General features: G+C 40.5%; 1 protein-coding gene and 1 long non-coding RNA gene across 2 annotated transcripts; both read left to right on the forward strand.

The window, feature by feature from the left end:
* Positions 1-23,243: 23,243 nt before the first annotated feature.
* On the forward strand, positions 23,244-51,285 carry LOC124550617. Its single transcript, XR_006967729.1, has 3 exons — positions 23,244-23,324; positions 27,131-27,242; positions 51,225-51,285. It is a non-coding gene; the product is annotated as an uncharacterized LOC124550617 (long non-coding RNA).
* Positions 51,286-51,287: 2 nt separating this feature from the next.
* On the forward strand, positions 51,288-178,064 carry LOC124550724 (X-ray repair cross-complementing protein 5-like; the record flags this gene model as incomplete). The annotated part of the gene is made up of 14 exons (XM_047125445.1): positions 51,288-51,341; positions 52,699-52,919; positions 62,568-62,690; positions 84,185-84,293; positions 99,186-99,329; positions 106,609-106,792; positions 126,991-127,130; positions 127,217-127,354; positions 134,229-134,368; positions 138,743-139,009; positions 153,608-153,798; positions 159,006-159,212; positions 171,665-171,801; positions 177,874-178,064. Coding segments are annotated over 14 exons (2,070 nt in total), but the record flags the coding sequence as incomplete, so codon positions are not given.
* Positions 178,065-288,358: the final 110,294 nt, after the last annotated feature.

Genomic DNA, 288,358 nt, shown 5'->3' on the forward strand with positions numbered 1-288,358 from the left:
ATCAGTCCCCTAGAACTTGGAACTACTTAAACCTAACTAACCTAAGGACATCACACACATCCATGCCTGAGGCAGGATTCAAACCTGCGACTGTAGCAGTCGCGCGGTTCCCGACTGTAGCACCTAGAACCGCTCGGCCACTCCGGCCAGCCGCCTTGCTGGTAGATGTCATCATGCCGAGGAAAAACAAACCGCATATAGGGGTGGAGAGGGTGCCCAAGGATACATGCACGTTAGTGTTGATACATTGCACCTTCCAAAATGATGATCTCACCCAGGGAATGCGACATAAACATTTCCCAGACCATAATACTGCCTCATCTGGCCTGGGCCCTCCTGATGATTGTTGCAAGGTGTTCGTTTTCAGACATTTCATGCCAACAGCCATATGTCATCTGAAAAAGTCATCCGTTCCCACACAGTGGACACCAGTTGTGGTACTGGCTTGTAAATTCCAACCTTCACTGCCAATAAACAGCAATCAACGTGGGTACATGAAGCAGGCACCTGCAGGAGGGGCTCATACGCATCAATGTTTGCTGAACAGTCATGGAGGAGACATTGATTGTAGCCCCTTGGGTTCTTCTGGATGGTCATTCATTAAGCAGTTGCACATCTGTTCTCCCATACGGATCTATGTAGCTGTCATTCACCCCTGTCATTTGTGGCCCACAGCTGCCTCAATATATTCGGATAAAGCCATTTTGCCATACACAATATACTTTAACCACAGCTACATGCAAACAGTTTACAAACTTAGCCATTTTGGTAATGTTTCAATCCTTGACCAGAAAGCCAATGATCGTGCCTTGTCGGAGGGCAGATAAATCGCTCCATTTCCCCATTACAACAACAACTGCACTGTTTTCCGCATCTCCTGACACACTTTACATACCCTCCACTGCTAGTGCTCTCATTTGCCACTTGCGAGTGCTCATTGCAAATTGATCTCAAAATTAGGCAGTGGGTACATTAATGTGACTGGATCGTGTATTAAAATATACTTTCATTGTATCACTTCCCACTAATAGTTATGATACACCCCTTATATGACTTACATTTTACTTGTATTAAACTGACAGATCCTGTATTATTGCAAAATGGTTTTTGTGTGAATAAATTACTAATACTAAAAGCTGCAGCATGTTTAAAAATTGAGTTTTTCTCTGAATAATACAAATGTTATGCTGCAACTGTTTTTAAAAGTAGATCAAGTACAGCAAGTGCTTCCATATAATAGCAAAACCTGTCTGTCTTTAAACACAGTTATTACTGAACTATAATCAATAGAAGTAGTTCAACATGGCACCACACTATATAAATGTATATCTTAACTTGCTTATATCTCTGAAGGTTCTACTAAAGATGGAATCTTCTGAACAGGGTATCCGAATGAATTATTTTCTCTACTCCAGACAGCACTGGATCTCACTGTAGTCTGTGTTGTTTTTCTCGTGAAGTGCTTCACCCAGCTCCACCCCTTGGCTGTATTGTGAGCTTAAGGACAATTTTCCACCTTCCCTTTAGCTGCTAGCTTCCCAGAGTAACACTACTCTTTTTCCAGTGAAACACAGGCTGGTTGTATGAAGCAACAGTACTAATAACCAACTGTTACTTCAAAATACACACCATTTCTATAGTCTAAGAGTTCACAGAACAGCTGAGCTCAAAGAATGGAATACATATAACAGTAGATTCTCCAAAAAGTGAAAAATTGCTCTTGTGGTTGAGACAAGTGTCAGCCACGAACAGGAACAGCCTATCACTTAACTGCAAATCAGGGAGGGGAGACAGTATATTTGCATCTTTACATACATTATGTACCCATAATGCAGTTTGGAGCCAATTTGAAGATTAGAAGGGAAGACTAAATCTGAAAAAGGATAGATACAAAGATAGATTTGAGAATTTAAAAAAATGAAAGTAATGTAGCAGCACCACCATTTCGGATAGGAAAAGTTAGTTTTGTGCAATATTCTGAGCACAAGTCACAGGCAGGTGCAGGGCGGATTGCAGTGAGTTACTCATACCAACAACTGCGAAGTAGAATAGACGCCACAGGACCATCAAATTGCTGAAAGAGTATACGTAGCAGTTTTGCATGTCGCAAATCACAGGCAGAAGGGGTCCACTGGCCAACCTAGTGTGTTATGAGTACGTGATGCGAAGTGATGCGTATGGCAAAACAGAGGTGCACAGCCGCGTATAAATAGGTGCAGGTCTCTAACAAGATTCATTCAAGTGTGGCAGCTCTCCTTGATGGCGGGGCATGTCACACCACCAGTTACACGCAGCAGCAGATGGGGCGCCAGCATTCCAGTCAACAGCAGGTCGCCGGTTTGACCCTCTGAGGCCGACACAGGGTCCGAAGCCAGCCAGCAGCAGGCCACTCCGTGGCTCGCTACCGTGGGCAGTCGTCCTGGCTTCCAACACACACCAGAGGCATTCCGAGGTGAGGGCCGCAGATTTGGACTCCGGATCGCGGGAGCTTGTTGGCACTGCGATCTTAGCCACACTGGCGAGAAGCACGCAGCTGGTCACCTGCGGCTCACACCGAGTGGCCGACTCACACCGAGTCGGCAGGGACGCAGACTGCCGAGTCAACTGCCGGCATCCTGATGATTACGCAACTCTGCTGGCATACAAGGTCGATACACAGCAGTGCGTCCACGAGTTGCTGAGGCAGCCATTCCGTGCCGAGCCGTTTCGCAGACATTGAAGTGGTGTCATCAGCATTGTGGGACCCAGTGACGCAGATCAAGAAGAATGGGGACAATGTAGTTGGAAACAATAAATCACTTGAAAAGCTTGGACGAGTCTTAATATGGTGCCTTCTACCTCTTCCTGCTGCATTTGGTGTTGCTGTTACTTTCGGTGGCAGAAGTTGCCACTACAGTAATTACTCACAGAAACTGATAATTTACTGTTGATGAAAGTACAAAGATTGAGAGATAGTTTCAAAGTCTGCTACTGGAAGCTACAAAACACATCAAAATATTAAATGTAACAATGGAAACTCTAGGTTGGAATACTGACAATATAAGAGAAAGAGAGATAGCCACTCGATGTAAAGGTAACATGCTGAGATGCAGACAGACACTAAGGAAAGACACTTATAGATTGGCTTTTGGCCAAATCGTTCATCAGAAAAGAAAACAAACATTTTTTCACACAAGCAAGCACACCTCATGCACACATGATTACACGTGATTGCCATCTCCAGCAGTTTAGACTGGAATGCGACTGTCACAAAGATTGGAAGCAGCAATCTGTTGGTGTCAGGCAAGGCGAAGGGATAGCAGGATATGGGTGAGGGGAGAGAACAGCGCTGTCTGGTAGAGCATGCAGGAGCTAGGAGGCCAACGGGTACAGCTGTGGGCAGGGAGATTGGGAGGTTTGGGGAGGTGGGAGGAGAACAGAAAAGGAGAGAAGCAGGAAGGAGGGAACATGGGCAGTTACAGAGGGTGGCAAACAAAGAGAGTGAGGGGACATGAGTAGGAAGTAGGTGACAGGACAGAGGGGGTGGAAACTGGTGGGTGTAGGGTGTAGGGACAGTAGATTTCTGTAGATTGAGGCCAGGATAGTTTTGAGAGTGAAGAATGTGTTGCAAGAATAACACCCATCTGCTCAGTCCAGAGAAGCTGGTGGTGGAGGCAAGGATTCACATGGTTAGGGAAGTGAAGTTACCATTGAAATCAACACTGCTATTTTCAGCTGCATGTTGTACCACAGGTTGGTCTACTTTGCTCTCGGCTACGGTTTGGCGGTGGTCGTTCATTCTCGTGGACACCCGATTGTAAGTCTTACCAATACAAAAAGCTGTTAAATAATTGCAGCAGAGCTGGTATGTGACATTAATGCTTTCACTGGTAGCTCAGCCTCTGATGGTGTAGGATAAGCCTCTGACAGGACTTGAGTAGGAAGTGCAGGGTAAGGGATTGGACACGTCTTGCTCCTGTGTCTTTCATAGGGATATGATCCTTGTGACAAGGGATTGGGGTTGGAAGTGGCATAGGGATGGACCAGGATGTTGTGGAGGATGGGTGGACAATGTTGTGGAGGATGGGTGGACAATGGAACACCACTTTAGGAGTGGTGGGGAGGATCTTGGGTAGGACATCCCATGTTCCAGCACACGATGATAGGTAATCAAAGTCCTGATAACTGATGTGGTTGAGATGCAAATCAATTTCCCTCCTCACCCCTATGACACACTGCACACCTACCTTTTACATGCTCTCCAAAATCCATAAACCCAACAATCCTGGATGTCCCATTGTGGCTCGTTATTGTGTCACCACTGAAACAATTTTAACATTCACTGACCTAACACCTCCAACCAGCTGCCCGTAATCTAGCCTACCACATCAAAGATAACAACTACCTCCCTCACCTACTGTTAACCATCCCAACCCCATTGCCTCCTTGATCCCTACTTGTCACAGCTGATGCCACTCCTCTGTACACCAACAACCCTCATGCCCAGGCCTTACCGTTATTCTCAGTGTCCTTCAAACTACTAATCTGCTAACTCATAACTACTTCTCCTTTGAAGGGAAACTATACAAACAAATCTGCAGCACAGTCATGGGCACCTGCATGGCACCATCTTGTGCCAGCCAGTTTATGAGCTATCTGGAGGCTCCCTAGCCTCCAAAAATGTCAAGCCTTAGTCTGTTTCAGGTTCATCGCTGACATCTTTATGATCTGGGTTCAGGGTCAAGACACCCTATCCTCATTCCTTCACAACCTCAACACCTTCTCTCCCATCTGCTTCACCTGTTCCCCCTCAACCCAGTGTGCTAACTTTCTGGACACTGACCTCCTTGTCCCTGGTGGCTCCATCGACACCTCTGTTCACCTTAAATCCACTGAAAGTTTCAACAACTGTCATTCTTTTTACACCAAAAAATCCCTCCCATACAGCCTGGCCACCCAGATATGGCGTATCTGCAGTGACAAGAACTCCCTTGCCCAGCATACTGAGAGTCTCATCAAGGCCTTCAAAGACAGGCACTGTCCCCCATGCCTAGTCCACAAACAGATCTCCCTTGCAATTTCCCCATACACCCCAAATTCTCGCACCAACCCCAAGAAGCAGCTACAAAGGAGTTCCCTCTTTGTCACCCAATATCATCCCAGACTGGAACAACTGAACCATGTCCTTTGCAAGGCTTTGATTACCTATTATCATGCCCTGAAATCCAACATCCTTCCCACCCCTCCTTAAGTGGTGTTCTGTTGCCTACCCTCACTCCACAACGTTCTGGTTCATCCTTATGCCACTCCCAATCCCAAACACTTGCACAGGTGCAAGACCTACCAAATCCATCAACCCAGCATTTCCTGTACCAATCCTGTCACAGGCTAATCCTACCCCATCAGAGGCCAGGCCACCTTTGAAACCAGCCATGTCATATATAGCAGCTCTGCTGCAATCATTACACATCTTTTTATACTGGTATGACTATCAACCAGTTGTCCACTAGGATCAACAGCCACTACCAAACTATGCCCAAAATCAAAGTAGGCTGCCCTGTGGCACAACATGTGGCTGAACATAACGTGCTTGATTTCAATGGCTGCTTCACTGCCCAAGCCATCTGGATCCTACCTCCGCCACCAATTTTCTGAACTGTACAGATGGAGTTACCCTTGCAACACATCCTCCACTCCTGAAATTATCCCGCTTTCAACCTACAGTAACCTGTTGTCCCCAAACCCTCCACCCAACAATCTCCTCCTTATTCTCATCCACTCACCCTCTTTGTGTGCCACTCATTTTTTCTTCTGCCCATTCCTCTCCTTTTTTACTCCTCATTTCCCTCACCTTCCTGCTCCACAGTCTCTTGACACTGTGCCTGGCACTAGTTGGCAGTTTAGTCCCTGCACACAGTGCTCTTCTCACCCCTTCACCTGTGCACTTCCGGTCTGAGCTGCTCGAGAGGCTGTTGTGTATATGAGATGTGCACACTTGTGTGAACAAATTTGTGTGTGTTTTATTTTCTAACAAAGGCTGTGGGCTAAAGGGTTGGGTTGTTTGGGGAAGTAGACCAGACAGCAAGGTCATTGGTCTCATCGGATTAGAGAAGGATGGGGAAGAAAGTTGGTCGTGCCCTTTTAGAGGAACCATTTGCCTGGAGTGATTGAGGGAAATCACAGAAAACCTAAATCAGGATGGCCGGACGCAGGATTGAACCGCCGTCCTCCAGAATGCGAGTCCAGTGTCTAACCACTGCGCCACCTCGCTCGGTGCTGTGGGCTAAAGCTAATGTGCAGATGTGTTTTCATTGTGCCTGTCTGCAAGTCAGTTGTCATCTTTACTGTGAGTAACAACCTATCTAGCCGGCCGCTGTGGACGAGTGGTTCCAGGCGCTTCAGTCTGGAACTGTGCTGCTGCTACAGTCGCAGGTTCGAATCCTGCCTCGGGCATGGATGTGTGTGATGTCCTTAGGTTAGTTACGTTTAATTAGTTCTAAGTCTAGGGGACTGATGACCTCAGATGTTAAGTCCCATAGTGCTTAGAGCCATTTGAACCATTTTAACAACCTATCTTTTCCTTATATTGTTGATATTCCAACTTGGAGTTTCCATTGTTTGATTTTTTCCTAAAGGGATTTCTTCCATGCCACACTCATGTGATGGTTTCCATTGTCACTATTCTCTATAGCATTACTCTTCTGTGTCCATTCTTTCTCTTCTTCCCTGTGTTTTTTCCTGCCTTCCAAACTGCACACACTTTCAAGCCACACTGTATCAACGCTCTCATCTGCATACAACACATGGCTACATGACTGTGTAGATTGTTGATGCAGCATCTCTCCAAATTCTTCCCACCTATAGTTACATTTATTCCTACAGATCCCAATTCCTCCCTCATCCCCATGTATTTTGCACACCTAACCATACAACATGAACTTGTGATTCTCGACATAACAATCCTCCTTCCACCTCTCTCTTCCCTTATCTCAAGATACACATACTTTTGTACACCATCCGTTCCTTTTCTCCCCCATTTCTAAATGTTTTTCTCATACTTGTGGTTATTTTTACATAGTTTCACATGCTTTCGCTTATTTTCATGTATTTTTGCATATCTGTGCATGTTTTTGCTTATCTGTGCGTCTTTTCGAGTCTCTTTATGTAGTTTTTACCCACTTTTTCTGTTATCCAGCTCACATCACAACTACACCTTCATTTGGCTATTTTTGCATCATCCTGTTTCCCCTATGCCATCTCTGCCACAATGGATTGCTCCACCTTTCTGCTTCAGGTCAAAACAGAACGCCCCTTTCCTTGCCAAAACATGGAGTTTCTTAACTGCTGCCTAAATCATGGAATCCTCCCAGCGACCTAACCACAAAGTTCCTTTCTCTTTATCTCAACCCTCATTTCACAATGAGCTTCACCTTTTCATATTCCATCAGTGCCTGGCCCTAGCAAACCTGGAACTGTAAAAACACATCTCCATGGCACAGGCACTGCAGAACTGCCTCTGTTCCCTCTGCAACATACTGCTACTATGCCGTCCCTGCTACATACATTACATCTCTGAAATTGAATCCCTTGCTCTCCAGCACCTGGAGGAGCGTTCCAGGCACCACCTCCATACATAATCCGCTCTGCTGACATCCTGCTGCCACCTCGGGGCACCACTATCCAACCCCTATCCTAACCATAGTACTCCTCCTCGTCAACCCCTCCCAACACCCAAATCCTGCCTAGCTGAACTTTCACAACTTTCCATACCAACAAAACTCACTACCAACACTCCACCAAATCCATACCCAAAATATTCCCATAACACTGTTGTTAACCTTTCCACCAAAACCCTCAGCCACACAGAAGTTTGGTGTTATCCAAAAGCCTGACATTTAGCCCCACACACAAATTTAACCATGTTAGACTTGTCAAAGATGTACTACTTGCATTTCGACAGCTGTCATCCCTTCCACATCAAAAAATCCCTCCCATACAGCCTAGCCACCCATGGACAGCATTTCTGCGGTAACAAGAACTCCCTTGCACAGCGTACTGAGGGTCGCACCAAGCCCTTCACAGACAGGTACAACCCTCTATGCCTAGTTCGCAAACAGATCTCCAATGTCATTTCCCCAAATACCCACAAATCCTTCGACCACCCCAAGAACCAGTTACAAAGGAGTGTCCTCTTTGCCACCCAATGCCACCCCAGACTGGAACAATTGAACCACATCCTTCTTCAGAGCTTCATCTGTCACCATGTCCTAGAATTAGGGAGATCCTGTCCAATATCTTTCCCACCCCACCTAAAGTGGTGTTCTGTTTCCCATCCAACTTCCACAACATCCTTGTCCATCCCTATGCCTCTCCCAATCCCAACATCTTGTCACAGGGATCACATACCTGTGGAAGACCCAGATGCAAGACCTGCCAAATTCATCCACAACTTCCTATTCCAGTCCTGTCACAGGCTTATCCTATACTATCAGAGGCCAGGCCACCTGTGGAAGCAGCCGTGTCATATCGTATCATATACCACCTCTGTTGTAATTATTGGACAGATTTTTATATTAGTATGACTACCAACCAGCTGTCCACCAGGATGAAGGGCCACCCCCAAACTGTGGCCAAGAGCAAAGTAGGCCACCCAGTAGCCCAACAAGAGCCTGCACAAAACATGCTTCATTTCAAACAAGCAATGCTATCTGTATCCTCTCCTCCAACACCAGCTTTTCCAAACTGCGCAGACGGGAGTTATCCTTGCAATGCATTCTCTGTTCCTGAAATTATCCTGGTCTCAACCTATGGTAACAGACTGTCTCCACACTCTCCACCCAACAATATCCATCTTCTCCCTATGCTCATCCTCCACCCTCTTTGTGTGCCACCCTCTGCCAAGATATCAACCCATATTTCCTCCAGGCAGCTCCTCTCCTTTTTCGCTCCCCATTTTCCCCCAAGCTTCCCATCTCGCTGCCCACATTCTCCAGATTCTGTGCCTCCTGACATTCTAGTTCCTGCAGTTTTCCCCCCAGCCAACACTCTTCTCTCCTCCCAGTCATACCCTGCTATCCTTTCCTCTTCCCCGCGTAATGTTTGTCTTACGGAACTTTACCATGTAATGTGTTTTTGAGTAAATGGTGTGCTTAATCAATTTTACTGAAATCCAAAGAAAATTAAACAACTTAATCTGGAAAACCAGTATGTAATGCCTACAATGAAATCAATCCCTCTGAAATTTACTGTCTCATGAGCACAGAGTTCTGTGGCCCTGTGCAATAACCTGATAAAATTCCCTATGCAAATAAACAATGAAATACATTGTTTTTAGTTCTTGAGTCACAACAGATGTAATCTCGGTATTCTGTTCTATCCACAGTAGGCACACAAAATATTCGATCTTGGCTCAGCACTATACAATGCTGCCCACATTGAAACTGTTACAAACATTAATACTTTTCTGATTCTGGCACATTAATATTTTTGTGACTCTGAATAAAAAAGCACTTCTTTTAAAATCACATTGGATTTAAAAAAAAAAAAAAAGGACAATGATGTGGGAAAGGATGAGGTACTGATAATGGGGTATGCTAAGACTGAATTCTTTAGTTCAAAAATTGTATTCAATATAAAGTTTATCCTTCACAAAATTTGAAATGAAACATTTTAACGTTAACTTCAAAATCAATGAACTCCTCAACTGTTCTACAATTCTCACTTACTGACTGACCCAGTTAACAATACTTCTACATCTACATCTACATACATACTCCGCAATCCACCACACGGTGCATGGTGGAGGGTACCTCGTACCACAACTAGCATCTTCTCTCCCTGTTCCACTCCCAAACAGAACGAGGGAAAAATGACTGCCTATATACCTCTGTACAAGCCCTAATCTCTCTTATCTTATCTTTGTGGTCTTTCCGCAAAATATAAATTGGCGGCAGTAAAATTGTACTACAGTCAGCCTCAAATGCTGGTTCTCTAAATTTCCTCAGTAGTGATTCACAAAAAGAACACCTCCTTTGCTCCAGAGACTCCCACCCGAGTTCCTGAAGCATTACCGTAACACTCGCGTGATGATCAAACCTGCCAGTAACAAATCTATCAGCCCGCCTCTTGGATAGTTACATGACAAAAAGTCTAACATCATTTAACAAAATAGATTCCAAAATTTAACTTGTCTGTATCAGGATTACAAAACACACAAAATATTACAAATTGGGCATTCCTAATCAACTTATATATTAAACCTGATGGCAAATACTTGGTTCCTACATTAAAGGGGCAGTACTGCAAAATTAGCAAGATCCACAATGTGTTGCTGCATACTTAAAACTAAATATACACAATCTAATTGCCTTACAAAACTATTATGCTGCATCCATAGGCCAACAGCTAAATTCTCACAGCTAGCCACTAACTTAAAGTCTTACATCCTACCTTTAACAGAGTGCAACAGCAACTGCTACTGCGCTCCGTGCAGTCCTACTTACAATTGACTCTGCCACTCAGGCAACATCTTTGGTTCAGTGGTGTCAAAGATGCAATCTCTTCTACATATGATAACCATTTCATGTCATTTTTCGTGAAATATTTTGCAAAATCAGGCTCCACGGATTTCCCATTTATCTCGACCACTCAAATAACTGTTTGTCCAGATGCAAATTGCAAAATGTTTGAAGCAAATGTTCTTTAGCCATTAGGGGGGCATCAATCAGCAAGATTGCCTTTGTTGTAGCTTTGTTTTTTACAAAGATATGAATAGTTGTATGACTTTTTGAAATGGCATCCTGTATTTTTTATTCAGTAATTCATTTACTCTCCTAAAGACCTATTCAAAAATGTATCACAGTGTACTATTCACTGAAACACAACGTTATTAATTACATAACACAATATTGATGTCGACACTCCCAGCACTTAGTGCAGGTACTCGGGGTAATGGAGCACATCCACGTGCTGACATTGACAGAGGACAATGTAAACATAAGTAGAATGCACACCCGTCATTCCACCAACCATCATCAGTTGAAGAGTCATGTGAGTAGAATGGACACCAACGAAGAGAAGGTAGAAATGCTACTCATCTATGGGGGATGTAAGTTAGCACAGCAGTAATTGCAATACTGTTTTCTTATGTATAGGTACAGTTAGTACAGTATTTTAGTCCTTTTAAAAACTGGTGTGGAGTAGGCATACAGTAAAGGCTGTCCTTCCTACAAACTGCATCGACATAATGTTTCTTTTATTGTTGTTATTGTTGTTGTTGAAGGTAGGCGAAATGCTACGCAGGCAGCGGAACTGTACAAAGAGCGATATCCTGACGAGAACCCACCTTACCAATGGATGTTTTCTCTTCTTGTTGCGATGCTTCAGGAAACGGGAAGTTTCAACCCACGACAACATAATCATTGTAGCACTTGCACAGACGAAGCTGCCGAAGTTACTGTTCTCGCTTCCATTGCTATGAATCCACATGTGAGCACACAACAGCTTGAACACGAGATTGGCATTCCTAAAACAAGTGTACATCATTCTTACACATCACTGGTTCCATCCTTACCATGTACACCTGCATCAAGAATTGCATGGGAATGATTTCCAGAATCAAGTACAGTTCTGTCAGTGGGCATAGCAGCAAATCCTCTCCAACCCGAACTTCTTCTCTAATGCTCTAATTACTGATGAATGTTACTTCTCGACAGGTAAATACAAGGAACACGCATTATTGGTCCGGCGACAATCCACGGTGGCTTAGACAGTGGAACATCAGCATCAATGGAGAATTAATGTCTGGTGTCAGATGCTTGGTACTACAATTACTGGCCGTTATTTCATCCATGGTAGTCTAAATGGCACAGCATATGCCAACTTCCTCAGACGAATTCTTCCTACTCTTTGGATGAAGTGCTGCTAAGAACCAGAATGCTTATGTGGTATCAACACGATGGATGTCCAGCACATAATGCCTTGCGTGCACATCGTGTTCTGAACCAAAGGTATCTTGCCAGATGGATTGTTCAAGGAGGAACAGTTACTTGCCCTTCTAGGTCTCCTGATTTAAATCCTCTGGACTTTTTTCTTTGGGGATGCATTAAAGACATTGTCTATTGCGATATTCCAATAACTCCAGAGAATTTGCAGGAATGTATTGTGCTTGCTTGTAATCCTCTTCAGCAGGCAACGCTGGAAGCAGTAAATAGTTCTTTCATCAACGAGTGCACCAGTGTGTCGGTGTCCAGGGTCGCCACTCTGAGCACCTTTGAATGTTCTACTCCAGGGCAATGGTACAGGAGAATCAAAACCAATTTTGTGCTATGTTTGTACTTGGTTTTCATTTGTTTTCTGACAACTCCAGCAAGTGGACGAGTTTGTGATCCTGGGCTCAAAGTCAATGTTGTGTCAATAACGTTGTGTTTCAGTGAATGGTACACTCTGTTACATTTTTGAATAGATCTTTAGGAGAGGAAATGAATTACTGAATAAAAAAACAGGGTACCATTTAAAAAATCATACAACTGTTCATATCTTTGTAAAAAAACAAAGCTACAACGAAGGCAATCATGCTGATTGATGTCTCCCTGAGGGCTAAAGAACATTTGCTTGAAACATTTTGTAATTTGCCTCTGGACAAACAATTATTTAGGGTGGTCAAGATGAAATGGGGCACCCTGTGTGTGTGTGTGTTTTTCATTTTCTGATGTAGGCTTTGGCCAAAAGCTAATGTGTCAGTGTCTTTTCGTTGTGCCAGTCTGCAACTCAACGTGTCATCTTTACAGTGAGTAGCAATCTATTTTTTTCCTTATACTGGAAATATTAAGCGATTTACTTCTTGTAACCTAAATGACACAATAAGGAGCAGCATATGAGTTCATATACATATTTCAGTGTCTCTCACTAGAGAAATTCGTTGAATTATTTCACTCCCAAAATAAACTGGAATTGGAGGATATGTGTCATAGCTGCATCAAGAAACATTACTCATAAACCGACTGTCATTACTGTACAATATCAATCAACAAAACTGAAAATTTAAGATGCTATTCTACATTTTTTATATACATACATTAAAAATGTGAACAGATCGTCTTGTAAATCTCAAGCCACAGAAATCTTCTTTGTGAATGTAATAAAAGAAATTATTATGTGTAATGGAGGAGTAGGTCTAATAATGATCAAGAAAATAGAAATATGGGTAAAGTACTATAAAGCATAGTGGACCATTTACCACACTCAAGAGATAGAAAAAGGGATAATACATGTATTACTCGACAATATAGCCCCAATTAGTCCCAAATATCAAGATAGCTAGCAGCTATATATAAAAAGCTGCAAAAGCAGTACAACACATTATCTGTGAGTGTCGCCTAGCCTCTGATGAGGACTTTTCATCACAGTAAAGGTGGTATATAGGCTATCAAAGAAAGCATTGAATCCAGCTGAACAAATAATTTCCATCTCCAACCAGTGTCACCAAGTAAGTATACATCACTGGACTCAAACAGAGACAGAGAGAAACAGTGAAAACAAAACTAAATGAAATTTTTAGGTAATTATGTAATCACTAATTAAAATGGGATGAATGTGCCAGAGTATTTGGAAAAAGAATTTGCACAGCATGCAATGCCATATGAATATTACCCATAGTGTGTGATAGTTCTTGCCTCAGAACACCATACTTTGCATGCACATATTGTTCAAGTTGCTGAACAATGAGCAAGAGTCACAAAAGGTCCCACTGCACTGACATAGTTGAAAAAATGTGTAGGTCTCAAAAGCTGGTGGAGGAGGGAAGGATCCAGGTAGCCCAAGATGTGAAGTAGCCATTGTAATCAAGCATTTCATGTTCAGCTGCATGAACAATCGAAACACATCCTTCATCAGGACTTTATCTATCATGTTCATTATGTCCTAAAATCTGGGACATCCTACCCAAGAGCCTCCTCGCTCCTCTTAAAGTTGTGTTCTGTCGAGCACCCAGCCTCCAGAACATCCTAGTCCATCCCTGCGCCACCAATGATGACCCCTTGCCACAGGGATCGTATCCCTGTGGAAAACTCAGGTGCAAGACCTGCCCAATCCACCCATCCAGCACTTTCTATTCAGCATCATGTGGCACAACATGCTGCTGAACATAACATGCTCGACTTCAATGGCTGCTACACAACCCGGCCTATTTGGATCCCTCTCTTTCTCCACCAGCTTTTATGAACTGCACAGATAGGAGTTATTCTTAGAACACATTCTCCAATCCCAAGATTATCCCAGCCTCAACCTACAGTAACCTACTGTACCCACACCCTCCACCCAACAGTTTCCTCCCTTTGTCCTATCACACCTTCCTTTTCACCCCCATTGTGTGCCACTTTTTGCCATTGCACACACCCTCCTTTCCCCTGACCTGCTCCTCTCCTTTTCTGCTCCACATTCCCCCCTCCCCAGGGCACCAATCCCACCTCCCAACACTGCACCTGGCGGTTTCTAGTCCCGGCATGCCCCCCCCCCCCCCCCCCCAGTCATGCTATCCCTCACCCTTCTTCTCCCTACCCCAGGTTGCTATTCATATGACATGACAGCCACATTTCAGTCAGAGCTACCAGTGTTAGCAGCCATGGGTTCACAAGGTGTATGCTTGTGGGAACGTGTGTGTATTCTTTGCTGAAGAATGTTTTGGCCAAAAGCTGTAAACTGTAACATTTTTTTCATTGTGCCTGTCTGCAACTCCTCAGGTCACCTTTACAATGAGTAGAAATCCATTATTTTCCTAGTATTGTTGATATTCCAACCTTGAGTTTCCACTGTTAAAAACATTGGGTTTTTTGACAATTCCAAGTTAATACATCTTTCAACTACACACACACACACACACACACACACACACACACACACACACACTCTCTCTCTCTCTCTCTCTCTATCCAATGTAAAGTCCAAGGAGTATTATCAGAGGAGTCTTGTGATTCATTTCTCTTGTTTGGGTCAGGCTCTTTCTATTCTTTTAACCTTGCCTTTTGTAATTTAGTAATAAATTTGTATATATATCTCTCTATCACAATTTTTTACATATATTATGTCTTTTTATTATTCTTATCTTAGGTACCTATGCAATAAATAATCCATATATGTAGGTCTATGTACAATGATGACATCCATATGAAGTAATTTGTACATGTATTAATGAAAAAATAAAAATGTAATGTATCTTCTGATAAGGATTAAAAAAAAAAAAAAATAATTTCAATAAAATTCTTTTGGGCATGTGACTGTGTCATATGTATGAGGTGCATTCAAGTTCTAAGGCCTCCGATTTTTTTTCTGATTAACTACTCACCCGAAATCGATGACACTGGCGTTACTTCTCGACGTAATCGCCCTGCAGACGTACACATTTTTCACAACACTGACGCCATGATTCCATGGCAGCGGCGAAGGCTTCTTTAGGAGTCTGTTTTGATCACTGGAAAATCGCTGAGGCAATAGCAGCACGGCTGGTGAATGTGCGGCCACGGAGAGTGTCTTTCATTGTCGGAAAAAGCCAAAAGTCACTAGGTGACAGGTCAGGTGAGTAGGGAGCATGAGGAACCACTTCAAAGTTGTTATCACGAAGAAACTGTTGTGTAATGTTAGCTCGATGTGCGGGTGCGTTGTCTTGGTGAAACAGCACATGCGCAGCCCTTCCCGGATGTTTTTGTTGCAGTGCAGGAAGGATTTTGTTCTTCAAAACATTTTTGTAGGATGCACCTGTTACCGTAGTGCCCTTTGGAACGCAATGGGTAAGGATTACGCCCTCGCTGTCCCAGAACATGGACACCATCATTTTTTCAGCACTGGCGGTTACCCAAAATTTTTTTGGTGCTGGCGAATCTGTGTGCTTCCATTGAGCCGACTGGCGCTTTGTTTCTGGATTGAAAAATGGCGTCCACGTCTCATCCATTGTCACAACCAACGAAAAGAAAGTCCCATTCATGCTGTTGTTGCGCGTCAACATTGCTTGGCAACATGCCCCACGGGCAGCCAATTGGTCGTCCGTCAGCATTCGTGGCACCCACCTCGTAACAAAACTACCAATGTATTGGCTGCTGTTGCAGACAGCCTTCATAATTTTAGTGTCTGCAAGCACAGATTACTCAGCATATTCCATAATTTTCAGTGGCAACAAGGACAGCAATATTTCTTCCTTGATATTTCAGCTGATAAGTATACAGCCGCCTTCAAGGTGAGTCAGTGAACAAATTAATGCCACTTGACATGTTGACCATCTCATCTTGAAGATGGCTGTATACTTATCAGCTAAAATATTGAAAAAGAAGCACTGTCGACCAAGATGAACTTCTGGAAAATGATGAAACATTGTTTCCACCAAGAAAATGTAAAGAAACAGGTTACTCTGCTTCTGCTGAAGTTAATCCTGGAGCTGTTGAAAACCCAACCACAGAAACACACAGTCTGAATAAGCTGTCATAATCATAGGTAATGTCGACATTTTTTACAAAAATGTTACCAAGTCTGCACTTGGATGGTAAGGGATGTTTTTATTAGGACTATGCAACTGAAATGTGACAATGATAAAGGGTGACACTTATGGAACTACATGAAAAAAAAAAAAATTAGTCACAAACTGCAGTGTGCACTTTTCGCATTTTCAGGTCGTCATGCAGGATTGTGTGCACAGAACCCACAGAAATGCCAACTCTGGAGGCGATCTGTTCAACAGTCATTCGGCGATCCCCCAAAACAATTCTCTCCACTTTCTCGATCATGTCGTCAGACCGGCTTGTGCAAGCCCGAGGTTGTTTCGGTTTGTTGTCACACGATGTTCTGCCTTCATTAAACTGTCGCACCCACGAACGCACTTTCGACACATCCATAACTCCATCACCACATGTCTCCTTCAACTGTCGATGAATTTCAATTGGTTTCACACCACGCAAATTCAGAAAATGAATGATTGCACGCTGTTCAAGTAAGAAAAACGTCGCCATTTTAAGTATTTAAAACAGTTCTCATTCTCGCCGCTGGCGGTAAAATTCCATCTGCCGTACAGTGCTGCCATCTCTGGGACGTATTGACAATGAATGCGGCCTCATTTTAGAACAATGCACATGTTTCTATCTCTTTCCAGTCCGGAGAAAAAAAATTGGAGGCCTTAGAACTTGAATGCACCTCGTAACAAAACTACCAATGTATTGGCTGCTGTTGCAGACAGCCTTCATAATTTTAGTGTCTGCAAGCACAGATTACTCAGCATATTCCATAATTTTCAGTGGCAACAAGGACAGCAATATTTCTTCCTTGATATTTCAGCTAATAAGTATACAGCCGCCTTCAAGGTGAGTCAGTGAACAAATTAATGCCACTTGACATGTTGACCATCTCATCTTGAAGATGGCTGTATACTTATCAGCTAAAATATTGAAAAAGAAGCACTGTCGACCAAGATGAACTTCTGGAAAATGATGAAACATTGTTTCCACCAAGAAAATGTAAAGAAACAGGTTACTCTGCTTCTGCTGAAGTTAATCCTGGAGCTGTTGAAAACCCAACCACAGAAACACACCGTCTGAATAAGTTGTCATAATCATAGGTAATGTCGACATTTTTTACAAAAATGTTACCAAGTCTGCACTTGGATGGTAAGGGATGTTTTTATTAGGACTATGCAACTGAAATGTGACAATGATAAAGGGTGACACCTATGGAACTACATGAAAAAAAAAAAATTAGTCACAAACTGCAGTGTGCACTTTATTCAACATGTAAACATCACTACAGATATTTAGATTTAGGTTATGACATGTTAAGTATACTGCCATCATTGGCGATAATATGGTGCAAGCGAATAGTGAAATTCTGCATGACCCGCCGAAGTGTCAAAAGATCGATACTGTCAATGAGTTCTCGAATGGCTGTTCTCAGCTCAGCAATGGTTTTGGGGTTTTTGCTGTACACCTTGTCTTCAATATAGGCCCACAAAAAGGAGTCGCATGTGTTCAGATCCAGATAATAAGGTCGCCAATCGAGGCCCATGCCAACGACCTCTGGATACCCAGAGCCAGAGTGCAGTCGCCAAAGCGTTCCTCCAGAACATCAAACACTTTCCTGCTTCGATGGGGGTTAAGCTCCATCTTGCATGAACCACATCTTGTTGAAATCAGGATCACTTTGAACATTGGGGATGAAATCATCTTCCAAAGCCTTCACGTACCGTTTGGTAGTTACTACGTCATCAAGGAATATTGCACCGATTATTCTGAGACTGGATATTGCACACCACACAATAAGTGAAGACCCATAATATTATCATTCAGAAGCTTGCTGGTACCTCCTGGGGTTGCAGCACTCAAACCCTAAGATCAACTGCTTTGGTACTATCATACTCTGTTGCTGAATACTGTTGTCCAACTTGTATGAACAGTGTTCACTGTAGCAAGATAGATGCGCAACTCAATCAGACAATGTGACTTATCACAGGCTGCATACGTAGCACTCAAACTGCATGGCTACCAGTTTTAAGTAACATCCAACCTCCAGCTCTACGAAGATCAGATGCTCTCCTGAAGACCTGGAGAAACATTCAGAAGAACCCCCAGCTACCTGTACACAGTGATATATTAATAGCAGAACATCAGTGTCTGAAGTCAAGAAAACCACCTTGGCAAACTACACATCATCAACGAAGTATGGAGACGTGAGTGAGAAGAATCGTCGGTGTTCAACAGTCATCCGGTTGAAAAGCCTTCCATGCGAGTTCCAGGTTTCACACTCCCCAAACGCCAGTGGAGAACCACCAACCGCATCTGAACAGGATGAGGGAACTGCGGATATCTAAAGCACAAATGGGGCTGGGCAACATCTCAGATTGTGACTGTGGAGCGGCCCTGCAAACAGTTAATCACATTGTTGGTGAATGCCTGAAACGAGCCTTCGGGGGATCAATAAATGTCATCCACCAAGCATCACCTGAAGAGAGCAACTGGATCAACAGACTGGACTTAGAAATCTAAGAACTTGTGTCATGTGTAGATAATTTAGCATAATACTCTGAACATTTGATTCTGTACATGTATTTTGCTTCTCATTTGTTGCACTGTATACTCTTCAAACTATGTATTTGATCCAAGCTCTGTATCATCATACGATAAATAAATAAATAACCACACAATCACCAATTGAGGGTGAAGAGACTTCTTGATTGTGAAATATGGATTCTGAGTCCCCCAAATTGACCAATTTTCCTTATTGCCAAACCCATACAAATGAAAGTGAACTTTGTCGCTAAACCAAACCCTACAAATTGTCATCATGCCCGACAGCCAACCATGCTGTTTGAATGTTCTAACACAAACCACTCAGAAGTTATGATGATCTTATTTCATAACAGTTCAATAATTGTCACCCTGTAAATGTACAAGTGTGATATGACCCACTCAGTGGCATACTTAATAAAGGAATTGACCACTATAATTCTGAGCTATGGAAACTATATGAAAAATTTAATCATATGCATTTATGTATAAGCAAACTGAATCATGAAGAAATACCAGGTATTAACTTTACTTAAACAAATAGGGGAAGCTTAAGTTAGCAAACAAGACACCATTATTCTGTGACGATCTGCTTAAAAGTGAGGGCCCAATAATGCTTGAATTTATTTGACAAATATTTTTTTCACTACAAAGGTATATAACGGTATTAAACTGAACACTTGCAGACTAGCGCATAATCTCTACTGAATTAGAATCCCTTGAATCAAAGTATTGTGATTCATCCTGGGCAGTGAAGTGGAGGATGCCAATATGGACCAAACATGGACAGAAGTAGAGGAAGCATGAAGACCACGGAAGGAGGAAAAGCACCAGTATTGGATGAACTAAGGGTGGAGATGGGGAGAGGGCCTGATATTGTTGAAGTGCAGTGGTTCTATTGGGCCCTGAGAACAGCGTGGACAGAAAGGAGAGCACCTGAACACTGGAGAAAAGGAGTCACAGTACCAATTTGTAACAAGCATTGTAGAAAACTATGAAAATTATAGGGGAGTTACTGTTATGTGCCCTGGTGCCTAGGTATTGGAGAAGATCCTGCAGAAAATAGAATAAAACATGACTCGAGGAGAACTGAGAAAGGAAAATGGACAGTGGATCTAATTTTAAGTGTAGAGCACCTACAGAGTGAGAGACTATAGATATGTTTAGGATTTAACAATGGTATCATGGGTGCTGAGGAAGCATATGATGGTGTGGAAAGAAGCAGGTTCTGCTAAACCTTGGGAAAGGGAGAACTGGGTTGCTGACAATGAGAACAAAAGAAGTGTGTTGTGGAAATGTGGACTGTGTAAAAGTAGGACTGGTTAGAATAGAAAAATGGGCTGAAGAGAGGGAGTGCACTATCGCTCCTGCTTTTCATCACCATTACAGTTGAGATAATGACAATAGTGGCAGGAGATGAAAATACGGAAGCACTAGTGTTTGTAGAAGATTTAATGGTGTGGGGAAATGAACAACAAGAGATACAATAAAAGCTAAATGTGTGCGAGGAAATGGTGGGACAGTATGGATTAAAATTTAATGCAAAGAATTGTAAAGTGACGGTGGCATGAGGTATAGAAGATGAGGAAGTAAGTACTAAAGAAAGTGCAATGTTTTAAGTACCTGAGGAGCATAATAGAAGGTAGAACAAGGTTAGTGAAAGGAAAAGGCAAGCCCACGGATTGCTACAGAGTGTAAGAGGCCCGGTGTGAAGTAAGGATGTACCAAACAAACGCAAGGGTTACACCAAGCATATTATGGCCCACTACTTACATATGCACCATAAAAGTGGGTAATGCAAAAAAAGACAGGTGAGCAGGATACGGGCATATAAAAAGAAATCTCAAAGATGCAGATAGACCTTACTATATTGGACTGAGTAAGGACTGAGACAGTGAGAGAAATGGCAAAAGAGAAGCCATTGAAAAAGACCACAGAAACGATAATACTAAGGTGGTATGGACATGTTAAAAGAATGGGAGTTGGCAGAATACTGGGACCAGTTCATGAAATGTCAACAGGAGGCAAGAGATCTAGAGGATGAGCAAGAGATGGATGGACTGTTGGAGTGAAGACATGTCTGTAGATGAGAGAAGAAGGCTGGGACAGAAAGGAGAAAGAAATGTGGTGGGGCCACGGAGGGGCCAGAGTTCCAAGTAAACCCAGCCAGGGGTTGCAACCTGCGCAAGATGACGATGATGATGGTTAAGTAAGGATTGACAGCAATGAAAATTATTTTAATCAAACATGTAGCTTTGTATTTTTAACAGTTCAGGAACCTGGATGTAAAGCTGAAATTTTGAAAGAAACATTACCTGAAGTATTCTTTTATCTGCTTAATAGAATGCTGGCTCAAACCAAAACACACAGAATACTATACATCAAAGGACTACAAATATGGAAACAGTCTCTGCAGATATCTGTGCTCTAATGCTAGTGATGCTTCCAATGAAATTGACTTTAGAACACTGGAGCTTAGTTGAGAGCATGTTGAAAAATGTTCTGGCATCACAGATCCCAATGAGATTGGCTAGAAGTTACTTTAATGTGCATCTACAGCGTCCCTGGTGCAGACAAAAATATACTTCAAGAAAGCTTACACAATATACTTAGCTAAGTGACAAAGTGGAAAAAAATGTTACAATGATTGAGGGAGACAAACTCAAACTCTGACGGTACATTTAACAAACCTACTGTAAATATTTTATTGACCATGCTAACACAACGATTTCCATGGCATGTAATCAAAACCTTTTAGCTTAAAAGCATGTCTAGATACTGTATTTGTTAACTGTACAAATACTGAACATCAGTAGGTATAATTGAAATAAACTTTTACTGTGATGATATATATACAGCACAACACTTTCTGTGTGAAATGCCAACTACAGAAAGCAGTGCCTGAGTAAATGAAAGTAAAATAATTGTCACTCTGTTGTTACTACAATGAAAACTATTACAATAACTGTGTGGTCACACCAAGTAACAAAATTTATTTTTTTCTTCACTCTTAACAGCCTATGAACAATATTTCTGTAAACTTCTTGCCGTATTACTACAGACAGCAAATGGCCTTGCCGCAGTGATAACACCGGTTCCTGTAAGATCACCGAAGTTAAGCGCTGTCTGTCTGGGCTCGCACTTGGATGGGTGACTATTCGGTCTGCCGAGCGCTGTTGGAAAGCGGGGTGCACTCAGCCCTTGTTACGCAAACTGAGATGCTACTTCATTTAGACGTAGCGGCTCACATCTCGTAAACTGACATACAGCGGGAGAGTGAGTGGTGTGCTGATCATACACCCTTCCATACCCACATTCACTGACGCCTGTGGCTTAGGATGACACGGCGCCCGGTCAGGACCGTTGGGCCTCCACGGCCTGTTCGGGTGTAGTTTAGTTTCTTGTTCCTGCAGACAAGGTATTTCAATGAATTTGTTGCCTTATTCCTGCACATAGACGATCAAAAGACACCAGAACAATACGCGCTGCGCTACAGTACGAAAACGACCATCAAACTACGAAACATGGAAATAAGCTGAACTGTACGCCTTTTCAAATTGCTAAAAAGCATCTGCATAAAGCAAATTTTGTGCGTCTATGAAACAGCTGTTTAATCCACAGTCATAATGCAATCAGTATGTGGGGGAGCGTACTATAGTGCATATTTTAAAACAATATTTTTCCAGTTTCGCACTATATTTGCTACTAATGTAGTTGTACTTTCAATAACCAAATTATGAACAATATACATCAAAGGGAATATTGAAACGATATATTCACGTCATTCTTTTAACATTTAATCTCTCTTTGATGACAAATTTCAAGACAATACTTCAACCCAAGACACCACACTCATCGGACATTCATATGTTCAGTTGTTTACAATCTAGCCAATAGCGGTAGCTATCGAAAGTGAAGAAATTCGACCACAGGTGCCCATAGACCTGGAAAATTAGGGAGCTGTTGTTTATTGATTTCAAGCTATTTCGTCACACAACCATCTTCCCACAAATACACATAGATAACAATCAGGATTAATTAAGATGCTGAACGGGTCATATAATAACAATGGGCGTGTAAATTCAAATTTTCCAATAGCAGTAAAATAATTATTGCTAATGCATCATTAACCCTAAAAAAAAATCACCATTCTTTCAACTGTTTTTCTATGATTAAAAAAAATCCACAAAGATCTATGGTATGCTGCGTATTCTATTAGCTTTGGTTTGTTGTTGTTCGGCAGCGGGATACGTCATCGTTTGTTTTGTAGTGTATGGAAGTGTTGTTATTATGTCAAGCGCAGCGAAAGTGGTATGGAACAATTATAAAATAATAATTTTTTTTTCAAACATAACAGTTTTCTGAAACATATAACGTACATAAACTGTGTTGTACAAATAGTACGACGATTTCACGTTGATCGATGGACAAGTTTTTCGGTGTATATTACTGTCAGAAATAGTTATCGAGTGTATTATGGAATTGTTCCATTTCATTGATATATACTTGAATATCAGTGGCACACTGAACGCGACTTGTCTTTCACAATGTATGTTAACAAGTTGTATATTCCCCGCGTTAATAATGTAGAAAGTGATAAAAATCAAGAAAGAAAGAAATAAAACTGAATTTCGTCATTAATCATTCACGAATGCAACTTGCACCGGAAAAGAAAGAAAAAGTGATAGGTTACACCAGTTCTATACTCACGTTTTCGCGTAATAATCACATGATACACAACTTTTTATTTGTTACTATTTGCAGCCTCCCTTTAATTATTCACAAGTCAGCAGTTATAACACAGACGCAGAGCAGACATAGAGTTGGCCGTGAGTAGGTATTGATTTAAATTAATGGAGAAGGTTAAATTTTGTGTCAGAACAGGACTCGAACCTGGATCTCCTGCTTACTAAACAGATGCTCTAACCACTTATCCATCTGGACACAGTGGTCATCGCAATTGCTCAGAGCACCCTAGCACGCCTCCCATCAAGCCCAAATTCTCAGCATCTCCACACACTACTAATGTAGTGCCCTTTGCGCAGTGTTCGTGGCATTTTGCTGATTCCCACAGGAGTTCGTGCCAGATTTGCATCCACATGGAAGAGATCATTTGGCATTCTCTCCTTAATTGTATATATGTGGTGTCTGTTCTTTTGGACATTTCCAAACGATGTCCAAAAAAAACAGACAACATTTTGATTCAGCAGGCATTACAAATTACGACATAAAGGAATTACAGACATTGTTTCCGAGTGAGCATCGATTTAAATCAATGGAGTAAGTTGAAAATTTGTGCCGAACCAGAATTCAAACCTAGGTGTCCTGGTCACTAGGCACATGCTCTGACCACTAAGCCATCCAGACACAGTGGTCATCGCAATTGCACAGACCATTGTAGCATGCCTCTTGTTAGACTCTAGTTCTCAGCTCATCTACACATGACCAATGTAGTGCTCCTTGCCCGTTATCCCCATTACTGTAGCATTTCACCATTTCCCATAAGAGTTCGAACCTGGTGTGCATCTGCACTGAAGAGATTATTGGCCATCTCGCCTTAATTATATATATACGTGGTGTCTGTTCTTTATGACATGCATTTATGATATAGTTGAGACCTTCAGCAAGTAAACATATTTAGGAATTATGTTTTATCACCTTGAAGTGATGAGGTAACTGGTTAAAGAACACGTTTCCTGATTGCAGTGGTTTACTGCGTGGTAGTGTGGTGTGTAGATGATTCATATTCAACTCCAGCTGTTTTCTGTGCCATAAGAATGAATGTATTGTGTGTATTATGTTACTCTGTTGCGTGTATATTTGTGTCAAGAAAGCATTTGGTCAACATAATTAATGGTACCAGCATTCAATTTACTCTGTGCATATTTTTTGATTGTTTATCCCATTTTAAATCTTCCTGGATATCTTACAAATTCCAAAAGAGTTATGTCTTATTTTCTCAAGAGCCTTACAATTACCAATTGATGCTTGTATTTGCCGTGTTTGAATGAGCATTCATATCATTGAAATGTTTCTAAAAATACAATTTGTTACATGACACGTAGGGTGAAGGCTCTAGTTTTGGCCACTACCCCACTTATGGCCACCTCGATGTCAAAGGTTAATTTTTAAGCTTCTCTGGAATACCAGCCAGTTCTACCATAGATTATAATAAGCTTTGTGAAAGGCTCTATTCATTTGTCTACATAATCATTCTTTTGTTTGTTTTTGTTTGGAGACACCATTTTGTGAAATGATCAGTGTTGAAGAAGCTGGGTTTTGCAGAAGTTTTTTTTAAGCAACACATGATCTGTTTTTTTGTATTTTACATGTTTAAATAAAACATCAGAAGAAACTTAATCTTTTCAGAGGTAAGATAAGACATCATATTTTCATTTCTGTTTAGTTTTATATGGCTCAGACTAAAAACATGTTATCAAAAGTACGTGGCCATTAACAGATCCATATTTAGCCCTGGTTCCGGGTTATGGCCACGCATGTGGCCATAAGTGGAGACACATATGTATCCTGGCCACTTCTAAAAACTAATACAAAAACGTCAATATTGATGTTCTGTCCTACATTACACTAGGCTAATTTTATTTAAATAGGCTTATTAAAAGAATTTTGGTATTTTTATATAAATACATACCGGATTGAAACTTCCTGGCAGATTAAAACTGGGTGGCAGACCGAGACTTGAACTCGGGACCTTTGCCTTTCGCGGGCAAGTGCTCTACCAACTGAGCTACCCAAGCACGACTCACGCCGCGTCCTCACAGCTTTACTTCTGCCAGTACCTCGTCTCCTACCTTCCAAACTTAACAGAAGCTCTCCTGCGCTCCTTCATCAATATTGACATATATTCAACACACAGCAGCATTTTACAAAATACAGATATTCCTTCAACACCCACCAACAGTCTTATTCCTGCAGATATATCAACAACCCACAATAATATTTCACATAATTCAGGTACTCCAACTTCCAACCATAGTCCATCTTCAGTGCGTATCCAAGTGACACCACCAAAATCATTAGCAACAGTTTTTGAAGGTGTCATCACTTGGCCAAAACCCAAAGAACGAGGCACAAAAAGAAAGAAAGAACACCCACCCACTGTTGTGACTAGTGACAAGTGGGTGGAATATCATGAACTAAAGGAAAAAAGAGAAGCAAGAGAAGGAGCAGGAAAAAAGGAAGAGAAAAGCTATGGAGGAGTTAAAGTCCAAAGAGCAGCACTTGGCATTCATTATCTTCTTGTAAAAAAGGGGAAAACAAGAAACAGACAAGAGTTAAGTGATAGGCCGACAAGTTCTTCCGAGAAAGAAGAACGGACGGACAGTGGAAGCAGTTTAGATGACTACGTAGAAGGAGATGAAGATGATATACCAGAAAATGTGAAACTATCTTCGAGTGAGAATTTGAAAGTAGGGAACTTTATTTTGGGAAAATTTAGTTTAACAGGAAATAGAACAACAAGACCTGCAATTTTTAAGTATGTATCTGTAATTTTGAAAGTGCTTTCTGATTCTGAATATGAAATTCAGTGCCTAAAAAGTTCTAATGTTCAGAAAACTTGTTTTGAATACATTGAAAATGATGTTTCGACTAGAACGGGTGAAGATATTATAGGGAAACTGCCAGATCCAGTCTTGATGCAAGAAGGACGTTCATTAAAAACAAAGTTTCCTGGTTCCATTGATATTCGTAAGAAATAAACTTGTCTGGAAGTTGATTTAAGTAATTACTGGGACAATACTTTGCCTAATGATTTTTTTTTTCTGTTTATTCAGTTGCTGTACCTTTTACCTATTTGATGTATGTTTGTTGTCTTATATACTTGTATAAAGCACAAATTACCTTCTGGCACATGGATTAACAGTTATTTTAGCCATAGTTTTATTATAATATGAAGTGGCCATAAGTGGGGAAACAACTGGCCATAGGTAGGGTTTACATGGCCAAAACCGGGAAAATGCGCCATTTATTTTTCAATATTTTTTTCTGCTTTTGTTATACAACTTAGAATATTTGTTTTTACATGGTTGTAATGTGTAGACTTTGAAGCAATAGATACGATTTTTTGAAATAATTTGTATACTTTCTTCCTATAGTAAAAATGTGATGTATCTCAAATTTCCCTTAATGTGGCCATAACTGGGGCCTCGACCCTACATTGGAAGTTGCTGGGTGACCAAGGAATCAGCATAATTTGGATGACTTTGGGTCAGTATTTCAGAATTGTGCCAATATTATCTGTCAAACAATACTGTGTATTGTAGCTTTGTGGCAACCATCATTGAATTGTCTGTTTCATTTCACTAGCACATAATTTTCAGCTGTGAGTCTCGTTACTGAACATTTCACTAAGGATATTTCAATTTGTTTCACTTATGCGTAACAATTAAATTTTTATTACTTCAGTTTTTTCACTTTTTGCTTGAATAAGAGTGCAGTACACAGATTAATTATGTCTACTGTTTTTGGGGAGATCAGAGTTCTTCTGTCCGCAGCATCATATGAGTGAACGAGGTTCAGTCCTCTCTGTTCCCAGCAGCCTGTACTAAAAATGCTAACATGCTGTGGAAACACTTTACTTATGCAGTCCATAGTAATGCCTTGTTCTCGTTCGCTAATTTTGCAAATGATTTTTTAGGTTTTCAGTTAGTCGTAAAGGAAATGTAGGTGTGCTGAAGTACAGAATCTTCTTCATGATCAAAATTCCTTGCTTTTTGTTCTGCTGGACCTCTGTGTGCTAACATAAGGTGATATTTCTGAGTTGTTCACAAAAGTATGACAATTGACTGTATCACAAATCATAGAATCATCCAAAAGAAAAAGAAAATGTGTAGCCTACTCTGAATGGCAGGGTGTTGGGGTAAAAATTGTAGATAGAGCTTAAGGCTTAACTACATTCATTTATTCATGCACATATTGTATTCCAAAACTACTGTCATGGAGAGCTTTTGGGATGTGGAATGAGTCAAATTATACACTAATAGGCAGAAGTAAACACTGCTGCCATCTCAGCCAATAACTGCGATTCCACCAGTCAGCTTTGATCCGTGGCATAATTGTGTTGTGTTTCATGGTATCATTGAGGTGCAGTGTGTTTAATGTGGATCATGTTTCTAGAGGGTGTTTTGAAGGAAACCGTGCCGTGTTCTAGTGTTAGAAGTACATTTTTCTAATTTGTTTGTGAGTAATATTAGTGACATATTGAAGTTTTTCAATGTAGTACACCTTGATTTTGGAGGTCTGTGTTGATTTGGCAGTGAGTAATTTTAATTTCAGTAGATATTGGGTACCAATTTGTTTTCAGATTTTTAGTTTGCCGTTTGAAATTTATTTGTTTGTTTAATTTAATTTTGTGTGTTTGTTGTTCATTTCTGTGTATGGATCTGATTGTGAAATTTAATAATCAGTCATTAGTGCCAGCTGTCATAAAGCTTTTACAGCTGTTTTGCTGATTGCCAAGTATGTTAGGTACCACCAATGTGGTGTGTTGATGAAGTTATGGGAATGGGTTCGGTAATTGGGATATAGAAAACTTAAGTCCCATATATGTCGTAGCTCATATATACTTGACACTGCGTCCATACAGAATGAAGCATAACAAAGAACTGTCTAAAGTAAAGTTAAGATGGAGGCTCGACAGAGCACTTAGAGTTCACAGTACAGAGTACTACAGATGTCCAAGGGTGAGGGCGTGTGGGTATCATCGGTGGAAATCGTACGCATAGGCAGGCACACCACAGGTACTTCCATCTCAAACGAGGTGGGTTGTGCAGACGGAGCAGTGAGAGGCAGGTCCACTTCATAGTCAGTCAGCCACTGTGGCCAGATGAGACGGCAGCCAGCCTGGGAGTAAGCGGGTGGGACGGTCGACGACGTGGTGTAAGCGTGTGTGGCTCTTAAGTGGATCGAGCCGTCTGTAGAAATGAAAGCACGTAGAGATGCTCAGTCACACTCGCGTGGGTGTGTGAGGTTGTGTGCAATGTTTACGTGTAAGGGACCGTCCAATGGCGGGACCTTGGTACCTGTCAAAAGAATGAGCACTCGGTCGTCGAATGTCACTATAGAAACATTGTTCACTCGGTGTGGCGACACGCTGCAGGACAAACTGATAGTAGGTGTGTGTGTCTCCGACATATATTTTATCTATCAGACTCTTCAGAAAGATGTGCACTACAAAATGAAGATATTTTTGAAAAGTCGATTTTTAAATTTTTGGCGTCCTACCTCAAATGCTGGAGGGAGGGGAAGCATCACTATCTAATATTGCCCTGGATCGGAAATATCGTAGATCCTGACCTGATGCACAGAGCAGTATGAGTTGTAGTGGGGAGGTGGTAGTCTCCACGTGACCTGTGTTTACGTTAAGTGATTTTGCTGTTTCCTCTTCGTTTATTGCTCTCACGTCAAATGAAAACCAAGCTGATTTTTGTGGCCGGGAGCTATCAAGTGAATTAAAATACACTCACATAATTACGGAAGGCTAAAATATGTTATTAGTTTCAGATTTTATTTTGTTTCCACCTTTCTGACAATCAAGCGTTAATCGCCTTGCAGAACAATGAAGTTATTTTTGTCGGAAAGTAACATGTGGTGTTTGGTGGAATTCGAATCTATACTTTCGTAATGCGAAAATATGCAGTGTACATGTTGCTGCACATCAGACATCTTTCCAAAACATGTTTTTTCCCCTGAGTTTCGTTTTCTAAAGTGCCGGGAAATTCTACGCCGGTGTATAAAACCACAACCATCGAAAGGCCTGATATGTTTTACAGTTCTGAGGAAAAGTATACTGTTACTTAACATTGAAAAAGTGTATTTTCATCTGGGAGAAAGTGTATTTTTAACTGGGAAATCCGGGAAAAATCTGGGAATTTTTTTTCCTCGTCCACGTATACACCCTGGACAGAGGCCAGATCGGAAAGATCAGCAATTCGGGAAGCAGCACTGATCCACGAGAAGAAATCTGCAGCAACGTTATCTGCACCCTTGATGTAACGGATGTCGGTTGTGAATTGAGAAACTAGGTCAAAGTGGTGGTAACATCGAGGGGGTGGTTCCTCAGATGGGTTGCAGAATGCTTCTGCCAGTGGTTTGCGATCGGTAAGGACAACAGCAAGGAGCTCTCTATTGAATTCAGAATATTTTCTCTGAGCCGTAGATAGTTTCTTGGAGCAGAAATGAAGGGGAGAAACAATGTTGCCCTTGCGTTGTTGCAACACTGCCCCCACCGCAATGTCGCTGGCGTCCGTAGTGATGAATAACTCGGCTGAGGGCTCGGGGTGGGCGGGTGTCACAGCATGAGCTAAAGAAGTCTTCAGAGCCTTGAAGGTCTCTAGCATCGGAGCAGTCCAAGAGACGGGTTTGATACCGGAAGTTTGTTTGCCTGATAGCGCATCCGTCAGGGGTGCCTGAACAGCAGCAGCGGAAGGCAGAGGGTGATGATAGTAATTGATGGTGCCGAGGAAGCGGCGTAGCTCTTTATAAGTAGCCGGGGACGGCAGAGACGTGATAGCCTGCACACGAGATTTCAGAGGCTGTATTCCGTCAGCGGAGATGGTGTAACCTAGGAAGGAGACTGACGCCTGGCGCAACTGTAACTTGCCTTTGTTGACCTCTGCACCATTGGAGTTCAAGGTCTGGAGGACCATACACAGATGATTTTTATGTTCCTCCGCTGAGCTGCTGAAAACAAGAATGTCGTCCAGATAAGCAAAGCAAAACTCGAACTGTCGCAAGATAGAGTCATGGAAACATTGCCACGTTTGCACCGCGTTCTTTAGGCCGAGCAGCATGAAGTGGTATTGGAATAAACCAAGCGGCGTGATAATAGCCGTCTTAGGAATGTCTTCTGGTGCCACGGGAATCTGGTGGTAGGCACATTTACAGTCAATAACACTGAAAATTGTGACGCTCGATAACATATGAGTGAAGTCACTGATGTTCAGCACTGGGTAATTGTCCATGACGATACGAGCCTTTAAGTGTCTGTAATCGCTGCACATTCACAAAAATCCGTCGTGTTTGGGGACGAGGTGGATTGGTGAAGACCAGTTGCTGTCTGAAGGTTGCAGAACACCTGCCGCCAAAAGTTCATTAATCTGCTGCCGGGCCTCCCGCAACTTGATAGGGTTGAGGTGTTGGACCTTATGGCTAATAGGAGGGTCGGCAGTGGTTACTATCTTGTGTGTCATTCCATCAGCGACAGAAGAAACTGAGAACTGCCCATGAGATTGGTTAACGTCCTGGTGCCGAGTCTTCAGATGAGTAGGGCGCGATGAGGCATAGCCATTAGCACAAGTGGGGAAAGGTAGCACGAAAGTCACATGTCTCTTACGGGAGCGCAGCATGCGCCTGTTTGGAGGGGGTGGGTGCGTGCAGAGCCGAATGAAGGGGAACGGGTGGCAACTGTCCGCGGTTAACCTTGCAGTAGACAACCGGCACGGGTGAGAGGAGTGCTGGCGTCACATGTGGGGCCACAATGGCCGCTGGGTCATGTGGCCGGTGAGTGAGAGAGGGGGAATGTTTATCAACACACATGGTAGCTGTCCTAGAGGTGGGCGTGGTCGCAAAGTGTGTGCGACTGTCATTAGCAGCACTGTTTAAACACACAGCACTGGATGAGGCGAGCGCGACGGGGTGTTGGAACGTCACACGCAAGTAAAGTTTGAGGACTGACGTGGTGAGAGTTCGAGCTAGGCTCGGCTGAGCAATCTTGTTTAGGTCGCGGTGCCGCGGACTGCAGTTGCTGAAGCAAGGTATGAGCTGCGACAAGCTTGCTGTAAGTGGGTGCGATGCATCGTTTCAGCTTCTCATTGTCCTGGCAGAGTTGCATTGCCGAGTCATATTCTGACAGTAGGTCGGTAACGTAGGTCACAATGTTACCCGTGAGGGCGGAGCACTTGCGTTTGATATCGTATGTTGCAGTGGAAACAGAGCATTGGACATAGGTGCGAGTGCACAGTATGTGAGTGTTCATAGGATAGTGGGGCACTGAACCCTGTACAACGTTCGGAGATAGTTTGTAACGAGACAAAAAATCCATACCGAGGATCGGTTCATCGATGTCGGCAAGGAGATGGGGTCACTGTAACCTTAACTGAGCCTGAGGTAGGTTATGTCGACACATTGACAGCTCGTAAAAGTTACTTTGTTTGTGAAGAAGCGGGTGGAGCCATCGAAGTAGGTATGAGCGAAACGTCAGCACCAGTGTCGTCCAGAAAAGCTAGACCTGACACAATGTCAGTCACATATAGACAACCACTTGACCGGGCGCTCGAGTGAACGAAGTGTAATGTAAGAGGACGCCTGTTAGGTTCCCCACAGGACTCAGAGTCTCTTAGTTCCTGCGGTCGACGTTTGGGTGTTGGCGTCATCGCCGAACACTTTGTGGTACCAGCAGAAAGGGTGAGCAGGAGATGGAGACTGCGACAGCGGGGGTGGCTTGTCCTCGTTGATTTGTTCTGGTAAATAGACCAGTGCGTGGGCGATCCTGGAGTGCTGTGCCGACGAACGGTGTGGAATGAACTGGCTGATGTTGCTGCAGCAGCAAATACAACTGGTCAGCGATGCGTAGGTGGGAGCGAATGGGCTCGAACAGGTGTGGGAACAGATGGATCTGTAGATCGGTAGGTAGTTTGGCAGGCGACACAGTCCATAGCATGGCGTCTGGTATTGTATGCTCGTTCACATGGAAGGCAGCGCCAGAGTTGTGAAGGGGTGCATTCTCCCAGGTGCTCCTCATAGAGAATCGTTATTATTAACTCTTTTGGCGAGCAGGCAAGTCATTCCATTATAGTCTTCTTTGCAAACTCATATTTTGGTGCAAGCGGCGGCGAAAGGAGCAGGTCACAAATCAAATCAGAATAGTCGTGGAGGTGTCTGACGAGGCAGAGAAACTTTGAGTGGTCGTCAGACACATGATGTAACTCGAACAGATGCTCGAAGAGCCCGACCACAATGCTGGGTTGTCCTCGTATAAGTGCGGTGGCCAGGAGGGGGTGACGACGGTGGCTTCGGTGTCTCCTGGGGTAGCGGCTGAACTGCGGTTAAGTCAGAGGCCAGCGTGGTAGGCCTGGATTTAAACCAGGCAAGCGAATCTGTAGTAGCAGCAGATGGCATAGTTGACTGTGTGTCACGAAAACATGGCACGGCAGGCACGGACGGTACCGTGGTAATGAGCGGATGGATGGCATATGAGGGGGGCCCCGGAAACTGGACCGCGAGTGATGAGTGGTGGATGGAATGACCCACTTCCAGAACAGGGCGAGAGACCAGCATGGCAGTCACAGGCGATGCTGTGAGAGTGGCAGGCGGTTGAGCAACCGGAAATGGGGATCCCCGCAAGTGAGGGGTGGCAGGGGGGGGTTGCGAATGCCACCCGCGTGCAAACTATCTGATGCATAACATGCATGTGGTGGGCCACTGAGGCAAGGTAAGGGGTCCATGTTACACGAAACACTGAATTGTGCGTGTAAATTAGACACAACTGGAACACCACGTGTGCGGAACGGATCCGGCGTGGTTTGTAGTAATGGCGTCGTTGCACACGGCCCGACAGTAACTGATGTAGCATGCCGGTGGGTGGCTAAATACGTGTTCGAATGGAGATCACTTTGTTCTTGAAACACTCGATTAGAAGAGACACAATTTGAAATATTGTTCAGTTCACATTTCACTGTCGGATGGGCATTATCTGGTGACGCAAAGCCTGAGTCCATTGTTCGCTCTAACGGCGTAGTTGTCGACCCTTGAAAATTAATGAGATTAGCACATGGCGTTGATTGAGAGTGCGAATCACTGTGCGTAAATGATGAATACGCCGTTGGCACAGAAATGACGAAACTCAGTGAGCGGATTTGTGCTTCCACATCTTCGAATAAGGAATTGTTTGGTCTGGTCATTGCATAGAGCATATAACCTGTTGCATAAAAACTGACTCGGAAGACGCGAAACACGAACGAACTGCGGTATAACCATTATGGGAACAGGATCGGTAATCGGGATATAGAAAACTTAATTCCCATATATCTCATAGCTCGTATATCTTTACACTTGACACTGCGTCTCTACAGAATGAAGTATAACAAAGAACTGACTAAAGTAAAGTTAAGATGGAGGCTTGACGGAGCACTTAGAGTGCACAGAAATTAAGTTTCGTGGTCGATACAAACTATCGACGCCACAAAGTTCACTGGAGTTCCTCTTTCTCTATCAGAAACTAATATTCCTATGGTGGCATCATGGAAATAATGTTTGGAGACAAATTAGTAGAGGATCGTGGTTCAAGCAATCTGGGCTGACCTTCCAACATATTGTGTTGTTGATGTACTGTTGGTATGATTGTTATACTATCTGGTTTTGTGTGTATGAGACTGGTGTGAGTGATAGATGTGTGTTGGACTGATATTCGTTTTGTCATAAGGTGGGTAATGAGTTTATTAAATGTAAGAGGTTTTTTTTGGGGGGGGGGGGGAGTCTGGGGATAGTTGTAGAAATTGATAAATCTCAGTTTGGGAAGGCTAAGAATGGGAGGGGGAGGCCATCCTGTGGGAACATGGGTGCAGGGGTTAGTTTTTTTTATGGGGGTGATGTGTTTTCTCAGGTAGTGGGCTTATGTACTAAAGGGGTTGTGGTTGTGTTGATAGAGGAGTATATTGCAGAGGAGTCCAGTTGACATGGGATAGATTTTCTCTTGGGGTGAAGGGATTTTCGTCATTTAACTGTAAATCATGGTACAGAGTTTAAGGATTATTCAATGGAGGTGGGGGGGGGGGGGGGGTTGCACGAGTATTGCAGAGGATTATGGGTTATTGAGGACCTGTCATCTGTGTTATAGGGAGGGGGAGAGCAGCACATCAACTGTACAAACTCATCTTGATGATTGTTGTTGTGCTGGAATATTACTGTTCATTTCAATGTTTTTTGAAACTTGTGGGTAAAATGTATAGGCTGAACGTGGTAAAATGTATAAGCTGAAGGTGGTTAGTTGAATTTGGAGGAGGTGGTATTGTGGTAGTAAGAGGGTTTTTCTTTGGGGGGGATTTGGTTCATTTGCCTGTGTTTTTATTTGTTCTGAAGTTCTGAGTAAGTGTGGATATGGATGTGGGCGGGTTTTTTTCTGTTTTATGTGAGAATTTTGTTGGGGATATAAACAATCAGCACATGGAAGTAGAGACACTATGGAGAGAGGCATTGCCATATGTGTTAAAAATCTGTCATAGTGTGAAAAATATGGAAGCTAAAAAGATTTGTGTACAGCAACATACAGAAGCATTTATGTGTGACCTTAAACTAAATAATGGTACTTTTATAATTGGAGCCGTATATAGGTCCACATTGGGAAATTTTCAGCTAGTTTTGAAAAACGTGGATTCTTTATTGTGCTGTCTGTCAGACAGAGGGAAGTAAATTAATTATTGTTTGTGGGGATTTCAACATAGATTTTCTGAAAGAGTCCGATAGAAAGCTTGACCTTGAAGTATTACTTGGTTCTTTCGATTTGACGTCAGTTACTGATTTTCCTACACGAATGTTACAGTAAAACAGCACACAGATAATGTCTTTATAGACCAAAATAAATTTAATCAAATAAAAACTTTTCCTGTTAAGAATGGTCTGTCTGATCATGATGCACAGCTAGACTAGATTCAGTTTTCGTTCCATACAGTATATGACTTAGCGCCATACAGTAATGGAAGACAGTCCTCCAAAATAGAGCATTCATTTAATGATTTAACAATTGAAAATTTTTGGGGAAGCTTAATAAAATTAAAAGAATTTGGAACATTGTTAAAAGGGAAACAGGGAAACCTAGAACACAGGAAGACTGTATTTCTATCCAACTCAAAGAAAAGTTTGTTAATATAAAGTCAGGCATATAAAATATTTTTAATAATCATTTTCAAAGTGTTGTAGAGAAAATAGGATCCAACTATTCATTATAAAATGCAGGCATTATATGGAAGAGGCAATACCTATGCAAATTTGATAAAATTGAAATTCAAACCACCTCTCCTACTGAAATTAGGAAAATAATAAATTCACTCAAAAGTAAAAGCTCACATGGAATTGATGGCATTTCCAACAGAGTACTAAAAGCTTGTGCTCAACAGATAAGAAGGATTCTCAGTCATATATGTAGTAGCTCATGGAAACAGGGCATTTTTCAAGATAGGATGAAACATGCTATTGTTAAACCATTGCATAAAAAGAGGGTAGGTCTGACGCTAACAACTACTGCGCAATCTCACTTTTGACAGCTTTATCCAATGTTCTTGAAAAAGTAATGTATTCAAGAGCAGCCTCATATATTTGTAAAAGTGAAGAACTAATAAAATATCAGTTTGGTTTTTAGAAAGGGTTTTCAACAGAAAATGCTATATATGATTTCACTGATCAAATATATGATTTCACTGATCAAATATTAAATGAATTGAATAATCAGACATCACCCATTGAGATATTTTGTGATCTGTCGAAGGCTTTTGATTGTGTGAATCATAAAATTCTTCTAGATAAGCTTAAATATTGTGGTATGAGTGGGACACTGCACAAATGGTTTAATTCATACTTAACTGGAAGAATGCATAAGGTTGAAATTAACAGTACTTACAGTCTGCAAAAATCAGAAGAGTCCTCTAACTGGGGAGGTATCAAAAATTGTGTCCCATAGGGCTCAGTCTTGGGTCCCTTATTGTTCTTAGTATACACTATGTGATCAGCAGTATCCGGACACGTACCTGAAAATGACTTAGAAGTTCGTGGCGCCCTCCACCAGAAATACCGGAATTCAATATGGTGTTGGCCCACCCTTAGCCTTGATGACAGCTTCCACTCTCACAGGCATACATTGAATCAGGTGCTGGAAGGTTATTGGGGAATGGCAGCCCATTCTTCACATATTGCTGCCCTGAGGAGAGGTATTGATGTTGGTCATTGAGGCCTGGCACAAAGCCGGTGTTCCAAAACATCCCAAAGGTGTTTTGTAGGATTCAGGTCAGGACTCTGTGCAGGCCAGTCCATAACAGGGATGTTATTGTCGTGTAACCACTCTGCCATAGGCTGTGCATTATGAACAGGTGCTCAGTTGTGTTGAAAGATGCAGTCGCCATCCCCGAATTCCTTTTCAACAGTGGGAAGCAAGAACGTACTTAAAACGCTAATGTAGGCCTGTGCACTGATAGTGCCACGCGAAACAACAAGGGGTGCAAACCCCCTTCATGAAAAACACGACCACACCATAGCACCACCGCCTCAGGATTTTACTATTGGCAATACACACGCTGGCAGATGATGTTCACTGGGCATTTGCCATACCCACACCCTGCCATCGAATCACCACATTGTGTATCATAATTTGTCACTCCACTCGTTTTTTCACTGTTTAATCACCCAATGTTTATGCTCTTCACACCAAGCGAGGCGTCATTTGGCATTTACCGGCGTGATGTGTGACTTACAAGCAGCCGCTTGACCATCCAAGTTTTCTCACCTCCTGTCTAATTGTCATAGTACTTGCAGTGATTCTTGATGCAGTTTGGAATTCCTGTGTGATGGTCTTGATAGATGTCTGCCTATTACACATTATGACCCTCTTCAGCTGTCGGTGGTCCCATTCAGTCTACAGACATTCAGTCAGTTCGGGCTGTACGCTTTTGAGCTGTACGTGTCCCTTCACATTTCCAAGTCACTATCACGTTGGAAACAGTGGACTTAGGGATGTTTAGGAGTGTGGAAATCTCGCGTACAGACGTATGACACAAGTGGCACCCAATCACCTGACCACGTTCAAAGTCCATGAGTTCCGTGGAGTGCCCCCGTCTGCTCTCTCACAATGTCTTATGATTACTAAGGTTGCTGATATGGAGTACATGGCAGTAGGTGGCAGCCCAATGTATCTAATATGAAAAATGTATGTTTTTGGGGATACTTTCGATCACATAGTGTATATTAATGACTTGCCACTCTGTATTCATGAATATGCAAAGCTAGTTCTTTTAGCTGATGATACAAGTATAGTAAGCACACCCAACAAACAAGATTCAGCTGAGGAAACTGTAAATAATGTCTTTCAGAAAATTAAGTGGTTCTCTGCAAATGGACTCTCACTAAATTTTGAGAAAACACAGTATATACAGTAAATGGCATAACACAATTGATAACTATAGACTGTGAACAGAAGTTTGTTGCCATGGAAGAATACTCAAAATTTCTGGCTGTATCCATGGATGAAAAATTGAATTGGGAGAAACACATTGATGATCTGTTGAAGCAGTTAGCTTCAGCTATTTATGTTATTAGGATTGTTGCAGATTTTGGTGATAAACATGTAAGTAAATTAGCTAATATGCCTACTTTCATTCACTGCTTTCATATGGCATTATAATTTGGGGTAATTCATCATTAAGAGAAAAAGTATTCATTGCACAGAAGTGTGTAATCAGAAAAATAGCTGGAGCCCACCCAGGATATCCTTGCAGACATTTGTTTAAGGAACTCCAGAGATTCACAGTACTTTTGCAATACATACATTCACTTATGAAATTTGTTATTTATAAACCATCCTAATTCAAAAATAACAGTGAAGTGCATAGCTACAACACTAGGAGAAAGGATTATATTTGCTATTCAGGGTTAAACCTGACTTTGGCACAGAAGTAGGTGAATTATGCTGCCACAAAAATCTTTGGTCATTTGCCAAATAATATTAAAAGTCTAACAGTTGGCCAACCAACTTTTAAAAACAAATTAAAAGAATTTCTGAATGACAACTCCTGCTCAATAGATGAATTTTTAGACATGAAGTAGTAACTGTGAAAAGAAAAGAAAAAAAAATTATTTTGTGTGAAGAAAACTTATATTAAAGTGACACGTTCCACGTCAGTAGGAAATGTCACATTCATGATCTACGAAACAAGTACTATGAATATATGAATATACAAGTACTATGAATATATGAATGAACCCAACAATTACGTTTGTTATCATCACTGTTGCATTTCGAAATCTTTTCTGTCGTCTTATTTTCTCTTTCTGTTTTTTGCCAATAGTTTCACTTTGTATTCACTGTCTCCTTTTTACTGTAATCTACTATACAATTTTATCCCGCCGATATATACTCAATAATACGTAATACGTAATAATACGTAACCCACTTCCAAACCATAACCAAAAAAAAAAATTTTTTCCGCTTTCAACACTACCGCCGCTATAAAATCCATCGTTTCTAGTTCACAAATAGTTCCTTTCACCTATTGAAACAACCATTTCGGCTAGTTCTAATAACTTTCGCTTTATTTCCATTTCCGTTTTTTCACACATCATTGATCATTTTTAGCTGCTTCCCACATGTTTTAACGTCATTATTTCTTCGTCAGACAATTGTTAGCCTCATTCTCATAATCTGCCACCACAAAACCACTCCTTTTAATACATTTACACGTAGTTTTTTCGAAATTTTCCCGAATTTCTCCACCCTTTAACGTGTTTTGGCGGCAACACAACCACCTAACCTTTATGCACATCGTTGTCTACCAACCCAAGTTCACCACAGGATCAACATAGCCCAGCTTTAACCAACACTTTTTCGCCTTTTTTCACACCAGATCTCCAGTTGCTTTCTAGTTCACCTTTATCTCTCCCCATATACACTCCTGGAAATTGAAATAAGAACACCGTGAATTCATTGTCCCAGGAAGGGGAAACTTTATTGACACATTCCTGGGGTCAGATACATCACATGATCACACTGACAGAACCACAGGCACATAGACACAGGCAACAGAGCATGCACAATGTCGGCACTAGTACAGTGTATATCCAACTTCCGCAGCAATGCAGGCTGCTATTCTCCCATGGAAATGATCGTAGAGATGCTGGATGTAGTCCTGTGGAACGGCTCGCCATACCATTTCCACCTGGCGCCTCAGTTGGACCAGCGTTCGTGCTGGACGTGCAGACCGCGTGAGACGACGCTTCATCCAGTCCCAAACATGCTCAATGGGGGACAGATCCGGAGATCTTGCTGGCCAGGGTAGTTGACTTACACCTTCTAGAGCACGTTGGGTGGTACGGGATACATGCGGACGTGCATTGTCCTGTTGGAACAGCAAGTTCCCTTGCCGGTCTAGGAATGGTAGAACGATGGGTTCGATGACGGTTTGGATGTACCGTGCACTATTCAGTGTCCCCTCGACGATCACCAGTGGTGTACGGCCAGTGTAGGAGATCGCTTCCCACACCATGATGCCGGGTGTTGGCCCTGTGTGCCTCGGTCGTATGCAGTCCTGATTGTGGCGCTCACCTGCACGGCGCCAAACACGCATATGACCATCATTGGCACCAAGGCAGAAGCGACTCTCATCGCTGAAGACGACACGTCTCCATTCGTCCCTCCATTCACGCCTGTCGCGACACCACTGGAGGCGGGCTGCACGATGTTGGGGCGTGAGCGGAAGACGGCCTAACGGTGTGCGGAACCGTAGCCCAGCTTCATGGAGACGGTTGCGAATGGTCCTCGCCGATACCCCAGGAGCAACAGTGTCCCTAATTTGCTGGGAAGTGGCGGTGCGGTCCCCTACGGCACTGCGTAGGATCCTACGGTCTTGGCGTGCATCCGTGCGTCGCTGCGGTCCGGTCCCAGGTCGATGGGCACGTGCACCTTCCGCCGACCACTGGCGACAACATCGATGTACTGTGGAGACCTCACGCCCCACGTGTTGAGCAATTCGGCGGTGCGTCCACCCGGCCTCCCGCATGCCCACTATACACCCTCGCTCAAAGTCCGTCAACTGCACATACGGTTCACGTCCACGCTGTCGCGGCATGCTACCAGTGTTAAAGACTGCGATGGAGCTCCGTATGCCACGGCAAACTGGCTGACACTGACGGCGGCGGTGCACAAATGCTGCGCAGCTAGCGCCATTCGACGGCCAACACCGCGGTTCCTGGTGTGTCCGCTGTGCCGTGCGTGTGATCATTGCTTGTACAGCCCTCTCGCAGTGTCCTGAGCAAGTATGGTGGGTCTGACACACCGGTGTCAATGTGTTCTTTTTTCCATTTCCAGGAGTGTATAATTTTTTTTCATTTTCATTTCAGCCTCATGTTACACTTTCCACCTTCTAATACCATGTCACCCTCACAACACCCCCACAACGACCCCATTAAGTTTTATTTACATTCCCTCCGCAAACATGCCTTCGCCCTAGCCAGATTACGCTCCCATATTTTATTTTCTCAGGCTTGTCTGACATTTGGCATTACCCCCAAAGGCCTCACACTTAAAGTTCCCATCTCTGGCTGCAACACTTCTTTCCATCAGTCCCTATACCAGTTCCAAACTGAACAATCCATTGCCCTCAGCCACCTAATCCTTCACCTACACATCAACTCAGCCAATGAACACACCCGTCAACTCCTATCCTTAATAAAAGTCCTCAATCTTTCCTCTCCCGCATCCACGCCGGCTGTTTAAAGCATCCTCCTACAGGCCAACCGCAAATTAGAACAGCATGCCACCCTCCACCTCAAAAAATTATCCAATCTCCTGGTTTCCCACCTCCGGAAAGGCAACTCACTCACTTTTCACAAGCTAGACAAATGTCTGCTTGTGTCTGTGTATGTGCGGATGGATATGTGTGTGTGTGCGAGTGTATACCTGTCCTTTTTTCCCCCTAAGGTAAGTCTTTCCGCTCCCAGGATTGGAATGACTCCTTACCCTCTCCCTTAAAACCCACATCCTTTCGTCTTCCCCTCTCCTTCCCTCTTTCCTGATGAAGCAACCATTGGTTGCGAAAGCTAGAATTTTGTGTGTATGTATGTGTTTGTTTGTGTTTCTATCGACCTACCAGTGCTTTCGTATAGTAAGTCACATCATCTTTTTTTTAAATATATTTGAAACAAGTACTATTGTACACATGCATCAAAAATAGTTTTGCATCACCCCAGTTCCGAGAACTCTTGAAGATAGACGTTGACTGTGAATGTTATATCACAGACACAGTCCCTTTGAGTGTTCAGAGATGTCACTAAACTCGCCCAAAGATGTAAACAACCATGCACGAGCAGCACCTATTAGACGGAGGGGGACCGACAGCCGATCAATTCCAGTCATTCCACCAGGAAGGAGGTACACGGCTCATGTTGTCTGTAGTTCAACAATGCCTAGATGATCAATACTGCAGTTCGATTGCATCCGCATTATTACTTTGTGCCAAGAAGGGCTCTCAACAAGGGAAGTGTCCAGGCATCTCGGAGTGAACCATGGCAATGTTGTTCGGACATGGAGGAGATACAGAAAGACAGGAACTGTCGATGACATGCCTCGCTCAGGCCACCCGAGGGCTACTACTGCAGTGGGTGACTGCTACCTACGGATTATGGCTCTGAGGAACCCTGACAGCAATGCCACCATGTTGAATAATGCTTTTCGTGCAGTCACTGGACGTCATGTTATGACTCAAACTGTGTGCAATAGGCTGCACTGCATGATGCGCAGTTTCACTCCACACATCCATGGCGAGGTCCATCTTTGCAACTGCAACACCGTGCAGCACGGTACAGATGAGCCCAGCAACAAGCTGAATTGGACTGCTCAGGATTGGCGTCACGTTCTCTGCACCAATGAGTGTCACATATGCCTTCCGACGATTGTCAGAGATGTGTTTGGAGGCAACCCGGTCACGTTGAACTCTTATACACACTGTCAAACGAGTGAAGCGACGTGGAGGTTCCCTGCTGTTTTGGGTGGGATTATGTGGGGCTGATGCACACTGCTGGTGGTCATGGTAGGCACCGTGACAGCTGTGCTATAAGTGAATGCCATCCTCCGACCAATAGTGCAATCGTATCGGCAACATATTGGCGAGGCTTTCGTCTTCATGGATGACATTTCGCATCCCCATTGTGCACATCTTGTGAATGACTTCCTTCAGGATAATGACATCACTCGACTAGAGTGGCCAGTATGTTCTCCAGACATGAACCCTATGGAAGATGCCTGGGATAGATTGGAAAGGGCTTTTATGGGCAATGTGACCTGCCAACCACTCTGAGGGATCTTCGCCGCATCGCCGTTGAGGAGTGGGACAATCTGGACTGACAGTGCCTTTATGAACTTGTGGATAGTATGCCACGACAAACACAGGCATGCATGAATGCAAGAGGACGTGCTACTGGGTATCAGAGGAACCAGTGTGTACAGCAGTCTAGACCAACACCTCTGAGGGTCTCGCTGTATGGTGGTACAACATGCAATGTGTGGTTTTCATGATCAATAGAGAGGGTGGAAATGATGTTGATCTCTATTGCAAATTTCTGCACAGGTTCAGGAACTCTGGGAACCGGAGTGATGCAAAGCTTTTTTTGATGTGTGTATGTAAGTGTGGGATGGGCATCAGTTGTTTGATAAGTGATGCTTAGGTGTGTGTGTGTGTGTGTGTGTGTGTGTGTGTGTGTGTGTGTGTGTGTGTGTGTGAGAGAGAGAGAGAGAGAGAGAGAGAGAGAGAGAGAGAGAGAGAGAGAGAGAGAGTGGTGAGTGGAGGGGGGGAAGCTGTGGTTGGTAAGACCTTTTTCCTTTCTGTAAGAGTGTAGTGGATTTGTTTGCGGTTCATTGAGGCAATTTATGTTTGATTAATTTGGTATTATTTTTTGATGGTATTTATTTGTTGCTTACATCGGTGGGTTTTATGGAGTGTGGTCTGGTGGTATTGATTTGTGGCAGTTGGTAGTATTGTTTCTCTTGGTTGATCTACATGGGTCAAGTGAAATTTGCAGCACCGGGTTTTAGATTTGTGTGTGGTTTCGTGGTATCTCCGGCTATGTTTGAGCCGTATAGACCAAGTGAAAGTTTCAGTGTGTGTGTGGGTTTCTAGTATCACTGTCTTCATTGGAGCTGTTTAGATCAGGCAAAATGTATGATACCAATAGCTGTTTATCACAGTTTTGGGGTGGGATGATTGTTGTGGATTTGTTGAGGATTTTGTGTGCATAATTTTTGGGTTGATATTTATTTTGAAATGGTGTCATGATCCTTATTGTTGTGTGTGTTGATTGACACTGCCCAAAACCCTTACTTCGAGCAGTTCCCCCATTAGTTTCACTTTATTCCTGGTGTTAAATATTCCACTTGTTAGGGCCTGTTTATGTTTGTTCATGGGTGTAGTGATAGATGTCATGGTCTCCACATTGAAACCACTTGAAATAGGAGTGTCACCATCTTGAAGATGTCTCGGGGTAAAGCAAATAAGAGAACAAGAACTTTTGGTAATCCCCTGCTGCCTATGTCTGTAAAATATGCTAACAACAAATTATGGCTAGTGCTTCTCTACACAAATTGATAATTATGAAATTACTTGTAGATTTGTTATGTCAGGGGAAAAACAGCGGTTTTGAAAATATCCACTGCTCGTCCTATACTATTTAGCTGCTATTTTTATATAATACTTCAAACAAAACATTCATGTAATGGGACACAGACTACTGTCAGCTCTCTATATATGGGTAAAGTCAGGATCTATATAATACAAATACTATTAGTATGCAGAATTTACCTTCCGGAACCCAGGTATTCTTATAAATTATGGACACCTTGTCTCATGGGGTATTTTTTTACTTCATTTTTAAGGATTTGGGCATTTCTGTTTGCCTGTCCGTCTCTTGTCATACTGTTACACTTTTGCAGCAGAATATAAAACTGTAATCTGAACCATAGGCAGAGGTGCACAGTCTATATGGAAATATGTCATTGGTACTTGAGGGAACATAGATATATTAATGCTGAAATTTACATCATTGATTTTCCACAATAGTATTTGTTTTATAGTCTGTGATAAACCAGCTGTTGACATTTCTGAGGATGCCCTAAAAAGCCAAAATCTGATTCATAACAAACTGCAAATTAATAACTTTGATCAAGCTGAGCACCATAGCTGATACCAGTGTTAATGATAATATGTGTTATTACATATTTGCAGTTGGTATCACTGATTGAACATCTTCAAATTGCCCATTTGTGTCATGACTTTGCACATCTAGGCAACCTGAATATGTTCAGTGAACAAATCTGGTCTTAATACAATAAATATGTAATAATACAGCTTAGATGGTTTTTATTAATCATTAATATAAAGTAAATATTATTATGGAACATCAATAATGTGTATTTCCAGGATTGCCACATGTTCTGGAAATCAGGGAATTTCAAATGTATCAGGGAAATTTGAAAAAAGCACTGGAAAAATCTCGTTTTTGTCTCGGTAGATGAAATTGTTTGTTTACTGAGACATCATGTGTCGTCACTGGCTGGGCGCAGCTGAGTATGTGCATCACTTACCTACTCCCTTATTCTTACTGCTTCTGCCCTTTATACCAATCCCCTCGACTTGCTGCCACCACTTCGTGCCACTAGCCTAGTAGCTACTGACGAGAGGCAGGGAGGCGGGAGGAGTGGTTATTTGAATCTGATTCTCAGAGATTGTTGACGCAGCAGCCAGAGGTGGTGATCACGTATACATGAGTTGTGTCTGAGTGACTGTCTGAATATCTGTGTGCTCTTGTTTTCTGACAAAGGGTATGGCGGAAGTTTAGTTGTGAGAATGTGATTGTCTTTTCTACATGCCTGGATGTGGCTCAGCAATCATCTTTACTGTGAATTACTACTATCCTCATTAGTGTTGATTCTCAGAGTATTTGTGCAAGTCACCAGCTACACAACCGGCAGGCCAGAAAGGACAAAAGGGAGACTCCCTTGAAGACTTGCTACATCCCTCCAACCAACCAGCACATGAGTCTCCCTCTGCCAACTGGAAAGGCTCGAAAAAGTCCAACAAAGGCAAATGGTCTTCTCTTTCACTGACCCAAAGATCCTCTTTAAAGGTGTCGCCATGTGACACCTTCTCCCGGCTGGCCTCCGTGTCGCCAGTGCGCACCACCAACCTTTCTTCTGCCCTGGATTCTGCAGGTTGACAGCAGAAGAAAGGTGACACTTCTGTGGACCTCATGGAGCAGGATCCTCTTGCCTCTGTGCCCTGTAACAGTGAGTTTTCACAGACTGGCACTCGGCAGCTGCCGAGGTGACACCTCTTCATATTTTCCTCATCGTGACTGTCCTCCAATGGAACTTTTGCAGCCTTTGATCCAACAAAGAGGATTTATGACTGCTTTTAGAATCACAGCTTCCAATTGTACTCTGCCTTCAGGAAACAGAATCGCATCCTCACGACTGCTTTGAGCTTTTGCATTTCTTCCTGGTCTGTTTTGACCTTCCACTTGAGGTTGGCGTTCCATCTCATGGGAGAGTCATTCTGCTCATATGGGATGACATTCATAGTCAACCCATCTCCCTGACTACCTGTCTTCAAGCTGTTGCAGTTTGCCTTTTCCTTCCTCACTTGACCTTTTCCCTTTGTACCATTTACATCTTTCCGTCATTCGATGTCACCGGGGTCGACTTCCTCCAGCTTATTAGGCAGCTTCCTCACCGATTTCTGCTGCTTGGTGACTTTAATGCGCACCATCCCATTTGGGGCTCCTTCAGAACCTGTCCGAGAGGTTCCCTCTTGGCTGACTTTCTTAATCAACTTAACCTTTTCTTTTTTAACACAGAAACGCCCATGTTGCTTTCAGACTCCTCGCTCACCTATTCCCATTTGGACCGTTCCTTCTGCACTGCCCATCCTGCACATCGTCTCAAGTGGTCTGTTCTTTCGGACACCGACTCGAGTGATTATTTCCTGTGTGCTATCCATTTGCTGACTCCTACCCCACCTCCGTGCACATCGAAATGGCAGCTTACTAAGGCTGACTGGAGACTTTACTCCTCCCTGGCAACCTTAAACGAACACGATTTCCACAGTTGTGATGACCAGGTGGAATTTCTTACAAACATTATCCTTACTGTGGCAGAACATTCCATTCCTCGCACTTCCTCTTTACCACGCCATGTCCGGGTCCCTTGGTGGACTGAGGCGTGCTGTGACACAATTTGCATTCTTCGGGATAACCAAAAAGGTAGCTGAACTTCATTCACTAGTTCTTTTAACAGTTTCACCCCCCTCTTTCGTCGTGTGCACCAACCTCTGACGGCTCTCTGGGAGCAAGATCCATTCCCCAATTTTCGGCCTGACAGTAGCAGATGATGTCATCGTGTACCCTATTGCTATCTCCAACACCCTGGGTCGCCATTTTGCAGAAATTTTGAGCTCCTTACACTATCACCCTGCCTTCCTCCATTGGAAATGAGCAGGGGAGGCTTGGGCAATACCCTTCTCTTCTCGGAATCGTCAGTGCTACTGTGCTGCCTTTACTATGAGGAAGCTAGATCATGCTCTCACTTCATCCCAATCCTCCGCCCCGGGCCAGACACTGTTAACTTTCAAATGTTGCAGCACCTTTCTCTTGTGGGCAAGCACTGTCTGCTTGATTCGTACAACCGGACCTGGGCAGAGGGTATGTTTTCCAGACACTGTTGTGAAGCCACTGTCATACCCATACCCAAGCCCAGTAAGGACAGACACCTTCCTTCTGGCTATCGCCCACTTTGTCTACCCATGTCATGAATGGTTTTCTGTGGAAATCTCAGACTGGCTGTGTTTTTCGATTTGGAGAAAGCCTACAACATTTGTTGGAGGACTATTATCCTCTGTACTCCCTACACATGGGCCTTCTATGGGGCCGACTGCCCCATCTGCTTGAGGAATTTTTAAAAGACTGAGTTTTTGAGGTACGTATGGGGTCTGCCTTGTTGGACACCTTTATCCAGGCCTCAGGGTTCTGACCTGATCTTCGTCATCTTTGCTATCGCCATTAAAATGGCCTGTCTCCTGCTGGGCATCTCCGGCTCTCTTTTTGTTGACAATTTTGCTATCTATTGCCACTCTTCATGGACCTGTCTCATTGAGTGGTGTCTTCAGTGATGTCTCGATCCTCTTTACTCATGGAGCATTGACAGTGGCTTTAGTTTTTCGATTTGGAGAAGGCCTATGACACCTGCTAGAGAGCTGGTACCCTCCGAACTCTTCACACGTGGGGTTTCCGTGGCCACCTACCCTGTTTCCTTCAGACGTTTTTAAAAGACCAAGTTTTGGAGGTGCATGAAGGGTCTGCCTTCTTGAACACCTTTATCCAGGAAAATGGTGTGTCTCAGGGTTCCATTCTGAGTTTTGTTCTCTTTGCTATCACCATTAACCCTATAATGGTCTGTCTCCCACTGGGCATCTCCAGCTCCCTTTTTGTTGACGCTTTTGCCACCTATTGCAGTTCTCTACGGACCTGTCTCACTGAGCGGCATCTTCAGCGATGTCTCGATTGTCTTTACTTCTGGAGCATCGACAATGGCTTTCGCGTTTCCACTGACAAAACTGTCTGTATGAATCCCACGAACGCTGACTGCAAATTTGTATGTCAGTCTGGTTATTTGACCCGTTGTGCTGCCATTCACGAACAGCATTCCAGGAGGTGTTTTCCTACAGGATAACACTTGCTCACATACTGCTGTTGTAAGCCAACATGCTATAGTGTGTAACATATTGCCTTGGCTTGCTCGATAACCAGCTCTACCTCCAGCTCCAACCCATCCGCAAACATCATTAACTGTCCTTATATTGATCGACCAAGTGCAATAGGCGTGGAATTTCATCCCACAAACTGACACATGACACCTGTACAACAGCGTACCAGCATTTACATTTGCAGTGGCTTATCTCACACTCACATTGATCTCTGATCTTGCAATGTTAATCACTTTACATATGTTGCCTCGACAAATGTATTCCTGAAATTTCATTACTCTACAATCTTGCAATGTTAATCACTTTACATATGTTGCCTCGACAAATGTATTCCTGAAATTTCATTACTCTACATTAATTATTTTTTGGTGTTGCAAATTTTTCCATCAGTGTACTTGGCCTTTCTTTAACCATCCCTGGTGCGAGGCAGAATTCTCTTCCCAGTAGCGAGAAAATGTCGTTATTACAATTTTGAAATCAGATAAATTGCCTCTTCAAATGGACAGCTGTTGTCCAGATTGATTTCCCAATGCCCTGCAAGTTACTTGAACATATGGTTAGTCGAAGGTTGTATTGTGTCCTTGAATCCCCGGATCTTTTGGCTTCGATCCAGGGTGCTTTTCGCCAAGGCCGCTCTACTGTAGATAATTTAGTCCACCTGAAGTCTGCTATCTGAACAGCTTTTGCTCAGCATCAGTTCCTTGTTGCAGTTTTCATTGATCTGCGTATATATCTTATGATACCACATGGTGCCATAACGCCCCCCCCCTCCCCCCCCCCCACCCCCCACCCCCCACCCCCCACCCCCCGCTGCCCACCTGCAGGAGAAGGGGCTTGCTCAAGGTTCTGTTTTGAGTGTCACTCTCCTTTTTGTGGCTAACAATGATCTGGCGGCAGCTGCAGGACATACGGTGTCCCCATCTTTGTACACGGATGGTTTTTGCATTTATTTTTGTTCGTCTGCTACGGATATTGCTGGAGGCAGAATGCAGGGAGCAATACACCAAGCACAGTCCTGGGCTTTCACTCATAGAATCCATTTTTTGGCTGCCATGACCTACCTTATGCATTTCTGTCATTGTGTTTTTTGGGACCAGTCTTTGATGCCTAGTTGACATGGCTTCCCCATCTTTGTCAACTAAAGCAGACATGTTGGTCGCACCTGAATGCTCTTCTATGCCTTAGCGACACCGACCGTGGTGTGGTCCACTTTACTTTGATATGGCTATATGCTGCATTGTTGCAGTCCCACCTAGATTACAGGAATCTCTCATAGGACTTTTTATCAGTTTCGACATTACGTATGGATTCGATACACTATTGCGGGGTAAGACTGGTAACAGGTGCTTTTGGACTAGGCAACAGTTCCACTATTGTGGATTCTGCACCATCAAAAATTGATGGCAGCTGCTCGCCCATAGTACCCTAACTGTCATCTCCTCTTTCCAGATACGAGATCTACCTCCCATAATGGCAACACAGGTCTGGGGTTACGATCACCAAGTTCGAGTCTCGGTCCGGCACACAGTTTTAATCTGCCAGGAAGTTTCATATCAGTGCACACTATGCTGCAGAGTGAAAATCTCATTCTAGAAAACTCTTTACCTGTAATTCTCTTTACATATTGGCTATTTTCTTCACATATGGGGGACATGATCTCATCTGAAAAGTGAAAGCAAGCCTGTAAAAGAAAGAGGGGGGGGGGGGGGCAGTTCTCAATTCTAGAGCAGTGACCCTCTTGTTATTTATTTATTTATTTTTTACCTTTGCAATTTGGGTGAGTTTGTGTTCAATCCTTGCACCCAATTTACTCTTTCATCTACCTACTTCTTTTCTCGTCAAGCAGAACGATATTTATGCCTGTTGTTTAATACCTGTTTATATCACTTACAATGCTGGTATTTATGAATTTTTTAGCATTTGACTCCGGAAAGACCATTTTTCTTTGTAGTGAGGTCTTGCCAATAGCAAATTTTCTGGATGGAAAGTCACTCAATCTGCTCATATACTTTAAAATTTAAAAGTAAATCTAGCAGTGCTAGAATGTATACAAAATACTGATATACCCATTTTCAAGTTGTTGTTTAAAGATTCACGACTTTTAAAACTTACGTAGATTACCTTTTTGATGATAGAACTTTACATAAGAAGTTATTAAGAACATTGAGAAGATCACATGATGAACAATTGAATGACTAAAGCAGTGTTATCAACCCTCATTCATTGACACATGTAATAAATTCATCGAGGCAGTGAAGTTCAGAACTGTTGTAAAAATTTCAGAAATTAAAAGTATATATTACCTAATGAATGTATTATTTTGGGGTGAAAGAACACAATAATTATTATTTTTGGAATGTAATAATTCACTATTGCTTCATTTTAATTCTAAGTTTCACACTGTAATGAAACATTGTCTAAATGCCTCTCTCTCTCTCTCTCTCTCTCTCATTTGTTATAACGTATCGCTGTTATTTTGTATTTGTATTGCAGTCATTACATTAAAATTGGCTACATTGATTCTGCAATTTATACTCTTATGTTATTGCTAAGAATTGATTTAAAGAATAAAAGGATATATTTATTTGTAAGATATTGTAAATTTATACCACTGGAACTCTTTCAAAATATTTGAGTGCGTAATACTGCCAATAAATACAATGACTTTCTTTCTTCTGTTTCATAGGATGCAGTTATAATTGTAATAGATGTTGGACACTTTGACTCCAAGTATGTTATACAGAAACGCAGTGATTTTTTACAAAAGGCGAAACTATGTGTTCGAAGAATTGTGGAGAGGAGGGTACGTGATTTATTTTAAGTAGGTTATAAAGAGTAACTATAACAACAAAAACAATAAATTGTTGATAAAATTATTTAACTGAATAGATAAAAAATCTACTCACCAAGCGTGAGCAGAACACACACATAAAAGACTGTTGTGATTGGCAAGCTTTCAGAGCCAGTGGCTGCTTCTTCAGGCACAAGCTTTGAAGGGGAAGGAAGAAGAGTGAAGGAAAAAGCCTGGGGAGGTCTAGGAAAAGGGGTAGATTTTGGGAAAGTCACCCAGAACTGCGGGTCAGGGGAGACTTACCATACAGGATGAGAAGGAAAGACTTGATTGTTGGGGACTGCATAGGACGAGATTTGAAAACCTGAGAGCTTAAAGGTGGAAGACGGGTAATAAGCAAGACAGAGATTACTAATACAACTGTTCATAAGTTAATAAGAGTTAGAAGCTATGTGCATTGTACGTAACAGCCGTGGGAGGGGACAGTGAAAAATAGACGGGAAAGACAATGAAAGATGTAGAAAGCTAAAATGGAGTGAAGCATAGAGTAATTACAGTGAAGAAAAGCTGAGACAGAAGAAATTAATGTAAATTAAGGTGAGGTGGGTGGCGAGAATCAATTACATGTTGTAGTGCTAGTTCCCACTTGCGGAGTTCTGAGAAACTGGTGACTGGAGGAAGAATCCAGATGGCGCGTCTGGTGAAACAGGTGCTGAGGTCACGAATGTCATGTTGTTGAGCATGCTCTGCAACAGGATATTGCGGTTGCCAGTATATACCCTATGCCTATGCCCATTCATCCTAACTGATAATTTGGTGGTAGTCATGCCGATGTAGAAGGCTGAACAGTGTTTACATAATGGCTGGTATATGATGTGCCGTTTCTATTTTTCACCTCCCCCTCCCACATCTGTTACGAACAATGCACTTAGCTTGTCACTCTTATTAACTTGTGCTTAATGTTTTAGTAGTAATCTCTGTCTTGCATATTATCCGTCTTCCACCTTTAAGCTCTCAGGTTTTCAAATCTTGTCCGAAGCAGTCCCCAACAATCAGTCTTTCCTTCTCATACCGTACAATAAGTCTCCCCTGACCCGCAGTTCTGGGTCTAAGAAAAGACCACTCCAGTCCTTTTTCTTCACCTTTCTTCCTTCCCCTTCAACCCTTGAGCCTGAAGGAGGAGTCACTGGCTCCAAAAGCTTGCCAATCACAACAGTCTTTTATGTGTGTGTTCTGCCGCTGCTTGGTGAGTAGATTTTTTTATCTATCCAATTAAATAATTTTATAAAGAGTATCTGTGTTTGATGTTTTTATTGGTATACACCTTGTTATAAACAAAACATATTTTTACCAGTTAATATGTTTCCAGATATTTACCAGTGGAAAAGATGAAATTGGGTTGATTGTACTTGGTTCTGACAAGACACAGAATCCACTTGATTATCCAAACGTGAGTGTGGAATTTCCTCTTGCACTGCCTACATGGCAGATGATATCCTTTGTGGAGAAATCTTTACATGAAAGTGAAATAAAAACAGACTGGATAGATGGTGTTGTTGTTGGCATGCATGTCTTGAAAGATGAACTAGAGTAAGTATCTAAAGCTGTCTGTTTCGTTACATTCTTGGAACATGTTACAGAATGTGTGTTACACAAATCACAGTGACATAGTTGTGACTTTATAAACTTGAATCAATATGTTTTTGTAATGAAAAAGAAACAGAAGGCACAATACCTGCAGAATTAGGAAAATTTTTTGTGTGTTTTTACTATATGAATGTTTTTTACAGTTTTCTGTTCAGCTCAATAATTAAGGAGGTATTGATACAAGGCTTTGGCAAAAATCCATCTGTCACCTACAATTCCAGCCCTGTCACTGGCATTCCCTTCCCCGCAATATGACTGGGCCACCATGAAAGCAGCCACAACGTTGTCAATTTCACTGAAACCACAGCATAGCAATTTACTTGAGTATGGCTGTTGTTGTGGTCTTCAGTTTGGTTTAAGCACTATGTCAATACCTTCTCTTCATAGCACTCGGAAGTCGCGATCTGCGACTGTTTTTACAAATGGCAAGAAAACTTTTCCTCTAGTTGCTTGTTTTTCAGTGAAAGATGCAAATATTTGAGAATGTAGTGCCTTATATATATCTGTCAGAATAGGCACAAAGTCCGAAAGTTATTTTCAAATGATTGCGCTCTTCTGCAAAGTATTAAGATTCCCAGATTCTTCCAACATGGTCCACCAATGTCTTACATACTACTCTTCTTCTATGTATTGTTTCCAGCATTTGGAGCTGAAACATTAGGCACCAAAATATACCTTATAACCACAATCTAATGAACATATAATTAAAATAACCAAAGATGTAATGTTGCACTCTCGGGTGGGACTGATATTGAATGCGAAGCAAAAGTGGAAATTAAACATTCATCTCACTTTTTGGTATTGAAATTATTCACAGTGCCATAGGGAGAACTGAGTTTCTGTGTTTTATAGAGCCAAACAGTGATTAAAGTCAACAAGGAAACTGCACACTTCAAAAAAAGTTTTGCATCACCCCAGTTCCCAGAACCCCTGAAGATAAACTGACTGTGGATATTGTATTGCAGACACAGTACCTTTGACTGTTCAGAGATGTCACTAAACCCATCCAAAGATGCAAACAACCATGCTTGAGCAGCGCCTATTAGACAGAGGGCGTCCGACGGCCAATCAGTTCCAGCCATTCCACCGAGGACATGGTACACGGCTCGATTGTCTGTAGTTCAACCGTGCCTAGATGGTCAATACCGCGGTTCGATTGCATCCGGAATGTTACCTTGTGCCAGGAAGGGCTCTCAACAAGGGAAGTGTCCAGGCATCTCGGAGTGAACCAAAGCGATGTTGTTCAGACATGGAGGAGATACAGAGAGACAGGAACTGTCGATGACATGCCTCGCTCAGGCTGTCCGAAGGCTGCTATTGCAGTGGATGACCGCTGCCTACAGATAATGCCTCAGAGGAACCCTGACAGTAAGGCCACCATGTTGAATAATGCTTTTCGTGCAGCCACAGGACATCGTGTTATGACTCAAACTGTGCACAATAGGCTGCACAATGCACAACTTCACTCCAGACATTCATGGCAAGATCCATCTTTGCAGCCACGACACCGTGCAGCGCAGTACAGGTGAGCCCAGCAACATGCCGAATGGACCACTCAGGATTGGCATCACGTCCTCACCACCGATGAGTGTCATATATGCCTTCAACTATACAATTGTTGGAAGTGTGTTTGGAAGTAACCCGGTCAGGCTGAATACCTTAGACGGACAGTCCAGCAAGTGCTGCAAGGTGGAGGTTCCCTGCTGTTTTGGGGGGCATTATATGGTGCCGACATACGCCATTGGTGGCCACGGAAGGCGCCGTAATGACTGTACGATAGGTGAATGCCATCCTCTGACTGATAGTGCAACCATATTGGCAGCGTATTGGTGAGGCATTCATCTTCATGGATGGCAGTTCGCGCCCCCGTCATGCATATCTTGTGAATGACTTCTTCTCCAGACATGAACCCTATCAAACTTGCCTGGGATAGATTGATAAGGACTGTTCACGGATGACGTGACCCGCCGGCCACTCTGAGGGATCTACGCGAATCTCCGTTGAGGAGTGGGACAGTCTGGACTGACAGTGCCTTGATGAACTTGTGGATGGTATGCCATGACAAATACAGGCCTGACTCAATGCAAGAGGACATGCTACATGGTATTGGAGGGTGTGTATGGCAATGTGGACCACCACCTCTGAGAGTCTTGCTGTATGGTGGTGAAAAGTGCAGTGTGTGGTTTTCATGAGGAATAGAAAGGGCAGAAATGATGTTTATGTTGATCCCTATTCCAATTTTCTGCTCAGGTTCTGGAACTCTCAGAGCCAAGGTGATGCAAAACTTTTTTTGATGTGTGTGTATTTATTATACAAGTTGAACCCAAACTCCCTGATTTTAGAGGTTGTTCGTGAAGTTTTTTTTTTTTAGTATTTTGCTATGAGGGACGCACTGCCTCCAGTGGCTTATTACAGGGTAAATCCATAGCATTTGATTTGTAACCCCCATATATCTTCATATCTGTGTTGCACTGAAGATACCTGCAGAACAGTGCAAACATTGGTGGTATGCTCTTTGTATCTTGTTTTGAAACAAACCTGTTCCATTCACTCAAGGTGCTTGCTGTTGACAACAATAGCCCCAGTTTGCACTTCATCCTCAAGTTAGCTTTGAGTCCTACTTCGTTTTGCCTCAGGTTTGTTTTTCTGGTAGTGTTAGTTGTAGATGATACACAACGATGTTGCATCTTCTGTCCAAAGACTGTTTTGAGGCACCTCCCATGCTACTCTGTTTTATGTAAGGCTCTTCATCTCTGTTTAACTACTGCAACCTATATCCTATTAAAGCAACATATCGTATTCATCTCTTGGTCTCTTTCTATAGTTTTTACCCACCACACTTCCCTCCAGTACTACATTGAATTCATTGATGCCTCAAAATGTGTCCAGTCAACCAATCCTTTCTTTAGGTCAAGTTGTTTGTCAACAAATTTCTTTCTTCCCCAGCTCTATTCTGTACCTTCTCATTAGTTATGTGATACAACAATATGAATAGCTTTACTTGTGAATAGTTGATCATTATGCACTCAGAGTATGGCATTACTGAATGAAATGGAAGAACGACACCACAGTGCTATGTATAGCTGATCCTGCTGCAACACCAACCACCTCACAGTACTTTTGCATCTGGCTGTTGTATTACTCTGTGTACAGCCCTGTAATTGTATGTAGTCACACTGTGGACCCCAAGAATTTAATAATTAATATTGCAGTTCTGTCATGCAGAGACTGTACATTCAGCACTCATTTGTTCCAGCCAGATACACATACCTCAACACGATGTCTCTCCTAAGGGTTGTCCTGTGCATTTTTCCAGAATTTCAGCAGATATTTGCAATTTTGTTTTTGCGATGTTTAGGTGCCCAGAGAAATACTGCTCACATATGTTTCATGTGATAACCAGTTTCAACTGAAAGCATCTGTTTCTTCCCTAATACAAACAAAATGATTCATAAAGCAGAATTTTCCTGACCATTTGGTAGAGCAGCTCGAAGTTAGTCTAGTTCGATAGTTAGTATAGCGATACGTGTTAACATGGACAGAAAAATATGAAGAGTAACCAGTACTCCAGCAGCGACCGATTAGCACTGCTGTGTGGCAATAGCAGACAACGCGGGACAGGGCGGCACGTGAGTTGCTGCTAGTGCTGGTTGTTCTTTGGAAAACAAACCGATGGTTTCCATTGACACTGGGAGTTGCATGAAAGATGTTATGAGCATTGTATCAGCCAACTCCAGCTTCAAGTTATGAAACAAAATTGCAGTTATCTGCCAAAGCACCAAAGAAATGTGCCTGATGACTCTTGAGATATGTGCACACAGTGCCTTTTTCCTCATGCTTAGTTGCAGATGTATGGTGACAAAAATGCATTTACAAAAATTTGTGAAAGAGACGCACGCATGCATGCACGGGCGGTCTTGTGTTGAAGTGTTGCCTTGTTGTATGAGCAGTTTACTGTAGATCCTCTTCTTTGCTTGGGAGTTTGTGCTGCATTTATTGCAATGAAAAGGTGACAGAAAAAGAAAACGTGGAGACTTCTATGGATAATGAAGTATCTAAGTAACAGAGGCACAAGAAAGACAAAGTGACGACAACTTTGTGGCTGCAAATTTCAGAATATTACATTGAGATTTTAGATTTTGTGCTTGGGAAACTGCAGCAGTAAGGCCAGCAACAACATTATGTTTGCTGGTAACTGGCAACAAATATATCAGTTTGAACTATTTATTTCCCATTTCAAAATGAAGCGTTTCAATTACTATTCCTTAAACAAGAAATAGTTTAGGGGAGAGTTTCTTGATTGATAAGTGAAAGTTATTTAACTTTCAGCGTGACATTTGTATTTTATCTTGTAAAAAATGTGTTTGCACAATTTTAATCATGAAAGATTGTATGTAGATTAACATACTCTGATTTGACAAATTCGTGAATGTCAGACTCTGGAATCCACTTTTTTTTTTTTTTTTTTTTTTTTTTTTTTTTTTTTTTTTTTTTTTTGCATCATTGATGTCCTTACATTTCAATTTCTAATGCTTTGTTGAGGAGCTACACATGCTCCGTCATTTCTTTTGTTCAGATGTCAGAATCTTCAATTTTGTGCTATTAAGTCACCATAGCACGAATGTTCGTCTACTGCTTTCAGATACACTTTTCATAAATTTGTGGTCTTATTGTTCTCTGTTTTCCTACTTTGAGACTTATGGTACTGCATTATTTACAGCAATATGATTGTAGACCTTTTATCAAATAATGGAAAATCCAGGATGGAATGAACAACACCTTCAACCTATTACCCGGAATCTGTAAAAGATACCAACCATTTCTTCCACCGACTCTCCACAGTTCCTGTCCCTTTACCACATGGTGCCTTGCTTATCAATGTTGATGCCACCTCCCTTTACATTAACATCCCTAATGCCCATGGCCTTACCCCTATTGAACACTACCTTCTCAAGGCCCCACAGATTCCAAAGCAACCTCCTTCCTAAACGCCATTACCAACTATATCCTCACCCACAATTACTTCTCCTTTGAAGGTATTACTTACAAACAAATTTGAGGTACAACTATGGGCACCCACATGACACCATCCAGTGCCAACTTCTTCATGGGCCACCTAGTAGAGGAATCCTTCCCAAACACCCAGAATCCTAAACCCCTCGCCTGGTTCAGATCCCTTGATGACATCTTTGTGACTTTGATTGAGGGTGAGGATACCTTATCCACATTCCTCCAGAACCTCAACAACTTCCCCCATTTGCTTCACCTGGTCCTACTCAACCCAACAAGCCAACTCCACCTCAGAGATGGCTACATCAATACCTCCATCCATATCAAACCTACTAACCACCAGCAATACCTCCACTTTGACGGCTGCTACCCATTCCATGCCAAGAAGTCCCTTCCTTACACCTGAGCCGCCTGTGGTTGTCGCATCTGCAGTGCCAAGTGGTCCCTCTCGAAATATACTGAAGGCCTCACTGAAGCCTTCACAATCTGTAATTATCCAATTATCCTCCCAAACTTGTGCAAAAACAAATCTCCCATGCCTTATATTCCCAGTCTCCTACCACCTCCCATGTCCCACCGCCTGGCCACAGAGGAGCATTCGCCTCGTAACTCAGTATCACCCAGGACTGGAGCAACTGAATTACATTCTGTGCCAGGGTTTCCACTACCTCTCATTGTGTCCTGAAGTGAGAAATGTCCTGGCCACTATCCTTTCCACCCCTCCCAAAGTGGTATTCCGTCGTCCACCATACCTGCACAATATACTCATTCATCTCTACACAACCCCTGCTCCCCTCCCGTTACCTCATGGCTCATCCCCCTGTAATAGACCTAGATGCAAGGCCTGTCCTATACATCCTCCCACCACCACCTATTCCAGTCCGGTCACAAACATCACCTAACCCATCAAAGGCAGGGCTACCTGTGAAACCAGTCATGTGGTCTACAAGCTAAGCTGCAACCACTGTGCTGCATTCTATGCAGGCATGACAACCAACAAGCTGTCTGTCCACATGAATGGCCACCGACAAACTGTGGCCAAGAAACAAGTGGACCACCCTATTGCTGAAAATGCTGCCAAACATGACATCCTTCATTTCAATGATTGCTTCACAACCTGTACCATATTGATCCTTCCCACCAACACCAGCTTTTCTGAATTCTGCAAGTGGGAACTTTCCCTGCAATATACCCTACGTTCCGTTAACCCTCGTGGCCTCAACCTTCGTTAGTCATTGTCCTCGCCCATCCAGCCCCTGTTCTGTTCCTATTCCAGCACTACACAGCCCTCATTCCTCCATCACACCTAGTCTTTTTACCTCTCTCATTTTCCGCTATCCCCCCCCCCCCCCCTCCCACCCTCTTCGCTGCCCTCCATCTAACCTCCCGACTGCACATAGCTGCTCTACCCTCTTTCCACCTCGTCCCTGCGCGCTCCCCAACAGCACGTCACTGTCCACCACACCAACCATACTATCCCTCCCCTTCCCCACCCCAGCCTCCTGTTTACCCACACCCAGTCACCACTCCCATCATGCACTGGTGCTGCTGCTCACAGTGTGGGCGTGGCCTCAGTTGCCTGAGACTGCAGTCATGTGTGTGTGAGTTGTGTTTGCGTGTGTATGTATGTGTGTGTTTGTTGTCTAATTTTGACGGAGGCTTGACTGGCCAAAAGCTATATTTGCGACAGTCTTTTTGTTGTGCTTATCTGCAACTCAGCATCTTCGCTATATTGTAGACATTTTATCTAATACTTGATGCTCAGGACACCACTTCTCAGATTTTTATTGAAATAATATTTTGAAGTGGAATGCCATGACTTCTTTGTGTGTAATCAACTATAAATTCCAGTGGATTTTCTGTGGCGTTAACAGACATTACTGCACATAAATTGCTTTACAGCAAAACCTCAACACACTACACAAAGGCAAATAAAGAGCAAAAAGCTAACATAAACACCAGCAAATATGCGCCTAAATATAAATAGCAGTCTGAGAATGACCAATCAGTCCAAAACTGGTACAGAACTACTTGTGTTGCTGAACAGTTCAAAGGAAACTTTAGTCTCATTTCAAATAGGTACCCCACTCATACAGGTAATCGGTGGTTACTTCAATCTACCCACGATATGCTGGAAAAATTATACGTTTAAAGCCAGCAGCAAGCATAAAACGTCATCCGAAATTGTACTGAATGCTTTCTCAGAAAATTATTCTGAACAATTGGTTCATGAGCCCACTCGAAGTGTAAATGGTTGCAAAAGCATACTTGATCTCTTAACAACAAATAATCCTGGAGTAATAGAGAGTATCATGACAAATACAGGGATTAGCGACCACAAGGCAGTTGCTGCTAGGCAAAAAAAAAAAAGGTCGATAAAAATTCTCTTAACACCTTTTTAAGAGACAGTCTCCACTCCTTCCTATCTGATCACGTAATGTAGAAAACATGTGGAATGATTTCAAAGAGATAGTATCGACAGCAATTGAGAGATACGTACAACATAAATTAATAAGTTATGGTACTGATCACCGATGGTATACAAAACGGGTCGGATCGCTGTTGCAGAAGCAATGAAAAAAACATGCCAAATTTAAAAGAACACAATCCTCAAGACTGGTAAAGTTTTGCAGAGTTCGAAATATACCACATACTTCAGTGCGAGATGCTTTTAATAATTTCCACAACGAAACTCTGTCTCAAAATCTGGCAGAAAACCCAAAGAGATTCTGGTCATACATAAAGCAAACCAGTGACAAGATGCAATAAATATCTTCACTGCATGATAAACAAGGTCTTCCAAAACTCCTTCACCAAAGAAGATGAAGTAAATATTCCTGATCCAATCATGAACAACAGCCAAGATGAGAAACAAACAAGTAGATATCCTCAGTGTAGCAAAGCAGTGTAAATCACTTAATAAAGACAAGGCCTCTGGTCCAGATTGTATACCAGTCAGGTTCCTTTCAGAGTAGCTCATACAATAGCTCCATATTTAGCAAGTATATACAACCGCTCGCTCATAGAAAGTTCCATACCTAAAGACTGGAAAATTGCTCAAGTCGCACCAATACCTGAAAAGGGAAATAGGAGTGATCCGCTGAATTACAGGCCTATATCACTAACGGCGATTTGCAGTAGGGTTTTGAAACAGATACTGTGTTCGAACTTTATCAGTTACCTCGAAGAAAATGATTTATTGACACATAGCATGGATTCAGAAAACATCATTCTTGTGAAACACAACTAGCTATTTATACTCATGAAGTAATGAGTGCTATCAACAGGGGTCGTCAAATTGATTCCATATTTTTAGATTTCCAGAAGGCTTTCGACACTGTTTCTCACAAGCGTCTTCTAACCAAACTGTGTGCCTATGGAATATCGCCTCAGTTGTGTGACTGGATTCATGATTTCCTGTCAGAAAGGTCACATTCGTAGTAATTGACAGAAAGTCATTGAGTAAAATAGAAATAACATCCAGCATTCCCCAAGGAAGTGTTACAGGACCTCTATTGTTCCTGTCATTTACCATCCTGTAAAGTCATCAGATGTCCAAAATGAATTGCAAAATGATTTAGATAAGGTATCTGTATGGTGCGAAAAGTGGCAATTGACCCTTAATTTAAAAAAAAAAGTGTGAAGTTATTCACATGAGTACTAAAAGAAATCCACTAAATTTCAACTACGTGATAAGTCACACAAATTTTAAGGCTGTGAATTCAGCTAAATACTTAGGTGTTATAATTACAAATAACCTAAATTGGAACGATCACATAGATAATGTTGTGGGTAAAGCAAAGACTGCAATTCATTGGCTGAACACTTAGAAGTTGCAACAGTTCTACTAAAGAGATTGGTTACACCTTGCTTGTCCACCCTATTCTGGAGTATTCAAAGAAGGGCAGCTCGTTTTGCACTATCACAAATAGGGGAGATGGTGCCACAGACATGATACGTGAATTGGAGTGGCAATCATTAAAACAAAGGCATTTTTCATTGCAATAGGATCCTCTCATGAAATTTCAATCACCAGTTGTCTCTTCCAATTGCGAAAACATTCTGTTGTCACCCACCTACATAGGGAGAAATGATCATCACAATAAAATAAGAGAAATCAGGGCACACACAGAAAAATTTAAGGGCTTGTTTTTCCTGTGTGCTGCTCAACAGTGGAACGGTAGAGAGACAGTTTGAAGGTGTTCATTGAACCCTCTGCCATTCACTTTATTGTGAATAGCAGAGTAATCACATAGATGTAGATGTAGATCTGTCAATAAAAAGCATTGTTAACAGTGGCTGGTTGCTGTTTTCTTCTGTGCAAGAATCAACTCATAGCCTACTCAGAAAATATCACTGAACAACCTCCAAAAACTTGTGGATGGAGGTCGTGTTTACCCTGTATGTCTAGTGATTTATATATTTTGTTTAGTAATTCACAGACTGCTAGAATTCAACTATAATCATCATATCTTAGATTTGGTTATTTTTCATAGATGTTTTCTCCTGCAGTGCTGTTACTTTATTTAACTGTGTGATTAAAAATTCTCATTGACAAATGAACCACATTTCTGTCAACAGGGGTAAAAAGTTCACGAGAACTAAATTGGTGTTGATTAGTGACTGTGCTGGTGATGTTGATGACCAATATGTTGATGGAATAATATATGAGTTGAATTCCATGAATGTTTCGTTTGTTGCCATGTAAGTATATTTCACCACTTTTTGTTGGAAAATTGTGGAATACGTAAGCACATTGGACAAAAAGTTCATCATGCCCAAAATTCATCAGACTAATTTAGTGTCAGTGTTGTAGTGGAATTCAAAAGTTTTCCCTGTGTTCCTAGCCATTTTGTCTACTGCGTATTTGTTGTGCAGTACCTCTTTTTTTTTGAAGATGCCTCATAGTACTTTCTTCAGCTATTATTGGATTTTAACCCTTCTGAGCTATCATGCTTATTAGAATTAGCATTAGGAACTTTTTCTTTTCTACAAGGATGGTATGATGCATTATCAAGAATACGAACTTCATTTTCTTGAAGCTGAGGAAGAAAATCTTGAAACAACTTCTCGAGCATATCTACGCACATCTCATAAGAATCTGTACTCTTAGATTTAAAGTCCACAAACAGCCTTCGATGGAACCTACTTTGGTCAAATGTGTGTGACAGTCAGGTCTTTTCCTTTACCTGGGTGGCGCTTGTTTCTGCTGGATAACCCAGAAACAGATGCTGATTTTGAGGATTTATAGTGTTATTGTTGACTGGAATACTCTCTTTCAAATTCTGAAGGTGGCAGGGGTAAAATACAGGGAGCGAAGGCTATTTACAATTTGTAAAGAAGCGAGATGGCAGTTATAAGAGTCGAGGGACATGAAAGGGAAGCAGTGGTTCGGAATGGCGTTAGACAGGGTTGTAGCCTATCCCCAATGTTATTCAATCTGTATATTGAGCAAGCAGTAAAGGAAACAAAAGAAAAATTTGGAATAGGAATTAAAATCCATGGAGAAGAAGTAAAAACTTTGAGGTTCGCCCATGACATTGTAATTCTGTTGGAGACGGCAAAGGACCTGGAAGAGCAGCTGAACGGAATGGACAGTGTCTTGAAAGGAGGATATGAGAGGAACATCAACAAAAGCAAAATGAGGATAATGGAATGTAGTCGAATTAAATCGGGTGATGCTGCGGGAATTAGATTAGGAAATGAGACGCTTAAAGTAGTAAATGAATATTGCTATTTTGGGAGCAAAATAACTGATGATGGTTGAAGTAGAGAGGATATAAAATGTAGACTGGCAATGGCAAGGAAAGTGTTTCTGAAGAAGAGAAATTTGTTAACATTGAGTATAGATTTAAGTGTCAGGAAGTCGTTTCTGAAAGTATTTGTATGGAGTGTAGCCATGTATGGAAGTGAAACATGGACGATAAATAATTTAGACAAGAAGAGAATAGAAGCTTTCGAAATGTGGTGCTACAGAAGAATGCTGAAGATTAGATGGGTAGATCACATAACTAATGAGGAGGTATTGAATAGAATTGGGGAGAAGAGATATTTGTGGCACAATTTGACTAGAAGAGGGGATCAGTTGGTAGGACATATTCTGAGGCATCAAGGGATCACCAATTTAGTACTGGAGGGCAGCGCGGAGGGTAAAAATCGTAGAGGGAGACCAAGAGATGAATACACTAAACAGATTCAGAAGGATGTAGGTTACAATAGGTACTGGGAGATGAAGAAGCTTGCACAGAATAGAGTAGCATGGAGAGCTGCATCAAACCAGTCTCAGGACTGAAGACCACAACAACAACAACAACAGTGGTTTGCAGATAATGCTGCCCCTGTAAAATGATATCACCGCTGTATTTTAGCATGCTATTGCATCCACACTGAACGTATTTAAAATTAATTTATAAAATTTAGTTCACCAAAAATGCACAAATCTGGATTTTCGTTCATGGCAGCAAACACCTGTTAGTTGTTGGCAGCTCTTTACAAAAAAAAAATCATGTACTTCCTTCGTAACACATTTCTGCTGTAGTCATCAACACTTTCTGGAAGCTTCTGTCACGGTTTTTCTTTTTCTGGAAATTTCAAAAAGAGTGTTTGGCCTTGTACTTACTTATCACAACATACACTGAAAAGCAACCAACATCTGTAGATGCAGCTGTTTACAAAACAATATCAGTCATTGACAGCTCTGGAGACAGTAGCTCCTTCAATACAGAGCCACGTGTTTGTCTGAAGATCTTAACGGCTTCTTCTTTGATCGCTTCTTGGGTAGACTCAAAACTGACATGTTGACCTCACTTGCTGTATCCACATCTTTTAAGGTGAAGCGTACTATCAGATTGTTCACTCCTCAAAGGCAGCGCTGTGGTCACACGCTTCGATCTGTTTATGGGCCACCTCTTGTTTCAGTGAACGTAGTTTATCATTGAGGATGGCCTGAATTCACCATGAAAGAGAGTGTCCACAATTTTCTTCATGTATTCGATAACCAGCTGAAGTCACTCATTGAAGAGCCTGTAGAACTACCAAACAGCTATGCTTTACTCGCCATTCCAAATAGTCCCAACAAGTAACACACTCTCCCCTGATTGTGTAAAAAATCAAACTCTCGTGTATGAAATAGCTTCAAATGTCTGATTACTTTAAAAAAGACATGTTGTGAATATTAGATGTGAAGCATGTAAAACATTTCTGAGCATGTAAAACATTTCTGACTGAAGAGGCAAAATCCTAATATGTTGATTTTATTAGTTTGGATTGTTTACCCGTAAACTAATGAATTGATAAGTGCTCTCATTATCAAACTCTGGTATCCCGGCCCGAAGTGTTCGAGAGCCCACCAGAACGCATGGACCTAGACAACAGCCGCTAAGTGGCACTTCTAATCTTTGTGAGCACTGCTGTTGCTGCCGCAGTGGTAGGCACGGACTACACCATCCACACCCGCCTATCTGCACCTGTGGCCGCACTATAAAGCTAACTGCGCAGAGGCCTGATCTTCAGTTGTCTTCCAACTGCACTCTCGTGTTGTATTCAGCATTGCTCAGTTCTTGATACTGCTACGTCTAGACTCTCTGTTTCGTTCACTGTCTGTATTTACCATTCTGTCATCATTTGTCCAGCACTGCTGTTGTCTTTCCGTGGTTTTTGGTGACTCGTCATTGATGCCCTCGGCTTCTGTGTCTCCTGGTCATGTCCGATTCCTGTTACTATACAAACACTCCATGCGTACAGTCTGAGTAATTTGCTCTCCATTTTAAGAACAGCTTTTTTTCCACGCATATCAGTGTTTATGAAGTCTATCTCCTGAACCATGTCCTGGACATTGATATAATTCTGTAGGTACATTCGGCAGTATAAGTGAATATTGTTATAAATATATGTTGTGAATCAAATTAGTTGTAAAAAAGCAATAAATTAAAATTTGTGCCTGAGTTGGTAGTTTTACTCCATGAACAGCGAAAATGTAATAAGCAGTAAACATCTTTCCTCCTTCCCTCCTCCCTCCTCCACCCCCCCCCCCCCCCCCCCTCCCTCTCTCTCTCTCTCTCTCTCTCTCTCTCTCTCTGTCTGTGTGTGTGTGTGTAAAATTTGTTGGAGTTTGCTAAGTGCCTTCATTCTCAAATATTAGGTGAATATAGTCTTGGAAATTTGAACATCGTGAGCTATGATGCCTCAAGAAATATACGCAGTGTCTAACGGTAATAATTGTCTTATTTTTTTAAACCTATAACGTAAGATTATACCTCTTACTGAGAACATTATGACAGCATTTTAAATTTTTGAATTCAATTATAATTACTGTATTTACCAGATTATAAGAGGCCTTTTTCCAAATTCATCATTCGAAAAGTACATGTTGGCCATTCACTTGTGGATTAAAGCATTGCTACTGAGGTCAATGCTTTTAAGTTGTGTAATAGAGTAATATAGAAGCTTTGGAAATTGATTTCGCATGCAGATTTATTTTGAAGAATTTGGTGGTGTAGGAGAGAAGGGGGAGGGGGGGGGGGGGTAGTGGCACCTGCTTTGCTGAGAGCTTAGTTGAATGTGGGAAGGGGAGTGGTGAACAGGCAGCAAATTTTGTTGTGCTGCAAACCGTACGAATGTATATTGTACACCATGGCTTTTAATGAACTTATACAACATTTAAACTGCACTTTGCCTCAATCCATTTGTAGTCAGAATTGAATTGACTTCAAATTGGACAAATACTCAACAATTTTATGCATTTCTACATGAGACAGTAAAAGTGCATATAGAGGCCGGTGGTATATATGCAACGGCATTGTCAACACTTTCCGTGAGGTACGATGGAACAAAAGAAGGGTGTTAGTGATAGCAATTTTGCCACCTTAAAATCATTCTTGATTAACATCAACTCATCAAATTCAATCTAACACTCACAACTGTTACGGCATGTATTTAAAGCGAACCTGATTTGCATCGTCATAGGGGTGCTACTAGCACCACTCTTACACGACTGGCACAAAGTTTGAACAGACATCCTCGTCCAGGTATAGAAACCCACCTACCAACTTTTGTTCATGTTGCACAATTCCTTCTCGGTGTTTCAATTTTTTTTCTCATCAGTATATAACTGGTGGACTGTTGAATAATGTATTTATATGCTTCAACCGTCAGTTATTTTGATGCGGGCCTTTGGTGTCTCATTTTCTTAATCTAATTCTATCCTTATCACCTGATGTAATTCAGTTACATTCTATTTTCATAGTTTTATTTTTGTGTTCATCTTATGACCTCTTTTCTAGTCATAATCCACTCCATTCAACTGATATTCTGAGCACTGAACCATCTCTGACAGAATTACAATGTCATCGGAAAACTTTAAATTTTTTATTCCTTCTCTGTGAACTTTAATCCTCTTCTCCCTGTGGTTCTTTTACTGCTTGTTCGTTGTACAACATCAAATAACTTGAGGGAGAGGCTAAAACCCTACTCCTTTTCTTACAAGGAGACGGCACGACCGTGGGGTCGGGTATTTATCCAAAATTTTGTGTGGTGAAAGAGGACCCCTAACACCTCACGTGGTTAAAGTATTAGGACACACTACTCGGAAAATCCCGGGAAAATTCGATCCAAAGTTTCTTAGGTGCCATATGAGTATATAATGTTTTGTGTATTGCCGAGCCACCGCCTGTCCTAGATGTTTAGGGCTCGGACTATTACGCCACAGGTCTCAGGTTCGATTCCTCCTCTGGCACTTTTTTTCTTCTGTTTCATTTTCTTTTGTTATTCCACCAATTATTCAGAAAGTTTCCCAAACCTACATTATCTTTAACAAATTAGTTACATTATTGAATAAAAATTATTTTATTTATGTCCAACAACACAATTCATGGCAGTGGGTTTTCCATTTTTCATTGTAAAATATATGAGGAAAAAACATTGGGTTTTTAATCAGAATAACAAAGTCGATTGGGAAACATTCAATTTTTGTACGTATAATAATAATAAACAAGAAATGCAGTGGTAATTATCATAAAAACAAACAAAGCAATAATTTTTGCGACATCTTGCGGAACATATAAAAGCGGATTTTTTACAATCACAGGGCGTTTGCAATAAATCTGTACAAAAACATGCGCCATTAACATTTACGAAAATGTTTTGAGTTTCTGATAATTTTGAGGCAAACCATGAATATTGAATCATGTCTTGGAATATTGGTGAAGATAATTGATGGTGAATTATAGAATGAATTTTTATACTATCTTCCCAGGAATTAATTTCACGATTCTCCTGTAACAATGCGCTGCAATTTTGCAAGCAACAGAAGAAAAAAAAGTGCGGGAGGAGGAATCAAACTCGAGACCTCTGGCGTAAGGGTCCAAGTGCTAACCATGTAGGCCAAACGGCGACTCGGGACTGGACCAACATTTTATACTCATACGGCACCTAAGAAACTTTGGATCGATTTTTCTCGGGATCTCCCGGGTAGTGTGTCCTAATATTTTAACCACGTGAGGTGTTAGGGGTCCTCTTTCACCACACAAAATTTTGGACAAATCCCTGACCCCACGGTCGTGCCGTCTCCTTGTTAGACTCTTACAACTGCAGTATAGTTTCTGTACAAGTTGTAAATAACATTTCACTTCCTGTGTTTCATCCTTGCTATCTGCAAACATTATATTAGCAGATAAAACTTTGACATGCCCTCTAAAATATCTCTGTCACCTATTTACAGGGAGACTGGAAGCTAGGGCCTTGCTAGTGAACTCCTGTGCAGTGCATGCTGTCAGTGTTTCACACGCCATCACATCATGTAACAGAAAGACATCCATAGCAGAAAATTCTATCAATCATATTTACCACACGATAGGACCTCCTCTTCCCATCTGATGACGAGGGTATGTCTTATTGAGCTGCTTTTGATCATTGATCTCAAAAGAAGTTTGGTGCCCCGCACCACTTTCTCTTGCAGGCGACAGTAGGTACAGTCTCCAACAACTGTGGCAGCACAGGTTTCCTTCGGAGAGACAAGCTTACACTCTCATATTAAATCAATTTAGAAACCATTGCTTGTGTGAAACTCAGCTTGCCGCTTTCTTACATGATATCCTGTGCACCACCGATGAAGGGCAATGGACATATTATGTATTCCTAGATTCCCAGAAAGCATTTGACACAGTGCCACACTGGAGACTGTTAACAAAGGTCAGAGCATGCTGAGTAGGGTCTCAGCTGTGTGAGTGGTTTGAAGACTTTTTTAAGTTAATAACGAGCATCAAAACAGATACAGGGATTAGTGAACACAGAGTTGTCATAGCGAGATTGAATGTCGTAACCACCAAATCCTCCAAAAATAAACGAAAAATATACCTGTTCAAAAAAGCAGATAAAAATTCACTTGCCTAGCTGAGAGACAGTCTCCACTCCTTTCAAATTAACAATGTAATTGTAGACCAGATGTGGCTTAGATTCAAAGAAATAGTATCAGCATCAATTGAGAGATTTATACCAAATAAATTAATAAACGGCGTAGCTGATCCTCCTTGGTATACAAAATGGGTCAGAACACTTGCAGAAACAATGAAAAAAGCATGCTAAATATAAACAGGTTGCAAAATCTTCGAGATTGGCTATCTTTTTCAGAAGCTCAGAATTTAGTATGGACTTCAAAGCAAGATGCTTGCAATAGTGTCCACAACGAAACTATCTCGAAACATGGCAGAAAATCCAAAGAGATTCTGGTCGTATGTGAAGTATGCTAGCGGCGAGACACAATCAGTGCCTTCTCTGCTCGATAGCAATGGAGATGATAATGAAGACAGTGCTGCCAAAGCAGAGTTACTAAACACAGCCTTCCAAAATACCTTCACAATAGAAGATGAAGTAAATATTCTAGAATTCGAGTCAAGAACAGCTGCCAACATAAGTAATGTGGAAGTAGATACCCTCAGAGTAGTGAAGCAACTTAAATTACTTAATAAAATCAAGTCTTCTGGTTCAGACTGTATTCCAGTTAGGTTCTCTTCAGGGTATGGTGATGCAATAGCTCCATACTTAAAAATCATATACAACCGTTTCCAGAGACTGGAAAGTTGCACTGGTCACACCAATATTCAAGAAAGGTAGTAGGAGTAATCCACTAAATCACAGGCCGATATCATTCCCCCCCCCCCCCCCCCTCCCCTCCCCCCCCTCCCGAACCATTGACCTTGCCGTTGGTGGGGAGGCTTGCGTGCCTTAGCAATACAGATAGCCGTACCGTAGGTGCCACCACAACGGAGGGGTATCTGTTAAGAGGCCAGACAAACATGTGGTTCGTGAAGAGAGGCAGCAGCCTTTTCAGTAGTTTCAGGGGAAACAGTCAGGATGATTGACTGATCTGACCTTGTAACACTAACCAAAACGGCCTTGCTGTGCTGGTACTGCGAACGGAGCAAGGGGAAACTACAGCTGTAATTTTTCCCAAGGCCATGCAGCTTTACTGTATGATTAAATGATGATTGCGTCCTCTTGGGTAAAATATTCCGGAGGTAAAATAGTCCCCCTTTCAGATCTCCGGGTGGGGACTACTCAGGAGGACGTTATTATCAGGAGAAAGAAAACTGGCATTCTACGGATTGGAGCGTGGAATGTCAGATCCCTTAATTGGGCAGGTAGGTTAGAAAATTTAAAAAGGGAAATGGATTGGTTAAAGTTAAATATAGTGGGAATTAGTGAAGTTCGGTGGCAGGAGGAACAAGACCTCTGGTCAGGTGTATACCGGGTTATAAATACAAAATCAAATAGGGGTAATGCGGGAGTAGGTTTAATAATGAATAGGAAAATAGGGTAAGCTACTACAAACAGCATAGTGAACACATTATTGTGGCCAAGATAGACACGAAGCCGACGCCTACTACAGTAGTACAAGTTTATATGGCAGCTAGCTCTGCAGATGATGAAGAAATTGATGAAATGTATGATGAGATAAAAGAAATTATTCAGATAGTGAAGGGAGACGAAAATTTAATAGTCATGGGTGACTGGAATCCGATAGTAGGAAAAGGGAGAGAAGGAAATGTAGTAGGTGAATATGGATTGGGGAGAAGATACGAAAGAGGAAGCCGCCTGGTAGAATTTTGCACAGAGTATAACTTAATCATAGCTAACACTTGGTTCAAGAATCATAAAAGAAGGTTATATGCATGGAAGAAGCCTGGAGATACTGGAAGGTGTTAGATAGATTATATAATGGTAAGACAGAGATTTAGGAACCAGGTTTTAAATTGTAAGACATTTCCAGGGGCAGATGTAGACTCTGGCCACAATCTATTGGTTATGAACTGTAGATTAAAACTGAAGAAACTGCAAAAAAAGTGGGAAATTGAGGAGATGGGTCCTGGATAAACTGTCAGAACCAGAGGTTGTAGAGAGCTTCAAGGAGAGCATTAGGGAACGATTGACAAGAGTGGGGGAAAGAAATACAGTAGAAGAAGTATGGGTAGCTTTGAGAGACGAAATAGTGAAGGTAAAAGAGGATCAAGTAGGTAAAAAGACGAGAGCTAATAGAAATCCTTGGGTAACAGAAGAAATATTGAATTTAATTGATGTGAGAATGCAGTAAATGAAACAGGCAAAAAGGAATACAAACGTCTCAAAAATGAGATCGACAGGAAGTGCAAAATGGCTAAGCAGGAATGGCTAGAGGACAAATGTAAGGATGTAGAGGCACGTATCACTAGGGGTAAGATAGATACTGCCTACAGGAAAATTAAAGAGACCTTTGGAGAAAAGAGAACCACTTGTATGAATATCAAGAGCTCAGATGGAAACCCAGTTCTAAGCAAAGAAGGGAAGGCAGAAAGGTGGAAGGAGTATATAGAGGGTCTATACAAGGGCGATGTTCTTGAGGACAATATTATAGAAATGGAAGAGAATGTAGATGAAGATGAAATAGAAGGTGTGATACTATGTGAAGAGTTTGACAGAGCACTGAAAGACCTAAGTCGAAACAAGGCCCCGGGAGTAGACAACATTCCATTAAAACTACTGACAGCCTTGGGAAAGCCAGGCTTAACAAAACTCTACCATCTGGTGAGCAAGATGTATGAGACAGGTGAAAAACCCTCAGACTTCAAGAAGAATATAATAATTCCAACCCCATAGAAAGCAGGTGAAAATCACCGAACTATCAGTTTAATAAGCCACTGCTGCAAAATACTAACACGAATTCTCTACAGACAAATGGAAAAATTGTTAGAAGCCGACCTAGGGGAAGATTAGTTTGGATTCCGTAGAAATGTTGGAACACATGAGGCAATACTGACCCTACGATTTATCTTCGAAAATAGATTAAGGAAAGGCAAACCTACATTTCTAGCATTTGTAGACTTAGAGAAAACTTTTGACAATGTTGACTGGAATACTCTCTTTTAAATTCTGAAGGTGGCAGGGGTAAAATACAGGGAGCGAAAGGCTATTTACAATTTGTACAGAAACCATATGGCAGTTATAAGAGTCGAGGGGCATGAAAGGGAAGCAGTGGTTGGGAAGGGAGTAATAACCTTCGTTGACTTCACAAAGGCATATGACTCCATCGACAGACAGACTCTTGTTACCAAAGACCCATGTGGGGGACAAAAAGGACAACAGGACTCAAGTGGACTGCCTAGCCTTTGCAGACAACATAGCAATAGTAAGTGAGACAGAAGAAGATGTGAAGACACAACTTGACAACTTAAGTAAGGTAGCCAGAAAGGTGGGACTGAGGATTGCCTATAACAAGACAAAGACATTACATACCACTGCAGACTGGGAAACACCGGAAGGCACTGTGCAAATGGTGGACAAATTTACATATCTGGGAGAATTTATAACAGTAAGGAACGGGAGCAAGGAGGGAATAACAGAGAGGATAAAGAAGATGAGGTCAGCCTTCTGCATGACGAGAGACATATACAATAAAAAGAATATATCCACAGAGGCAAAGATACGCCAATACAAGGCAATGGTGAGGAATGCAGTATTATATGCTGCAGAGACGATGACACTAGGAAGAAATGGGGCAAAACAACTAGAGAAAAATACTAGGTCCCAAAAGAGATGGAGAGAGGTGGCTGTGAAGTCCTAGGGAAGAATTGTACCGGAACATGAGAATGATATCCGGGGAAATCAGACTCAAAAGGGCAAGATTTGCTGGACATGTAGTTAGGATGAGTATGGACAGAATGACGAAGAGAGTGTGGGAAACAACAGGGAGGACAAGGGGAAAGACAGGAACCAAGTGGGTTGTTGAACTTCGGAAGGACAGGTTGGAATTGGGGATCAAGGTCGAAGGAAAGGATAATTGGAGGAACAAATATACACTGACCAATATGCCGGAGATCAATGACAGAGAAGAATACAGGAAAAGATTAGAGTGGAGCCGACAGGAGAAACGGAAACTGAAGATCACAGAAGAAGAGCGGGAGAGAGGAAGAGAAAGAATGAAGAGGTTCTGGGAGAAGAAGAGGAAAAGGCAGTCCACGAAGGAGCTACCCATGGTCCTACAGAGGCCGTAACGCAAGAAGAAGAAGAAGAAGAAGAAGAAGAAGGGAGTGAGACAGGGTTGTAGCCTCTCCCTGATGTTATTCAATCTGTATATTGAGCAAGCAGTAAAGGAAACAAAAGAAAAATTTGGAGTAGGAATTAAAATCCATGGAGAAGAAATAAAAACTTTGAGGTTCGCCGATGACATTGTAATTCTGTCAGTGACAGCAAAGGACTTGGAAGAGCAGCTGAACGGAATGGACAGTGTCTTGAAAGGAGGGTATAATATGAACATCACGGAACTGACAGTGTCTTGAAAGGAGGGTATAATATGAACATCAACAAAAGCAAAACGAGGATAATGGAATGTAGTCTAATTAAGTCGGGTGATGCTGAGGGAATTAGATTAGGAAATGGGACACGTAAAGTATTAAAGGAGTTTTGCTATTTGGGGAGAAAAATAACTGATGATGGTCGAAGTAGGGAGGATATAAACTGTAGACTGGCAATGGCAAGGAAAGCGTTTCTGAAGAAGAGAAATTTGTTAACAGCGAGTATAGATTTAAGTGTCAGGAAGTCGTTTCTGAAAGTATTTGTATGGAGCGTAGCCATGTATGGAGGTGAAACATGGACGATAAATAGTTTAGACAAGAGGAGTAGAGAAGCTTTAGAAATGTGGTGCTACAGAAGAATGCTGAAGATTTGATGGATAGGTCACATAACTAATGAGGAGGTATTGAATAGAATTGGAGAGAAGAGAAATTTGTGGCACAACTTGACTAGAAGAAGGGATCAGTTGGTAGGGCATATTCTGAGGCATCACGGGATCACCAATTTAGTATTGGAGGGCAGCGTGGAGGGTAAAAATCGTAGAGGGAGAGCAAGAGATGAATACACCAAACAGATTCAGAAGGATGTAGGTTGCAGTAGGTACTGGGAGATGAAGAATCTTGCACAGGATAGAGTAGCATGGAGAGCTGCATCAAATGACGTGTGTCGCTTTGGATCTGAGGAAATTCTCTCTGGATTCCAGCGGCTATCTGATTTGGTGAAGGCTGCCGGTCTTGCTTACGAGATGAAGGCAGAGCTCACCATCTGCAGCATCGTTGACAGAACCGACTGCGGACCTTTGGTGCAGAGCCGGGTGGAGGATCTGAATCAGAGGCTAAGATGGTTTTGCGACCGTGTTGGCTGCAGATTCCTTGACTTGCGCCATAGGGTGGTGGGGTTTCGGGTTCCGCTGAATAGGTCGGGAGTTCACTACATTCAGCTGGCGGCTACATGGGTAGCGGAGGCTGTGTGGCGTGGACTGGGCGGTTTTTTAGGTTAGAAGGTCTCGGGAAAGTATGGGGTGGGCTGCAATCTCAATGGGTGCATGGCATATACAGGACGTGCTTGGATCAAGGAACAGTCGGAATTGTAGTTGTAAATTGTTGTAGCTGTGCTGGGAAAGTCCCTGAGCTTCAAGCGCTAATGGAAATCACAGAAGCTGAAATCGTTATAGGTACAGAAAGCTGGCTAAAGCCTGAAATAAGTTTTGCAGAAATTTTTACAAACTCTCAGACGGTGTTCAGGAAAGATAGATTAGGCAGAATTGGTGGTGGAGTGTTTGTGTCTGTCAGTAGTGGTTTATCTTGTAGTGAAGTCGAAGTAGATACTCCATGCGAATTGGTATGGGTGGAGGTTATACTTAACAGCCAAACTAAGTTAATAATTGGCTCCTTCTATCGACCCCCAGACTCCGATGATATAGTTGCTGAACAGTTCAGAGAAAATTTGAGTCTCGTAACAAATAAATACCCCACTCATACGGTTATATTTGGTGGGGACTTCAACCTTCCCTCGATATGTTGGCAAAAATATTTGTTCAAAACCGGTGATAGGCAGAAAACATCTTCCGAGATTGTCCTAAATGCTTTCTCCGAAAATTATTTCGAGCAGTTAGTCCACGAACCCACACGAATTATAAATGGTTGCCAAAACACACTTGACCTCTTAGCCACAAACAATCCAGAGCTAATAGAGAGCATCATGGCTGATACAGGGATTAGTGATCACAAGGTCGTTGTAGCTAGGCTCAATACCGTTTCTTCCAAATCCACCAGACACAAACGCAAAATAATTTTATTTAAAAAAGCGGGTAAAGTGTCACTAGAAGCCTTCCTAAGAGACAATCTTCATTCCTTCCGAACTGACTATGCAAATGTAGACGAGATGTGGCTCAAATTCAAAGATATAATAGCAACAGCAATTGAGAGATTCATACCTCATAAACTGGTAAAAGATGGAACTGATCTCCCATGGTACACAAAACAGGTCCGAACGCTGTTGCAGAGGCAATGGAAAAAGCATGCGAAGTTCAGAAGAACGCAAAATCCCGAAGATTGGCTAAAATTTACAGACGCACGAAATTTGGCATGGACTTCAATGCGAGATGCCTTTAATAGGTTCCACAACGAAACATTGTCTCGAAATTTGGTAGAAAATCCGAAGAAATTCTGGTCGTATGTAAGGTACACAAGCGGCAAGACTCAGTCAATACCTTTGCTGCGCAGTGCCGATGGAACTGTTACCGACGATTGTGCCGCTAAAGCGGAGTTATTGAATGCAGTTTTCCGAAATTCCTTCACCAGGTAAGACGAATGGAATATTCCAGAATTTGAAACACGAACAGCTGCTAGCATGAGTTTCCTAGAAGTAGATACCTTAGTGGTTGTGAAGCAACTCAAATCGCTTGATACGGGCAAGTCTTCAGGTCCAGATTGTATACCGATTATGTTCCTTTCAGATTTCGCTGATACAGTAGCACCCTACTTAGCAATCATATACAACTGCTCACCCACCGATAGATCTGTACCTACAGATTGGAAAATTGCACAGGTAGCACCAATGTTTAAGAAGGGTAGTAGGAGTAACCCATCGAACTACAGACCTATATCATTGACGTTGGTTTCAGTAGGGTTTTGGAGCATATACTGTATTCAAACATTATGAATCACCTCAAAGGGAACGATCTATTGATACGTAATCAGCATGGCTTCAGAAAACATCGTTCTTGTGCAACGCAGCTAGCACTTTATTCGCACGAAGTAATGGCCGCTATCGACAGGGGATCTCAAGTTGATTCCGTATTTCTAGATTTCCGGAAAGCTTTTGACACCGTACCTCACAAGCGACTTCTAATCAAGCTGCGGGCCTATGGGGTGTCGTCTCAGTTGTGCGACTGGACTCGTGATTTCCTGTCAGGAAGGTCGCAGTTCTTAGTAATAGACGGCAAATCATCGAGTAAAACTGAAATGATATCAAGTGTTCCCCAGGGAAGCGCCCTGGGACCTCTGCTGTTCCTGCTGTATATAAATGACGTGGGTGACAATCTGAGCAGTTCTCTTAGGGTGTTCGCAGATGATGCTGTAATTTACTGTCTAGTAAGGTCGTCCGAAGACCAGTATCAGTTGCAAAGCGATTTAGAAAAGATTGCTGTATGGTGTGGCAGGTGGCAGTTGACGCTAAATAACGAAAAATGTGAGGTGATCCACATGAGTTCCAAAAGAAATCCATTGGAATTCGATTACTCGATAAATAGTACAATTCTCAAGGCTGTCAATTCAACTAAGTACCTGGGTGTTAAAATTACGAACAACTTCAGTTGGAAAGACCACATAGATAATATTGTGGGGAAGGCGAGCCAAAGGTTGCGTTTCATTGGCAGGACACTTAGAAGATGCAACAAGTCCACGAAAGAGACAGCTTACACTACACTCGTTCGTCCTCTGTTAGAATATTGCTGCGCGGTGTGGGATCCTTACCAGGTGAGATTGACAGAGGATATCAAAAGGGTGCAAAAAAGGGCAGCTCGTTTTGTATTATCACGTAATAGGGAAGAGAGTGTGGCAGATATGATACGCGAGTTGGGATGGAAGTCTTTAAAGCAAAGACGTTTTTCGTCGCGGCGAGATCTATTTACGAAATTTCAGTCACCAACTTTCTCTTCCGAATGCGAAAATATTTTGTTGAGCCCAACCTACATATGTAGGAATTATCATCAAAATAAAATAAGAGAAATCAGAGCTCGAACAGAAAGGTTTAGGTGTTCGTTTTTCCCGCGCGCTGTTCGGGAGTGGAATGGTAGAGAGACAGTATGATTGTGGTTCCATGAACCCTCTGCCAAGCACTTATATGTGAATTGCAGAGTAATCATGTAGATGTAGATGTAGATGTAGAAACTAGTCTCTGGACTGAGGACCACAACAACAACAACATCGTTAACATCAATATGCAGCAGGATTTTGGGACATATATTGTGTTTGAACATTATGTATTACCTCGAAGTAAATGGTCTATTGACACGCAGTCAACACGGATTTAGAAAACATCTTTCTTGTCATATACAACTAGATCCTTACTCGCACTAAGTGTTGAGTGCTATCGACAAGGGATTTCAAATTGATTCTGCATTCCTGGAAGGCTTTTGACACTGTACCACACAAGCAGCTAGTAGTGAAATTGCATGCCTATGGGATATCACCTCAGTTTTGTGACTGGATTCGTGGTTTCCTGTCAGAGAGGTCACAGTTCGTAGTAATTGGTGGAAAGTCTGAGAGTAAAGCAGAAATGATTTCTGATGTTCCTCAAGGTAGTGTTATAGGCCGTTTTCTGTTCGTTATCTATATAAACAATTGGAAGACAATCAGAGCAGCTGTCTTAGGTTGTTGGCAGATGACGCTGTCGTTTATTGATTAGTAAACTCAGATCGAAGCAAATTGCAAAATGATTAGAAAAGATACATGTATGGTGCGAAAATAGGCAATTGACCCTAAATAACAAAAAATGTGAGGTATCCACAAGAGTGCTAAAAGGAATCCATTAAACTTCAGTTACACGATAAATCGGTCAAAGCTAAAGGCCGTAAATTCAACTAAATACCTAGCAATTACAATTACGAATGACTTAAATTGGAAGGAACACATAGAAAATGTTGTGGGGAGGGCTACCCAAACACGGTGTTTTATTGGCAGGACGCTTAGGAAATGTAACAGATCTACTGAGGAGACTGCCTACACTACACTTGTCCGTCCTCTTTTAGAATACTGCTGCGCAGTGTGGGATCCTTACCAGATAGGATCGATGGAGTACATCAAAAAAGTTCAAGGAAGGTAAGGGTGTTTTGTATTTTCACGAAATAGGGGAGAGAGTGTCACTGAAATGATACAGGATTTGGGATGGACATAATTAAAACAAAGGCTTTGTTGTTACAGAGAAATCTTCTCACAAAAGCCGGCCGCGGTGGCCGTGCGGTTCTGGCACTGCAGTCCGGAACCGCGAGGCTGCTACGGTCGCAGGTTCGAATCCTGCCTCGGGCATGGGTGTGTGTGATGTCCTTAGGTTAGTTAGGTTTAAGTAGTTCTAAGTTCTAGGGGACTTATGACCTAAGATGTTGAGTCCCATAGTGCTCAGAGCCATTTGAACCATTTTTTTTTTCTCACAAAATTCCAATCATCAGCTTTCTCCCCCCAGTGCAAAAATATTTCGTTGACGCCGACCTACATAGGGACAAATGATGACCATGATAAAATAAGAGAAATCAGAGCTCGTACAGAAAGATATAGGTGTTCGTTCTTTCCACGCAGTATACAAGATTGGAATAATGGAGAATTGTGAAGGTTGTTAAATGAGCCCTCTGCCAGGCACTTAAATATGATTTGCAAAGTATCCATGTAGGTGTAGATGTAGATGTAAGTAATAGAAGCCAGTACGTTGTCCTGGAAGGTGACTGTTTATCAGAAATAAAGATATCTTCAGGTGTGCCCTAGGGGAGTGTAGTAGGACCACTCTTGTTTTGCATATACGTAACTATATGACAGGCAATCTTTGTTTGCTGATGTTGCTGTGGTGTACAGGAAAGTGTCACCATTGAGCGACAGTGGGAGGATACAGGTTGATAGACAGAATTTCTACATGGTATGGTGAATGAAATATTCCTCTCAATGCAGAAAAATGTAAGCTACTGCATACGAGAAGGAAAAGCAATCCTGTCAGCAGCTAAGTGGTAAAGTGCTAGATTACAAATCCAAAGGCTTCGGGTTTGATCACTAGTCAGTTGTAGGATTTTCATCTGTCACTTATCGCTTCTTTCACTTCTGGGAATTTGTTGATGAGAATAATGTCAAGTTACTCTTTGGTTTGGAATCGGCTTTACACTGTAGGTCTCCCTTTGACTATCTCGGGTGAGTTAGCTTGAAGTTCGGAGGAAAGCACTGCACACCATCTCCAACAGGACCGTGACTAAAAAAGCACTGAGATGTTCAAAACAGTGTTGGGATTAATGACTGGTTTACCTCAATGTTCAAATAGTGTGTTAGTGGTGTACCACTTGACACAGTCACATCAATTAAATAACCAGGCTTAATGTTGCAAAACAACATGAACTGCAATTACCATGTAACGTCAGTTGTAGGGAAGATGAATGGTCGATGTCGAATTTTAGGAAACTGTAGCTCGTATGTAACAGAAACCATTTACAGAATACTTGTGCAACACATTTTTGAGTACTATTTGAATGTTTGGGATTCCCACGAGGTTGATTTATAGCAGGGGCTTCCAACCGTTTGCTTACCTGCGCCATACTGACTGAGGTGGCACAGTAGTTCAAACCCACATCCAGCCGTGCTGATGTAGGTTTTCTGTGATTTCCCTAAATTGCTTCAGAAAAATGCCAGGATGGTTCCTTTGAAAGGACATGGCCAAATTCATTCTCCATCCTTCCCTAATCTGATGGGATCGATGACCTCGCTGTTCGGTTCCCTCCCCCAAACCAACCAACCTTACCCGGGCCATGTTGGATGAAGACAAATATTTTTGGGCCGCGCATAATATGCTTAACATTAACAATAACCACTGGTTTTTAAAAAATATAAAAATGTATGGACCAGTCAGAGAATAGCATCATGTGGTGGGAGTTTCAAATTGAAATATTTACTTTATCATAACTTTACATAAACTTTTTTTTTTTTTTTTTTTTACCGATCATGTAATAGATGTTCACTCCTTGGGCCACATTGATACTTTCTTTGAGCTTCATCCCACCTGTGTGCCACTGGTTGGAGATCCTTGAATTAAAGGGAGACATCAAAGCAGGTCAGAAGTGTACCAGTAGTTTTGTTACCGGGAGGTTCGATCTACACACGAGTATTACGGAAATTTTCCGGGAACTCAGAAAGGAATCCCTGCAATGAATAGTTTGCAAAACACGAGTAAAAATCTGTTAGAGAACAGGTGCTTGAAATGAACTGCAGAACAGTATTGTCGCCACCAACATAACACCTTATGTAAGGACTGCGAAGTCAAGGTTAGAGTTATCAGAGTTCATACAGAAGCATATAGAGAATTGTTTTTCCCTTGCTCCATTTGTGAGGGAACAGGACAGGGAATGACTAACAGCAGTGCATCGAAACCTCCACCAAGCTCTTTATGGAAGCTTGTGGCATACATTTGTAGATACTAATGTAACACGTGCAACCGGAAGTGGCATGGCAGCAAATAAAGTACTATTATTCCAAATTTTATAATATCAGTCAACAAATTGACAGAAAATGGTATTGGTGTCCTGAGACAGCTGGGGCTTATAGATTTTAATCCCTCCAAACATGGGCCTTGCAACAGTTTAGGACAATACGTCTCTCTGGGACTATATAAAAATATGGCTGTAATAGTTGTGGATGTCTAGGAAGCCAGAGAAGAGGTGTGTGCTTTTACTTTCATGCCCACCAAAATCTTAGACAGTCATACAAGGTGCGACAATAAAGTAATGAGACTGATGTGAAAAAAAATGTTGCTTACAATTTTAGTCAAGTTTAGTGTTGTCTCCTTCACAGTAGTTCCCTTCTGATTGCTCACACTTTTTTCAGTGCTTCTGCTATTGATGGTAACATTTCTGCAACTCATCTTCTGTAATATCCTCCAAGAACCTTGTCACAGCTTTTTGGACATCTTGTGTTGTTTGAAAATGGTGCCCCTTGACTGCCGTTTTGACTCTTGGAAATAGAAAAAAGTCGCACGTAACGATATCTGGTGATTAAGGTGGCTGTGGTAGTACTGAGATTTGTTTTGAGGTTAAAGACTACTGTACTGACAGAGCAGTATGGGATGGCGCATTATCGTTATGCAGAATCCAATTGTCAGCAATGTTGGCATGGACACGAAGAACTCTTTTATGAAGTCTTTCTAAAATTTCTAATATTGGTTAACTGTTTGTCCAGGAGACACCCACTCTTTATGAACAATTCCCTTGGAATCAAAGAAGCACACAAGCATGCATTTCACGTTTGACTTTGACATGCGAGCTTTATTTGGTCTGTGATCCCTTTGAGCACCATTGCAAACTTTGGCATTTTGTCACAGGATCATACTGAAAAATCCAACTTTCATCACCAGCGATAACACAGCTCAACAATTCTGTATTGAGTTCCATTCGCTCTAACAGATCGGCTGCCACATTTTTCAGTGTTTCTCACTGTTGTGGTGTGAGATTTTTGGGGACCATTTTTGCACAAATCTTTCTCATACCAAGATCTTCAGTTATTATTAGACAAACCATTTCTCAATTGATGTTCAGTTCTTCTGCAATCATTTTCACGTATAATCTTCGATTAGATCGTACAAGTTCACACACCCTGGCCAAGTTGACATCCGTCCATGAGGTTGATGGTCGTCCACTGCGGTCTTCCTCTTCAACATTCCTTCTGACGTCACCAAATATTTTATGCCAACGAAAAACTTGAGCTCTTGACATAACCTCCTCTCCAAAAGCCTTCTGAACTTACTGTAAGTTGTCGTCGCGTTTTCACCCAATTTAATGCAAAAAGAAATGGCATTCCATTGCACAATATTATGCGGTTCCATTTCTGTGACAAGAGACACAAACATGTGTTAACTTATTACAGGACAACTCACGACTGAGCAGTTGCATCAATGTGCCGCTTGGACTAGAAGCAGCTTATAGGCCACGGTCAAAGGTATTGTGCCTACGCAAGCATGCAGGGTTGACACATCTTGCAAAGAAAATCAGTCTCATTACTTCATTGTCACACCTCATATGCTTCTGAAACAGCAATGCCTGTTTCTTAATACGGTGCAGTGACTGGGATTTTTAAACAAAACATTTAACCAAATCCACTTCATTTATTAGTTTTTCAGCACAGTAACACAGTGCATGTCGTATTTACTTTTAATCCACAAATGTTCGCAAGCTGGCGTATTCCCACTTTGTATAAAACATTCAAAATTTGAATTTCATCCAAAGTATTTCGATGACCAGAGATGCCTACACTGAATCGAAGTCCCCTGAGCTTGCATAGCTTTAAGTTTGATAAACAATGTGAAGTCAAAAGCCACTCAAAAATGTTTCAAAGTTCAGAGACCTCACAAATATTTCAAACTCCAACTGCAACTTAGAAAACTTGCAGAATTTTTCGAAGTCGATATGTGTGACTGTTTCACTGGTCATACCTTGACACTCACTGGCAATACTCTTTGCAACCCAGGCAGTGAACTTATGTGTTGCTTCACCATTTACAAACCTTTCAGTTTGTTTATGTGTCATATATGTCAAATTATATGTTCATAAATTTTCTGTAACTCATATTTCTCCTACAATCTGCATAGTGTTGAACTCATGCTCCGGAATATGAAAGTTAACACAAAGACAAGTCACTTAAGAATAGTATCATGTTATTGGGGGATGTTATTGGGAGTGGATACTATTTTTAGGAGCTATTTTGACTGATTGCCATTGCGATAACATTTTTTGATACGGTTTAATGTCAATTTTCTCGAGTAAGATTGAATGTACTATAGGTTGCAGTATCCCGATTGACTCATCTTTAGTTTTACTTCATAGTGCTGGATTTTTTTTTCATTTCCAATTGGCATTAACAATAATTTTTACTGAAGTTACTAGAAAAAATAAGGGAAAGTACTAATAGCACAAAAATACATATTAACTCCTAACTTATGCTACCAGACCAGCAGCCTACTTTGCATTACACAATTCTTGAGTCATTGCTCAGCTCTTAACTGTTAGTGCAACAAAAATTATTAATTTTCTTAATTTTTAATAACAATTTGTGTATCTTTATGACTCTGTAGCTCCAAAAGTAATTGTGCTACAAGGTCAGAGTAGGGTTATCTGTTTCGTCTAGATGAGACCTTAGTTCGGTATGATGAACTCTTACATATTTGTGATGCTTCATGCACTTTATGTTGTGACTGCAGTTTTAAAAACATCTGTTAGGCAGACATATGCTTTTGCAGTATTTCCAGTCTATCTCAGCTACCTCCTACATTGACAAACATGTTTGTCAGCAAATCACCATGACTCTCGTACGGTACTCAACAGTCTCGTAAAACTTTGAACCTCGATTTCTAGAAAGCAGTTGAGAAGTGCATCGTACTAGAGCAGCATTTATCATATCTAGGTATGTACTGCAGCCATGCAAAAGATGAGCAAACTCAGCAACCGATTAGTTGTATGCTCCATTTGTCAGATGCAATTAAAAGAGTATGCCCTCATTCTGTTTAACAAATTCATTTTTTGATTATGTGTCTTAGAAATACTGCATGTCAGCATTTATTATTACGTCCGTGATGTAGTCACTGACACACTTGTGATTGCTGGAAATGATCTGTTTGTTTTTGTTCTTTAACACATAAAGAGGTCCAGATCTGATACCAAGTGATGAAGTTAGTTACGGTGATGAAAGCAAGAATCTGAAAATTGGTCAGTGTACATCAGGAGCTGTTCTGGCCAAAATAATTGATGAGGTGAGTATGAACAATTTCTTTTACAAGTCTCATGTTCGGGGTTGAATGCTACAACAGTAAAAATTAAGTATAATGCAGAAAAAAATGCAACCAGTTAAAGCCCTTCCCCTCAAAATATCTGTTTCTTTTCTTTATTGATATTTTGAGCCTTGGCTGGCAGATCACGAGAGAGAGTGACATTTATATGATGTTATGTCGCAAACCACATGCAGGTGAGTGCTTTTAAGTCGACTGAATGCTTAACATGATTAAAAAATGAGAAGAATGTATATAATATGGCATAAACTATTGCACCAGCTGTTGGGAAAATATCCAATAGTTACCAGTGTCCCACCAGATATGATGAGCCTTCTAAGATTGCAAGTTTCTACCAGTTTTCAAAGTTTTTTACATTGTGCGTATTTAAATGCTACCACATCTGTAGCGTTCAATAAATCCAATATAATTAAACCTTGAAACTTCCCAGAAATCTGTCTCTTGTGAAGATACAGACAGGTTCTCTTCCTTCTCGGACAGCTACTTGAAAAAAACTTATCCTTTACCTACAGTAATATTCCTTCTTAAGCCAGCAGTCCTAAATTGCATTCAACACTATATACAGCGTGTTTACAAATGAATATCGGGGTTTTAACGCTTTATAATATTTATTTTATTAAACTTACAGTTATAAATGATATGTCAAATGAAAGAGCAACTCAAACAGTTTTACCAAGAACCTTATAAATGTTCAATGTGAGCACCATTTGTCACACGGCGCACATCAAGTTTATACCCAAGTTCTTCCCAAACGTTGATAAGTGTGTCTTCAGTGATTGTAGCAACAGCTGCTTCAGTCTGGTTTCTTAATTCAGGGAGTCTGCTGGTAGCGGAGGCATGTACACACGATCCTTGATGAAGCCCAAAAGGAAAAATCGCATGGCGTTAGGTCGGGTGAATGCGAAGGCCATGCAAAGCAAGCCCTGTCATTGCGCCCCTTGCAGCCTATCCAGCACATGGGTACAGTGAAGTTCAACCAGTCGCGTACTTCAGTATGCCAGTGAGGTGGTGCACCATCTTGCTGGAAAATGAAGTTCTCTGGCTCATCTTATTCCAACTGAGGGAAGAGCCATTGCTCTAGTTTATCAAGGTAAGATGTGCCAGTTTTACATTAGGTTCACCAAAAAAGAAAGGCCCATAAATTCTGCTATAGATTTGATGTGTGTCGTGTGACAAATGGTGCTCACATTGAACATTTATAAGGATCTTGGTAAAACTATCTGAGTTGCTCTTTCATTTGACATATCGTTTATAACTGTAAGTTTAATGTAATAAATATTATAAAGCGTTAAAACCCCGATATACATTTATAAGCACCCTGTATTATAGTCCGCTCAAGATTAGTTTAGGGTTGACATTTTGTCATATATGGGGAACCTTGGCTTGTGGAGAGAGATTAGATCTGTACCCTCGACCTTTTTAAATTTATAATTTATTTCATCATGTTTCAGTAGCATGCGAGCACAATATTGGCTATTAATGGTGACATTGGGCGGGAATTGAAGTATCCGATGATGAGTACTGCGTGAGGGTATGGAGCACAGTTGAACTGTAGGAAACAAGGCCACCAATGCTACTGCCGAGGCTGCAGTCCTCATACCTCTGCCTTACATTCCCTCCGATGATCTCTGTGTTACCTTCTCTCAGCAGGTGGTGTCACTTTGGTGTCACCACTGGTCCTCCCTTCGTGGGAACAAGCTCCAGGTTATTAAGCTTCTCCCAGTGGCTCTGACAACCTCCTCTCGACCCTCTCACCTTGAGGAGATAGGTTGCGTATCGGGCACTGTCTTTTTAGCCATTGCCATTTGTTCAGTGGCACTCCCCCGTGACTTTGTGCACATTGTGCACAGCTTTTGACAGTCTGCCATTTCCTGATGAAATACCCTTTTTTAACCACTTACGTTCTGTTTGTGTTTGCCGTCTTGAGTTATAAGCCGTTTCAGTGAATGACATGCAGGCTGTCGATCGCGTTTTACTTTTTGTCTGTCGTAGCAATATGGTAAGCGCCATTTAATTTTTAGTTCGGACCTCCATTTCTCTATGGCATATTTTACCAAGCTTTCCCCACACCCCTCTTTTTAGCTGCCTTCTCCTTGGTCGATTGTGATTGACGTGTAGTCGTTTTTAATTCCTCTCTTTGTCTTAGTGTTGCTACAGTGCTAGTGGTGTTGATAAAACGCAGAGCAATGGCAACGATAAACAAAGCAAACATTACAGTATATCTACAACTGCTGCCGAGGTTGACATTTCGTCAGAAAGGAACCCAAGGAATTTCGCAGAGTGAGAAAGACGTGGCAGATAAAATATAAGCATTTCTGCAAAATGAGTCAGTAGACCGTTTGGTGTTGTATACACTCGACTGTGCAGACAGTGTACATGGGGAATATGATAATGATGATAGGTGCTTAACAAGCGAAAGTAATATTGAAACAGGTGTCATGCTGTGTAGTTTGTCGTCCTTGTTGCACAGGCAGCCACAAACCCCATCTCTGGTGAAGCTTAGTAAAGGACAATCATTGTCCAAGCAGTGGTTACTAAACATAATTATGTATGTGGAAGATCATCTACAGCATTGTAAAAAAACAACTATGAACAGATTTCTAATAAGCCTGCAACTATATGACGGTGAAGTGCATAAGAAAAACTACGGATATTCAAGGGACGACGTGGCACACTTTTTACAAAAACTGGTGTTTGTGCATTGCCTGATGCAATTCACAGGATATGCGTGACAGTGACCTGCTACATTAAGCAGATCAAATTGTGCGCAACATATATTACAGTGATTTTAATGGAAGCAGTGGATGATTGCATAACTTCAAACAGTACTACAGAATTGGAAGACGTAAGATAACAAAATTTCAAACAAAATGTCACCTTGCTGATACCCAGTAAACTATGGAGTCAACCCAAAAATTTGTAGTTGAGATAAACAGACTTATCTCATCATTGAGTAAGGACTTTTTTTTAACTCGGACCAATTGGGATTTGAAGAGGAAATGCATATGAAAGGAACCCTGAAAATTAGAGGTGCCAAGAGAGTTGTATCGAGATAAACTAATATCAGTGCCTTAACACATTCATATTCAGTTATGCCGACTGTTAATCTAGATGGTTAATTGGCTGGAAAGTTATTTATTGTTCTGCGAGAAGTCGGAAGTGCTCCGCTTCCTATGATGTGCGTGATCTCACAAGGGCATAGGGAATGTGTACATCACAGCAAGTAAGAGAGGGAAAATGGAAGTAAGGGAACTACAGCTATGGTATGAGCATTGCTTTTGCCCAATAGCTGCTCAGAATGACTTGCTTTTGCTAGATTCCTGGTCTGCGTAGAAAAATCATACTCCTTTCAAGCAAACTATTCCTCCTATAAAATGTGTGACATTGCAGTTCATACCATTTGGAAAAATTGGACAAATTCAACCTCTGAGTGTTTGTTTTTTCTGTACCTATGAAACATATTATTTATCGCAATATCTGCAGCAATGCCTTAAAGGATAGCCAGTTTCTTGATAAGCTCCACGATAGACTGTTTCACATTTGGTTGCATGCCCTCCTATTCCGTCAGTTCTCGTCACCCCATTACAGCGATATGATTCTGTAAGCATTCCTTAAGAGCGGATACCTAGCTGAACGTCCTGCATGGTATGTAACTCCCAAGGAGTTCGTCTTCGATCTTGATGGAGTGAATCTTTGCAATTAGTGTGGCCCACCATTGTTGTCCAGGCATTGTGCAATTTAATGGTTTGTTTTGAACATTTCTTGAATGTCAATGATGATCATTTTGTGGGGTATAATACATGCACCCCATAGAAGGCTGATTGCTATGCCTCTGGACACTCATTTTCTGTTGCCCTCCTAAAGCATGGTGAGTCATAAGCAGCTGGTACTTTTCCTGTCATAATTGTTAATACAATACTTTCAAATGAGCCTTACTAAAGATTGAATTTGTGATCTCACACTCAAGATGTTCCTTGTCAGATGGCAGGTGCCGAAGTGAAGGGATTACGATTTGCTTGGTGCACAATATCTGGATCCAGGCTGTACATGACCCGGGCCAACTGGCAAATGCGGGAAAAACACGGGAAAAACCAGGAAAAATCTGGGAATTTTTTTGAATTCTGGGAATTCTTCATTGTTTTAGTTTTCAGATAAATTTTTGTAATTTTGACTGGTAAGAACTGATACTCTTGCAAAGAATGCTACTGTATCCTGCTACTGGAGAATAATACTGCATCAATAAAACATAAACGAGAGAAAAAATAAATAAATAAAACTTAATTGCAAAGGAAATGTGCCATGTACAACAAAAAAAACACCGGAATGCACAAGTGTCCGCCAACAAAACTATGCAATACTTTGTAACAGTAAACTGCTTTCTATTAATGTGACATCATAGCTGTTTACATTAAGTTTGTTTGAGCAATTGCCAGCACGCTCGTGCACATGCGCAGTTGACTTGCGTATGAGCAGTACTTTCCAGCTACTTGAAATGTGGCTTTTAGCTGCACCGTCAGTAGCAGCAAACAGCCAGATGCTAACGAGAAAAATTATTTCTCGCTCGCCATAGCTGCCAGATTCGCACATTCACAGAGGTGTCTGAGTTATAGTGAGAAGGGGGTTAGTCTCCACATGACCCATGTTTATGTTAAGTGATTCTGCTGTTTCCTCTTTGTTTACAGCTCCCACACCAAATGAAAACAAAACGGATTTCTGTGGCCAGGCCCTATCAAGTGAATTAAAATACATTCACATAATTATGGAAGGCAAAAATATATTATTAGTTTCAGTTTTCTGATTTTATTTTATTTCCACATTTTTGGCAGTCAGGCATTAATCGCCTTGCAGAACAATGAAGTTTTTTTGTCAGTTTGCTAAAGACATTTGGCTTTATTAATCTTTCTGCTGAGGCAATCAAACAAAGTGTTTCATTCCACAATATTGGCTAGTTACAGTTGTTCACTGAATTTTAAGTCCACATTTTCATCTCCTACCTTTTATGACATTATGCCATAATAAAGAATCAAACTCTAGATAGTACATTAGTGGTACTCCAACAAAATATACATCCCAGAAACCACACTGAAAAGCTTAATATCAGGTTGGACATACTTCATTGTGAATCTGGACAAACCAATGTGCACTTCAAACCGAATTATGCATTTTAGTATAGTTTACGAAATTTCGAGGGTCTTTGAGTATCCTCTGATGTCCTGTTTCCGTTATGGCATAATGTAAGATCTCTTAATGTTTTATACGTACAAACATGCAGGCTTCTTACATCACCGCAGTTGCGCATGTGCAATAATGCCTGTTTTCTGACACTCTCTGGCAACTGCTAAAACAAACCTATTTCTAACAGTCTCGGGGAAGTATTACGAATGATGGTTTGAAAAGCGTTACCTTAAAAGTAAATTTCCTTTTACGCAAGATGAATTGTGTTACGTGTGACAATGTGTGATGAATTTCTTAAATGACAGAGTGTTTGACTCTTGTGTAATACTCAACATTTTGAGGACTAGCCACTTAGAAGAATTTCAAGCCCGGAAAAGCAGACATTCATGTCATTATTTTAAATTTACTGCTACATTTGTGTGATATGTGAAAGTATAACACACACAAGAAAAAAGATCAATATTACATGTGAAACCTTAGTTTGTCTTGTAGCTTATTAATATTCCAGACCAATATTATATTTGAAAGCTTAGTTTTCCTTGTAGGTACACTTTGTGTATTAATGTAAACCAGTAACTTTTCCTCTTTGTATGTTCGCGCTACTTAACAGTGTTCTTGCTATTGGCTGACTACAACACGTGTCTTACGCTCTGAATATCTGCTGTCGTCAGCTGGTGAGATCACGTGGCATAAGATATGATTGGCTCACAAAATGGCATAGCAATCTCGATTTCAATGCTCTGGAAACTAGTACGCTGTGTTTGGTGAAATTCGAATTTATACTTTCGTAATATGAAAATATTTAGTGTACATGTCTTGCACATCAAAGGTCTTTCCAAAACTCCTCTCCCACCCTCCCCCCATCCAAAGTGTATAAAATGTTAACGCCATTCAAAGGATTGATAAGTTTTACAGTTCCGAGGGAAAATCTATGGAAAGCCTACTGTCGCATAGCTTGGGAAAAGCGTATTTTCGCATGGGAAAAAGTATATTTTTTAACCGGGTTATATGGGAAAAATCAGGGATTTTTTATTTATTTATTATTATAATTATTATTATTCTTTTTCTTTTTTTTTTCTTCCCCCCCCCCCCCCCCCCACACACACACACACACACACACACACACACACACACCACCCCCTGTGTATACATCCTGGGGGCCTCCATTGTGGTGGTGGAATTTGGACTACTAGGAGTACGCATGTGCCCATCTCCCAGTTCAGCACTGGGCCTGTGTCACATCCAAATGCCCCACATGTGTGGATGTTTTGCACAATTGGGCCAAATGGAAACCCACAGTGAGGTCCCTTTCAATCGGTCAGGTGCTGATAGAGCTGTCTCACACATGTATGCGGCATCTCCAGATCCCTCAAAACAATCAATCAACATCTGACACTGTTCAAGTGCCTTATATATCACATCAGGCCTGGTAACAAGACTAAAAACAAACAACACTAAGATACAGCGGTCTCCAATCTTGTCACATAAAAGTAAAAGAGATAAAACTACATACCAATAGGTTGGGAAAGGTTAAAAAGAAAGGCAGGACAGATCATGCAGACCCAAGGATGAGAGGGAGTCACCTGTAGTTCTCACTGTGAGTGATATCCGACTGACATAGGGGACGCGTGATGTGTGACAATGAGCCACATGTAATGTGCAAATTGATTGACAGAATTCACACAGGTGTAGCCCCATGGGCTTGTATATTCTGGCCATAAGGTCAACAGCCAGTGTGGTGTTAACTGAAATGAGGTGCAAGACAGCTGTATACGTGCGGTTATTCTTTGGAAGACTGCAAGTTATTTGGATAATTAACCACACACAATAGCACACATACTAACATTTTGTTTGGTCTAATTTATGTGAGGTTAACAGTTCCCGGAGAGAGGGCACAAAATTGCAAGACAGGAATAGCTGGAGGAGAGAAATGCAAAGCTTTAGGGGTATATGTGAGTATGATAAAGTTCGTAGCGTTTTTCCATATGTTTAATAAACACAAAAGATACACGTAACAGAGAACTTCATCATCATTAATATATTCTCCTTCACAATCTACAATAGTCCGCCAATGATAGAGTAACTTTTCGATTCCACGACTGTAGAAATTACGTGTTGTTGTTGCGAGGAAATCATCTAGTCTTGTTCAGAACACATTTTCATCAGAAAGGAAGTTCACTAAAGATTGTTTGATAGAGAACAGAAAACGTGAAAATCTGAGGGTGCAAGGTCAGGTGAATAAGGTGGGAGCGGAATGAATTCCCGACCCAAATCCTGTATGGTGTTTTTGTCAGTCTTGCAGAATGATGGCAATTGTTAACATGGAGTAACATCACTTCACACAGTTTCCTTCGTTGTCCTTGGATTGCATATGCAAAATGTTTCAGTTGTTGACAGTAAATGTGAGCAGTTATGTTTGCACCTCAGGAAGTAATTCATAGCACGCCACACCATCGCTGTTCCATCAGATGCATAACAGTATGCTTTGTGAATACACACAGGTCTTTGTTCTGGGAGTTGTTGCTCAACAATTCTTTTCCTTTCCTAATGTTAGCATAAAGACACCATTTCTTATCATCAGTAATGATACAGGATAGTAATGGTTGGTGTTGGTCACAAGCCAATTGGGGACAAGCAAACAGAGGTGCACATACAGCTACCCTCTGATTTTTGTGATTTTGGCGTAGAGAGTGTAGTACCCATGTGTCCAATTTTGGAATCTTCTGCATTGCATGCAAATGTCGCAAAATGGTGGAATTATAATCGCAGTTCATCGCATTTGCCAGTTCTTGGGTACACTGACACGGATCATTGTGGATTAATGTCTTTAAACAATCTTCATCAAACAATGAAGGTCTTCTTGAGCTTGGAGAGTCACTAATGTCAAAACAATCCTCCTTAAAACAAGAAAATAATTTTCTTGCCATGCTCTGTCCATTTATTGATCTCAAAAAGAAGAATATGTCGGAAATGTTTTAATTTCTCCACTTGACACTCCCATTTTCTAGCATCCACATCTCCACCCAGTATTTCCAAATGACAAAATGACAGTACGTAAACTGAAAAAACAACAGTGAACTACAAATAAAAAATGACAATTGAGAAGTAATCCCATAGCAACCAGAATATCAATATGCAAAAGAAAAATGCTACAAACCTATGCACCAACCTTTAGAGAAATTAAAGAAAAGAGAATCGTCAGTATGGATATTAAGAGCTCAAGTCACAAGTCAGCACTGAGAGAAAGCAGAAAATTGAAAAATGTGTACAAGAGCTATACAAGGGAAATGAACCTGAAGACAATATCATGGAATGGGAAGAGGAGGTTGATGAAGAATTGAAAGAAGATATGATAGCCTACTGCAAGCAGAATGTGACAGAGAACTGAAAGACCCAAGTCGAAACAAGGTACCTGGAGAAATGCACGTTCCCTCAGAATTATTAAGATCCTTGGGAGGCTTCCTGTGACAAAACTATTCCATTTCTTTGCAATATATATTCCCGAGATATGTAGGAACACATGAGGCAGTGTTGACCCTATGAATCATCTTAGAAGATAGACTGAAGAAATGGAAACCTATGGTCGTAGCATTTATAGGTTTAGGAAAAAGATTTTGACAATGTGACTGGAATGCACTTTTTGAAACTCAAGGGAAGCAACTTGTACAGAAGCCAGATTGCAGTTATAAGAATTAAAGAACTTGGAAAGGAAGCGGTAGTTGAGGAAAGGAAGTCAGATAAAATTGGAGCATATCCCCAATGTTATTCCATCTGTATATTGAGCAAGCAGTTTGGAAACCAAGGAAATGTTTGGAAATAGAATTAAAGTTCAGGGAGGTTTGGCTATGACACTGTAATTCTAGAGATGGCAAATGACTTGGAATATCTGGCTAGCAGAATAGATAGTGTCTCAAAAAGAGCTTCTGACATTAATATTGACAAAAATAAAATGAGGGCAATGGAATGTAGTCAAATTAAACCAGGTGATGCTGAGGGAATTAGATTTAGAAATACAACACTAAAAGTAGTTGGTCCATGTTTCCGTTTGGGCAGTAAAGTAACTGATAACAGCTGAAACAGAGTGGATACAAAATTAGGCCTGGCAGTAACAAGAAAAGCCTTTCTGAGAAAGAGACAGAGTATGTGTCTGGAATGTAGTTATGTATAGAAGTGATGCTTGGACAATAACAGTTCAGGGGAGGAAAGAATAGAAGCATTTAAAATACAGTGCTATAGAAGAAGGTCAAAGATTAGATGGATACATCAAATATCTAATGATGAGGCACTGAATCGAGTTTGCGAGAAAAGTATTAAAACTTGTGAGCTGGAAAGTTTCATAGTTTCCTTTAGTTGTTTAGCAAACCTACATGTAAAACTTGAACAAACTCAGAGATGGTAGAGTTGGGACCCATAGACCACTTGACCTAGAATCACTACATGGTATTTCAAAACTTTTGATAGCAGAAAATTAAAAAAAAAAAAGACTGCAATTATGGCATGTAAGAAAGCCATATTGTCCAAAAATTACTTGTTTAAAGCTGCAGTCCTGCCAACCTGTCCCCACACTTACCCTCCTCTTTCCCAATCTGTGTGTCTCATTTCTAATGGTTAATTAAATACTTATTTAATACTTATTGGTGATATTTGTTTTATTGGTTTAGGACATAAAATATCACTAAAATGCAAATACTGGCAATGAAAGGCTGCATTCTATGATTAATAAAAATTTTAAATGCGAACATTTTAGGTTAGGCTTTACCATGACTGTTATTGACATTAAATGAAACAAGTTTACTGTTACCAGTCACTGTTTATTTATCTCCACGACATGTTTAAACCTTTGAAATGCGTTGTGGAAATCAATAAACAGTGACTGGTAACAGTAAACTTGTTGATTCATTTAATTAATAAATATTTTAACATGTTCCCATCAAACAGATGCTTACTGACACTCAGTCCAAGGAGAAATTCTGGAAGAGCTTTAGATCTATTCGATATCAAAACTGGTGTGCAATTAGGAGACAGTGTATCACCTATGTTCTTTAACCAGGTTCTAGAGAAAGTCATAACAGAATGCCACACGGAGCAAGCCATGACGTGACCATGGCATGAAGTTAGGAAAAAGCAAGAGGCAAAATGTCAGTATTGACTGTTTGGCATTTACTGATGACTCGGCCATACTCTCCACAAACAGTGATACAGCGTGCACCCAGATTGAAATTCTGAAGAAATGAACAGAAAAAGATGGTTGCAAATCTCCTTTGAAAAGTCAGGATTTATGACTGATATGAGTGCCACCGTCCTTGACAGTGAATTTGGCCACATTATCCGATTCCAAAACTTAAGTACCTCAATGAAATCATTGCAGAGGACATCAGAGAAAAAGAAGAAAGTAAGGCTCACATTGTTAAATTGGAAATGGCGTACAGGGCTATCACCCTATCACTGAACTCTATGATAATAGAAATATTAGCAGAAATGTCAAAATCTGTCACCACAGTACAGTTATTTTAGGTCATTGGTACTACAAGGGGATAAATTTGCAAGTGATCAACTGTCATAAAAAGCCTTTCACACGATTTTCGCAACGCACAAGTGATGCAAATCTGTCTGCATCCTATACAGGCTGTGATGTCATACATAACCAATAACAGGAAAAATCAGCAGAAGACGTAACTGACATCGATATCTGGCCATCCACTGGCCCCCTCCCCCCCCCCCCCCCCCCAAATGCCACACCAGCCACTACAATAGTGAACAATGGGCAAACAGTTCTAGGTTAATTTAGTTTAAGACAAATTATTTTTAAGTAACGCATGCATGCATGCATGCTTGGTGATGAACAGAACATGTTTGAAATGTGTTGTATTATGTTAGATTAAACATAAAATAAATTAAAAGTGTCTGGTAGCAGAAATTACAAACAAATAATTATCACACTGGAGTTCAGAGAATGCCGATTCATCAGAAAAGTAGTAGGACTTAGGAGAACCGTGATGGCGGGTGGAAGATGTGGAGCAATGTGGAGGTGTAACGTCTCAGTGAACCCGTGAGTGACGTCATAATGAAACAACTCATGAACTTTTGTGGCCATGTAGAACACTTGCACCCAAGTGGATTGACAAAAGGGATACTGATGTACTACGAGAGTCTCTATCCCCACCATTCAAATACCAGATACCTTGACAAAGTCAGAGGACACCCAACCTAATCTGGTAATGTCAGGGCACTATACACAAGAGGACTACATACAGAAGTAATATTAAGAAATGGATGAGAAAGGTTACACCCAAGTCACAGAAAAGGAGAAGAAATTCTCCAAAGAACTGAGACAGCAGATAACCAAGCGCATGAACAGTTACTGCCGAAAGGGAAGGGAAATCTGAACCTTAGTACACACACACATGAAGCTATAGAGATATGTAATTACAGTGGAACCTAGCATGACAAGCATAATTTGTTCCAGAATCTTACTTGAAGAGTGAAACACTCGCTAAGCAAAACAATTTATCCCATATAAATTAATGTAAAATACGGTAATGCATTCCATGCAGAGAAAGTACTAAAAGTTTTATCTTATTCATACCATTTATTCAAAGAAAATTATACATACAGTATTGCATACTTTATAACTCATAATACATAACTAATTCTTTTTTACCAGGAAGCTATCTATAGTCATTTGTTTCTGCCAATGCTTCAACACTTGGTGAAAATATGACACAGCATTGTCACCAAATAAGTTCGTAGCATGTGTAGCAACTGCTTTATTGGGTTGGTGATTTTCAATCTACCGGTTCACAGGCTTTCAGGATTTCTCTTATTGTGTCAGAAGATTACTGCTTTGCTGTTACCCGCTTCCACCTCCTCCTCCTCCTCCTCCTCCTCCTCCTGCTCCTCCTCTGAAGAAGAAGAAGAAGAAGAAGAAGAAGAAGTAGTCCTCTCCAGAGCTTCCTGGTGTGAAACACCCTGAAATTCTCTAAGCTCTTCAGTGGTCATTTCTTGGCTGCAATCTTCCATAAGCTCATCAATATCATTGTTATCCGTCATTGTTCTAGCCCCATGCTCTTGGCCAGAGACACAGTCTGGTTGACTACAGTTTCCATAGGTACTGATTCAAATGCCTCAGAGTAACATTTGACAATGCACTCCGGCCAAAGCTTCTTCCAAACAGAAGTGAGAGTTCTCTTGGTAACCCCTTCCCACACCTTCACAATCATTTTGATGCAAGCAACAATGTTGAAGCGATATTTCCAAAATTCTCTGAGAGTGAGTTCAGTAGCTTCAGTCAATTCAAAACAATGCTCGAAGAGTGCTTTAGTGCAGAGCTTCTTAAAGTTAGCAATAATCCGCTGGTCCATAGGCTGGTGTATCGGAGCGGTGTTTGGAAGGCAGACATTGGATCTTGATGCACAGAAATTCTTCAAGAAGGTGGTCTTGTAGGCCTGGAGAATGGGCAGGAGTTGACCATAACAAGCAAGACATGGAGTGGCAGATTCATCTCAAGTGAATATTTTTCACTGAAGGACCAAACATTTCATTGATCCAATCACAAAAAAGATTACGTGTCACCCAAGCCTTGTTGTTCAACCTCCACATCACATTTAACCTGTTCTTCTGAACTTCACACTTCTTGAAGACCTATGAAGTTTCTGAATGGTAAACAAGCAGTGGTTTGATTTTCAAATCGCCGCTTGCATTGGCACAGAATAGCAGTGTGAGACACTATTTCATTGGCTTGTGACCGGGCAGTGCATTCTCCTTTACTGCTACATCTTTTTCTAGAGTAGACCCATCTCATCATAATTAAAAACCTGATGTGACGGATAACCCTGAGAATCTACGAGCATCGTGAATTGCTGCTGAAGTTCTCTGCTGTCTTTGAGTCGGAGATAGCTGCTTCGCCGCTCCTCACAATGCTATGGATGCCAGTTCTTCTCTTAAAATTCTCGAACCATCCATGGCTTCCCTTAAACACTTCTTCGGCCGGTAATAATCCTGGCGTCGTCTTAATGAGGTCAGCGAAAACCATTCTCACCTTCTCACAAATGATGTCTCGTTAATATTGTCACCTTGCAATTGCTTTTCATTTATCCGTATGAGGAGCAATCTTCTGACATCATCCAGAATATGGAACCATTGTTTCGATACTCTTGTTACTCCCTTTGAAGCATCTATCTCCTTGTTCTTGAGGATAGGGCAAACAGTTGATGCAGACCGATTTTATGTGCGTGCTAAATCAGCAGTGCTCACACCACATTCGCATTTTTCATAATTTTGTGTTTCATGTCTAAGGTCATTTGCTTTCTCTTACGGTTGTCTTCTTGCGGCTTTACATTTGGGACATTTCTATGACAATTATTAAAATGTGCACACAAAAAAGCACTGTGTGAACACAAGTTCACAAAAATGTGTGATCCCAAGCTGTGCTAAGATAGTAACAGAAAGAGTGCTATACTCGGACTGCAGGATGTACTAAAGACATTGTTCATATGACACTGCCGACAATCAAAGGTGTTCACATTGTTAAACATTTCCCCCTGCTGCGCGCAAACAGCTGGTGACATCACACTGAATCCTCCTCAGTCGTTATGCAAAACATCGCTTGACAAGCGAGTAATTTTTTTACAGTTTGATTTGCTTGTTATGCAAATTGCACATTATGGGAAGCACTTGTTAAGCGAGGTTTCGCTGTGTTAAACCAGCAGGTCCTTTTGTGACAGAATAAGAGGCTGTCACTAAAATTGTTTCCAAAGGTACACAGTTGTATATCTATGAGCGACAAGAAAATTTATGCACCCTGGCGTTGTTAAATGGGAATGAGGTGGCTTATTTTCTGTATGAGGGAGATCAGGGCGGTGATTCTTCTGAAAAATCCGAAATTCACAGATAATTAGATTTTACCTGGCAAATTCGGGGAAGTCTCAGGGAATTTCAGGAATTTCAGGAATTTCATAAAATCTCATGGAATACTGCATTTTTTACCTAGTATTCAAATTTAATTTAATGACAGGTTGCTACTTACCAGAAAGAAGACACATTAAGTTGCAGACAGGCACAATTAAAAGACACATAAAGCTTTCACCCACAGCCTTCATTAGTAAAAGAGAGACACAATTAAAAGACACATAAAGCTTTAACCCAAAGCCTTCATTAGTAAAAGAGAGATACACACCGTTTGTACACACAAGTAAGCACGCCTCATGCACACGTGACTGCTGACTCCAGCATCTCCTGCCTGGAATTTCCATTGTTTAATTTTAATGAGTATTATAAGTCACAAATTTTAAAAGTCTTAATATTTCAAAGTGTGTTAAAATATTATTCCATATAAATTATCGATATTAAAAAAACTGCTGTTAAACTACTACTTATGGCTAATATATGTCAACTGAGAGGAAAGAAAAGTCGTTACTGCTGTATACCCCTTCCCCTCCTCCCACTCCCCGTTAATGCATGAGGAGCTTTTAATGACGCTATCTTCCACCCCATACCTGGAATTCTCAGGGAATTCTTTTTTCTAGTTTGAAAAGCCACCGTGGAGATGGAATATGAGCAGTGTTCATCCTTGTTTTGTAGTATAGGCCACTTTAAGACTGTGACATGTAATTCTGTATTCTCATTCGACAGATATCGGCAACAGTGTTTGTCAATATTAATTTATTGTCGTTCTTTTTATAGGTTAATGAGTCTAAGGTGTGCAATTTTAAGGATGCAATAAAGCATCTGTTGCACCTGCAGAAGAAGAGTGTCAAACCAAACCCATGGAATATAATCTTGGAGATAGGGCCAGGCATCCGTATACCATTGTCTGGGTACTGCAAAGTAAGTTCTGTCTATCACTGCGGCCTTGCCATAGTTTGTTTATTCTCTTAATACAATTATGAGGGTAAGTCAATTATTATCCATAAAGTAGTTATAAAATTTTATTGTAATCAAATAGGAAATTTACAAGAACATCATTTTTAATATAGTCTCCTTGCTTCTCAATGCACTTGGTCCATCGTTGTACAAGCTTCCTGATGCCCTCATAAAAGAAGGTTCTCGGTTGACCTGCGAGCCAGGAATGCACCGCTTCTTTTACTGCTTCGTCCGAGGCAAATTAACGGCCCCTTAAGGCCTACTTGTGTGGACCAAACAAGTGATAGTTAGAGGGGGCAAGATCGGGACTATATGGTGGATGACCCAGTTTCTGGAGCGTTTCAGCAGTGTGGGCAGCAGTATGCGGACACGGGCATTGTTGCGCAACATCTTTTGACAACAATCCTCAGCGTTTGCTTCGAATTGCAGGCTTTAGCCTAGCAGTAAGTATCTCACTCTAACGTACACTGTTTACTGTTGTGCTCCTTTCCCCATAATGTTCCAGTGCTGGACACTGTGCATCCCAAAAAACTGTAAGCATCAGTTTTCCTGCAGATGGTTGGGTCTTGAAATTTTTCTTGCATGGCGAATTTGGATGTTTGCATTCCATACTCTGCTGTTGTTTACTCTCCGGCTCATAATGATGGATCCATACTTCGTCACCAGTAATGATACTGTGTGAGAAGTTGTCCCCTTTGTTATCACAGTGGTCCAAATGTTTTTTTCAGATGTCCAAGCGCGTTTGTTTATGCAACTGTGTGAGTTGTTTCGGGACCCATCTTGCACAAACTTTATGAAACCCAAGTCTGTTGTGGATGATTTCGTAGGCAGAACCGTGACTAATTTGCAGATGATGTGCCACTTCGTCAGTAGTTTGTGCCACAATTTTGGAATTTTTCAATCCATTCGTAGACACTCCGTTGTGGTAAAACACTGTTCCCGTACTGTACCGAAAGACTTTGATGAATTTCGGCCCCTGATACGCCTTCCGACCACAAAAAATGGATCACTGAACATTGCTCATCTTTGGTGCAAATATACAGCGGAGCAGCCATGATTAACAGGACGGTAGTGATAACAAAACTAACCTAGCAGCTTGAAAATTGCAAAGATATAACAACAAATAAACAAAGCATGCGTCATTAACATAAACTGACAATCTACCAAAATAAACAAAAACGTAACTAAATTTCGGATAATAATTGACTTACCCTCGTATTAACAGAGAAATTTTTGGGAGCTATATGGAGACAATAACCATGGCTTGAATGTTGTTACACAGTAAAACCTGCAGCTGCTTTGCTACTTCTATATGAGAACTAGTGCATATTTACAATATTCACTTAATACTGTCTGTTTGGTTCATGTTGAAGCTGTGAGTGAGGCACATTCAGAAAATATGTAAAGGAAAATATCCAGTTCCCATCACAGATTGTGGTTTGTATGTTGTTGTGGTCTTCAGTCCAAAAGACTGGTTTCGTGCAGTTCTCCAAGCTGCTGCATCCTGTGAAAGCCTCTTTGTCTCGGAATAACTACTTCAACCTACATCCTTCGGAATCTGCTTGCTGTATTCATTTCTTGGCATCCCTCTACAATTTTTACCCTTCCCTCCTCCCCACTTCCCTCTAGTACTGAATTGGTAATCCCTTGATGTCTCAGAATGTATCCTATCAACCAGTCCCTTCTTTTAGTCAAGTTGTGCCAACAATTTCTTGTCCCTCCAGTTCTATTCAATACTTCTTCATTATTAAATGAAATCATTCTGCTTTTGGCTGTTAAAATAACATTATAAGTGAGTGGGAAAGCAATTCATAATTTGGTTCATAAGCATTTTATAACAAAAGTGTCATATAGAATATTTACACCCATTTTTCTTTTTATAATATTATTCACAAATTGTTATTGTCTTCTGTCATGATTTTACTTCTTCATTAATTTCCCTGAAGTAGAATTGCCTACAGTGTAACTATCAACACTACACTATTGAAAAGAGGTGTTTTTTTTTCCCCCTCTCTAATCTGCTTCTCATTGAACGTGTATAGCCAAGCTAAATTTGCACATGGACAAGGATGATCCAACAAGAGCATTACTTGGGAAATGGGAACACTGCACACTGATATTTTGATGATGGCAGTTTGAAAGCATTATCAGGACCATGAGGTGTCCTAAAGGACACTTATTATCTGTCCCACCCACCACTGATTGTCGTACACTCAAGAAATGAAGTGGCTCGCTACGAAGTCTTGTAATGTATACTGTGGTTTCTGCATTTCACACACACAGTAACAGGCTGCATTTTGTGGAGAACCCTTCTTGCAATGTATGTGCCACTTTGGGATGCAACCCAGTAGTGACTTGATTGAATTCCTACCACAGACTTAATAGCAGACCACTCTTCGCATCAACAGTTTCGTGCTCGAGATTAAATCTTGTTGCAAGATGTTGACAGAGACGGCCTACCCCATAACACGCACTTTTTCCATGCCCTGTTGCTGAAAATATCCTGCACTATGGATGTGATGCTAATACCGTTATTTGAGGACCAAGATATTTCTGCAGTACCTCTGGCAGATTTCAAACAACTGTGAAGTGTTTTTCACTTTTGTTATATACCATCTACTTTGTCTTTTTTCATAGTCCACACATCTCACTCTTTCACTACTGTATTTCCTCACTGACACTGTATCCAACAAAAAGTTCAAACCAAACACAAAACACAATGCAGAATGGTTTATGTTCAAGTCCTCACTTGTTTGTTATAAAAAGAAGAGTGCTGGAAATAGTGTTGTATTTTACACTAGAAAGTCAGTGTTGTGAAATATGCAGAATGTTGAATAATTTTTAACACTTTACACAGAAAATTATTGCCCTCTGTGTCTGCACTGACTACTAACACATTAACCAAACAGTATTTTGTGCAATTCTCAAAAGTTTTTGGATGGAGGTTTTCAAGTAAATGATTCATAAAAACGTATAAAAATGCATTTTTTTATATTGTTAGTAATAAATATTTACATAATACAGGTAGCTGGAGCGGAGAAGATACTCTTCATAATTACATCAGTAGTGTCTGGTAATATGACAGAAAAAATAGCGTTCTGTGACTTTCAAAAATGATAAAAAAAAATTCATCCAGGGTGTATATGACCCGGGACAACTGGAAAATCCGGGAATTTTTTCATCCAGGAGAAAACCAGGAAAAACCTGGGAATTTTTCAGAATTCTGGGAATTTTTCATTGTTTTAGCTTTCACTTAAATTTTTGTAATTTTGACTGGTAAGAATTGATTCTCTAGCAAAGAATGTTACTCTATCCTGCTACTAGAGAATGATACTGCAGCAATAAAATGTAAACGAGAGGGGGAAAAAAAAACTTCAGTGGCAAAGGAAATGCGCCATTTACAACAAAAAAATACTGTGCACGCACAAGCATCTGCAAACAGCAAAAATATGTTAAAGGCCGTAGGGCGAAGATTATGTAATACTTCGTACAAATAAACTGCTTGCTATGAGTAGAGTTCCTATAGTTTACACGACGACGTTGGGTTGCGCCACCTGTTGCGTGGAATGAGTTGCACGCTAGTGGTTTCATATATGACTGTAGACACGGCAACACCAGTATACAATTCAGTTTCGTCGTTTTGTGTCCCCCTGAGTTGTGTCTGAAATGACAGTTGTGGCAGCTGCACGTCGCATGAGTTGTGATGGAGTTAAAGCTTGTTGTGTGGAATCGTTGCATAAGAAAAAAATAAGAAACGTGTTTCGACTCGTGACTGGATGAAGAAAAGACGTCAGCTCGGTTGCTCAGCATCCTTGCTGAAATAATTTATAAAGGAAGATCCAAGAAGTTCTTTTAATTATTTTAGAATGTCACCAGAACTGGTCCCATTTCTTCTAAGTAGAGTTAATTATGCGATAAGTAATAAAGATACTGTAATGCATGAAGCACTGTCACCAGAACTGAAATTACATATCATATTGCGTGCATTACAATCAAGAACACTCGGCATGCTATAAGATATGGTTTTAGTTGGTGATGACGCTTTTTCATTAACACCAATAATTATCAATATTAACAGTGATAATTATTAACATTAGCAACGATAATTATTCGAAGCAGGCCGCATTAAGAAGAGATTGGTTTGCAAACTTCTCTCCTGAAGATAGCTCTGTACACTTTCAATGTTTCAAAATTCTAACATATGTGAATGGGGAGCTCTGCAGCGATGTTTTAAATAGATGAATATTGAATAAAGAATGCAGCTTCTTGAATTTGTATAGCCTTCCCTCCTGTCAACAATATTCCTTAATAATGAGTTGGCCAACTCGAACGATGGGATTTTAGTCTTGTAGATGAGAGCATTCCCACAGCTAGAATTAAACTACCTTGTATTTTTCTTAATTCAGTTGTATATGTGCTCTTAACTCAATAAATTTTGCCCTGCAACACAGATGTTGTCAAACCATCTATATTACAATCACACATGATGGTCTCAGCAGTAGCAATATGTTACTTATTTTTGCCAGCTGCTGTGGCCAAGCAGTTCTAGGCGCTTCAGTATGGAACCGCGCTGCCGCTATGGTCGCAGGTTAGAATCCTGCCTCGGACATGGATGTGTGTGCTGTCCTTAGGTTAGTTAGGTTTAAGTAGTTCTAAGTCTAGGGGACTGACGACCTCAGATGTTAAGTCCCGTAGTGATTAGAGCCATTTGTACCATTTGTTGCTTATTTTTCTAATCAGCATCACTGAAATCCCACAAACACCTATGCAAATCATAGATATCCAAAAAGCGAACATTATTCTTCGCTCCCCGCTTCATATTTCAGTTTGTGTACACTCTACACACACACACACACACACACATAACCTCAAAACACATGCAACTAATGTAACCAAAGTTGGAACACGCTGGAAGTGTTTAGTTTCACCAACGAGTTGCACAAACGCGCTGCGCGCATGCGCAGTGGCCGGTAGCACAGTTGCCTCCAACCGAGTGCTGCCGTGTAAACTAGGCTTTAGCTATGAGTGTGATGTCACATCTGTTCATATTAGGTTTGTTTGACCATTTGCCAGCGGGCTCATGTGCATGCGCAGTTGACTCGTGTATGAACAGTACCTTTTCCCGCTTCCTGCTACTTGAAGTGTGGCTGTTACCTGTATCGGCAGTAGCAGCAAGCAGCCAGGTGCAAATGAGAAAAATTTTTCTCGGACACCTTAGCTGCCAGATTCGCGCATGTGCAGAGTTATCTGAGTTGTAGTGGGGAGGAGGTTTGTCTCCAAGTAACCCGTGACCATAAATCACTTAAGATTTCGCTGTTTCCTCTTCATTTACAGCTCCCATGTCAGATGAAAACAAAACGGATTTCTGTGGCCAGGAGCTATCAAGTGAATTAAAATACATTCACATAATTACGGAGGGCGAAAATATAGTATTAATTTCAGTTTTCTGATTTTATTTTATTTCCAAGTTATTAGCAGTCAAGCATTAATCGCCTTGCAGAACAATGAAGTTATTTTTGCAAGTTTGCTAAAGAAATTTGTAGTTCCAATTGTTCACTGAATTTCAAGTGCAAGTTATCTTCTGCCATGTATGGCATTATGCCATAATAAAGAACCAAAAATGAGATCATACAGTACTGGTACTCCAAGAAAATTTATATCCCAAAAACTACACTGAAAAGCTTAATATCAGATGGGACCTACTTCATTGTGAATCTGGAAAAAAACAATGTGCACTTCAAGCCAAATTATGTATTTTAGTATGGTTTACGAAATTCCGATGCTCTTGGAGTATCCTCTGATGTCTTGTTTCTTTTATAGTGTAATGTAAGCTCTCTTAGTGCTATATACATGCGAATATGCGGACTTCGTACACCACTGCAGTTCCGCACGCGCAATAATGCCAGTTTTCTGGTGCTCTCTGGCAACTGCTAAATCCAACCTATTTCTAACAGTCTCTGGATAGTATTGCGAACGATGGTTCGAAAAACGTTACTTTCGCAGTAAATTTCTTTTTACGCAAGATGAATTATGTTACATGTGAGAAAGTGGGATGAATTTCTAAATCGCAGACCATTTAAGCCAGCTGGTGTGGCCCCGCGGTTCTAGGCACTTCAGTCTGGAACCACGCGATTGCTACAGCCGTAGGTTGGACTGCTGCCTCAGGCATGGATGTGTGTGATGTCCTTAGGTTAGTTAGGTTTAAGTAGTTCTAAGTTCTAGGGGACTGATAACCTCAGATGTTAAGTCCCATAGTGCTCAGAGCCATTTAGAGCATTTAAAGCTGAACACTTAAAAGAATTTCGAGCCCAGAAGACCAGACATTTATGTCATAATTTTAAATTTACTGGCACATTTGTGTGATGTATATTAAAGTATAAAACACGCAAGAAAAGATGAATATTACATGTGAAAGCTTAGCTTTTCTTGTAGCTACACCATGTATATTAATGTAAACCATTAACTTTTCCTCTTTGTGTGTTCATGCTTCGTAACAGTGATGTTTCGATTGGCTGACTATAACATGTGTCCTATGCTCTGAATATCTGCTGTCGTCGGCTGGCGAGATCACATGGCATGAGATACAATGGGCTTACGAGAGGACATCATAATCTTGATTTCAATGCTCCAGAAACTAAAGCACTGTGTTCGTTGCAATTCGAATTTATACTTTCATAATACGAAAATATGCAGTGTATATGTTGCTGCACATCAAAGGTCTTTCCAAAACTTCTCTCCTTTTTTGTCATTAAAAGTCTTTCCGCAACTTCTCTCCCCCGTCTTTTTTTTTAACAACAGATCTAGTTTCATCCCTTTAGTTTGTGTGTGACGTGTTGTAAGGCTGTTATGGATACTGTTAAATTTGTATCTGTGCTGGTATATGTGATCAGTGATTGTGATTTTTCTGTAGTTGTTGAGAGAGAACAATGCATTCAGGCGTACTGTCCACAAATTATTTAGTATGAAAATGTTCTACTGTATTTGTTCTCAAAAAGTTCTTCCGTCCTTAACAAGTGTCAAATGGCAAACCAAATTTCGTTGCCCTCTGCTGAATTCATATTTACTTTGACTCTGTTGATTGCTAATGTTTTTGTATTGTGGCTTGTCTTGTCAGTTATTTGGTCTGGAATTTCCTAAAAATCTACATTAACTTGCAGAGTTTAGTTTGCTCATTTTTTTCTTACTCGTAAGTCATTAATGTTGTTATCATTTACTTTTAGCATTTGTAATTTCTTTTGACTAGATTTCTGAGGACACGTTACCCACTAGGGACAAAGACAGCAATAGTGCGACGAATGTGCGAGAAACGAGTTACTTCTTGAATCCCGATGCCGATGATGAAGACAACATGGCTACAGGAGAAGCAGTCGATGAAAAAGATGTGTGTTCTGCCTACTTTCTTGGAGCAACCATTGTGCCCACAAGTGGTAGGGTAACACACAATTTTTGTTTTTGATTAAAGTTGTAACCAGAATGTTGAAACACTTCGAGCATTCATTTTTGCAGCCATTTTTATCAGTTTTGATGAATACATGATTTTTGATGTTATATTTCTCTCTGTTGTTTGTAACTGGTTTGTTCGGAGAAAGTAGTTACTTCAGTTACTGCTGATTGACACTTATTTAATGTGGCATGTTCTCGAGACACGTCTTATCCACTTGCGGCAGTCTTACAACTTAGTTACAATGCATTGTTCATCCTTCATTAAATTTTCATTCCTTTGACAGGCAAAGTAAGTTCACTGATCTGCCAGGCAGGTGCTTCATAAATCATCTTTTCCTCTTGGTAATCATTAATGGTTGCTTGATGCTATGAATAAATTTTAAATAGCTTTACACATCATCAAAGGAGATTTTCATATCACGCTATTTTATTTTCACTGTGTACACTGATGATGATCTATTTAGTAAACTCACACTAGTAATAATATTGGTTAGTAAACTCGCATGACTACAATGAATTTAAATTATGTGAACAAGTGGTGTAGTCCATACTCAACAAATGTCCAATTGAAACTGTACACTAGTGACTGTGTATTGCTGCTGCTGCTCTGAGCATATATTAATGATTAATTACGTAGGTTTGACTGCACTGTACTATAACTCATTGCTCGCTGACTAGTATAGTAATTATACTCTTTGAATGCACTATCGGACTGACAACATAGTGTCTGTACTTAATGTAGGCTGACAGTGTGAAAGTAACTCAGTGAATGTGCAGTCGAGACTGCTGTGGATACAGCAGAGGGTGCGCTGATTTGCTACTTCTTGGCAGATTAAAATTGTGTACTGGACAGGGATTCGAATATGGGACCAGTGCCTTCCGTCAGCTAATGCTCAGCCTGCCCTCGCAGCTGCACTACTGCCAGTACTTCTTTCCCTACCTTCCAAACTTTATGGCAGCTCTCATGAACATGTTATAGGACTGTCACTCCTCAGAGAAAGGAAATTGCAGAGAAATGGCTCAGGCACAGCCCTTTCCTTCTTGGTACCCTAGGATTCAGCCTACTTGTCCTGTGTGTATATCAGGAGCTGTTCAAACATTAGAAAGACACTACATATCATGTTTTTGACAGTTTGATTCTTAAGGGCTTGAGACAGTTGCAATAAATTTGAGTTTTTCTTGCATGTTTCACTTTACTGCATCTTGCCATCTGTCTTCTGTCAGTATTGCACTGCGAGCATTGGATCGTATGAATAAAGAAGAGAACATTCTCACGACTTCCCCTCCTTCTTGAGAAGGTTCTTTGTGTATGTTGTCTGCTGTGTCCAGCACAGAAAATGTGTAATGTTACATGTCATTCAACCCTCTCAAACAGGCAAACTGTTCAGTGTTAAAAACATGGAGCTGGCATCAATATGTTCTGGGAGTTGCACTACATTTAAATTTTACTTTTAAGTGTGGCAACAAATTATTTGAGACAATTACAGACAGCTTGCAAAAATTCATTTTCTTGCAATGTAACCAAATTTTCAACATCCATTAAACTTTTTTACTGCTGAAGTTAGGTGAACACATTATATGAACAAAATCTTAAAATTACATGACTTTTCATCTACTCGAAACCTTAACTCTGTCAGTTTCTTCTAACATGAGATAATTTTAGTTAAATACAACACATAATGTTCCACTTGCATGTCAAGTGCATATGCAGTTGCCCATGTGGTTCATTATGAGAAACAGATTTCCATGTTTTTAATAATCCAGATATTAATTTCTCTGATGTGCGTGCTCATTTCCAACATAACAAAATATAAGATTTATACTTTGAGAAAACATGATGATTAACATGTCACAGACATAGTTGTCTGCTGTATATCTAAGTTTTCACGTACATCAGTCTGAGAACTTGATTCTGGTAAGCAGCAACAAAAATGTTTTAATTTTCACTTCGTTAGGAAGATTGCCCCTCTTCTTTCATGATTTTCGGGGAGAAAGTTCACCGGGCAAATAATGTTTTATTGTTAAACCCATATAAATTTCTACAGTTTCTCCCTTCACTATTTCTTTGAGCTACATATGTCTTCTTTTACCTTCCAGGCATTGTAAATCGTGCCAGTTTTACTGAAAATCTCAGTAAAACTTAACCTCAACATAACTTACTCAGCTCAAAGTATGCTACAAAGCTGATTTCAAAAAACGGAGAATGTTCTCCGTTTGTGAGAGAAGCCCCTCTAGTTTTATTCATATGAAATTGGAGAATGTTCTTTGTTTTGATTAATTTCCCTACACTTTTACTCACTCTGAGAACATTCTCGGATGAAGTATTTTCTCTGACTTACTTTATTCACGTGAACCTGCGAATACTCTCCAATATTTTTAGTATAAAGTATATTCTCCATTTTATTCGTACGACCCATTAACTGTTGCTGAGTGGTCATTGTAGTTGATCTTTCTTCTTGTGTGGGGGGGGAGATGAGTGACTAGGAAAGAGGAAAGGGACTTGTAAGGGGAGAGAATATGGGACAGGAGGGGAAGTGGAGGAGGGGGGAAGGGGGGATGCTAACATTACGAGTATGGGAAACTGTGTATTATTGGTGATATGCAAAATGAGATGCCATTATGCTATTTGCTATATAAGTGGTGCAATCTATCTATGTTTCATTTGTTTGGTAAAAAAAGATAAGCCTCATCAATTGATTTCCAAATCCGCAACTCCTGTCAAGATATTTATACTTAACTTGATTTATTCTGACCAGGTTTGTGGGTCCATAGCATCATATGTATGGGCTGATTTGGACATGGTTTAAGAACAAACAGTAATGTTTATGTATTATCCATTCTGCACAGAACAAAAGCATGTTGTTCCACTTGAACACAGCAGTTATTGGAGTTGCCACCACACTATGAGCAGCTGCTGAAAAGTCCATAGTTTTATAAAGAAAAAAAATGCTGTTATGGGTTTGAAATAATTTATTAATATACTTAATGAGCATATTCCCCCTTGAACTTGGACATTATTGGCATCTTTGCTCCAGCTTCTTAGCTTATATAAAATCAATTAATTAATTAATTTTTTGCTTATGCTGCGAACCTCTCATCCACAGCCTTTCTGGCTTCCTCAGTATTCACCTTCCCATCAGCTGTTTCTTGAGGCTGAGGGGCCATATTAGGTGTAATGGGTGGATCTTTGAGGATTTCAGAGTGCAGAACTGCCAGTTTTTGCTGTGTGGTGGACACCCCGTGAAGGGGGTCATTGTCGTCCAGAAACAAGATTCCTTTTCTCAGCTTTCATCAACATTTGGAGGCTAGTTGTTGCTTCAGTTTGTCAAGAAGTTCAACATAGTACTTCGTCATGATGGTTTTACCAAGTTGTAAGTGATTAATGTACACCTACATCCATACATGGCAGTGGCAGATGCATGGCAGAGGTTACATCCCATTGTACCAATTATTAGGGTTTCTTCCTTTTCCATTTATGTATGGAACACGGGAAGAATGGTTGTTAGAATGCCTCTGTGTCTGCTTTGATTATTCTAATTTTATCCTCATCCTCCCAATGTGAGCGGTACATAGAGTCATCATTTAAACTCAGTTCTTGAAACTTTGTTAGTATACTTTCTCGGAACCCTTCATGGCTACATTCAAGAGCCTGCCAGATCAGTTCAGTGGCACACTACCATGGGTCAAATATACCTGTGATCATTTGTGCTGCCCTTCTGTGTATATGTTCATTATCCCCTGTTAGTCCTGTTTGGTATGGGTTCCACACACTTGAATAATATCCTAGAATGAGTCGCACGAGTGATTCGTAAGCAGTCTATTTTGTAGACTAACTGCACTTCTCCAGTATTCTACTAATAAACAGAAGAGTACCACGTGCTTTACCTGCAACTGAGCCTGTATGATCATTCCATTTCGCATCCCCGCAAAGTTTTACACCCATGTATTTGTATGAGTTGGTCAATTCCAACTGTGACTCATTGATGTTATATTCATAGAATTCTATGTTCTTCTGTTTTGTAAAGTGCATGATTTTACATTTCTGAACATTTAAAGCAAGTTGCCAATCTTTGCACCACTTTCAAATATTTTCAGTATCTGACTGAACATTGATTGCAGCCTCTTTCAGACAGTACTTCACTGTAGATAAATGCATCATCTGCAAAAAGTCTGAGTTACTATTAACATTGTCTGCAAGGTTATTAATATACAATACGGACAGCAAGACTCCCACCACACTTCCCTGGGGCACTCTGAAGTTACTCCTACATCTGACAATGACTCTCCATCTAAGATAACATGCTGTGTCCTCCCTACAAGAAGTCTTCAATCCAGTCACTTGATACCCCATATGATCAGTCTTTTGACAATAAGTGTTGGTGTGATACTGTGTCAAATACTTTTCAGAAATCTAGAAATACTGCATCTACCTGGATGTGTTGGTCTGAAGTTTTAGTATGTCATGTGAGACAAGAATGTGTTGGGTTTCACATAACCATTGTCAAGGAATGCATGCTGGTGGACATGGAGAAGGTCATTCTGTTCAAGATACCTCAGAATGTGCTCTAAGATTCTGCAACAAATTAGTGTCAAAGTTATTGGATGATAGTTTTGTGGATCACTTTTACTACTCTTCCTGCAGACATGTGTTACCTGTATTTCCTTTCAACTACTGGGCACAGATTTTTGTTTGAGGGATATACAATAGATTGCAATTAGAAGAGGGGCTACCTCAGCTGCAAATTCATTGTAGAATCTGATATAGATTCCATTGGGTCCAAAAGCATTTTTCAATTTTAATTATTTCAACTGTTTCTCAACACCACTGACGCCAATACTGATGATTTCACTGATATTTTTGGTGGTATGAGTATTAAATTGGGGCAGTTCTGGGTTTTCCTTTGTAAAGGAACATTTGAAAAGAGAGTTGATCATTTCAGCTTTTATTTTGGTTTCCTCAATTTGAGTTACTGTTCTATTCACTAGTGACTGGATACTAAATTTGGTGCCACTAGCAGTCTTTACATAGAACCAGAATGTTTTTGGGTTTTGTGAAAGATCATTTGACAGTACTCTGCTACGGCAGTCATTAAAGGCTTAATGCACTGCTCTCTTGACAGCCAAACACGTTTCATTCGGTGTCTATTTATCTATAGCCCTACACTTTGTTTTACACCTATTGTGCAGTAATCTCTGTTTCTTTAGAAGTGTCTTTACAGTGACTGTTTAACATCAAGGGTCCCTCCCATTGTGAACTGTTTTACTGGGTACATATCTTTCTAGTGCATGGTCAATAACTCTCTCGATTTTGAGCGATAGTTCCTCCACATGTTCCTGCCCTGTGCTGTAAGTTTCAATTTCCTGATTGAGATATGACACTACTGGTTTTTTTAATGTAGTTTACTGAACATATCTGTCTTCTTGCTTGTTTTGGTTGCCTTTTGTACTTTGGTAATAATTGTTACCACAACCATGTCATAAACACTGATAACCAGTTTCGATGCGGATGTCCTCCAGGAGGTTAGGTCTATTTCTTGCTATTAGATTCAATGTATTTCCATCATGAGTTTGGTTCCAAACTATCTAAACTAGGTAGATTTTAGAGAAGGTATTTAGTAAAGTTTCACAATATGTCTTATCATGCCCATCACTAACAGAACTGTAATTTTCACAATTGATTGTTGGATGATTAAAGTATACACCAATGATTACAGTATGAGTGGGGAACTTACATACGAGCGAACTGAGGTTTTCTCCAAAGTTTTTGGTTACGTCAGGCTGGGAGTCTCACACAAACAAAAATAGGAGTCTCACACAAACAGTCTCACATGCAACTTCAAGTTCTGTTTGGGTGGATTTGAGTTTGTTATCTACTGTGATAGATACACCACCTCCATTTCCCATTTGCCTATTCTTTTGGTATACACTTAAATTTTCCCCAAATATCTCACTGCTGTCAGTTTCAGGTGTCAGCCAGCTTTCTGTACCTAGTATTGTGTGAGCTTCACTGCTTTCCAGGAGTGCTTCAAACTCTGGCACTTTGTTGGGAATGGTTTGGCAGTTCACCAATAGGACTTTGATACACCTGTGGGAGGCATTTCTTTTGATCTTAGAACGGGTGCTTCTGGGTTTCCTATAGCTTTCATTGCCGGGATTGGATGGAGAGTTGCCTAATCTAAAAAAAACCTTGTGTGCGCCCTGCACACAGTCAGCTACCTGAGTAGCAGCCTCTGGTGTAGTGCACACATGACCTATTAAGGGGAACCGTACAGTTCTCAATCCTGTGCCGCCAAGTCCAGGAAGTCACAGCCTAGCTTGTCACAGAACCTTCGAAGTCTCTGGTTCAGTCATTCCACTCAACTCAGAACCAAAGGACCGTGATCAGTTCTGTGGACAATGCTGCAAATTCTTTGAAACTCTGTGTCCAAGGCTGGTCTTTTCAACCTTTTCTGCCAGTCGCTGGAATGATCCGAGTATGACCTACGAGTCCCGATGTCGGGAGTCATATGTTCCAATATGCACCACAATCTGTTCCTTCAGTGACTGGCGGAATAGCCTCTTCATCATTTTGAATGAGGCCTCCAGGCATACACAGTGAGTGGATCTGGTGTCCTTTCCTCTGCATTGCTGCCATTTCCCTAAGTGGTACTGTCATTCACCGTGCCTTAAAGCTGCCGACAATTGATAGGCTCCTACCCTTCTGTGTTTGCCTCCTCTTGACACTGAACAAAAACAAGTTTCCCTAAAATAGATGAAGTGAATCCCACTGGCTCAGTTTCAGTGAAAGATAGCACCTTGAACTTGTCGGTTAGGGGGATCGATATAAGACACTGAACCCTCCCTGGTTCTGTCCACACTGCACAGGACGCCTAGATTTACCATTGAAATGCCACTTGCAGTCAAGTGGAAGAGTAATGATAGGTCCCATACTTTCTACAGAGGAGACAGGATCTACAGGAGAGGATAGTACTTTGAAGTACCTCTACTGTCAGTATCACAGTATATGACTCTCGGGAGCTCTTCAGCACTTTGATTCACAGCATTGCTAATTGTTTGGTAGTAGTCAGAGCAATTTCCAGTTGCTTATGAATGTGAACCAACTCATCCCTTATTTGAGCACAGCATTCACAGTGGGGGTGCGTTGTAGTACAATACAGTGAATAAATGACTGTAATCTCTTGAGCTACGAAGTTGCTAATTCCATATAAGAGTTGAAGCAAATACACAAAACGAGATTTCTCCTAAGGCAACAGAAAAATCTGTGGTAAAAATTACTAATTTCCTAAAACTTTTTGAGCTTAATCATGGTAATTATAGTTAATAAGTAGGATTCCGTCTTCATCTCAAAAGACAGATGTGAGCGACTTGTATGCTGATTGTTGTGTTTTGAACTTCTTTGGATGTGAACAACCACTGTTGATACATTCTTTGGGCTGTTTTTTCTGGTTACTGGATCATAAGTGTATAGTCATGTTTCATCCACGGTGACAAGATGATCCAAAAATCCCACATGATCTCGTCAAAATTAGACCAAAGTTTGCATGAAGGAACCATTCGTTCACACGTTTGGTCTCCATTGAGACATTTGGGAACCCCTCTGGCTGAGCACTTTCTCACATTCAAAATAAATAATATGACCCACATGTGCTCGAGATATGCTGAGTGTCTGTGGTATCTTTTTAGCAGTTATCTGTGGGAGTATTCAGTATCATGGAATGAACAGGATCCACAGTTTTCAGAAGTGTGATGTTAGCAGGCGTTCCAGAACACTCTTCATCTTCAGCGCCAAAATGTCCTGTATTAAATGCAGCAGTCCAATTCTTAATAGTGGAGAAGAAAGGGCAGTTACCACCTGATGTGCCATACATATCATCATAAATTTGTTTGGCCTTGTTTACTTTTGAAAAAGAGATGCTTAATCACAACACGATTCCCTTTGACTGTTAATCCTCTATTTTCTTGTGCCAAATTCCCTTCAAACCTGCACTGAAGAACAAAAATTAATGTGACTACTGTGCAGTTAGTGTCACACATAATGTAAAGAACGGGGTTTAAGGCCAAACAATGAGAATTAGCTTCATCTGTTTTAACTAGGAAAATCCAAGGACTTATCAGCACCCCCTTGCACACATTACAATCAAATCATTTGAAGCTGTTGCCCCTGCCACACTGCCAGCTACTGCCTAACTCTTTGAAAACTCTAGAATTCCCTACCATCAGTTAAGGTGGCTGCTATTATAATGGTGTCCTCGGCATCATTAGTATGGCATCAGTCGAGCCATATGTCAGAATTATGAAGTGCAATAAGAATCAAGTGATCATTTGTATACTTGCCAATGACACTAAAGGCTAATTTTTCAGTATGTTTCTGTGAATCTGAAAAACATACAGAGATCCTCACAGATTGTCAGTTCTGTTGCAAATCATATTTACAATGTATTGATTGAATCGGGTTGACACGGGATAAAAGGGGTAAGACATACAAAAATTAAAATCACTATCAAACTGTCAAAATCAAACTGAACACAGATAGACGCATGTGCATGTGCACCAGCGAGGGGAGGACAGTGGCAGTGGCGTAAAGTTCCCTATCACCAGTCTTTGTGCCAATGTACTGTATGAAATTCCAAACCTCTCTGCAGATTCTCACAAAGTGAGAGCATGTTACACTGTCTTTCAGATGTTGACGTTAAGCTCAGCATCCCCCCACCCCCCACCCCACCCCCTAGTGCTGTTTGAAAGGAATAGGCTCTGTGCCAGCACAGGGTTACAGCTACTGCTTCTCCTTTATCCAACAACAAACCCAACAGTGCACTCTGCAACCACTCATCATAGTCACAGTCATTCATAGCAGTTCAGAGCAAGGGAACAGCAAACCATGTACAGTAGAAACACCTCCAATTGCTTCAGAATGCTTTTTTAAAAGAAAGCACCAAAAATTAAACGCAGATATCAGGATTTGTATGTCATTACAAATAAGAAGCGGTTAGGTCTTCCAGTAAATGCTAGTAATGCCAGAGTTAATTTATAGAAGGGAAACTCAATACAAAAACCTGAACCACATGAAGAAACCTGAGAAAGTAATTGTAAGTAAGAAGTCCACTATCGCAAGAGCCCCCCACCTCCAGGGGGTCCACAACTCTTTTGTGGATATGTGCGTGGCGAGCACGGGTCCCCGAGCTAGTGCAGTTCTCCTTCCTTTCCGGGCTGCCCTTCCCAATCCCTCCTCGTCCCCAATCCTCCCTCCCCCCCCCCACCTCCCCTTCACACTCCCTCTCCTTGGGAGTAATGTATCGAGCCCTCGTCCGGATGTTTTAACACTCCAGGATCCTGTTTCCTATGTTTTCTACGTTTACTCTTCTCCTTGCTTTCATTCCCTTACTTTTGTCTCTGCCTCATTCTCCTTGCCCTGTTCTCCTTGTCTTCTTTTCCATGTCTTATTCTCCACTTCGGCGTTTGAGATTCTTTCTTCTATCCCTCTCTCTCTCTTTCCTCTCTTCTTTCCTCCCTGTGCGTGTCTGAAGGCCGACCCACGCGTTCGCATGCGTAGCCGGTGACAGGGTAATGCGTAATTCCCCACCCTAGGTAAGCAAGTAAGACACGCACATACCCCCTGGTAAAGGCCAGGCCCAGGGAGGGGTGATTGCCCGAGCTGTTACCTTCCGAACTTGCCGATTGGTCCCTCTGTCCGTTTCTCAGGAGGTGTGACCTGGGGTGTGGACAATCACCTAAGGCAGGAGTGCCCTCTGAGGGGGGCCCCCTCAAGGAAGGAGCGTGCCATCGGAGACGCTGGCAGTCATGGGGGATTCATCCGTAATGGATTTCTCTTCTTCTTCTTCTTCTTCTTCTTCTTCTTCTTCTTCTTCTTACCTGTCTTCTTCCCAAATAAGAAAGCTAGATGAAACTCCTGTTCAGAAAATTCTACAACCAACACCAAAGTTTCTTGTTGTCACAAGATCTGACGGTGACGATTTCTCAACAGTCAACCCTTTCATCATTCCGAAGGGTGTAGATACAATAGGAGGACCAGTGAAAACTTGTACTTGGTTGAACAACGGTGCCTTGCTGTTGGAGACAGAGCACCTCTTCCAGGCCTAATAATTACTTCGAGCCACTCTCTAACACACATTCCCTGTACGGGTGGAGGCCCACCCCACCTTGGAATTCGTCGTGTGGTGTGGTGTATACCAGGTCGCTCGATGGACTAACTGATGAGGAGATTCTGTCTTTCCTCTCCGATCAGGGAGTGACGGCCATCCATCGGGTCGTGAAAAGGGTCAACAACGACCTCATATCGACCTGAACCATATTCCTGACATTCAACAATGTGCAATTGCCTTCACAAATTAAAGCGGGTTATGAGATCATTTCTGTTCGGCCGTATGTACCCAGCCCTGCAAGGTGTTACCAGTGTCAGCAGTTTAACCATACACGGCAGTCTTGTTCAAGGGCAGCTAAATGTGTTACCTGTGGCAGGGACACCCATGAGGGTGACTGTCCACCTCCATCGCCTCGTTGCGTCAACTGTATGGGTGACCATGCTGCCTCCTCTCGGGCTGCCCCGTCTACAAAGATGAGAAAAGTATACAGGAAATTCGAGTGAAAGAGAAGGTGTCGACCTTGGCTGCTCACAAGTTATTCAATAACAGAAAGGCCACTGTGCTTCCGGCGGGGAAATACAGCACCGTTCTTGCCTTTCCTCGGCCTACCAGGGAGGTAGCTACACAGACATGCAATCTAACATTTAGCGATTCGGTCATGAGATCGGCCAGTGCTAAGATCACCCGATCAACATCTTCTCTTCCTCCCACCAACCCTAAAGCTCCAACATCATCATCTGCTACAAGATGACGACCTCTAAATCAGATGCCCGGACCTTCAAAAAAGAACCGACACGTGAAGATTTCTTGTGTACCCGAATTTCACAGCCATGAACTGTTCTTTCGACAAAACATAATTCTTCAAAGAAGGGTCATGGTAAAAAAAGAGTTCTCCATCTCCGCCGAGGCGTGTTTCCTCTCATGCGCCACCCAGTGGTTGCCGTCCCCGGCCATCTACAGTTTTGGCAGACTGCACCGCTGGTAGCCGATCATCAGGCCTTTCACTGGCGGAGGAAGTTGCCCCTCCTGACCAGCTCAGGAAGGTGGCAGCCGCAACTGTTGAGTTGATGGACCATGACTCAGCATCTATCGATTGCAGCAGCAGTGCTCCCTCGAAGCCAGGCCCTCAGCGGCCATCGAGGTGACCCTTCCCCCCCCCCCCCCCCCCTCCCGTAATGGCAATTCTTCAATGGAATATTCGCGGCATTCGGTCCAACCGAGAGGAACTAAAATTGCTACTTCGAATGCACTGCCCGCTTGTCGTAGGTCTCCTAGAAATGAAGATACGCCCATGCGATCGTAATGACCTGGCACACTTTACCTCCGTGCGTTTTGACCTACCCCCTGTGGCAGGTATTCCGGCTCATGGAGGGGTCACGTTGCTGCTTCAGGAGGATGTCTACTACGATCCAATCACATTGCACACAGATCTACAGGCAGTTGCCATCCGAATTACTATCCCCCCACTTTCACATTTTCCATTTGTACTGTTTACACTTCATCACCGTGTGCCTTTACTAGGGCAGACATGATACAACTGATTGCTCAGATTCCTACACCATTTTTGTTGATTGGAGACTTTAATGCCCACCATCCCCTTTGGGGCTCTCCAGCATCCTGCCCGAGAGGCTCCCTCTTGGCAGACCTTTTCAATCACCTCAATCTAGTCTGCTTAAATACCGGTACACCTACCTTCCTTTCGGACGTAACGCATACCTATTCCCACTTGGACCTCTCATTATCCACTATCCAACTTGCGCGTCGGTTTGAGTGGTATGCTCTGTCTGACACATACTCGAGCGACCATTTCCCCTGCGTAATCCATCTCCTGCATCACACCCCTTCTCCACATTCCATTAGCTGGAACATCTCCAAAGCCGACTGGGGGCTTTTCACCTCCCTGGCAACCGTCCATGATCAAGACTTCTCCAGCTGCGATAGTCAGGTTGCATACCTCACAGATGTTATTCTCACTGCTGCTGAATGTTCCATCCCTCGTACTTCCTCTTCTCCACATCGAGTCCCAGTCCCCTGGTGGACTACAGCATGCAGCGACACTATTCGTGCTCAGCGACGTGCTTTACGCACCTTCCAACGCCACCCTATGATGGCGAACTGTATCAGTTACGAACGACTCTGTGCATGTCGTCGTGTTATCAAAGAAAGCAAAAAGGCTTGCTGGGTGGCTTTCACCAGCTCATTCAACAGTTTTACTCCTCCTTCGGTTGTCTGGGGTGGCCAGCACCGGCTATCTGGCACCAAGGTCCACTCCACGATTTTTGGCCTGACTAGCGAATGAAGTCCCTCTGTATCCTGAGGATGTCTCAAATGCCTTCAGCCACTTTTTCGCAGAGGTTTCGAGCTCTGCCCATTACCACCCTGCCTTCCTCCCCCAACAATAAGCGGAGGAGGCACGGCCACCTTCTTTCCAGTCTTTGAATCGTGAAAGTTACAATGCCACTTCACTGCGTGGGAACTCGAAAGTGCACTCGTCCGGTCCCGATCCTCTGCTCCGGGGCACGATGGTATCCATATTCAGATGCTGAAGAACCTTTCTTCTGCAGGTAAACGCTTTCTTCTTCGCGCCTATAATCACATCTGGACTGAAGGTCATGTTCCCACATACTGGCATGAAGCAATTGTTGTTCCCATACCCAAATCAGGAAAGAACAAACACCTTCCTTCCAGTTATTGCCCCATCTCCCTTACCAGCTGTGTCTGCAAGGTGATGGAGCACATGGTAAATTCTCGATTGGTTTGGCTCCCTGAATCTCGATGCCTCCTTACCAATGTCCAATGTGGCTTTCGTAGGCGCCGCTCTGCTGTTGACCACCTAGTTACCTTGTCGACCTTCGTTATGAACAACGTTTTGCGTAAGCGCCAAACGGTGGTTGTGTTCTTCGATTTGGAGAAGGCTTACGACACCTGTTGGAGGGCGGGCAATTCTCCGCACCATGCACACTTGGGACCTTCACGATAGCCTCCCTCTTTTTATTAATGCATTTTTAATGGATCGAATGTTCAGGGTGCGTGTGGGTTTTGTTTTGTCAGATGCCTTTCGCCAGGAGAATGGGGTGCCCCAGGGCTCCGTTTTGAGCATGGCCCTTTTTGCCAAAGCTATCAATCCAATTATGGATTGCCTTCCATCTGACATTTCAGGCTCCCTTTTTGTGGATGACTTTACGATCTAATGCAGCGCTCAGAGAACATGTCTCCTGGAGCGCTGTCTTCAGCATTGTCTAGACCGTCTATATTCCTGGAGTGTCGCTAACGGTTTCTGTATTTCTGGTGAGAAAACGGTCTGTATGAACTTCTGGCGTTACAAACAGTTTCTTTCACCATCCTTACATCTCAGTCCCGTTGCTCTCCCATTCGTGGAGACAACAAAATTTTTAGGTCTTGCATTTGACAGGAAACTTTGCTGGTCTCCACATGTGTCTTACTTGGCTGCTCGTTGTACCCGTTCCCTAAATGTCCTCCATGTTCTCAGCGGTACATCATGGGGAGCAGATCAAATGGTCCTGCTTCGCTTATATCGGTCCATTGTCCGATCAAAGCTGGATTATGAGAGCTTTGTCTACTCTTCTGCCCCGCGTCCATCTTATGCCGTCTAAACTCTATCCACCATCGGGGGTTACGTCTGGCGACTGGAGCATTCTACACCATTCCTGTTGAGACTCAGTATGCCGAAGCTGCCGAATTACCACTAAACTACCGGCGCGATATGTTGCTTTGTCGGTACACCTGCCAACTGATGTCAATGCCCGACCACCCGTCATATTTCTCCTTCTTTGACGACTCTCTCGACCACCAATACGGGCTGTATATCTCTGCCCTGTTACCTCCTGGAGTTCGCTTTCGTCGCCTGCTTCAGCAACTTGATTTTACCCTCCCTATGACTTTTCGAGTGGGTGAGAGCCTGACGCCACCTTGGCTCCAGGCCCAGGTTCGCATTCACCTTGAACTCAGCTCGCTCCCAAAGGAGAGGACCGTGGATTCGATTTACCACTTGGGGTTTGTCGAACTTCGTATGAGGCTCACTAATAACGTCTTTATTTACACAGATGGCTCCAAGACCACTGCTGGCGTCAGATGTGCCTTTGTCGTTGAAGATGATTCCTTTCAATACCGGCTCCTTGACCAGTGTTCAAGCTTTACAGCTGAGCTTTTTGCTCTCTATCAGGCTGTTCAGTATATCCACTGCCATCGTCATTCTCCCTATGCGATCTGCTCTGATTCTTTGAGCGCCATTCAGGGTCTCCGTGACCCATATTTGGACCACCCTCTCGTGCAACGAATTGAACGGTCCATTCAGTCACTAGCTGATACCAGCACTCGTGTCCTTTTTTTGTAGATTCCTGGCCACGTTGGTGTGCCTGGGAACGAAGCTGCTGATGCTGCGGCCAAGGCTGCTGCCCTCCTGGCTCGGACAGCTTCCTTTTGTTTCCCATAAACTAATGTTTGTGGGGTTCTTTGTTGGCGCGTTTCATCATTGTGGCACGAGGCTTGGTCCTCTCTCCATGAAAATATGCTTAGGGCCATCAAACCGATCCCGACGGCTTGGACAACCTCCTCACGCCCTTCCCGGCGAGAGGAGGTCATTTTGGCCAGGTTGCAGATTGGGCATTGCCAATTTAGCCACTGCTACCTGTTGTGCGGTGACCCCGCCCCGCAGTGCCCCTCTGGTCATCCATTGACGGTGCGCCATGTTTTATTGTCCTGTCCCCGTTTTATTCACCCTCGTGCTGTCCTGTGTCTGCCATCTACCTTACAGGAACTTTTAGCTGATGACACTCGAGCAGCTGCTCGTGTCCTTTGTTTTATTACACTGACGGACTTGTCCAAAAAGATCTAACTCTTTTATTTCGTTTCTCTGCGTCTTTGTAAGTACTTTCTGATGTTGCCCCCTTGCGTTTTTCTACCCTATTAGTGCACTAATGTTTGTGACTGGGCGCTAATGACCTTAGTAGTTGAGAGCCCAAAAAAAAAAATCGCAAGAGGCACGTTATTTCAAGCAATTTCAGGTAGTGGTCATAAGTGTCATTAATGTTATTGGGTTGATGCATAAGTTCCTAGCATTTTTCTGTAAGCTGAATAAGCATAACATAGACTTTAGTCATCAATAGTATATTCTCTTTGTTATTTACAACAGTTTGCCAATGCTGGAATAACTGTTTGATTTCGTGGCTGTAGAAATCGTATGATTTTGGGCCGAAGAATTCGTTGGGCCATGTTTGGAGCGCATTTTCATCTGAAAAGGAAGTTCATAAAGTGAAAATCTGAGGTTGCAAGGTCAGGTGAATAAGGTTGGTGTGGAATGACTTCCCAACCCAACTCCTGCACCATGGTTTTTTGTCAGTCTAGTTGAATGCGGGTGCGCACTATCGTTTAGTATCATCACTTCATGCAGTCTTCATGGTCATTGTCCTTGGATTGCATCTGCAAGACATCTCAGTTGTCGACACTAAATGTCAGCAGTGATGGTTACACCTCGGGGAAGCAATTCATAGTACACCACACCATCACTGTTCCACTAGGTACGTAACATTGTGCTTGGTGAAAGAGCACAGATGTTTGTATGGGGAGTTATTGCTTTGTTAGGGCTCAATCTTATCTTTTCTACTTGTGTTAGCATAAAGACACCATTTCTTGTCACCAGTAACAATACAAGATAGGAATAGTCGGTGTTGTTCACAAGCCAATTGATGATGTGCAAGCAGAGATGCATGCATAGCCACCAGCAGATTTTTGTGCTTTTCGCTTAGAGCTTGTGATACCGATACACCCAATTTTTGAACCTTCCCTATCACATGCAAATGTCCCACAGTGGTGGAATGATCATAGTTCATCACATTTGCCAGTTCTCAAGTACACTGGCATGGATAGTTGTGGATTAACGTGTTTAAATGATCTTCACCAAACTCCAAAGGTCTTCCTCAATGTGAAGAGTCACTAATGTCAAAATAATCCTCCATAAAAAAATAAAACTAGTTTATTGCCACACTCCATCCGATGGCATTATCCCTGCAAACAGTTGCCAAGTTTCAGGCTGCCTCTGCTGCTGTCACTCCTCTATTGAACTCAAATGGAAGAATATGTTGGAAATGTTCCAATTTCTCTACTTGGCAGTCCATTTTCTAGTCTCTCTAGCTCAACTCACTATCTCTATGTGACAGAATGACAATATGTAAACTCAAAGGACAACAGTGAACTACAAATAAAAAATGACAGTCTATAAATAAAACCATAGTAACGGGAATACCAACATGCAAAGCAAAAATGCTGCGAACTTATGCACCGACCTAATACATCAGGTCAAACTTTTATTACATTTTGCAAAAATCTAGGTAACGATAAAAAAGGGACTACCTTCAAAAGCAATCAGTTAAGTATTAGGACTCTGCAAGCACATGCCTGATCTGCGTGCTGTGCACATGACAGTGGTGTGCAGGAGGGAGGATGAATAATCTTTGCACAGCTCAGCAGAAGTTGCCAAAGATTTGTACTTTACCTCACCTAATTCCACCACTGCTTGCGTGGCTCACACAACTGCCTGCAGATCACATGGATACGCAAAGGCTGTGAAGTTTCAGCATGCACAGGCTCGATGTACTTCTGTAGGTGTGTCACTGCATCATTGAATAGCTGACGGTCATGTTTCGTTAGACGTGCGGAATGGGCCACGTACTCATTAGGTTGCATTCTCCGAGTGCTCACCCACTTGGAAGAGAGTGATACTGAACTGCATGAACAGCAAGTGATAGGAATTGAGGGCGCTCATTGGGCTCCCCACACAGATGCAGCACTCTATTAGATACAGGTGGAGTGCTCGCAACAGATCTTCAGTTTACGGAAAGAGCAAAGAATTGATAGAATTATATCTATGAGGGGACAGGAGAGAATGGAGGATGAGAGCAAGGGAATGAGTAGCAGAGATCCTCACAATGCCGAAGCACTGCATCTGCGGCATTGGCAGCACCCAGTGCAATGTGCGTGTAGCATTGCTTAGTCACTTCACAGTTGTTATATCTGCACCTGCACACAGTCTCTGCAAACAGTTGTGAGGTATCTAGTAGAGGATGCCTGGCACAATAGCACACAGCAGTATTTCTGCTTAAATGCTTCTAGATGTGCCATGATTACTCTAAGCTTTACTTTGTGGTCCATCTGGGAGTGATACATAAAGAATTGAAGAATACCTCTAGACTCTTTACTGAATTCTGATCCTTGAAACTTTGTAAGCAGGCTTTCATGGAGTAACTGACATCTGTTGTCAATAATTTGTCAATTCATGCTTTCCACCATTACTGTGACACTCTCCATCAAGTCAGACAAACCAGTGACCAATTGTGTTGCCCTTCTTTGTACATATTAGGTATCCACTTTTATTGCCATTTCGTATGGGTTCCACACACTTGAGCAGTATTGCAAGATGGGATGCAGAAGTAAGTCATAAGCAGTTTCCTTAGAAGAAAGAATTTTCATAATACATTGGAATGTGTACTGATATGAAATTTTCTGGCAGATGTAAACTGTGTACCTAACCAGAATTTGAAACTGGGACATTTACCTTTCACAAGAAAGTACTCTACTGACTGAAAATCTGACCACAACACATGACCTGCTTTCATACTTTCGTTTCTAACACATCTTTTCAATGTCATTTCTTGCAGGAATGCTAGCCACGCAAGATATGCAGGAGCACTGTGAAATTGAGGTAGTGGCAGAAGTAAAGCTGTGAGGACAGGTCGTGAGTTGTGCTTGTACAGCTTCTTCGGTTGAAAATTTGCCAACAAAAGGCGAAGGTTCCAGGTTCGAGTCCCAGTCCAGCACACAGTTTTAATCTGGCAGTAAATTTCAGTCTCCTTTGTAGACTAACTGCGTTTTCCCAGTATCCTCCTCATAGACTGAAGTCTGCTGCAGAAACCACCAGTTTCTCATCCACTCTGTTGTTCTTGTCCGGCCATCCCGATTTAGGTTTTCCGCGATTTCCCTAAATTAAATTGCTTCCGGTAAATGCCGAGGTGGTTCCTGTGAAAGGGCACAGCTGATTTACTTCCCCATCCTTCCCTACTTTCACGGAACCGATGTCCTCACTGTTTGATCTCCTCCCCCCCCCCCCCCCCCCCCCCCAAATTAACTGATTGACAACTCTGTTGGTAATTAGATGTGTGTAAGTTAGTACGACAACAGGTTTTCTGTTGTCTTTATCCTAAGTGACATTCTATTTTTATCATGTAGCACAAGTGTGTTACGAACAGTCTCCTTTGTAGACTGATTGCAAATTGTTACACTCAGGTAATTTTTATGAATTGAGTGATTCAAGTTGTGGCTAACTGATGATGTAGTCGTAGGATATAACGTTTTTTGTATTTTGTGAAGTCCACAACTTCACATTTTTGAACATTTAAAGCAAGCTACCAATTTGTGCATCACTTTGAAATCTGATCAAGATCTGACTGGACATTTGTGCAGATTTTTTCACACAGCATGGGGGTGTCTGTGGTCCCTTACTTCCTTGTAAAGGGCCCTTAGACCTGCCGCCAATGCGCCACACACAGTTGAGTGGATGAGCGGTGGTATACTGTGCATTTCCTGCAGAGCAGACAATGTCCATTGGAGAGAATAGTACTTGAGCTACATTTCATAGTTGTGGTACACAACAGTTGGTGTTTCTTCCAGCAGTACTTGTACACCAATTGAAAGCAGCTTCCAATCTCGCTTGATTACAGTCAGAGCAATTTCAAGACACGAACAGCAAATAAACGACACCTGTGCAAGAACAGCATTGACTGTGGGGCGGCGGTTGATCCGTAATTCGTGATGCCATATTCATCTAAACACTAAACTTTAAATTAGCCTCATGAAGTTTGTTTTAACCTTTTATTCTTCAATTCAGCAAATTTCCTGTAATATCTGAAGCTACAACCAATAAAGAATAGATTTGTGTAAATAATGAGAGAAATGATGTGTACATGCAGATTGAAGTGATGAAAACATTTGTACTGTGGCTGGGATTCAGACCTAGTCTCCTGATCACTAAGTAGATGCGCTAACCACTAGGCCACCCTGACACAGTGAGTTTGCACGGACTATCCTAGTACATCTCTCTCCTCAATCCAAATTCCCATTCGCACATCAGCCCACTTGGCAAGCACCCTAAGCTCAAACAGCATTGCAGAGGCTCTCCAACTGTATTGGAATAGCATCTGAGCATTGAACAAAACGTGTAACCTTGCATGAAACCCAAGCATAGGTATATTAATCATATGACACTCTATGGTTCCAGAGAACCTCCCATTTCGTTCGATACTAAGGTGGTATTTCAATAGAGCTGGAGAGGCTCTGCAGTGCTGTTCAAGTTTAGGGAGAATACCGAGTAGGCTGAGGCATGAATGGGAACTGAGATTGAGGAGGTAGGAATATTAGGGTAGTCCGTGTAGTCCTGCAGAGCCACTGTGCCAGGATGGCATAGTGGTTAGCACATGTGGCTAGTGAGTCGGAGACCCGGGTTCGAATCCCAGGGTAAGTACAAATTTTCATTCCTTGCTTCAGTCTGCATATGTGCATCTTAGACTTGAAAAGATCTGTGAAACCAGTTAGTTTCATTTGATAGTGAGAGAAAAACTTGATAGAAAATTTAGATTCCTTGAGGATAACTTTCTGTTTCACACTGTTGTCAAGGTTGTGCTCACTAACAGGCGAGTGTAACAGAGTAGAAAACTGTTGACAGTATATACTAGTATTGTTGAAGCATGAAACTAAAGAGAACTTATATGACAGTTACAGTATGTGTAAAACACAGTATTACAACACAGCAACTGAACCCGCAAGAAATAAGATTACATCTTACAGTAAAATTTCAAACGCTGACTTCAAAGAAACCGACCATTGAGTGGGGAAAGAATGGAGTTATTGCACTAACCTTATAAGTACCTACACTAGTAAGACGGAAATGATTTTCTTATAATATATTGCTGCCAAAGTTAACAGAATATACAACTTACAGCTCACCATTTTATTGTAAATTTTTTACGCACCCTCATATTTGCCACTTGGTTACATTATTCATTTTATTGCAGAGGTGGACGAACAGGCAATGTCATATAGTTCTCCAGTAAAGTCACTGACTGTGTTGTGTTTCACAGCGGCAAAGAATGTGCCTCAGTACCTGTTCATGGGCAATGGTGTCCTGTACTTCACCCTCCAAAATGGCAGAACAGTAAGTCCGATGCTTTCTATCACTAGATCCTCACATATGTGCATCTTTTTTCAACTTGTTTTCAACGTTGTATCCCCCATCCTTAGGAGGCAGGCTCTGCATTCTCTGCTGTTATCCAAGCCATGCAGAATTTAGATATGGTAGCTGTTGTTCGAAGAGTTTATGAGAGTAACTATGACCCCTGTGTGGGTGTACTCTTCCCAAAGATTGAAGACGGATTCGAGGTAAGCTGAAAGGTAAAATATTTTGTAAAATTAATTTTTAAATCTTTTCCACATTGGCTTGTAGTGTTGTTTTTCTTCTTTGCATAATTTTCATGTGTGCTGGTTAACATTTCTTGATATTTTATACTTAATCTATATAATCTACATATATTTCACAACTAATTTTACTAATTGTTAGTCACACACACACACACACACACACACACACACACACACACACACGAGTCATGTAGACCTTCTTTAAAAGACATCATAGTTACCATTGATTATAGAAATTATCTATTTTTACTATTCCAATTTAGACCTTAAGGTAATTATCAATAGGTATAGTACAAAAGACTGCGTCAGCAAGTGTCAGATTTTAAAAATCATCTGACATGTACACGTCATCATCGTGTCTGAGCCTGTTAACAATGTTATAGTCTTTAACATAAATCCCAAAAAATTACTGTTCTCATGTAAACAGTGTACAAGAACAGTAGTTTGTTGGGATTTATGTTAAAAATGGTGACATTGTTAATGGGCTCAGACACGATGACGACATTTTTGAAGTTTAACGTGTGCTTTGAGGTTCGCCGATGACATTGTAATTCTGTCAGAGACAGCAAAGGACTTGGAAGAGCAGTTGAATGGAATGGACAGTGTCTTGAAAGGAGGATATAAGATGAACATCAACAAAAGCAAAACAAGGATAATGGAATGTAGTCTAATTAAGTCGGGTGATGCTGAGGGAATTAGATTAGGAAATGAGGCACTTAAAGTAGTAAAGGAGTTTTGCTATTTGGGGAGCAAAATAACTGATGATGGTCGAAGTAGAGGGGATATAAAATGTAGGCTGGCAATGGCAAGGAAAGCGTTTCTGAAGAAGAGAAATTTGTTAACATCCAGTATTGATTTAAGTGTCAGGAAGTCATTTCTGAAAGTATTTGTATGGAGTGTAGCCATGTATGGAAGTGAAACATGGACGATAAATAGTTTGGACAAGAAGAGAATAGAAGCTTTCGAAATGTGGTGCTACAGAAGAATGCTGAAGATAAGATGGGTAGATCACATAACTAATGAGGAAGTATTGAATAGGATTGGAGAGAAGAGAAGTTTGTGGCACAACTTGACCAGAAGAAGGGATCGGTTGGTAGGACATGTTCTGAGGCATCAAGGGATCACCAATTTAGTATTGGAGGGCAGCGTGGAGGGTAAAAATCGTAGAGGGAGACCAAGAGATGAATACACTAAGCAGATTCAGAAGGATGTAGGTTGCAGTAGGTACTGGGAGATGAAAAAGCTTGCACAGGATAGAGTAGCATGGAGAGCTGCATCAAACCAGTCTCAGGACTGAAGACCACAACAACAACAACAACAACGTGTGCTAAAGCACAGTCCTTTGCAGTGTACCACTTGATAATGGCTGAAGTGCCTAAATTGGAATAATGAAAATACCTGTAAATAATTTCTACAGTCAATGTCAACTAATGTTGTCTTTGGAAAACAAACTTTTTTTTTCAGCAAATACACTTAGTGTCCAACATAATTGTGGCAGGAAGAGAACCTCATACCACCAAAAGTACTTGCTGTTATTGAGGTGAATTGCTAGTGCACAGCAACTAAACAGTCATCACAGGGTGAACTATGTTTGGACAGAAATTTTTGATACACATTAATAACACTCAACAGTAATTTATTAAGTGATACAATGCACTGTTGAACTTTAGCATGAAGTTGAGGCATGGCATTGTTGTTAAAAGTTCATTTGCACTTCTAAGCACGACCACTGATCTATTTCTGAATTCAGTGAACAGTGGCTAACTTAATTAGTGGTGGTTCAGTTGGGCTGTGCTGGTTACGGCAGTAGGTAAGTCCTGATGTTGTCTCGAGACACTGTTGAAAAACCTAATGTGACCTGCAGCAGGTATTGGTCAGATTGGTCAGTCCCAGAGTTGGGCTCAACTCCATTTATAACCACTGTTGACAGATGAATGTTCACTTGAGAACTATTTTTGTATCATCAGGCGGAAGCCCCCTGTGACATTGAATCATTACTATGGCAGATGGATAGGGCTAATTGAGTGACGTATGGTGTAAGCATAACGTAGTCCATTTTACGTATGCCTATGTTGCGCCTCACTGGAGGCTGGTCTTAGCATATTATGCCCTTTCAGTGTATGGCTCAGTACTCTCTCTTCTGGTGTCCCTCTTTTGAAGTGGCCAAGCAGCTGAAAACTGATATCTTCCATATGTAAATTTTGTGCAATCTTGTTTCTCTTTGACTGAGTTATACATCCACTTAAACGTACATTGGTAGTGCACATAAGGTTGAACCGTGCTAGATGTAAAGTTTCAACATCTTTTACTTACCACTGTGAAGTCCTTTGTAACTTGGAAACCGACACAGCAAAATTAAGAATTTTTTTACTATCCATAAATATCGTGGATAATGCAGATTTGGCAAGTTCATACTTTCTGGCAGTTGTACTTTTCTTCAGTACACAACAATCTGCTTCCTTCAGGATTTTTAGTTTTATTTGCAGACCTATGCTTGCTTCCTATCAGTCATGACCCCTCTTTTACTGCTGGCAACTTAACGTCACACTTGCTCACTTCTTTTTTTTTTTTAAAAAAAAAAAAAAAAAAAAAAAGCCTATTTCAACACAGAATTGAATTTGTAGATCATAGCTTATCATTCATGCTGTCAGAGTTGCAATTGTTACTTACGCAGCTCTTAACAGTGAGAGTGGGGTGGAGTTGAAAGTTCGGGTTAAATGAAAAAAAAAATCTAATGATGAAATGGACTAAAAACAGTTCACAATTGAGGAGCGTTTTCACAAAACTCATTTTATACTCTTTTTTTTATAAAATAGCTTTTTTTCTTTAACACCTACTGTTCATCTTCCTCTTCAAGCTGATGCAGCCGGCTTTAGCAAAACTTGCTTTATTCTGCACTTATAGAACATAGAATACAGCCTGTTTCTGCAAAACTCACCTCAAGTGTATGTAGGAGTTTTTTCAAAACTTGCTTGATGCTACTTGATTTGCCAAAGACGTTAGAGGTACCGTATTTTACAGATTGTATGTTACACTTCTGTCTTCAAAAATTGTCTCCAAAATTCAGGGGCATCTTATATTTGAAATTAATATAAAAATGTGCAGTGTTTGATTTAAAATTTCCGCCAGTCTTAAAAATGGCCATACGTTCGATGCTGCAGGAGATCTTTCTTTGTTTGGCAACAACGGATTCAACTGCCAGCAGCAGTGCACTAATGTGACAAACATGAGTTGCGGCGATTCACAGCAACACTGTCTCCCTCCCGCCTCATCATCACAAACCCAGAAGATTGTCTAGCCCATGATGCGTCATTGCAGTCTATGGTGTCAGTGAACTTGAATTGAAAGTGATTTGTGTTATCAGTAACAATACAATATTTTTGTTAGTAGCTAGTTTCATAATGGAAAAAAATAAAAGGTATTCATGTGGTGTGTGCTATAAATTTAAAGTAATAGCATATGCATAATAACATGGGAGCAGACCTGCTGGGCGGCATTTCAGCCAGCCACTCACAGAAAAAACCATTCACGATTAGCGGGCTAGTAAAGAAGAACTGAAAAAATGAGGAAGACTAAATGTGCAAATAGAGGACTGAATGTAAAATGGCCAAAACAAGATGGTGATGTATTGAAATTGATTCATGGACGTTGTCAAAGAATTAATACAAGAATGACTCAAATACATGTTAGTGCTACAGTGGGACTTAACAGTCTTATAGGATGGAGTTGGTAGGTGCTACAGGTTTATGAAGAATGTGAGCCAAAACCAAAGTATCTCAGAAAATGCCACAAGAATATGAAGAGAAAATATTATCTTTTGATTGCTTTATTGTTCAGTATTGAAAGAAAACCAGTATGCAACTAGGCCAAGTAGCAAATATGGACGAAACTCCTCTGATATTTGATGTACCGAGTAACAGATCTGTGCCATGAAAGGTGCTAAAACTGTAACTATGAAAACAAGTGGACATAAAAAAATAACTACACAATTGTCCTTTCAAGTTGCGCTGACGGTACTAAACTTAATTCAGTGATCACTTTTGGGCAGAAAGAATGCCAAAACTTTCTGTAATACCGCCAGGTGTTGTTCACATATGTGATGAAGGTTGGATGAACAAGGCTGATATGAATTTGTGGATTAGTAGTGTATGGGAGAGAAGGAAAGGTGCTTTATTTAATAAGTGTTCTTTTATTGTGCTAGATCAGTTTAGTAGTCATTTTAAAAATTCTGCAAAAGAGAAATTGAGACAGGGATATGTAGAGCTTTCTATATTTCCGGGAGGACTTATCGTACTTCACAATGGCAGCCTCTTGTTGTCGCAATAAATAAACCATTAAAGTGTATGTGAGAGAGGAATGGAACAAATGAATGATGGATGAATTCATGCCAAAAGGAGCTTTAAAACAACTCACAAACAAGTGTGTCAGTGGATAAAACAGATGTGGTCTAGAGTGAGAAAGGACATCGTTGTTAAATCTTTCAAGAAGCGTGGACAAATAACAAAGATGGGAGTGAAGACTGTCTTATATATGAAGAGGACAACAATGAAGAGGAAGAAGAAGAAGAAGAAGAAGAGGAAGAAGAAAGTTCAGATGGTAGTTTTCAGGGGTTTTAAAGGTCAGTTCAGTTTTATAAACTAAGAATTTTTTTTTAGTCCGGCTTTGCATTCTAATAATAAAAATATTATTTTAAAAAAATTGGTTAAAGATTAAGATGCATCTTATAGCCTGTAGTGTATTATAGTCCTTGAAAAATCTATATTCTTCAGGAGATACAGCAAGCAAGATGCATTGCTTCTGTCACACATGGAAATCTGAGCACCACCTAGATGTGTTGTAGATTCCACTCAGGCTAAGGCTTTTAAATCGCAGTCTGTCAGGTATGAGATAAAACTTAGAGGTGGATTGCAAATACCAGTTTTTGCTGCTACATTTCAAAAAATAACACGTATATCGTGGGATCGCATAGTCAGAATTGCTCAGCGCTGCACGACATGAACAAAGATGTGGCTCAAGAGCAACTTAAGCCGACGTAGTTATGATCTAAGAAATGAAACAGCACATTTTGAAGTGTAAGTGTAGAGCGTCTCATTACAGCTGAGGGAAAATACGTAGGTCATATTTGCCCAAACATTAAATGTAAATATAATGTGGGAAAATTTTTGCAAAGACAAAGACAGCTGGGTAATAAAAGCTGTTGTGTGTCATAATTTAAGACAGTGTTTTATAAGAATTTTAATCTCGGCTTTGGTTACCCTCAAAATGACACGTGTTCAACATGCAAGGAGCTTCAACAGAAAATAGAGATCGCAGAAACTCAAGAGTGCCAGGAAGTTTGTAAAATTAACAAATACCCTAAGGACATCATAAAAATTGTCTTCGACATGCAACGAAGTGAACCTCTGACAAACCTCTCTACTGGAGAAGTATTTTTACACACAACAGGTAATCTGACTGTGGTGGTACATGAATCAAAACAAGAGGATTGAGACTTGAGCTTTTTTTTCAGGCTCGAGCAACAGCCAGAACAAGAATTCTATAATGCTCTGTGTGCTGCCACATTTAATGAAATGCACAAGTGTTCTCTAAACTTACCCACTGTTTTCTTATTTGTGGTCACAGTTTCATACCACTGCATCATGTATTCAATAGAATTGAGAAGGAATATCAGAATAAAGAAGAGATCATACCACCTTGTGAATACAGGAATATTTTGATGAAGTTTGGAAAAGTGCTGGTGTGGGGAGGAGACTGGTTTTCCTGCGGATTCAGATGAATTTCTAATGAAATATTGGAATCTACCTTGCCTTTGTAATCGATGGATACATGAGCAATAACTTACAGACGAACCAGTTTAGAAGTACATTCGTTCATTCAAAGCATGAAACATGCAGCAGTTATTCCCAAGATAAACAATATGAGTGCAGAAAAGAAGGGTGCAATGAAACTATGTGTTTCCATACAAATACTAAGGATGCAGTGACTTTCTACAATGACATACTCTCTGCAAGTGGTGAGAAATATGAAGATCATGACAGCTCACAGAGAATTTATGAGGGTGAAGTCCCCTGAAAATGTGTAGAAGAGAAAAAAGAAATATTATTTTAAAACTTAAATGTAAAAAACAGGCATTTAATATTCTGGTGTCACTGATCTAGTTTGAGTGTAAAGCAAGTTTTGAAAAAGAAAACTGTTTTTCTTCTTCCAGGAGTTGATAAACTATGAAAAATTTTATGTATATGCAAACACTATCATAAACTTTTCCAGAACTGTACAAAATTTGTTAGTTGTAAAATTTTCTTCCCTCTAAACTTGCTTTTTAATTAACTAAATGTGTCTTCTATAAAATGTTATTTTTTGCATAAAGTGAGTCCTGCAAAATATTGCTCAATTTGTGATGGTCAAAATTGGTATTAATCAATAAAACTTCCTGTAAGATAACATACATCAGTGCCGGGAGTGAAATCTTGTTCGTGTTAACTAAGTGTTCACCTTAAGTCAGTTTGTACTGCCCCTAAACGTACATTTCGATGAAAGAAGCTACCCAAGCCTCCAGAACTATTGGTTTGCTCTTCAGCAGGGGGGGCGGGGGGGGGGGGGGGGCGGATATTTTGGGATATGTTAAAAAAAGGGCAGCAATTCTGTCACATAATTTTATAGCTACCTACCAGAAAACCTGTCCCATAATTTTATAGTTTTCTCTAGTGAATTTTTCTTTTGATACAGGTCATAAGTATGAATTTGTGATGGTGTAAATGCCATGTTGACATTTTATATGATACATGAGATTTCTGTTTTCTTCTGTTAACATTTTTTTTCTTCTCAATTTTAACAGTATCTCGTATACACAGAGCTACCATTTGCAGAGGACGTTCGTGATGACTTGATTCTTGAACCGTTGGATCGAGAGATAAATGCACTGACACCTGAGCAACTAAATGTTGTAGATGAACTGATTGATTCCATGGACTTAATGTGAGTGTGTGCCCTTCAGTTGTTGCAGAAGGAGACGAGACTCTTTGTATTTTTCCTGTTTTTTTTCTGCAAAAAATCTTTTTTACATTATGGATACAGTCAGTCTTTCACCCATCTAGTTGCTACATCAGTTGTGGTATGACAACAACTTTTCTGTAGACAGAGAACGTCTTATGCTAACTGGCATTGTGTTCATTTCCTAAGCTTTAACTGTGTGACTGTGACATTCTAATTTTTAAGGACCTTTTTATTGCTATGATGAAACTTCCGAAAATGCATTGCAGTTATTATTTTGCAGCTTACCTTTGCAACCAGTAGTGTTAGAATAAAGAGTCATCCTCTCCGTTTTATATATATATATATATATATATATATATATATATATATATATATAATGTTCCTTTGGATTCTAAGGAGCAATTTCTATGTTGTTGTTGTTGGTCAGTGCTATGAGATTAGTGGAAAGCATTTCTCAAAAATATTCGAAAAATCACACTTTGAAGATTTTTGAGTACTGTTAAGTATTAAACATTTTGGGCAATGTGACAGAGGATCCAGGAGCTGGATGCGTATTGTGTAAGTCGTGTACTTGAAAAAGTCACTGGTTCATTTGTTGCTAGTACCAATGTTTCTTTATTAGTTTTTATTTCCTTTCTGTTTGTTATTATGAAATGAAAATATTAATAACCTTGAATCATAACTTTTTTAATGATCGTTATCCTTTATATAACAAATTGCATGATAAGAAATTAAAATTTAATACAGAGATCTGAAATGTCTAATTGTTAAATAAAGAAATTATACATATCAGTAATACTTTCAGTTTCTAGAAATAAAAGAACCATTTTATTTTTTATTTTATGTTTAGCATTTTTTAAACAATTCATTGTGAATACTTTCATCAATATGTTTGATTACACATTTGCCGAAGGGTCACTGGAAGCAGTCACACCCATTAAATATCTGGTGAATGTGTACAGAGCAATTTAAAGTAGAATGCTGATATAAAGCTAATGACAGGCAAATGCCAGACTGAGAGACATTGGAAGAATCCTCAGGGAGTGTAGTCCACACTCTGTAGAGGTATTTTACAAAACCTCCACTCATTGTATACTTGAGTATTGCTTAAAAGTTTGGGACGCTTACCAGAAAATATTTATAGATGAAATAGAGAAGATCCAAAGAAGAACAGCATATTTGATCACACATTCGTGCAGTACGTGTGATATTGTCATGGAGATGCTTGTTCAACTCCAATGGCTGGCGCTGCAAGAGAAGTGTCAGGCATTGTGAGGCAGATCTCATTTATAATTCTTAGGGTGTATGTGTCAAGAAGGGTCAATGAATATATTCTTCCTCCTTTGCATATTTTGTGAGAAGACTGTGAAGGCAAGGTTAAAGATTTAAGCTCATATGGAGGCGTAACAGCAATCGTGCCTGGAACAGGAAAGGTGGGAAGTGACAGCTGCGAGGTGGAATCCAAAATTTTCAGGGCTGTTGCTGCCATCTGGAACATAGTATTGGTAGATCTCTGCACCGCTAGGTGGCGAGACCTGCGAATCTGATGAGTCAGTGTGCAGAGTGGCATTCAGCTGGGAGGACGTGTTGCATGTCCATAGTGATTTCCGTAATACTGTGTGTTTGGAGTATGGCAATTTTACGATGGATCCGTGAACAAAACAGCAAATCTCGGCAAAAGTGCTTGGGAGGCCCTTGCAATGATTCAGCAAGTGTTTGGGGGACAGAGCATGAGCCGTGCGCATGTGTTTGAGTGGCATGCTCGGTTGAGGGCCGGCTGTACAGATGTTGAAGATGGTGCTCACACTGGAAGGCCCTTTAGCCGCACAATACCAGACATTGTTGCCAGACTTCAACAGTTGGTTCATGCAGATTGATGTCAAACCATTCAATACTTTGCGGATGAAGTGGGTATTGGCTATGGAACATGCAACAAATGTCGACTGATGAATTGGGCATGCATCGTGTTGCCGCTAAATTTGTGCCAAGGATCTTGACTGTCAATCAGAAGGCACAGTGTGTTGAAGTGTGCACGGACCTTCGTCACACCTCATCTGACGATGCAACCTTCTTGTCACGAGTTACCACCAGCGATGAGAGCTAGATTTACGGTTATGACCCAAAGACAAAGCAACAACCGTCCCAGTGGAAGAGCCCGAGCTCTCCAAGACCAAAAAAAAACAAGACAGGTGAAGAACAAAGTGAAGAGCCTGATCATCATTTTCTTTAATACCAAGGGAATTGTGCACAAAGAATTCGTCCCACCCAACCAAACAGTGAATCCCTCGCACTACTGTGACGTTATGCAACGCCTCCATGAAAACTTGCAGTGACGATGGCCCAACCTTGGCATCAAGGGAACTGGCTGCTGCATCGTGACAATGGCCTTGTTACACATACTTGCTCACCAGGACCTTTTCGGCAAAAAACAACATGGCGGTTGTACCCCACGCACCGTACTCGCCAGATTTGGCTCCTTGTGACTTCGCACTATTCCCAGAACTGAAACTCAAGTTGAAAGGCCGTCGGTTCGACACTGCAGAGGATTCAAAAAGCATCGCTGGTGGTGGTAAAACAGCCTCAAAGAACAAGACTTCCAGAAAACTTTTGACCAGTGGCAGAAGCACTAGGACTGGTGTGCATGTGTGGATGGGAACTACTACGAGGGTGATGGTGACCATTAGTCCAAAGGTAAGGTCTTCAACAGATGGCAGCACCAGTCCCAAAAATTTTGGATAGCACCTCGTTTATACTAAATTCCCTCTGCCATGCACCAAAACGTGGCTTGCGGAGTATAGATGTAGGTGTAGATGGCCCATTTCTCACCACTTCAGTGACCATTGCAATTTTTGGATGATGACGCTATGAAATAATACCTGTGTGATTGCTAGGGAGCTGAAAAATTCACAATTTCCATGCAAATTCTGCCTGCTCAGTATGGCAAGCATAAATTTTTTAGCTGTGTGTTTAAAGCAAATTGCAGCAAAATATGTCGTGAAGCCAATGGATAAATTTTTTGTGGAAAAATAATACAGGGTGACCTACGGAAACTGACAGTTTTCAAATGAGCACAAAATTGGTGATTAACATCTTGTATTTGATTTGCACAAAAACTAACTGTCAGGTGACAGCCATTGTCTTGACTATAATTTTAAAAAGTTACTTGTAACTCAGGCCAACAGGTGGTGGTCAACCAAACCTGCCTTTTCTTTAATGTCAGCCTATGACTGTGTTAAACTTTGGGACTTTTTGTCATAGAAAGAAAAAAAAAGACACAAGCAGACAAGTCTGGTGATCTTAGTGGCCACTGCAGAGCATCCAAATGAAAAATAAAAAGTGTTTCTTCACACTGCCACAGGAGCATTTACAGTGTGTAATGATGTACCAGCCTGTTGAAAATAAGCAGTCCTCATGTTCATCTGTTGTCTCCACAATTTTGGCAGAAAGAACACATTCATGATGTTTATGGAACATTCAACAGTTCCCTGTCACTTACTACTCTGTCAGATTACAATGACAGCAGCAAATGCATGACGCACAGTCACATTAGGGAAGCAAAGACATCTCTCATGAATTATGAAAGGCTGTTCAAGGAATGAAAAATAATAGCTGTGTTTGTTAAGTGACCCATTAAAGTGAAAATGTGACTCATTGTTCATAAAATAATGTTACTGTATTTGAGTCATCTTCAAAGATCACATGTGGACACACAGAGAAGTCATCTTGTTTTAAATCCAAATGCAACACTTTCGCCCTACAGACTCACTGCTCATTTGTAGACAGTGTGCATGGAGACATGCAGATCATCTCGGACTTCTGAGATTGCATCTCTCACTTTGACAATGTTTTGAGATGTCTTGTGTTTTTATCATGGCCTGGTGGCTTCTTCTTAAAAATATTTCCCCCTGTTGTGGAAGCTGTAACCCGTCATAGGGTCAAATTGATGTTTGGAGCTGTGCAGTTAATGTAGCCATACTGCATTGACAGACTCAGCATTTAGGACAAAGGTATTGTACATGAACATGCAATAACCTCTCGTCCACAGTTCCACTACTGTTGAGTTGGGGAACAGTCCCGAAGTGACGAGGTATACCGTCTCCCTCCCACCACTGACAACACTTTATTAGCTGTTCTAAAAATGTCCATTTGCCATAGTTCACCCTGTATATTCAGGATCAATTAATCTCGTACAGCCCCAAAAATATCACAGTTTATTCTTCTGATTACTGATGTTTGCACTAGAGAAATGTAGGATGGTTAGATAGTTCCTTGAAAAAATTCACTACAGTTTATTTATGTATTTATTTGTCGTATATTCCCATTTGTGATTGTATGCCATAATTGTATCATTCACAGGGGTGCTTTACCAGATGGAACTGAGGCATTTAAATCAAATGAGATAACTAATATAACTCATCACAAATGGTTCAGTTGCATTTCCTACCGTGCCTTACACCCAGGAGAAAAAATACCACCTATGGTGGAAGAAATAAGAGAGTTTGTTACTAGCCCTTTTGTCGATTCAGGGCATGTCAATGACATAATCCTGAAAATGAAAAAGACATTCGACTTGAAGGAAGTAGTGCGGCGGCGGCGTGAAAAGGACTCTACTGACGTGAAACAGTTGAGTATATATTAGGCAGTTGTTGAAACTAAGTGTAAATAAAAATGTCCTTGCTCTAGGCTTGATAAATGCCACCTGTTTTGAAGTACTTGCATTAATGACAGGTAATATGTCTGTCTGGTTTGGAAAATATCTAATTCAATAGAATAAGGCAGTGTTCTTTGAGCGCTATTAGTATCATTTGCACTGTTTTCTTGGTACCTTTTGTTGGTGTTAGTAACGTGTGCAGCTTTGAATGCATTGCATGTCCTGTAGTTACCTTTATTTTAGTTTACTTAATCTATAACATTGGTAACAAACTGAATTTTTGTTCTATATAATGTAATTGGATAGATAAAATCTCTACTCATCAAGCAGTGGTAGGGGAACATAAATATATAAAAAGCAAGTTTTGCTTATGCAATCTTTTGGAGCAGGTGGCTCCTTCTTCTAGCAGAATGGTTGAAGGGGAAGGAAGAGGAATGAAGGGAAAGGAAGTGGAGAGGTTTAGAAAAAGGGGTAGAGTTCAGAAAAGTCACGCAGAACACCGGGTCAGGGGAGACTTACAGGACGGGATGAGAAGGAAATACTTTCTTCTTATCCCACCCCGAAGTCATCCAGAACCGCGGGTCAGCGGAGACTTACCGGATGACATGAGAAGGAAAGTCTTTCCTTCTCATCCCATCTGGTAAGTCTCCCCTGACTCAGGATTCTGGGTGGCTTTTCTGAACTCTACCCCTTTTCCTAAACGTCTCCATTTCCTTTCCGTTCACCCCTCTTCCTTCCCCTCCAACCCTTCTGCAGCAAGAAAGAGCCATTGGCCCATCCAATTACATTTTTGTAATAATTGATTATTTTCATTGTTGAATTTTTGTTCTGCATATTTAAGTGGATGGATTTACCTAATTTTTGGATGCTGAGTTCAGAAGTCCAGTCATATTTTCTCCATATTGTTAAGTTTCTGAGAGACGAAATAATAAAATTATGTCTATTTTACTTCCAATATGTGGTGAACATTAATAAAATCAATGTTTAATATACATAATCGAAAAATTATTGAAACCTTTACATAAAACACCAAAACAATCATCATATTATACAAAAAGCCCCTTGTAGCATGAAAACAAAGTTGAACATCTGTTTATTTGAATAAATTGGATAGGAATGCTTTTGTATTGTAAAATGTCTCATATTTCAAAGCAACAGTTGTTATTGGAGGGTTCCAGCATCCTTGACAGTGACATTTGCTAGTAGGAATGTCTTAGTGGAAGGGTTCATCACTAAAAGCACCCAAGTTTTAAAGTATATTTTTAGTGATATTCTTCACCTGATTTTTTTCTAGTTGTCCAACAGTTCAGACCCTAAAGAAACAAAATTCTCATCTCTTCTGTTGACCAGAAGCCATGGACTTTGTCTTTTAGAGGACGTCCAAGCAAGTAACTCAGCATTCTTAAGTTTAGCATCAAAGGTCTCATCAATCAAAAATTTTCTGGTTTGTGGCCTGATAAACACATCTTCTTTCACCTTGGCCCCAGTGATGCTAGGAAAAACTTCTTTCAAATTATTGAAAGTCTCACATTGTTTATCAAGAGCCTTTACTAAATTCTTCAGCATGTCAAATTTAATATGAAGTGGAGGCAGTTTGACTTGGCACAACTAATGGTTTGTTCTTAAAATTTTCCTTTCGTGCTGTATATGTTTGTCTCATAGACCTTTCCTTGACAGTGTACTTATTTTTGATGTCTCGTGTGCCTTAAGAAAGCCAATAAACTCTCAACAAAATTGTAAATCGTAATGTTTACAATTGATTACATTTAGCTGCAGGATTACAATTTCAAGAGTATCCATATTATCCATTGAATTAGCCAAAGTTACTGATAGAAGTTTGTTGCCATTAGGTACACACCTTTCACTACAGATTGAGATTGCAACTTCAAAACATTCTGACAAAGAATCAGCCAAGAAAAAACTCATCTGCTATCTAATGACTGTTTTTAAAACTGACGTTATGTAACACAAAAAAGTAACTCCATAGGGACACTTTTTATATTTTGATTATAAAAAATAGCAAAATTGACTGAAAATGTAAAGAAAATAATATATAATTTTGAATATCTCAAAAAAGTTATGTGATACCACATTTCTAAGGGTGCGTTTAGAATCTACAACCAATAGCCTTGCATGGAAATTAATGTTTCACATACCAGATGCAAAATGGTTGTTGCCCAGTGAAACTTATTCCACTCACTTTGGTGTGGTATAGTGAATGCGTGGAGGTTATACCTGGAAATGTGTGTGTTGATCTTTTGGTAGAGTATTATTTTTACCAGTATTATAAAAAGAAAAAAACTAGTTTGGAAAGGATAAGGAATGATGAATGATGAAAAGTGTTTTCATGGCTTGGTGCTGATGTATTATCAGGATTTGGTTATCCTGTTAACGTATATTACTTCTTAAATAGTTTTTTTTGTGTGTGTGTGTGTGTGTGTGTGTGTGTGTGTGTGTGTGTGGGTGGGTGGGTGGGTGGGTGGGTGGGTGCGCGCGCGCCAGAGAGAGAGATTTGAAGCTCTGTTTTAGAATTGTTAAAGTTGCATAAGCCTTTAAACAGTTCCATTACTCTTATTTTTCGCATCTCTGTTGTTTATCTACTTCTTCTGGAATAGCATTTCCTTGCTATTGCCATGCAACTTCCTGCAGACTTTGTGGTATAGCTCCTCGAATTATTTTTGAGGGACATAAATGTTGAAGAGCTTACAGGGTGTTTCAAAAACGACTTAACATCTCTGAAAATTCATGTAAATTGATTCATAGTACCTACAAAGGTGATTGTAGTGTCAATTTGTAGGAAAATACATCAAGTTTTGTCTCACGTAATTCGCTAGTGCCGAATTGCACCATAAGGAGCGCTAGTAGCAGTTGCATTAAAGACGGCTGCCTTCACGAGACCTGAGTGTGCTAGCTGTGTGTTTTGGTTTGAAAATCAAAGTCAACGACAACAGCTCAGTGCAATTTCTGTACCAATTACGCTAAATATCCTCCCAGTAGGCCTACAATTTATGAGTAGCATAAATGTTTTGTAGAAACAGGGTGCTCAGTAAGACATAGGAAATCATCAGGTCATCGAAGCACATCTGACAGCGTCATTGAGCAAGTGAGACAACGTTTTGTCAACAGCCGTACGAAATCAACCCAGTGTATATCTCGCAAACTGCAAATCCCATATACAACTGTTTGGCGCATGTTGAGAAACCGTTTGCATCTGAAACTTAAAGATTGATGATCGTACAAGCAATAAAAGACACTGATAAAGTTAGGTTAGGTTAGTGTTGTTTTAACGTCACGTCGACAACGAGGTAGTTAGAGACGGAGTGCAAGCTCGGGTTAGGGAAGGATGGGGAAGGAAATCGGCCGTGCCCTTTCAAAGGAACCATCCTGGCATTTGCCTGAAATGATTTAGGGAAATCACGGAAAACCTAAATCAGGATGGCTGGAGACGGGATTGAACCATCGTCCTCCCGAATGCGAGTCCAGTGTGCTAACCCTGATAAAGTTGCTTGCAAGAACTTCTGTGTTGATATGTTAGATCGATTACATTTCTTGGACAAAATTACCTTTTCCAGCGACTCGACTTTTCACTTAAGTGGCAAGGTTAACACACACAACTGTAGGATTTGAGACAGTGAAAATTTGCATCAAACATTGCAACATGTTCGTGAGAGCCCTAAACTGAATGTCTTTTGTGCATTGAGCAAGAACGAGGTGTACAATCCCTTTTTTTCTGTGAGAGAACCATCAATGGGTTAGTGTTCCTGGATATGTTACAACAATTCTTGATACCACAGATAAATGAGGATGGCCAAGAATGAAATGTTTATTTCATGCGAGATGGTACACCACTCCACTACCTGGCCGACATCCCGGATTGTCTCGGTGACCACTTTCCAGGTCAATGGATTGGCCATGATGCTCCAATTGTGTGGCCCCCACATTCCCCAAACCTGACACCACTGAGCAAGCTACACCTGCAATGCTACGGTGAGTTTGGGAAGAAATTTACTTCTGATGGGATGTGTGTAGGATAATCAACGGAAGCCACATACAACATCTTTAGTTCAAGTTAAAAAAAACTTGATGCGTTTCCCTACAAGAATAACACTAAACCCAGCTCTATATCTTCTTTCAATAAATTTATATGAATTTTTAAAGTTGTAAAGTCCTTTTTGAAATGCCCTGTACTTCACTGTTTCGTCTGTGTAGAGCAGCCCATTAAGATTAAGTAGTTCATATCTCTCTTACATGTTTCTCAGTGATCCTCACAGGATTCTTGGAAGCTTCACTGGCCAGATTTCAGCCACAGATTAGATCGAGCAGTCTTCTATTTCAGAACAGCACACATCCAGTAAAGACCTTAGGTGATTAAATTATGTCTTTAGTATGACTCCTTTCAGTACTGAACAAACACACAGAGGGGAATTAGAGAACAAGGCCAGAAAATCATTTTTGTACCAAAAGGTCAGACATGATGCGGGAGCATCTGGAAACATACATGGTGTCCATAAATTATCATTACAATTTTAGACTATAACAACTTACAATTATGCTATAAAATAACAACTGGTTTTCAACACATAACAGGGTAACTCATAAAGTTTTGTTTCTACCTTAATACACGCCACTGTGTGCACCTTTATTGGCATGGATAACACCCAGTCGGTATTCTGTCTCCGCTCCAGTACCTCCATGGCAACATGTCAGTACAAATGATGCTTTTACAAACCCCATAGGTGGAAGTGTAGTGGTGAGAGATCAGATAATCATGGTGGCCACAGAGTCAGACTGTCTCATCTAGTTCACCATCCAAGAACTTTGCCCCCAGAAATTTTTGTACATCCAGTGCCTCATATTACTGGAATATGATGTCAGGTTGCACATGTTTCAGTTGTGACGCAGCAAAGTCTCATAACATGTTCAGGTAAATACTGTGAACAGTAGGCTGATTGAAACAGAATGGACCAATGATTCAGCTGTATGTAAGTCTGCACCACACATTGAATTTAGGACTGTCTCTTTGCATTTCTAGTGCAATATGGGGACACAATGGTCCTCATATATTTGGGAGAGTGGCAGTTCAAACGCAGTCATCCAGAATTAGGTTTTATGTCGTTTCCCAGATCTGTTAAGACAAATGCTGGGATGGTTCCTGTGAACTGGCACAGCTGATTTCCTTCTCCATCCTTCCCTAATCTGGGCTTGTGCTCCGTCACTAATGACCTCATTGTCGACGTTGCTATATCTGCGAGTAGCCAGATACTGGTGCACTTGAGAAAAACAGGAGAGAAATGATGACAACGTAAGGTGGTAAGACTGCCTGTGGATGGGACTCAAACTCATGCCGGAGTCGAGCAAAAGCCTGACCGAACAGCAGACCCGACAGCAAGGGCAAGTCAATAGCAACGTATACAACAACAAAGTGCAATGAACTTTCAACGCAACACTGTCAACGGGTCAGATACAAGCCACAATTCGAATAGAGACCAAAGAGGAAAACCAGTACCAAAGCGAAATCATCGACGAGTAGTCAGTAGTGTGGCGGAGACAGTAAGAAATGCTGTCAGGTGAAGTACACGGCTGACTGAGTGGTCAAGGTGTGGCAGTATTTATGCTAGTCACGAGGGACACTATTGGCCAGTGTATTCATGTGGCGAGATGGTGGTGCACTCACTAGGCGAGTGCAGTGGTGCGGGGAAACTGTCCACTTAACGACCATCAAGGTCCATTTGCTCCATTGGGCTTTCAACTTCCACGCAGCCCGATACCAGAGACCGCAGATGTTAACCACTAATCTCCTCCTCCTCCTCCTCCTCCTCCTCCTCCTCCTATGTCTCTATGATCAAACAGTGCAAGCTTTCACAGCTGGAGTTGGTGTATTTTGTTTTATGGGCATTAAGCCATGGTCTGTGGAATATTTCTGTGCCTAATGTTTCACCTCCTAATGCTCGAGACATAGTAGAGACTGTAAAGACTCAGATACCAGGTTCATACTTAAACAAGCTCAACAAGCTGAACTGTTTATGCGTATCGACGCAACTGTTGGCATATGACATGATCAGATCACTACTTAAGATCATGGTGTCACATCTATGGATCTTACATTGGGGAAGAATTGGCACTATTTGCTTTATGTAGTTATAAAGCCCACAGCTTGTCTAATTTCAATCCTTCTCCTTTTCCATTAAAGTTGGTTTTGTCCTTTTGACTTCTTTTGATCAGATCTTTGTAAAATCATAGTATTGGAGTGGAGAAACAAATTTGTTGTTTCCCTTGTCCTAATGCATGATCTGCTACTGCTGGTTTATCTATGTTCGCCAGAAGACAGGTGCTCTTGTGTTGTGTAAGACAGGTGTTAATGCTTCTTTTAGTAGTTCCTATGTGCAAGAGATTTTATATATTGCTGCTGTGGCAAGCGGTGAGCATAGGTCCTTTACAGCGTTCAAATATTCGAGTGCCTTCCTTGTTCGTTTAAACATTGTGTCAATACTGTGTCTTGTTTATACGTTGCTGACATGATCTGCAGCTGTTGTTACAGATGGGATGAAAACTTTTCCTTTAGTTGGTTCTTTTTCACTAGACGCTCTAGATATTTCAAGATGCAGTGCCCTCATTATCACTTTGCCAGAATAGCCATTTCTTCTTAACGTAGTTCTCCTTCTAGTACTATGGGTTACAGATTATTTAAGCCTAGTCCATCAGTGTTGTAATTGCTCCTCTTTTGTACTTGGGATTGGGATTGAAATGTTTGTGAAAGTCTCTGTCTGTTTGAGTGGGCTTCTGCAGACTTTGTGCTCTGAAGTTCTGTTGGGTTTTCTGAGCAATTCTAGATGAAAATAAAATTTTACGTTCTTTCTCTTTTTCCATAGAGGACTTTATATTGGAATTAACATGTATCATTCAGAAAATTTAGGAATTCCGAGAGCTCATTTTCTTAATGAGGCCATATAACAAAAATCTTTATGAACCAGGCGACACTCAGAGCTCTCTCCTGTGGCATCCACGTAAAAAAACTTTGATTTGTCTTGTCACATGTTGAAAACCAGCTGTTATTATGGAAATTTTTGTTTTTCTTAATGAATCTTTATTTATTCATCATCAACATCAACTTTTTCTCCTTCAAAGTAATCTCTCTCTGATAAAATACACTGTGGCTGCACTTTCTCCAATCTTGGAAGCACTTCTGGAACTCATTTCTCATTATGGTGTTCAGTTTCTTCAGTGGTCCTGTTTTTATTTCATCAGTGATGGTAAAACAGTGCCCTTTCATGGTTCACTTCAACCTCAGGAATAGAAAGAAGTTGCAGGGGCTGTGTCCGGCAAATGCGGTGGCTGAGGCAATAAAACAGATTTTTTTGCCAAAAGATCGTGAACAATCATTGAGGCTTGAGCAGGAGCATTATCGTGATGCAAATTTCACGATTGGTTTTGGCACAATTCTGGTAGTTTTCTTCAGATTGCTTCACACAAACAGGTGCATAACTTCCTAGTTGTATTCCTTATAGACTATATGACCATAAGGCAGGAACTCATGATGCACTGTCCAACTGTAATCGAAGAAAACAGTGGGAAGAACCTTCACATGTGGTCAAGCTTGTCATTCTTTTCGATCTTTGCCCTTTAGGCCATTTACATTGGGACAATTTGGCCTTGCTTTCAACATCATACTCATATACCCATGTTTCATCACCTGTTATAACATTCTTTAGAAGTTCTGAATCATTGTTGACTTCAGTCAGCCATCCTGTGCAATGTCCACGCAATGTCATTTTTGGTCAAAATTCAACAGTTTCGGTACAAACATTGCTGTTAAATGTTTCATGCCAGAAACATCCGAAAAGATTTCTTGGCATGAGCCAAAGAACATGCCAACATCATCACCAACCTCTCGGCCTTCTTTGAAATGTTTATACCACTTGTAAACTCTTGTCTTACTCCTAATAGATTTGCCAAAAGCCACAGTCAACATTTCAAATACGGAGCTGGATTATATTCAAGTTTTCAAGCAAAATTTAATGCAAATTGTTTGATCTATCTTTTTCAAAAGTAAAAATTTGCTGACGTCATTCAAAAGCACGTATAACCTTTTCAACTGCCAACAAGAAACTATTCAAAACAGCTGAAAATGCAGACATTCATTGACAACATGTGTACCAAAAAGTTATTTTTTTTTTAAATTAAGATATTCCTGTTGCTTTTTTGTCACACCTTGAACAGCGTTGTTTTAACAGGTTTTTCCACCTCGTCCTCACAATCATATGAAAGATGTTCACGTAAAAACATTGTTTAGGTAGTTAGCAAGTAGAGAATGTGCACTGTGTGTGCTGCGTTTTAGTCTGTGCAGAAACAATGTGAGGAGCTGAGCACAGGACATTGGCAAGACAGAATGCTGTCAGCAGTCTCTGCCTGTTCTGAAAGTGGCATTTGTACTCTGCTGATAATGCGAACACTTGGGAACAATTGATAGAAAGCTGAAGAGGAATGTCATACTGACTTTTGTCTCCTGGGATTCAGTTCAGATATGTTGTTCTGAGTAATGAGAGATGCCACCAAGCATTGTAAATGTTAAGCATGAGAACAATGAAATACAGAAGAGTTCTCTAAAAAGGCAGATACGTCATTTTGTAGTGAGATAGCATAAATGTGAGCTCTCTTACAGCCTTCAACAATCTACAGCTAGAAATGAAGTCCCACGACACAATTAGTGTCACTGCATAAGAGGTCCACTGCATCAAGAAGACATGAGAAGGCAGTCGTAAATCTTCATTAAGGTAAAAACTACAGTGAGATGACAGCATTCGAGAAGTAAGGACTTAGTTAAGATATGTAACTAGGGACCTTTTTATATCACTTCAATAGTTATTAAAATCTAAAGCTGTAAATATAATTTATGGACACCTTGTATTCCCATCATTTGGAACGAGCACTTCCTAATTGAGAAGATGAGGCAGGCTAGCTGTAGAATGACAGAAATGGAGTGAGAACAGTCGAGAGCTGGTGACGCTGCCAGATAGGCTTGAGGAGGTTAAGAGTTTGTCCACAGAGGATGGAATGAAAACTTTTACTCCACTAAATATGTACATGTTGTGTGAAACTTCATCACTTTAATTAATTTCATTGGCATAAAATTAACTGAAGTTAGGTAGTGGGCATGAAATCAGTAAAGATGTGGTGACATAAAATGACATCAGTGAAATAACGACAATAAATGTTGAACTCTATAAGCTTCCCTTATTGCATATGAGTGGCTCAGTAAATATGAGTTTATGCTATATCCATCTGTCTGTTGAATCTACAGCATAGGTTATAAAGTTCAGTAATGAAAGGGGAAGTACGATATTTTATTAAACTTAATTCTTCTTCTTCTTTCTCTTCTTATTTGCCCAGGACTTTCCTGTGTAAGAAGTTCCTGTTATGCTTTTATGTTGAATTAAGTGGTCAGGTAATTTACTTTTCCTTGTCCATAACATGTTGATTAATGTCCTTTTCTTTTAGTACTTGTTGATTTGATTTTCTTTCAGCTCATCATACTTTTGTGGCTCTTCTCCATATCTACACCTCCCTCAAATATATTATTTTGTCTGCTTGTGTCTGTATATGTGCAGATGGATATGTGTGTGTGTGTGCGAGTGTATACCTGTCCTTTTTTCCCCCTAAGATAAGTCTTTCCGCTCCCGGGATTGGAATGACTCCTTACCCTCTGCCTTAAAACCCACATCCTTTCGTCTTTCCCTCTCCTTCCCTCTTTCCTGATGAAGCAACTGTGGATTGCGAAAGCTTGAATTTTGTGTGTGTGTTTGTGTTTATTTGTGTGTCTAACAACATACCAAAGCTTTCGTTTGGTAAGTTACAGCATCTTTGCTTTTAGATATATTTTTCCCACGTAGAATGTTTTCCTCTATTATATTCATATCACCAACTTGATTTATCTATCACCATTATTTAGTCTTAATTAAGTTTAATTTCAGTTCGTAGTTGTCCAGTTCTTGAGACAACGTATTTAATATATAGTTAGTCTTTTTCAGACTCTGCTAAGACTGCTGTTTCATCAGCATATGGAATACAGTGTGTTTGTGTACCATCAATATTAAACCCCCTTTGTTGCTGCTGTTCATTGTTTGTATTGGCCTTTCTTAACATAAATTAAGTAAATATGGAGAGAGAGGACAGCCATGTCAGACACATTTTCATATTCTAGCCTCTTTCTTAATCCCATTGATACCTATTTCTGTCTGCCTCCGTAGCGCAGGTGTAGCGTTACTGCCTACCACGCAAAGGGGCCTGGGTTCGATTCCTGGCAGGGGACTGGATGTTGTGTGTCCTTCACCATCATTTTCATCATCATTGACATGCAAGTCGCTGAAGTGGTGTCAACTAAAAAGACTTGCAATACGGCGACCAACCCTCGAAGGGGTATCCCGGCCAATAAATGCCGTACGATCATTCCATTTAATTTCTGTACTCTGATTTTTGTAGAGATTGAGAATCATCTTCTCTCTCCAGTCTACTCCAGTTCTATTCTGTTATGTCATCCAACCCACTCTGTTAAATGCCTTCTATAGGTGAATGAATGCGGCAGACATATCCTGTTTGTCTCAATTCTTCTTTCTAAAATCATTCACAGTACCATAATTGCTTCCCTGGTTCCTTTTCCTTTCTTAAATTCTGACTGATTCTCTCCTAAATGATGGTCAGTCTTTTATAAGTTACAGTAAAGGGCTCCATAAAGGATTAATTTGTTTTCAGAGTTCTGTGTTTTCTAAAGTAGTGCATTTACAAATATGACTGATGCATGAATAGAACCATAAATTCACTGAGTTTACATTTTGACCACCACTTAGCATTAACAAGTGTGGTGCGTTGACAAAATGGTGACATGGTGAGAAAAGAGTTTTTGTGTGTCAAAATATGTAAGATGTTTACCTATTATAACATTGCACATTCAGAAGGAATTGTGAAAAAGAGCATTTTGCATTGATATAGGCAGTTTAGACCCAATAGTTGTCTCCATAAACAGAAAAGTACTGCTCAACTGAGTGTGCCAGATGCGACTGTGAAGAAGGTGAGGGAAAGTTTCGTATGCAGTCCAAAAAACTCAACAGTGTATGCTAGCCACCATCACATCTGCAGGCTGTGCTACAATTAAAACTGGAAGATTATGGCCAGTAACTTCAGTTTTGCATCACAATGCAGAAAGCACTTGAGGACAAACATTTTGCTTCCGAGCTGATTTTCAGCAATGAAGAAACTTTCAATTTATCTGGAATGATTAATTGTTAAAATGTGAGAGTATGAGGCACTGAAAAATCCTTATGAAGCAGTGACACATGAATGAGATTCACTGAAGGTTTATGTTTAGTGTACAGTGCCACACACAAAGAAGCTATAAGGTCCATTTTTCTTCTGTGAGAAGACTGTGACAGGTACCTTGTACCTCGATATGTTGCAGTTCTGGTTGTTTCCACAACAGACTACTCATTCCAAAAATTTCACCTTCCAACAAGACAGGACACTTTTCATTGGAGCATCGATGTTCGTCGCTACCTAAACGATGAACATCCACATTGCTAGATTGGGCGCAGAGGTGAAGATAATGTGGTTCTGTTCCCTTGATTGGCCAGGTCACGTGTCCTAACGCCTTGTGCTGTTTTCCTTTGGTGGATCTTGTTTATGTACCTCTAGAGTCAAGAACACTGAAGCAGCTCAGAGAAAGCATCTATGGTGCTTTGATGACCATTGATAGTCTGTTGCTACATAAAGTATGGAACAAAATTGACTACCAGTTGGATGTGTATTGTGTGACCAGAGGGGCGTTTGCGGAACATTTGTGTAGTGCTAAATGCAATCTTGATGAGGTTAGAGTTCTGTTCACACTTCAGTCATATTTGTACATGGAAATTGTAGAGCTTTGAAAATGAGTGTATCATTTATAGTAGTCCTGTATATTCAGAACTACTTCAAAGTGTGAAACCGTGTGGCAATCTGGGACTCAAATGTGAATCCTTGTCTGGGTGGGCAATGCTCTTATCAACTGATGTAGCCAGGCCAACTTTTACAAATTGAGATGAGTATTGGCAAAAATCCACATTGATCCAGGAATGATTATTTTGTGTCTGTACCAGTTAAGGCTCACATTATTTTACATCAGGTTATTAACTTTGGTCTATGGTGGCCATCTGCTGACCCGAGTACAAGCAAATTTTCCATCACATTGAGCCAGACTATGTAAATATGATACAGTTAAAACGAGCAACCAAACAAGCCTCGTCATTATGACTCTATAGGGTCAACATGTCTGTTAGAATAGTTTATTTGGTATGTGTAATTTTACATAATAATGAGAAAGTTTGTTCGGCATGATGTAATCAAAAAATTGGCCTCAGACCTGGAGACGGTCATTGTATACTAAAATTGATAACTGGATGTCAAATATAGTGCTCTGTAATTGGAATAAATACAAAATATTCAGGCCGACAAGTGGATCATGTCACACACCATGTCGAGAGTACAGGGTTCGAGTCCTGGCCTTGCGTACTGTCTTAAACTGTCAGGAAGTCTCACAGGACAGCACGCTCTGCTGTAAAGTGGAAGATTTGTTCTAGATATGTTGCGTTGATTCAAGTTAAGTGCTAGCTTTTAGGTTGTTAAGCCACCTCCACAAATTGTGCATCAGTTTTGCTGCTTATCCAATTGAAATTTCTCGTTTGGCCTCACTGTATGTCATTTGAGACCTTCACACTACAGAAAAATTATGAAATGTTCCTGGTAATTGAGCATAGTGCCTCTGCATCAGTAGCTGTGATGTTAATCACTACACAAATGAACTTTTGTACCATATTTCCATTCTGGCCCACAGTTTCAGTTTAATGGTTGATGCTTGTCTCAGTACAGAGTCTGTACATCATTGTTCTTAGCAGAGCACTTTCCTGTTTTAAAGGCTCTCAAAAAGTGTAACACATTAGATGGCCCACAAAAATGGCAGTAATACTGACTGATAGTAAAAAAAAAATCTTGAGAAATCTAAACCATTAAAATAATCTAATTGAAGAAACAAGAAATAAGGCTAGAGTTTTGCAAAAGAAGTGGATTGTAGGCTTTACATGGGATAAAGCTCACACAGGCTGGACAAAGGGGCATCCAGATCACAAGAAACATCAGACACCCCCAAAAACTGTTATGGGACAAATTAAAAACAGCTCTGGAAGAATGGATGAAAGAAAGGCAGCAGACAGCAAAAGGAGTCATCGCAAAATAATATATATTAATGGTGCACCACACTAGTGATCAGATTACCAGTCTCTCCTAATTTCATATACACTGTCACTGTGCAATATGATAATGAGAAAGCAATTGTGACTGACATCATGAGTGTGTGTTGACCCTTTGTAAACAGTCATAGAAGGTCTTTTAAACGATGTTCAATACTGGGGACATCAAGTGAATTTGATTGCAAGAATTTTAGTAAATTGAACACAGTTTAACTAAAGGCATACTACCATCAATTCAGAATAACAGATGACACCACGTGTTGGTTCACTGAGGGTAACAAAACTGTGGACCATGTGTTACTGGACTGTAGCAGCTTGGATAGGCAGAGAAACATGCTACTGAAATGTGTAATAATGAAGACAGTAACTGGCCAACTGGCAAGAGTGAACTTGTGCAACTCATTTTTGAAAGGCTTCTATAAATTGTGTGATGCAATAGAATTTTCACATGCATGAATTTCAGTCACCATTTGCAAAACAAGCTCTGTGCTAATTTTAAGGCAATAAATAATGTAAGAGGTTACTACACAATATTTAAAATAACTGTTTTGTATCTGTAATAAAGGTGGTAATTAATTAACTAAAGCATGAAGTATTATCCGGTGTAATGGATAATGTTAATAATAATAATAATAATAATAATAATAATAAGTACATATTCTGTTGCAAAATATAGAATTAAAGTCTAAAATAATATTCAACCATGGGAAAACCTTTTTCCACCACATTGCTTACCCCAAGACTGCTAGTGCTGGAAAGTTAACAGAAAATTTTCTGTGCTTCATGTAAAAATTGTTATGTACAATTTTTTGTGCAGTGAGATGTGTTCACATGGCTGGATGGTACAAGTGTGTTCATGAAAGCTAGAGAATTGTATTGGTATCATGGTTCATCGCATTAGATTAATCATTCATGAAGATCAGGCTCAAACATCTTCCATTTTTCCTGGTTTGCTTGTCAGATTATTCCCAAATAATGTGTGTCTGGACTGTTTGACTTAACAAGAGGGCCACGCTGCAACTTACCTCTGAAAAAAGAGGAACCCAGTTTTGAAAATCTCAGTTGCTTGAAGTGCCACAATTTCCAGTGGCCAGTGTCTAAGCCTTTATGGAATAATGATGACACCTAGATACTTAAAATAAGGTGGTGGTCACTACAGTATTGGTATCCTTCCTTCCTTCTCCTTTCCATATGTTACAAGAACGTATGTGAAGAATTAAATTGTTTGTTCGTTAATTTAAATGCTACATGTTTTTTTAAACTCATAGTGATTTATGAATTTATGAAAAAATGTTTCAACAGAGCAGTTACAAATGGCACAGAATCTGAGAAACCAAAGGATTTTGACCAGCCTGGAACATCTGCTATGAGCACTTCACAAGCAGCAAAGCCAAGTGGGTTTTTAGCTCACGGTAGAGTGAAGGTGGTTGGAACCACAAACCCGGAGAGTGATTTCCAGGAATTACTAAGTCAAGGAGAACCATTCTCCCAAGGTATGAAAGTTTTACATACTGTGCTACCTTCCTAAACAGCTGTCTCCCAAATATTATTTCTCACTGTATGTCCTGTACATGATTTGTAACTTCAAGTACATCTGTACTTTGTAAACAAACTTACACTCACAGAGTCTTTTCTGATTCACCTGCTATGTGATCAAAAGTATCTAGACCCTATTAATGGACATTAACACGGTATCCACCCTTCTCTTTTACGACAGCCAGAACTCGCTGGGGAACTATCAGTGAGGTGTCCGAATGTCTGCGGAGGACTAGGAACCCATTCTTCCTCAAGGGCCAAACCCAAAGAGGGTCATAAAGTTAGATGTTGGGGTCTCTAGCAAAACTGACGCAACTCGTCCCAAAAGTTTTCCGTTGGGTTCAGTCAGACTCTGGACAGGCCAGTCCATTTTAGGAATGTTGTTGACCACAAACCTATGCCTCACAGATGTTGCTTTCTGACAGGGTGCATTGTCATCCATATGAAAACAGTTGCCATCTCCAAACTATTCCTTTACTGTCTGCAGTGTAATGCTCCAAAATGTGTTCATATCCTTCTCCATTGTAGTATTTTCTTAATTGTAATAAGGGACCCACCCTGTAATCATAAAAAACATCACCAAACAGTGACACCACCTACTCCGTGCTTCACTGTTGGCACTACGCATGACAGAACGTAATGTTCTCCATGCATTTGCCAACCCAAGGTCTCCCATCAGATTGTGAGAGGGTACTGCATGATTCAGCAAGGGTACAGAGTGATTAATCTCCCCAAATGACTCATTTCCAGTCATCCACAGTCCAGTGGGACCGCTCTTTACAGCACCTCCAGTATCGCTTAGCACTGACTGCGCAAATGTGTGGCTTATGAGGAGCTACTCAACCATTTTACCCCATTCTTTTTGACTCCCTGTGCACAGTCATTAACTGGACTGCTGGTAGCACTTCAGAACTCGAGAGTGGTTACTTCTGATTTTATATGATTTTTATACCCACCCCCTGCAATTCTCAATAGTCTATCCATCAGTATGTGAGGTCTCCCGGGCTTGGGTTGTTCCTTCACGTTTCCACTTCACATTCAACTTTGACAGTATTAGAAGGGCATAAATGTCCTTGATGCATTTGTTACTCAAGTGACGTATGATGACCAGTCCACGTTCGAAATCACTGAGCTCTCCTGACTGAGCCTTTAGTGTGTTACTGGTTTGCAAGAGAAGTGGATTGTAGGCTTTACATAGCTTAAAGCTCACTTATTTTAATTGGTAGTCTGCCTCTCTTGACAGCTAGCAGTCAATTCTGCACTACGAGGATAATCCCAAAAGTAAGGTTTCCCATTTTTTTATAACTACAGAACTCTATTTGTGTGGCAGTTGGTCACATTGTTATGAAGAGTGCTTCACGAACTGTGTGTCATGCAAACGCCGCACTGAGGTGCTCAGTCTTGGCTTGGCAGCCATAGAGAATGGAGCTCCCCTTGGATGTTATCGCCAAGTGCGAATTGCGCACAGTTGTTCAGTTTTTGAACGCAAAGGGCACTGCGCCAATTGAAATCCATCGCCAATTGACGGAAGTGGATGGATGTCCAAAATGTTCGTAAGTGGTGTAGAGAGTTTGCAGCTGGTCAGATCGAAATTCACGACAAACAGAGGAGCGGGAGACCGTCAATTTCTGAGGAGACAGTGTTGAAGGTTGAGCAAAGCTTGCGTGAAGATCGGCAGATCACCCTGGATGATCTCGACACGTTGCATCCTGAGGTTTCCCGAAGCACCGCTCACAGAACTTTAATGGAAACATTGAACTACCGGAGAGTTTGCACAAGGTGGGTGTCACGCATGCTGACTGAGAACCAAATACGGCAACGACTTGATGCGTCCCGCACATTTCTTCACTGCCTTGCAGCCGAACAGTACAAACGTTTGGACTGAGTTGTCATGGGCGACGAAACCTGGGCAAACCACTTTACACCTTTACGTAAAGCAATTCAGCTCCAACAATGAGCTGAAAGAAGAGGTTCATAACTTTCTGAAAAGCATGGTGGTGAGCTGGTATGACATGAGCATACAAAAACTGCCACAGCGTCTACAAAAATGCATCGACAGAAATGTTGATAATGTCGAAAAATAGCTAAATGTTTAAGCTGTAAACTTATGTAAATCATTGTAGAAATAAACAGGTCTATGTACTTATAAAAATATAGGAGACCTTACTTTTGGGATTATCCTCGTACATAGGGATGTCCAAATACTTTTGACCAGATAGTGTAATCAGTAGGAGTGTAATGCAAACTGTAGAGCTCCCACTTTGCTTGTTCAGTAAATATTTTCTAGGTTTTAAAATACAGGGAGATGCATAAGTAGGTATACAGTAAATATTATTATTATTATTATTATTATTATTATTACTAAGTATAGAAAATAGGTTGGTAATGAAATGAGAATGAACAATTTATTATAGAAAATTACAGAAATTAGATATTTGAAGTCACAATAAGTTCAACATCTTAAGTGCCCATTGTCTTATGTGCACAAATTGCCAGTGTTCAGGGTTTAAACATTCCTGTTGTACACTCAAGCACACTTTGGCACTGGAGGTCTACAGTGTTCCATGTCTTGGCATGTTCTCTTATGAATTGACACATGTCATCAACAGTACATGGTTTTCTTGCAAAGACTGTATCCGTGATAACATCTCAAAAGAAATAAGTCTATTGGGATAAGGTCTGGTGATTCAGTTGGCCTGTCCACCTATTAGGTAACTTGTTGTCAAGAAACCCAAGCAGGATTAAGTGTAATGAGGAGGAGCTCCAGCTTGGTGAAAGTAGAACTCTTTATTACCCTGCTGTAGACTTAACTGTATAATTGCAGTATGCAACACCATGTTGAGATAGGCACTGTGGGTAAATGTTGTGTGAAAGGAGAGGGGGGGTGGGGCAATGGTCCCTTGACATGAAAGGCGTGCCCAAACTACTGCGACCTCAGGTTGATTAAATTGTTTCTTCAATTACAGAATAGCAGTTTCCTGTGGTGTAGTACATACAGTCATGCCTGTTAACAGCACCTGACAGCTTAAAATTTGCTTCATAAGGCAAACAGATTTTTGGAATTATGCCATCATGTTGCATTTCTTCATTCAAAAGAATCTTGCAGAGTTTTAAATGGTGATTAATTGTAAATGGTGATTTGTATCATTCCGTAGTTATTCGTGAAGTAATCTTGATTGAGACACTTGCAAACGTAAATGTTGCATTAGGTTACCCAAGGATCTACAGGAAATGTGCAACTTGACACAGGCTCTGCTTTTTTTATTTCTTTGGGCTTCATATAAATCCCTAGTACATAACAACCATTTCATTTTCAAAGGTGATAACAATTGCTGGTTGACTACTCTGTGGTGCATTACAGATATATGAAGTTCGATCAGATTTTTCGCTCTACTTGTAAATTAGAAGCCTTTTGTTTGACGTGTATTCTATTGTGTCCATTCCTGTTTAAGCTGTTCAGCATTCTCTACGTTCCAGTATTATTTAATTGTCCACATATGTTGGTTGGTGCTTATATTACAAGCTGTGATTATCAGAATATCTGGAAGTAGGTAGGGAAATGGTCTTAGAAGAGATAAAAATATAGTATATCGATAATATTATGAAAAGGATAGATTACTTGTCACTGTACAATGTAGATGTTGAGTCACAGAGAAGCATAACAACAACAAAAATGCTAAACGTTTGAGCTTTTGACCAAAAGGACTTCTTGTGAAGTAGACAATACACAAACTCATTCATTCAAGCACAACTCATACACACACGACCTCTGTCTCCAGCCACTGAGGCCAGACTGTGAGCAACTGTGCGTGACAGGAGAAGCAGTCTGGGTGGTGGGAGTAATGAGGAGGCTGGGGAGGAGAGGAGGAGGGATACCAGGGGAGGGTGGGAGAGGATAAAGTGCTGCTTGTGGGAGTGTACAGGGATGAGGTGGGGACAGGGTAGGGCACCTGGGTGCAGTTGGAAGGTCAGACGAGTGGAGGGGCAGGGGTGGAAAACTAGAGAAACAGAGGAGAACTCTCTCCTTCCCTGCACCCACTGTGGCATTACACAACTTCCTATCCCACCAGTGTGGCCAGTGGTTTTGCCCCACCACTACTTCTCTCCTTTTCACTACCACTACCCCAAACCCGTCTCTCCACCCGTCTAACCTCCCAACTGCACCCACTGCCCTACTCTGTCCCCGCGACTTCCCTGCAAGCTCCTACAAGCAGCATCTTACCCTCCCCCACCCCTACGCTGCTATCCGTCTCTGTCCTTGCCCCACCCCAGCACCCTCCTTACCCTACCACCGAGATTGCTGCTCCCGTCGTGCGCAGTTGCTCGCAGTCTGGCTTCGGTGGCCAGAGACAGTGGTTGTGTGTGTATGAGCTGTGCTTGAGTCAAAGTGTGTGTGTGTGTTATGTACTTTTTCAAGAAGTCCTTTTGGTCAAAAGCTCACATTTAGCAGTATTTTTGTTGTGCCTGTCTCCTCCTTAAAATTTCCATTACATGGTGAGTAACGGTGTATTCTTTTCATAATATTCAAACAATGGAAGCTCCAGTTTGGAATATCAAGAATGTAAGGAAAAGATAGATTGCTACTTATCATAAAGATGACACACAAAGTTGCAGTCAGTCACAATTAACACACTTACACAAAGCTTTCAGCCACAGACTTCATCAGAAAAAGAAAGAGAACACACACACACACACACACACACACACACACATTCACACAAGCAAGCACACCTCACACATACATGACTGTCATCTCCAGCACAGATCAAAAACTGGATTCCCAGTTTTAGGATGTTGGGACCACTTTGTCTCGTTCAGCTTTCAGTTCTTCATTTCCCAGTAACCTGATGATCTGTGGCTTCATTGTCTGTTGGTACAGATTTTGACAAAACTTCATTGAAAATTTTCTCAAAGTGTAATAACCCCAGACACGGTGGTGGTCCATACTCAACAATACTGTTTGCTACATGTATTGTTAACTAGGAACTACAGTAACGACATCCTATTCAGATAAACTCTTTCTTATTTTGCTGTGAGCTTGTTACTAGCAGGTTCATATTAGTCATGTTAGGTTTGTTTTATCTTTTATTTTTTTGATAGTTTAAAAATTAGCCATTTTAGCAACAGAAATGGTGAATACTGATTTATTGCATATGAATTTCAGCATTCAACAGTATGAAGAGTGCAATAGAGAAGCTTGTGGAACGTTCATTCTCACCCCAGCAGTATCAGAAGGCCCTCTCTGCTGTCAAAACTCTCAGGAGTAAATCTGTGGAAATAGAACCACTCTTATATAATGAGTGGATCACTCAGCATAAGAAAATGCTCAAAATGTTGATGAAGGAAGAATTCTGGAACATGATTGTTGCAGGTATGTCAGTTAACCATATGTTTAACACCAAATCGTTGTAAGCACAGGAACTGTAAAATAATACAAGGATAGTTCAGTAGCAGCCATGTTAAGAGAGGCAACACCATTTTCCTCAAAAACAAACTATACTGTGCAACAAATTTCCATTGAAAATTTGTAAATTACTTTTATTAGGATTTCTATGTTTGTTGGGACATAATATAATGAGAAATGGCCACTAAAAGACATCCTTGGCTCCAGCTTCAGTGACATGTGCCCTGTTTTATACCATTGATATATATATATATATATATATATATATATATATATATATATATATAAAAAAAAAAAAGAAAGATGATGAAACTTACCAAACAAAAGCGCTGGCAGGTCGATAGACACACAAACAAACACAAACATACACACAAAATTCTAGCTTTCGCAACCAATGGTTGCCTCGTCAGGAAAGAGGGAAGGAGAAGGAAAGACAAAAGGATATGGGTTTTAAGGGAGAGGGTAAGGAGTCATTCCAATCCCGGGAGCGGAAAGACTTACCTTAGGGGGAAAAAAGGGAAAAAAGGACAGGTATACACTCGCACACACACACATATCCATCCACACATACACAGACACAAGCAGACATTATATATGTCTGCTTGTGTCTGTGTATGTGTGGATGGATATGTGTGTGTGTGCGAGTGTATACCTGTCCTTTTTTCCCCCTAAGGTAAGTCTTTCCGCTCCCGGGATTGGAATGACTCCTTACCCTCTCCCTTAAAACCCATATCCTTTTGTCTTTCCTTCTCCTTCCCTCTTTCCTGACGAGGCAACCATTGGTTGCGAAAGCTAGAATTTTGTGTGTATGTTTGTGTTTGTTTGTGTGTCTATCGACCTGCCAGCGCTTTTGTTTGGTAAGTTTCATCATCTTTCTTTTTAGATATATTTTTCCCACGTGGAATGTTTCCCTCTATTATATTCATATATATATATATATATATATATATATATATATATATATATATATATATATATATATATATATGATTTTATTTCAATGTACAAAGCATTCCGAGTTCAGGGGGCTTATTTTCAGTTTCCTGACCACTCTACATCATTTTTCAAATTTAGGTTAATACTGATCTTGTCCTCCCCCCATGAACCATGGACCTTGCCGTTGGTGGGGAGCCTTGCGTGCCTCAGCGATACAGATGGCCGTATCGTAGGTACAACCACAACGGAGGGGTATCTGTTGAGAGGCCAGACAAACATGTGGTTCCTGAAGAAGGGCAGCAGCCTTTTCAGTAGTTGCAGGGGCAACAGTCTGGATGATTGACTGATCTGGCCTTGTAACATTAACCAAAACGGCCTTGCTGTGCTGGTACTGCGAACGGCTGAAAGCAAGGGGAAACTACAGCCGTAATTTTTCCCGAGGACATGCAGCTTTACTGTATGATTAAATGATGATGGCGTCCTCTTGGGTAAAATATTCCGGAGGTAAAATAGTCCCCCATTCGGATCTCCGGGCGGGGACTACTCAAGAGGGCGTCATTATCAGGAGAAAGATAACTGGCATTCTACGGATCGGAGCGTGGAATGTCAGATCCCTTAATCGAGCAGGTAGGTTAGAAAATTTAAAAAGGGAAATGGATAGGTTACAGTTAGATATAGTGGGAATTAGTGAAGTTCGGTGGCAGGAGGAACAAGACTTTTGGTCAGGTGATTACAGGGTTATAAATACAAAATCAAATAGGGGTAATGCAGGAGTAGGTTCAATAATGAATAAAAACGTAGGAGTGCGGGTTAGCTACTACAAACAGCATAGTGAACGCATTATTGTGGCCAAGATAGACACAAAGCCCATGCCTACTACAGTAGTACAAGTTTATATGCCAACTAGCTCTGCAGATGTTGAAGAAATTGATGAAATGTATGACGAGATAAAAGAAATTATTCAGGTAGTGAAGGGAGACGAAAATTTAATAGTCATGGGTGACTGGAATTCGTCAGTAGGAAAAGGGAGAGAAGGAAACATAGTAGGTGAATGTGGATTGGGGGGAAGAAATGAAAGAGGAAGCCGCCTTGTAGAATTTTGCACAGAGCATAACTTAATCATAGCTAACACTTGGTTCAAGAATCATGAAAAAAGGTTGTATACCTGGAAGAATCCTGGAGATACTAAAAGGTATCAGATAGATTACATAATGGTAAGATAGAGATTTAGGAACCAAGTTTTAAATTGTAAGACATTTCCAGGGGCAGATGTGGATTCTGACCACAATCTATTGGTTATGAACTGCAGATTGAAACTGAAGAAACTGCAAAAAGGCGGGAATTTAAGGAGATGGGACCTGGATAAACTGAAAGAACCAGAGGTTGTACAGAGTTTCAGGTAAAGCATAAGGGAACAATTGACAGGAATGGGGCAAAGAAGTACAGTAGAAGAAGAATGGGTAGCTCTGAGGGATGAAGTAGTGAAGGCAGCAGAGGATCAAGTAGGTAAAAAGACGAGGGCTAATAGAAATCCTTGGGTAACAGAAGAAATGTTGAATTTAATTGATGAAAGGAGAAAATATAAAAATGCAGTAAATGAATAAGGCAAAAAGGAATACAAACGTCTCAAAATTGAGATCGACAGGAAGTGCAAAATGGCTAAGCAGGGATGGCTAGAGGACAAATGTAAGGATGTAGAGGCTTGTCTCACTAGGGGTAAGATAGATACTGTCTACAGGAAAATTAAAGAGACCTTTGGAGAGAAGAGAACCACTTGTATGAATATCAAGAGCTCAGATGGCAACCCAGTTCTAAGCAAAGAAGGGAAGGCAGAAAGGTGGAAGGAGTATATAGAGGGTTTATACAAGGGCGATGTACTTGAGGACAATATTATGGAAATGGAAGAGGATGTAGGTGAAGATGAAATGGGAGATAAGATACTGCGTGAAGAGTTTGACAGAGCACTGAAAGACCTGAGTCGAAACAAGGCCCCGGGAGTAGACAACATTCCATTAGAACTACTGATGGCCTTGGGAGAGCCAGTCATGACAAAACTCTACCATCTGGTGAGCAAGATGTATGAGACAGGCGAAATACCCACAGACTTCAAGAAGAATATAATAATTCCAATCCCAAGGAAAGCAGGTGTTGACAGATGTGAAAATTACCGAACTATCAGTTTAATAAGTCACAGCTGCAAAATACTAACGCGAATTCTTTACAGACGAATCGAAAAACTGGTAGAAGTGGACCTCGGGGAAGATCAGTTTGGATTCCGTAGAAATGTTGGAACGCGTGAGGCAGTACTAACCTTACGACTTATCTTAGAAGAAAGATTAAGAAAAGGCAAACCTATGTTTCTAGCGTTTGTAGACTTAGAGCAAGCTTTTGACAACGTTAACTGGAATACTCTCTTTCAAATTCTGAAGGTGGCAGGGGTAAAATACAGGGAGCGAAAGGATATTTACAATTTGTACAGAAACCAGATGGCAGTTATAAGAGTCGAGGGGCATGAAATGGAAGCAGTGGTTGGGAAAGGAGTGAGACAGGGTTGTAGCCTCTCCCCGATGTTATTCAATCTATATATTGAGCAAGCAGTAAAGGAAACAAAAGAAAAATTCGGAGTAGTTATTAAAATCCATGGAGAAGAAATAAAAACTTTGAGGTTGGCCGATGACATTGTAATTTGGTAGAGACAGCAAAGGACTTGGAAGAGCAGTTGAACGGAATGGACAGTGTCTTGAAAGGGGGATATAAGATGAACATCAACAAAAGCAAAACGAGGATAATGGAATGTAGTCAAATTAAATCGGGTGATGCTGAGGGGATTAGATTAGGAAATGAGACACTTAAAGTAGTAAAGGAGTTTTGCTATTTAGGGAGTAAAATAACTGATGATGGTCGAAGTAGAGAGGATATAAAATGTAGACTGGCAATGGCAAGGAAATCGTTTCTGAAGAAGAGAAATTTGTTAACATCGAGTATAGATTTAAGTCGTTTCTGAAAGTATTTGTATGGAGTGTAGCCATGTATGGAAGTGAAACATGGACGATAACCAGCTTGGACAGGAAGAGAATAGAAGCTTTCGAAATGTGGTGCTACAAAAGAATGCTGAAGATAAGGTGGGTAGATCACGTAACTAATGAGGAGGTATTGAATAGGATTGGGGAGAAGAGAAGTTTGTGGCACAACTTGACTAGAAGAAGGGATCGGTTGGTAGGACATGTTTTGAGGCATCAAGGGATCACAAATTAAGCATCGGAGGGCAGTGTGGAGGGTAAAAATCGTAGAGGGAGACCAAGAGATCAATACACTAAGCAGATTCAGAAGGATGTAGGTTGCAGTAGGTACTGGGAGATGAAGAAGCTTGCACAGGATAGAGTAGCATGGAGAGCTGCATCCAACCAGTCTCAGGACTGAAGACCACAACAACAACAACTGATCTTGTTAAGATTATTTAGGCATATTACAAACTGGCTCTTGTGAATTCAAGCTATACAGAACTAAGACAACATTGACAAATCACTTTCTGTTTTCAGTAGTGGTTACATAATTTTGAAATACAGTATGAGTAGACGTATTTATGTGCATACACTGCCAGAACGGAAAAATAGTAGATCTGAAAAGATGGTGTTGATTTTAATCCAGTTACGGCATGTGCCACCTGGGGGAGGGTAGGGGAAAGTAGGTGTACTGATAACAGTTTCAACATTGTCTGCCCACAGACGGTGTAGTGACTTTGCTACCACAGTGTTACCTGTGTCTACCCTTTAATAGAGTACGCTCATAGCAGAATGCTCAGCAGGGTGCAAACATGTGAAGCAAGCAGGTAACAATACCATGGAGGTGCACTCGTGCTTCCTACATCCAGTTGAGCGAGTTTGAAGGGGTCGATCTGTGCCCATCTCAGTGGCGGGATGGTCCTTTCAGAGAATTGCCACACAACTTCGATGTGCTGTCAGTTGTGGAATGTTGCTGATCTCAGTGGTCATGTGAACATTCTCACACACATAGATGAGGTTCTGGATGTCTGCGCAGCGCAAACGCCTGTAAGGGCAGTAGTGGCAGATCTTACAGCTACCACAGCACGGATAAGATGGCTTGTGAGCCCAGACATGTCAACAGGAACTGTTGCGAACCAGTTACTAGCAGGGGGAATATGGGCGCACACACATCTCTTGTCCGTCTTCCACTCGTGCCTCAGCATCGACATGCACAGCTCCATTGGTGCTGTGTGAGGTTCTCTTCGAAGGTGGAATGGCATGCCACGGTCTCCCGTGATGATGCAAGTGATGGTTGTTTATGTGTATTACATAGACCTGATGTGGACTCGCATGTGGAGTGAATTAGCCCATGACACACTGTGCCCAGCCCAAGTCTGGGGGTTGGGGATACGATAAGCTACAATTCTGGAGGGGACACTAACCAGCACTTGTTACATGCAGAAAGTTGTTAGACCCATTCTTTTGTTATTCTTGCAACAGGAAGGTGCAGTGTTGTTCCAACAGGATAATGCTCGCCCACACACCGCTCGTGAACTCTAGGAGTGTTTATGATAAGTGTGTCATTTAGCTGGTGTCCAGGTTTGTTGTTTCTGGAGAAAGGTATTTTTGTATTGGTGTCTCTTTACAAGTTAGCAATTTTTCGTGATGTTGTGCCTATTTAGGGAATGCTTATAAAGATTTCTGTTGTGTCAGTTGTTTTTCCTGTAGTGCTTCTATTACTGATGCTGGCCTGTATTTTGTTGGAAAGGTTGTTAATTGATTTTACTGAATACTGATTATTTATTGCTGTTGGGTTGATGATATCTATTTCTTGTGTTAGTGCTGTGAATTTTAAGAATAATGTGTGTGCCCTGTTCATCATGGAACTAAATCCAGCAGACGTGTCTCTGGATGGTGTGATTGGTTATTGTGATATCAGCATAGGGTGGTTTCCTGTAAATGTAAAAACTATGTCCTTGTTATTCATCAACGATTGTGAAGTCTAAGAAGTTTATGGATTGGTTTCTTTTGTGTTGTATAGTGAACTTTGTTTTATTATGAAGTGAATTGAATAATGCAGGAAGTTCGTAAGTTCATCTTTTGTGCCATCAGTTAGGAGTGTAGTGTCATCCACATATCTCCTGTAATACACAATTTTTTCAGCAAGTTCATTTTTCCCCCCAAAAAAATTATTTTCTAAGTGGTTGTTGACTATATTAACAAGGGAGTTTGACATTTTGTTACCCATAACTAAGCCTTCTTTATGTTGGTAGATTTTATCATTAAATGAGAAGTATTTGTGGGACAGTACAAGTTCGGATAGATCGACCAACTCTGAAATCCCAGTATGTTTAATTACTATTAAAACAGTCTTGATCACGATTTATTTAACAAGGTGACCGGTTTCGACCACTACTGTGGTCATCTTCAGACCATAGAGTAGGAACCTCTTTCTGTTGGAGAATCACTACTACTCACCACTCTCCAACAGAAAGAGGTTCCTACTCTATGGTCTGAAGATGACCACAGTAGTGGTCGAAACCGGTCACCTTGTTAAATAAATCATGATCAAGACTGTTTTAATAGTAATTATGTATAAGACATTGATCACTGCTGTTCCCATAATGCATTCAAAAGTAATCCAGTATGTTTAGTTTTTTGTGTTTGATAAGGTTTCATTCTAATAATTTCGGTTGTCTGTTTAGTAGGTACTTCTGTGAGTAGGTTAAGTGTCGGAGAAGGCAAATCTAGCTTCTGTGGGGATTTTTATATCTTCGATGGGGGCTGTTAACACATGCGTATTTTTGAATTGAAAATGTGGCTTCAAAACTATAAAATTCCCTGAAGGTATTATTTAATAGTTGGGAAAGTTTGTACAGGTTTCTGGTATATTCTTGGAGTTAACTATCTGTTAAACTGCAGAGTTAGGTTTGTAGATTTTTGGTTGTGCCCAGAGTTTGAGGGCAGTGGGATTCATTAATCTTCAACTTTTTATTTGCTTGTTTATAGGAGGAAGTTGAATGCTGAGAAGGCCATAAGCTACTGGAGAAAGTTGTACCTTTTTGAGTACTACTAACGTTTTTCAATGTGATATATGAGGCACTAAGAGCACAAGTGGACTAACTCCGGGGAAGCCAATATGGAGGAAACAGGCCTAATAGTAAGGGCTCACAAAGAATGTTTTTCCGTGATACATTAGAGCCTGTTAACATGCATAAGATTTAATTGTGGTTTCATTAAACAATATTTTGCCATACATACATCACAAATGTTAATTATATAGTAGAGTATTAGCAGTTTTGTTGTGGCTTAGTCCATTTTCGCTCCAAGTACTTGAACATTCTCAATGACATGTCAGTTAGTACACTGATTATTCATGCTGTTCAGTGCACAAAGTCCATCACAGATTGCATGTGACAATAGTTTACATTATTATTATTATTATTATTATTATTATTATTATTATTATTATTATGCATTGTATGGATTACATGTAACATTTTACATTGGTTTCTATAATTTTAAGCACTATGTTGCTTTTCAAAATCATCTACAGGCAATGTTTTTACAGCATTTGAAGATACTTTTAAATTTTTGTAGAAATCATGATGAAGTGGGGGTACATACAGAAGCAAACTGAACAGATCCTTCTTTTATGCCTCTGTAATTATGTGTCCATTAGTTTAAAGCAGTTCGAGATTGCTGATGCATGTGGATATTCGTTTGGCTACATCAATTTCCTGAAATGGCTCTTGGCTTTGGTTCGAGTATTTATACCATATTTTGAATCCGATGGTTGCTTCAAACCACAGCCACTGTATGTTCAACCATTGTACTTTACAATTGCCAGAAGACATTTTTCAATTCTTGATATTTCTTTCGAGTTGTTTTGTTGAAAAGAAACATTCCGCATTCATGTTGATTACCTTGAATGAATTCTTTTTTTGGCTCTCACTACCACATCATTCCACTGTTCAAGAAGGTAAATATTAGGAAAATACTTTTTTCGTTTCTGAACCAAGCCAAAATCTTGATCACGGGGCAGGTACGACCGTCCACTAACTAAAAATTTATGGTCTATTTCCTTCACAGAAAACTGTGAGCTACTTACAGTGTATTGATACAGTACAGCAACTTTTATGTTTCTATTCTGGCGTCCACATTGATCAGAGTACATATTTAGTTTTTCAGTTCTGACAAAACTGTGTATGAAATACAGCAAACAAGAACCAGTTTCTTGTGGCCCTCTCGATGCAATGGATTCATTCCACAGAAGCATGTATGCATCATTGTGCATATTGTGGATGCCAAAGCAATATGTCCACAACTGACATTTGCAATAGCAAACTCCAGTTGAGATGACTGGTGTAGGTAAAGTTTTCATCAAATCAGATGTTACCACTGTAACATTGCCATCTCATGTGCTAAGCAAAGTATCACTCTGTAAACCTGCCCTTGCATACTCAGCTTTTTGGTGATGGAATTCACATTCTGCAATTAACTCCGTTCTCTCCTTATCATTACTGGCAGCTGTTATTTTTACCTGCAAAGCATTGCACGTTTGATAAGAGTCGGACACTGTTAGATGAAATGAGAAATTGTAGTTTTCGTAAAAAAATTTGCGGAAAATAAAATGAGAAACGGGCATTTGATCCTCTGCACAGTACAGTGAATACATGATTGATAAATTTAAATCTGGTGCTAAATACATTCTGCTGTTATTTTTATGATACGTGTAATGGCTTTCATACACCGGAAATTTTTCTATGAAACATTTTACTACATCAACTTTGTGGGGAGGTGTTTTATTACCGGGTTCACCTTTGCCTCTACCATCATGAAGAGGGGTTGCTTTGCCCCCCACCCCCCCACCCCCCACCGCCCCACCCCCGTACTCTTGGGTACCCTGTTGATTCTTCCAGCAGGTATGGCTAAAGTATTCTGAAAGAACCTTTTGCACACCCTAGTTTTAGACCTATTTGAATTGAGCAAGTAATACAATTTTGTCTTTTTCGTGCATGAATGTTGCTTACCTGCTTAAGACCGTGCTTTATCAACAACTTTTAATCATGGTAAATAGGAAAGCCGACTGCAGATCATGGCTGCCTAAATTATAAAACTCACTGAACACTTATTCCTGCCGTTCTTCATTGATGTTTTTTTGGCACTCGTACCGGCACTCGCTGATTGTCCGCAGTTCCTTTTGAGATACAAGGTTACCCTTACGGTTGGCATACTCTTGACCTAAAGCTCTCCATACCTTCCTAATGTTACGAAGCGATTTATCTTCGTTTCTAAGGTGCTTCTTTCCTCGGCTCTGTATCACAGCATCATCGTTTGTCTCTAGCACGTCCTCTGGAAAAGTTGTTGCTGCAGCCATGCTCGCTCTTGCTTCTCCCATCAGTTCCCTATCGGACGCAAACATCTGTGTAATAAAAATATCCATCCCTCAGCATAATATTAACTACATGACAGTTATGGTCAATGTGTGCATTGGTATCCACAGGCGAAGCAATTGCACAACACGACTCGGCAGGCAGTAAAATGCTGTTGTGTACATAACATTAAAAGTGATCGTTACTTGATTACACAGTATAGCAATAAATAAAGTATGATTTGTATTTCATTGTGTTTTCATAAGAAAAACAACTTGCATTTTGTGAACAAAGCACCGTTTGATATACCTCTGGATGTCTTTGAATCTGAACATGTTAGTGTACATTCGACAATGTTATTTGCAAACAAAAGAAAGAAACACAACAACTAACCTTGCAAATTGCTCCTCCACGCTTTTCACAGGGTCCTCCATGCTGAACAACTACTTACATTTCAACATGGTCACTAGTCCAGTACATTGTTCCATGCTGAATACACAAGTCCTTCGTTGGCCGGCGTCACATGCAGTGACAGTGGACGGACAGCACAGAGCAAAAAGGACTATTACGCAAGTCCACTCCTGCTCTCAGCAGTATCTATCGGCAGTTGAGTGCAGCAGAAATATGTATGTTGCTAAATGAGACAAACCTTCATATAAATGAACAGATCAACAGGCATTGCATAATAATCGTATGCTGTTATCACATCATGTCAGTACCTCAAATCCACAAAAAGTGTAGATTAGTCTGCTTGTGCTCTCAGTGCCTCATATGTGATTAGGATGCAGACAAAACTGGCGCAGTGGTCGATGACTCTTAGTGTTTATATTTTGTACATTATTTTTCTGTGACAGTGCAAATACGATGTTATTAAGCACATGGTTTATGATATTGAGTTGTTACACCACTTGGCATAGCTGGAGAGTTTTTGTGTGGATTCAACAATGAAACAAGGCAGTAAGCCAAAGAATCATATTTAAAACTGTTATGATGGCCTCATAAACGAAGTCTGATTTAACGTATAGTTCTACAAGAGTCTGAGTTGCGAAAGTTACTCAAATCTAACAAACCTTAGAGCAATCTCAGATCCGCTGGAACTTGGATGCAGAATGTCAGGCAACCTTAAGAGTTACGGAGGCAGGGGGACAGTCACAAGTGTGCTGCATTTTGGAAGCTGTGTATCACCCGTCTCTTACAGCTCCTGGGGTGCTTGAAAACTCATGATGATGGCATCATTTAAAGGTTGTACAGAAAGCAGAGAGACGTACCTGTACATGTGGAACATGGGGTATTTGGGGGGGGGGGGGGGGGGGCTGGTGAGGCTTCATTTGATTATGATCTATTAGTTGATTATGTTAATCATAAATTAGTCATTTTAAGGGGTTGGGTGGAAAACTGTAGACACTATAATGCATTGAAATGGAAGGAAGAAACGGTTGGTATCTGTTGTTCATCTTGGAGCATAATTAAAAAATATAATTTGTGCTTTCCATCATACAGCAAAATAATACAAACACTTTCATTATATAACCACAGACTGACACAGCATACATATTTTATACCTATGTCTCTACAGCACTGTGTTGACATACGCTTAGAAATTACTGTCTTATTTACTCACCATCGCTCATCACAACGAAACTACTGAACTGGAAGAAAGTGGACACTAGAACAGAAGGAGCAACATTCACAAAGAATGAAATCAGTGTGGCCAAAGGAAACTACAGATGAAAACAAAGAAGCAGAAACAATGTTGGTCTATCATATCCTCCAGAAAAATGATTCAACATTTACTTGCATCGCCTGTGTTTTAAGATATACTGTACTATGCTATTGCAAATACATTTCTGCTCCTTCACACAGCTGTAGATTTGTAGCAGTGTCTGTTCCTTCAGCTGTTCATGCATGTCTGAAGAACATTGTGTAGTACTCGTAAAACACAGACACTGCGAAATAGTTTTGTACGCCTAGATAGTCCGCGACAATAATGAATAAATCTATCCCTGTGCAGGAATCACTGCAACTGTGCAAATGCGGGATGTGGACAAACGGTGACATATAGAGGTTTGAGCCAGTGTGGGAGGCATGCTTGGATGGCCAAAATGGTTAAGGCGACTGCTTGTGTAAAGCAGGAAATCCGGGTTTGAGAACCAGTCCAGCACAAATTTTCACATGTCACTAATAAAGTGTGCACCTGAAGTATAATAGTATTTTAAATTCCAAATATATTTCTTGTGATTCAACATTTGTTGATCAACGCACCAGTTTGATAATATATATTGAAGTCAAATAAAAGTAAAGAAAAAGTGTTGCCACTAGCAAGAATCAAATCAGACCTGGCTTCACGATTAGAAACTACAACACTTCGTCATACAGACAGTGTTGTTAAAAGAGCTGAAATGTTTTATGCAATAAGACTTAACAGTTCTCCGAAATCTTCAAAGTCAAAATTTTCTGGTCCTTTTTGACAGGTGTGTCAAACTCCTTTAGGAAACTGATGTGCAGGCATTTATCATCAAATTCTATGAGCACGAAGTACGCCAGTTGTCAGTGATAACTCCTCAGCAGAATATACTGAAGTGTCTGCGATGTACATAGTAATCTATCTGTTGATGTCAGTTTTGTTTTAATGTCGACTGACAGATGGCAGCACTCATAAGTAACACTGACTTGTGTCAGCGGCAACATCTGTCTTCAAATGTAGCTACCTATTGTACCAGTGCCATAGAGTGGAACACCCATATGTGTGATCAGGTTCTTCATCTTTCCCTCTACTCCTCCTCATGCAAGATGGTCCCTCTAAGCCTGGTTTTTATGAGGGGCACATCACTCTGCACCCCCCACCCCACCCCCCACCCCACCCCACCCCCACCCCCTCCCAGCCTTCAACCAATTCCTCTTCCTGACCCTGAGCCTACAGTTCCGGAAGCTAGAAGTGCTGTGATCTATTTTTATCCATTCCTGCCTGCAGTATAGGCAATTGTACCTCCAAGAGGTAAAGTTTCTGTGGCTCTATGAATTTCGTAATTCTCTGAACTGAATTTTCCATGTTATATAATTAAATTAAATTTATGTTGAGATGCAGCAGTGTTCCCAGTAACTACAGACTTAATGTTTTCCACAGCAAAACTTGGTCTCATATCATCCTCCGAGTCCGTGAGAAGTTCTGTGAGTGAAAAAGAAGCGAATGACTTTTTCAGTGCAGATGTTAGAGAGTCCATAAAGAGTGAAGATGATGGCTTTCAAGATGAAGATGATTTAGTAAGTACTACCAGTACTATAGAATTTTCAAAATGTTGTTACTGGTTCGTGCAGAGCCTACAGCAGAGTTTATGTTTGCATAATATTCATGTAGTTCTGCATCAGTGGACGTCCACAAAACTGCTTCGAATGCACGAAGTGGAGCAGGGCTGAGGCTCCAGTTTGTCTATGGGAAGACAGTAGTCAAACCTCCAGATTTGGGTTTCATGTACCGTATTTACTCGAATCTAAGCCGCACTTTTTTTCAGTTTTTGTAATCCAAAAATCCGGCTGCGGCTTAGAATCGAGTGCAAAGCAAGCGGAAGTTCTGAAAAATGTTGGTAGGTGCCGCTACAACTAACTTCTGCCGTCGAATATATGTAGCGCCACACAGGCAAGCTTTGTAGGCACAAAGATAAATACTGGCGCCAAAACCTCTGCGCCGTATTGTTCATCTTCGAATGTAGCAGAATTTCAATGTACTACGAAAATCCGACTGGCAAGACTGTTTGGGATGTTTGTCAATATGGCCAACTCTACGTTCTCAATTTTTTCCTACCTGTGAGAAGAGATGGTTGCTAATAGGAACCTGATGAAATGTGAATCACGTGCAGTATTCTCTTCACCATAAGAACAATGAGAATATAAACATTTTGCCACGTATTTTTCATGTTTGCTGCTATCTCATTTAAATCCTGCCTGCCTAATAAACTACGAAACTAGAGTGAGACAACAGCAAACGTGGAAGAATATACGTATCGTGTCATGTTTATATTCGTATTATTCTTATGCCTAATAGTGATATAGTCAGAAATGAAGCACGGCAACTGACTAGATTTTTAAACCTAAGATGACTAATTTCTGTGCAGAATTTGATATACTAAAGAAGCGGCCGCAAAGATTTTCAAACGGAGAAAAATTTTCACCTACCTCTCTTTCAGAACATGTTCTATCATACGCAGTCTGTTATTTGGTTCTTGTTGATCATTATCAAAGAAAGCAGCAGTGTAAGTAACAACAAATAGCAGTCTCTTGCCATAGTTTCGCTAATGAGGCGATTCCTCTCTTTTTTTTTTGTAAGCGGCGGTAGCGCGCACAAAAGCAAGCCATGCCGCGAGCCGCGACAGGCCGTAAACACGCACTATCAGAATGCGACAAACAATGCATGACACAGTACAGTACTGCATTTTCAGCTTAAGAGTGACGTTAACACCTATAACAAAGAAAACGGCAATTATCAGATGGAAGCAAATTAAGCAATTGATTCAAACCATACGAAGCACGTGAAAAAGGAAGGGTACCCGAATAAATACGGACGGAGCGCCTGACGCATAGCAGTGGCTACCTGGTAAAGCTTAACTGCTATGCTTAGGACTCGAACCAAACTACTGTAGCTGTATCATCATTCATTCGACCTAAATTGTGTCTCATATTACAATGGACCAACTTTGTTTCAATTTGGATGTGCGGCCTAAAACTTTTCTCTCCCCTTGAATTTCGATTCTGAAATTACAGGTGCGGCTTAGATTCGGGAAATTTTTTTTCCTTTATTCTGAGTTTCATTTTTCAGGTGCGGCTTAGATTCGAGTGCGGCTTAGATTCGAGTAAATACGGTAATTCCTGTAAATCTTTTCAGTGTAAAGCTGGGATGGATCTCCTGAAAGAACATGGCTAATTCCCTCTTCCTCACCCCCTTTCCACCAATCCAAACAGTTGTCCAGCTCTAGTGAGCACAAGGGAGGTAAAGATCAGTTAATACTGAAACCGTAGTTAGTGGTATTGCACAGTTTAACTGGATTGTAAGTAGTGCCTAAAATTGAAGCCCAACATTCTTATGGGATGTTACCTGTGCTGTCTTCCAGTGCAGTCAGTTGTCTCATAAACTGTACATAATTTCAATTACTAGCAATTTTTATTATACAAACATCAATTAGTGCAAAACCAGTAAACCCCTAATTCTTTAAAGAATCAATCTCCCAGGTATAAAACAGCTTCAGACATGTAACTACTTTACAAATGAATTAATGTGTTAAATATCGTATGTTAAGCATGTAAGCAATGCAGAGTTCAAAAATAATTTCGGACCTGTTCTATAGTGTAATGGAAGTTGCTAAGTGCTCTCATTGTGAAACACTGGATGAATGTGGCCTGGGTTATTTGCTTTCCATTTTAAGCAAAAGCTAGTTTTTCCTGCATCTCAGTGTTTCTAAAGACTTCTCCTAAACTATATTTCATACAGTGATACAATTTTGTAAGTATGTGCCAAGATATACAGGGTGAGTCAGGAGGAATGGTACATGCTTCGAGGCGTGATAGTACACGTGATGCTGAATAAAAAACTTCCTGTGGACTTATGCCCTATTCCAAATGGTTTCCGAGATAGAACATATTTAATATTCATTGTTATTTGTTTTCTGTACTATCAAACATTGTCACTGTTTACAACCTACCACAGGAGTGTAGAGCAAGTTGAGATAAACAGTTTGATTCGGGACACTTTTTGTCTATCTAGTCAGGAAGCTACCTCAAATTGGCCTACAAAAAAGCTACGTAAGACACAGAGCATGCACGTCACGCGAGTTTTTCAACATTCTCGCATTCTCTACATCTACATCTACATCTACATTTATACTCCGCAAGCCACCCAACGGTGTGTGGCGGAGGGCACTTTACGTGCCACTGTCATTACCTCCCTTTCCTGTTCCAGTCGCGTACGGTTCGCGGGAAGAACGACTGTCTGAAAGCCTCCGTGCGTGCTCTAATCTCACTAATTTTACATTCGTGATCTCCTCGGGAGGTATAAATAGGGGGAAGCAATATATTCGATACCTCATCCAGAAACGCACCCTCTCAAAACCTGGCGAGCAAGCTACACCGCGATGCAGAGCGCCTCTCTTGCAGAGTCTGCCACTTGAGTTTGTTAAATATCTCCGTAACGCTATCACGGTTACCAAATAACCCTGTGACGAAACGCGCCGCTCATCTTTGGATCTTCTCTATCTCCTCCGTCAACCCGATCCGCTACGGATCCCACACTGATGAGCAATACTCAAGTATAGGTCAAACGAGTGTTTTGTAAGCCACCTCCTTTGTTGATGGACTACATTTTCTCTTTGTACAAACTGTTAGTTCTAGAGAAAAAAATCAATAGGACCTTTTTTATAGGAAATTTAATGTAGTTTAATTTTGTACTAAGACACATTTTTGCTGGAGGGTGCGGTTTTGGAGTTATTGGTTGGTTGGTTGGTTGGGGGATTAAAGGGACCAGACTTTTGGAGTTATTCAAGAAAAACATACAAAAGTGGTATTAAAAGTGTTCTACCTTGGAAACTGTTCGAAATAGGGCATATGCCCATGTGAAGTTTTTTGTTTAGTATCACAAGTACTGTCAGCCCTCAAAGCATGTACCTTTCCTCCTGACTCATCCTGTATATAGATACAGTCTGCAAAATGTCTTGCAAATAGAGTTAAAGAAGTAATAAACTGAAACGCCGTACCTGACACACCATGTTAAGCAGAATCTAGTTCTTCTAGCGTTTAAACGTCCGTGGCATCATATCTCCTGAACTATATCTCCTACAGTGATAAAATTTGTGGGTACTGTCTGCAAAATATCCTGTGAATCGTGTCAGTAGTAAAGAAGTAATAAATTGCAACATCATGACTGATGCTGGCGTTTTACCGTGAGAATAGTGAAAATGTAGTAAGTGCTAAATATTTTTCCGTTCATCATTTTGTGAGGTGTGTCAGTGAGAAAAAGCCTCATAAAGGTTTGAAATTGTGTCTAAAGTATGTTAGAAGTCACTAAACACTCTCATATTCAAACACTGGATGCATATAGTCAGAACTGTACTTCCTAATGAGTGGATTGTGACAGAATTTTAAATTTTTAAATTTGTTTAATAATTATGTGAAATATTGAAAATCAAAATTTTGTTGCCCTGGAGGCCATTAGAGAGGCAACCAGTAACTGGGTCCATGATCCATCTACCAGGTTAGTTGGTTAGTAATGTAGATAATCAAATAAATAAGCATTATTGTAAATACGGTGTGTAGTGAGTATGAAGATTTCCTGTCATACCGACCATAGCTATTGTGTGTAGTTGTCCTGTCCGATTTGTTAAACTGATTTTCAGTTAGTTTGGCTTTTACTGGCAGAATGTGACTTAACAAACAGAAATGGGCATATCGTGTCAACAAGTTCTTTGAATTGACACTTCTGTTTCATGTCAACAAGATCTTTGAATTGACACTTCTGTTGTGTTTAGCTCATTCCCTTAGATAATTGTTATTTTCGTAAGATATGACTATTAGCGTTTTCTTAATTCTACTGACTTACTTTGTGTAGCTACAAACTTTGTAACAAATTGTTCCTCACATCACATTCTTTGAAATGATCATGCTTCCCCTTGTCTTGTGTGGTCACTGCTGTACAAATGTATACTGAAGTCACAAACATTGAGTGGCTCCACACTGAATTTGGTGATACTGCTTGTAGTCTGCAGCTTTCGGTAGCGGCTGGATCTGACAGGAGCAACTATGGGATCCACGCAGCTCAGTGACACTCATCTGCAGCCATCTGCATGGATCCGCCATGTTGCGTCCCGTGTCTCTTTCATCTCGGATGCGTGTCCTGTGTGTTATGTCTTGATGTCAGTGAAAAGATGTAGCTCAAGTGAGAAGTGTGGGAGGCAATAGAATTAGGAATCAGATACATTATGGTGTGGTAGGAGGAAAGGAATTGAATAGGAGCAGGAAGTGCAGTACGTGTTGATCAGGGACTGGTTGAGACTGATGAGAAATGTCTTTCCTTTTCACCCTGTCCAGTAAGTCTCTCCTGACCCTAGATTCTGGGCGACCTTTCCATAACCCTCCCATTTGCTTAACCTCATTAGTCCTTTTCCTTATTCTTCTTCCTTTCCTTTTAAACTTCTGCCAGGAAAAGGAGCCACCTGCCACTGGTTTAGAGAGTATATTTTGTAACTATCAAAACATGTATTGTCAAACATTGGTTATTTTCATTCATAAACTAGACTGTAATGTATTTGACGTTTGAAGTCTGTACCTCATTGAGTCTCTTACCACCTTACATCTCTCAAAGTGTCTGGTGAAAAGCACTTTGTGAATTTACATTAAACTGCTAAGAATACAAACTCTAATTTTTGTGTTATTTGGAGATCATATTATGGATTACAGTAATCACAGGAAGAATGTTCCAATCAGGCTTTTTAGAGGAGGGAAAGATAATACTTTGAGTGCTCTTCACACATGAGGATGCATTTGACATGCACATACTTAAAATTATTTATTGTTTGAAAACTATGTACAATATCAAAAATCATTTTCTGTGTCTTTGTTTTGTTTTGGGAAAAAGTTACTAGAAGTAGATTGTGGAAAGAAATGGCAACTGGTATGTCAAGTGTTCCAGTAATATATACTGTAAATCACAGAAACGAAGATCTGAAAGATTATTCTCGTGTCATACAGATGTTGTCATACATATCCACAGTATAAAAGATTTCTACAATGAAATAGCTTTTTCCAGTTGTGTTCCTAGCTGGAACTACATTTCATGCTTCATTTTTGTCACTTTGTGGTGCGTGCTTATCACTCAAAGAATAAAAGGATGAATAATTGACAGAACATATTTCAAAATTAGGTCCACTATCTACAAAACCAGATAACTTGTGCCTGCCAAAATTTTTGAATAACTATCAAAATTGAATACATTCAAATTAAATATCTCATATGGAAATGCCACAGTACTTTCCAGAAGTAACACAACAGACCTTTTAGGTCTAACTCTTGATTTGTTGCATGGACAGCTGTGAAATGATCTCTTAGCTGTTATTTGTAGTATCCCATTAATGAGATTTTAAAATATTTGTGCTCGTGCAAGCCAAAAAAGGAGCAAGGAGGGGTGGGGGGAATGGCATCACAGTTAGATTGTGTCTGCCACCACAAGAGTGGCAGTCTTTTGAATTTTGACACTGGTCATACATTAATGAGCAAAGCCATATGACTGACAACATTGTGCTATTGATGTCATGTGTTTCATAAAATCACGCTATATCTCTGCCTTTTTTGTTGCAGCTCATGGCATTGTGAAGAGTGCCTGGAGCACCATAGCCAAGATAAGAAGAAAGACAGAGGATTTTTTCTTTGTGATGAAAACAAGATAATTCTTATGTCAGTGTTACCAGTTGTTCCTAATCCCCAAATGCAGCAGTATATTTTGAAGGTGTAAAACTACGCAAATAAAACTACATATTTTTTTAAATTTATATTTTTCTTTCACAATTTTTTATTGGTTGTCATTTAAGGGTTGTGTTCTCGAAAGCTCAACTTCAATAATGTCTTACAATTATTATTTAACAAGGTATTCTGCAAACAGCGAAAGATGTAGCATGTATGAATACTGCAAAAGAAAAGAAAATCTCGAATGGAATGAAGCAGCTATTAAAGAGGGGGTGAGAATTTCAAGCTAAGAATGATGGTAACATGATAAATCTTAAATTAAATAGAACTATTCGTGAATGTCTTTGAGAGGATCTGAGCAGATACAACAACAGTGCGGTAAGATAAACTATTGAAAATGTAAAGAATATTAAGAAAACCAAAGAATAACTGGATCACATTTCATCAGTTAATACAGCAAATGGCATATTAACAAACAGCAAAGGGAAAATATTCCAAGATATCTTTAAGTCCCTGTATAGCGCGAGAGATAAAAGAAACATAAATAGATAACAATGGAAATAATGGCATTCTGGAAGTAATGCCAGAGTAGTTGTGTAAAACCGTTCAAAATCTAAAAAATGGTGATGACTATCCCTTGCTTTCCCATAGCTAAAAAGTAGCAACATCTGGGCTATGACACTTGTTACTAGTGCTCTTTGATGCTTTAAGCCAAGTTCATTCCAGATCTTCATCTGTCTGTCTCCACCTCGGTCCAGCCTTCACTCCTTTTAGCTATCTGTCTCTTGGCTTTTTTCCTTCCCATCATCCCATGTTTCTTTCTGGGAATCCTCTTCTCTCCTGTTTGCTTAACATACCAATTCCATCTGAGCCCTAATTTCTCTGTCCTATACTGTAATGGTTCCTTTTTCACTAATTCCCTGATCCTCTCATTCCTTAACCATTCCAATGCTATTTCTGAAGCTCATCTCAGAAATTGAATGCAGAATTGTTGGCTATGAAATGCATGCACAAAATCCATAGTTCTTTCGTGTGTAATGTGTCTGTACTAGTGCTGCAATGATATTTGCAATCTGCAGAATGCTGAGGTCATGTGACTTGAGAGGCAATTTATGTTGAGGACAAAAATACAGTTCTGTACATCTGAATGCTCACTCATGAGACACATCCACTTTATGGCTACCTACTTTTAAAACTTCAAGGGTGGAAAAGCTTTCCATCATCAGTCCCCAAAACCAATATTTTAATAAACCCCTGAAATGATTAAAATAATACTGATTAAGCCTAAATCAAGTTCTAATATTCAAAAGAAATCTAATTCTCTGCACTGTATGAGTTTTCACGATTGATCTACAGTTGACAGTTTCAGTTTGGAATCACTACAAAATAGGCAGGTTTGTGAAAAAAAAAATTATGCTTTTTCCAAAATGAAATGATACCTTACAATATCAGCAGGGAAAGCTCAGTGCCAACAGTGTTATGAACCAAAAAACGGAGATGGGCCAAACTGTCAATCTATGATAGCTTTTTTTCATGGCTGCTGATAATTGGCTGTGATGTGATCAAGCAAAGGGACTAAGTAGTCACGGTGTTTAATTAGTTTTCAAGGCTGTGTACTGTATTTGGTGGTATTTGTATTATAATTTACATGCAACAAAAGGAAAAATGTTAGTTTTAGCAGCTAACACATTAAAGATCCATAAAAAATATGGCTCTTTTGTACAATTTCTTAAAATATATTGGCACAAAAGTGCTTTGTTAATGTGACTGAGTTCATCAGGTAGTTCAGTATAGATTGTCAAGACTTGAGATATCAAACAGTTCATTTATAATTTTCGAGATGCGAGGTATTGAACAGTTAGCATGTAATTTTTTAGTTGTGTGGTACTGCATGTTTCTTGTCTGGATGGGACTCTGTCTGTCTACTTCAGTAGCAGATTTGTAGATTAGCCATATTTGTTTGAAGAACAGTCTTATTTTTTGTGTTTCCAAGATGTACTATTTTTTTATGTTTTGAAGATGTACAGGTCATTTTAAAATGATTCACATAACAAATCATTGCAGTTATAGTTTCCTTATTTTTAATGAAAAATTTGGAAATGACTGAGGCCATAATGAATTGAATTGTTGGAAAAACTTTATGTCAGGACTTTATTAAAAGTTCTGTAGGATTTCGGTCTAGACTGTATTGTGGCAGTAGGAAGAGAACCATTTTCTTATATATTTTCGTCAGTGGAATAAAGAGGAGGAGGTTGATGCTCCTAAATAACGCCAAAATTTCATCTTTTCGTGTCTCTCTCTGTATTTTGAATTATTTTAGCCCTAAGCTTTCCAGTCACTGTGAAAGAGGAGAAGTGAGCATCAAACAGAGCTCTGCATTCACAACAACGAAACATAGCCTGGCCCTGTTGTGCGACAGTACTCTTTGCACACTGTGTCTTTGTAACATTTATTCACAGTGTTCATCTAAATAAACCACTGGCTATTTTAATTATAATACTTCACTTCTTTGCAAAAAATCTCATGTAGCACACCCTTTTTTGCGAGTATCCATGCACAATGGCTCTTTCTTTCTGGCACTTATGAAAATCAGAGTTTCTGTACTAGTCTGGAAGTCTAGTCTGCAACCAAATCTGCCATGTTTTTGCAAAAATGGTAGTGCCTTGTATTTTTCATACCATCAAAGGAATTGCTGTTTAATAACACATTTACCTGTGTCATCAATGAAATATTTGTTGTGTGCATTCTGTTTACTCTGCATCACTCGGCATTGTGTCCCTCCATCTGTAATTTCCACACCATTGACTTACTTAACTTTCGCATGTCAACATGTGCTCGTACTTTCTGACAGCTCCTCTGTTGGCGGTACTAAACCTATCACATTCTCATCATAAGTAAAATTAATGACAGTAACAGCAAGTTGTTGCAACTTTCCTGCAAAGGTATTTTTCATGATCAATTTTTGTGGTTGCACTGTGAGGTTAAGTGCAAGCCAATTTGAGTTGGAATGTGACTGTTCTAGTCAAGTGAGCAAGTTAGTTCCCACTAGGTCGGGTAATCAGTTTGCCTTGCCAAATAATACATCCCTTTAGCAAATTTTTCTAGAAATTGTGGTTCAGAGAAATACAGCATCGGAAAAGCATTTGACAAATAATTTGAGAAGTATGTGTGTCATTTATTGATTTTATCATCAAACTCTCACAACCTTGACAACATCAGAATCTACACATTATGTAATCTATGTGCACATTCAACATTATAAGTATTTCAGTCACAGTAGCATGCTTGTGTGTGTGTGTGTGTGTGTGTGTGTGTGTGTGTGTGTGTGTGTGTTGGTAAATGTGAGGACAATGCTGTTTCTTTCAGTTCCAGTCTGTATTGGGAAGTCAGTTGTTCTGTTATATTTTTCTGTAGTGATTGAGGCAGTTCTTGCTTTGCTCTGCAAAATCCAGGATGGAGGAATGACGATATTATGAAATGGATAGATTGCTACTCACCATATAGTGGAGATGTTGAGTCACAGACAGGCATAACAAAAAGGCTACTAAACAAGTAAACTTTTAGTCAAAAGGCCTTCTGAATTAGACAACATACACAAACAAAGACACGAAGGCCAGAGACAGTGGTCACGTACATGTGAGTTACATTTGCGTGAATGTGTGTATGTATGTTGTCTAATTCAGAAGGTCTTTTAGCCGAAAGCTTACTTGTTTAGCAATCTCTTTGTTGTGCGTGTCTGTGACTCAAGATATCCACTATATGCTGAGTAGCAATCTATCCTTTTCGTAATATTGTCTATACTCCACACCTCTTATTTTGGCTGTCTAAGCTGTGGATTGTTGACCCTTGTCCGATCTCTGTCGACAGCAAATGTAGTCAATCTGCAAATGGGTGCCTTTCCTGGTTGGAATGTTTTCCACAAGCAGTCAAAGTTCAAACACTCCAAAGTAGTGAGAAAATAAAAAGTATCCTGTGCTACACACATCTTGTAATTTTCCAAAATTCCTCGTCATCTACAGACTGTTGGGTTTCCTACTACTTTATTCTCCGAACTTTTGCTCGCTACCCACCCCTTGGATTTGTGAACTATCGGACTGACTTGCAAGTTACTAATTTTCTTTATTTAAATGAATAGAAAGACATTTTATCTTTATTAGATGAAAACAGATACACTGATGAGCCAAAACATTATGACCACTGTCCACTGCAAGATTGAATGCCTCCTGGTGGGTGTTACGGGCACTTGACACTGTAAGGAAAGAGCTGAACAACCAGTTATTATAGCGAAGATATGGGCCACAGATGTTGAAATTCGCTGACATAAACAGCATAAGGCCACACTGTTGTGACGTTGCAGCTGGAAATGGGAATCTCTGAAATGGTGAAGCCAGTCGCCTGTTGGCGTACTATTGTCAGGAGCACCTATGGAAAATGGTTGAAGGATGTTGAGATAACAAGTAGGCCATATGGTAGTAGACGACCATGTCTCACAAAATGAGAAGCTGGAGGATCCCACACTGTGTAAACCAGGATATGCAACAATCTGTAGCAGACCAGATGACAGAGTACAGTGTTGGTGCAAGCACAAGTCTTTCAGAGCACACTGTTCAAAAGGCATTGCCGAACACAGAGCTCCACATCACACAATATGTACATGTTACTGTGTTGACCAAACATCATCCGTTATTACTGCAATGGGTACAGCACGACTGGGTTTTCATTGTGGCTCAATAGAAATGTGTTGCCTGTCGAATGAATCGCATTAATTGTTACACCAGGTCAATAGTTCGGTCTTACACGCCATCATCCAGAAAAATGGCTGCACGAAACGTGCATCGCACCACGGATGCAGGCTGGTGAGGGCAGAATTATGCTATGGGGTACATACAGTTGGACTTCCATTGGATCTGTGATTGTAATTGAAAGTATCATAATAGCCATGAACTATGGGAACATTATTGTGGACCACCTGCAATGCTTCATGCTGGAAGTCTTCCCCTATGGCAATGACATCTTTCAGCGGGATAACTGTCCCTGTTGCAAGGTCAGAATTGTGCTGCAGTTGTTTGAGGGGCATTATAGTGAACTCACACTGATGTCTTGGTCAGCAAATGTGCCAGATCTGTACACTTTGGAACACACATTGGGCACCAGCTGGGTGCCTGTAAACCACCATCCCTAATTTGCAGGAATTGCTTGACTTGTGTGTACAGATCTGGTGCCACATACTTCTAGAATCCTGTCAAGGACTTGTAGAATCCATGCCTAGTAGGATCTCTCTTATACTATGTTTGAAAATTGGAACAACACGCTATTAAGCAGGTGGTCATTACATTTTGGCTCATAAATGTACATAAATGCAAGAATAAACAGTAACAGTCTAAATGGCAATTTCCTTTCCTTCTGTTAGTGGTGAGCAGTTTTATTTGTCATGACCATCATCTGACCTCAATTAATTTACCAGGTCACAAGAACAGCTGATGCCTAGGGCTACTGTGTGCTGCCAAAAGGTAGCTGTTGCCAACTGCAGTTCTTCACACTAATAACTGATACTGAAACAATGTGTGTTGACAGGTGAGGGATGCAGCTACCCATGCCTGCGGCTCACTGGGTTCACTCTCAGCAATCACTTACTGGCGTTAAAACACAACTGTAAGACATCTAACTGTATGCTTCTGGAGAAATTTAAAGTACAACAATCATAAAACTACTTGTAAGAAAGATGGATATCACACTGGAAGGGGGGTTCCAACAAGGCAGTGGAAGGCGACAAGTTGCCTCGAGTCACACAATACATGTCGCAAAGTTTTAGGCTGCATCGTTAGTGAGCAACAGTGTGTGACATGTGGATGTGTGCGTTTCCAGGACTTGGCTCTCGGGACATTAAATCGAGACTGACGGCTAGAGACATTGCATACATTGAGCCATGCCTGCAGTGCACAGGCGCAAACTGGTCGGGTGTAATAGGGTGGGTGCAGAGGAACATCTTTTGTCATGCAACTCTTTCGTCTCTCCCTCGAAGTCTGTAAAATCGTATGTAGGAGCATAAAGGGAGCCACACTGCAGTGACATAACTTTTCAGTTGCTCTGGCAGTAACAGGAGGGGGATGAGCAACTCTCCCCTGACATACTTTAGCATTTAATATTATGTGCATACATAGATGACCTATTAGCTGCAGTCTGGCCTTTTTTTTTTTCTTTTTTTTTTTTTTTTTTTTTTTTTTTTTTTTTTTTTTTTTTTTTTTTTTTTTTTTTTTTTTTTTTTTTGGTGATTGCAGATCCCAGAGTTGTCCTGAACTTGTCAAATGATGATATGCTCTTGCAGAAAGATATCACCTTACTTCTGGAGCATGCTACACTGTGCATTGTTACATTATGATTAGTAGAAAATTATTTTTTCAATTATAGGGAAGCCTCCTTGTGGCTTAAACAAGATATCCTACTTCCTTGCATTTCATTCACCTATGGAGGAACACTTGTTCCATGAAACTTCCTGACAGATTAAAACTGTATGCCGGACCGAGACTCGAACTCTGGACCTTTGTCTTTCATGGACAAGTGCTCTACCATCAGAGCTACCCAAGCACGACTCACACCCTGTCCTCATAGCTTCAATTCTGCCAGTACCTCATCTCCTACCTTCAATCTCGGTCCAGTACACAGTTTTAATCTGTCAGGAAGTGTCATATCAGCGCGCCGAGTGGTTCTAGGCGCTGCAGTCTGGAACCGCGCGACCGCTACGGAATCCTGCCTCGGGCATGGATGTGTGTGATGTCCTTAGGTTAGTTAGGTTTAAGTAGTTCTAACTTCTAGGGGACTGATGACCTCAGCAGTTAAGTCCCATAGTGCTCAGAGCCATTTGAACCATCAGCGCACACTCTGGTGCAGAGTGAAATTCTCATTCTGGAAACATCCCGCAGGCTGTGGCTAAGCCATGTCTCCACAATACCCTTTCTTCCAGGAGTGCTTGTTCTGCAAGGTTCGCAGAAGAGCTTCTGTGAAGTTTGGAAGGTAGGAGATGAGGTACTGACAGAATTGAAGCTGTGAGGATGGGGCGTGAGTTGTGCTTGGGTAGCTCAGATGGTAGAGCACTTGACCACGAAAGGCAAAGGTCCCGAGTTCGAGTCTCGGTCCAGCACACAGTTTTAATCTGCCAAGAAGTTTCATATCAGTGCACACTCCGCTGCAGAGTGAAATTCTCATTTCACTTGTTCCATCTTCCTGACGTTCAGCAATGTAACAATTGTAATTAACTCTTCATTCAAAGTTGTGCAAGCTATTTTCTTTTTTTGTGTAAGTGGTAGAGTCTGTCTTGCTCGTTAGCTATTGAAATTGTCACAGCATTGAGTGTTATGTGAGCGACAATTTTACTATCAATTTCTTCTCTCTTCTGCTACAGAAGGCACGAATCACCAAAATCACTTCTATGACTCGGTCTGTGCAGTGAAAGGAAGATTCTGTCCATGAATCCCTTGACTCTGATCCGAGCTTTCCTGTTTTTCATGTGGATTTATCAGTGGATTTTGATGCATATGTGCCAGCCCAGTGTCACTGGTAACAGTAAATATTCGTTCCATCAGCACAATTTGCAGCACCCCTAAATCTAATGAATAAAACATTACCCTCCATTTCAACTTCTTCTCTCTATGAAGTGAAGTCACTGGATGACTGAAGCTGTACTTCCTGATACACTAGTTGAACATTGTGAATACATTTAAAATGTTCAAGAATGTCCACTTTCTTCGAATTTCAGATGTCAAGAAGACTGCAGTTAACAGCAATCTTATGGTTATGAGATGAATCTCTCGCATGCTCCCGAAGAACTGACTATGGGTGTGTAATGTGTGCAGCAGCTGCGAGTGAGAAATGAATAAATAGTGTAGCAATAGGCTTACGCCTTATTTAATAACTTCTTTTTAAAATAGTATTGCACACTAGGCATAATCCGAATAAAGTAGTTGTGTTCTAAACCTACTGGCCATGTATTCAGGGAGGTGGCAACTTCAATTTTAATCCAGACATCCTTAATTAAGTTTTCCATGGTTTCGCTAAATTTCTTCAGGTAAATGGCGAGATGGTTTCCTCTATAAGGTCACGTCTGACTACTTGTTCCATCCTTGTCAAACTAAACCTACAAGTATGTAAATACCTATATATATGAATTAAGTCATTTCTGTTGTTCTTAAATTGTAATACCAAAATGTGACCATTATCCTTATAAATGTGATCTATGGATGAATACTGCTACTACCACAACTAATACTGAATACTGTGTTACCTGAACTGCATAGGCGATCACCTTCTCCTTTGTTATTTATTTCCTTTACCAAAGCTACTACTTCTTTCAAAGAGTGTGCTTTTTAACATGTCTCTGTAAACTCACATAGAGTTGATATTTGTGCTGATATACGTCAATGAATTAGCACTTATGCGCGTACAGATGACACAGTGCACCACAAGCAACTAAGATGGAGGCAAGTTTGTGCATGGCCACTGCTTGTGTGGCATGAGATGTACACTATCCCTAGTGGCTAGTGTAAAGTCAGGAGCAGCTTCAGCCTTCCCCGGGTTCTCTTGGGAGCACTCAGCTGAACAGCATTTGGTGGTGCGTGCAGTTCCTCAGGCATCGAAGGGACATTCAACTCAGCATAATAGGAATGCATTGTGCACACACTGCCAGCACCTTGTATACTACACTGAGCCGGGGACTGGTCAGTGCCGCCAGTCTCCTGTCACCGTAACCCCCGGACATGCTTCAGCGACCACCGCATGGCGCAGCGGTGGAATGTTGTGTGCTGTGGGGAATGGTAATCTTGGCTTGACCGCCTGGATTGCGAGGAAGGTAAACCTCTATAAAAACCCCTCAATCTTACGGTGTGCTGCGCGCCTATAAGATGCATGGCTGTTGGGGTGGAACAGTCACAAGCAGGCAACCTCTGGGGCACCTGCCGCGCCCCAGTTGTATAAGGCTTACCTAGGCACGCGGGGCTCTGTCTAGGTGGACTTCTAGTTCCCTAGCTGCTCGTGGGACCGAGATGGAACCCTCGAACTTTTATTCTTCTCCTGCCAGCGGAAAGGGTGGACCGCTGGTGGGTTCTAACACCCAATCCAACAAGAGGGCTCGTGTAGCCAGTCCTCCTGATTCAGGTAGTAGTGACAGAATGCATGCTGCTTCGCAGAATGTGTTTTTCATAATTAAAAGAAAAGATGGGAGTTTTGAAAAAGTTGCGCCATTTTATATACAGAAGGGCTTAGAAGGTATTGCTGGCACATTAAAATCTGTAAAGCGCTTGCGAAATGGCACCTTGTTGGTTGAAACATCTAGCTTCCAGCAAGTCCAGAACCTTCAGAAGGCACAATTTCTTGGGGAGTTTGCGATAGAGACTGAATTTCACAACACATTGAACTACAGCAAGGGTGTTGTGACTTGCAGAGATCTCGTTGACATTCCCCAAGACGAACTGAAGGCTGAATGGTCCCGGGAAGGAATTGTCGACGTGCAACACATTATGAAACGGGTGGATGGTGCTCTCATAAAGACTGACTCATTTATCCTTACATTTAACACCACCAAATTGCCAGAGCATGTGAAGGCAGGTTTCCTACATCTCAGTGTACGGCCTTATTACCCCAACCCCATGCGGTGTTTTAAATGCCAACACTTTGGACACACTACTTTCAGCTGTAGAGGGGAAGCCACTTGCGGGAATTGTGGTAAAGCCGCCCATGAGGGAGTTGGTTGCTCCTCTCCTCCCAAGTGTGTCAACTGCTCTGGGGATCACCCTGAGTGGAGTAGGGAATGCAGAGTTTTCCTTGAGGAACGGAAGATCCAGGAACTAAAAACTACAAAACGCATCCCGTATGGTGAGGCGAAGAAAATCTACAAGTCCATGCAGCCGCCCATGTTCGCTGCTTCCTTTTCTTCCATTCTCAAACAACCAGTCTTGAAAACCGATGCCGCTACACAAACGGAGGTTGCTACTGTCAGCACTAGCACCTGCACTTGTCAATGTACGTGTGCTGCTGCCGTTCCTGTGAAGCCTGCTGCTCCCCCCCGGCCTTCTGACCAGGCCGTGGTAGCTGACATCATGGAACTTCCTGCCCCTTCCCGGGTCCAGTCTTGTGCACTGCCCAGCACTGCTACACCCCCTACTGCTTCTGAGGTTTTGGCTCCAATGCCAACTCAGGCCAGAACATCGAAGCCAAAGACAAAGGTGAAGACTCGCCCACTAAATGAGACTGCAGTTATACAGTCTCCTGATGTGGATGTCATTCTCTCTGACGTCTCTCTCGACTCCTCTTCTGAGGCGATGGAGGTTGATGTCAGACAAGGGGCAATCATCTCGCCCCAAAACTGAGTCTCCACCTGTTGTGGGCTCTCCTTCCCAACAGAAAGTGAGAATGAAGGTACTCCCACCCTGATAGATGGCTCCCATTATACAGTGGAACATGAATGGATTCCGGGCACATGTGGAGGAACTGAACCTCCTAGCACGGCAACGCCCCCTGTGCTTGTGTTTACAGGAAACGCATTTAAAACCATCTGATGCTCCTGTACTAAGGGGCTATACGTCATATCGCAAAGATGACCTGACTGGAGAAAGAGCCAAAGGCGGAGTCGCTGTGTTTGTCAATAATGACCACCACTCCTCTGCCCTCCCCCTGGATACTGACCTGCAAGCAGTTGCAGTTGAAATTCATTCACCTCGGAGGCTTACCGTTTGCCCCCTTTATTTACCCGCTCTGGATGCAATGACCTTAGACGCTCTCACAGATCTTATCGACCAACTCCCCCGCCCATTTCTCCTCCTGGGAGACTTCAATGCCCATCATGTCCTGTGGGGCTCCACTTCTCTTTGCGCTCGAGGTCGAATTTTGGAGAGCCTCCTAACATCTCAAGTGTTGTGCATCCTCAACACAGGTACTCCGACTCATTTCTCTACTGCTACAGGGTCCTTCTCAGCCATTGACCTATCTTTCTGCTCTCCAACCCTCACCGACTCTGTTCACTGGGAGGTCATTGACGACCTTCATTCCAGCGATCACTTCCCTATCCGCATTCATCTCCTGGATGGTGTATCGCTGGAACAGCGGCCACCATCGTGGATGATTGGCAGGGCTAACTGGCCACTGTTCACTCGGTTGGCTGTCTTTGACCGCCACAATAACGTACAGGAATGGGTGGATCACATCACGCTTATGGTCCATCATGCTGCTGACCTGTCCATACCACAGTCTTCTGGCCCTCCTAAGCGGCGCCTTGTGCCTTGGTGGACGGAAGAGTGCCGTTCAGCCATCCGGGACAGGTGTGCGGCTCTTCGCCGATTTAAATGCCGCCCAACAGCGGTCAATCTTACCGCCTTTCGAATCGCAAGAGCCAGGGCACGCTGTGTCATTAAAGAGAGCAAGAAAAGGTCATGGCAGGAGTTCCTGGACTCCATCAACCATTCCACTTGTTCCACAAGAGTATGGGAAGCCATCCGGAGGATTTCCGGTAAACATAGCCGTTTACCAATAGCTGCTGTCCTGAACCAGGGATGCCTCCAAACGACACCCAGAGCCATTGCTCAGACGCTGGCAGAGCATTTTGCACAAAGTACTGCCACTGCAAATCAGGATCCAGCGTTTTGTCGCTACCGTGCGACTGTCAAAAGAGCGACCTTGGACTTTCGGTCGAACAGTTCTGAGGCCTACAATTCCCCTTTCTCCATGTGGGAACTTGAATCGGCACTTACTGAGACTTCTGACACTGCACAAGGTTACGACTGCATCTGGTACTCCATGCTTCAACATCTGCCAGCGGCGTCAAAGGAAATCCTCCTCGAATGTTTTAATCTCATATGGCAGACAGGAGTGTTCCCCACCTCGTGGAGGGAGGCAATTCTCATCCCTCTCCTCAAACCAGGAAAGGACCGCACATGTCCCGGTAGTTATCGTAGTATCGCCTTGACAAGCTGTGTCGGAAAGACCCTGGAACGGATGGTTAACCGGCGTCTGGTCTGGCTGTTAGAGACCAGACAGCTCCTTAGCCACTTTCAGTGTGGATTCCGAAAATTTCGGTCCACGGTCGACAACCTGAGCCTCCTCGGAGGCAGCTATTCAGCAGGCTTTTCTCCGTCAGCATCACTGTATCGGTATCTTCTTTGATATCAGTAAGGCATATGATACTACTTGGAGATGCTGTATTCTTGCACAAATGCATCAATGGGGCTTTCGTGGCCGTCTCCTGTCTCAGCGGTTTTTTCGGACCCGCGTTGGTAACACACTGTCTGATCGCTTTGAGCAAGAGAACGGTGTCCCCCCAGGGCAGTGTTTTAAGCATTACCCTCTTTGCCATAGCCATCAACAGTATAACGTCTACAGTGAGGAGTCCAGTACAGTGCTCCTTATTTGTGGACGACTTTGCTGTTTTCTGTTCCTCCTCCAGTGTTGCAGCCGTGAGCCGTCAGTTGCAGCTAACAGTAAGGCGGTTAGAGGAGTGGGCTGCAAAGACGGGTTTTCGGTTTTCTGCCGAAAAGTGTGTTTGTGTTCATTTTAATCGTTCTCGTCATCTTTTTACTTTGCCTGCCTTGCATATGGGGGATACTGTCCTACATTTTAGAGACACAGTGCGGTTTCTGGGCCTAATTTTTGACTCCAGGTTGTCATGGCTGCCACATCTACGTGACTTGAAAGCCAGAACGCTGAAGGCACTGAACATCCTCAAGTGCCTCAGCCACAGGTCTTGGAGCGCGGACAGGGCACGCCTCCTACAGTTTTATGGAGCTTTTGTGCGTTCACGGCTGGACTATGGGTGCACAGTGTATGGGTCAGTGAGGCCATCTTATTTGCGGATCCTTGACGCTGTTCACCATGCTGGGATTTGACTGGCCACGGGTGCTTAGCGGACCAGTCCCGTACCCATCCTCTGTGCTGAGTCTGGCGAACCGCCACTTACCATCCGGCGGCAGCTCCTGCTGGTGCGCCAGGCTTGTAAGTTTCTTGCAGCTCCCAGATCGCCTGCTCACCATCTTGTTGCCCATCCACCTCTGGACCGCCTTTTTTCCCGTCGTCCCCGGGCTACGTTGCTGTTTGGGATTCGTGTGCAACGTGTACTAGAGTCCCTCGGTGTGGAGTCTGTACAACCCCAAATCCAAGGTTTTAACCGCCTGCCACCCTGGTTACTGAAGAGGCCCAGAGTGATTTTAGATTTATTGCAGTACAAGAGAGATTGCACTCCTGCCACCATTTTTAATGCAGCATTTTCTGCTATTTTATCTGAGCACCACAACTATGTAGCTGGTTTTACGGATGGGTCGAACCAGGGGATTCTGTTGGTTGCTCAGTTGTTTTTCCATATCGTGTCCACAAGGTCCGACTGCCTCAGACTTTTACTGTCTTTGATGCAGAATTGTTTGCGATCTTGCGGGCACTGGAGCACATGAGACATTCTTCCTCTCCTAAATTTCTTGTCTGTTCCGATTCACTCAGTGCCCTTCACTCATTGCAACGTTTGTATCCGTCAGACAAAATTGTCCAGACCATCCAGGATGCCCTCCTCCGACTACAGCGACTGGGGAAGGTTGTAGCTTTCTGCTGGGTTCTGGGGCATGTTGGCATTGCTGGGAATGAAAGGGCAAATCTCGCAGCCAAGGAGGCGTGTCTCGCCCCACAAGTATCTCAGTGTGCTATCCCCTTGCACGCACTCATCTCGCTGTTGAGCTCATGGGTCATGCGTCGGTGGGAGGATGAGTGGCTGGAAGTGACTGACAATAAGCTCCGTATAGTCAAGCCCACAACGTGTGTGTGGTGTACTTCCTTTCAGCCCCATCGACGGGACGAGGTTCTCCTCACTCGGCTTCGAATAGGCCACAGCCCTATGACGCATGGCTTCCTGCTCCGGCGAGAGGACCCTCCAATGTGTGGTGCTTGCGGCGTCCAGGTTACTGTGCGCCACGTTTTATTGAATTGCGTTTTATTTTCTGACCAGCGGGTCGCGGCTGACTTGCCATCTCTTTTAGGCAACACTCGGAAGAATGTGGTTAAAGTTTTAAAGTTCTGTGCCCTGTCAAATGTTTTTACAAAGATTTTAGGGAGAGGATTTTAATTTTCTCACTGTGTGACAAGCTCGCCCATATTTTATGTAAGTGGCCAGCCAATAACAATTTCCTGTGACATTCTTGTTGCTATGTTTCCCCTTTCCTTAGGTTTTACTTTCTTATGTAGCATGAACCATGGACCTTGCCATTGGTGGGGAGGCTTGCGTGCCTCAGCGATACAGATAGCCGTACCGTAGGTACAACCGCAACGGAGGGGTATCTGTTGAGAGGCCAGACAAACGTGTGGTTCCTGAAGAGGGGCAGCAGCCTTTTCAGTAGTTGCAAGGACAATAGTCTGGATGATTGACTGATCTGGCCTTGTAACAATAACCAAAACGGCCTTGCTGTGCTGGTACTGCGAACAGCTGAAAGCAAGGGGAAACTACGGCCGTAATTTTTCCTGAGGGCATGCAGCTTTACTGTATGATTAAATGATGATGGCGTCCTCTTGGGTAAAATATTCCGGAGGTAAAATAGTCCCCCATTCGGATCTCCAGGCGGGGACTACTCAAGAGGATGTCGTTATCAGGAGAAAGAAAACTGGCGTTCTACGGATCGGAGCGTAGAATGTCAGATCCCTTAATCGGGTAGGTAGGTTAGAAAATTTAAAAAGGGAAATGGATAGGTTAAAGTTAGATATTGTGGGAATTAGTGAAGTTCGGTGGCAGGAGGAACAAGACTTCTGGTCAGGTGACTACAGGGTTATAAACACAAAGTCAAGTAGGGGTAACGCAGGAGTAGGTTTAATAATGAATAGGAAAATAGGAATGCGGGTAAGCTACTACAAACAGCATAGTGAACGCATTATTGTGGCCAAGATAGATACGAAGCCCACACCTACTACAGTAGTACAAGTTTATATGCCAACTAGCTCTGCAGATGACGAAGAAATTGAAGAAATGTATGATGAAATAAAAGAAATTATTCAGATTGTGAAGGGAGACGAAAATTTAATAGTCATGGGTGACTGGAATTCGAGTGTAGGAAAAGGGAGAGAAGGAAACGTAGTAGGTGAATATGGATTGGGGCTAAGAAATGAAAGAGGAAGCCGCCTGATAGAGTTTTGCACAGAGCACAACTTAATCATAGCTAACACTTGGTTTAAGAATCATGATAGAAGGTTGTATACATGGAAGAACTCTGGAGATACTAAAAGGTATCAGATAGATTATATAATGGTAAGACAGAGATTTAGGAACCAGGTTTTAAATTGTAAGACATTTCCAGGGGCAGATGTGGACTCTGACCACAATCTATTGGTTATGACCTGTAGATTAAAACTGAAGAAACTGCAAAAAGGTGGGAATTTAAGGAGATGGGACCTGGATAAACTGAAAGAACCAGAGGTTGTACAGAGTTTCAGGGAGAGCATAAGGGAACAATTGAAAGGAATGAGGGAAAGAAATACAGTAGAAGAAGAATGGGTAACTCTGTGGGATGAAGTAGTGAAGGCAGCAGACAATCAAGTAGGTAAAAAGAAGAGGGTTAGTAGAAATCCTTGGGTAACAGAAGAAATATTGAATTTAATTGATGAAAGGAGAAAATATAAAAATGCGGTAAATGAAGCAGGCAAAAAGGAATACAAACGTCTCAAAAATGAGATCGACAGGAAGTGCAAAATGGCTAAGCAGGGACGGCTAGAGGACAAATGTAAGGATGTAGAGGCTTATCTCACTAGGGGTAAGATAGATACTGCCTACAGGAAAATTAAAGAGACCTTTGGAGATAAGACAACCACATGTATGAACATCAAGAGCTCAGATGGAAACCCAGTTCTAAGCAAAGAAGGGAAAGCAGAAAGGTGGAAGGAGTATATAGAGGGTCTATACAAGGGCGATGCACTTGAGGACAATATTATGGAAATGGAAGAGGATGTAGATGAAGATGAAATGGGAGATACGATACTGCGTGAAGAGCTTGACAGAGCACTGAAGGACCTGAGTCGAAACAAGGCCCCCGGAGTAGACAACATTCCATTGGAACTACTGACGGCCTTGGGAGAGCCAGTCCTGACAAAACTCTACCATCTGGTGAGCAAGATGTATGAAACAGGCGAAATACCCTCAGACTTCAAGAGGAGTATAATAATTCCAATCCCAAAGAAAGCAGGTGTTGACAGATGTGAAAATTACCGAACAATCAGTTTAATAAGCCACAGCTGCAAAGTACTAACACGAATTCTTTACAGACGAATGGAAAAACTAGTAGAAGCCGACCTCAGGGAAGATCAGTTTGGATTCCATAGAAATACTGGAACACGTGAGGCAATACTGACCTTATGACTTATCTTAGAAGAAAGATTAAGGAAAGGCAAACCTACGTTTCTAGCATTTGTAGACTTAGAGAAAGCTATTGACAATGTTGACTGGAATACTCTCTTTCAAATTCTAAAGGTGGCAGGGGTAAAATACAGGGAGTGAAAGGCTATTTACAACTTGTACAGAAACCAGATGGCAGTTATAAGAGTTGAGGGATATGAAAGGGAAGCAGTGGTTGGGAACGGAGTAAGACAGGGTTGTAGCCTCTCCCCAATGTTATTCAATCTGTATATTGAGCAAGCAGTAAAGGAAACAGAAGAAAAATTTGGAGTAGGTATTAAAATCCATGGAGAAGAAATAAAAACTTTGAGCTTCGCCGATGACATTGTAATTCTGTCAGAGACAGCAAAGGACTTGGAAGAGCAGTTGAACGAAATGGATGGTGTCTTGAAGGGAGGATATAAGATGAACATCAACAAAAGCAAAACGAGGATAATGGAATGTAGTCGAGTTAAGTCGGGTGATGCTGAGGGTATTAGATTAGGAAATGAGACACTTAAAGTAGTAAAGGAGTTTTGCTATTTGGGGAGCAAAATAACTGATGATGGACGAAGTAGAGAGGATATAAAATGTAGACTGGCAATGGCAAGGAAAGCGTTTCTGAAGAAGAGAAAATTTGTTAACATCGAGTATAGATTTAAGTGTCAGGAAGTTATTTCTGAAAGTATTTGTATGGAGTGTAGCCATGTATGGAAGTGAAACATGGACGGTAAATAGTTTGGACAAGAAGAGAATAGAAGCTTTTGAAATGTGGTGCTACAGAAGAATGCTGAAGATTAGATGGGTAGATCACATAACTAATGAGGAAGTATTGAATAGGATTGGGGAGAAGAGAAGTTTGTGGCACAACTTGACCGGAAGAAGGGATCGGTTGGTAGGACATGTTCTGAGGCATCAAGGGATCACCAATTTAGTATTGGAGGGCAGCATGGAGGGTAAAAATCATAGGGGGAGACCAAGAGATGAATACACTAAGCAGATTCAGAAGGATGTAGGTTGCAGTAGGTACTGGGAGATGAAGAAGCTTGCACTGGATAGAGTAGCATGGAGAGCTGCATCAAACCAGTCTCAGGACTGAAGACCACAACAACAACAACAATGTAGCATTTTCCTGCTTTCTTTGAGTGTGTGCTTTAGTTTTCTTAGGTCTGTCCACATTTGTTCCTTTTAATGTGTGTCAGGGCGCTGATGACCTCGATGTTGAGTGCCCATAAGCCCCAACACAGCACCACACCACCACTGTATACTACAGTGTCGACTAGTAAGTATTGTCACTATGCAAATGTAACCGTCACTACTCATTTGTCGTCTCTCAGTGTAACTGATGCTGAAGACATAAAATTTTAGATGTTAATACACCACCCATTTTGAAGTGTTGGACCTACCATGAGCTGCTCGGTAAAAGGTTAGGATCTAGAGATGCAATTTTAGTGAAGATGAAGAAGCTCTGACTAACAGTGCTGGACGGGATGCAGATGTTTGACAACATCTGAATTGTGTTAGGATGGCACGAGAAATGTGAAACTTTGTAAAATGGATGCAAAAGCATAAGAATCAGATAACTGGTAGAGTTTAATAAAGTTTTTCAAAACACAAAACAATGAGTGATTGCTGCATAATTTCTTAAGTTTTATTATCACAGTCATACTGTTTGACCTGTCTGCCATGGATAAATTCATGAGAATGTGGGTTTCTGTGCAGTATGATGCAGGCACCACATGACAAATGTATTTTGGTAGCATTGCCGCTCAGCATTAGCAGATGAATTCTACTTTACACTTCAGAAGGGGTGGGTTTATTGTAAAATTGATATAACATCATCATTTTTTAACAAAGATACGATTATATGCGGTATGATACACAATTTGAGACTGGACTGAGGATTTCTTAGCAGGGAGGATGCAGCACGTTGTCTCAGATGAAGAGTCACTGTCAGAAGTAGAAGTCACTCCAAGTATGCCCCAGGGAAGTGTGTTGGGACCTTTCCTGTTTATTGTATATGTATGACATTGTAGAAAATATTACAAGTAATCTAAGACATTTCGCTGATGAATGTCTGTAATGAAGTAATATCTGAAAAAAGTTGCATAAATGTGAAATCAGTTGTTCATAAGATTTCAAACTGGTGCAAAGGTTGTTTCAAATGTTCAGAAATATAAAACTATGAACTTCATAAAATTTTTATTTACACATCAAGTTCCATAGGACGAAATTGTGGAGCAGATCTCCAAGGTCATGGAACTTAATACATGAAATTACCACATAAAGGTGATAACAGATAAAAATAAAATGTTTATGAATAAAAAAAGTAAAGTGATATGTTTAAGTACATGGAGTCAACAATACAACAAGAATTAGCTTAATTTTTCAAGGAACTCTTTGAAAGAATAGAATGAGTCACCCACGAGGAAACTCTTCAGTGTCGATTTGAAAATGTGTGTATTACTGTTAAGATTTTTGAATTCTTGGATGGATGTAGCATTATACTGGCATTATACTGCGTACCTTTCTGCACAAGAAAGTGTGATCCAAATGCAGGTTTGATTTCTACCGAGTATTAACTGAGTGAAAGCTGCTTATTCTTGGGAATAAGCGAATATTGTTAAGAAGAAATGACAGTAAGGCATGTATATATTGAAAGGCCAATGTCAAAATACCCAGACTCATGAACAGTGGTCGACAAGGGCTTCGTGAACTTACACCACTTATTCCCCGAACCGCTCGTTTCTTAGCCAAAAACATCCTTTTAGAATGGGAAGAGTTACCCGAATACACAGTACCGTACAACATAAGTGAATGAAAATAAGCAAAGTAGACTAATTTTTGTGTTGAATGATCACTCACTCCAGACACTGTTTGAATAGTAAAAATGGCAGCATTAAGTCTTTGAACAAGATCTTGAATGTGGGAGTTCCACAACAGTTTACCATCTATCTGAACACCTACAAATTTGAACTGTTCAGTTTCACTAATCATATCCACATTCTGTGAAATTATAACATCAGGTTTTGTTGAATTGTGTATTAGAAACTGTAAAAACTGAGTCCTACTGTGATTTAGTGTTAGTTTGTTATCTACAATCCATGAACTTACATCATGAATTGCACTATTTGAAATGAAGCCAATTTTGCACACAACATCCTTTACTGCCAAGCTAGTGTCATCAGCAAACAGAAACATTTTAGAGTTACCCTTAGTACTTGAGGACATATCATTTATATAAATAAGGAACAGGAGTGGCCCCAACACTGATCCCTGGGGCACCCACCACTCAGACCCCACATCACAGCCATTCTCAACATTGTGGATAATGACCTTTTACTGTCTGTTGCTAAAGTAAAAGCTCAATCAGTTGTGAGCTACTCCCCGTATTCTGTAATGGTCAAGCTTCTGGAGCAATATGTTGTGATCAACACAAACACACACCTTAGTTAAATCAAAAAATATGCCTAGTGTTCAAAACCTTTTGTTTAACCCATCCAGTACCTCACAGAGAAAAGAGAATATAGCATTTTCAGTTGTTAAACGACTTCTAAACCGAACTGTATATTTGATAGCAAACTGTGTGACACAAAATTATCAATAATCCTTAACTACATAGCCTTTTCAATAACTTTAACAAACACTGATGACATAGAAATAGGTCTAAAATTGTCTACATTATCCCTTTCTCCCCTTTTATAAAGCGGCTTTACTACTGAGTACCTTAATCGTTCAGGAAACTAACCATTCCTAAAGGAAAAATTACAAATATGGCTAAATAGAACAGTACTTTAATATTCTGCTAGGCATATCATTTCCATGAGTGTCCTTAGTCTTCAGTGATTTAATTATTGACTCAATCTCCCCCTTGTCTGTATCATAGTGGAGTATTTCAGACATCAATCTCGGAAAGACATTTGCCAAGATAGTTATATGATTTCCTCTAGAAACAAAATTTTTAATCAATTCTCCAGCAATGCTCAGAAAATGATTGTTAAATTTTGTACACGTGTCTGACTTACCAGTAACAAATATTTTTACTACGAACTGACTTTATATCGTCGACCTTGTGCTCCTCACCAGACACTTCCTTCACAATTGACCATGGTTTTAATTTTATCCTGTGAATTAACTATTCTATTTGCATACCACATATTCTTTTCCTTCCTAATGACATTTTTAAGCACCTTACAGTAGTGTTTGTAATGGGCTACTGTAGCTTGGTTGTGACTACTTCTAACATTTTGATATAATTTCCACTTTGTTCTACATGATATCTTATCCCACTATTCAGCAACCTGGACTGTCTTTTACTGATAGCACCCTGTTTAGAATGTTCTAATGGAAAGCAACTCTTAAAGAGCATGAGAAATGTGTTAAGGAAAGCATTATGTTTGTAATTGTATGTGATGTTTGTTTGAGTACAAAATCCTTTTATTGTTAAAATTTGTACATCATCGTCTGAAAGGCCATTCAACCTTTCACTAACAGAATGCCCATCTAGTAATGAAGAATGAATAAAAATATTGTCTATGGCTGTGCTACTGTTCCCCTGCACCCTAGTAGGAAAAAACACGTCTGCATCATATCATATGAGTTTAGGAGATCTACTAACATCCTTTTTCTTGCACCATCATATACGAAATTTATATTGAAGTCACTACACATAACTAATTTCTTGTACTTCCTATAAAGTGAATCAAGAAACCTCTCTAGCTCGAGCAGAGATGCTCTGAAGTCAGAGTTAGGTGACCTATAAACAACAACAATTAGAAGTTTAGTTTCACTAAATCCAACTGCCCCTGCACAACATTCAAATATCTGTTCAGTGCAGTGCTGTGATACATCTATTGACTCAAATGGAATACTGTTTTTTATGTACTTGGCCACTCCCCCACCCCGCAAGGAACTTCTTGAAAAACAGCCAGCTAATCTGTATTCTGGTAAAGGAATCCTCTGAATTGTCAAGTTATTTAAGTGGTGCTCCGATACACCAATAATTTCAGAGTCAATATCTACAAGCAGTTCAATGCCTTTATCTCTAATACCTCTTATATTTTGATGAAATATGCTAATTCCTTCTCTATTTGGAAACATGGTGTCCTCTGAAGGTGAGCCCTTAGTTAGAGGGACTCCCTTTAAGCAGGTATACCTATCAGCTGACTTCAATAAAAAAGTAGCAGCTCTAACGTCAACTACTACAGGAATTTTTCCGTGAGTGATCTCACCACCACCCACTACACTGTCACCTATAAGCTTTGCCAGCCTCCCCTTCTCATACCTATTGAGGTGCAGGCCATGCCTAGTGAAACTTGTTCTACTGATAGACTCAACTGGCACCACTGAAATGTGACCCATGCCCTCCGCCATCAGTGTCCTCTCCAGCCCCATATTAATGCACGTAACAGCCGCATTAAGATGGGGTCGATCATGATGCTGAAACAGTTGCACGAAATGCACATTAGTGCCACCAGTTTGAGTAGCTATCTTCACCAGGTTACCACCTACATCATATTCCCTGTCCCTATCAAAAATGTTCCCTGCTCCACCCACTATCACTACCTGATCCTCGTCCATAAAATTCCTACATAACTCCCCTATGCTGTCAGTCACGTGAGTCAACGCTGCACTAGGCTTCACAATACTGGTGACCTGATACTCACTCCCCAACACTTCCTGCAACTGCTGGCCCGCACCTCTACCGTGTGAACTACCTAGCAGCAGAACCTTCTTCTTTCTGTTAGACTTTACAACTGACCTAGGCCTCCTAACTGCTAAGGACTGCTGCATGTTCCCTACGTCTACAGCTACAAGAGGCTCCTCTCCACTCAACTCTGACAGTTGGTCAAATCTATTGCATACACACAAAGTATAATTGTCTGAATACCTCCTCCTCCTAGCTGCCTTCTTGCTAACTGCCAGTTCCCATTCCCCAGCACCCTTCACCCTCTTCAAGCTATCTATTTCCTCCTTTGTGTGTTGTAACTGCACCTGAAGGGCACAGATCTTATGCTCCTGCTCCTCTATCAACTTATTTCCACTACGGATTTTGCATTCCCAGTAGAGGAACTCACTAGAATGCCCACTGGCTTCCCCACTGCATTCCCCCCCACAATGAAAATACTCAGAGCCCACACTTCTCACTTATGGTAAAATTTTACAGTTGCTGAAAAAACTATATGTCTACGTTACCTAAGTTCAGTTACAGTAGTAGAACTGTTTATAGAACTAAGAATAGCGGTATCGAAATCCTTGCTTTACTAGGAAAGCAACTACTTGTATTAATACTACCAAACCACAATTAATACCAATAACAACAGAACTACACAAAATTTTTAGCTAAAATCAAAAACTCAAGCGGCCACTGCAACACTCAATGAACACTGTATGAAAATTTTAGTGAAATATTTCACTAGAAACAATAAGAAATGTCAGCTGAAAACTAAACCAAGAAATTTCTAAACGACTTGAGTGCACAGAAAACTCTTAAAAAAAGTGCAGTGAGTGAATGTTTCCAAAAGTTTTTTAAATCGTTGTTTCACCACAAACAGCATGAAACACCGCTGAAAACTATTAAATTTAATAACTGTATAATAGTGCACAAATAACTTTGTCAGTACTTAGCTTTATAGCCAGTACAGCTGCCACTGCACGCCGCAAATGTGGAAACATAGTACCATGCACAACAACATCAATGATTCAGTGCATAAAAATACCTGGGTGTAACAATTTGTAGGGATATGATATGGAATGATTACATATAGGCTCAATATTAGGTAAGGCAGGCAAATTCATTGGCAGGATAATGGCCAAATGCTGTCAGTCTACAAAGGAGACTTCTAATGAACTACGTGTTACACTTCGTAGAACATTTCTTGACTGTGTGGTACTAACACCGAATGGGGATAGCTGTGAGAACTGAATTCCTGAAAAGAAGGCTGGCATGAATAGTCACAGGTTCAGCAAAATCACAAGATAGTTTTGCAGATTTGTTAAAGCATCTGTTTGCCAGATGCTATAAATTAGAAACCAGTTATTCCACAAAACCCGATTTACAAAGTTTCAAGAACCAATATTATTCAAAGGATGCAAAGATATTTTTAGCCCCTATTTACTGTTCCTGTAGGGACCGTGAAGATAAGATTAGCCTAATAACAGCACACAGAGAGCTGTATAAGCAGTTTTCTTCTGACACTTTATACATAACTGGAATGCATGTGGTACCATGGTAGGTACCCTTCGTCATGCACTTCGCAGTGGTTCACAGAGTAAATATATACCTTTGAATTTTCGAAATATGGAGGTAAAATAATCTAAAAAACAAATCTGCAAGACAATCTAAATTCTGTCTGGGAATTAAGGTGTGAGCTACTTTTGCATTTTTGTGTGGAACAAGTACTTTTTTATTGGCATTAGCATATGCTTGTCTTCTCATTTACAATTAAATGTACATCTGGTGGTGTTGACACCCTTTTTTTTAAAATAGGTGATAAACCATGTGTGTGGTTTTGTTTCTAGTGTTACTGGACATACCAATATCGAAATACAATGCCCTTCCTTACTATTTCACTCGATAAATAATCTAAGTAGACTATGAGACAATCACAAAATCACTTTATCGAGCACAGAGCATTGCGCCAAGTTACTAGGATACTATGAAGCATTTTGGGAAGTGACTAGCTCGAGTGACATCCTATGAGCCAACTGGTTGGAAGACGTGACATCATCAGTTAGAATTGCTGCAGCAGTCAGGGTTATGATACTGTGTTTGCCACACAGTTGATGAGTATGATGTTCTAGGCGTATCTTTTCAAATGGCATCAGTAACTGTTATTATCAGAAAAGTAGTAATAATAATAATAATAATAGCTCAAGCAATAACACATCTTCAAAGGAAAAGTATTTGAAACAGCAAATGAATTTGCTATTTAAGGTGGACCCATCCATTTCTGCGAATTTGTCGTGTTCAGATTCCTCCTGCAGTCATAAACTTGTGGCCCATTCCAGTCTTTGAAGGCATTTGGAACATCACCACTTTTCTTTGGATAGTGAATACCAATGTCTTCAACAAGTGAGTAATTAAATCCTGACCCAGATGTAGTTAGGACTTTTGTTTTGTTTAATATATATACCTGACAATGTTAGTTCAAGTAACATTTTGGCCAACAGTTTTAAATGTTTATTTGTAAATGGTTGTTCATGTTTCTATTACAGACTGCAGTTGTAGTCATTAATTGGGTAAGAGTTGTATTCCATTCTAAAGTTTATGCAGTATGAAATTCGTTTATTGTAGAGTTCGAGAAGTGAAAACTACAGAACAACAAAGGCTGTAAGCTCTCCCTTTTGAATTTTACGTATATTACTGTTTATTTAGTTGTTCAGCAGTTGGATTTTAAATGGAGAAGACTTACAAAAGATCAGTGCTGTTCTCCAGATGTACATTCTCAGAAGTTTCTTTTGAAATTAAGAACTATGTTTGATACTAGTAAACTTCTTTTGACCAGAAATTCCCTGTTTGCCTATGCAAGTCTGCTTTTTATGTCTTCCTTACTTCATCTATCAAGCTTATTTTGTTTCCAAGGCAGCAGAGCTCCTTAACTTTGTCTACTTTGTGATCACAAATTCTGCTATTTCTCATTACTTTTGTCTTGATCCATAACCTTTCCTCATTAGACTGTTGATTCCACTCAGTCATCTTGTAATCCTTCTTCAGTTTAACTAAAATTATAGTGGAAGGTCACAGTGTTGATACTTAACTTTTGATTCTGTTGTTGTCAATGTGGCAGTCAAAATTACTTCACTGCAGACAGAATAAACTGCAGCCAGGCGACTAGCGCGAGTTTTGGTGTTCTCGTAAAGATAAGTCATTTTAGATTATAAAACTATAGATTAGTACTGATTATGTGGTAAATAAGTGTATTAGTGTGCCGTTTAAGTGTACCATTAAAGGTTTCATTTTTCTTTACGTAATATAGCAGAAAACGCGAAAAGACCGTACAGTCGTATTTTCTGTTTACATTCTGCTGCAGCAAATCTATAGAATTTCGTTTAGTTGTTCCTTGCTCTCTCCAGCAATTTAACTTAGCATACCTCTTCATTATTTAACTAGAATTTCCGGAAAGTAGCGTAAAGTTTAAGTTGTTGTTTCAGAAACTTTGCACTTTTGTTTTTGTTTACACACAGTTGCGTATAGGCCAAATTTGTGTAACCATATTTTCGTGTTTATCTGTAATTTAACTGACTTATTCTTAATAAACTATTACGTTTATCATGAGTGAAAAGTGCTTGACTTGCCGTAGAATTGTTTGGTCGGGGCTTTGGTGTGATGGGTGCTGTAGTTTTTTCCATGTGGGTGACTGTAGTGGCGTGGGAATAGGGGAAGTAAATGAGACTCATCAGTGGTTTTGTAGGATTTGTAGCAGAGATAGGAAGATACTAGAACAGGAGGGGAAAATTGCCACCCTTCAGGCTGAGTTAGACAAGGCCAGGGGAGATCTTGACGGATTAAGGAGGGAGAAGGATAAAGAGAGGTGGGAAGCGGCAACAGGCAACAGGAGGAACAGGCCTAGAACTTTGTCTGACAGCTTTATGGTGAATGTGGAAAATAGATTTGACCTGTTGCCTCTGTTGGAAGCTGGTGAGCCTCAAGCAGTTGCAGGTGTAGACAGGGCACAACAAACTTTCAGCAGCAAATTGAAAAGTAAGAATGTAGGGAAATCAGTAAAGAGAAAGAAAGTGGTGTTGTTAGGTAGTTCCCATGGAAGAGGTGTTGGCCAACTTTTGCAGGATGAACTGGGATCAGAATACCAGGTCACCAATTTTTTTAAACCTAGTGCTGGTCTGGAGCAGGTGACAGAGGATTTAGCATCACTTTGCAAAGATTTCGCTAAGGAAGACACTGTGGTTATAGTGGGTGGGGCAGGTAACAGTATTGACAGAGATCCTGGGTACAGTAGAGAGTGTGACCTGGCGAAGATTGCATCAGCATCGAAGCAAACTAGTGTTGAGTTTGTATCTGTTCTCGGGCGCCATGACCGACCTCATTTGAACTCTTCTGTCAAGAGAGTTAATTTGGAGCTGGAACGGCTGCTCATGTCGGGTGCGGGGTCACACATTGGTGTGGTTAATGTTGATTCTCTCAGTAGGTGGGATTATACTAGGCATGGCCTTCACCTCAACAGGAAGGGGAAGGGTAAATTGGCTGGGGAAATAGCAGGAAAGTTAAAGGGGGGAGGCACTGTCACGAGTGGTAAAATACCAGTGGTTATAGGATTCAGAAGAGACCCTTTTTTAGGGTAGGGAGGACAGAAAGAAAGCAAATTTTAAGAGAGGTTAGAACTGAGACAAACCTTCAGTTTGAGAAAGAAATCAAAAAACATAATTCCAGCTTATTACATCAGCATAAACAGCCATTGGTTAAGAATTTTCAACTGTCAGCAGATATTTTAACTCCACCCAATTTTAACTCAGTCAATGTGAAATGTCAGCTATCTTTATTGCATCAAAATATTCGAGGACTGAGAAATAAAATTAATGAACTAACTATCTGCATAGATGAATTAGAGTCTTCAACCCCAGCTGACATAATCTGCCTCTCTGAACATCATGTGACCATTGGTATAGAACTTTTTAAGTGTTACAGGGTTTAGGTTAGCATCTCACTTTTGTAGATCAGAAATGGAGAAAGGAGGAGTTGCCACATTCATCAGGAACTGTCATAAATTTAAGAACATAGACATTCATAAATTTTGCCTAGAACAGCATATGGAAGCATGTGCAACAGAATTAGAATTTCACAAAAAATCCTTCATAATATTAAGTGTATATCGAGCACCTGCAGGTAACTTGAATCTGTTTGTAAACCACCTTGAAGCTGTACTGGCCCATTTAACAATCAAAAACAAAGAAATAGTGGTTGCTGGTGATTTCAATGTAGATTTCCTTAAAGACTCTCCCAATAAGAACTTATTTGAGTTAGTAACACTATCATTCAACTTAATTCCCACTGTAAAGTTCCCCACTAGGATAGCCACTTGCTCACAAACAGCCATTGATAATATCTTTATAGAAAAGTCCAATGAACAAAATTATATTACAAAACCAATAGTCAATGGCCTCTCAGACCATGACATGCAGTTCCTTCTGTTAAATGTTAATACTGAACAGGATATAAAATCTGTTAAATCTGAGCTCAAGAGGGTAATCAGTAAGCCAAAAATTGATTATTTTAGGACACTCCTCAGAGACATTCACTGGACTGATGTTTACAGTGCTCATGGCATGAATGAAAAATATAACATTTTTGCTAATAAAGTGCTTACCTTATTCGAACACTGCTTTGCCCCAAAACTTACCAAGGTTAGAGCAAAGTCTACAAAGAAGCCATGGATTACTCGAGGAATAGGGGTATCTTGTAAAACAAAAAGAAAACTGTATCTGTCAATTCGAAACATTTCCAATGTTGATGCTATAGCACATTATAAGAAATACTGCAAAATATTATTAAAGACGGTAATACGGATGTCAAAGCAAATATATTACAAGGAAAAGATAGTCATATCAGATAACAAAATAAAGACAATATGGGATATAGTGAAGAAGGAGACCGGTAGAACCAGACATGAAGAGGAACAAATAGCATTAAGAGTAAATGATACATTGGTGACAGATGTGTATAGTGTTGAAGAACTTTTTAACAAACATTTTATAACTGTTACTGAAAAGATGGGGTTGTCAGGTTCGGTAGATGCTGCTATGGATTACCTTAGCCCAGATATTTCAAGTAACTTCCATAATATGAATTTGACCCTCACTACCCCAACAGAAATAATGTCCATCATAAAATCTTTAAAATCAAAAACATCTAGTGGGTATGATGAAATATCAACAAAGTTAATTAAAGAATGTGATTCTGAGCTAAGTAACATATTAAGCTATCTGTGTAACCAGTCATTTATCAGTGGAATATTTCCTGAGTGGCTGAAATATGCTGAAGTTAAGCCACTGTTTAAGAAGGGAGATAAAGAAATAGCATCAAATTTCTGTCCAATTTCACTGTTGCCAGCATTCTCAAAATTTTTTGAAAAAGTAATGTACAGTCGTCTTTATAACCATCTTATCCCAAATAACATACTGTCAAAGTCACAGTTTGGATTTCTAAAAGGTTCTGATATTGAGAAGGCTATCTACACTTACAGCGAAAATGTGCTTAATTCATTAGACAAAAAATTGCAGGCAACTGGTATATTTTGTGATCTGTCAAAGGCATTTGACTGTGTAAATCACAATATCCTTTTAAGTAAACTAGAATATTATAGTGTAACAGGAAATGCTGCAAAATGGTTCAAATCTTATATCTCTGGCAGGAAACAAAAGGTGTTATTAGGAAAGAGACATGTATCAAGGTATCAGGCATCATCCAACTGGGAACTAATTATATGTGGGGTCCCACAAGGTTCCATTTTGGGGCCCTTACCTTTTCTTGTGTATATCAATGACCTTTCATCAGTAACATTACCAGATGCCAAGTTTGTTTTGTTTGCCGATGATACAAACATTGCAATAAATAGCAAATCAAATGTAGTCTTAGAAAGATCAGCCAATAAAATATTTGTGGACATTAATCACTGGTTCCTAGCCCATTCTTTGTCACTAAACTTTGAAAAAACACACTACATGCAGTTCAGAACTTGTAAGGGGTGTCCCAAGAGTATATGTCTAACATACAATGACAAGAAGATAGAAGAAGTGGACAGTGTTAAATTCTTGGGATTACAGCTTGATAATAAATTCAACTGGGAGGAGCACACCACAGAACTGCTGAAGCGTCTTAACAAATCTCTGTTTGCAATGCGAATTTTGTCAGACATAGGGGATATAAAAATGAAAAAGCTGGCATACTATGCTTACTTTCATTCCATAATGTCATATGGGATTATTTTTTGGGGTAATTCATCAAGCCAAGCTAAAGTTTTCCGGGCACAAAAACGTGCAGTAAGAGTTATATGTGGTGTGAACTCAAGAACATCCTGCAGAAGCCTGTTTAGGGAACTAGGGATACTAACTACTGCTTCCCAATATATTTATTCCTTAATGAAATTTGTCATTAAAAATATATCACTTTTTCAAACCGTCCGCAGCTCGTGGTCGTGCGGTAGCGTTCTCGCTTCCCACGCTCAGGGTCCCGGGTTCGATTCCCGGTGGGGTCAGGGATTTTCTCTGCCTCGTGATGACTGGGTGTTGTGTGCTGTCCTTAGGTTAGTTAGGTTTAAGTAGTTCTAAGTTCTAGGGGACTGATGACCATAGATGTTAAGTCCCATAGTGCTCAGAGCCATTTTTTTTTTTTTTTTTTTTTTTTTTTTTTTAAACCTTTTCAAACCAACAGCTCAGTTCGCGGAATCAATACTAGAAATAAGAATAATCTTCACAAGGATTTAAAGTCACTTAGTCTTGTACAAAAAGGTGTGCATTATTCAGGAACACACATTTTCAATAACTTGCCAGCAGCCATAAAAAGCTTAACAACCAATGAAATTCAGTTTAAGAGAAGCCTAAAGGATTTATTGGTGGCCAACTCCTTCTACTCCAGTGATGAATTTCTTAGTAAAACCAACTAATTTGTATATAAGTACAACATAACTTCTGCACAATTTCAGTGCAGTAATGTGTTCATTGAAAATTTGTGTATGTGTGTGTGTGTGTGTGTGTGTGTGTGTGTGTGTGTGTGTGTGTAAGTATAATCTGCACCATTTCAGTGCAGTAATGTGTTCATTGTAAATAAGTTTTACAGTAGTTGTATTACATGTTTATTACCTTATAAATAAATAAAAAACTTTTTTATTTTAAATTCAGTGCATTAGTATTTGTAAAATGACTCTTAGTGTTCATTAAAAAATGACGATCATTCCACTTGGGACCTGTGGAATGGTACATTAGCTTATTTGTTTTAGTTGCAAATATTTGTCATGTATTGTTGTTTTTCTGACATGTTCCACATCCTGGAGGACCTCCTCACTACGGATCAATTGGAATGAAAGTAAATCTAATCTAATCTAATCTATATTCATGTGTACAGGATCTCATTCATGCACTCTCGTAAATGAGAAAGACTGGTTTATATGTATTTTGACACTGGATTGAAATACCATTTTTTCACACTACATCATCAATTGATACAAAAAATCAACTCCATACTGTCCACTCCAATAGCTGAATGGTCAGCACTACGGAATCCTGTGCAAAGGGGCCTGGGTTCGATTCCCTGCTGGGTCAGAGATTTTCTCCACTCAGGGACTAGGTTTGTGTTGTCATCATCAATGTGCAAGTTGGCAAAGTGGTGTCAACTCAAAACACTTGCTCCAGGCTACCTGTCTACCCAATGGGAGGCCCTAGCCTCGTGACATTTCATTTCAACTCCATACTGCCTCTAACACTGAACTTCCTTTAACCTACTGTGCTCACACAACCTATTATTTATATCATGCAACAATTGCAGTTTTACATGTCATTATTAATGTGGTTAATAAAATAGATCTGAAATTAATATTTACATATCAGTAAGACTCCAAATAGAAAGTTCAGATTTTCGGAATTGATAAGTTGATTGTTTCAGAAGCATATTTCATTACTTTCATGCTAAGAATGTACTTATACTGGGATTTTGTTTGCATATAAGTTCATTCTTAGCACAAAAATTAATGCAAAGCAATGCATAGCAAACAAATTCCTGGTACAAGTACATTCTTAGCACAAAAGTTAATGAAATATGCTTCTGAAACAATCAAGCCAGAATGATTCTAATTCAAATTTTAATTATGAGAATAATTTTATTACTATCATTCTCACAGATTCTTGTTTTTGTGATTACTGTTTTACAATAACTACTTTCGAAATACACAATTAAAGAAGACCAATATTATGTCAATTTTCCAGAATGTTCTACAGAACGTGTTTTATATAAAACAATAATAAACTGAGATTAAACAGCATGCTTTTTGTATAATGACATTTGTTCACCTGTATTTTATTAAAATTAAGAATGGCCAATTTAACAATAATTGTAAAGCTTTTTTCCTACTTAATACCTACAGACCAGGGTATGCATTAGTTTTGGCACTGATCACTTCACTATAGTATGTTTCTTGGTCTGCCATATTAGAATGTCGAGTGTCCGAGGCAGAAAGAAACCTCTACCTATTGTTTGTGATGTGTGTGTAATTAACAGCATCAGCATGGTTTAACAAGCAATCAAGGTCTGTTATAAATGATAACATGATGTGTACAAAATTAATTTATTGGGTCCCTACAATGAATATTCATAACTACGCCTTTGAAACTCCTGTTTTTGTATTCTACACAGGTAATTTGTCAGTTTGGAGAAGTGACATTCAATTGATCTTGATTCTTTCATCAGAACTAGTTTCAACTTTTACTATAGTCATTAATTCATGTAAATCCTGATCAGTAACTTCAGTTCTGTTCCACACACTTTCCTTTGCTTAACTTTTATATGTATAATTATGACTAATTACCACTCAACTTGTTAATACAACATCTTTACCTTCTATTGCAACCAGTTCCCATTTTTATGATCCAAACAACACTTGTATCTCCAAACACCAATGTGCTCGCATTTCCTCTCATTACTGGAAGAATGCTTGTGTGACTTGAAAATGCTCCTACTAATGAAGAAAGGTGCATAATGTGTCCAGGTTCCAGGATGTCAGACTCACTGGCTAGCACATGCTAACTAAAGAATATGAATGTAACAGATATAGTATTCTCACAAGCTTCATGTCTTTTTATATTATGTTGACTGCATCAAAGTCAACCACATAGCTAAAACAAATTACTATGTGTTACAGGCTCGGAAAAATTTGTAACCCCTTCCACTGAAATTAGAACATTAGAAGACAAGGTTTCTGCTAGATTTACAGTTTCATTGAACACACTTAATTAGTGTGAACCTATGGGTTAATTGACTGACAGATTTTTATTTGGTCCCATTTGTTTACATTATGGACAGTGTGTGTACTTCGAACATAGGTTATTTCTACTTAATCTATGTCCTAAAATATTTAGCGTAGGCCTACATATTACAGTATAAAACATCAGACTGGCAATAATTAATGACAGTAATGTTGCATACCCCCCCCCCCCCCCCCCCCATGAACCATGGACCTTGCCGTTGGTGGGGAGGCTTGCGTGCCTCAGCGATACAGATAGCCGTACCGTAGGTGCAACCACAACGGAGGGGTATCTGTTGAGAGGCCAGACAAACGTGTGGTTCCTGAAGAGGGGCAGCAGCCTTTTCAGTAGTTGCAAGGGCAACAGTTTGGATGATTGACTGATCTGGCCTTGTAACAATAACCAAAACGGCCTTGCTGTGCTGGTACTGCGAACGGCTGAAAGCAAGGGGAAACTACAGCCGTAATTTTTCCTGAGGGCATGCAGCTTTACTGTATGATTAAATGATGATGGCGTCCTCTTGGGTAAAATATTCCGGAGGTAAAATAGTCCCCCATTCGGATCTCCAGGCGGGGACTACTCAAGAGGATGTCGTTATCAGGAGAAAGAAAACTGGCGTTCTACGGATCGGAGCGTGGAATGTCAGATCCCTTAATCGGGCAGGTAGGTTAGAAAATTTAAAAAGGGAAATGGATAGGTTACAGTTAGATATAGTCGGAATTAGTGAAGTTCGGTGGCAGGAGGAACAAGACTTCTGGTCAGGTGACTACAGGGTTATAAACACAAAATCAAATAGGGGTAATGCAGGAGTAGGTTTAATAATGAATAGGAAAATAGGAATAAGGGTAAGCTACTACAAACAGCATAGTGAACGCATTATTGTGGCCAAGATAGATACGAAGCCCACACCTACTACAGTAGTACAAGTTTATATGCCAACTAGCTCTGCAGATGACGGAGAAATTGAAGAAATGTATGATGAAATAAAAGAAATTATTCAGATTGTGAAGGGAGACGAAAATTTAATAGTCATGGGTGACTGGAATTCGAGTGTAGGAAAAGGGAGAGAAGGAAACATAGTAGATGAATATGGATTGGGGCTAAGAAATGAAAGAGGAAGCCGCTTGGTAGAATTTTGCACAGAGCACAACATAATCATAGCTAACACTTGGTTTAAGAATCATGAAAGAAGGTTGTATACATGGAAGAACCCTGGAGATACTAAAAGGTATCAGATAGATTATATAATGGTAAGACAGAGATTTAGGAACCAGGTTTTAAATTGTAAGACATTTCCAGGGGCAGATGTGGACTCTGACCACAATCTATTGGTTATGACCTGTATATTAAAACTGAAGAAACTGCAAAAAGGTGGGAATTTAAGGAGATGGGACCTGGATAAACTGAAAGAACCAGAGGTTGTACAGAGTTTCAGGGAGAGCATAAGGGAACAATTGATAGGAATGGGGGAAAGAAATACAGTAGAAGAAGAATGGGTAGCTTTGAGGGATGAAGTAGCGAAGGCAGCAGACAATCAAGTAGGTAAAAAGACGAGGGCTAGTAGAAATCCTTGGGTAACAGAAGAAATATTGAATTTAATTGATGAAAGGAGAAAATATAAAAATGCAGTAAATGAAGCAGGCAAAAAGGAATACAAACGTCTCAAAAATGAGATCGACATGAAGTGCAAAATGGCTAAGCAGGGATGGCTAGAGGACAAATGTAAGGATGTAGAGGCCTATCTCACTAGGGGTAAGATAGATACTGCCTACAGGAAAATTAAAGAGACCTTTGGAGATAAGAGAACGACTTGTATGAATATCAAGAGCTCAGATGGAAACCCAGTTCTAAGCAAAGAAGGGAAAGCAGAAAGGTGGAAGGAGTATATAGAGGATCTATACAAGGGCGATGTACTTGAGGACAATATTATGGAAATGGAAGAGGATGTAGATGAAGATGAAATGGGAGATATGATACTGCGTGAAGAGTTTGACAGTGCACTGAAAGACCTGAGTCGAAACAAGGCCCCCGGAGTAGACAACATTCCATTGGAACTACTGACGGCCTTGGGAGAGCCAGTCCTGACAAAACTCTACCATCTGGTGAGCAAGATGTATGAAACAGGCGAAATACCCTCAGACTTCAAGAAGAATATAATAATTCCAATCCCAAAGAAAGTAGGTGTTGACAGATGTGAAAATTACCGAACTATCAGTTTAATAACTCACAGCTGCAAAATACTAACAGACGAATGGAAAAACTAGTAGAAGCCAACCTCGGGGAAGATCAGTTTGGATTCCGTAGAAACACTGGAACACGTGAGGCAATACTGACCTTACGACTTATCTTAGAAGAAAGATTAAGGAAAGGCAAACCTACATTTCTAGCATTTGTAGACTTAGAGAAAGCTTTTGACAATGTTGACTGGAATACTCTCTTTCAAATTCTAAAGGTGGCAGGGGTAAAATACAGGGAGTGAAAGGCTATTTACAATTTGTACAGAAACCAGATGGCAGTTATAAGAGTCGAGGGACATGAAAGGGAAGCTGTGGTTGGGAAGGGAGTAAGACAGGGTTGTAGCCTCTCCCCGATGTTGTTCAATCTGTATATTGAGCAAGCAGTAAAGGAAACAAAAGAAAAATTCGGAGTAGGTATTAAAATTCATGGAGAAGAAATAAAAACTTTGAGGTCCGCCGATGACATTGTAATTCTGTCAGAGACAGCAAAGGACTTGGAAGTGCAGTTGAATGGAATGGACAGTGTCTTGAAAGGAGGATATAAGATGAACATCAACAAAAGCAAAACAAGGATAATGGAATGTAGTCTAATTAAGTCGGGTGATGCTGAGGGAATTAGATTAGGAAATGAGACACTTAAAGTAGTAAAGGAGTTTTGCTATTTGGGGAGCAAAATAACTGATGATGGTCGAAGTAGAGAGGATATAAAATGTAGACTGGCAGTGGCAAGGAAAGCGTTTCTGAAGAAGAGAAATTTGTTAACATCGAGTATAGATTTAAGTGTCAGGAAGTCATTTCTGAAAGTATTTGTATGGAGTGTAGCCACGTATGGAAGTGAAACATGGACGAATAATAGTTTGGACAAGAAGAGAATAGAAGCTTTCGAAATGTGGTGCTACAGAAGAATGCTGAAGATTAGATGGGTAGATCACATAACTAATGAGGAAGTATTGAACAGGATTGGGGAGAAGAGAAGTTTGTGACACAACTTGACCAGAAGACGGGATCGGTTGGTAGGACATGTTCTGAGGCATCAAGGGATCACCAATTTAGTATTGGAGGGCAGCGTGGAGGGTAAAAATCGTAGAGGGAGACCAAGAGATGAATACACTAAGCAGATTCAGAAGGATGTAGGTTGCAGTAGGTACTGGGAGATGAAGAAGCTTGCACAGGATAGAGTAGCATGGAGAGCTGCATCAAACCAGTCTCAGGACTGAAGACCACAACAACAACAACAATGTTGCATACAGTTTTCACTCAACTTACATTTCGGTCTTAAAGTTATTTACATACTCTAACTCAGGTGACTACGGAACAGATGTACAAAAACATATGATGCACAGATTATATTCAGGTGACTATTATGACTTACATATGGGCAATAATATCATCCCCCATTATTTCCACATATCCTACTCTACATTATAAAATCCTTTTTTCATTAAATAATTATTAAGAAGTTTCCGGAGTTTAACCAGTTGTGCGCATGAGTGTAGAGATCTTTTTCAGCAACTTTCAGTCCATGTGGTATACGTCTGAGTTGACCTTTGTTATTTGTATCATACAAATGGACATTGCGGTTTTTCTAGCAATTCACTGCCTTTGACTAATGAAATTATTATTCTGTATATGTACAAGGATGAAAAAATATATATTTGTAGATTATGAAAGGCTGTTCTGCATGTGCCTCTTTTTTTTAAATTCGTAGTGGGTTCTAATAAATTCACGGTGGGTTCTAATGACCTTCTCTCTCTCTCTCTCTCTCTCTCTCTCTCTCTCTCTCTCTCTCTCTCCCTCTCTTAAATACAAAAATAATTTTTGTATTAATGCTGCTGGAGTTTCTTCAAATGGTAATTCCGTATTGTAAGTACGGTTCATGAAGAGAAGTTATTTTTTAGCATAATGTTCAAGCTATTTCATAACACATATTACAGTGTTTAATTTAAACAGACATTGTCTATATATTGTCTCCATTGGAACTTATTGTCAAATGTAATTCCCAAAAGAATTGCAGAGCTAACTCTTCCAGTCTTGTTTCATCTATATTTGATCTTCTTTGCTCTGTGCATAAACATCATGAACATTGTCTTTTTTAGATCTGTAAGTAAGTCATTCTGTGGCATGCCCCGATAGCCGTGCACATTAACATGCAGATTCCAGGTTTCAGAGTGGTGAGCCTGACCCTAGACCAGATCCACCTAGTGTGTTAACAACAAGCCCTGATGAGCCAACTGGCCTGGGTGTGACTTTTAGTTAGTTTCCTGCATACAACTGGGTGAATACGAAGCTGGTACCTATGTCCCACCTCAGATACACATCTTACAAGCATTTTGACCCTATGACTTATCTTAGAAGAAAGATTAAGGAAAGGCAAACTTACATTTCTAGCATTTGTAGGCTTAGAGAAAGCTTTTGACAATGTTGATTGGAATACAAATTCTGAACGTGGAAGGGGTAAAATATAGGGAGCGAAAGGCTATTTACAATTTGTACAGAAACCAGATGGCAGTTATAAGAGTCGGAGGGTAGGAAAGGGAAGCAGTGGTTGGGAAGGGAGTGAGACAGGGTTGTAGCCTCTCCCCGATGTTATTCAATCTGTATATTGAGCAAGCAGTAAAGGCAACAAAAGAAAAATTCAGAGCAGGTATCAAAATCCATGGAGAAGAAATAAAAGCTTTGAAGTTCACTGATGACATTGTAATTATGTCAGAGACAGCAAAGGACTTGGAAGAGTAGTTGAACGGAATGGACAGTGTCTTGAAAGGAGGATATAAGATGAACATCACCAACAGCAAAACTAGGATAATGGAATGCAGTCGAATTAAGTCAGGTGATGCTGAGGGAATTAGATTAGGAAATGAGACACTCAAAGTAGTAGATGAGGTTTGCTTTTTGGGGAGCAAAATAACTGATGATGGTCGAAGTAGAGAGGATATAAAATGTAGACTGGCAATGGCAAGGAAAGCGTTTCTGAACAAAAAAATAACTGATGATGGTCGAAGTAGAGAGGATATAAAATGTAGACTGGCAATGGCAAGGAAAGCGTTTCTGAACAAGGGAACCCCCACCACATCTAATACACAGGCACCACAAAATGTCCCACACAACAACAACACAAGCGCCAGCCCATCCATAACGCCAACACCCGCACCAGCGGCCGCTAACACCACAACTGAGCCACAGGCCGACACACACAACGCCAACACAACATCTGGGGGTTTATTGGAAACACTATTCCCCCGTCACACGACCACCCAGATCCTTCACAAGATCTGGGCGGCCGTCGCCACACTCCTCACACAGCTCACGACTGCCCAACCCGGGCAGTACTGGGCTGCCATACAAACAGCATTCACCACACTGTTTACACACATACATGGATAACACACCACACCCCGCCCCCATCGCAAACAACCAGACACTGACACAGATCCTGTTCTGGAATGCAGACGGGATCAATAACAAAAGGGCGGAATTCGCCGCGTTCATGGAGCGTAAGGGTATCCTTATCGCACTGCTGAGCGAAACTAAGCTCAAACCACGCAACCAACTAAACTTCACCGGCTACTGCGTCTATCGTACCGACCGACCGGACGGCTCCGGTCACGGCGGAACAGCCATCATCACACACAAAGACATAGAACACACAAACATAGTGCTCCCTGAACTCGAAAAACTAGAGGCAACCGCCGTCAGGGTCGTGTTCAACGGAGCCTACACTACACTGGTGTCAGTATACAACAGCCCTAAAAACATCAAAACACGCGACATCAGCACAATACTCAACATATCACCGCGCGTAATAGCCGCTGGAGATCTTAACGCAAAACACCCGGACTGGAACTCACGAATACGAAACTCCAACGGCAAGAAACTATACGAACATGCACTAGGACGAAACTACATCACACTAGCGCCGACCGAACCGACGCACATTCCCTACCGGAGGGGACACAGGCCAGACGTGCTAGACATGGCCCTCATCAAGGGCATAACAACGACACTCAACGTTGCCGTTGAAAACGATCTGCCCTCAAATCACCAACCCGTTATACTGTACATTGAAGAAACACTGCAGAACATGGAACAACGCAGGATGTTAGACTACAGGCGCGCGAATTGGACCCAGTTCAAGGAAACGCTTGACAGTCGCATCCCACCAACCCACGCGATTAACGAGACAGCCCAAATTGACGAGACAGTCGAAACCCTCACCGGCGCCGTCCAGGACGCAATAGCCAACACCATACCAATCCGCACGCCACAACAACACAGTGCTGCCCTGCCCCAGGAAATCCTGGGCCTAATCTCAATGAGGAACCGCCTCAGGAGACACTGGCAGCGTACCAGGCGCCAGCACTTCAAATGGCACATTAACAGGCTCCAGGGTATAATCCGGGAAAAAATACAAACATTCAAGACACAACAGTGGGACCAGAAACTCGAAGGGCTAGACACCACGCGGCCTGGCGTGTGGCAGCTAGCCCGACACTTCACCAGGGAGAAACTGTACACCCCCACGTTACAAGGGCCAGACGTACCAGCATATTCTGCGGAAGAAAAAGCGGAACTGATGGCCCTCACACTCGCAGCGTCATTCACACCGAACCTGGATCCCTCAGACCCAGCATTCACACTTGATACGGACCAGGAGGTCACACGCATCTTGGCCCAACCAGCGCGCAACAACATCCGACAAGCTAGTACAGCAGAAATCAAATGGGCCATCATGCATACCACCGCTAGGAAGGCCCCTGGTCACGATGGCATTCAAAACCGTGTCCTCCAGGAGTTCACGGACAAAGCTGTAGACTACCTAGCACACATTACGAATGCTATACTCAAACACCAACACTTCCCCGCCTTTTGGAAGACGGCCAAGGTCCTGATGTTCAGGAAGCCGGGGAAAGACCACTCCCTCCCACAAAATTACCGACCCATCAGTCTGCTGAGCGCGCTCAGCAAGATCGTTGAGAAGGTAATATTAAAACGACTCACCAGGCACTGCATCACAAACGACACCCTGAGACCGGAGCAATTCGGTTTCAGGAATCACCACTCAACAACACAACAACTCCTCCGCGTCGTTGAATACATAACACACGGATACAACACAAGCAAGGCAACTGGGGCGGTGTTCCTGGACATCGAAAAGGCTTTCGATCGTCTATGGCACAACGGCCTAATACGCAAACTCAGTGACGCAGGGTTCCCCCACGGGCTCGTACGTCTCATACACTCATATCTCACGGACAGGAGTTTCAACACTGACGTGCAGGGCAAACAATCGACACGACATGGTATACAGGCAGGAGTACCCCAAGGAAGTATCCTAGGGCCCTTACTGTTTAACCTCTACATCAACGACCTCCCAGCTACACATAACACGACGGTAGCAATCTACGCGGATGACACTGCCATCCTTGCGCAAGATTGGAAGCCGTCTAACATTAACTCACGACTACAGACCGCACTCAGAACGGCGGAGCCTTGGCTGGTGAAATGGCGTGTTAGAGTAAACGTCGACAAGTGCGAGGCCGTTCTGTTCACTAGAAGACCGAAGCAACTGCGCAAACATCAGCACTGCAACCCAATAACACTACACACACGCCCAATACGTTTCCGCGAGAAGGTCAAATACCTCGGTGTCTGGCTGGACAGGAAACTACTCTGGGGGGACCACATTCAACACGTGACCAACAAAGCTAACGCGAGGCTCAAGCAACTCTACCCTATGCTTAACAGGCGTAGCACACTAAACAGGAGGGTGTCTAGGTCCATGTACATGACACTTATTAGACCCCTGATGACGTACGCAGCCCCTGTCTGGGGATACGCTGCGCCAACTCGCCTGCGCCGTCTGCAGCTCATACAGAACAAAGTACTCAAAATCATAAGCAACGCTCCGCGCTACACACGCATCGCGGACCTTCACCGGGAATACCGGCTAGATACTATCTTGCAGGTATTCCAAAAACTCTCCACACGACTGTACAATAACACGAGACACTCGCGCAACCCGTTTATCCTTTCTCTGGGTAACTACGACCACAACCATAGATGGAAGCATAACAGACCAAAGACATTACTGGCTAGGAACTGAACATCTATGGTCTATAGAACGCTAACACGACAGTACTGGCGAGCCCCTGCAACACAGTTATTACTGGAAACCCAGATGTGCGACTAGCCGAAAAACAGGCAACCGCAGGGAAACCGTACTGTACACAGCACGCAAACCAGCCACATACACCCCCCTACACAGTCCGTGAGCCGATCTATGACCGATCGCCCACTAATCCACAACGACCTTGAACTGTTGCAGGGACGCAGCAACTGCAGCAAGCGCCGCAACAAGCTCCAACAACGACAAAGGTAACGATGCACGATACCTCGAACTAACACAACCACACCTTGCATGCACTGTCGCAGATAGCAAGCCGCTACTGCCCTTACTACCCGTCCTACTGTCGCAGAGGTTTTTTTCCCTTGGCACTGGCCTTGGCACTTTTTTTCCTCTGCTCTTACAACCGCTACCCTTCGATCGCTTTCGACCACTTCTATCTCCTGATGGACCATGTTAATGAGTAGTCTTACCCAGACGCATGGATAACATCACAGCCTGCATCCTGTGACGCCTTGATTCAAAACTAACATGCATACGGAGGTGACAGTAGAACTTTTGTGTTGGTCACCACGTTGGTGCGGGCGTGGAGGGGCCCCATCCTTTGCAAATTTGCGAACAAGGGAAATTTGTTAACATCGAGTATAGATTTAAGTGTCAGGAAGTCATTTCTGAAAGTATTTGTATGGAGTGTAGCCACGTATGGAAGTGAAACATGGATGATAAATAGTTTGGACAAGAAGAGAATAGAAGCTTTCGAAATGTGGTGCTACAGTACAATGCTGAAGATTAGATGGGTAGATCACATAACTAATGACGGGGTGTTGAATAGGTTTGGGGAGAAGAGAAGTTTGTGGCACAACTTGACTAAAAGAAGGGATCAGTCGGTAGGACATGTTCTGAGGCATCAAGGGATCACAAATTTAGTATTGGAGGGCGGCGTGGAGGGTAAAAATCGTAGAGGGAGACCAAGTGATGAATAGATTAAGCAGATTCAGAAGGATATACGTTGCAGTATGTACTAGGAGATGAAAAACCTTGCACAGAATAGAGTAGCATGGAGAGCTGCATCAAACCAGTCTCAGTACTGAAGACCACAACAACAACAACAACATATTCACTGCTCTGTAATAGTCTATAAGCATGACTATTACTGTAAATTAAATTATCTTTTTACGAAATTACCGTGGGGTTCATGCTTTGCTTCATTTTTCAAGGCAAAAAAATGTGTCATGCTTGTCGAGTTTCCCGGAGTGTCGAGTTATCGAGAGTCCAGTTTTCGGGGTTCTAACGTTGATTTTATTACTCTAAATTGCTTTTAAAAACTTTAAAACTCACTATGCTTCATGTAAAATGTAGAAAATTTTCCGGGGCAAGACCCGCATATTACCCCCACCCCCCAATATTTTTTATAAGTCGCCGCCCATGAGTATGTCATATGAGAAAAGTGAGCTGTGGTTCACATGATCGATGTTTTCGAAATCCGTGCTGACTGATATGTAGGAGGTTCTTCTTTTCGACTGTGTTCACTTCCATTTGTTCAATTGTAAGGGTGGCTTTGCTAACAATACTGTGTGATACTTAATCTCAGGAAAATGGTGAGGCATAAGTAATGTACACCAGCAATTACCTTTTTCTATTAACACCTACTCTGTGTCCTCTATAGTGCATTTAAAACAAGTTATAACTTTTGACAGTTCAGTACGCAGCAAGTGTAGGGAAGCATAGTTGCCAGCATATGCTGGGCACAGCAGCAGGTGATCGCAATATAATGCCAGGCCTGCTCAGCCTGGCTCTTCACTGCCTGAAGAGCAAGTCAGCCTATCAATGATTTTTCTCAAATGAATTTAAGGAAACTGCTCGCTAATAAACTCTATTTATCACACATCTTATAGTTTAAGTCGTCAGCTTCATGCTGAACCGCCTATGGTCACAGTTATTGTGATATTTCGATAGTAGGTAAACTGCTGCAAGAAATTCTTAGTTTGCAGTGAAAAATAGGTATCATTATGAATTTGTGTTTGGTGCACGTTAGGTTACATGTTGCTCCATGTTAAGTGTAGATAATATATTGAATTATTCTTTTAACTTCATATGATTAATATGCAAAATTTTCATATCTACCATGATATTCTAGTTGCTACAGATTTTTTTCAGTGAAATAATATAATAATTGAGCGTCATCAATAGCTGGTGAGATGAGAACTGCCATGAGTTTTGTAACAATATAAGTGAGGAATTACAAGTTTAATTTTATACTGACAGTGGACTGTTTCATAAACTATTGACCTGACTTGCACTCAGTTTTTAGTTTAATATTCCACTACTTCAGGGTTCTGTTGCAATTTAAACTGAATGAGAACATTAGTGAGATGAATATTTCTAAACTCTGCTGTGTTTTGACAAAAAAGAAAAATTAACATGGCAACAAGAGAAGTTACATATTCCTCAAATGTTGTACACTCCTTCTTGAATCAGTGTCTCCTTAACAACCATCTTGCTATGGCTGACAACTCAAGATCAGTCCTGTCATGTAACATTGCTAGAGGAAGCCTGATTAAACTATTTCCTTTACCATTAGCCAGTTTGTCGACCTAGTACCATGAAGTTTTGTGTTGTACAGCATTACAAGTTCCATTAACTTCGCCTTATGTAGGTCCAACTTTATCTCATGGAACATTTTTTTTGTACCTAGAGAAAAATATCTGCTTTCCTCCAATGCACTGTTGAAGCTTTATGCATCACAACAGAGTGATATGACTTTCCTCCTGTACTATTGGTGAATTATGAGGAATGTTTTGCAGCAGAACATTATCTTCCCAGCTGGTGCAAGTGTTTGTCAATGACACTTTTATTGTAAATCTCATATTTAGATGTACTGCACTGTTGTTGTTAATGCAACGCCAACACAAAACACTTGTTCACAATACCTGATGGCTGCAGAACACTTCAATGCCAGAAAATACTACACTACTGGCCATTAAAATTGCTACACCATGAAGATGATGTGCTACAGCCATGAAATTTAACTGACAGGAGGAAGATGCTGTGATATGCAAATGATTAGCTTTTCAGAGCATTCACACAAGGTTCGCGCCGGTGGCGACACCTACAACATGCTGACACGAGGAAAGTTTCCAACCGATTTCTCATACACAAACAGCAGTTGACCGGCGTTGCCTGGTGAAACGTTGTGATGCCTCGTGTAAGGAGGAGAAATGCGTACCATCACATTTCTGACTTTGATAAAGGTCGGATTGTAGCCTATCGCGATTGTGGTTTACTGTATCATGACATTGTGGAGCCACGTCTCGATCCCTGAGTCAACAGATGGGGACATTTGCAAGATGACAATCATCTGCACAAACAGTTCGATGATGTTTGCAGCAGTATGGAATATCGGCCTGGAGACCGTGGCTGTGGTTACCCTTGATGCTGCATCACAGACAGGAGCACATGCGATGGTGTACTCAACGATGAACCTGGGTGCACAAATGACAAAACGTCATTTTTTCGGATGAATCCAGGTTCTGTTTACAGTATCATGATGGTCGTATCTGTGTTTGGCGACATCGCAGCGAACGCACTTTGGAAGCGTGTATTTGTCATCGCCATACTGGCGTGTCACCTGGCATGATGGTATGGGGTGCCATTGGTTACACTTCTCGGTCACCTCTTGTTCGCATTGTTGGCACTTTGAACAGTCGACGTTACATTTCAGATGTGTTACGACCCGTGGCTCTACCCTTCATTCGATCCCTGCGAAACCCTACATTTCAGCAGGATAATGCACGACCGCATGTTGCAGGTCCTGTACTGGCCTTTCTGGATACAGAAAATGTTCGACTGCTGCCCTGGCCAGCACATTCTCCAAATCTCTCACCAATTGAAAACGTCTGGTCAATGGTGGCCGAGCAACTGGCTCGTCACAATACGCCAGTCACTACTCTTGATGAACTGTCGTATCATGTTGAAGCTGCATGGGCAGCTGTACCTGTACACACCATGCAAGCTCTGTTTGACTCAATGCCCAGGTGTATCAAGGCCATTATTACGGCCAGGTGTAGTTGTTCTGGGTACTGATTTCTCAGGATCTGTGCACCCAAATTGCGTGAAAATGTAATCACGTGTCAGTTCTAGTATAATATATTTGTCCAATGAATACCCGTTTATCATCTGCATTTCTTTTTGGTGTAGTAATTTTAATGGTCAGTAGTGTACTTTGTGAGAGCTGACGAACGTTGATGCATCTAATGCATGACACTACATGGTACTGTGTATTCATAATGTGGAAACAGGGGCGTTTTACCATCCAAACCACTTGCGGCACAGTAGGGAAACCCAGCTTGCTATTGCTGTTACCTGGGCAATGGCGTCAGGTCCCCCTCTGGTCAGCCAAAGATCAAAAGTAGCAGCTAATTTGAAATGCACTATAACTAAAACTTAACTTTGTGTTATGCAGTGTTTAAGAGAGACACTTCAAATGCCTTTTGTAATTAAATGCATTGTATTAACTTATTGTATTTGCATCCAGGAAATGTATGAATTTACAAAAGATATCTTTTTCAGCTTATGAGTGTAGAAGTAAGTAAATGGAAAAAGATGTCCTTCAAATGCACTGTAATTATCTCTTTCACTGCCTTGGACAAATTGTTATACAATTTTAATCCCTGGTATTAAACACTCTTGATAATTTTTAATATGTATTTTTTTGTGATAAATATAAGTTGAAACTGGCTCTTGCTCCATGATTGTTTATTGAACTATTTGTAAAACAGATTGGGAGATAAATTTGCTTGGTACAATAAGCATACCTAATTTCTTAAATATTTCCTTCCAGTGAGCCCAACTGCAACTTCTAATTTTTATTCTTACGATGTTTTTTCCGCATTTTTAAGGCTACGTCCATGTTTTATGCATCTGATCCTCAGAAAAGAATCCAATAGAAAAGAGTTAAGTGTATGTAGGAATAATATTTAACCACAACATGCTGGTTGGTAGACACTGATGATAGAACCTGAAGGGCATAAACATACAGTTTAATTCTGTAGACTATTTGGTATTCTCAGTAAAAGTGAAGAAGAATTACAAAATCTGTTGAATGGAATGAAAAGTCTAATAAGTACAGAATATGGATGAAGAGTAAATTGAAGAAAGACAAAAGTAATGAGAAGTAGCAGAAATGAGAACAGCAAGAAACTTAATATCAGAATTGGTGTAGTTAAAGAATTCTGCTACCTAAGCAGTAAAACAGCCCATGACAGATGGGGCAAGGAGAACACCGAAAGCAGACTAGCACTTGGAAAATGGCACTCCTGGCCGTGAAAAGTCTGCTAGTATTAAACATCGGCCTTAACCTGAGGAATAAATTTCTGAAAGTGTAAATTTGGAGCACAACACTGTATGATAGTAAATCACAGATGGTAGGAAAACCTAAAAAGAAAACAGTCTTAACATTTGAAATGTGACCCTATAGAAAGATTTTGAACGTTAGATAGACTAATAAGATAAGAAATGGTAACATTGCCACAGAATCAGTGAAGAAAAGACTGTATGTAGAACACTGACAAGAAGAATGGACAGGATGACAGGACATGTGTTAAGATATTAGGGAACAACTCCTGTGGTATTAGAGGGATACACCAAACAAAGAATTGGCGATGTAGGGAGAAAGTGCTATTCTGAGATGAAGAGTCTGGCACAGGGTGGGAATGCTTGGCAGGCCACATCAAACTAGTACGAAGACTGATGACACCCCCCCCCCCCCCCCCCCCCCGTAAAAAATAAAAATAAAAAAATTATTTGACAAAGATGAATGTTATATGTGATTATTTGTCTCATCCTACACAATTACCAAATCATTCCATTTTATTTGCATGAGGCACATCAGGTTTTGTAATGAACTATAACTGTTTTATAAAATGCATTATTTTAAAAGCATTATCACAGTATAAGTATTATAATGTCATTTTTAGTATGTAAAGTCTTCTTTTAAATTTGCATTTGTCCTGTTCAAACTGTATTGTGTTTCAGGAATTCTATAACAGAAAAACGCCAGCAATCTATGAAAATCATCTACATCTACATCTACATACATACTCTGCAAGCCACCTGACGGTGTGTGGCGGAGGGTACCTTGAGTACCTCTATCGGTTCTCCCTTCTATTCCAGTCTCGTATTGTTCGTGGAAAGAAGGATTGTCTGTATGCCTCTATGTGGGCTCCAATCTCTCTCATTTTATCCTCATGGTCTCTTCGCGAGATATATGTAGGAGGGAGCAATATACTGCTTGACTCCTCGGTGAAGGTATGTTCTCGAAACTTCAACAAAAGCCCGTACCGAGCTACTGATCGTCTCTCCTGCAGAGTCTTCCACTGTAGTTTATCTATCATCTCCGTAACACTTTCACAATTACTAAATGATCGTGTAACGAAGCATGCTGCTCTCCGTTGGATCTTCTGTATCTCTTCTATAAACCCTATCTAGTACGGATCCCACACTGCTGAGCAGTATTCAAGCAGTGGCCGAACAAGCATACTGTAACCTACTTCCTTTGCTATTGGATTGCATTTCCTTAAGATTCTTCCTATGAATCTCAGTCTGGCATCTGCTTTACTAACGATCAACTTTATATGATCACTCCATTTTAAATCACTCCTAATGTGTACTCCCAGATAATTTATGGAATTAACTGCTTCCAGTTGCTGACCTGCTATATTGTAGCTAAATGATATGGGATCTTTCTTTCTATGTATTTGCAGCACATTATACTTGTCTGCATTGAGATTCAATTGCCATTCCCTGCACCATGCGTCAATTCGCTACAGATCCTCCTGCATTTCAGTACAATTTTCCATTGTTACAACCTCTCGATATACCACAGCATCATCCACAAAAAGCCTCAGTGAACTTCCGATGTTATCCACGATGTCATTTATGTATATTGTGAATAGCAACGGTCCTATGACACTCCCCTGCGGCACACCTGAAATCACTCTTATTTCGCAAGACTTCGGTCCATTGAGAATGACATGCTGTGTTCTGTTTTCTAGGAACTCTTCAATCCATTCACACAACTGGTCTGATAGTCCATATGCTCTTACTTTGTTCATTAAACGATTGTAGGGAACTGTATCAAACGCCTTGCGGAAGTCAAGAAACACGGCATCTACTTGGGAACTCGTGTCTATGGCCTTCTGAGTTTCGTGGATGAATAGCGTGAGCTGGGTTTCACATGATCGTCTTTTTTGAAACCCATGCTGATTCCTACAGAGTAGATTTCTAGTTTCCACAAAAGTCATTATACTCAAACATAATACGTGTTCCAAAATTCTACAACTGATCAACGTTAGAGATATAGGTCTACAGTTCTGCACATCTGTTCGACGTTCCTTCTTGAAAACAGGGATAACCTGTGCCCTTTTCCAATCCTTTGGAATGCTACGCTCTTATAGAGACCTACGGTACAGCGCTGCAAGAAGGGGGCAAGTTCCTTCGCGTACTCTGTGTAAAATCGAACTGGTATCCCATCAGGTCCAGTGGCCTTTCCTCTTTTGAGTGATTTTAATTGTTTCTCTGTCCCTCTGTTGTCTATTTTGATATCTACCATTTTGTCATCTGTGAGACAATCTAGAGAAGGAACTACAGTGCAGTCTTCCTCTGTGAAACAGCTTTGGAAAAAGACGTTTAGTATTTCGGCCTTAAGTCTGTCATCATCTGTTTCTGTACCATTTTGGTCACAGAGTGTCTGGACATTTTGTTTTGATCCACCTACCGCTTTGACATAAGACCAAAATTTCTTAGGATTTTCTGCCAAGTCAGTACATAGAACTTTACTTTCGAATTCATTGAACGCCTTCACACGGCCCTCCTCACGTTACATTTTGCTTCGCATAATTTTTGTTTGTCTGCAAGGCATTGGCTGTGTTTATGTTTGCTGTGAAGTTCCCTTTGCTTCCGCAGCAGTTTCCTAACTCGGTTGTTTTACCACGGTGGCTCTTTTCCATCTCTTATGAACTTGCTTGGCACGTACTCATCCAACACATATCGTACGATGGTTTTGAACTTTGTCCACCGATCGTCAACACTATCTCTACTTAAAACAAAACTTTAGTGTTAAGCCGTCAGGTACTCTCAAATCTGCTTTTTGTCACTTTTGCTAAACAGAAAAATCCTCCTACCTTTTTTAATATTTCTATTTATGGCTGAAATCATCAATGCAGTAACCACTTTATGATCGCTGATTCTCTGTTCTGCATTAACTGTTCATTGATAGCTACTCAACGTGTCCAGTTTATTCTTGCAGTTTAACTGACTATAAAAGTTTAATAACATACACTGTGGTATTATTGCATGTATTTTAAATACCATGGAGCTATAACTGTGCTGACAATGAAAATGTTCAAGTATTAGTGTCTACAATAGAAAAATATAAGTGTCAGTAATGAACCATTATGAAACAGTCAATTTCTGCATTCCACCCAGCCAATTTCTTAAAATTTTTAAATGTAGACCACATGATACTATTTGGTAACCACCATGTTTTAAGGGTTTCTTTAACAGTGTCATACCAAATAACATTCTTAAAAAAGCTGTAGTCATCTGTATACCTAGTACATATCTTGTTTGTTATGGATACTTTATTAATTACAAGTGCCGGTCTATTTAATGCATTTGTTAATCAGTCTATGCCTTTATTGTTGTTGAAATATTGCTGCAGAACTCCACAGTATTATCTGCAGTTTTATCTACTACTTTAAATTTCAGAAATAAAAGGTAATATATATTATGAAATATCTCACCAAGACATAATACATATAATAATTTGCTTGAGGGTAAGAATGCATGAGAGTAAGTAAGTATGAGAATTTAAAATGTTGTAGGTTATGATATCTTAAAGAAAAGACAGTCATGTTGGTCCAGATTATTACAGGATGAAGCTTAAGCTACTTCTATGTGTATATTCTATAAGTCATCTTATGGTGTGTGGCTGTGGGTACTTGTGTTAACACTATCATCTCCTACCTTCCCTGTTCCATACAAGGATGAAACATAGCAAAAATTATCTATATCTACATGAGTACTCTGCATTTCACATTTAAGTGCTTGGCTGAGGGTTCATCAAACCACAGTCACACTATCTCTCTACCATTCCACTCCCGAACAGCGCACGGGAAAAACGAACACCTAAACCTTTCTGTACGATCTCTGATTTCTCTTATTTTATTTTGATGATCATTCCTACCTATGTAGGTTGGGCTCAACAAAATATTTTTGCATTGGAAGAGAAAGTTGGTGACTGAAATTTCGTAAATAGATCTCGCCGCGACGAAAAACGTCTTTGCTTTAATGACTTCCATCCCAACTCGCGTATCATATCTGCCACACTCTCTCCCCTATTACGTGATAATACAAAACAAGCTGCCCTTTTTTGCACCCTTTCGATGTGCTCCGTCAATCCCACCTGGTAAGTATCCCACACCGCGCAGCAATATTCTAACAGAGGACGAACGAGTGTAGTGTAAGCTGTCTCTTTAGTAGACTTGTTGCATCTTCTAAGTGTCCTGCCAATGAAACACAACCTTTGGCTCGTCTTCCCCACAATATTATCTATGTGGTCTTTCCAACTGAAGTTGTTCGTAATTTTAACACCCAGGTACTTAGTTGAATTGACAGCCTTGAGAATTGTACTGGTAAGTATCCCACACCGCGCAGCAATATTCTAACAGAGGACGAACGAGTGTAGTGTAAGCTGTCTCTTTAGTAGACTTGTTGCATCTTCTAAGTGTCCTGCCAATGAAACACAACCTTTGGCTCGTCTTCCCCACAATATTATCTATGTGGTCTTTCCAACTGAAGTTGTTCGTAATTTTAACACCCAGGTACTTAGTTGAATTGACAGCCTTGAGAATTGTACTATTTATTGAGTAATCGAATTCCAATGGATTTCTTTTGGAACTCATGTGGATCACCTCACATTTTTCGTTATTTAGCATCAACTGCCACCTGCCACACCACACAGCAATCTTTTCTAAATCACTTTGCAACTGATACTGGTCTTCGGATGACCTTACTAGATGGTAAATTAGAGCATCATCTGCGAACAACCTAAGAGAGCTGCTCATATTGTCACCCAGGTCATTTATATAGATCAGGAACAATGTTCCATATGACATCTAATTTTCTCATCGCGATCATTTTATGAGAGGGATATGGAAGAAATAACATGTTAGAAGACTCCCCTTGGAACGTAAGCTCTTGAAACTTCAACAGTGATCCCCTACATGATGCACAGTCACTGTCTTGTAGTATCTGCCTCTGGAGTCTGTTAAGCAACTCCATAATGCCCGCATACCAACCAAACAATTTCCTTGCTACAAAATAATGTAAACATCAATTTGTAAAAATTACTGTAAATAGCTCTCTTGACCTATCCAATATCATATGTACAGCTGTACAATACTATGATTGCCTGGATCAATAAAAATACAATACAATACAATAAACAATACCATGATGAAATGTACCACTGTTTGTTGAATCTTCTCTGTCTAGTCTATTAATCCCATTTTGTAAGTCTGCCATATTGATGAACAGTGTTCAAGAATTGGTCAAACGAGTGTTTCGTGAGCCACTTCCTTCATGTATGAATTACATCCTCAAGATTCTCCCAATGAATCACAGTCTGGTATCTGCTTCCTCTGCTGTTTGTTTCATGTAGCTGCTCTACTTTAGGTCACTCTGGATAGTCACTTCTAGGTATTTTATGCTAATTCTTGCCAATACTGTAATGGAACTAGTGAAGCTTCAGATAGTGAAGGCAATAGAATCGTTTATACATTTGGGAGCAGAGGTCAGTGCAAATTCAAGAATGCAAGCTTTGTTTTTGGTGTTGTTGCATGTGTGCCAAGCGTGTAGTTTTGCTAGAGTATGTAATGTACCTACACACACACACACACACACACACACACACACACACACACACACACACACACACACTACATGTCATCTTGAAAAGTGAACTAACCCCCTTTTCTTTTTCAGTCATCTGATTGTGTTCAAACATCACAAATAAACTGAAAAATTCCACTTGCCCCTCCCAAATAGTGGAAGAACTGGATCAAACAGGTCTGCACACGAGCTCCAGGTGAAACTTGTATGCAGCTATTTGCCAAAGAGTTCATAATTGCCAAAAATCATATTAAAAATCGACAACCCAAGTGATTACAATCATGTGACACAATCTATTTTCAAATATAATTTTTATCCCAGTCATGCATGCTACACTTGTAACCACCACAATTGATAAATATGTGTCTAAATCAAGAAGGTAAGAGGAAAAACAGAAAAAAACTTTGCTACTGTGAAATGAAAACATGTTCTAAAACTTGAAACTGAAAAAGAAAATATAATTGCTGAATAAACGTCCAAAGAAGACAACTGAATACATATATTTGTATTCATATATACATGAGTATGCATCTAAAGATAACTTGTAGTCCATTACCAGTTTTGTGAGAATGATTGAGAAATGTTTGCTATAGTGGTAGTTTGACTTAACACTGTCAGCTGCCATTTAGCAAATTTGTTTCACCTTAAATATGTTTCAGTTTTATTTTTCTGAATTGAAAATGTCATACAATCAAGTGACAATATTTTATCTTTGATTAATTTCATTTGTAGGTTGTCTGTAAAAATGTAATGTTACATTTAGAGATTTGCATGTTGTAATAGAAAATGACAATACCCTGTTGATTCTCAGAATATCATTTTTAAGTTTGTGAAGAAACAAGACATTCTGTGCCTTTCCAGAACCACCCATAAGAAGCGTTTCCACCCATAAGAAGTGTTTCCTTTACTTACACAAGTAAGTGTTGCAGTAGGTTCAACACAGATCCTCAGAATTGCCTAGCACATAAACTGATTTCATTTCACCTGCTCTAATTTCATTGGTTAATTTTCTATTTAGATTTACCAATAAAATGATGCTAATTCATCTATTGAACAATGATAAAAATTCCAAACACATTAAAAACTTATCAGCTACATTTCTTTTAAAACACATGAGCAATTGTTTTGCAGTGTCATGACGAATTTGCTGGATAACGAGATAAACAGGTGACATAATACAGTCACATAACTGGTCATGCTAACGGGATGAATTAAAACAATCTTCAATTTTGCTGCCCCAAAACATATTTCTTACTACCTAATAATAAAAAGGTGGAAAAGAGAGGTATATTAAAATTTTTAATTCTGCTAATATTCCTTGGCAGAGGTAGGGTGTGTTAGGTTGCTATAGCATTGAGTCGAGGGACAGAAGATAGAGGGGAAAAATAAATGCAGCAGCAATATTGTTGTGAGAGATGAAGTACATGCAGAAAGGGATAGGTAGACTGATGAAGACAAATCGTGATTATGAATGAAAGGCCATGTTAGTCGGAGGTAGGTATCAATCACTATGAAATTAATCACATATTAGAATATAGTAATACAGTTTGCAAAAATGCTCACTGAAAACATTTGCTCATGGCAATAACTGACTGAAAATACAAACAGGAGTGTTATGTTTTTAACATCCCTCTTCATGTGTAAAATACAGTAAATGTTTCATTCTGCAAGTAATTCCTGGTTCATAAAAAACTGACTTTGGGTTTGGCACAGAATTTCTGAAATAAGAGAAGAAGGAATAGTTTTTGCATTCTGATATCGAATAAACAAAATGGCATAGCTTTGTGCTTCAGTTTGTTGTCACTATTTGTGTAGTTATTGTAATCAGATAAAAATAATCAGATAACAGTGGTTCGTACACTATTATCCATTTGTGTTTAAGATGTTCAGTGTTGTTTACATTGGTGTAAGCAGTCGATAGATGTTCATTTTTAGATGTAAGGTTACATCTGTCCACCAGGTCAGCTCTGCCCCACATTTGTATCAGCCTTCATTTTGTGGAATTGTTTTCTTAACTGCGGTAAAACAAACTAAAAAGCCCTTTCCCTTTCTTTCTTTATTGGGTGTTTATTTCATGTACAAGATCTGTGTTACTGTATTATAAAGACCTGAATACACAACTTTGTTGGCACTGCTGCTAGCTACAATTTTCTGTGAAGAATACTGTATTCCTTTATATTTTATTTTAATTAATGAGAACCAATCAAGCTGGTGCAGTTATGCTCCTAACTGCAGTAAATTTCAGCATTGTTTCATAATATGTTTGATGCTGCCCATTTCCTCCATCAACATATTCATGCTCTCTCCCCACCATTTCTGACATCAGGCACAGTGCCACTCTTTGTCCTATCATAGCACAAGGACAACTGTAATGCACATATAGTCTGCCCCCCACCCAAAAGTACACATTTTCAGGATGCACTGGTGAATATGCTCCAGATCATTTACATAATATTATTTAAGAACAAACTAAACATTCTTTTCAGTGAGCCACCCAAATAAAACAGTAAATACAGTAATGCATAAACATTCAATGGAATTATCTGCTAAATTGCACATGCTGAGTGCCAGAAATTTCCATCTGATTGGTAAAGCACAATTTTCTCACTGTAAACAAATTATTTAGTTCTTCCCTTGTCTGGATTACCTGGAGCATAATCTTACAGCCACATCAGTGGCAGTTTAATTTTGTGTACTTGAGATAAAATTTATGCTCTAGCATCATCAAAACCAATGGGGAACTAAAGAGTAGTTCACACATAAGTATGACCTGTCCTCGTCACCAAGGCAGTTAATTCGTGTAGCTTTAAACAGTTCAGTAGGATTATCACTTGACACACATAAAATCTGTAATGAATTACAGGCTTCACTCATTGATTATGAGCACCAGTTATTTTACATCTGAAACTGAATATAGAAGTAATTTGAAATAATTGTTGAAACCTACCAATAAAACCTATAATTGCAGTATAAAAATGTATTATCAAGTGTGCAGTTGCCTATTTATGGAAAGAGTCTACAAATAGGAAGGACAGTTCAGGAAATCAAGAACAACATTGCCCATTGGCAATTCATGAAATGATATTCCACTGCACCCTTGTTGGTTTGAAGTTATGCATGGTGATACCACCGTGTCACTCACAATTATGACTATCAAAATAATATAATAACCCGCATAATTCAGTTCTTCTCTTGGCTTCTGCACTCTTCAGCAGTACCAGGGATTATTAAATGATCACATTTCTCAGCATACTAATTGCTGTACTAACTTTTTCTTTTTTCCTTACATAAGCAGACTATACCTATTGCTGAACGAATTTACTATTTTTCAGCCACCAGGAAAAAAAGATTCTGATTGCTAAATAACTGTAATATATTTTTGTTTGCAACTAGTAAATATGAACACCTCTTTGTCAGACAGGCACAAATATCTATAAAGAACTTTACAATCAGAATGAAACTGCAATAAATAGAGGTACTTGTATATTTGCAGAAATTCATTTTATTGCCTCAGAAAGTGGCCAATGTACACTGGAAATAGTTCTCCATTTAACCCATCCAGTACATCACCACCATCAATATCATTTTAACTTGTCAGTCCTTTCCGACAATATTTCACTTTTTCCCTTTGAGTACACCAAGTCAGATGCATGTCAGAGTGCCAGAATAGGATATATTTTTGCCTAGGGAAACAAAATTTATTGTTTATTTTACTGGTGGACAGACAAGATCTCTTTGTATAAAGTGTATATAAATACAAGTTATTTTTGTGTGGTATTTTAAAAAGACTCATATATACATATATATGTGCAGCTTTCTAATTTGTTAGGTTACAGACATTGACATACTCCTTGCAGAAGACAGTATCATAGTTATGTGCATTCAACTGCAGTAAATATTTTCTCTTTTGAATTTTGTTACTTTTAGTTTTACATTTAAACTATATATTCATGAAAGAAAAATCAGTGAAATGCCAGCAAATATTTCATGGGTAGTTGTTTGCTTATTCTCACCTACTCATGGGTATTCCTGCTGTACATCACAATATCACCTTCTCTGAATGAGGCATAGTGCTAAAAAAGTACTGTAATCATGCTTGCAAGCTATTACTGCACATTTTTAAGCTGTTAGACTCTTGATTTCAGTTTAACTTAGGCAGTCCATAACAGACTGTCTTGTAAACCCACACTAACGCAACATTGTTTTGACCTTCAAATCTGTTAATAATTACTAAATCTGATGATATATGTCAGAACTTTGAATGATACATTATGCTTACTGGAGTTGCCTCTAATATGTTCCTTGCATTTTTATTAGAGCTTCCTGATATTCAAAAGTTGTGTTGGGGTGGCAAATAAGTATGGATGTTGGATCAGATGTTAATGACCACTGTTTTCATATGTAATTCAAACTCAAATATGAAGCATTCGGATTCTCCCCAGTTCCTACAATTGGCAGCAGGTAGTTAATTTAAAGTCTGCCCTACAGCAAGCACTACTATTTGTTATAATCATTGCTTTGAATGATATCTATCCATGCTTAGGTTCGTATAAAATTTTCTCAGAGATTTTACATAGCAATTCTAAAAGATTGTTTATCATACCATCTCTTCATCCATTGAACTGTGAGCATTATATTCAGTGACACTGTGTGAAAGTAGTTAAACACCATTGTGAACAATGTTTATGGCATGAGGTATTCTTTATCATTATTAAAAAAAAGTGCTTTAATGCTGTTATTCCTCAAAGAATACAATTAGCAGAAGCAGCTAGAATTCATCATCTACATGCAAGTTTACAAGACACCACAACACATTTAAAGTCAAATCTTTCTTCATCAAAAAGAGATGTGTCATTTTGTAAAAATCTGCAATAGAGTGTTATGAAAACAAACAATACAAGATTACAGTTTTAACAAATCACATCTAATGAAACACTAACAAGCAGAGAAAACTTCTTAGTGAGGGACTGATGACACAGAAAAAGACCACATTTCTAGGAACATGATAAAATTGATGGAATCAAATTTGTTTAGTCTTCCATGTAGTCTACTCTTACTTAAAACTTGAAATTACATACAGTTTTCTAACTGATTCCTAGAAGAACCAATCCCAATTATCAAGCTCAGATTTTATATATTAAAAAAAAGTTGAGTTCAAACCATAAATTTCTTTAGTTGGATCAGTGTGTCTTTCTTTCATCAACATTTTCTTGAAAATAGGAGACATCTTCAAAGATTATTTTTGTTATCCCTATTGCAAAGCATTACATGCATCAATATTGTTCAGTGACTAGCATGTATAAGCTTACATTTGCAGGCCAACAGTAAACACTGGACTGAGTTTTGTGCCACCCCATCAAACTTATACTACATTATGTGTTGGCACATCATATTACATAACTCCAGAGGTCTTAAATATAATTCTTGAAATAAAGTTGCTGATATTTCACTGCATTGATTTTCAATTAATTGAAACATATAAAATGACTGCGTATTGGAGGTGTTACTGAAGTCTTTGTTGCAGTATGCAGTAAGAATATTTTTTTTTCTTGTTTTACATATGCCCACAAAAATATGTGAAGGTAGAAACAGTAAGTTGGAAAGATTTTTCACAAATAACAAATTAGGTTGTTAGATGGGAGAACATGTCCCATGGTAAACATTGACTAAAGATGACTTCATCTGTTGGCTAATTTCTGGAAATTGTAAAATATTGTCTTTCTGTTTCATTTTTGTTTGCATTTTGTAGAAATGTTTCACATGCATTCTAACTGCTTGTTATCAAAATCAATTATAACCAAAAACATTTTTTCATTATGTAAGTGCAGAATGCACTTGTCGAGTGATAAGCCCACTAAAATCAGTGGATCAGAAATGTTAGATAGTAGTGCAGGTGAAAATTCATTTAAGCAGACATGGTAGCTGCATACTGCAACAGTAACTCCTTCTGTTGTGTCTCATAAGTATTATTTCAACTCTCATTCATCTCAGATCATCTATACTGCATAAGTGTTCACAATATTTTCATACAATCTAATGTGTGACTGGAAGAAACATAGCGTAATTGACTGTAGTAATTAAAAAAATTCGTTGTTTAAAGCTGTGCGTATAATTTTGTGAAAGATTTTTTCCATGTATGTGTCAGCTGTATGGAATATTGAATAATAGCTTCCTTCAAACAGAGAAGAAAGATATATATTCCACTAAGTTTCTGTTAACATAGGACATATTTCTACAAAATTATATACATAAACATATATACAGATATATCTGAAAAATACCTTATTGTATGTGGTACTGCTAACATAAATATATTTTTAAGTACCGTAGCATGTTACTAAATATGTATAAAAGAGAATTGTGTTTTATATGGAAACTAAGTATAAATTCTTGCAAAAAAGAAAGAAATTACATGGCTCCTCCATTTCATTCCATGGCTGAGTCTCTTTGTACATGAACGCTCACTAGTAATATTATGGATTCATAAATGGGACACACTGAAACCATCTGATAGTCACAATAGTTCTCAATGCTCACTTTTATTTTATGTTTTCTCCAACCATATTTTTCCTGAAAGCCATGGTAAAATGGCAAACTACTACTCTGTATTAATCTGTAACCACATGAGAAACAGTTATTACATGACTTGTATTATACTGTTAGTAATGGCAATATGCATTAAATACATAAAATATCTGCATGCCTTGCTTCATCAGTTTGCTTCTATGTTATACAATGCAAAGTATGTCTTTCATTTTCCAGTACTAAAGCAATTATCATTGTTTGTAGATTAAAATGTAGAACTGCACATGATATTCCCATAATTAATTTTGTTTTCTCATACTGTACACTAATCATTTGTTAATTTTTAATATGTATCCTTATTTTACCTATTACGCTGCAGGCACGTGTAATTACATTCATACTTCAAAAACTGATGCATGGTAGAGAATTCCTGGTAAAAGTTTTCTTTGCCTCCAGTCATTTATATGCACCTCTACTGCGTATAAAAAACACAGAAAATTAAATTTTTGAACTAATATATGAACTTTAATTTTGGAATTAAATAGCATACACATCTTCATGAGTGCATTATTTGCCATAACATATGATAGACACTTCTAATTCAGTTGCCAAGCATTTTGTGTTTTATTTTGCATTCCAGTGTGTTCCATTTTTCAGTGTCGGTGCAGCTCTATCAAAGCTGTTAGCACAATCTGCTGAGAGAAATCCTGTAAAATATACTATTAGCATAAAAAATTCCCAAAATAGATGTGCACATTCATGTGAATAATGCTACGTGGAAATTGAAGGTGTTCAGATTACAGCCCTGTGAAACTGGATGCTTGATGAGTACAGTAAATGAAATAAACTTCTTTGTTTCCTTGTAGTCCTACCCTCCCACTTCTCTGCCCACCCACCCCTTCCAATAAATCTAATCCGTATTTTGAAAAATCACCTTAATTAGGAAAAGAGCATCCTGCTGTGACCAATTGCCTAAAGCAGTAAAAAAAATTGGAGCTCTGAAGAAGTAGACTGACATGAAGTTTTTAATAAAAAATATATTTGAATTACCAATACCAATAAGGAAGGAACAGCTAAATCTAGATGGCAGGAAGATGCAGGACAGTGGAATGAAACAGACATTCATTAGCAGATGGAAAATAACCCCATAAACCATGCATTTATGTTCAGTTTGTATCCCTTCTGATAATCTTTAATCTTTCACACATTTGATGAATTTGATTGTTTCTGGATAAGGGTTGTGCCCATATTTGGTGCAGCTTATCTGAGAAAATACGTTACGAATTCATGTTCATTTTTCAAAATTCAGTAGCACAGACTGGAAGTTGTGCAGTAAGAGGTCAGCTTGGACAAATTGTCCAACAGAAAGAAGCAAAGCTATTAGGAAATTCTCAGCAACAATTCTCATCTTCTCCCAATACAGGAAGTGTGAAAGTATCACTTTGGTAGATAGTTTCACCAAAATTCATTGAACTAGGCCCCAGATAATCAGATACAGTTAATTTAGAGGGACTTCATGTACTTTCATTTCATTTGCTGCTGCTGTTTAACTGCGTCCTTTAAAGAAGCATTCATTTATTGAGCCAAATGAATGACATACTGTCTAAGCCATGTCTCATTTACCACAACTACATAGATCAAAAAGGTTTGTTTTAATCCCACAATGGTGCTGTTAAAATATTTGCAGGAAAGTTCCGTCATTATAAGTTAATATTATTTCTTCATCTACATGTCTTCATTTCAGATGTAAATTACAAAAATTCCTTTTGAGTTTATCTGACCCTAAGCTAGATTTGGTTCTGGTATGACAGAAAAATGTTAATAATTTATTGTGTAATTAATTTTATTTGTCTTTTACAGTTTTGCCTAAATTTTATTTAGTGAATGGTCACTCATGGAATCTTACCGGCATTCTTAGACATTATATATTTTTATTTAATGTTAGTTACTTAATTTGTTGTTAGACATCTTACATTTAGTTATTACTGCCAAAGTTTTTACATGTGCTACTTTTCTGATCAAAATTCCAATATTGTCACGCATTTTCCCCAAGAGTCATATGATGTTAATGAAAGCGTGCTTCTGAGTATATAATGTTTCATTAATTCCCCGTGCTTTTATTGATTCATTTCTTTTCAACTATGTCTACATTAATGCAGTTAGTGGAACCTATATATAAAAAATCCAGTGAACTCTTGATGAATAAGTACAAAACTTTCCTTTGAACTAATTGTGTAATTGTTTCAGGGTTTGTAAAGTTTTGTTCCTTATCTGTAAATAATGATTGAAGTGCTATATAGAAATATATCCAATCTTAAAATGTTCAGATTTTTTATTTATTTTTGGATTGAAACAGCATTCTCTACAAGTAAGAAACATAAATTGGATTTTTATTACACTGTCATCATGGAACAAATCAGAGTTGGGTATGTGATTATTAAAATATACAAGAAATATCTCATTACAATGAGTGATGCAAACTCTCCAGAAAATTATGTACTAAGTCAGCAAAATACAGAGTATTTGTGGCTAAATTTTCAAGACAATAAAACAGCAATGTTTTGCATTGTAATATTTGTTAGATAGTTAATTCCATGTTCTGCTAATCATTGGCAGGATTTATATGTAGTATTATTATGTAAAAAAAAGTCAGTATCCAAACTAAAGTGACAACGTTCTCAGCAAGTCAGTGACAAACCTCTCAGCAGACTGTGCATTGGGCTTTTAGAATGATAGAAAAACAAAAGAATCTGTCAATTTTCTTATAAAATCCCACATCATGTACTGCACTTCTTGTGTAGATAAGAACATGTATTGTAAAAAAATGTAATCATAAAATAAATAAAAAAAGCAAACTAAGTGTCTTACGAAAGGACACAGCATCTGTATTGTCACATATCTGGTGTTGATGCTGTGTACAAACAACCCATTGTGCTATTGTTGTCTGTTTAATATTGCTGTGATGACTGTCTATTGATTGTTAAGAAAAAAGTAAGCATTCTACTTTATAAAGGAATAGTAACATCTGTGTTTTGAAGGAAAAGACTTTTTACTAAAAAAAAAAAAAAGTGTGTGTACTGTTTTGGTAGATATATAGGTAAATTTATACATACATTTACCTGGCCACACGCACACAGATATGCACATATGCCAAAGGATAAGACAAATACATACTTGTCTGACCCTTTGCAACACTAAAAGTATTGTAAACTGTCTGTATGAATAATAAATGTAGTGAACATATAACATTTTCTACAAACTTCTCAAAAATGAATGGAAATGTATCTTTGTATTTAAAACAGTGCTGAAAGAAACCTTTCTTTTCTATGCTGATCGTGTTGCAACTGCTGAAAAAGGCATTTAACAGTCATGCAGATGTGCAAATGAAATTGACCCCTCTCCTTTTAAGTTGTCTGTAACCTGCGGATCCATCTGCATCTTTGTCATTCATTAAGATCCACAATCAAACAAAAGCTTACAGCTAATACTTCTAGCAGGAAAAAAAAGTGACAACTTTTGTGTGTACGTTTTGAATGTGATGTGAAATAAAAATCTATTTAGATAAATTCTGTTGCTTACTTCAAGACCTTTTCCTTTTGAGCCCACACATTGCTCCGTAACTGTAATTTTCCTCAACTTCCCTTTCGCTAGATTCATAGTCAGCACCGATGCTGTTAAAATGCTAGAATGTCAACAATACCAAGGAACATGAAGAAGCACAAGTCAATACTCTGACTAAGGAAATTTTAGTATTATATTTTATTGTATATATATTGCGCCTTTGAATCATACATTGTATAGCGGTACATAGTCATACAGGACAAATAAAAGAACTGCAATAAATTTTGAACAGAAACTATTCTATGGTTTACAGTATATAGCAACATAGGTCTACCATACGGAAAAACAGTCCACAAATACAGAAATATATTTTACACATATACATCTCTTACTTTTAGTATTGATTATAAATATACACATACATATATGTATAACAGTCCACATATGCATACAATTCACAAATAAATTTATTCATACACATTACTTATTTGGCCTTAACATTATAATCCATTTAAATTTTTTCAGGTATTTACATAGCAGATAAAAATTCATCAACACTATACTAGAAATCCTGTAGAAATTAGTCATTCACTGTAGTTTCGAATTTATGCAAGCCACTTACTGCCATAATTTTTGTAGGTAGTTTGTTGTACAATTTTTTTTCCTGCTTTTAGGGATCCTTTTTGTTTTAGTCTTGTCTGCTCAAACTGCATGTGTAAATCTGTGTAAATTTGTGTTGTATGGATATGTGTGTGTGTGTGTGTGTGTGTGTGTGTGTGTGTGTGTGTGTGTGTGTGTGTGTGTGTGTTTGTGTGTGTGTTTTAAGATATATAGGTGTGATAATAGAAGAATGCAAAACTTTTTAAATGAAGGTTTGCAGGAAGATTGGGTTGCTGTGCCTTCTGTGGCTCTTATAATTCTTTTTGTGCAATCAGTTGAGCACAATACAATGAAGTGCCACCTGAGAATCTCCTACATACCATAAGGACTAGAATCAGGCTCCGGTAGAATGAAAACATGCATCAGTCTTATGAAATTAAAGAGAAACATTATGCTGCAGTGGTACATAATCTCCCATCATGTCCTCAATATCAAAATCTCAAAAACAGTACATACAATGGCATGTCTGATTTTATCATGGGAGATTCTGGCAACATTCTTTCTGCCTCATCATGATCCCAGCTTTGTTCTGAGACTGCAGCAGGCAGGAAGATGTGAACCACATTTTCTTCATACGTAATAGAAGATGTCATGAAACCAAAACATGTATGTGATGTTCTCTGGCAATACATTACCAATGAACATCCAAACTTCTTCAGCAACAGAAGACCTAAAGGTTTATAAACTAAATTTCAGTTTTACTGCAGAAGGACAAATAAGAATCTATGAAAAGCAGTTTTTGTATGTTATAATATTAAGTGAATAAATATGATTTGTATTATCAAACCTCCTTTCATATTAATGAAAGAATTTTAATTTTCTTGTATCATAGACTTCATTTCAAGTTAAATAAATGCACATGATAACTGTTGTTCCTTAATGATTTCAGACTGTTACACATTTGAATGTCAAAATATCATTCTGAGGTTGGCTGTATGGATGGTATCCAAAACACATAAATAAATTTTTAAAAAATCAGAGCTGAATTCTAAGATAGTGATGTTATTTTGATGGTATCCCCCCCTGAAAATACCATCTACCAAGCAACTTTTTCAGGCAACCCAAGTTATAAAATCACTTAATCAAAACTGAGGTCTAAAGAAAGGATGAGGAAATTCTTCTCATTCCTTTGCATTTTTCCAGGGTGCAACATCTGGTTGTTGGTATGCTTCTTTCACATTTTTTGTTCTTAGACATCACAGCTGTTGACATTTACCCTCTTCTTCTCTTCCTTAATCTTGCCGAGCTATCATTTTTTGGGAAATACACAATGCAACATTCATCCTGGGTCATACTAGAGAGCCATCTTTATATTTCAAGTGTTCACTGTTGTCGTACTAGACGAAACATTATTGCTGCATCTTGACAGACTTTGATACATCACCTAAGTACTTTCTGGCATTAAGGTCACCACTCCTGTCTCAGTTGTGTTACTACACACAGACACACAAAATTTTTGTCCCCCATATTTCCCTCCAGTACTAAACTGGTGATCCCTTGATTCAAATGGCTCTGAGCACTATGGGACTTAACATCTATGGTCATCAGTCCCCTAGAACTTAGAACTACTTAAACCTAACTAACCTAAGGACATCACACAACACCCAGCCATCACGAGGCAGAGAAAATCCCTGACCCCACCGGGAATCGAACCCGAGAACCCGGGCGTGGGAAGCGAGAACGCTACCGCATGACCACGAGATGCGGGCAGTGATCCCTTGATGTCTCAGAATGTCACCCATCAACTGACCCCTTCTTCTAGTCAGATTGTGTCCCAAATTTCATTTATTCCCAGTTTGATTCAGTACCTCCTCATTAGTTATGTGATCTACCTGGCTAATCTTCAGCATTCTTCTGTAGTTCCATACTTCAAAAGCTTCCATTCTCTTCTTGTCTAAACAGTTAATCATCCATGTTTCACTTCCATCCATGGCTACATTCCATACTAATACTTTCAGAAAAGATTTTCAGACACTTAAATCTGTATTTGATGTTAACAAATTTCTTTTCTGCAACAACACTTTTCTTGTTATCACGAGTCTATATTTTATATACTCAACTTTGGGCATCATCAGTTATTTTACTACCAATAAAAAAGCTTTTCTACTACTTTTAGTTTCACAGTTACTAATCTAATACCCTCTGTATCACCTGATTTAATTCAACTTAATTCCATTATCCTTGTTTTGATTTTATTGATATTATCTTATATCCTTCTTTCAAGAGGGTGCCCATTCCATTCAGCTTCTCCTCCAACTCCTTTGGTGTCTCTGACAGAATTACAGTGGCATTGGCAAACAGTTTTTATGTCTCCTCCCTGTAGTTTAATTCCTGCTCCAATTTTTCTTTGGTTTCCTTTACTGCTTATTCAGTGTACAGATTGAATAAAAATCACGAATAGGCTACAACTCTGTCTACTCCCTTTTCAATAACTGCTTGCCTTTCATATACTTTGACTCTTATAACTGCTGTCTGGTTTCTGTACAAGTTGTAAATAGCCTTTTTCTCCCTGTATTTTATGCCTGCTACATTGAGAGTGTTCTAGCCTACATTGTCAAAAACTTTCTCTAAGTGTACAAATGCTATATCTTCTATGCAAAGTCAGAGTTAGTATTGCCTCATATGTCCTTACATTTCCCCAGAATTCAAACTGATCTTTCCCAAGGTTGGCTTCTACAAGTTTTTCCATTCCTCTGTAAGGAACTTGTGTTAGTATTTTGTAACCATGACTTATTAAACTGATAATTTTCACACCTGTCAGCACCTGCTTTCCTGGGAATTGGAGTTATCAATTTTTTTAAACTCTGAGGGTATTTTGCCTGTCTTATACATATTGCTCACCAGATGGGAGATTTTTGTCATGGCTCTCAAAAGGCTATAGTATCCTGATAGAATGTCATCTACTCCTGGGGCCTTGATCGACTTAGGTCTTTCAGTATTCTGTCAAATTCCTCTCGCAGTAACGTATCTCCCATCTCATATTCATCTGTACACCATTTCAATTCTACAATGCTTACTTCAACTTCATCTTCCTTGCATAGACCCCCTATACACTCCTTCCACGATTCAGCTTTTGCTTCCTTGCTTAGAACTGTTTTGCCATCTGAGCTCTTGATATTCATATAGCTGCTTGTCTTGTGTCCAAAGGCCTATTTAATTTTACTGTAGGCAGTATCAACCTTTCCCCTAGTCAAATACGCTTCTAAATCATTGCATTTGCTATCTAGCCACTCCTGCTTATCCATTTTGCACTTCCTCTCAGTCTCATTTTTTCTTGTCACCTGCTTCATTTGTGGCATTTTTATATTTCCTCTTTTCATCAGCTAAATATCTAAGGATTTCTGCTATGCCTTGTCTTTTTACCTATTTGATCCTCTGCTGCCTTAACTATTTCTTGTCTACCATTACTTCATAAATCTGCTCCTTGAAACCAACGGCTCCAACTGCCAGAGACTTTGGACATGTGTAAGAGTTGCATTTGCATGAGTGTGGGCATGTGTGTATGTTGTCTATTTTTGACAAAAGCCTTGTTGGCCAAAAGCTAACTTCCCGCCAGTGTTTTTGTTGTGCCTTTCTTTGCCTCAGCATCTCCGCTTTATGGTGAGTAGCAACTATCCTTTTCATTATATTGTTACAGTCCATCCTGGATTTTCCATTGTTTGAATAGTCACTCTGTCATTTATTTGAGATAAAATGTAGTTCATTCACATTGGACTGGAGTAATGCTTGTGGTAGATGCAAGATCAGGAATAGTGAATCACAGGTACAATGATGGAATGACCCGTCATCTGAACCAGGAACCTCTAAAAAAGTTTTTCAAGACAGTCGTGTTAAGTACTTATGGGCCACTTTGGGTAGGATTCTAGAAAGGTGCACCAATGTCCAGAATTGGTAGTTTTCAAAGAAAAGACATTGAAATGGGAAATAGACTTGTTGCACACCCAAATTACTTGTGCATGCAACAAAATATATGTCCCTACTGAATTATTGGTTTGGTCTTTAATGATAGTAGGCATTAAACTTTATTTTTGATATATGGATTGATTTGCATATGAGTCTTGTAAGTATAATAGAGGCTGTGTTACCATTAGGTAATTACACTAGTCTTATGTTGCACAGAGTGCTGTACATTGCTCTTGAACTAGTTCATTCACTTGATGGCAGCTAAACAGCAGAACAGATGGTATCACTTTTATACATCAAAGACTGCAAAGTTATCTTCACTCATCCATTTAAACTTCAAGAACGTGGACTCCATGTCTAAGGCACCACCTTTGCAACTGATTCATTGCTCACGCCACTGTGTTGTTAGTCAGCAGTAGCATCTGGACCATGTCAAACACTCGTGGAGTTTTTTGTGTACACTTTTCAGCTAAAAGTTTTACTACAACATCAGTTATCTCTCAGACGGAATAACAATCCAAGTAGATGGAAAAACACATCTCAAGATTGCCTGTAGAGATCCATGCAATACATGAAGGGCATGTACCTTGTCCATCAAACATAGAGCTCAGAGTAAAGATGTATGTGACTGTGATTAGTTTGTAAACATCAGATCACATACTGTGGGAAAGTATTACTCAACAGGTGTGGAGTCTACCTGCTGGAGAGCATTTGTAATCTCCATAGAGCAAGGAGGAATGAAGAATCTCTGGTACCATGGAAGAATTCTGGCCCCAAGCAAGATGAATATGATGTATATAAGAGATCGTTGTTATGTACTATTCACAGATGGAATGTTAACAAGACGCCTTTGGGACAGTAATATTAGTTGGTTCCTATGTAATGAGTAGTCTTATTGTAAACGTTTGTGACAATATACAGAGTCAATTGGAACCAATGCACACATTATTTAAGTGGAACAGCAGTGCTTCATATTACAACCACTTCACTTATAAAAATCTGGATGGAAGAAAGAAGTGCAATGCCAAGGAAGAATAGGGCACAGCATAACTGGACCCTGAGGTAAATCACAAGAGTTGCAAGGCTGAATATTTACACCAATCTAATAAGCAAGTGTTAAGGCAGTGAAGTTAGGTGCAGCTGCATAGAATAATAAGTCAAGGGTGAATGTTTCTCAAGCAGTCAAAACATCGCCACACTAGTTAAATGCAGCAGTCATCACTTACCAATAAGCATTCCACATGGTGATTGTATGGTTTTAAGTGGAAAGTGGCAGACAAAAAATGGATTGAAAGGAAGCAATTCTGTAATAAATCAGCAAAGAGAAGATGTATTGCCAAGAACAACAGGAAACATAAACAGCAACATCAGTGCACCTGAACTAAGGGCATCTGTCTAAACCAATGAAACATACTGCTGTAGATGACCTGCAAAAAGTGAGCACACACCCAGCGATGTCCAGCCAGCATGCAGTTGTCAGCAACTGATCCAACGTCAGCATACAGTTTACACCATTGTGACACCAGGTTGCAGCACGAAGTCTGCACATCGAAGTCTTGAGACATATTCAAGATTTGCATACAGATGTTGACAACAGAATGTAAGTGGGTAAAAGATCAAATGTCAGATACACAAACACACAGAAATTTAGAACAGAGAAGTGACAACAGAGATTCCGTATATTCACATGACATACATTCAGGTTTGGAGGAAACAATGCAAGCATTGTAACTTCAAAAATTTCAGAAAACTTTGTGCACTTTAGGAAATGGGCAGTTTTCCAGGGGGGGGAGTCACTAACAACACCAATGAGTTTCAAAGGCTATGGGATGAATTGCCAGAAACTAGAAGGGAATTAACAGAAAGTCAAGTTAAAGTTAAATCTTTTCATGCAACAACACTATTAGAGGAATTACAGTTGGGAAGCGGAATGAACTTTTATAATCATTTTACAAAGTTTAAACCAGATGGGCAAGTACATCCAATGTCCTTACTGTGAGTGTCTTCTGGGTCAGTACCACAAAAGTGGGAAGACTCCAGAAAGATGGATTCGTTTTGGAGAGAAAAATAAATTAGACTCAAATGGAGTTTAGATTTATTTTGGAGATTAAAGAAAATTAAATTCAAGTGGAGTTGAGATTTGTTTTGGAGAGTAAAGAAAATTAAACTCAAATGAAGTTTAGATTTATTTTGGAGAGTAAAGAAAATTACACTCAAATGTAGACTGTGTATACCAAAGTCTGTAGAACTCAATTTAATTGCATTTATTCATCAAGGATATGGACACTTTGAGGCACAAAAATTTGTCCAACATGCAAAAATTTACTACTTTAAGAACTTAAGAAAAAAGTCCTGTCTGTACTACACAGACACAAAACTTGCCAAAAGCAGAAAGGCAATAATCAATCGATAATGTATAAGTTACACCCAACAACACCTAAAGTCTTGCATGACCTCACTGCTGCTGATTTCCTTGGCCAATTACCAATGAGTAGAGGAGGAGTAACTTAAATATTTATACTAGTGGATTGTTGTTCTAAGTATATTAAACTCTATCCTATGAAGCATGCCAACATAGAAATGGTGATTAGATGTAGACGGAAATATTTCTTGGAGATAGGAAAGGCACATTGACAGACATTGGTCAACAGTGTGTGAGTAAAGCCTTTAAAGAGTTTTTAGCATGAGAAAATTGCTACTCACAATATAGCGAAAATGCTGAGTTGCAGACAGGCACAACAAAATGGCTGACACAATATAAACTTTTGGCCAACAAGGCCTTTGTCCAAAATAGACAACAGACAGACAGATGTGTGTACACACACACACACACACACACACACACACACACACACATAGCATCTCCACTATATGGTGAGTAGCAACCTTCCTTTTCATGATACTGTTACATTCCATCCAGGGTTTTCCACAGTCTGATTTTAGCATGGGAAAATGTTAGACACATTCCTATCTCGAAATACCACCCACAAAGTAATCTCTGTGAATGTATCATGAAAGAAATTAGTAGTTCTTGTAGGACATACTGTTCAAACAGACATACAACATGGGCATAGAAAATACTTGAATTCCAAATAATACTTAATGAACTTCCAGATTTATCTACTGGTTTATCTCCTGTCAAAATACTGCAAGGTAAGTTCATAGGTGAATAACTGTTAAAACTCATTAAATGACCAGAAAATGATAATAATGTACACAAAGACAACTTAGATGATGTTGGAAAAGAAAATTTTCAATAGGCAGCAGATAATCGGCTGCATAAATATAATAAAAAAGCTATGAGACCTAACTTTCATGTGGGCAACTTGATACTAATTAAGGAAGTACACCAGAGCTCAAATTTGAAGAAAGAAACACAGAAGTTTTTCCCTCAATATAGTGGTCCTTAAAAAGTTTTAAATGTGCCACATCCCAAAGCAGTTTTCCTGGTCAATCCAGCTGATGACTGTTGTATTTAGCTAGTGTGGTGATGTTTTGACTGCTTAAGCAATGTCTGTTCTAGACCTATTATTCCATGCAGCTACACCTAACACTGGTGCCTTAATAAACACTTATTACACTGGAACAATATTTTGCTCCAGTCTAATAAGTGTTTATTAAGGCAGCAATGGAACAATATTATGCATCCCCATGAACCATGGACTTTGACATTGGTGGGGAGACTTGCATGCCTCAGCGATACGGATAGCCGTACCATAGGTGCAACCACAACGGAGTGGTATCTGTTGAGAGGCCAGACAAATTTATGGTTCCTGGAGGGGCAGCACCCTTTTCAATAGTTGCTGGGGCAACAGTCTGGATGATTGATTGATTTGGCCTTGTAACCTTAACCAAAATGGCCTTGCTGTGCTGGTACTGTCAACGGCTGAAAGCAAGGGGAAACTATAGCCAAGGGCATGCAGCGTTACTATATGGTTAAATGATGATGGCGTCCTCTTGTGTAAAATATTCTGGAAGTAAAATAGTCCCCCATTCAGATCTCTGGCCGGGGACTACTTGGGAGGACGTCATTATCAGGAGAAAGAAAACTGGCGTCATGCAGATCGGAGGGTGGAATGTCAGATCCCTTAATCAGACAGGTAGATTAGAAAATTTAAGAAAGGAAATGAATAGGTTAAAGTTAGATATAGAGGGAATTAGTGAAGCTCAGTGATAGAAGGAACAAGACTTCTAGTCAGGTGAATACAGGGTCAGAAACACAAAATCAAATAGGAGCAATGCAGGTGTTGGTTTAATAATGAATAAAAAAATAGGAGCACAGATAAGCTACTATGAACAGCATAGTGAATGCATTATTGTAGGCAAGATAGACATGAAGCCCATGCCTACCACAGTAATACAAGTTTATATACCAGCTAGCTCCACAGATGATGAAGAGACTGAAGAAATGTAAGATGCAATAAAAGAAATTATTCAGATAATTAAGGGAGACAAAAATTTAATAGTCATCGGGGAATGTAATTTTATAGTTGGGAAAGGAACAGATGGAAAAGTAGTTAGTGAATATGGACTGGGAGTAATGAATGAAAGAGGAAGTCACCTGGTAGATTATTGCGCAGAGCATAACTTATTCATAGTTAACACTTGCGCCATAGGGTGGTGGGGTTTCGGGTTCCACTGAATAGGTCAGGAGTTCACGACACTCAGCTGGCGGCTACACGGGGAGCGGAGGCTGTGCGGTGTGGACTGGGCGGTTTTTAGGTTAGAAGGCCTCGGGAAAGTACGAGGTGGGCTGCAATCTCAAAGGGTGCATGGCAAATACAGGACGTGCTTGGATCAAGGAACAGTCGGAATTGTAGTTGTAAATTGTTGTAGTTGTGCTGGGAAAGTCCCTGAGCTTCAAGCGCTAATAGAAAGCACAGAAGCTGAAATCATTATAGGTACAGAAAGCTGGCTAAAGCCTGAAATAAGTTTTGCAGAAATTTTTACAAACTCTCAGATGGTGTTCAGGAAAGATAGATTAGACAGAATTGGTGGTGGAGTGTTTGTGTCTGTCAGTAGTGGTTTATCTTGTAGTGAAGTTGAAGTAGATACTCCATGCGAATTGGTATGGGTGGAGGTTATACTTAACAGCCGAACTAAGTTAATAATTTGCTCCTTCTACCGACTCCCAGACTCCGATGATATAGTTGCTGAAGAGTTCAGAGAAAATTTGAGTCTCGTAACAAATAAATACCCCACTCATATGGTTATAGTTGGTGGGGACTTCAGCCTTCCCTTGATATGTTGGCAAAAATACTTGTTCAAAACTGGTGGTAGGCAGAAAACATCTTCTGAGATTGTCCTAAATGCTTTCTCCGAAAAGTATTTCGAGCAGTTAGTTCATGAACCCACGTGAATTGTAAATGGTTGCGAAAACACACTTGACCTCTTAGACACAAACAATCCAGAGCTAATAGAGAGCATCATGACTGATACAGGGATTAGTGATCACAAGGTCATTGTAGGTAGGCTCAATACTGTTTCTTCCAAATCCACCAGAAACAAACGCAAAATAATTTTATTTAAAAAAGCAGATAAAGTGTCACTCGAAGCCTTCCTAAGAGACAATCTCCATTCCTTCCAAACTGACTATGCAAATGTAGACGAGATGTGGCTCAAATACAAAGATATAGTAGCAACAGCAATTGAGAGATTCATATCTCATAAAATGGTAAGAGATGGAACTGATCCCCCATGGTACACAAAACAGGTCCGAACGCTGTTGCAGAGGCAACAGAAAAAGCATGCGAAGTTCACCAGAACACGAAATCCCGAATATTGGATAAAGTTTACAGACGTGGGAAATTTGGCATGGACTTCAATGCGAGATGCCTTTAATAGGTTCCACAACAATACATTGTCTCGAAATTTGGTAGAAAATCCAAAGAAATTCTGGTCGTATGTAAAGTACACAAGCAGCGAGACACAGTCAATACCTTCGCTGCGCAGTGCCGATGGTACTGTTACCGACAGCTGTGCCGCTAAAGCGGAGTTATTGAATGTGGTTTTCCGAAATTCCTTCACCAGGGAAGACAAATGGAATATTCCAGAATTTGAAACATGAACAGCTGCTAGCATGAGTTTCTTAGAAGTAGATACCTTAGGGGTTGCGAAGCAACTCAAATTGCTTGATACGGGCAAGTCTTCAGGTCCAGATTGTATACCGATTAGGTTCCTTTCAGATTACGCTGATACAATAGCTCCCTACTAAGCAATCATATACAACCGCTTGCTCACTGATAGATCTGTACCTACAGATTGGAAAATTGCGCAGGTCGCACCATTGTTTAAGAAGGGTAGTAGTAGTAATCCATCAAACTACAGACCTATATCATTGACGTCGGTTTGCAGTAGGATTTTGGAGCATATACTGTATTCAAACATTATGAATCACCTTGATACATCATCAGCATGGTTTCAGAAAACATCATTCTTGTGCAACGCAGCTAGCTCTTTATTCGCACGAAGTAATGGCCGCTATCGACAGGGGATCTCAAGTTGATTCTGTATTTCTAGATTTCCGGAAAGCTTTTCACACCGTTCCTCACAAGCAACTTCTTCAACCTGCGGGCCTATGGGGTATAGTCTCAGTTGTGCAACTGGATTCATGATTTCCTGTCAGGAAGGTCGCAGTTCATAGTAATAGACAGCAAATCATCGAGTAAAACTGAAGTGATAGCAGGTGTTCCCCAGGGAAGCGTCCTGGGACCTCTGCAGTTCCTGATCTATATAAATGACCTGGGTGACAATCTGAGCAGTTCTCTTAGGTTGTTCGCAGATGATGCTGTAATTTACCGTCCAGTAAGGTCATCCGAAGACCAGTATCAGTTGCAAAGCGATTTAGAAAAGATTGCTGTATGGTGTTGCAGGTGGCAGTTGACTCTAAATAACGAAAAGTGTGAGGTGATCCACATGAGTTCCAAAAGAAATACGTTGGAATTTGATTACTGGATCAATAGTACAATTCTCAAGGCTGTCAATTCAACTAAGTACCTGAGTGTTAAAATTACAAACAACTTCAGTTGGAAAGACCACATAGATAATATTGTGGGGAAGGCAAGCCAAAGGTTGCGTTTCATTGGCACGACACTTAGAAGATGCAACAAGTCCACTAAAGAGACAGCTTACACTACACTCATTCGTCCTCTGTTAGAATATTGATGCACGGTGTGGGATCCTTACCAGGTGGGATTGACGGAGGACATCGAAAGGGTGCAAAAAAGGGCAGCTCGTTTTTATATTATCACATAATAGGGGAGAGAGTGTGGCAGATATGATACGCAAGTTGGGATGGAAGTCATTAAAGCAAAGACATTTTTCGTCATGGCGAGATCTATTTACGAAATTTCAGTCAGCAACTTTCTCTTCTGAATGCGAAAATATTTTGTTGAGCCCAACCTACATAGGTAGGAATGATCATCAAAACAAAATAAGAGAAATCAGAGCTCAAACAGAAAGGTTTAGGTTTTCATTTTTCCTGTGCACTGTTTGGGAGTGGAATGGTAGAGAGATAGTATGATTGTGGTTCGATGAACCCTCTGCCAAGCACTTAAATGTGAATTGCAGAGTAATCATGTAGATGTAGATGTAGAACACTTGGCTTAAGAATAATGAAAGAAGGCTGTACACATGGAAGAGGCCTGGAGACACTGGAAGATTTCAGATAGACTATTTAATGGTATAACAGAGATTTAGGAACCAGATTTAAATTGTAAGACATTTCCAGCGGCAGACACGGACTCTAAACCACAAATTATTGATTATGAACTGTAAATTAAAACTGAAGATACTACAAAAAAGGTAGGAATTTAAGAAGATGGGACCTGGATAAACTGAAAGACCCAGAGGTTATAAAGAGTTTCAGAGAAAGTGTTAGGAAATGATTGACAAATACAGGGGAAATAAATACAGTAGAAGAAGAATGGGTAGCTTTGAGATATGAAATAGTGAAAGCAGCAGAAGATCAAGTAGGTAAAAAGACGAGGGCTAGTAGAAGAACAGAAGAGATATTGAATTTCACTGATGAAAGGAGAAATTATAAAAATGCAGTAAACAAAGCAGGCGAAAAGGAATACAAATGTCTCCAAAATGAGATCGACAGGAAGTGCAAAATGGCTAAGCAGGGATGGCTAGAGGACAAATGTAAGAATGTAGAGGTATATATCACTAGGGGTAAGGTAGATACTGCCTACAGGAAAATTAAAGAGATCTTTGTAGAAAAGAGAACCATCTATATGAATATCAAGGGCTCAGGTGGAAAACCAGTCCTAAGCAAAGGAAGGAAAGCAAAAAGGTGGTAGGAGTGTATAGAAGGTCTATACAAGGGTGATGTACTTGAGGGCAATATTATGGAAACAGAAGAGGATGTAGATGAAGATAAAATGGGAGACATGGTATGGATGAAGAATTTGAAAGAGCACCAAAAGACCTAACTACAAAAAGGTCCCAGGAGTAGACAACATTCCATTAGAACTACTGATAGCCTTGGGAGAGCCAGCGACAACAAAACTCTACCATCTGGTGAGCAAAATGTATGAGACAGGTGAAGTACCATCAGACTTCAAGAAAAATATAATAATTCCAATCCCAAAGAAGGCAGGTGTTGACAGGTGTGAAAATTATTGAACTATCAGTTTAGTAAGTCATGGCTGCAAAATACTAACGCAAATTCTTTACAGACGAATGGAAAAATTGGTAGAAGTTGACCTCAGGGAACATCAGTTTGGATTCCATAGAAATTTTGGAACATGCAAGGCAATACTGACCCTACAACTTAGAAGATCCACTCATGCTCATGTTCCTCACTCTGTGATTCTGTCCTTGTTATATCCCTAAACAAGGGATTTTTTGAGTATTGTAGTCTTTGAAGTCTTACAACAACAGAGCATCTTACAGCAATTAAGGAAACAGGTTCTAATTAGTAAATTGTTTGCACATATGTGCTTTGAGTTTGAGTGCAAGTTTTATTGCACTTCAGAAGCATTAAGTCAGTACTTTGAATGTGTGTGTATGGTAGTGTCAGCTCTCGATATGTGTGTGACTGAGGTGCAGAGCATTTTAATAGGTTAGGTGGGATGAAGTCTCAGGATGACTCTCACTTAATTTTTCCCACCAGCCAAGTCCTTTTGATCAGTTTCAAGAGGTGATTAACTCTACAGAGGCACTTTTGTTTTTAGACTAACAATGCGAGTGGGAAGGTGGATCACGGATGTTGCCTTGAGTGGCATGGGTGGTGAATTCGGTTTCTGATTACAGACAGTGTTATCATTGTGGAGCGCCAGATCATTTAGTGCATGTATGTCCTGTTAAGAGAAATCCTAGATCTGCCGGCTGACACCACAAGAGGTGGGGTCAAAAGCGCCTGGGTATCTGGCCTTGGGATCGTAAGGCTGTTAGTGTTCCTAAGTATCTGATGCTTCCATATGCAAGTGCCCAATTTGGACAAGAACCTGTGTGTGCGCTCCTTGATTTGAGTAGTTTGGTGTAATTGTTAGACTACCAGTGGCATTTGGAATTCTGCCATTTGTGTAAATTCTCTTCCCTGCATCCTGTCACTCAGAGATGTCATGTAGCCAATGGGCAGGTGTTACCTCTAGTGACCAAGGTGCAGGACAGCTTATCTGTTGGGAATTTTTCTTGGCTGGTTGATCAGGTTCTGGTAAAGGATATTAAATTACTTTTACTATTGGATTGTGATTTCATACAGTGCTCTGGTCTGGTCCTTGACTATGTGAGTGGTGTTATTTTCTTTAAATTTTCGCCAGTTCAAAAGATTTCCCTCTATTCTTGCCATCACCCCTCGCAGGTTAACTTAGTAGCGACAGCACTAGGTTTGAGATGAGTCATCTACTGCTTGATCAGGCAAGGCAGGTAGTTGAGCTGTTAGGACAATATTCTGACATGTTATCCGATAAATTGGGTGTTACCAATCTGGTTGAATACACCATCTGCTTAGTTGACAATGTACCAGCCCGTCAGTCTCCTTACAGACTGTCACTTCCTAAGATGAGGATCCTGAGGGTAAAGCTTGAAGGCATGTTACAGGGCAGCGTGATCAGGCCATCTACTTCCCCATACATTTCTCCTATACTTCTAATTCCCAAGGAACAGGGGCAGTATTTTCAAACTGTCATTCACTATTGCCTTCACAAAAGGATGGTTATTATGGAATCAGTCCTATTACCTGATTGCCATAACTGTTTCTTTTAGTTTTTGAGTGCAACATATTTTACAGTTCTGGATCTGAATCAGGCCTATTACCAGATTCCCCTGGAAGAACAACCCAAGCCCATAGCAGCCTTTTGCACCAATTGGAATCTCTTTGAGTATAACTTGGTTCCCTTTAGTCTGGCTACTGGTGCTGCTGTTTTATCCCGTTTACTAGATGCAATTTTGGGAGATTTGAAGTTTGTGTGTGTGTGTGTTTAATTATTTGGACGACATTTTAGTTTATAGCTGTCCATTTACTGAGCACCTCTCCCACCTTGGACATGTTTTATCTAAATTTTGGGCGGGAGGTTTGACAGTTAAGCCTTGCAAAGTAACCTTGTGCAGGCTGCAAATTTCCTTCTTGGGCTCTTGGTTTCTCTCAATGGCATAAAGATTGACCAGGAGAGAACTAAGAATTTAAAGGGCTTCCCTCCACCCAAGAATAAGGGGGAAATCGCTAGGTTTGTCAGAATGGTGAATTATTTCTGAAAGTTAGTCCCCAACTTTGCACAGCTGGCCACCCCCCTCAATGCCCTATGTAAGAAGCAGGTTGAATTTACCTGGGGAGAGAGTCAGCAAGGGATATTTGAAGCAATTAAGACTGCAATTACCAACCCTCCGGTTTTGGCTATTCCAGATTTTGTGAAAACTTTTGTTGTACAAACTGATGCTTCCCATGCTGGGATTGCTGCAGTCCTGCTCCAAGCACATATAGGGGAAAGATGTCTGTTAGCTTATGCCTCAAGGAAGCTGTCAGGTCCGGAACTCAACTACTATGTCTAGGAATGTAAGGCGCTAGTGGTGTTGTTCACCCTGAAAAAGTTAGCTAGGCCACGTAAGACCGGCAGAATCGAGCTCTGGGCTATTTGGATATCGGCATTCTGCTTCCAAGTAAAACACATTCTGGAATTGGAGAACTAAGTATCTGACGCCCTTAGTTGCATGTTTAGTCGAGGAGATAGTGAATTATCAGCCCAACACCAGGAGCCCCAGAACATTGCCCATACTGTTTTGGCGGAAGTACCCCAGCTATTCTTCAATTTTATTGAGAAGTAGGATGCTGAGGGAATTTGGGATCCTATCAGAAGGAAGTTGGTAGTGAGGGAGTCTCTGTCCAAGTACCTACTAAGGAGTGCATTTTGTACAAGGAATTAGGAGAACTCCTGGAACCCAAGATATGCCAACCAGCTGAATGAGTCCCCTCAGTATTTTGCTACTTTGATGACTCTCTGATGGGAGGTCACCTCAGACTATACAAAACCCTCACCAAGGTGTGAGCTAACATTACCTGGCCATCCTTGTATCGAGACATATGGTGCTTGGTTAACCAATGCAAGATGTGCAAGAGGGGCAAACTGAATTCCGGTTCACCTCATGGTTTCTTGCAATCCGAATGGGAACAAAATGTTCATAGATTTTATAGACCCTGTATCTTGAACTAAGAAAGGCAATAGGTACAGGCTTGTGATTGTGAATGCATTTTCCCAGTTCATTTGGCTCCCCCCTACCCGCGGAGCTACTGCATCCATTACGATCCAGTAACTGGTTAATGTTATGTCTTGGTTTGCTCCTCCGAGAGTACTGGTGAGTGACAACACCCCAGCCTTCGCCTCTAAGCAAATTAAAAGTTTTTGCTTTAATCAGGCTATCAGGCATGTCACCTCTACCCCATATTACCCACAGGCATCCTTCGCTGAAAGGGTAAATAGAAATCTCAAGGCAGCCTTGATCATTTACCATGCTAGGGCTCCTAGTAAATGGGACACTATCCTCTGCTGGCTTAACCTAGCATTTATTTCCACCAAACATGAACCAACTGGAACAGTCCTTGCTACCCTCATGTTCACCTGACCCTTTAACTCGCCCCTTTCTAATTTATGGAATATCAACAATCTGATGCCAACCTCAATTACTCCTGGTGTACTTACAAGAGAACCTCCCCATCGCACCCCCCTCAGATTTAGTTGTAAGTTGGCACAGTGGATAGGCCTTGAAAAACTGAACACAGATCAATCGAGAAAACAGGAAGACGTTGTGTGGAACTATGAAAAAAATAAGCAAAATATACAAACTCAGTAGTCCATGCGCAAGATAGGCAACATCAAGGATAGTCAGAGCCCAGGAGCGCCGTGGTCCCGTGATTAGCATGAGCAGCTGTGGAACGAGAGGTCCATAGTTCAAGTCTTCCCTCAAGTGAAAAGTGTAACTTTTTATTTTCAAACAATTATTATCTGTCCGTCCGTTATGTTTTCATCACTTTTCTGGGAGTGATTATCACATCCACAAGAAAACCTAAATTGGGCAAGGTAGAAGAATCTTTTTACCCATTCACCAGGTGTACAAGTTAGGTGGGTCGACAACATATTCCTGTCATGTGACGCACATGCCGTCACCAGTGTCATATAGAATATATCAGACATGTTTTCCTGTGGAGGAATCGGTTGACCTATGACCTTGCGATCAAATGTTTTCGGTTCCCATTGGAGAGGCACGGCCTTTCGTCTATTAATCGCACTTTTTTGCGGTGCGGTCGCAAAACACAGACACTAAACTTATTACAGTGAACAGAGACATCAGACAGATCATAACTTTGTGAAAATAAAGAAAGTAAAACCTTCACTCAACGGAAGACTTGAACCATGGACCTCTCGTCCCAGAGCTGCTCACGCAAACCACGGGACCACGACGCTACTGAGCTCAGACTATCTTTGCCTATGTTGCACATGGACTACTCAGTTTGTATACTTTGCTTATTTTTTTCATAGTTCCACACAACTTCTTCCTGTTTTCTTGATTGACCTGTGTTCCGTTTTTCAAGGCCTATCCACTGTACCAACTTATAACAAAATCTGAGGGGGGTGTGATGGGGAGGTTCCCTTGTTAGTAAGAAATGGGAGCATGCCAAGAGGAACATCAAATTGGCTCACCAGGAGCAAGCCTGCCAATATAATCAGGGTAGGAGACCTGCCCAGTGCAGGGTCGGCGATAAAGTTATCATTAAGAATTTTGTAGGCCAGGTGGGGAAGGATAAGAGTCATGTTGGTCAACTGTCTCCATGGTTTCGGGGCCCATGTGTCATGTTTAAACTCTTGAGCCCAGTCAATCTTAGGGTCAGGGAGCTGGCTACCAGTAAGGCCTTCAGGGTCCATTTGAGTTAGGTAAAACTTGTGAATTAAGTGCTTGGAGGGAAAAGAAGAAAGGGGGAGGGGGGAGGAGTCTTTAGGTTTGGGAGGCAGAGGTTGATCTGTGGCAACTCGCTTTGCTGGCCTAACTACCAACGGCACCAGTATCGATTGTTACCTCCCTTGTGACTTACCTTTGATTTTCTTGGTTGAGGTGTGGAGGATTGGCGTGGAGGCAGTGAGTTGTGAACAGTACATGATGGAAGGAGGAAGGCTGGAGCAGCGGTGCCCGGTGGCAGGGTTTGATTGTGCTGATTTGGGTTTGACAACTCATGTACCCAGCCGGATCACAGAGTGACTTGTCGAATGTTGGGCAGCCACTAAAGAAGGTGAGCTCTGGTGTGGGGGCCTCCTTCTGTTATTTGAAAAGGAGTTAAAAGGATAACTGACGGTGGAGAGAGTGCATTATAACATACTGCCTATTGATATTCTGGCTCTGTGGTTTTATTGTTTAAAACAAAAATTGGTGCAATATTATTGTGTCTTGTTCAGTGAATAATATCTATTTATTTGGCTTGAGAGTGGCCACTAGTTGTTAGTGCATCTTCTTTGAAACCACGCAATTCTGTTAATTGGTAAACCACTTGTGTGCTATATGAGGTGCAACAATAAATTAATGAGACTGATTTTCTTTGCAAGATGTTGCAACACTGCAGGCTTGTGTAGGCACAATATCTTTGAGCTTGGCCTATAAGCGGCTTCTAGTTCAAGTGGCACAGCAATGCAACTGCTCAGTCATGAGTTGTGCTGTAATAAGTTAATACGTGTTTGTGTCTCTCGTCACGGAAATGAAACCGCATAATATTGCCAACAGTACGCCATTTCTTTTTGCATTAAATTGAGTGAAAATGAGACGACAACTTACGGTAAGCTTCAGAAGGCTTTTGGAAAGGAGGTTATGTCAAGAGCTCAAGTTTTTCGTTGGCATAAAATGTTTAGTGAAGGCAGAACGAATGTTGAAGATGAAGACCACAGCAGACGACCATCAACCTCACGGACGGATGTCAACTTGGCAAGGGTGCATGAATTCGTATGATCTGATTGAAGATTATCCATAAAAATGATTGCAGAAGAACTGAACATCAATCAAGAAATGGTTCATCTAATAATAACTGAAGATCTTGGTGTGAGAAAGATTTGTGCGAAAATTGTCCCCAAAAATCTCACACCACAACAGCAAGAAACTCGGAAAACTGTGGCAGCTGATCTGTTGGAGCAAACATAAATCAATCCATAATTGTTGAGGCATGTTATCACTGGTGATGAAAGTTTGATTCCAAGGGAATTGTTCATAAAGAGTGGGTGCCTCCTGGACAAACAGTTAACCAATATTACTACAAAGAAATTTTAGAAAGATTTTGTAAAAGAGTTCTTCGTGTCCGTGCCAACATTGCTGATAGTTGGATTCTGCATCATAATAATGTGCCATACCATACTGCTCTGTCAGTACAGCAATTTTTAACCTCAAAATAAATTTCAGTACTACCACAGCCACCTTATTCACCAGATATCACTCTGTGCAACTTTTTTCTATTTCCAAGAGTGAAAATGGAGATCAAGGGGCACCATTTTCAAACAACACGAGGTGTCCAAAAAGCTGTGACGAGGGCCTTGGAGGATATTACAGAAGATGAGTTCCGGAAATATTACCATCAATGGCAGAAGCGCTGGAAAAAGTGTGTGGAATCAAAAGGGAACTACTTTGAAGGAAACAACACTAAACTTGACTAAAATGGTAAGCAATTTCTTTTTTTTTTTTTTTCACATCAGTCTCATTACTTTATTGTCGCATCATTTGTTAGAGTATATTCTGATATTGTTTGAGGGTACTGCCTCAAGTGTGATTTATGTTCACAGTTTATTGTGAAATGTGCAAGTTTACCTTGGTGCTTGCACCCATAGCTTCTGGGCTGTGACATTGGCAGCATTCTGCCCAATGCTCGAGGTCTAAGTTATTGCCTTGAGAGCACTTTGCTGTGTTGTCTTTCATACTTAGCAAAAGTTGAGTAGTTGTCTTGTTCCTTGGAGCTATGCCTGAGTTGAGCAACTGACATCAAGGCTGTAGTCTGTGGAGTCTAGCAGGATTAACTAATGAACTTTTTGAAATTATAATCAAGCTGCTGATCCTGTTACTGTTCATAAGAGAAGAGTGTTAATATTCTCTAACTGTTCTTTGTAAAATGAGATGTGATCTGTATTTGGTAAATGTTGTTTCCCTTTACTGAATGATCAAATTTCATCCTTACTGTCCATAAAGTCAGATGCCTTGTGTTTATTGAATATGGCTTCCTTTTGCTTGCATTAGTAAATTTCAGTAGTTTGTCACTTTATAAATGACTAAAATTCTGATGTTTTTCATGTTGCTATTAATCTGGAATTTAATTGAACAGTATGCTTTTCTTAAATAAATGTTAATTTGAAGAAAATGGCGAGCTATCTGATGGGTCTCCCATCCATGTGTTGATATTTGATCCTTTTCTATCCTGAACCTGTTACCTGGGTATCACCTGCTGCTAGAGTGCTAGAGTTCTGTGTGATATTCAGTGGTATCATATCTGTCATGCATTCAGAATGAGTATGCACATATTTCAAAACAAACCACATGCTTATATCTATTTCAATTCCTGATTTTAAAAAATCAGGGATATTGTAATTTGAATGCACCTCATATCTGCCATCCAGCCCTAGTTGTAGCAGCATGATTAAGTTCAGTCAATAGTAAGGCTGTCACATGAGGTTGATTTAAAACTTATTAAAAAGAATGAATCAGAAGTTCAACCACAACAATGAATGGACACTGACAAGCACAAGAGATAGAATGTTGTTGTTGTTGTTGTTGTTGTTGTTGTTGTTGTTGTGGTCTTCAGTCCTGAGACTGGTTTGATGTAGCTCTCCATGCTACTCTATCCTGTGCAAGCTTCTTCATCTCCCAGTACATACTCCAGCCTACATCCTTCTGAATCTGCTTAGTGTATTCATCTCTTGGTCTCCCTCTATGATTTTTACCCTCCACGCTGCCCTCCAATGCTAAATTTGTGATCCCTTGATGCCGCAAAACATGTCCTACCAACCGGTCGGTCCCTTCTTCTTGTCAAGTTGTGCCACAAACTCCTCTTCTCCCCAATTCTACTCAATAGCTCCTCATTAGTTATGTGATCTACCCATCTAATCTTCAGCATTCTTCTGTAGCACCACATTTCGAAAGCATCTATTCTCTTCTTGTCCAAACTATTTATCGTCCATGTTTCACTTCCATACATGGCTACACTCCATACAAATACTTCCAAAAGAGGCTTCCTGACACATAAATCTATTCTCAATGTTAGCAAATTTCTCTTCTTCAGAAACGCTTTCCTTCCCATTGCCAGTCTACATTTTATATCCTCTCTACTTCGACCATCATCAGTTACTTTGCTCCTCAAATAGCAAAACTCCTTTACTACTTTAAGTGTCTCATTTCCTAATCTAATTCCCTCAGCATCACCCGACTTAATTCAACTACATTCCATTATCTTCATTTTGCTTTTGTTGATGTTCATCTTACATCCTTGTTTCAACACACTGTCCATTCCGTTCAACTGCTCTTCCAAGTCCTTTGCTGTCTCTGACAGAATTACAATGTCATCGGCAAACCTCAAAGTTTTTATTTCTTCTCCGTGGATTTTAATACCTACTCTGAATTTTTCTTTTGTTTCCTTTACTGCTTGCTCAATATACAGATTGAATAACATTGGGGAGAGGCTACAACCCTGTCTCACTCCCTCCCCAACCACTGCTCTAAGTCTACAAATGCTAAAAACGTAGGTTTGCCTTTCCTTAACCTTTCTTCTAAGATAAGCCATAAGGTCAGTATTGCCTCACGTGTTCCAACATTTCTATGGAATCCAAACTGATCTTCTCCGAGGTTGGCTTCTACCAGTTTTTCCATTCGTCTGCAAAGAATTTGCGTTAGTATTTTGCAAGAGTAACTTATTAAACTGATAGTTCAGTAATTTGCACATCTGTCAACACCCGCTTTCTTTGGGATTGGAATTATTATATTCTTCTAGAAGTCTGAGAGTATTTCACCTGTCTCGTACATCTTGCTCACCAGATGGTAGAGTTTTGTCAGGACTGGCTCTCCCAAGGCCGTCAGCAGTTCTAATGGAATGTTGTCTACTCCCGGGGCCTTGTTTCGACTCACGTCTTTCAGTGCTCTGTCAAACTCTTCACGCAGCATCGTATCTCCCATTTCATCTTCATCTACATCCTCTTCCATTTCCATAATATTGTCCTCAAGTACATCACCCTTGTATAGACCCTCTATATACTCCTTCCACCTTTCTGCTTTCCCTTCTTTGCTTGGAACTGGATTACCATCTGAGCTCTTGGTATTCATACAAGTGGCTCTCTTTTCTCCAAAGGTCTCTTTAATTTTCCTGTAGGCAGTATCTATCTTACCCCTGGTGAGATAAGCCTCTATATCCTTACATTTGTCCTCTAGCCATCCCTGCTTAGCCATTTTGCACTTCCTGTCGATATCATTTTTGAGTCATTTGTATTCCTTTTTGCCTGCTTCATTTACTGCATTTTTATATTTTCTCCTTTCATCAATTAAATTCAATATTTCTTCTGTTACCCAGGGATTTCTACTAGCCTTCGTCTTTTTACCTACTTGATCCTCTGCTGCCTTCACTACTTCATCCGTCAGACCTACCCATTCTTCTTCTAATGTATTTCTTTCCCCCATTCTTGTCAATTGTTCCCTTATGCTCTCCATGAAACTCTGTACAACCTCTGGTTTAGTCAGTTTATCCAGGTCCCATCTCCTTAAATTCCCACCTTTTTGCAGTTTCTTCAGTTTTAATCTACAGGTCATAACCAATAGATTGTGGTCAGAAGCCACATCTGCCCCTGGGAATGTCTTACAATTTAAAACCTGGTTGCTAAATCTCTGTCTTAGCATTATATAATCTATCTGAAATCTTGCAGTATCTCCAGGTCTCTTCCACATATACAACCTTCTTTCATGATTCTTGAACCAAGTGTTAGCTATGATTAAGTTGTGCTCTGTGCAAAATTCTACCAGGCGGCTTCCTCTTTCATTTCTTAGCCCCAATCCATATTCACCTACTATGTTTCCTTCTCTCCCTTTTCCTACTCTCGAATTCCATTCACCCATGACTATTAAATTTTGATCTCCCTTCACTACCTGAATAATTTCTTTTATCTCACCATACATTTCATCAATTTCTTCATCATCTGCAGAGCTAGTTGGCATATAAACTTGTACTACTGTAGTAGGCATGGGCTTCACGTCTATCTTGGCCACAATAATGCATTCACTGTGCTGTTTGTAGTAGCTTAACCACATAGTAAGTAATAAATCACAATCTTGCAATTGTAAATAATATGAACATCGAGGAAAACAAAAATGCAACCATGAAACACTGTGTATCTGAAAACAATTATCTCTCTTATATCTCTGTAGATCACTGAAGATGCCTACTACAGCTGGGTGGAACATGTTTTGTCTCCAAAGTAATCAAAATTCAGTGGCAAAAGAGTAACAGCTATTCTTATCTACAAGACAAATAACATTCTCCAGTAGATTGGTTATTTTGCCACACAGAAATTAGTAATGAATAGCACCTGTTAATTTGGTAAACGGTAGGATCCTATGATTCCAGAATGAGATTTTCACTCTGCAGTGGAGCGTGCGCTGATATGAAACTTCCTGGCAGATTAAAACTATGTGTCCAACCGAGACTCGAACTCGGGACCTTTGCCTTTCGCGGGCAAGTGCTCTACCATCTGAGCTACCGAAGTACGACTCATGCCTGGTCCTCACAGCTTTACTTCTGCCAGTATCTCGTCTCCTACCTTCCAAACTTTACAGAAGCTCTCCTGCGAACCTTGCAGAACTAGCACTCCTGAAAGAAAGGATACTGCGGAGACATGGCTTAGCCACAGCCTGGGGGATGTTTCCAGAGTGAGATTTTCACTCTGCAGTGGCGTGTGTGCTGATACGAAACTTCCTGGCTGATTAAAACAGTGTGCCGGACCGAGACTCGAACTCGGGACCTTTGCCTTTCGCGGACAAGTGCTCTACCAACTGAGCTACCCATGTAGCTGTGAGGACAGGGCGTGAGTTGTGCTTCAGTAGCTCAGATGGTAGAGCACTTGCCCGTGAAAGGCAAAGGTCCCGAGTTCGAGTCTCGGTTGGGCACACAGTTTTAATCTGCCAGGAAGTTTCAGGATCCTATGAGTTTTCCACCCGTAATTCTTGTCCACATATTGATACTTAAATGAAACAAGTGCCTTGCTTCCATGGTTGGTTGAAGAGTTTCATCTCCCTACATGTGTATCAATTTTCAATCTTGCCTTAATTATGTCTGAACCTTAAATAAATTGCAAGCTGCGAACTGTGGCTCTTCAGTGCTACATCTTAGAATACTTCGTCAGAACTGTGATCTGGGAAGGCAATCTTGTGATGTGAAAACTTACACGTGTTGTAAACGATACGTATATAGCAACAGCTTGTGAGTGTGTGGTTTACACATCAGCAGCACCAATTTTCCATTATATCCTTGCCCCAGTGGTAACACTGGTTCCCATTACATCACCAAAGTTAAGTACTGTTGGACTTGGCTAACACTTGGATAGGTGACCATCCAGGTCTGCTGAGTGCTGTTGGCAGGGGGGTTCACGCAGTCCTGGTGGGGCCAATTGAGGAGCTACTTGAATGAGAAGTAGTGGTTCTGGTCACAAAAACTGGCAACGGCCAGGAGAGCAGCATGCTGACCACGTACCCTCCATGCCTGCATCCAGTGACATCTATCAGCTGAGGATGACACAGCAGTCAGCCGGCACTGTTGGTCCTTCTGAGGCCTGTTCGGAAAGAGTGTTTTATTCTACAAAAATTACCTACAGTAGAGCGTCGATTATCCAAATGTCGGTCAACCGAACGACCGCTTAACCGAACTGTGTACTCGCTCGCACCTGTTACTCTCCCACCCTACCGTCCATCATCCCCCTCACTCCCAAACCAAGTTTCCAACAGTAGTCGCAGCACTGGGCCAACGCTGGTGGAACATTGCTTCTAATGGGGCCTTCACAAGGCACTGCTGACCGGCCAAGCTGCCAGTCGCTGTGTTTCAACAATCAGCACACTTCTGTCGGCTTGGCACTGGCAGTAGAAGTAGCGGCAGTATCAAAGCTGTTCACAGCAACGGCTGTGCCAGCTTAGAGTTGAGGCATGCCGCTCCGTGCAGTTTGAAGGATTGTGCGCCCCCAAGAAGAGCTTCTCACGGTGCAAACAGTCACCTTCTTTTCTCTGTTACGACCACTTGTGTGCTGCTGCGTCAAGAAGTGAACTTGACGATACAAAATGCTTAGACGTAAACATATTGTCCTTTCTATGAGGGACAATTACGAGAGTATTAAAAGGTTAGAAGAAGGTGAATCTGCAACCACTTTATCCAATGAGTACAAGGTGGAGAAGTCAACAATTACTGATACAAAAAAACAAAAGACGAGCATAGCAAGTTTTATAGCTATGCTTGATTCTACTGATGGATCAACAAGCCATAAAACTATGAAGCTCGCCACTAACACAGATCTAGATGATGCTGTTTACAAGTGGTTTACACAAAAGAGATTGGAAGGAGAACCTATCTCAGGTCCCATTCTGTGTGAGAAGGCAGTGCAGTTCAACGAAAAACTTGGAGGGCCTTCGAACTTTAAAGCGAGCACGGGCTGGTTAAAACGCTTCAAGTCAAGACACGGCATTCGCAAGCTTACAATACAGGGAGAAAAAATGTCGGCTGATTCTTCAGCAGCTGATTCTTTCAAAGTCAAACTAAGGGGCGTATTAACGGAAGAAGATTGTGCTCTCGAAAACGTTTACAATGCTGACGAAACTGGGCTTAACTGGAAAGCTTTGCAGAGAAAATCTCTTGTTTCACGTCATCAATTAGCAGCACCTGGACCTAAAACAAGCAAGGACCCTATTACAGCTTTGGCTTGTGCTAATGCTATTGGAAGTTACCGACTGCCTATGTTCGTCATTGGTAAAAGTAAAAAACCGCGTTGTTTCAAGCACGTTAATATGTCATCCTAGTCTGTTGTGAACACCTCACAAGAGTGCCTGAATGGATAGTACAATTTTTATGAAGTGGTTTCTGGACATTTTTGTACCCTCTGTAAAAGCTCATCAGCTAAAGAATGGGAAGAGGGAGAAAACACTACTTCTCCTTGACAATGCACCAACTCATCCATCATGTGATATTTTAAACGAAGAAGACGAGTTCATAAAGGTAATATTTCTTCCACCTAACGTAACCTCCTTATTACAGTCCATGGATCAAGGCATTATTCAGACTTTCAAACGATATTACAGGAAAGAATTGTAGCGTGAGTTATTGTTAGAAAGAGAAGAGGATGGAGAAGAAAGTCTCTTAAGAAATCATAAGAATATTGACCTGAAAGACGCGTCCTACATGATCAGTGGAGCATGGAATACTGTAAAGGAAGAGAATTTGAAGAAAGCCTGGAGGAAAATTTTGGGCACAGAAGAAAATTCACAAGGTATGATTGAAAATGATGAACAGAATGATATGTCCGAAATTCTCGGTATGCTAAAAGAAATAGATTGCCACGAAAGTGATGAAGAAGACGTTCACGAATGGATGAATATCGATGATGCAGATCCAGAACACCAAATCATGCAGGACAGCGAGATTGTAAATGTCATCACATATAAAGATGATGCCGCCAGCATCTCATCAATCAGTGCTCCAGAAAGTGGAGATGAAAGTATACCAACAGCATCTGAGATGTTCACTTGTTTAGATACTGCCTTGCGATGGTTTGAAGCCGAAGATGAAAGTGACCAGTTTCAGATATCTGTAATGAAAAAAGTACGTTACTTAGCTGCTCGTAAGCATGTAGGCTTGCTTAGACAGACCAAAATAAAGGATTTCTTTAAATGTTAATTTTGTATACTGTGTGTATTGTTCATGCAAAATGTGTATGTAATATGTATATATTTTTATTTAATAAACTGTGCCACATACTATATATTCCTACTGAAGTTGTCTTTGTATGTTACTTTGTAATACTAAAAGATATGCCTGTTTTTATTAATAAATTTACTGTACAGTACTTCTTTGTGGCAAATAAACATGTACAGTTCGATTATCTGGACAAACCAGTTTTCCAAACCCCCATGTCCCTCAATTACTTCTACTGTACTTGTAGCAACATTCGTTCTGCCAAATATGTTATGTGAACTGTGTGACATCTACTGTGATCTCTGGCCCTTGTTGTGAATGGTACCATTTCTGCAAGTATACTGGAAGAACTCACCCAACAGCTTTTTAGACAGAATGGTCCACTGAGTATGCTGGTTGTCTCCATAACAAGTGTTGGTCGATTAACACCGTTGGCTAAACCATAACAGAACACCATATTTGCCATTTCCCATATGCAACAACAGGGCTTAGTTTCACTCTTTACATTGTTCAGATTTCACAGAATCAGTAATATTGTTCTGATACCAGCACAACATCAAACCAACACACATGAAATGAATTATCTGCCAATGGAACCAACACAAAATAAACACAGAATTTCAGCTGGAAGACAACTGACATCACTAAATAGTGGCCATTCTCAAAACAAGTAAAACTGCCTATATCTAAACAGGCACTTGTTCAAGAACTTTTTTGGTTCGTTCTTGTATGACACTATCTCCTGGATTGCACTACTTTTTTAGATACTGCCATACACATATAAAAAGTATACAGCACTGGTTGATTCAGCTTTTAGTCCTTCCCTTCTAAACTAATTTTGTTAGGGCTCCACAAGCAAATCTAACATTCCACAGGAAACTTTTCGATCTTCCTCTGCCTCATACAGCAGTCAGCATCACAACAATGGCATGCGTGCCACAGAAATATGACTCATTTCCACATTATCCTCACTCACCGCTTCCTCCTTGTATTTTTGTCATCTGTTTTCTCAGTGTTCAATGTGCTAGGCCCAGAAAAATCTTCTGAAGGCCACCATTTCTGAAGCAGTTGAAAGAGAATGTTACTTAAGCTGTGAGACAAGAAAGTAACAAATTTTCAATCAAAGCCACAGAGAAATTAAGCTTTAGTTAGCAATGTTGTTCAAAAGTATTAAAATCAAACCACTAGAGCTGCTTTAATACAGATTCACCAGGACAGCTATTGCATATCAATTCAGGGCAAATGGTGGTGTGTTCAAATGAAACAGAATGTCAATATCGCGTGCCATCACTCAGAGCAATACTGAACTGTAAAACTGAGCATATGAGAGGCTGTCCATCTTACAGATAGTTGAAACACACTATTGACAAAAAGGAAATTGCAATGGTGACATTACTTATTAATGACCAAAGCAAACTGTTTTGTTAGTAAAACCATCTACATCATATAACGTATTTCTGTATTTATAATGTCATATCGGCTACTGCCATGATTAGGGAAAAGCTTAGAATTTATAAACCAATTTTCAGTGTTAGTTTCAATAAAATATCCTGCTTAGGCTGGGGGCTTTCTGAAGCTGGCACTGGAAACTGTTTTAGAAAGTCTAAATTTCAATCAGATGATGGCAGTAGCCACAATAACACTATAAACAAAAAATATGGGCTTCAAACACTTGGGCGGGAAGCAGAAAACATGAACACCCCAAATCCCATCCTTGATGTGTTTCAAATAGATCCTGTGGCCATTGCAAAGAAAGTGCAAAAGGGAGACCTAATACGACATCAAAGTATTGAGGAGTGCAAACCTCAACTGCTGGCCGGAGTGGCCGAGCGGTTCTAGGCGCTACAGTCTGGAACCACGCAACCGTTACGGTCGCAGGTTCGAATCCTGCCTCAGGCATGGATGTGTGTCATGTCCTTTGGTTAGTTAGGTTTAAGTAGTTCTAAGTTCTAGGGGACTGATCACCTCAGCAGTTAAGTCCCATAGTGCTCAGAGCCATTTGAACCATTTTGAAAGCTCAACTCAGATCATTTTCTCTAAAAGTTCAAGGCGAAGCTTCTTTAAAGGGACACTAGTAAGACCCAACAAAGAAAATCTGAAGATATGTCAAAGAGAAGTTCAGATCTAGCAAAGGGTTCACCCAGAAGTTAGACATGTGGGGAATCAAGTGCTGTGGCTACATAGCAAAAACGGTGAGCAAATGAGATTGACATTTCCTTGCCACCTGGCTAAGGCCTAACTGGCCACCAGCATTCAGACAAAGCATTGTGCAATGACCTAATGTAAAATTAAGTATTTAAATAATGTCATTATAAAACTGCAGAGTGAAAATCTCATTCTGGAATGTCATTATACTTTGACAGATGATATAAAACCATACCAAAGTTAAATACTTCGAGTTTCCACATGATCTGCTGACATGTTTCCACAAAAATCCGTGTTTTACAAAATTTGAGAAGTGTGTAATGTTAATGATAGAAAGTTGTAATTTTGGATTTAGGTTCTGTTTCATGTAAAGACATTCTGTAGAGGTTTTTATGAAGTTATCTCTTTTGATTTTAACTAAAAACTGATATTTGTACTAAAATGTGTGAAAGTGTGATAGATTGGCTCTGAGCACTATGGGACTTAACATCTGTGGTCATCAGTCCCCTAGAACTTAGAACTACTTAAACCTAACTAACCTAAGGACATCACACACATCCATGCCTGAGGCAGGATTCGAACCTGCGACCGTAGCAGTCATGCGGTTCCGGACTGAGCGCCTAGAACCGCTAGACCACCGCGGCCGGTGTAATAGATTAACAAGCCTTTAGAAGTAAGTTACAATGATAAAATTACATAACTATGTTCATTAGAAATAAGGATGGAGCTCTGCCAAATTGCAAGTCTACAGGAGTACAGACATTAGAATAGAGGCATCTAGAATTTTTCTAGTGGAACCAATGGAGATTGTGACCTCTGGGTCACTAGAATTTTTCTAGTGGAACCAATGGAGATTGTGACCTCTGGGTCACAATCTCCATTGGTTCCACTAGAAAAATTCTAGATGCTCAAATTTTTTTATGTCATACTCTCTAACATCATCTCATTTCTGGATCTACAGAATGAAAACTGAATCCAATCTAATCTAAGCAGCTGCCTCAACCATTCAGCCTCCAGGCCTGATTCAAATTTTCATTCATCACTGTCATTTTCTCCTTCAATATCACAACCCTACTACCAGAGGTATATGAGAAGAGAACAGCGCAGTAGCACTAGGTGGATGAAGTCCAGCGAGGGACTGTAACTTGACCTCTCAGGAGGGACAGATATAAAATGAACTAAATGCACTGACTAATGGTGATGAAATCAATGCATCATGAAATATTGTTACTTTGATTTGAAACCAATTCACTGAATGCGAATATCTTGGCATCAGCTCTGTTATGTATCGATACACTACCCATTAGTGACATTTGTCACTAATTTGTGTTGCACCAGGACTCCAACCCCAATACCCATTTTGACCAGAACCAATAGTCTGATGACAAAACGTTTGTTTTCACAGACATAAAATAAAAGAAATTTACTTTGGCTAGCTGTGCATGGTTCCTGGACCAACCCAAACTTCCATAGGTCATACTACATACCTCTATATACCATAGTCCCAAGTAGGGATGTAGAGAATATGACCTATGGAAGTTTGGGTCAGTCCAGGAGGCACACATGGCTAGCCATAGTGGTTAAGGTGACCTCTTGTGATAAGTGGGAATCCAGGTTTGAGTACCCGTCCAGCACAAATTTTCACATCACTAATAAGTAGAATATCAATACCTAACAAAGCTGATGCCAAGGTATTTGCATTCAGCAAATCTATTTTGAACTAATTTTGGATGGCAGTCAGTTGTCATTAATGTCTGTTCACCCAGACATGCAAGTTAATATTACACACCTAGGTGGGCACAAGACAATAACATGATGGGTCTCAATTCCCCATAGTCTCATCCTCACTGGTGCAGAAATACAGAGTAAAGCTACAAGCATTAAGTGATGGATATATGGGCTGTGTTATAGGGATGTAGACAGCATAAAACATGGAAGTTGGCATCAGTCCAGGATGTGTATACAGATAGCCAAAGTGGCTATGGTGATTGCTTGCAATAAGCTAGAAATCCAGGTTTGTGTACCAGTCCAGGACAAATTTTCATGTCACCTAACACAGCTCATGCCAGATATTCACATTCAACAAATTTATTTCAAATTAATTTCAGACTGCTATCAGTCATCATTAATGTGTATTCATCCTGACATGCAAGTAATTAAAACCTCTAGCTATGGTTGAATCACTGAAACTGGATTTTTGCAGAATTTAGCTGTAATTGCATTTTTTTTTAAATGATGAGTTTATCACAATGTACTTCAATTACTCAAGAGCAGGAAGTGTAACATTCATTTCACTGATTTGCATCACTCACTGCTTTTATCTATTGAAGATCATAGACATTCTATTATTTGCAGAATGTATTGGATTTTATTTTTTTGTATGCATCATGTGGAACCAGTGACTTCTGAATTAAATCCAATACGCAGTTTTAGCATTTCTTGCCATTTATTCACATTTTCTTGAACAGATAACATTTGAAACACATATTTCTCATCTGTTTGCTTGGTCACCACTTTACATTTTGCTTGTCATAGAACCAGTCTTCCATGCTACTCAATGAACAACTAATGTGGTATAATACCTCCTGCCACAAGTCGGAACATAAAGTAAAAATAGAGTATATTCTACATATGAAAAAAATTTAGTACAAGGATTTATGTATGATAACAAATAGTTATCATTCTAATTGTGACAATAATTAAACATGTTTGAAAATTAATTCTGTAAAATGAAATTATTACTTTGAAATATTATTTCATCCTATTTTGAAGTTAGAAAGGGCAAATAAAAGATTTATTAACAGCTTTTTTTGTGATGGGATCATATGCATAATTCATAATCCCTATTCCAGAAGTAAAACTGTGATGATTTTGTTTTAAATTGAACTTACCTGTACTGTACTGTGACAGAAAATGAGAGAGAGATAAAACGAATTCTCATGTCTTTGACCTGTTTCACACTATAGGTTCAACACATCTAGACAGTTTGCACCAATATAATTTTCTAATTTCTTGTCATTGCACCTTCCTCCATTTCATCTCCATCAATCCATTCACTCATTTCAACACAGTGAACTCTTTCCCCCTTAAAAATTATACACATACTCCTGTAACACGAGGAGAGTTCAGTAGCTGATGTATTTGATATTTAGTCGTGGAGCTGAAGGTCAAATATCTGGACTCTTATCACAAGCAGCCTGCAGGGAGACTTTAGTTACAGAGACACCATATGGCTCTACACAAACAGAGGAGTGGGGCGTTTACACAGGGCAGCCATTGAACTATCTACCTTCTACTCACTCACAGTGTACTGAGGTGATCTTTGTGGTTAGTGAAATATTTGTGTCCAATCTAGACTTAATCCCAGGCTTCCATCCCTTGGAACTCTTGGAAAACAATGACCAGCATTGGCTTGGCAGCTGCTTCTGGTTTTACAAACTGCAAAGAAGTTCTCCTCCACCCACTTCTGTGCTATGACTTCTATGAGAAACAATACAGAAGAGAGCACTTTATTCATTGTCTGGCGGTTGATTCTTGCCAGAATCTCTAAAGTAGTGTTAGTACCAAAATCTTCTGTAAGACATGACACTTGATTTACACTGATGAACCAGAACATTATGACCACCTGCATAACAACTTCTGTATCCATATTTGGAACAAAATACATCACTGATTCTGCATATCAGGGATTTGACAGTTTGTTGGTAGGTTTTTGGAGGTACACGGCATTAGATGTCTACCCACAGGTCATGTAATTCATGTACAAAACAGGCTGCTGATTTGCAGATGCAGTGATGGTGCCCGACAGTGACCCAGACGGGTTCCGTAGGATTTACATCAGGTGAATTTGGTCATTGAGACATCAAGATGAGATCACTATAATGCTCCTCAAACCACTGTAGCACAGTTCTGGCTCCAAGACACGGACAATTATACTTCTGAAAGATGACATCACAGTTGGGGAAGACATCAAGCATGAAGGGATGCAGGTGGTTTGCAGCTGTCAGCATATCTTCGATTACTACCACAGGTCCGATACAAGCACAGGAAAATGTCTCCCATAGTATAATACCACTCCCACCAGCCTTAATCCAGGGCATGCTGCATGTTTTGAGCCACTGTTCACCTCAATGGTGGCATTGGGAAGGCGACCATCACCTAGTGCAGCAAAATTGTAATTCACTTGAAAAGTCAACATGTTTCTGTTGATCAACAGTTGAATCGCAGTGGTCTCATGCCCTTTGCAATCACAACAGATGATGTTATTGGATCAACATGTGAACACATAGGGGTGATCTATTGCAGAGCTCTATGTTCAACAATTAACTGAATGATGTGCTCCGAAACACTTGTGCACACACCAGCAGTTTGTTCTTTTGGCAGAGATGCCACAGATCACCATCTATCCTACTTTACATAGCAGATAAAGCCTCTGAACCCTATGTTCTGTGAAGAGCAGTGGATGTCCAACCATTCAGCACCTATTGGTTGTTTCACTGTCTTTCTACCTCCTTCTGTAGATCCTCAAGACAGTAGCATATAAACATTGACCAGCTTCACCATTTTTGAGAAACTCATTCACAGGCTCTGTGTAATAATGATCTGCCCTTTGTGAAAGTCAGTTGTCTCAATGGATTTCCCCATTTGCAGTCAATATCTTTGCTATGCTCTGCTTACATACTTGTGTCACCATAGAACATGCCCACAACACCATCAGGTGGCATCCAATGTCATGGGAGGCAATGGCTACAATGTTTTGACTTATCAGTGTACTACTTAATTAACCCATGTGCAACATTAGTGCATCAATATGATCTACTTCCACATAATGGTTACGTTTTTTTTTTTTTTTTTCATCAGTCTACTGACTGGTTTGATGCGGCCCGCCACGAATTCCTTTCCTGTGCTAACCTCTTCATCTCAGAGTAGCACTTGCAATCTACGTCCTCAATTATTTGCTTGACGTATTCCAATCTCTGTCTTCCTCTACAGTTTTTGCCCTCTACAGCTCCTTCTAGTACCATGGAAGTCATTCCCTCATGTCTTAGCAGATGTCCTATCATCCTGTCCCTTCTCCTTATCAGTGTTTTCCACATATTCCTTTCCTCTCCGATTCTGCGTAGAACCTTCTCATTCCTTACCTTATCAGTCCACCCAATTTTCAACATTCGTCTATAGCACCACATTTCAAATGCTTCAATTCTCCGCTGTTCCGGTTTTCCCACAGTCCATGTTTCACTACCATACAATGCTGTACTCCAGACGTACAACCTCAGAAATTTCTTCCTCAAATTAAGGCCGGTATTTGATATTAGTAGTCTTCTCTTGGCCAGAAATGCCTTTTATGCCATAGCGAGTCTGCTTTTGATGTCCTCCTAGCTCCGTCCATCATTGGTTATTTTACTGCCTAGGTAGCAGAATTCCTTAACTTCATTGACTTCATTACTTACAGGATGACAATTATTGAACTATATGAAATAAAACCATCATAACTTCTGAACGGTTTGCGTTAGGATGTAAAAACTGCACAATTGGTGGCAGGGCATGATGAAAATTAGTATGTGCATGCACACACAAAGCCCACTTTAATTTGGATGGGTTTGTCAAAAAGCAAAATGGGCACATTTGGGGGACTGAGAATCCATATTTCATGATCATGAAGTCTCTCCACCCTCAGTGGCTGACTCTGTGGTGTACAATGTACAGTCACACAATAATCGGTGTGATATTCCTTGATGGCACAGTAACTACCAAAAGGTACATGAAGGTTTTGGAAGATGATTTCATCCCCATCATCCAAAGTGACCCTGGTTTCAGCAAGATGCGTTTCATGCAAGATGGAGCTTGACCCCATCAGAGCAGGAGAGTGTTTAATGTCCTGGAGGAGCACTTTGTGGACTGCATTCTGGCTCCGGAGTACCCAAGGTAACTGCAATGTGTCTCAATAGGCTGCCATATTCTCCGGATCTGAACACCTTTGATTCCTTTTTGTGGGGCTTTATTAAAGACAAGGTGTACATCAATAACCCCAAAATCATTGTTGAGCTGAAAACAGCCATTCAGGAGGTCATTGACAGCATTGATGTTCCAAGACTTCAGCGGGTCATGCAGAATTTTGCTATTCATCTGTGCCACATCATCACCAATCATGGCAAGCATATTGAATGTGTCATAACCTAAAACCAAATATCTGTAGCGATGTTTACATGTTGAAATAAAGTGCTGTAATTTGTAACTAATTTATGTTCTTTCCCACCTAGTTCAATAATTGTTACCCTGTATGTTGAATCACATTCTACCTCCCGATATTAGACAGAAGAGTATGCTACTATGTGAATATCAGAAGACTATTGATAATTTTGGCCTTCCAATATTGATTGATATCTTTGCTGTGGGGTGTAAAAGATTGAGATGAAGATATCCCACTCTCATCACAGCTAGAATTCTTGCTGAAAATATATTCAGTGCCAATGATGAATGGAAATTCTGCTGGCAACAAAACTGACTTTCACAATGCCTGAAAATGTCCTGTGTCCAGGAGAAACCCCATGGATTTGACCAGCCTCCAGCAATTTGGACTACTCTGAACCACATCCAAACAGGTCACAGAAGGTGTGCACACGGTCTCCATGAGTAGGCAATATCTTCATCACCATCTTGTAACTGTGGTGCTCAATGACAGACATTTGCTCATGTTGGGGCAACATGTCCTGCACATATCCAGAAGGCTCCTTTTGAAGATTTCCTGACGTTGATGAGTGGAGTGATAATTATATAGTTACAGCTATAGTCATTTGTATTATAGTGTTCTGGAGAGCTGTGTTGAAGTGTTGATATTTTATAGTTTAGTAATTTTTGCATTTGAATAGCTATTCTTGTGATTAAAAACTCTTAATATATACCATATAATAAATAATAATAATTTAGTGTGAAGATCAGACAGGTTTTGTGCAAGTACCATATATAAGAACTCACTGCTTTTTTTACCTATATCACCATGAAGACTGAAGTATGTTGTACCGTCTTTCCTATACCCTCTATAGCTGTGTCCGATTACCATTTGTCAAGCTACCTAGTCACTAATCCCTACCTCTCACTCGCTTCATTCAAACTGCAATTAATTATTTCCTTACATTTTTATATCGGTGCACATGTTCGTAGCGATTCTGTTTTGCATGTTGGTATTCTGGTTGCTACGAGTCTCTTTATAGATTTTCACTTTTCTGTACTTCACTATTGCTTTTTAAATTTAGATATTGTCATTATGTGACATCTACAGCTCTAGTCGCTATCTCCAAATAGCGACTAGAGCTGTAGATGTTAGAAAATGGAGTGCCAAGTGGAGAAATCAGAACATTTCTGACACAGTCTTCTGTTTGGGTTCGATAGAGGGATGGCAACAGCAGAGGCAGCAAGAAACATTTGTGCCATGTGTAGGGATAATGCCACTGGACATAGTACAGCAATAAAATTGTTTTCTCATTTTAACAAGAATCATTTTGACATTAGTGGCCCTACACATTCAGGAACACCTTTGGGGTTTGAAGAAGCCATTTAAATGATTTTATTCACAATGAACCATGTCACTGTACTCAAGAACAGTCAGATTTGATGCACTGTGATCATTCCTCCATCATGCATCATTTTCATGCAATGGGGAATGCTCTACAATGGGATGTATGGTTACCATATGCTCTAAGTTGAAATCACAAAAATTAGCAGGTGGTCATATGTGCATCTCTGCTCATTGTCAATTGGCCCATGGACAACACTGACCATTCCTATCCTGTATCATTACTGGTGACAAGAAAAGGTATTTTTATCCTAGCATAAGAAAAAGAAAAAAATGATTGAGCCCAAACAAAGTAGCAACTTCCCAACAAAGACCTGCACACATCCACAGATGATAATGTTATGCATCTGGCAGAACAGCCAAGAACATAGCCAGAGGGATGATTGGGGGGGGGGGGGGCGGTTCAGACCATCCCCCTGCCCCCCCCCCTCCCACCTACAGCTTATACAAAATTACACACAACCTCACTGTCATGTAGTGAAATTGAAAGACATCCACAGATGATAATGTTATGCATCTGGTGGAACAGCCAAGGACATAGCCAAAGGGAGGATTACGAGGGGAGAGGGGGGGGGGGGGGGGTTTGGACCCTCCCCTTCCCCCCTCCCACCTACAGCTTAAACAAAATTACACACAACCTCACTGTCATGTAGTGAAATTGAAAGATACTGTTTTTTCAATCGTACAACTAATAGTGATAGCTGCTATCACTGCTCAAGAAGGCCATTGATAGATTTAAACTATCAATTATTGATAACATTATCAGCTATCTCCCACCCCTACTTTAGTCAAGACCAACTACTGTACATTGTTGGCCATACTTGAGCTCAGTTGCTTTGTTAATCAGTATAGTTCTTACTTACAGTCCGGTTTATGTTTGTTGCTGTGTGCTTTTATTGTAGTTTCTAATAATGGATAAGTTTGTAACAAGAAACAAGAGGAAACTAATTTGGATTCATCTGCTAGCTTTACAGTAAGTTAAAAATATATACATACTACTATAATAGCCTAATTACCTATCGTCAGCAGTTTAATGTTAGCACTGGAGCCGTTATTTGAAGATTGTTAAAACTTTGGGGTTGCAATATTTCAGTATTTCACAATGCAGTGAAGTGGTAAACACAATTACAAATAACTTTAAATTATACTCAGCACATAAAAATACTTTTGGATTTGTCTGTGTTGCTCAAAAATTGTGTTAATCAAAAGAACCATCATCCAAATGATGATGGTAGCATCTATTTTGAAAAATTTGCTCAGAGTTATATCATTACTAGCCCAAATGGCAAAATAGTGCCTATGTGGCCAACTAGGCAGTATGCAGTTATAAAAGCCAGCTCCAGTGAGGAACAATGCAGAGGAGTTTGTCACGCGCGAGAGTGGGAGAGTATGTGATGACAGCACATTCCATAGTTCATTTCTAAAAGATTTTTTCTGTGGACTGTTTGAATTCATCTTAGCTGACTGCACCCTGCATCTCCCCCTCCCCCCCCCCCTCCCCCCCAACCTTCCTTTCGTCCAAAATCTACATATCCCTTGCAATACTACGATAACTGAAATGCTTTTGTCACTTAAGGAAATTGAAGAACTTTAATGAAATGAAAGATACTTTAATGAAATTTGAGACTGAATTTAGGAACTTGGGATATTTTATTTGCTGAAGGAATTCTGGCTTGATTTCGGATAAGCCGCACATTTAAATACAAGATGGCAGTAGTAGAAAGAGATTTGAACCCATTCAATTTTATAAGTAATTCAGCACAATGTTAAGGTTTTCTTGCTCTGCAATACTAAACCTTATATTAGAAGACTGAGCTGTGTTTTGTTATCAAAGAGGTAATTCATTATATTAGAATTTTAATCCACTGGCAACAGAGTGAAGATTTAATTTGCATTTCGGTATTTCTCATACACTGTTGCGAATATATGCTATACTTTTTTAAGAAAAGTTTTTCTTCCTTAATTTTATAAGCCAAATACTGTATGTATGAATGAAAAGCTTGAGCCTTGTTAGTCCTCTTTAACAATTTAGACCCCCCCCCCCCCCATGCCTTTTGACAAAATCGTGACTACATCCTTGGAACAGTAACAGTGTGGTGTACTACAAATTGGCTCCTCCACGTGTCACCAGCACTGCTCACATTTATTGTCAACAATGGAGACATTTTGTAGAACAATTACCAGGCAGACTGTGTGAAGTAATGCTACTCCCCAGTAACATCTACCCACATTCTGCTAGACTGACAAAAAACACCTTTTTCACCCTCAGATTTTCACCTTTTCCACACTCTATCAAACAGTGTTTAAGGAACTTCCTTCCTGGATGAAAATGTACACCAAAAATGGCTCAACAAGGTCTTTGCCTCAAAACCATGTGGTTTCTAAAGTCACAGAATTGAAAAGTTAGCTCAGTGTTGGCAGACTGTTGTTAATAGTGAAGAAGAATATTTTTATTCATGACTAAAATCTCTGTTATGTATATCTGTTGTGTTTATTAACATATTGAAAAATGCTGTGTACTTATGCACTAACCCAATATATAATTTTCAAGACATAGTATTGTCACCTGCACTGACAACCTTGTGTGACAATACGTACTTCAATCGAAGGAAGAAAATGGAAAAATAGTGGTGAACACACAACTTCTCATAAAGTTTATTAGTACCACTTCACTGTTAACACTGCTGTAGCCTTTGCTATTTGTATTCCGTGTATTGATATCTACGGAGAATTAAAAACAAAATATTAACTTTATTAAGAAGTGGTATTAGCCATTGAAACAAGTAAAATAAGTCCAATAAAAATGGGCTTACACCTGTACACTTGCATATAGGAGGCTCTGAAAGACAATTGCTTGCTGGTACAAGAACAGTCATTGATCAGAGCTCCAACAATAGTGTCAATGAAATATTTTTATGTCTTTCTACAGGATGGGGCAGATAAAAGTGGCCCGGACAAGTGGATACAATTAGACATGAATGTATGCATATAACCACACCCAGTGACACAATGTGTATGCATGCCACATGGTCCACACCAGTTCAGAGCATAGTGCCAGCTGTGTGAGTGTGAGTGGAGCAGTGCAAAGGGCTTGATGGTACTCACAGTTGAGCAGCAGGTGTTCACTGTGGAAAGTTATGTGACATCAGAGTCGTGGAAATGGTGTGGTCAGTTGTTTGCTCAGAAGTTCATGGTGTCAAAGTGCCAGCAAAGAGTGCCATGCAACACTTAGCCTGAAAATGGCATTGGACAAGGTCTGTTTTCAACAAGGCAAAAAAAAAAAAAAAAATCTGAAATGTGCCCACACACCAGAAAATGTGCCTTCAGTTCACCAGTAAATGCTTCCGAGTGTTATCAAATCAACCCAATGTCTGTCTCAAGAGATCGGCACATCACACGATCATAGTCTACCTGCACCTGCACATGCATCCCTACCAAGAGTCTATTGCTCACACATTAAAAACAGCAGATGCTCCTCAGTGTCTCCAGTTTTGTGATTCACAGGGATAACAATGAATGGCTTGGACATGGATCTGTTTCTTCTGTCTGATGAAGCCTGGTTTCACATGAGTGGTTATATCGACACACAGAATCACAGGTTTTGGGCAGTGGAGAATCCACATAACTTCCACAGAATGCCATTCCACAATCATAAGGTTGGGTTTGATGTACAGGCTGCTCTATTGGTCCCATCTTCATTCACTAGACACTGAATTTGGTGAGTTACATTGCCAACATTTTGAAACCATTTGTGCCAGTACTAACAGAGGAGGAAAAGACCTACAGTTACTTCCAACAGGATGGAGCAATAGCCCATACAGTGGGCCAAACCTTGGAACACTTCTACACAATCTTCATACCTGACAGGGTTGTTAGCAGAGGTTAGTCTGGTCTGACCCTAGCTAGCCACCCAGGTCACCTGGTCTGTCAGTGTGTGGGAAGCCCTCAATTTTATGGTGTATCATAACAACATTCATAGTCTTCAAGAAATGTAGCAGAGCATTTTGGACGAGAATGCAGCAATTCCAAACAGTCCATCTTTGATCTGCCTTCAGCAACTTGCTGACCAGAGCCCAAGAGTGCCATGAGATGAATGGTGGTCACTTTCAACATCTGCCGTAGTCAGATTAGTACTGTATTTCCGGTCCTCTGCTGTGTTTCTTTGTACCTTGGAACTCTGTTCTCCAGGCCACTTTTATTTGTCCCACCCTGTATATTACTGCAGTACAGGCTGTAATGTAGCAGCCCAAAAAGCACACAGTGAAATATTTGATACCTCACTAAGTAAACTATCTGGTCCTGATTTTATTAAAATAACAAATACATGGGCTTGAAACTTTATTTTAGTCATTTATGTTAATTGCTAATCAATATATTATTGTTGAATACAAACAATATTAATTTTAATCGATTATGTAATTGTCTTTTCAATCTGCCATGTAAACATGTCATAATTCCTATCCACATGTAATTTATGATGAAAACAAATGTTGTAATACAATGGACATATGAATTCAAAAACATGTTAGTAATTTTCATCTTTAAGCATCTCTAATCAAGAAACACTCTTAACTGAACTAATTCTACAAACTGTAACAAAGGAGAAACTTGTCTTCAAATATTGTTTCTAAATACATATTTCCAAACAATTTGTAATTTGTATTGATGTAATTAAGTTTCTGCAGGTCCACAACTTTTAATTACATGTCTAATAACTGAATATTGTAACAATATATAGAACATTTTCATTGCTATAATCTAATATAATGCATCACTGGGTGAGACATAGAGTTGATTCTTGGGATTGATTCTGTGCATGCATCTTTGGTGCTGTTCAGAATCATTTTCCATTTCTGAGTCTGTATAAAAGAAATGATGATTTAGTATAATAATAGTTACAAAAAAAAGGAGATAAAAGCAACCCAGATAATTACAAAGATATCTCTCTTTTAGACTGCACATACAAGATTTTCTCCAGAATTCTATACAAGAGGATCAAAGAGCAACTAGACAAAGAATTAGGTGAATACCAAGAAGGCTTCAGACCTTGCAGAAGCTGTGCAAAACAGATCATCACTTTAAAATTAGCCATAGTGTATTACAAGAAACGAAATAAACCTCTTATAATAACCTTCGTGGACTTTAAAAAGCATATGATTGTATCCATAGACCTTCGATGTTAAAAATCTTAAGAAATTTCAGGTTCCATACAAAATTAATCAAATTGGTAGAACTCACCTTAACCATCACTGTATCAAAACACAAGTTCAGGGGGGGGATCCCTCTGATCTATTCATCATAAAAACAGGTTTAAGACAAGAGGATTGCTTGGAACCCCTGCTGTTCAACTGTGCTTTAGAATACATAATGAGAGAATAGTACAAGATTAACGCAAAGAATATCCAAATTGGAAGACCCAAAGACAACATAAGTTTAAATTGTCTAGGATTTGCTGATGACCTTGCTCTCTTGTCCAGCAGTATTCACAGAAACCAAACAACAAGTTAAATAATAATAATAAAATAAGTGTTAAAATTGATAAAAAGTTGTCAGTCATTTGGTGGAGTGCAGGTAGAAATTTCAATAGGCTAGAAACTTGTGGCATTCAAAATTGCTGTGAATGGATTTTTGTGACCCGATTGTGGACCAGATAATGAAAAGTTAACAAATAGCCATCTACTATTCTGCTACCATCTCATCTAAATTTGTAAAATGCTTCATTTGTATTTCAGAACCAACATATAAATTAATATTTTAAATTGAAGCTTATTACACACTACTCAAATCCTTAGGCCCAATCCCAGAACTGCTCCCCAGAGTCCATCTCTCTACTTACCTCAACCACTCCCCGCACTCCCAACTTCTACATGCCTCCTAAAGTCCATAAACCCAACCACCCAGGACACCCCATTGTGACCGATTACTGTGCCCCCACTGAGAGCATCTTTGTTCTCGTAGACCAACACCTTCAACCTATTACCCAGAACCTATCCTCCTATATAAAAGATACCAACCATTTCCTCAATCGACCCTCCAGAGTTCCTGTTCCTTTACCACACGGTGCCCTGCTCGTCACTATTGATGCCACCTCCCTGTACACTAACATTCCCAATACCCATGGCCTTACTGTTATCGAACACTACTGTTCCAGACGCCTATGGGTTCCAAACCAACAACCTCCTTCCTAGTCTCCATGACCAACTATATCCTCACCCACAATTACTTCTCCTTTGAAGGCATAACCTACAAACAAATCCACAGTATGGCTATGGGCACCCACATGGCCTCATCCTATGCCAACTTATTCATGGGCCATCTAGAGGAATCCTTCGTAAAAACCCAGAGCCTAAACCCCTCACCTGGTTCAGATTCATTGATGACATCTTTGCTGTCTGGATTGAAGGTGAGGGCACCTTATTCCTCCAAAACCTCAACAACTTCTCCCCCATTTGCTTCATCTAGTCCTACTCAACCCAACAAGCCATCTTCCTAGATGTTGACCTCCACCTCAGAGATGGCTACATCAGTACCTCTGTCCATATCAAACCTACTAACCACCTACAATACCTCCACTTCGACAGCTGCCACCCACTGCATACCAAGAAGTCCCTTCCATACAGCCTAGCCACCCATTGTCATTGCATCTGCAGTGACAAACAGTCCCTCTCAAAATATACCAAGGATCTCACTGAAGCCTTCACTGACCATAATTATCATCCCATTCTTGTACAAAAACAAATCTCCCATGCCTATCTTTCCAGTCTCCCACCACATCCCAAAGTCCCACCGTCCGGCCACAGAGGAGCATTCCCCTCATAACACAGTACTATCCAGAAATGGAGCAACTGACGTACATTATCAGCCATGGTTTCAATTACCTCTCACCATGCCCTGAAAAGAGAAATGTCCTGCTCACTATCCTTCCACCCCTCCTACCATGGTATTCCGCCATCCACTGAACCTACACAATATACTCGTCCATTCTTACACAACACCTGCTCCCAATCCCTTACCTCGTGGTTCATACCCCTGTAATAGACCTAGATGCAAGACCTGTCCCATACATCCTCCTACCACCACCTACTCCAGTCCAGTCACTAACATCACCTATCCCATCAAAGGCAGGGCTACCTGTGAAACCAGTCATGTGATTGACAAGCTAAGCTGCAACCACTGTGCTGCATTCTATGTAGGCATTACAACCAACAAGCTGTCTGTCCACACGAACTGCCACTGACAAACTGTGGTCAAAAAACAAGTAGGCCACCCTGTTGCTGAACACGCTGCCAAACATGATATCCCTCATCTCAATGACTGTTTCACAGCTTGTGCCGTATGGATCCTTCCCATCAGCACCAACTTTTCTGAACTGTGCAAGAGGGAACTTTCCCTGCAATACATCCTACATTCCCCTAACCTTCCTGGCTTCAACCTTCGTTAGTTACTGTCCTCACCCATCCAGCGCCCTCCCTGTTCCCATTCCAGCAGTACACAGCCGTCATTTCACCACTACACCCATTCTTTTAATTTCTTTTTATTTCTCTCCTTTCCGCTACATACCCCCTTCCCCCTCCACACCTTCTCTCCTGCCCTCTGTCTAAACTACAACACTTCACTGTTTGCCACTCCCACCATACTATCCCTCCCCCTACCTGCCCCAGCCTCCTCCTTACCCCCACCCAGTCGCCACTTCCATCATGCACTGGTGCTGCTGCTCGCAGTGCGGTTTCAGTTCTCTGAGACTGCAGACGTACGTGCAAGTTGCGTTTGCTGACAAAGGCCTTAATGGCCAAAAGCTATAATTGGGCGAATCTTTTTGTTGTGCCTATCAAGACTCAGCATCTCCACTGTTTGCTGAGTAGCAACTTTTCTCCTCTGGTATTGTTACATTCCGTCCTAGAGTTTCCATTGTTTGATTTTTGTTATTATACACTAGAGTTCAATATAGCTGCCTATTAGACAGTATAATCACCTGATACCCAGGACATTCGGCGTATGTGCGGCTCTATGCTGTGCTTCATCTTTTAAGTGTATCTTGTTAAATGGTTCTTCCCTTATAGATGGTTTGTTACCTTTGTTCTGACTCACCACCCTACTAGCCAGTGATTTGTAGTGCTTTGACAGCCTTTCAGAATCTGAAGAAGCCTTAAACAGGTGAAATGCATTACATCTAATAAAAATAACTTTGCAACTGAGATTGCCTCTTTACATGATTTTAAAATGTGTATACGAGGTCTGTTAGAAAAGTATCTGACATTTGGCTGGGAAGAAAAAACTGGCTTACTTGGAACATTGGACACCTAATCACCCTCAAAGTTGTTCCCTCGGGACTCCACGCACGTCTCCCAGTGGTGGTGCCATTGTTGGAAGCATGCCAAAAAAGCTTCTTTCGGAGTAGAGTTTAGCTCAGCTTTCACTGCTGCCATAATGTCTTCTCTTGTCTGAAATCGCATTCTTTTCAAGGGCCTCTTGAGTTTGGGGAAGAGCCAGAAGCTTCAGGGGGCCATATAATGAGAGCAAGGAGCCTGTCAAAGCACAAGAATCTGGTTTACAACCAAAAAAAGTCGGAATCAAGTGCGAGGAATGTGCTGAAGCATAGCCGTGATGGAGGCAGCAATTTCCTGTCGATTGCAAGTCCAGTCAGCTGCACTGCACAGCATCACATAGGTGATGGAGGATATCCCCACAGTACTCTTTGCTGATTGATTGATCCTGTGGTGCATACTCATGGTGTACCACACGTCAGGAGTCAAAGAAAGCAGTCAGCATCACTCTGACATTGCTAGCTCTTGGTGATGAGGAATGTTTCCACTGTGATCAGTCTGATACAGTTTATGGGTCGTACCCATAGACCCAGGACTTGTAACTGATGATTATGGTGTTCAGAAAGTTGGGGTCACTGCTTGTGCAGCCCAGCATGTCCTGTGAGACTTCAACACAAAGCTGGTTTTACTCTGCCATCAGCAGCTTTGGCACAAGTTTCACCAACACTCTCTTTGTGGTGAATTCTTGAGTCACATTGCAATTGTGCAAATAAAATGCTGATGCCAACCTCTTCCGCAATTTCTCTGAAAGTCACACAACAACTCTGCATCACCACAGCATTCAATTTGGCAATGACCTAGTCATTTTGGCATGCTGATGGCTGACCAGAGTGTGGCTCTCTCTCCACTCATGTGCAGCCATCTTTAAACGGATGTACCGCTCCATAATCTGTGTGATGCCCAGAGCATTGTCACCAAAAGCAGTCTGAATCTTCCGAATGGTTTACACCCGGCTCTCACCCAGTTTCTGGCAAAATCTGATTCAGTAGCACTGCTCCAGTTGTTCTGTCATTTTCCTTGCAATGAAAAACCAGTGCAAGTACTGCACAGTACCTCACTGAACTGCTGCTTACCAGAAACTGATGATATTGACAAATGGGAAAAAATTCAAGCATGTGGACAAAGTTTCAAGTCAGCTCATGCAAGGACACTAGATTCAAATCCATCACGTGTTCTTAAAAAAATAAGTTTGGATACTTTTCTAAGAGTCCTCATATACTTCAGTTAGTATCAGTTTGATGACACAGTACATGTCAGTCTGAGTGTTAAGTATTTTGCAGTCAGTTGTGAGTTTAGAGTTATGTACCACTGTAATTTCTGTCATGTTAGTGTGTGTAATTGTAGAGTAAATTACTCACAACTCTGGGTGTGTATCATGCTGTCTTACATACTTACACAGATGACTTCCCTTTTGTGATGTTTGTAAGTATGAGTGGTTTAGTGCATTATCTTTCTTGCTTTCCATCATTTGCAAGCAATGAAATCCTACAACCATTCAAGTGATGCAGAGAATACAGTTTTATGCTATGCTTTAGCAAATGTAAGCCAACTTGGAACCTGTGCCCTCTACACTGAAAAATATCCACATCGGTGAGTACCAACTATAAGCTGTTTGGCTAATGCTTCCAGAGTCTTAGTTACACAGTCTCTGGTAACCCAAAAAGTAAACAGGAGAGAACATTGCTCCATCTGTCCATCCAATATAGAGGAGCAGACACTACACTTGGCGGATGAAAATCGTAAAACCACTCTGTGACAAAAGAAGTCATGCTTGTACCATTTTCCAGGCAGCACTTCACAAACAATTTCTGTAAATGCACAGTTACTAGTGCATCTAAGGTGAAGATACAAGTGTTGTAGCAGCTTGTAGCTCCGTCAATGGATCATGTAAGCTGTGGTGCATGTCCTCTGTTTATAACTGATATTTTATTTTCTGCCAAGATGTGGTTCACACAGTTTGGTTTCATGAACTTTCATCATCTTGTATGGTGAGATAGAAATCCTATACAACTGCAGAAAGAGAGAATAGCCAGCTTACCTTAAATAACAAAAATGGTTCAAATGGCTCTGAGCACTATGCGACTTAACTTCTGAGGTCATCAGTCACCTAGAACTTAGAACTAATTAAACCTAACTAACCTAAGGACATCACACACATCCATGCCCGAGGCAGGATTCGAACCTGCGACCGTAGCAGTCGCGCGGTTCCGGACTGAGCGCCTTAACCGCGAGACCACCGCGGCCGGCTCTTAAATAACACATGGACAAATTTTCATGTTGATAGATTAATATGGCCATGTCTGTTAGCACAATGATTTGATGGGGCTCATTGTCAGCATTTTGGTATTAACATATTTGCCTACATTGTTTGAGGGCATGTTCTGCCATCAAAGACTGCATATAAGGTTCACACACAATGGTGCACTAGCACATTCTCGCAGCAGTGTTCATAAACATCTGGTGCTGACACTTTGGGTCTTCCAGGTCAATCAGAGGGCCCCAACACATCAGCTTCCTCATTCCCCAGACCTCAATCACCTAGAGTTTGGTTATGCAGATACTTGAAGGAATCAGTCTGCATCACTCCAGTCATACAGTACAGGACCATGTCTTCAATGCAAGCCAGCAACTACAAGAGAGTCAACTTCAAACGAAATGTGATTCCTAATTCTGAAGAACAGAGAGCTGCACTGCTGTGGATGGTCATCACAATGAGTGTTGAGATCTCACAAAATATGCACTTCTGGACACATATTTATTAAATCTGTTTTCTTGTTTTGAATGACTACTGCCATCTCACACTATGCAACACCTTTTTTAATATAGAGTATAACTGTAGGTATTGAACTGTTCCACATACAAGCAAAACAATTGAATAACATCAATAATAAAAGCACAGAGAGCTCTTGACACGCGTCTGTCAAATATTCCTGTGGTATGAAGTTATGCAGAAACATTTAGATTCAGAGAAACAGGGTCTTGATTAACAAAAAAATGTGAACTGCTTTGTAAATACAAACTGACAAAAGAAGATAGGGGTTTAAACAGTCTCTAAATAACACACTGAGCAAGAATGATAAGACAAGAACTGTCAATTGCTGACAGGCCATAAAAATAACAATGTGCAGCACTGTTGAATCACAGTCATAAGAAAAGTAGTTTGAAGTGAGCGATCATTTCAAATGTAGATGCACATATTACGGCTTTTAGACAAAAAATAACACCACAGAAAATCAGCCAAATGTGTAACTCATTTTTGCAAAAAAGCAAGACCCAATGATGATAGCTCACAGGGGCAAAAAGGTCTGGATAACGACAGATCTGACAATGATGCCAGAAACCAGTAATTTCCATCTGAAAGTTTGTGTGATTGTACTGGGCAATAAACCATTTTAAAGACTTTTTCCCTTCCTTTGGTTTTGTGTTGTATATTCTGCCCCACTATTAAAAATCAACATAATTGATCATATTAATACCACTTAACAGCTCTTGTTTGATGGTAGTCACATCACAGACAGTTCTTTCATATTGTGCTGGTGATATCATCTGGGGGAAAAAATTAATTAAAGACAAAGTAAAAAGAAAAATCTAAGGCTAAATCATGCACCAAAAAACATAGGTGACTGGTTTTAGATTTTTGAGCTGAG

This window comes from Schistocerca americana, chromosome 9, assembly GCF_021461395.2.
Source record: "Schistocerca americana isolate TAMUIC-IGC-003095 chromosome 9, iqSchAmer2.1, whole genome shotgun sequence".
NCBI classification, from domain to species: domain Eukaryota; kingdom Metazoa; phylum Arthropoda; class Insecta; order Orthoptera; family Acrididae; genus Schistocerca; species Schistocerca americana.